The sequence below is a fragment of the Salmo salar genome, chromosome ssa25 (genome assembly GCF_905237065.1).
Source record: "Salmo salar chromosome ssa25, Ssal_v3.1, whole genome shotgun sequence".
Classification (NCBI taxonomy): domain Eukaryota; kingdom Metazoa; phylum Chordata; class Actinopteri; order Salmoniformes; family Salmonidae; genus Salmo; species Salmo salar.
The window spans coordinates 12,388,735-12,605,161 of NC_059466.1; the positions used below are offsets into that span (position 1 = coordinate 12,388,735).

General features: G+C 43.8%; 4 protein-coding genes across 17 annotated transcripts; all 4 read left to right on the forward strand.

Moving 5' to 3' along the window:
- The first annotated feature begins 9,541 nt into the window (after positions 1-9,541).
- Positions 9,542-18,960, forward strand: cg057 (CG057 protein). Of its 5 annotated transcripts, none has more exons than XM_014172928.2 (9): positions 9,542-9,698; positions 9,905-9,957; positions 10,221-10,400; positions 11,406-11,514; positions 12,083-12,179; positions 12,782-12,861; positions 15,171-15,209; positions 18,052-18,152; positions 18,520-18,958. In XM_014172928.2, exons 2-9 carry the CDS (start codon positions 9,921-9,923, stop codon positions 18,531-18,533), a joined length of 657 nt encoding a protein of 218 aa, XP_014028403.1. In that variant the 5' UTR covers positions 9,542-9,698; positions 9,905-9,920; the 3' UTR covers positions 18,534-18,958.
- A 703-nt stretch (positions 18,961-19,663) lies between these two features.
- On the forward strand, positions 19,664-22,655 carry upp2 (uridine phosphorylase 2). The gene is made up of 8 exons (XM_014173114.2): positions 19,664-19,937; positions 20,059-20,133; positions 20,250-20,385; positions 20,488-20,646; positions 21,109-21,223; positions 21,331-21,540; positions 21,727-21,873; positions 22,033-22,655. The coding sequence occupies exons 2-8, from the start codon at positions 20,075-20,077 to the stop codon at positions 22,173-22,175; spliced, it is 969 nt and encodes a 322-aa protein (XP_014028589.1). The 5' UTR covers positions 19,664-19,937; positions 20,059-20,074; the 3' UTR covers positions 22,176-22,655.
- A 56,542-nt stretch (positions 22,656-79,197) lies between these two features.
- Positions 79,198-211,848, forward strand: LOC106586174 (plakophilin-4). 10 transcript variants are annotated; one of them, XM_014173115.2, is made up of 23 exons: positions 79,198-79,396; positions 115,736-115,875; positions 139,630-139,742; positions 159,286-159,320; positions 166,819-166,950; positions 167,408-167,610; positions 168,025-168,586; positions 171,129-171,155; positions 181,126-181,320; positions 184,126-184,336; positions 185,931-186,063; positions 189,917-190,130; positions 197,513-197,696; positions 198,534-198,651; positions 201,257-201,448; positions 202,163-202,336; positions 202,737-202,887; positions 203,890-204,082; positions 204,458-204,542; positions 208,576-208,693; positions 208,922-209,053; positions 209,850-209,923; positions 210,770-211,848. In XM_014173115.2, the coding sequence occupies exons 2-23, from the start codon at positions 115,741-115,743 to the stop codon at positions 211,022-211,024; spliced, it is 3,636 nt and encodes a 1,211-aa protein (XP_014028590.1). In that variant the 5' UTR covers positions 79,198-79,396; positions 115,736-115,740; the 3' UTR covers positions 211,025-211,848. The 10 variants fall into 10 exon arrangements, with proteins under 10 accessions (XP_014028590.1, XP_014028591.1, XP_014028592.1 ...); XM_014173116.2 differs by having other exon boundaries at positions 210,773-211,848; XM_014173117.2 differs by having other exon boundaries at positions 166,819-166,944.
- Positions 211,849-212,611: 763 nt separating this feature from the next.
- dal1b (Death-associated protein-like 1-B) lies at positions 212,612-215,035 on the forward strand. The gene is given in 4 exon segments (NM_001141334.2): positions 212,612-212,821; positions 213,924-214,023; positions 214,228-214,291; positions 214,489-215,035. Coding segments are annotated over 4 exon segments (357 nt in total). The 5' UTR covers positions 212,612-212,754; the 3' UTR covers positions 214,615-215,035.
- The last annotated feature ends 1,392 nt before the right edge of the window (positions 215,036-216,427 follow it).

A 216,427-nucleotide genomic window follows, 5' to 3' on the forward strand; every position in this document is an offset into this window, starting at 1 on the left:
CTATTACAGGATAAATCAATATTAGAGTTTACATAGCTCGCCTGTAATGGATGTTGCATTTTACTTTATGGGTTGGTTATGTAGGCTTCTTATAACCCATTGCTTTATACTACAGATAATAATACGATTAGGCTATATCGTTACGTTAAAAACCAAGGTCTGTCAGATTTCTAGTCATTCCAATTAAAGCAATACCCTTTGATCTTCAAGAATATGACTTGGAAATATAGATTTGCCGAATTGTTTTACCTGAGCATAATAATTTTTTGGAACTCATGTAACCGATGTGAAATGGCTAGTTAGTTAGCGGTGGTGCGCGCTAATAGGGTTTCAATCGGTGATGTCACTCGCTCTGAGACTTGAAGTAGGGTTTCCCCTTGCGTTGCAAGGGCCGCAGCTTTTGTGGCGCGATGGGTAACGATGCTTCGTGGGTGTCAGTTGTTGATGTGTGCAAGGGTCCCTTGTTCGAGCCCAGGTTCGGGCGAAGAGAGGGACTGAACCTACACAGTTACATTGGTGCCGTGACCCGGATCATTGGTTGCTGTGGAAAAGGAGGAGGTCACTCGCTCTGAGACTTGAAGTAGGGTTTCCCCTTGCGTTGCAAGGGCCGCGGCTTTTGTGGCGCGATGGGTAACGATGCTTCGTGGGTGTCAGTTGTTGATGTGTCCAAGGGTCCCTGGTTCGAGCCTGGGTTGGGGCGAAGAGAGGGACGGAACCTACACTGTTACACTCAGTCAGGGTCTCAATTTACTGTTGTGAGTTAGAATAGTAAGATACTCAAGGTGCAATTTAGAAATGTTGTTGTGTGTCAACAGTTTTTCTCTTGTTATGTCAGTCACTGACAGTCACTCAATTAGCCATGTCAGCTAACAATTGTTATATTGTTAAGTTAGTCTAGCCAGCTATCTAAACTTGTATTAATAACGGCCGAATACCAACCCGGGCATGCAGGGCACGTGCCCAGGTGCCCTTACCTCCAGGGAGCCCCCATTGATGTTGTTAGTCACTCTCACTCAGAATCATTAACTTGTCATAAATCATGGAAAAATGTGTAGAAAGGCAGGTAATTCGCTTTCTCTCAGCTGTCAAGAGGGGGCCGACTAAAGTGTATTTTCCACGAGGCAGGGGGCACCCCATCAAAATCTAATTTAGGGACTGTCATGCCAAATAGTGTCCCCTTACCAAAAAGTGTCGTAGCAGTGCAAATGTACTTAGACTTGGGTATTTCAACAACTCGTCTATTCCAACTTGTTAGGCAATCACACCTACCTACAGGGGAAGGATGGCCAGCCACACAGGATGGTGATTTTGACTAAGGAGGAGAAAGAGGCCGTGCTGGCCGAGATGCATGCTGGCCATTTCGGAGTGAAGCCCATGATTGCCAAAATCAACCTACGCTTCTTCTCACGGGGAATTGTCAAGGAGTTGGTCAGCCGGGCAAGTGAAATAAGCTTTTGTTTATCAATCTCATTCTGTCACATCTGAAATTATTATGATTTCAATGAATGTCATTTCAGAGACCTGCTAGAAGTTTGAGAGGGTGAAGACTGTGGCCTCGGAGTTGAAGCCCATCAAAGTTGTTTCACCATGGCACATGATCGGTAAGTGTCCCAATTCAAATTTTGCCCTGATAAGTTGTTTTGTAATGGTTGCTTTATTTGACCACAGCCGAGTTCAATATTACAGAGTGTGTGTGTGTCAGTATCCTTACAAATATGAAAATCTGTATACTGGATGACACCGATACATGTAAGAATAAAGTAATTTTCTCTCTAAGACTTTAAATGTTAGGGGTGGACCTCATCCGACCCTTCACACAATCAAGGAATGTCAACAGCTGGTGTCTGACGGCGACCGATCACTTTACCAAGTGGGTGGTACCCATTCAGTAAAAGAAGAGAACGTGTTTAACCTTAAATTCCCTTCTGCGACCCTTCAAAAAGGGTGCTTGGAACCAAAAATGTATTTTTGATTTGTATGATACCCATCAAGGCCGAGACTGGCGAGGCCACCTCCAAGGCGATGATGGACATCTTCAACACCCACGGTTCTCTTGAGGTCATCTTGAGTGACCAAGGTCATGAGCGCTTGAACATGGTACAGATGTTATAGGTTGTATTCTATCATCAATGGTTTGTTTTATTTATTTTTTACATTTTTTAAATCTTTTTTCCATGGTACATAATCAGACATATTTCAATATCTTACAGTCTCAATAGATATCGCTTTCCTAGCCCCCTCCTCCAGGTTTGGTGAATGGACCAACCAGATCCTCAGGACTGCCATGGGCAAGTCCCTTGACGGGTACCAGGAACGGTGGGAGAACAACCTGAAGGTAATTCTCTTTGCACACAACAGCAGCCTCCAGGCCTCCACCGAGTACGGAAGGGAGCCGCAGCTGTTGACTAAGGTAAACAATGCAATTGTAGATATAATTATTACATATACTGTAGTCTTTCAAATTTGTGATTGACTTAGTGTTGTTGTTTGTCTATTGCTATTTTTGTATAACGTACTTTCAGATCACTGAAACCCCACCTGATGTGATGGAAGTTGTCGAACCAGGATGTGGAGGTTTTTGACAAGGTAAAAATGATTGTCCGCTGTTAATTCATTTTCTGGCCCTCCGAGAGATATGTAAGAAATGTATTTGTAAAATGAACCATAATTGCATTTATTCATGTTATCGATCAAGGTGAAACTGAATATCGACAGGGCACAGGAGAAACAGAAGGAGAGCTACCGGAGCAGAATCAAGAAGGGGACCAGGTGCTATGACATCCAGGCAAAAATGTAAGAAGGACAAAAGGAAGGCGAGACCTGGGAAACCTCGTTGCTCTTTTGCTCCTAGCTGGGGGTCACCATTTGTTAAAGTGAATATAAAACATCTCAGATAATAACTATTTGCATTTGCACACAAAATAACCTGAAGCTAGTTTTAGATTCCCCAACACTGATATTTTTTCTCTTCCTAGGGTTACCTCGGTGGAAGCCAACAATCTTCTACAGTTGGAGCAGTTGGACGGTTGACCACTGAAAGCCCTGACGCCCTACACTTCAGTGAAGCCCAATAGACAAAGTATGTTAAGCATTGGTTGACATTTGAGAAAGCAAGAAATGGCAGTTATGCTGAGCTTATAAAAATGTACCTCTTCAATTTACCTCCAAATGACTTTGGGGTCATCGACTGTCCCAGCCACACCAGATCCAGTGCGTACGGATCAGTCTGATTGTCTGTGCTCTGAGTCGGAGGGGGGACCAGCTTGAGGTAGGCTATACCTTCCAAAATTGTTTTAAAGTACATATCTCCCAGTTATAACACTGCACTAATCCATCACATTTTCTCACAGAAAAGTGTAACCTGTGTGTTTTGCTTGTTTACGTCTGTCTCCTACCCTGTTCCCTATAACTCTGCTCCTGTTCTCCAGGACCCAGGTGTTCTGCCCAACACCCAGATGTGGATCTACCTGATGTCCTCCATTACCAACCATCCTCCAACTTTCATTACATAAGTAACAGCTACTGTTGTTGTCATTATCTGATTAAAAGTTTTCTTGCTCTATCATACTGGGCACATAATATGTGAGATACACAGATTACCTAAAAACAGTAGCACTGCAAACACTCAGAACAAAGAGTGCAGCAGTGCCTGGACTTTGCGGTCTCACTTTTCAAGTCCCCCTTCCGAGATTGGCTGCCTGTTGAGAACAAGTGACAGACAGAACCGTCGACCCACACAGCAACCACCTCCTCTATATTCTACACAACAGAATTCAGTATTTTAGTCTATGATTGCCATGTGTGCAAAAAAATCTGTGAAAATGTATTAATGACACAACTGTACTGAAAAAATATCAACGTTTATGAATTAAAATCTTAAATATTGCCAGGTTGGTTTTCACAGCTGTTTCACAAGGTGTTGATTATTGTAAGTTGTAAGGTATCCTTTGATGGTATTTATTTGTTCCACATTATTCATTATTGTATCCTAGGACTTACATACATATATAGTGATACATATACAGTGCCTTCAGAAAGTATTCAGACCCCTTGACTTTTTCCACATTCTATTAGGTTTCAGCCTAATTCTAAAATGTATTAAACCGTTTTTTCCCCTCGTCAATCTACACACAATACGCCATAATAACAAAGAAAAACTGTTTTTCAGAAATGTCTGCTAATTTATAAAAAAAACCGGAAATATCACATTTACATAAGTTTTCAGACCCTTTACTCAGTACTTTGTTGAAGCACCTTTGGCAGTCATTACAGCCTCGAGTCTTCTTGGGTATGACGCTACAAGCTTGACACACCTGTATTTGGGAGTTTCTCCCATTCTTCTCTGAAGATCCTCTCAAGATCTGTCAGGTTGGATGGGGAGCGTTGCTGCACAGCTATTTTCAGGTATCTCCAGAGATATTTGATCGGGTTCAAGTCCGGGTTCTGGCTGGGCCACTCAAGGACTTTCAGAGACTTGTCCCGAAGCCACTCCTGCGTTGTCTTGGCTGTGTGCTTAGGTTCATTGTCCTGTTGGAAGGTGAACCTTCGCCCCGGTCTGAGGACCTGAGTGCTCTGGAGCAGGTTTTCATCAAGGATCTCTCTGTACATTGCTCCATTCATCATTTTTTGGTACCCTTCCCCAGATCTGCGCCTTGACACAATCCTGTCTCAGAGCTCTACGGACAATTCCTTCGACCTCATGGCTTGGTTTTTGCTCTGACATGCACTGTCATCTGTGGGACCTTATATAGACAGGTGTGTGCCTTTCCAAATCAGCTAGGGTGCTGATTTGAAAAAGAGATGGCGCCTGAAGAAATGACAGACGTTTTACGGGTGTCTAACCAATTGTGCTATTATGTGTTGTTTTTTTTTGTTATTTGTAACTTATTTTGTACATAATGTTTCTGCCACCGTATCTTACGGCAAAAAAGAGCTTCTGGATATCAGGACAGCGATTACTCAGCTCGGATTAGACAACATTTTTTTCTTCAACAAGCAGGACGCACAAGATGTACTTCAGACACCCAACAAGGCCGAAATCCACGTCATTGGCAAGAGAAAGAGACGCAGGTATAGAGGACACAGGGCGGGTGTGCCTCGTAAGAATCTTCCGACGGTGAGTGTGAAATCTGCCCTTACCATCAATATTGAGTTTGAGTTAAAAAATATATCTTTTTTTTTTACAGGAACAGTGCACATTAATCAACGTTTCAGTAAAAGTGCCGGTTTTATCCAACCAGCTAACTTTCAACTGCAGTCCCTGGGCAGGTTATTAAAAACAATTACAATACAGACAATCAATGAGCAGTGAGCACACACAGAGCAACATAGGACAAGCAAGACATAGCATGCAGACAGAGAAACATAGTACAAAAAGCAACAAGACAAAATCCATAAAAGCAACAAAGTGTTTCCACACCTCACAAGCTACAGACAACAGACAACATGGAAAGCGGCAATACACAGCTAGGGATTATGTTCACAAATCTGATTGACCTTTAGCCATGTCTTCATGTTTTTTGTGAAAGTGTGATAGGTGGTGCAGTTATGTGTGTCTGATGGCAGTGTATTCCAGACATGGGAAGCTCTCACAGAGAAAGCAGATTGACAAAAGGTGCTTTTCCTTAAGGGAACTATACAGTCACCTCCCATAGCAGACCTTGTGGATCTGCTGCCATATGTTTGGGTTTGCTGTTTAACAAAAGTATTGAGTGGAGGGGGAGCCAGGCCATTTAGGATCTTGAATACAAGATGGCCAGAAAGATTACCAGCACGTGTGCTCCGAGCATGTGCTGACCAACTGGCAGGTGTCTTCACTGACATTTTCAACATGTCCCTGATTGAGTCTTTATATCAACACGCGTCAAGCAGAACACCATAGTCCCTCTGCCCAAGAGCACTAAGGTAACCTGCCTAAATGACTAGAAACCCGTAGCATTCACGTCTGTAGCCATGAAGTGCTTTGAAAGGCTGGTAATGGCCCACATTAACATCATTATCCCAGAAACCCTAGACCCACTCCAATTTCCATACCGCCCAAACAGATCCACAGATGATGCAATCTCTATTGCACACCACACTGCCCTTTCCCACCTGAACAAAAGAAACACCTACGTGAGAATGCTATTCATTGACTACAGCTCAGCGTTCAACACCATAGTGCCCTCAAAGCTCATCACTAAGCTAAGGATCCTGGGACTAAACACCTCCCTCTGCAACTGGATCCTGGACTTCCTGACGGGCCGCCCCCAGGTGGGGAAGGTAGGTACCAGCACATCTGCCACACTGATCCTCAACACTGGAGCCCCTCAGGGGTGCATGCTCAGTCCCCTCCTGTACTCCCTGTTCACCCACGACTGCATGGCCAGGCACGACTCCAACACCATCATTAAGTTTGCAGACGACAGAACAGTGGTAGGCCTGATCACCGACAACGATGAGACAGCCTATAGGGAGGAGGTCAGAGACCTGGCCGGGTGGGGCCAGAATAACAACCTATCCCTCAACGTAATCAAGACAAAGGAGATGATTGTGGACTACAGGAAAAGGAGGACTGAGTGAGCCCCCATTCTCATCGACGGGGCTGTAGTGGAGCACGTTGAGAGCTTCAAGTTCCTTGGTGTCCACATTACCAACAAACTAGAATAGTCCAAACACACAAAGACAGTCGTGAAAAGGGCACGATAAAACCTTTTCCCCTTCAGGAGACTGAAAAGATTTGGCATGGGTCCTCAGATCCTCAAAAGGTTGTGTAGCTGTAACATCGAGAGAATCCTGACTGGTTGCATCACTGCTTGGTATGGCAACTGCTCGGCCTCCAACCGAAAGGCACTACAGAGGATAGTGTGTACGGCCCAGTACATCACTGGGGCTAAACTGCCTGCCATCCAGGACCTCTACACCAGGCGGTGTCAAAGGAAGGCCCTAAAAATTGTCAAAGACCCCAGCCACCCCAGTCATAGACTGTTCTCTCTGCCAAGCAGTACCAAGTCTAGGACCAAAAGGCTCCTCAACAGCTTTTACCCCCAAGCCATAGGATTCCTGAACAGGTAATCAAATGGCCATCTGGATTATTTGCATCGTGTGTGTGTGTGTGTGTCCCTCCGCCAACCACTCTTTTACACTGCTGCTACTCTCTGTTTATCATCTATCCATAGTCACTTTAACTATACCTACATGTACATATTACCTCAGTTAGCCAGACTAACCGGTGCCCCCACACATTGACTCTGTACCGCTACCACCTGTATATAGCCTCACTACTGTTATTTTCACTGTCATTTTACTTTTTATATTTTATTTCTTTACTTATCTATTGCTTACCTAATACCTATTTTTTACTTAAAAAATTGCACTGTTGGTTAGGGCTTGTAAGTAAGCACTGTAAGGTCTACACCTGTTGTATTCGGTGCACGTGACAAATAAACTTTGATTTGATTTGTAGTGGATGAAACTGTAGGGAAAATGGCGCAGCACTAGTCTGAGTACCAGTCTCTCTCTTTAGCTAACATTCCACTTGCCTCTCCTTGTCAATGCCAAAAAGACTGGCCTTTCAGCAATCGAAACATTCAATATGTGCTGGATTTGCGGCAGAGTTGATCACTGGTTGTTGGAAATAACTTTCCTTTTTTTCATGACAACATGTGGAGCATCAAAAAATAATGAAAATATATAACATAGTCAAAAACAAACATTTAGCTGTTAGCTTGGCAAGGTGTCACGGCTGTTCGAAGGAGCGGACCAAAATGGAGCGTGTTCGTAGTTCCACATATTTATTAGACGTGAAACTGAATGCAATACATAAATAACTTGAAATTACACCACCACCACCACCACCACCACCACCACCACCACCACCCTTGGCGCAGAGAGGACAACACACTACTCAAAAGACAATAACCCACAAACCACAATGAGAAAAAAAAAACTACTTAAATATGATCTCTAATCAGAGGCAATGAGGATCAGCTGCCTCCAATTAGAGATCAACACCAAACAATCCCAACATAGAAATAGACAAACTAGAACCTAAACATAGAAATAGAAAACATAGATTAGCCCAAAACACCCCCTGTCACACCCTGCCCTACTCTACTATAGAAAATGATACCTTACTTTGGTCAGGACGTGACACAAGGTGTATTTTGAGGCTTAAAATCAAGCAACTTTTGACAAACTGGTTTCATCTAGACAAACAAAAAACGGATGCTGCGCAATCGGATACCAACATGTTCTGTGGAGAAAAAAAGTGATAGAGTTCCAATATTTCCATAATCATTGTGATTGGAGGATAGCTGTGAGGGTAATTCAGTCATGTTTAAATTCTCTGATCTCTTCGAGCACATTAATGATATAATGTTCATATTTGAAGATGTCAGAAAGGCCAGTCTCTTTGGCACATGACATGGAGTACACGGAATGGATTAGGTAAAGAGACTGGCACCCAGACTAGCGCAGCACAGCTTCCAGAAAAACTTTCAAACTAGGGATTTTGTGGTTAATTGGGGTAAAACAGTAATTCTGCTCAGAGATTATGCATGTATGAACTACACATTGACACATCCAGCCCAAAGCGGGATGTTTAAAATACACTTAGTAGTCGCCAAAGTTACGGAGCATGTCTTTAATTAAATCTGATGTCAACCAGATGTCATCAAACAGACACCAACTCACATCAACAAATCGCTCCAATCCATTAATATGGAACAATATCACAACAAACCCTCTCTCTCTCTCTCTCTCTCTCTCACACACACATGCACACACACACGTGATTGACTATAGGATATACATAAGGTTATCCTTGAAAGCTGAGGACCCAATGCAAAGCGCACATTGGATTCATGTGATACAGATCGCCTAAATGTATCTCATTATAATGACTTAGTATCTCCTTATTATGACTTAGTATCTCATAATTATGACTCACATATCTCATAATAATGACTTACTATCTCATAGTTATGACTATCTAGCTCATAATAATGAATTACTATCTCATAATAACGACTTGCTATCTCATAATAATGACTTACTATCTCACAAATATGACTTGCATATCTCATAAAAATGACTCACATATCTCATAATTAGGACATACTATCTCATAATAATGACTTACTATCTTATAACTTGTAGTCAGATTTTCATTTTTTTTGGTGGCAGGAACGAGCTTCCATAGAGATCGGAGGAAAGATGTTTTCATTTTCTGCACTGCAAGCCCACTCATGGAAAATTAGCCTAATGTTTTAAGACTAGGCGTAATAGAGGTCTAATTACAAGGTATTCAAATAATAAAGCAGAATATAAAATATTGTTATTATTTTTAAATATATATTTTTTGAACATATTTTTTCAACTATATTGTGGGTTATGGATAGGCTACAATAAGTAGCAGATAAAGGGTTTGGTGGATTATTCATAATTTAAATATCTTTATTTAATTTAATTAACAGTCAAAAACAAAATATAGATATCACCTCTGATTCAAATGAATTTCACATAATTTCTGTTTTTAAACTCATTAACATTCCGAAAAAAAGAAACGCTCCAGCCCTGTTTCCATGGTAACAAAACTCTCCGCACAGTCAGACGTTTGTTTTGTCACTCCCTACAAGTTAGCTCGAAATCCATACTCGGGTTTTCTCCGCACTATTTTTGCCGGTGTCCAGATTTGCGAACGCAGTATACCTGGAAATGTAAGTAATGTTTTGCAATGATGCTTTAACATCACATTAACTTACAAGCTACCTACACTTACATCCATGCACTAAAACGAACACGTATAGCTAGCTGCTAACGCTAGTTGGCAACGCCTTATTGCTAAGCTAACGTCCTTACCGAGCTAGCAATTTGACCAGCAGTGTACGCAGGATGACAATGTACTGCGTTCTTTTTTCAACAGAAAGACAACAGTAGACATGAACACTGACACAGATCGCCGACAAAACGACCATGGCAAGTACAATTGGTCTTCAAATGTGCAAAACTGACTAACTAGCTAACGTAGCTAACTACCGTTAGCTGTGAAGGCCTAGCTAATATCTCTGATTCTGACTCTTGGCTAGCTAGCTAACGTTACACTTCTTATTCTAACAAGCCTCTAAGATGTAACGTTACCAGGTGAGGGTGCTAGTTAGTTGAAGTAGCTAACGTTAGCTAACGAACTAGCAACAACTTGAAGCAAGCCTTTATAATTGTGTGTGTGATTTTTTTTTTAGGCGTTGGCAATGGTGATGATGATTCAACAAAAGCTGCCCCGACCTCCCAGATTCCTGGACTGTCTGACGATGCTAACAATGGTCCTGAGGAGAGGACTAAAGGACGCCGTACGGGAGTTAATGAGTCCGATTCTGCGTATACTAAACTGGCTAAACAAGGAGGACAGAGGGGTAAAAACGGTATTCTGTTTGACCTAGAAATAGCAAAGATTATTATCTCCACTTTCATCTGTGGAAATGAAGTAAGTTATAGCTAGCTATCTGTCTAGCTCATAGACTGTAAAAAAGTGCAGCTAGGTAAAATGACACACCCATCCAGTTTGGAAGGATGGCCTAGCGAGACACTTTTTAAAAAATCGTTAACTAGCAAATAGCTAGTATTATAAACTGGGTGGTTCGGGCCCTGAATTCTGATTGGCTGACAGCCGTGGTCTATCAGACAAAACATTTATTTTTACTGCTCTAATTACGTTGGTAACCAATTTATAATAGCAATAAGGCAACTCAGGGGTTTGTGGTATATGGCCAATATACCACGGCTAAGGGCTGTATCCAGGCACTCCGCGTTGCATCGTGCTTAAGAACAGCCCTTAGCCATGGTATATTGGCCATATACCACACCCCCTTGTGCTTAACCAGGGGTTATTGCTTAGGTATACTAAAGGTTCCCAAACTTTTCCACTCAGGCCCCCCCTTTCAGCATAGGGGACCATCCCGCATTTCAGACAAGTTATAAATAGCTCCAAATCGAATCAAATTTCATTGGTAACATACACATGCTTACCAGATGTTATTGCGGGCATAGTGAAATGCTTATGCTTCTAGATCCAACAGTGCAGCAGTATCTAACAGGTAATATCTATCAATTCCACAACAAAACCTAATATCTAACGAATCCCACAAAACCTAATACACACAATCTAGTAAAGGAATGGGGTAAGAATATATAAGTATAAAATATATGGATGAGCAGTGATAGAGCGGCTAAGATGCAGTAGATAGTAAAGGTCCCTAAGGTTTGCAATGACTGACATGACAAGAGGAAAACTGATGATGCGCTACCCAATTACAAAGTTGCGGCTTGTGCCTTCTACTATTACAACTTTAAAGAGTAAGTTGAAAGCCGGACTGATTTCCTTTAAAATGTACAACATTGATAACCAAGTTCTTTTCATTCATTTACAGGTTTATTGTGGCACGAGGAGACCAATTTGGACACCAAACCTAATTCTGCATCATCTTACAAAGCTCCAAACTGGTTCTCTGGATCTCCAAAAGCTCCAGAGCAAGCAAGGTAAAGCCAAAAAGGCAAATTAAGATGAGAATAATGATGGTTACTCTGGAATTAAAAAGTAATCTATTTGTGAAGTTAGTTTATTAGTCATTTATGGTTACTTAGCCAGCCCAAGATGGATTGTGTGCATTGATCATCCAAATTTCAAATTTGTTTGAGGTTGTATCCTATTGTAAAACAGGGGTGTGTTCAGTTTGTTAAACGTTTTGCTACATTGCGTGGTGGTTTGGACTGAATGACACGTTTCCCCCAAACGGTGCGCACCGTTCTTCAACAGCCTTTGTATGTTTGCTCCCGTTTGGTGGGTGTGGTGGAGTGTGGGCTGATCAATATGGGCGTGGTTACCATTTGATATTGCAAAACTCATGCAGAGCACTGTATGCACACTCACCCTCGGGGCCACTGTTATCACAACATCCTTCAACTAGTCCTTCAGAACATCCGCCGTCTCTGACGTATCAAACATTGCACACTGTTGAGTCCTGCTGAATGCAGCCCAGTTATACAGGCTAAGGCTATTATTAGTATAATGGGTTATTTGACATTTGTAAATTTGTCTTTCTTCCAGCCCAACTGAGAGCTTTCAAAACTACATGTCAACTAATGCTCCCTTTGGGAGTGATAATAAGTCAACTTGGGAAAGGGACTTTGATGACAAAGAGAAGGTGAATGGAGAAATCCTTGCAATTTCACTTCTGATGATGCGCTACCCAGCAAATGTAACAATATTTCCCCGTTCATATATTGTGCTACTATAAATTGAGTTAATAGTTTATTCTGAGGTCTTCGAAGTCCAGTATGCAGACAGACCTGTTTAGATTATTTTGGACATTGACTTCCCTTTTGACAGCATTATATCACCTGCCTAGTATCATGAAAAGCTACATGTTTTTGGCTCAGTACAAATATTAGCTAACAATGGATAGAGTTCTCAGACTCAACACCTACCGTATCTAGTAAACTTATAACCAACCACTATACCACCATCTTTGGCTATGTCCCCATTTGTTGCTGAAATGTATTTGATTAGCATCAAATTGTCACTGGCGTTTACCAAATTTGAATTATTCTAGATTTATCAGATTCCTCTCTTGCAGTTGCAGTGATAGAGAAGAAAGTGACCTAGTATGTCCAATAGAAGCTGATGTTGCCAACTGAAATAGGGGGTTTCATCACGTGTTCAATCCATCTTTCACCTCGTGTTCAATCCTGACGTGATTCGAGATGACAAATGACTATTCAAGACACTTTTTGTTTTTGCTGTCAGATCTCTCCCAACAGCCAGATGGAGAACTTGTCCTTAGCATCAGGAAAGAATGAAGATGCAGCAGGCAATTTCAAGAAAACGTGAGTGACCCCATTGAAATATTTACACCATATATCCACAAGATGGCAATGTTATACTTTTTCATTCACAGCACAGCAGAGTGCAGCTCCAGACAGCTTGGGCAACTTTACAATATGTAACTCTTTGTTATAGGCTCAAAGATTCAGTCATACATACATACATACATACATACATACATACATATATACTATATATATATATACTGTACAAAAATATAAATGCTACAATTTAAACGATTTTAATGAGTTACAGTTCATTTAAGGAAATCAGTCAATTGAAATAAATTCATTAGGCCCTAATCTATGGATTTCACATGACTGGGCAGGGGTGCAACCATGGGTGGGCCTGGGAGGGCATAGGCCTACCCACTGTGGAGCCAGGCTCAGCCAATCAGAATGAGTTTTCCCCCACAAAAGGACTTTATTACAGACAGAAATGCTCCTCAGTTTCATCAGCTGTCTGGGTGGCTGGTCTCAGATGATCCCGCAGTTGAAGAAACCGGATGTGGGGGTCCTGGGCTGGCGTGGTTACACGTGGTCTGTAGTTGTGAGGCCGGTTGGACGTACTGCCAAATTCTCTAAAATGACTTTGGAGGTGGCTTATGGTAGAGAAATTAACATTAAATTCTCTGGCAACAGCTATGGTGGACATTCCTGCAGTCAGCATGCCAATTGCACACTCCTTCAAAACTTGAGATGTGTGGCATTGTGTTGTTATGACAAAACTGCACATTTTAGAGTAGCCTTTTATTGTTCCCAGTAAAAAGGTGCACCTGTGTAATGATTATACTGTTTAATCAGCTTCTTGATATGCCACCTGTCTGGTGGAAGGATTATTTTGGCAAAGGAGAAATGTTCACAAACAGGGATGGTCTGCAAATTTGTGCACAAAATTTGAGAGAGAAAAGCTTTTTGTGTGTATGGAAAATGTATGTGATCTTTTATTTCAGCTCATGAAACATGGGACCAACACTATACATGTTTGCGTTTATATTTTTGTTCAGTATATTTACATTCAAATAGTTCATGTCAAATAGAAATGGAGGTCAAACACACATGACTTCAGTATGTAATTCCTATTGATTGTTAATGATATGGGATTCTTTGTACTGTAAGAATACAAATAATTATAAACTACTGTTTTGTAATGTGAAGGAAAAAAAACTGGTAACAGCATTTCTGTATTCACACAGGATGAACATAGTTTGTTTCTAACTTTGAAAAATGTAAGTCTCGTCTAAGCTGCTTATCGCCCCAAAATAGCCCCAAAATAATGTACTCAATTACTGCACACATTATGATAGAACTATGCAAACAAATGTTGGATTAGTTTTTCTTACATAAAATGGCTATAAATATACAAATAGTAAATCCATTTGATAATTATTTTTTTTAGATATGGAAACACTGTGTGACATCGGTAACTACAAAAATCATAAATGTTGGTTTCAATTATAAATTAGGTATTTGAATTATAATTATTGTTTTTGTTCATTCACTCTCTGAAATTGTTTTCTTGAAAAAATAATTCACTCTGGCCATATTTTTATTAATGATATTGTACATTTATTAAAGCAGTATTGTACTGTATTATCCATGCATATATAAAAACATTGTTTGGCCATATTTTATCTTTACAAAAAAATACGTTAAAATCATATGAATCATGCCAATATTACTTATTAAAAATGACAGAAAATGTCATTTTCACTGTCTTTTGCCTATGACTTCCAGGGCCCTCCCACTTGTTTCCATTTGGCAACAAATGCATTTGATCCGTTTCCAAAGAACAAATACTTGGAAAATTAGATTTAATGTTTATCACCCGAGATTGAGTTTCCATTTTATGATTGAAGGAGGTGTACACACACAGTTTTATGAGAACAATTTGTGGGGCATTTCAGTAGCAGCTAACGATTTCTGCCTTCGCGGCTAGTTCAAACTCTGACATTTCCGACTTGCTACCTAGGTGTAGTTCTACAAGTGCTGCGTTCAACCAGTCAGAAATGTCAGAGTTTCCTTATTCCCACTAGCATGTGATCGGGAGAGGAGTTGCATGTCATGTGACTTCACCAAAGGACATCATTGGCTAGTGTAAGCCCCCCCCCTATTTGTCAAGTTCAATGGTGTTTGTATTTCTTCATTCATGGAAGCAAGTGGATGAAGAGAAATGGTATGTTGCCACATGGCAACATTTTATGCATTAAATGTGAAAAGTAGATTGCAATGTGAAAAGTAGGGTCATTTACCAAGCACAACAGTTTATGAGTGTTAATTAAAGCTACACTCTTGGTGTATTTGTGTTTCAGCCCAGCAGCCCCGCTACCAATTGATGGGGCTGAAGAAATGTAACTATTTTAACATTTACAGACCGCTTTGGATGCAATTCAATGGTATCATCGATATAGTTTTTAAAATGTTTGAAGCCATATATTGTTAACAAAGGCATTTGTTTAAAAATAATATTCCATTTTGAGTTAATAAGAAGGGACCGTTTTACTCACAAGCTCATGAGGCAAGTTATGTTTATACAATTTTCTTTTGACATTATTCAAGAATCAATAGGTATTGGCCTCATATCATTCATTTTGGTGACCAAAATCGGGTGCAAATATCCCAGATTGCGCCTTTGTCTCTCCCAGAAACTTGCAGATTCAATGTGCTGACAATATTTGTTGTGGTAGTCTTGAACCTGGCCTCCCTAGTTCTCATACAATATTGCACTGCCCAAAACTCCTGCCCCACACTTTTTTAGAACGCATAAGGCCGATGTGATGTGGCCAAGGAATAGAATTAGTTAAAGGCCCCGTCTTTCTATCTGTCCCATTATGGCGTCTGTAACAGCACGGGCAGCGCCATTGAGGCCATCTCCATTTTGAAGTAGTCAGTTCTTTTGTGTTTGAAAAAGCACAGAGCTAATAATGGTGATTTACCACCACCTGCAGTGCTGGCGACCTGAACCAAATCTTGTCATTGTGGCACCAGATGGCGATGACATTTACAAACCATAGTTAAACCAACTTGAAGAAGTAGACAATAGTGATGCATGGGTCAGCTGTTTGTTCACCCGGACCCACCTGCAATTGCTAATAACCCATCCGCAACCGTCCGACTATATGTGTTAAAGTGAAAATCTGGGACCCTAACCCGTAAATAGGCTGATTAGAAAATGTGATGTACAGTCAGTGACGACGGAACGAGTTTTGGACGGGGTGCCGGATTTCTTTTTTTCAGCCTAATTTAGATATGTTTCTGCTTTTCAACTTGTCTATAATTGGATACATGCAGCTTTTCTTCTGTCATTACTGCCCTAGAAGATGAAATAAACCCTGAAATAATATCAGCAATGTGATTTATGACATCAATGTAACAAATCAATGAATTCAATCTGGTTGATGTCAGTAAAGTTCCCCTTTCATCTCTGCTTCTCTCGTGCAGCAGACTTTTAGGAACTGGAAGAAAATGCATAATAAAACATTTAAAAAGGATAGACTTTCCGTGCCAAATTTCCAAATGACATAATTTTGAAATTAAAAGCAGTGAAAACAACCCAACATGTTTCTGATAAGATTTACGTTTGTCTCGGATGCATATTTTATGTGGTTGGAATATTATCAGCTTTTATGACGCTGATAAAGATGGCACCTTTACAGATGGTCCCTAACCTTGCATTCATTATTTCAAGATGCTGAAAGAAAGAAATCATATTTCTCTACTCCTGTTCCAGAGTCCAAATGTACATTTGGTGTATCACTTTACTGCAATAAGTGCTAAATTCTGCAGGAGTTAATATTGTATTAGGCTAAGTGAGAGCTTATAGACCTACAGTCAGTTTTCAGTTAGGTTACAATTCCATTTAACTCATCTGGCTGCATTTCCCTTGAGGTGCCATATATGAAGTCCCCCTCTTTTGACTCTCGAATTTGTCTAACGCATCACAGTCATCACACATAACGTAGTCGGCACTGCTATAATCCTCTTTTACCACGTCACCAAATCTTTCCCAATCATTGTTTTTCTGGCCCTCCCTTCTTTATTTTCAACTCTCCATTTCGCAGCTTTTTCTTATTGAATTGAATTAAACTCCAACATTGTCCTTTTTGCCTCAGTAATTTTCTCCCAAGTTCCCAAAAGCATTCGCCGATTGGCATGTATGTGGCGGGCGTACAGTTAGGCGCTAAAGCTTACCCACTAATGGCAGATAAAAATAATGAAACAAAAACCTCAATGTAGCCTATAGACATGAATTGCAGAATAAATATATTTAAGGATTTCTAATGCATTGTTTTCTCTTTATTCAACTGCCACCTACCCGCCCTTCAGGGGACTGCGATTATGAATCACCGCCCTACGGATAAAACAAAGGGGACTACGGGTTATGAGTCACTAGTAGACAATGCTCTAAACATTGTCTGATCGCTCCCAGCCCATAGGAATCCCCACCCAGTTAACTACTTCAACATGGTGGAAGATCGTAATGGAAATGTCCATGTAAAAATGGGTCCTCTAACACTATGGGCCAATACCAGACTTGCCTGTCTGCAAATAATACTGATGAAAGAGTACAGATGTCCTCACAAACCGTTCAGCTCAGTTAGCTATATGAACCAATACATCAACAAACAGATCGCTAGCTTCAAATAGTGTGATGACATGACCTCCCCTGACTTTGTTTTTGCTACCAATGTGGTCTTTACTCTACAATGCAAGTCATTGTGCAAATGTTTTTTTTTTTTAACATTTGCCACCTGTCAGTGACCTGTGACATTGACCTGTCAAACATAGGCCTACAGAGATGTCCCTTTTAAGCGTACAGCGTTATGTCAGAGATGGCTACGTCTACACAGTCAATAAATGATTAGAACCATAATGAATAAAAGGACATTTTAAAATGTGAAGATATTGTTGACCCATTTTGTAGGGTACAGAAACATGTATTAGTTCAACTGTATCTCAGTTAGAGGTATGTGTTTTCATGGTCCAAATTCAGTGTTTGCTGTTAGTGTACTCCCCCCTCACCATATCAATATTACCATCAACTGACAGATTCTCCCACTTTTTTTTATGGTTGTTATGAACCCTCCGCTAGCTCTAAATGTTGAAGAGCTCAATGTTTTGTTTCCCGCATTTTATTTAGGCCCCATTTTGTCCCGCCGCTGTGTTTTAAATGCTTGCCTTTTGGTCTTGCAGATCTCAGAAATCTCAGAATTCGACCCCTGTCAACATGTCTACGCTCTTGAGCTTTGGCTATTTAGAGGACCAGAAAGGGGCACCAAATACGCATTCATCAAGTAAGTAGCCGTTCGTGACAGTGGATCGATGTTGGAACTTCAAGGTCATTTGAATTCAATTGGCAATTTGGCTCATTGCTCAGAAGCACATGTCCCATAGACTAACTAATAAAATATTGAATGTATATGAAGTCATATAGATTTATTTGACAAAAAATCATGTATAGATCTACATAATTGGACACCGAAGTAGAGTTGCAAAATTTCAATGGATGTTCCGTTCAGACAAGATGATATGCCTGTCGATAAATCAGTCGGGGAAATCCTGACTTGCATTGTGATCCGTGATCATGGGGTGGGACTGCAAATCAAAATGTGTGGGGGGGGGGAAACACCCACACAAACTAACTTGTGTGTATTCCTGCAGGTTCCAAGGAGTAGAAAGGAGCAAAGGCAGTGACGCACGACTGACTCCATAAATGTTCTCCTCCACAACGTTCCTTCACCAGGAAGTCAGAGTTAAGGCCCTCTTGTCATGCTACATGTTTATGCTTGTCCCAAGAAGTATACACAACTGCAAAACTTGATTCTGTTAGATTGCCCTCACGGACCCGCTCTGTTCTGTGCCTGAAGTTGCTAATGAACTGCATTTTCACTGTAACACTAATAACAGCTAATGTACTAGCCTGAGCTATGCTCTTGTTTGTCTGTTGTAGTTTGGGGAATGATAGTTTACTTTTTAAAAGGTGTCTATGGCTTAGAAGGGCTCCTCTAAAAATGCCTGCTGTTTTTGTCTTTTTTTTGTGCCTCGTTATGGTTGCTATAAAGATTTGTTTTAAAGAAAATAAATGTGTTGTGCATGGAAACATTGGATGTGTTCTCATTCTCTTTATGTGCTTAATGAAGCTCAATGAAGCACTCATTACCATTTCAAATGGTATGTAGACACGTATTTGTTGAAATGTGACTCGTAGCTAGATTGTTCCAGAGACCTGTGATCTCTGAATTTACTTACATAATTGTTCCTTCCTCTTTTCCACTGTCGTCATAGTAGAAATTGTGTTCTACCGACGTAATTGACACAGGATACTAAGTGAATATTCAATATCATCGGACATGTTTCTCCCCGTAATGATTAAACAAGTTGCATAAGTTAAATAAAAGGTTATATTTCAATATTTTTTTGAAACAAATGACTAGGATATGCGGCGTATCTAAAACAACTGGTTAAGGTAATATATTTTGATGATACACACACAGTCAAATATTTGTGCACGCTCAATTGGTTTGGAGCCTGAACGTCATGAGATGCTCGGGATTCGGTGACAATTACATAAGTCTAGCTCGTGTTTGAAAACTTGCCAGGACAGCGATTTTGTTTATGTAACATCATTCATCATGTTTTGAGAATGGTTGAATGCACTTGGCAATCAGAACATTGACTTGGCTTTTTACCATTTCACTCAATTTCAATTGCATGGCCCTTGTACAGTATTTTTCACCACCGAAGTAATGAATAGGTTTTAAAATATATATATATATATATATATAAATACTGTTTCGAGTCATGACTTTGGATCTGGGCCAAGAATTTGGAAAGTTTGTCTGTCAAAGTTAGCGTTTGTTTGAGATCACTTAACGTTTCAGTGGGAGAGACCAGACCAATGACTGGACCAGACAGTCACTACCCTTCCTTCCCCAACCAATCACGCCTGAGAGAAGTCACAGGTCAAAGTTATATCAGCCCAAGAGGCAGAGACAGGCAAAGAGTATTTGGGAACTGCTACACAGAACAACAGAGAATATTACCCTTTGAATTCAGAAGAACCTTTCTAAGCCTGAAAGGTATGTTTTGCACTTGTGGCTGTAGGTAATATTGTGGCTATAAATATTGCGTTTATAATATATTGTGTTATAATTCAATAGTTGATAGTAATTCTAAATGTTTTCTTCATATTTCTTTTAGTATACAGTGAACAACTATGTCACCTATTTTACTGAACGGTATAGGGACTGTCAATGACCATTCTGAATATATCGAGTGAGTATATGTATTTTACTTTGAGGTTTTATTATACTACTGGTTATTGTCCTGCACTATAGAACCTTCTGTTATGCAATTGTCATGTGCTCTCTCTCATATCAATGTTATTACAGACCCGAGGTCCCTTTCAAGAACCCCCAGATCCATGTTAAGAACCCCCACTTGGACACAATGGAAGAGGACATTCTCTATCACTTCAACCTGGGGACCAAGACCCATAACCTACCTGAAATGTTTGGAGACATCAAGGTTTGTGAAAGTTACCCAGACAAAATAAGTGCAATACCTGATTTATGAAAGCTAGTCTCATAGACGGAGGAATACAACGGCCTTTCTATCTCCCCCATGAAGTTTGTGTGCGTCGGCGGCAGTGCCAATCGGATGAAGTCCTTTGCCCAGTTCATTCACCAGGAGCTGGCCTTGCCCGGAAACATGCATGACGTCACAGATATCTGTGAGGGAACCGACCGCTACTCCATGTACAAAGTGGGACCTGTACTTTCTATCAGTGTAAGTATTGCACGATGGATACATCTCCCTCACACGAGACGATGATCTGACTTGACTTTCGATAGCCTGTATAAGACTTTACAACTTGGTGAAGATTCTTTATGTAAGCCAGTGACTAAAGTGAAGATTCTTTATGCAAGCCAGTGACTGACACCTGAAATGGTGTTCTATTATTATCAGATGTTTATCCAGTTTGGTGTGTTGCTGTATCATCTAATAATAATGTATTGGATTTATATAACGCTTTTCCACCTCGATGCTCAAAGCGCTTTACAATAGTAAGGGGGGAAGCTCACCTCTACCACCACCGTTGTATGATACATATCTGGGTGATGCACAGCAGTCATTTTTTTGTGCCAGAATGGAATTGAAAGTCTATTCCACGTTGGTTCAAAGGAATTTCATTGAAATGACGTGGAAACAACGGTAAAGATTGTTAACCTCACCCCACTGTTTCTGCAGCATGGTATGGGCATCCCTTCCATCTCCATTATGCTCCATGAGCTCATTAAGCTGCTGCATCATGCCCGCTGCATCGACTTCATCCTCTTCCGCATTGGCACCTCCGGTGGAGTCGGTAAGAGCATACCGAGCATTCCGTTCTTCTTTCAAACGTTGATACACATTTAATACGTGTTTATCTAGTTGAGTGCCACAGCTCTCTAAATCATGTCACCATTACAGGTCTGGCACCAGGAACAGTAGTGGTCACAGACAAGGCGGTGGACTGCTTCTTCCGTGCCCAGTTTGAGCAGGTGGTTCTAGGTAAGGTGATCACCAGGAGCACTGAGCTCGACGTGGGCGTCTCCAAGGAGCTGCTGCAGTGCTCCTCCGAGTTAGACGACGTGCCCACCATCATCGGCAACACCATGTGCACCAGTGACTTCTATGAAGGTAAACACGTCACGTAACTCACCTCTGTACACTCTGCTACACAAAAGCCCTAAGTTAAAGCTACAGTCTGCAAGTTTTGTTGTATTTTGAATCGCAGACTGCCTCTTTAATTTAGGATGTACATTCCCAATGTTGCCTACTAGCCTTCTGGTCTAACCAAGTCTGTTTTCTGTTGTGGTCCACCAGGTCAGGGTCGGCTGGATGGAGCTCTCTGCTCCTTCTCCACTGAGGACAAGCTGGAGTACCTGAGGAAAGCCTATAACACGGGAGTCAGGAATATTGAGATGGAGTCCACCGTCTTTGCAGCCATGTGTCGTGCCTGTGGCATCAAAGGTATTATTCCAGATAAATTACAGTCCCACTGTCTCCAATGCCACTAACTTTGACAGAGAGAACCTGTAATCAAAAAGGTTTTTGTTTTTACACTTTTGAATATTTTAATTTACATTGTTTTGATATTTCTAACAGATTTCACTTTTTTTTGCTCCGCAGCTGCAGTCGTATGTGTGACTTTGTTGAACCGTTTTGATGGGGACCAGATCGCCACCCCTCATGATGTGCTGGTGGAGTACCAACAGAGACCTCAGGTTCTGGTGGCCCACTTCATCAAGAAGCGCCTGGGCCTCGTCGTCTAAGCTCCCTCCGATCACCTCTGCTGCCCGTGGAGTGTATATAGCTACAGTCCCAACTGATATGTGGATATATGTATATAGACAAGTTGATATGTGATCAGACATTATTTAAAAAGAGTTCTAAGAGTACATGAAGATGCATTTTGCAGATTTGTTTAAACAAAGCTCAAAGAGTGGATTCTTATGCAATTGTGTGGTATTTGTGTATATTTGTATGGTATTATGTATTGTGTGACTTTGAGTACTTTGACTGTGTAGATGAAATCGTTTTTCTGTGTTACTACTGGATGACATTAAGTCCTGTGACTTAAAAAAAAAATGAATCAAATATTTAAAGAAAGAAGCACTCTGACTGTAATTGAATCAAATGACTCATGCAGGAGTTAGCCACTGGTGTAGCTGGGATATATTTCGAAATGGAAATACATCTGACTTCATTGTACCTGACATTTTAAAATCCGGAATAAATTCATTTCAGGCCTGGCTGATATGGGTCCACATCCTCTTATTCCGCATGGATTAGTAAGAAATGACCTACTTCGAAATGGAGATGAGACACTACAGAATTGCAGCCTAAACCAGAAAATAGTTTGAACTTTGCCCTGACGCGTAGTACAATCAGCATATTGTCACAATATCCATGGATGTTACATAGTCAAATGAGCAAATATATACAGCTAAACACACATGAAAGGTTTGTCATGATGACAGGCAAGTTGAATCTAAAGTCACAGTGGCATGAGCACAGAAATTCTGTGTTCAATGAAGTATCAGATGTTGATGAATAGCAGAGGGAGGCATAGGAGGAGTACTGCAAGGAATATGTTCAAAGTTGAGGCAACATTGTCAATTCAGACTATCACAGAAATAGCCCAAAGAAGAAATACTGACAACTCTGTGGACAAATATCACTTATCTATATTACCTGTACCTGCAGCCAGGTTTCCAAGTTGTGTAAAAAGCTATTTAACTTCATATCAATGCAAATATGCTCTCTCACTGGCCTGGGAAAATGCTATTTATATTGTGACTTATTCTGGACAACTGGTTAGCGGTTTTGATTGAATAGGGCTAAACACTCTTTGTGGAAGACTTGAATCGTGTGGAGTCAGTGTCCCGTCGAGGTGGTCTGGGTGGCTGGACTACAGAGAGAACCTCCTTGGCATACAGTGTGTTGTGGAGTCCTTCTACCCGGAGGGCCTGTTCAACCCTTACTCTTCGATTAGACCCAATATGGAAAGCAACAAAGGGAATAGAGTAGTAATAGGGCTCTGGTCAAAAGAAGTGCAGTACATTGGAAATACGGTGCCATTTGGGACGCACATATTGTAAGGTCCAAAAGGCATACAAAAAATATGAGGACGATACTGTTGCACCCTTGTCCGTCATAAATTTTTTTTAAAAAAAGGTATTCTAGTCAAACATGTCTGTGTTTTCCTCACATTCCTCAAACCAAGGTCAGTTAGTTGTTGATCACAAGTTTCAATTGGAGGAGAGGATCTTGACAGTCACTGGTCTGATTACACAATAGACTGCAGGTAAACCAGTGTGCTCTCCTGCACAGTGGAGTCATGACACAATGTACCAGACAGACGGACTGTATGTTGATTCACCCACCGGCCTTGATAGGAAGCCGCTTGAACGTCTGACTGCACGAGGGTAAGGTTTGGTTTAGCCAGGTCAAACATTGTTGGGAATGATTTTCTGGATTTTATGTCAGTGAGTGAGACAGAAAAGCAGTAAACACAAAATAGTACATTGACACATGTTAACAAACTTTGGAACTAGTGGAGAAAACCAAACACTTAAAGCAATGACCCGCATCCGGCCCACGACGGGGTCTGATCCGGCCTGTGGCAGTTTTGAGCAAAAAAATGTAATAATACAAAATGTTTAAAGGCCTAGTGGAGTCAAAAATGTGATTTTCTGTGTTTTATATCAACTGAATGTACAAAAAATTAGGAACACCTTCCTAATATTGAGTTGCACCTCCTTTTGCCCCCAGAACAGCTTCAATTCATTGGGGCATGGACTCTACAGGGTGTCGAAAGCGTTCCACATTGATGCTGGCCCATGTTGACTCCAATGCTTCCCACAGTTGTGTCAAGTTGGCTGGATGTCCTTTGGGTGGTGGACCATTCTTGATACACACGGGAAACTGTTAAACATGAAAATGAAAAACCGAGCAGAGCTGCAGTTCTTGACACACTCAAACCTGTGTGCCTGGCATCTAATATCATACCCGGTTCAAAGGCACTTTTGCCTTGCCCATTCACCCTCTGAATGGCACGCATCCACAATCCATGTCTCAATTGTCTCAGGGCTCTTCTCCCCTTCATCTACACTGATTAAAGTGGATTTAACAAGTGTAGTCAATAAGGAATCATAGCTTTCACCTGGATTCACCTGGTCAGTAGGTGTTCCTAATGTTTTGTACACTAAGTGTATATTTCCACACTATGAGGTTGGAATAATACTGTGAAATTGTGAAAATTATGATAATGCCCTTTTAGTGTATGAGCAGTTTGAAAAGACCGCCTGAAATTTCAGCGTGTTTTAGTGCGAGAGAGTTTTGGTCTTCCATGGTGACAAAAAGAGAGTTAGCAAAATTCTAGATTGAGAAATTGCTCTTTGCTATGAATCCATTTTTGAAACATATTTTTGACAATTTTAATTGAAAACAATCACAGGAAGGGGGGACTCCATAATTTAGAATAACTACAACCAAATCGAAACTGTGTAGAATGTCACACGTCTAACTGCCAGAGAGGGGGAGCTGTTGCTGCTGATTACACACACCTGTCACCATCATTACGCTCCGCTGCGCAATATTGGACTCACCTGGACTCCATTACCTTGTTGATTACCCCTCTTTATCTGTCTGCTCCTCACGTTATTCCCTGTGTCAGCGTAGATGTCGTTATTTTTCCCCTGCCCAGACGCTGTTCCTGTCCTGTTTCATGTCCGTTGTTCATTAAATGCTATCCCTGTACCTGCTTCCTGTCTCCAGCGTCTACCCTCACATGGAAGGATAATGGACCTACATTCGTACAGTTTCTTCACTGTGTCCAGCTCGCTAATAAAAACCTAAAGATGGATTGAGAACTATGTATTAAAAAAAAAAGGCCTCTGTATCTCCCATCATCCTCTCTGGGTCTGGCTCTGCCTTTACTCCCACCTTGACTGTGTGGAGGGTGGGAAAAACACTTAAAAAAACCCATGTGATGTTTGCCTAGTAATTTCCTTGTATTTCTCCATCCCACCAGTAAGTGGCAGTGATGCCTCAAAACCAACATGAAACAGTGGGTCAAAACCCTCCACAAATCTTCCCCGGCATAGCATTTTACATGGCAGATCCAATCAGGGCAGCTAATGGGAATAAGTGCTGATAAGCGACGTACCTAATTTCTCAGGGCCTCCAGATGATCTCCCGCGCCTCTCTCTGCTCCTTGCGCTGCAGCAGCACCTCCTCGCACTAAACCCTTAGGGCAGAAGGGATAGAGAGCAGGAAGGGAGAGAAGTGGCCAAGGACATCAGCCTCAGCCCAGAAACCACCTATCTGTGGTGGCACAGCGGCCCTGCAGGCTGAGAGAGCTTTACAAGCTGCCAGAGAACTGCTCCTCACAGTCACAGCTATCTTATCTCCCCTCAGTCCCCATGTCCTCAGTCCTCCTCACCCTGTCCTGACTAACTCAACGTCTCTCTCTTTCTCCTAGCACGGTTTAAATGCCAGGGAATTGAAAGGAGGATAGAATTTTAGCAGGACCGTGGCTAAAGAGGAGACTGTACCGAACAGAAGAGAAAACACTATATCGAATCATACCAGTGGTTCGTGAAATGCATGGGATATTTCCGCAAATGGTCATGGACTTGTATATACATGTTCATAAATGAGTCATTGTTAAACATAAACAAAGAATAACATAGAACATCATCCAAAGCCATGGAGTGAACTGTCGAGATCTCTCCTTTAGCGTCCTTGAGGCTAAGCTGCTGCTGCTGCAGTCAGGGCCCTTGATGCACGCTTACCTTTCCTTATCGCCCTTAGCTTGCTCTGCCATGAGTCTCCTCAGCTCTGTTAGTCTCTGCTGACCTCTACTCTCCAACTACTCTCTCTTCCTCTGTTTCTTTGCGTAATACAGGTTCACCTAAGATACAGAGGAACAAACATTCCCAACACAAAGCAACTCAGAAGTTTACAATGCCCGCAGCGAGTCAACACGAGGGAAACACTATTGATTGTGACACTGCGAAATCAGATAAGAGTAAATCAAATGAATGAGATAATATTTCATTGTCTGCAAGATGATTGTGGAGAAGTATATGTAATCCATTTCAGCCTAAACGACATCATTAATCAGAGATTCTCCCAGCTGTTCCGTGCTATCGTAGCAAGCCCCACAGGAGGGGCGCAATCAAACAGGACCGGCTCCCCTACACACCCTGGGGGGATGCCAGGGGCTATGCGGGTCAGGGACCACACACACTCCAACACACACGCACACACAAACACACACAAAAACACACACGCTGACTCTCACACACACCATTTTACCTCCTTCAGCTGAATATACAATGAATCAAGCTAATGAAAATCCTCATGACCCACGCCTCGCCTAACAAACATAGATAGGTCGTTTCCTCCTGACAACATTATAATCCATGGAGTGAAAAACATTCATATGAACCTGGGCCACACTAACATTGAATGGATACTAAACTGTTATTATAGACCGTCAGAGAATCTGAGGAGCACAGAGCAAGTTCAAACATAGTACGTCTGGGGACAATGCAATATGCTGGAGAGGGTTGGTTGTAAAGGGTCTTGACTTTCTCTTTCTGCAGTGACCTCATGGCCAAGTCTCCTGCTCCCTTCTCAGTCTGTCCTCCTCTTCCTCCTGCTGCCTGGCAACAATGACTGCCTCCAATCTGGCAACCTCCTCCTGATAGACACGCCATTGCTGCAGCTGGACACACGCACGCATGGACACTCACGCAAAAGAACAAGCACGAGCACGAGCACGCGCCACACACACACACACACACACACACGCACGCACGCGCGCACGCACACGCACACGCACACACACACACTCAAAAGAATAAGCACACACACACACTAATAAACACAGAGGCCCGTAGGTTAGTGCCGATACGTGATTTGCCTCTCTTGACCAAATCACGTTTCCAGATGCCCAGCTGGGTAACAGCCCCAGAGTCTGGTGACGAATGAAAAAGAAAGAGAGGTGTTGAAACAGCACCCCACGGCACATCTGTGTTAGAATACTTCAGGACAGTACAGAGACCCAGAAAATCCTGCTCCCACACTGTCCCTTTTCCCTAATGCACAGGTAACTGCCAAAATAAAGGAAACACCAACATAAAGTGTCTTAATAAGGCATTGGGCCACCAGAACAGTTTCAATGCACCTTGGCATAGATTCTACAAGTGTCTGGAAATCTACTGGAGGGATGTGACATCATTCTTCCACAAGAAATTCCATCATTTGGTGTTTTGTTGATGGTGGTGGACGCTGTCTCAGGCGCCACTCCAGAATCTCCCATAAGTGTTCAATTGGGTTGAAATCTGGTGACAGATAGGGGCATTGTCATCCTAGAAGAGACCACTCCCATCAGGATAGAAGTGATTCACAATATGAAGGTGATCACTCAGAATGCCTGTGTATTTATTGGTGTTTACCTTGCCCTCGATGGGGCCATAACAGAGCTGCCAGAACCCTCATTTACTCAAGTGTTTCCTTTATTTTGGCAGTTACCTGTAGCTCTTTATGCCCTTCCCTGCACAACACTTATTTCATCAACGACATACTGCCAAGAACCGTGGTCTCACAGCGACACACACACAACACATACAGTACCACCCACCCAATCAGACCTGTGAAAAAACACACACTCTACATGTGCAATCAGTCTCTGTGAAAGTGTGAGTACACACGCATGGGCACGCATGCGCGCACACACACACAAGCACACATACACGCACACACAAACACAGTTGTTGAGGAGTGAGTGACAGGTTGGTTATGCATCAGGGTCCCTGTGGCAAGATGGGCAGTGAAGTGTTGCATTCCAAACAGGCAGACAGATTTACAGATTCATCAACACAGAGCTTAGGAATCCCCCAAAGAGAGCCAAGCATTAACACAGTCTATCACACATTAGCACCAGTAATATCATCAAATCAATCAGCCTGCCTGCCTGAGATGAACCAACAACTGGCTGCTGTCTGTCTGTTTGGGGAAAGCTTCAAGGAAAGGCCCTACCCTGACTTAATCAAATGACATTGAGGTCTCAAATGGCACCCTATTCCATATAGGGCACTACATTTGAGCACTGCACTATATGGAATAGTGCATTATGAGAATAGGGTGCCATTTGGGACGCTGACTTAGTGTTGGAAATATACGGAGTTTCGTGTTCACATTAAGGCTCCCCAGACTGGCCGTAGATCAGAGCTGTGGGAGGTTGTCTCAGGCTTCAATCTGTCAGTATAGTGTCTAGTCATCCTTGTTGTGGTGAGAGAGACAGAGAGAGAGAGAGAGGTATGTATCAGATGCTCAACATGCTCGGCTCTGACTACAGGGGAACAATAAAGAAATTCAGTGGAACTGGCTTCGAGGTCCAGAGTTGAGTTTGAGGGATGTACATGATCAAATACAAATCTTAAAATCAACTATTAACCACTGGATTCTCCAATTACAATGAATGAACTACAGGACAAAATACAAACCCTCCAACCCAAAAAGGCCTGTGGTGTTGATGTCCCAGACCTGCTACCTGTCCCAAATCTGCTGTTTTCAACTCTCTAGAGACAGCAGGAGCGGTAGAGATACTCTGAATGATTGGCCATGAAAAGCCAACTGACATTTACTCCTGAGGTGCTGACCTGTTGAACCCTCGACAACCACTGTGATTATTATTATTTGACCCTGCTGGTCATCTATGAACATTTGAACATCTTGGCCATGTTCTGTTATAATCTCCACCCGGCACAGCCAGAAGAGGACTGGCCACCCCTCATAGCCTGGGTCCTCTCTAGGTTACTTCCTAGGTTTTGGCCTATCTAGGGAGTTTTTCCTAGCCACCGTGCTTCTACACCTGCATTGCTTGCTGTTTGGGGTTTTAGGCTGGGTTTCTGTACAGCACTTTGAGATATCAGCTGATGTAAGAAGGGCTTTATAAATAAATTTGATTTGATTTGTTGATGGTATCCTAAATGAAATGATAAAATTTACAGACCACAAATTCCAATTGGCTACACTTAAACCTTTTAACATCATCCTCAGCTCTGGCATCTTCCCCAATATGTGGAACCAAGGACTAATCACCCCAATCCACAAAAGTGGAGACAAATTTGACCCTAATAACTCCGTGGGATATGCATCAACAGCAAACTTGGGAAAATACGCTGCATTACCATTAACAGCAGACTCATACATTTCCTCAGTGATGGCAATGTACTGAGCAAATGTCAAATTGGCTTTATACCAAAGTACCATACGACAGACCACGTTTTCACCCTGCACACATCAATTGACACACAAACAAAACAAAACAAAGGGAAAGTCTTCTCCATACTTTAATTGATTTCAAAAAAAGCTTTTGTCACAATTTGGCATGAGGGTCTGTTATACAAATTGATGGAAAGCAGTGTTGGGGGGAAATACATACGACATGATGAAATCCATGTACAAAAACAACAAGTGTGCGGTTCAAATTTCCACATGGCCGTGGGGTGAGACAGGGATGCAGCATGAGCCCCACCCTCTTCAACATATATATCAACGAATTGGTGAGGACACTAGAACAATCTGCAGCACCTGGCCTCACCCTACTAGAATCTTAAGTCAAATGTCTACTGTTTGCTGATGATCTGGTGCTTCTGTCCCCAACCAATGAGGGCCTACAGCAGCACCTAGATCTTCTGCACAAATTCAAATTCTCAGTGAGACAAAAATAATGGTGTTCCAAAAAAGATCCAGTTGCCAGTACCACAAATACAAATTCCATCTAGACACCATTGCCCTAGAGCACACAAAAAAACTATAGATACCTTGGCCTAAATATCAGCACCACAGGTAACTTCCACAAAGCTGTGAAAGATCTGAGAGACAAAGCAAGAAGGGGCTTCTATGCCATCAAAATGAACATAAAATTCTACATACCAATTAGGATCTGGCTAAAAATACTTCAATCAGTTATAGAACCCATTGCCCTTTATAGTTGTGAGGTCTTGGGTCCGCTCACCAACCAATAATTCACAAAATGGGAAAAACACCAAATTGAGACTCTGCATGCAGAATTCTGCAAAAATATCCTCTGCGTACAACATAAAACACCATGCATTCAGAGCAGAATTAGGCCGACACCCACAAACTATCCAAAATCCAGAAAAGAGCCGTTAAATTCTACAACCACCTAAAAAGAAGCGATTCCCAAACCGTTCAGACAAAGCCATCACCTACAGAGAGATTAACCTGGAGAAGAGTCCCCTAAGCAAGCTGGTCCTGGGGCTCTGTTCACAAACACAAACATAGCCTCAGGACAGCAACACAATTAGACCTAACCAAATCACGAGAAAAAAAAAAAGATAATTAGTTGACACATTGGAAAGAATTAACAAAAAAAACGAAGCAAACTAGAATGCTGTAACTAACACAAAATTAAGGAAAGCTTTGACTACAGTATGTACAGACTCAGTGAGCATAGCCTTGCTATTGAGAGAGGCCGCTGTAGGCAGACCTGGCTCTCAAGAGAAGACAGGCTATGTGCACACTGCCCACAAAATGAGGTGGAAACTGAGCTGCGCTTCCTAACCTCCTGCAAACTGTATGACCATTTAGAGACACATATCTATTGGGTGAAATATCACATTGTGCCATCACAGCAGCAAGATTTGTGACCTGTTGCCACAAGAAAAGGGTGACCAGTGAAGAACAAACACCATTAAACTATAACCCATATTTCTTTATTTTCCCTTTTGTGCTTGAACTATACAACACTGTATATAGCCATAATATGACATTTGAAATGTCTCTATTCCTTTGGAACTTTTGTGAGATTAATGTTTGCTGTGAATTTTTTATTGTTTATTTCACATTTATTTTTATTTAAAAAATTGTAGTTGAAATGTACCCCTTTTTCTCCCCAATTTCGTAGTATCCAATTGGTAGTTACAGTCTTGTCTCATCGCTGCAACTCCCGTACGGACTCAGGAGAGGCGAAGATCGAGAGCCATGCGTCCTCCAAAACACGACCCAACCAAGCCGCACTGCTTCTTGACACAACGCCCGCTTAACCCGGAAGCCAGCCGCACCAACGTGTGGAAGGAAACACCGTACTCCTGGCGACTGTGTCAGCGTGCACTACACCTGGCCCGCCACAGAAGTTGCTAGTGTGCGATGGGAGAAGGACATTCCTGCCGGACAAACCCTCCCCTGACCCGAACAACGCTGGGCCAATTCTCCCGGCCGCAAAACAGCCTGGACTCGAACCCAGAATCTCTAGTGACACAGCTAGTACTACGATGCAGTGCCTTAGACCACTGTGCCACTCGGGAGGCCCTGTTTATTTCACTTATGTTTATTATCTATTTCACTTGCTTTGGCAATGTAAGCATTTGCAATTCATCTAGCGAGAGCGAGAGAGAGTGCATCCTAACATTTGATGTTAATGAGCAGCCTGTGGATATTGCAGCAGCAGGTTCTGTGGGTGGCGTCCTCGTCCAGACTGAGCTCTAACGAGTTTAGAGGTATTTCTACATGACACCCTTACGTCTTAGATGACTTCCCATACCTGAGTACCGGACAAAGCTCTTACAGTGCATTCGGGAAAGCATTCAGACCCCTTGAATTTTTCCACATTTTGTTATGTTACAGCCTTATTATAAAATGGATTAAATCGTTTTTTCCCTCATCAATCTACACACAATACCCCATAATGACAAAGCAAAAACAGGTTAAGACATTTTTGCAAATGTATTTTAAAAAAACAACTGAAATATTACATTTAGATAAGTATTCAGACCCTTTACTCAGTACTTTGTTGAAGCACCTTTGTCAGCAAAACCAGCCTTGAGCCTTCTTGGGTATGACGCTACAAACTTGGCACACCTGTATTTGGGGGGTTTCTCCCATTCTTCTCTGCAGATCCTCTCAAGCTCTGTCAGGTTAGATGGGGAGCACCGCAGCACAGCTATTTTCAGGTCTCTCCAGAGATGTTAGATCGGGTTCAAGTCCGGGCTTTGGCTGGGCCACTCAAGGATATTCAGAGACTCCTGCATTGTCTTGGCTGTCTGCTTAGGGTCGTTGTCCTGTTGGAAGGTGAACCTTCGCCCCAATCTGAGGTGCTGAGCGTTCTGGAGCAGGTTTTCATAAAGGATCTCTTTGTACTTTCCTCTAATCTTTCCCTCGATCCTGACTGATCTCTCAGTCCCTGCTGCTGAAAAATATTCCCACAGCATGATGCTGCCACCACCATGCATCACCGTGACGCTTGGAATTCAGGCCAATCTTGGTTTCATCAGACCAGAGAATCTTGTTTCTCATGGTCTGAGTCGTTTGGGTGCCTTTTGGCAAACTCCAAGCGGGCTGTCGTGTGACTTTTACTGAGGAGTGGCTTCCATTTAGCCACTCTACCATAAAGGCCTGATTGGTGGAGTTCTGCAGAGATGGTTGTCCTTCTGGAAGGTTCTCCCATCTCCACAGAGGAACTCTGGAGCTCTCCCTCAATTGCTCAGTTTGGCCAGGCGGCCAGCTCTAGAAAGAGTCTTGGTGGTTCCAAGTTTCCTCCATTTAAGAAGGATGCAGGCCACTGTATTCTTGGGGACCTTCAATGCTGCAGACATTTTTTGGTACCCTTTTGGTACCCTTCCCCAGTCTCTGCACTCTACGGACAACTCCTTCGAGCTCATGGCTTGGTTTTTGCTCTGACATACACTGACAACTGTGGGAGCTTATTCAGGTGTGTGCCTTTCCAAATCATGTCCAATCAATGTAATTTACCACAGGTGGACTCCAAACAAGTTGGTAGAGCACGGGGGTCCCGTGTGGCTCAGTTGGTAGAGCATGGTGTTTGCAACGCCAGGGTTGTGGGTTCGATTCCCACGGGGGACCAGTACAGGGGAAAAAAAATAAAAAAATGTATGAAATGTATATATTCACTACTGTAAGTCGCTCTGGATAAGAGCGTCTGCTAAATGACTAAAATGTAAATGTAGAAACATCTCCAGGAAGATCAATGGAAACAGGATGCACCTGAGCTCAATTTCGAGTCTCATAGCAAAGGGCCTGAATACTTATGTAAATAAGGTATTTCTGTTTATTTTTATGTCAAAAAACCTGTTTTCCCTTTGTCATTATGGGGTATTGTGTGTGTATATTGATGAGGAAACAATTCAATGTAATCAGTAAAAAAATTTAAGGCTGTAACGTACCAGAATGTGGAAAAAGTCAAGGGGTCTGAATACTTTCCGAATGCACCGTATATGAACCTCTTAGAGTATTAAGTAAAGTAAGCTTTTTCTGAGCAAGAAAAGTCAGGTCAGGAGCCTATTTCCTGTTTCTCTAATGTGAAGCAGCTTGATGCACTGGTACACATACCTGGAAAGTCTGTCGCAGGGCTTGTTATTAATGACTGAGTTAGACAAAGACTTAGATATTCAAGGATTGCTGCACATTACTGTAAGGTACTGTAAAAGCCAGAGTGCATGGATGTCAGCTCTCTGTGTCAACGTACATTATATTACGTATTTTGAATGTGATATCTGAGTCGAAATAGCCATGCAAAGTCTACTGACGATACGAACATACTGTACAAAAACACGGAAAATCTAATATCTTCCGTACATCAGAACAATACCTACAAACACACAAACGCACAGACAATCAGCGTATTGTGATTAAAAAGTCCCTTTTTATCAATACCTATTTTGTGCGCACTATTTCTCAACCTGAGAGGCTACTCCCACAGATACATTCTCTGTATCCAATGGCACCCTACACAGTGCACTACTTTTGACCAGAGCCTACAGAGGTAATAGAGTGCCATTTAGGACATAGACTTTGTTATGTAACCAATGGAGGTGAAAAAAAACACCAGAGAAAATGTAGGTTTTTAAAACCCTTGATAACTAGCACACATATTGCACCATCAATCAAACTCTGCTCTGTCCTAGATAAGATAGCTGGGTGCTTGATGCTGGGAATCTGGAGAAATGTGAGGCAAAAAACCTGGTTGTGTGTGTGTGTGTGTGTGTGTGTGTGTGTGTGTGTGTGTGTGTGTGTGTGTGTGTGTGTGTGTGTGTGTGTGTGTGTGTGTGTGTGTGTGTGTGTGTGTGTGTGTGTGTGTGTGTGTGTGTGTGTGTTTTCTGCCATTGAAAGCGGGCCGCCTAAGCGTTTTTTCGGGGTGCATAAGTCCAAACAGTGTAAAAAAATATATATTTTTGAGAAGTAACAATTATCACACTTTTTTTGGATTGTCCGAATTGTCCATCCGTACATGCTCTACAGATGGTCATACTATTAAAAAACATCTGTTGATAAACAACTGCTTGCTAAGGTTACAGTTAGGGTTAGGTTTATAATAAGGGTTAGGGTAAGGGTTAAGGTTAGGGCTACAGTTAGGGTAAGGGTTAAGTTTAGGTTTAGGATATGGGTTAAGGTTAGGGCTATAGTTAGGTTTAGGACTATTGTAGATAGTTAGTTGAAATGTTACTGAAAGTCTGCAGAGCATCTACAGATGGGCTATCCAAATAAAGTCTTACAGATTTTGTTATTATGTTTGAGCAAAACAACACAACATTAGCCATGACAAAATCCATAGAATTGCAGGAAATTTGCTTTAAAACAGCAATATTTCTCGCAGCTCCATGGAGAAATGTGTAGAATTGTAGGAAATTGGCATAAAAAATATAAACATTTCTCTACACCACAAAGATGGGGTCTCTAAAATGTTAGCTAAAATCCAGCCGCGCCAACAAGCCGACTACACCCATTGCCACACCCCCTGTCACAGCCCCCTTCCGCCCACCTCCAAAGCCCCCTTTTGATTAAAAAATAAACCTGTGTGTGTGTGTGTGCCCCTGCACGTGTGTGTGTGTGCGTGCATGCATCGTGTGTGCATGCCTCTTTCTGTCAAGTTAGCCTTATAGCTAGTCTTAGTGTTTATCATGTCCTCTACTGAATATGACTGTGTACGTATGAAGAACCAAACAGCGCAGTGTAGTGCCCATCGTAGCCAACTGAGATCTTAAACTCATCTTAGTTCATCTTCCCCCAAGCCACAGAGAAAACGCTGAAAACATTTTAACTGATTGGATATGTCTTGCTTGTTCAGGGTTGGATGAAAATGAATCTTTGAGAACACAAGAGGACTAACATGCTCATTACTCACAATCATCACTAAAATCTTACTTTCTGTGCCTTGCTGCCAAGTACAAACATACTTTTTGAACATGGCAGCCTTAAAAAATGATGACTAAATCTAGAAATGTCAGAATGATAAAAGCACAGCTGCCTTTTACATCTGCAAGCTCTGCCTTCCCTAAACCAAATTCTAACATGGCTCTGCCTCTGAACATTGCTGGTGGGGGGTACTAGGCTCCCATTTCACTTTACTCAGTGACAGACTAACCAATGAGTGATCAGCCAAGATATTCACAGAATCAATTTGTACACTTCATTGTACAATAAGAAACAGTGATGGTGAAATGGATATGAAGATTGAGTGTGGCACTGTATGGCACCACTGTAGATCTCGCCATGCAATACTACACTTCTGGCCATGATTGTGATAATTTCTATGGAGAAATACAATGTGAGTCCCAAATGGCACCCTTTTCCATACATAGTGCACTACCTTTGACCAGAGCCCTGGTTAAAATAATTGCACTATATAGGGAATTGGGTGCCATTTGAGATACAACCTATCTGTCTTGTGTTAGTCTGGATGTGTCAGGGGAAAAGGATATTGTACACTCCACTCCAGTCATGTGACTTTAAAGGTACACCACACTAGGCCTTTGGTTTCAGGATGATATGTCCTGTGAGAGATCAATTTGACCCAGATGAGTATTTAATTATTGGGAAATGGCAGCTCAAGCACCTTATGTGGCCCACACACAGTCTTACCCAATACCCACTTAAGCCTCTCTAAACACCAGTCCATTAGGCTTTCACACAGAACACCTGCCTGAACACAAGTTAATTTATAACAGTGTTGCCGCTACTGCCAAGTACTACAGATAGCACTGACTAAAAAATGAGCTCTTCCACCCTCTTGCCAATAAAACCTCCCTCTTTCTCTCTTTTTCAGCATCTGGTGTACAGGATTGATTTCCAACGCATTGCATAATCTATTTGGTTCATTTGTTGATGTGCTTAGCATAATAGTTAATCAAATATCTAAACGGGAAACAGCAGTGGAGGAGTAAATGAAGAACGTAAACAAGGGTATTTGGGTTCAAGTAGCCTAACCATGGCAATGTCCTTACATGTGGTGGTGTTAAATAGGGGCCAGAACAATGTACTCTAATAAAAAATATATCATCAAGTCAGTGAACACAAAGTCTGCTAGTACATTGTGTGAAATATCTTATCTTAAATAACTATTGATTACGTTACATTATTTCAATTTCAGCTAGCAGAGGTGTTTCTTAACTAAACTCCACCTTTCTTGGAAATGACCTAGTCTAGTTCTCCATTCCATATTCATCTCATAGAAATGTGCCAACTCATTCTCCATGTACCAACACGGGTGAATTTCAAATCAAGATGACGTAGCATCAATAAACCGACAGCTGCACAATCTGTTATGTCATAGAAAAACATCTGTAGATAATAATTGATTTCATCTCTGTGCAGACGTACAGTAACAGACTTGATTTTCCCCACTCCCATGGGAGTTTCTTCAGCCTAGTTTCCCATGATCCATGCAGTCATTGGTGCTGCCTGATCCACAGGGTAGCTACCAGGGGCGTCATGCACCCCCAAAATCTGAGGGGGCACAAATTATGTGGGGGCGGGGGTCCAGAGGGGGTATCTGGTATTTTATTAGGATACCCATTAGCTGTTGCAATAGCAGCAGCTAGTCTTCCTGGGCTCCACACAAAACATGAAATAATACAGAACATTAATAGACAAGTACAGCTCAAGGACAGAACTATATACATTTAAAACATCACATATAGCCTACATATCAGTACATACACACAAAATATCTAGGTCAAATCAAGGAGAGGCGTTGTGCGGTGAGGTGTTGCTTTATCTGTTTATGAAACCAGGTTTACTGTTCATTTGAGCAATCTGTGATGGAAGGGAGTTCCATGCAATAATGGCTCTATATAATACTGTATGTTTTCTTGAGTTTGTTCTGGATTTGGGGACTGTGAAGAGACCCCTGGTGGCATGTCTGGTGTAGTAAGTGTGTGTGTCAGTGCTGTGTGTAAGTTGACTATGCAAACAATTTAGAATTTTCAACACATTGTTTCTTATAAAAAAAGAAGTGATGGAGTCAGTCTCTCTTGTTGCTGTCTCATGTTCTTATTTATTACTGCCTCCTTTGTCTATCCTCTTCTGTAATGGCCTGTTATTTTCTTCTAGTGTCTCTCCATCATATTTTATTATTCTGTTGCTGTCTCTGTGTCTTGTCTGGTGTCTCTCTCCATCATGTCCTATTATTCTGATGCTGTCTCTATGTCTTGTCTGGTGTGTCTCTCCATCATGTCCTATTATTCTGATGCTGTCTCTATGTCTTGTCTGGTGTCTCTCTCCATCATGTCCTATTATTCTGATGCTGTCTCTGTGTCTTGTCTGGTGTCTCTCTCCATCATGTCCTATTATTCTGATGCTGTCTCTGTGTCTTGTCTGGTGTCTCTCTCCATCATGTCCTATTATTCTGATGCTGTCTCTGTGTCTTGTCTGGTGTCTCTCTCCATCATGTCCTATTATTCTGATGCTGTCTCTGTGTCTTGTCTGGTGTCTCTCTCCATCATGTCCTATTATTCTGATGCTGTCTCTATGTCTTGTCTGGTGTGTCTCTCCATCATGTCCTATTATTCTGATGCTGTCTCTATGTCTTGTCTGGTGTCTCTCTCCATCATGTCCTATTATTCTGATGCTGTCTCTATGTCTTGTCTGGTGTCTCTCTCCATCATGTCCTATTATTCTGATGCTGTCTCTGTGGCTTGTCTGGTGTCTCCTCTCTCCATCATCTACTATTCGGTCTGTTGCTCTCTCTGTGTCTTGTCTGGTGTGTCTCTTTAGTTTTTCAATCCAAAACGGTCAAGGGGATACTGGGGTAGCTTAACTTGTTTTGGGCCTGTGTCTGGGCCACCTAAATCAGCCTCTTCCCTACCATTTGCCCCTGGCTGCTGCTGTTCTAAGTGCTCAACTGGCCTGCTGTTCTCATCTGTCCTCCTCCTTGGCTCATCTGAAAGGAATTTATCATTACTTAGTTTTAAAGGGGGACTGCACTTGCTGATTCGGCCTCATTTTAGATTTGGTTCATTCAATCAAGTAATTGAATTCACTAAATATACTGTTAAATATCTCTGACTGACACCCAGTAGCTTAAGGATGCTGAGCGCTAATGCTAGCTTATTAGCATTAGCAAACCCTTTTGCTGAGGGAGACTACTAGCTAGTTAGCTCCTACCAAACCCTGCACAAACCTGTGGCTAACTCTGCTGCTGTAGCACTTTGACTTTCTGGCTGTTCTGCCCTCTCCACCTCAACCTGCTCGCTTTTTCCGACACCGTTTCGGAATAAGTTCACAATATTCGTATTTGCTCTGTGCTATGCTGTAGATTCTGACTGAGTAACAGGTGTTTTTCTGAGTCATGACATTGACATCTAACCAGTGCAATGTAAATGTCTGTAGGGGTCAAGGGACATGAGCAGTCCACTACGTTGCTAAATTTCGACCAGTCACAGTAGGCACCGCGTCACTCGAGGGGCTTCTTGGAGTGCCTGCTACTGCCTAGCTCAGTCACATACTGCATAGTATGTGTGGTTATGGAAACTCATATCATACTGACATGTAAATATATATAAAAATATGTAAAACTGATTGGCTCAAGGAAAATTCCACAAATTAAGGCACACCTGTTTGAAATGAATTCCAGGTGACTACCTCGTGAAGCTGGTTGAGAGAATGCCACGAGTGTGCAAGCTGTCAAGGCAAAGGGTGGCTACTTTGAAGAATCTAAAATACATGATTCCATATGTGTTATTTCATAGTTTTGACGTCTTCACTATTATTCTACAATGTAGGAAATAGTACAAATAAAAGCCCTTTAATGATTAGGTGTCCAAACTTTTGACTGATACTGTATATATATATATATATATAAGGTTCGGGGTAGGATCAAAATCATCCGGGGCCGAAGCTTAGGCCTAATGACGACACTGGGACAGACATCTCCCCATCTTCACAACCATTGAATTAATATGGCTTACAGTTTTTTTTCATTGTTTTAGCACAATTTTGAAAACAGGGCCCGGGTTGTCAAAACACTACACACAATTAGCACAACCCTACACCAAAGTAGCACAACACTTCAGATCATTTGCAAAACGGAACACTTGTCAAAACTATACGACTTCAAAACAGTATTTTGTTACTATACGAAACACACATTTCATATGACTTCAATCTTTTTGAACCAGTTACACACTGCTGTTGCTAACATAAAACACTTTTAGCAAGTCTAATTGTCAGTGATTAGAGTACTGTAAATGAAGTGCACAGAGAAAGTGCAACTATACAAACACTACACAAGATCAATGCTGCAGACTGAGGAAAATATCATTTATTTCTCTCCATACACCCAAATCAGTCAACATGGAGAATCACAACAAAACATGTCCCAGTTTTCATGCTACTACAGTAGTGTGCATAACACTGTTAGCTCAGCAAACAGACAAACGTAAAATACTGTATCCAGTACAGGTTACAATTACAGTAAATAACAACCATAAAAAATTATTTGAAAAAAACGGACAATATTGGACAGAAAATACTACAGTAAACATACTATACATCATCTCTTCGCCTAGCTGGATCTGGCCAGAGAATTTCGTCAACATCACAAGCAATATCCTCATTAGCGAGACAACGCGGGAAGAACCGTCTTGAATGTCGAATCCATCCTTGCACAGCTGCGGCGTCAACTTGGTCACAGGCGTCCTCCATGGCCTGAATGAGGGGTACCTGAGCCTGGGGCTGGAGATCGTAAACCTTCCACCGCCATGCAGAGAAAAACTCTCCGATAGGGTTTAGAAACAGAGTATGGTGGAAGGTATAGTACTGTCAACTGTGGATGGTGTTGAAACCAGTTCTGGACCAAAGCAGAGCGGTGGAATAACACATTGTCCCAGGTGACAGTGTATTGCATCTGGTGCATTTCATTACCTGCTGTGACGATGTGGTGCAATCGGTCCAAAAATGCAAGAATGTGAGGTGTGTTGTAAGGGCCCACTTTGGCCTGACGGAGGAGAACCCCATGCTGTGAAATGGCAGCGCAAAGGGTGATGTTACCCCCACGTTGCCCTGGGACATTGATTATAGCCCTGTGGCCAATGATATTTCTGCCTCTCCTTCTTGCTTTTGTGAGGTTGAACCCTGCCTCATCAATATATATGAATTCATGCAGGATTTCCTCAGCATCCATCTGCAAAACTCCCTGAAATACAGTGAAAGACAAGATTGTGTCGTTCAGGATAGGTCTAGTATATAGTCAATGTAAAACAGTCATGTGTGCGGTATGCAACATCACATCGCTAAAGTGAACAACACAAACCTCCACATACTCATGCCGCAGCCGTTTGACCCTCTGAATTCCGCTCAAAAGGCACTCGATAAAGTTGTTTCATTTGAACCTGATGTCTTTTCAGGATGCGTGCCAGTGTTGACTGAGACCTGATGGACATTATTGAAAATGGCATGGTCACCGATAATGTTGGCTTGTAGTTCTGAGCCTGATAGCATTATTGGCCAAAACCATGTTTATTATCTCTCTCTTGTTCTTGCGTGAATATGGGCCCCCTTCCTCCATGTCGTTCCCGACCCCATGTTCTCTATGTAGAGAATAATACATGTAACTTACTGTACAACGTCACAGGAAGGGGTATCACAAGTGCTGATATGGTGCATACAATAAGCGGCTGATTACTGTAACTGTAGACAGATCTTCTTTTACCTGTTTTCCTGTCGAAAAGTCCTTATGACAGATGCCACTGTCTATCTGCTAAGATTTGTCTGAACTCTCAGTCCAGCCTCCCTCAGCGTCAATCCGTGGTCACAACAGTTCTCGGCCTCTGCGTTCTCGGCCTCTGCGTTCTCGGCCTCTGCGTTCTCGGCCTCTCACCCTCACTCTTCTTCTGACTCCTTCCATTTTGGTTGAAGGCACCTGCTGCATTTTTATAGTGCTTAAACCTGATTGGTGTGTCTACAATTTAGCAATCATGTGTTTGTGCACCTGATGGCTGTGTTTAACAGATTGGCTCATAGGTGTGGTAATTTGACAGTCAGTGCTTTGGAATTGCAAGGAAGTGACATCATGATATACTTCTGTGTCTGATGTATACAAGTGTGTTTAGTGTTTTGCAAATCACTGTGTGTAATGTTTTGTAAGTAGTGTGAAGCTGAAAATGTGCTTACAGTTGTGCAAATCTAGCCTTGTGTTTTGCTCCTTGAGTGTAAGGTTTTGCTAATTGTGGGAAAAGTTCAATTTTAGTGTGTAAACAATCATACAAAACTGTAATATGGCCATTTAAACAAATCTGAAATAGCTTTTTCCTTCAATCTAGAGCCATAATCATTACGCTTAATTCAATGTAAAAAGAAAAGTGTATTTTTCTGCATATCTAAGAATACCTCTTGAGCTGTCTGTATCCTCCTGACTAGTGGTTCTATTTTTAAAGAAACTAAATATTCTTCTTTGCTTTTCTGCAAAAATCTGGGTAAAAGATGGAAAGGAATGTGAGTCATTCAGAACATTTAGTCAGGGCTCTAAATGAAACATTTTCACTTGTAGCACTGTTGAAATTTAGGAGCACCAGAAAATAAGATTTATTTAATTGATTGAGATACAGGCTATGTTGGGCCTATAAGAATTCTAGCTACTTTGAACTACATGTTTTGCCTAGAAATGAATATGTAACACTGCAAATACATTTGTTTGTTATAAAAGCTAAAATGTTAGTATGAATACCTGTCATTAAAATTAAAAAGTCATTTGTGGAATATACATTTTTTATATTGTGTAAAAGCACTATTTTCCTTTTGAGATGCATTACATTTAAAATTGTACACTGTCTCTTTAAAAAGGTCAAGTTTTGGGATGACTCGACATGCAAGAAGCAATTCCTTTTCCGTTATTTCTGTGCCCCCACATTTGGTCATACTGGTCAAGTTACCAGGTTGTTTGTTAGCTAACAAATGGTTAACGATGTCAACACGCGAGTAGTTTTAGAATGGCCCACGACATGGTTTATGAGAAATGTCTCGGCGATCCACTATAGGAAGATAAAAATGTTGCGCCTTTAGTATGGGTCAGATGTTTTGACCTGGTTGAGCTGGAAGAAAGACGTTTTCGTTGTAGTAATGATGCAACAATGACACTAACGAATCTGCATTCACTTGTTTCTTTAGGGCACTCAAAGCCTTATTGTAACAACAATTATTATCTGGGATATTTATTTCATAGTCACACGGTGCTCCCAAAATAAAACTCCTGGATGCACAGCAAAATATTTTGTCTCATATGCGGCCAAATTGGTCGCACTTTAAAGCCTTGCATTTAGTTATTGCTTGCTTCTCTAAAGTCTATCAACCTTGTCAGCAGGTATGCCAGCTCAGATTGTTACACAAGCTAGCTACTCTAACCTGATTAATAGCCTGAAATGGCTTCTTGGTAGATAATTATGAGTTTGGGAGACTGGGCTAGCTAAAGCCAACTTCATAAAATTTCTAGGTGGGTAGTAATATTACAGAGAAGAAAATACTGCTATTTATTTTTTAAAACAGGACAAATCTGAGGGGGCATGGCGCCTCTGGTAGCTAGGCTAACACACCAGGGCCTGGTATTGCACAATACACTAGCCTGGCCAGGGGGAAGAGTTGTCCTTCAGAGCTGCAGAGGTCAATTTGGCCCAGAAACACTTATTCTGGAGCTCCTCCCACTGCAAACCATAATAACCCACAGGAGAGCTGCTCACTGGGTCATCAGTCTACAGCACACAGCATTACGCACACAGCCCAGCTCCCAATGATGCCAGCAGCAGGCCTTCTCCATCACCACCACCAGGCTTCCTCCAGCTCCATCACCACCACCAGGCTTCCTCCAGCCCCACCACCAGGCCTCTTCCAGCACCACAACCAGGCCTCTTCCAGCACCACCACCAGGCATCTTCCAGCACCACCATCAGGCCTCTTCCAGCACCACAACCAGGCCTCTTCCAGCACCACCAGTTCTCCAGCACCACCAGGCCTCCTGCAGCACCACCACAAGGCTTCCTCCAGCCCCACCACCAGGCCTCTTCCAGCCCCAGCACCAGGCCTCTTCCAGCCCCACCACCTGGCCTTTTCCAGCCCCACCAACTGGCCTCTTCCAGCCCCACCACCAGGCCTCTTCCAGCCCCACCACCAGACCTCTTCCAGCCCCACCACCTGGCCTCTTCCAGCACCACCACCTGGCCTCTTCCAGCCCCACCACCTGGCCTCTTCCAGCCCCACCACCTGGCCTCTTCCAGCCCCACCACCTGGCCTATTCCAGCCCCACCACCAGGCCTCTTCCAGCACCACCACCAGGCTGCTTCCAGCACCACCACCAGGTTGCTTCCAGCACCACCACCAGGTTGCTTCCAGCACCACCAGGCCTCACCTCAGGCTCCATGATTTCAGTAAATCACAGAGAGGATCATGGGGAGGCTTGAAGGGTGATAGGGGTAGGGAATCGTACTGAGACTTTTTCAACATGGCCCCTCAAATTATGATATAAATACAACAATGTTTGAATTGTGCATAAAATGTTTGATAAACCAATTAAAAATCATTCATTACCAATGCTTTACAATAGTAGGTAATGAAATATACTGAAAAATATATAAACGCAACATGCAACAATTTATACGATTTTACTGAGTTACAGTTCATATAAGGAAATCAGTCAACTGAAATAAATACATGAGGCCCTCATCTATGGATTTCACATGAGAGGGAATACAGATATGCATCTGTTGGTCACAGATACTTAAAAAAATGTAGCGGCATGGATCAGAAAACCAGTCAGTATCTGATGTGACCACCATTTGCCTCATGCAGCGTGACACATCTCCTTCGCATAGTATTGATCAGGCTGTTGATTGTGGCCTGTGGAATGTTGTCCCAGTCCTCTTCAATGGCTGTGCCAAGTTGTTGGATATTGGCGGGAACTGGAACACACACATGCTCAATGGGTGACATGTCTGGTGAGTATGAAGGCCAGGGAAGAACTGGGCCATTTTCAGCTTCCAGGAATTGTGTACAGACATGGGACCGTGCATTATCATGCTGAAACATAAGGTGATGGCGGCGGATGAATGGCACGACAACGGGCCTCAGGATCTCGTCATGGTTTCTCTGTGCATTCAAATTGCCATCGATAAAATGCAATTGTGTTTGTTGACCGTAGCTTATAGCTGCCCATACCTTAACCAACCACCACCATGGGGCACTCTGTTCTCAACGTTGACATCAGCAAACTGCTCACCCACACGACGCCATACACATGGTCTGCGTTTGGGAGACCAGTTGGACGTACTGCCAAATTCTCTAAAACAACGTTGGTTGCGACTTATGGTAGAGAAATTAACATTCAATTCCCTGGCAACAGCTCTGGTGGACATTCCTGCAGTCAGCATGCCAATTGCACACTCCCTCAAAACTTGAGACCTCTGTGGTATTGTGTTGTGTGACAAAACTGCACAGTTTAGAGTGGCCTTTTATTGTCCCCAGCATAAGGTGCACCTGTGTAATGATCATGCTGTTTAATCAGCTTCTTGATATGCCACATCTGTCAGGTGGATGGATTATATTGGCAAATGAGAAATGCTTAATAACAGGGATGTATACAAATTTGTATATGAACATTTCTGGGTTCTTTAATTTCAGCTCATGAAACATGAGACCAACACTTTACATTTTGCATTTATATGTTTGTTCAGTGTAAGATAATGAAATTGCAAAAGTGGATTTCATCCTGATGAATATGTAAATCATTGTTCATTTAGCAAGGCTCCTGGAAACAGAGACAAAGGCTGCAGAAACAAAGCATTTGTAAGGAGGCTGACAGAATGGCAAGGGGAATCCATCTTGTGCTCTGTTCGTGTCACTGTGTCAGGATGATAAAGGCTCTGAGAACCCAGGAGAGATTTGGCTGGAAGGAGACTTCCATCTCTGCTCCAACTCCACTCCAGCACAGAAATATACAGTATGACTATAATGGTATTCATATAAGGTAAGGTTGGTAAAGACTCTGATTAAGTTGGCAATGCGTTTGAATCATCGCACAAAATGCATGAATTCCCTCTATTACAGTCTGTGCATTGTGCACTGAGGGAGCCATCTATAGGTCATGGGCCTATGCTTTTTTCTCTCTCTATGTTGGCCACAGATATGATTTGATCACTTTTACCACAAGGTGTTGGTGAGGCGCTGATGTGTCCATCTAGTGTATGCATTTTGTTCTATCTACTGTATGGAACAGTATGTGGGCCGTAGATAGGACAGGCCAAGTGATGGTATCGACAACAGTGCGTGGGAAGCCACGCGTGTCCACATGTGTACTATGGCCAGTTACACCAGGTCATTAGGAGTTAGTACAAGTCCTAGAGCTTTGTTATCTAATCAGCTTCAATACGACTTAAACCTCCAAGCCCTCATAGCAAGCATGCCACAGACGGCTACAGAAACAAACAGAAGTTGTTCATCTTTGACAAGGAAACCTAATTGTGATGCCACTTCAGCAACAGCGGGGGAGCTTTTCCATCTACGCAACTTGCTTGTTGAGTGAACCAAACATACCCAAGACAGTTACATCATGTCAGCAAGACAAGGCTGTCCTTATTAGCTTGTTAGCATTCACAGCCCATCCCCAGTGGCAGCCCAAACCGAGCGTGAGAAGCTAGCTGGCAACAGGAGGTGAGTGTCAGTAAGCTGGCTCCTTAGTGGAGACCTCCTGCACAGTCAGACAGAGCGTGCGTTTGTATTTATTAAGGATCCCCATTAGCTGCTGCCAAGCCAGCATCTACTCTTCCTGGGGTCCAGCAACATTAAGGCAGATATACAAGAAAAAATATTACATCACATTACATTTCATGCCCTCAGGCCGCTACTCTGCTACCACATATCTGCAATACAAAATCCCATGTGTACGTGTGTGTGGAGTGCGTGTGTTATCATGTGTGTGTGTATATGCGTGTGTCTGTGCCTGTGTGTGTGTGTGTCTCTTCACAGTCCCTGCTGTTCCATAAGATGTATTTGTATCCGTTTTTAAAATCAGATTCTACTGCTGGCATCAGTTACCTGATGTGGAGTAGAGTTTCATGTAGCCATGGCTCTACAGTGCATTTGGAAAGTATTCCGACGTTTTCCACATTTTGTTATGTTACAGCCTTATTCTAAAATTGATCAAATAGTTTTTTTCCCCCTGTCAATCTACACACAATAGCCCATAATGACAAAGCAAAAACAGGTTTTTACATTTTTTGCTAAGTTATTAAAAATAAAAAGCTGAAATATCACATTTACATAAGTATTCAGACCCTTTACTCAGTACTTTGTTGAAGCACCTTTGGCAGCGATTACAGACTTGAGTCTTCTTGGGTATGATGATACAAGCTTGGCACACCTGTATTTGGGGAGTTTCTCCCACTCTTCTTTGGAGAGCCTCTCAAGCTCTGTCAGGTTGGATGGGGAGTGTCGCTGCACAGCTATTTTCAGGTCTTTCCAGAGATGTTTGATCGGGTTCAAGTCCGGAATCTGGCTGGGCCACTGAAGGACATTCAGAGACTTGTCCCGAAGCCACTCCTGCGTTGTCTTGGCTGTGTGCTTAGGGTTGTTGTCCTATTGGAAGGTGAACCTTCACCCCAGTCTGAGGTCTTGAGCGCTCTGGAGCAGGTTTTCATCAAGAATCTCTCTGTACTTTACTCCGTTTATCTTTCGCTCGAACCTGACTAGTCTCCCAGACCCTGCCACTGAAAAACATCCCCACAGCATGATGCTGCCACCACCATGCTTCACATAGGGATGGGGCCAGGTTTCTTCCCGATGTGACGCTTGGCATTCAGGCCAAAGAGTTCAATCTTGGTTTCATCAGACCAGAGAATCTTGTTTCTCATGGTCTGAGTCCTTTAGGTGCCTTTTGGCAAACTCCAAGCAGGCTGTCATGTGCCTTTTACTGAGGAGTGGCTTCTGTCTGGACACTCTACCATAAAGGCCTGATTGGTAGAGTGCTGCAGAGATGGCTGTCCTTCTGGAAGGTTCTCCCATCTCCACAGAGGAACTCTGGAGCTCTGTCAGAGTGACCATCGGGTTCTTGGTCACATCGCTGACCAAGGCCCTCCCCCAATTACTCAGTTTGGCCGGGCGGCCAGCTCTAGGAAGAGTCTTGGTGTTTCCAAACTTCTTCCGTTTAAGAATGATGGGGACCATAAATGCTGCAGAATTGTTTTGGGTGTCCTTCCCCAGATCTGTGCCTCGACACAATACTGAAATTGACAATTCCTTCCACCTCATGGTTTGGTTTTTGTTCTGACATCTACTGTCAACTGTGGGAACTTATATATACACAAGTGTGTGCCTTTCCAAATCATGTCCAATCAATTGAATTTACCACAGGTGGACTCCAATCAAGTTGTAGAAACATCTCAAGGATGATCAATAGAATCAGGATGTACCTGAGCTAAATTTCGAGTCTCATAGCAAAGGGTCTGAATACTTATGTAATTAAGGTATTTCTGTTTTTTATATTTATAATATTTAATATATTTGCTAAAATTTCTAAAAACCTGTTTTCGCTTCGTCATTATGGGGTATTGTGTGTAGAGTTTTGAAGAAAAAAATATTTAATCCATTTTAGAATATGGCTGTAACATAACACAATGTGGAAAAAGTCAAGAGGTCTGAACTTTCCGAAGGTACTGTATATCTGCTCTGGACTTTGGGATGGTGAAGAGACCTCTGGTGACATGTCTCGAGGGGTATGAATGGGTGCATTCAGCATGTCAGTACTTCTTTCAAAAACAAGTAGTGATGTAGTCAATCTCTCCTCTACTTTGAGTCATGAGAGATTGACATGCATATTATTAATGTTAGCTCTTGGTGTACATTTAAGGGCCAGACGTTCTGTTCTGAGCCAATTTGTGGCACCTGACTTCATGACTGGACAGTAGTCGAGGTACGAAGAAACTAGGGCCTGTAGGACCTGCCTTTTTGATAGGATAGATCCCAAATGGCACCCTATTCCCTACATAGTGCACTACTTTTGCCACGGCCTCTGGTCAAAATAGAGCACTATATAGAGAATAGAATGCCATTTCAGTGTGCTTCATGTACCTCTACCCTTTCTCTGAGTCGGGAGAAGATGTCCTGCTGGTGCTGGCGGTCTGTGTGGAGAGCCAGCTCCTCCTGGTGGGCCTGCCTGGCCACCTCCATCACCAGGGCTTTTCGGTCCTGCTGCCAGCTCTGGGCCACCGCACGCAGCTGGGTCGGGGTGAAGCGATGCCAGTCTGAGCTCGGCTCGTGTTCCGTCTGCAACAAGACAGCCATGGAGATGTAATTACAACTAGAACAGAACAGGAGTCTAGTTTTCTAAACCTTTATTTAACCAGGAAAAGGCTCTTGAGGTTAGAAACCACTTTTGCGACGGGGACATTTTGCTAGGTTTATGTAGCGATATAGCCTGTCACAACAGTGCTGTCACAAGTTGGTCGTAGTGACATATGTAACATATAATATCTAACAACATACTGAATATAGCATATATGCAGCATAGCAACATGTAAGCCTGTATTCATACATTCGATTCGACTAACGTGCTAAAGCAGATATACAGAGATTACGGAGTAACAACCAGGTCTTGATATTGGCTTTAGATACACTAAATATACAAAAGTATGTGGACACCCCTTCAAATTAGTGGATTCGGCTACTTCAGCCACACTATTTGCTGACAGGTGTATAAAATCGAGCACACAGCCATGCAATCTCCATAGACAAACATTGGCAGTTCAATGGCCTTACTGAAGAGCTCAGTGTCTTTCAATTTGGCACCATCATAGGATGCCACCTTTCCAACAAGTCAGTGTTTGTCTTCAGTTGCAATACTCACTATTGAGTTCCAAACTGCCTCTGAAAGCAACATCGGCACAACAACTGTTCGTCGGGAGCTTAATGAAATGGGTTTCCATGGCCAATCAGCCATCACACAAGCCTAAGATCTCCATACGCAATGCCAGGCGTCGGCTGGACTGGTGTAAAACTCGCCGCCATTGGACTCTGGAGCAGTGGAAACACGTTCTCTGAAGTGAGAAATCACACTTCACCATCTGGCAGTCCGACAGACAAATCTGGGTTTGGCGGATGCCAGGAGAAAGCTGCCTGCCCCAATGCATAGTGTCAACTGTAAAGTTTGGTGGAGAATGAATAATGGTCTGGGGATGTTTTTATGGTTCGGGCTAGGCCCCTTAGTTCCAGTGAAGGGAAATCTTAACGCTACAGCGTACAATGACATTCTAGACGATTCTGTGCTTCCAACTTTATGGCCACAGTTTAGGGAAGGCCTTTTCCTGTTTCAGCATGACAATGCCCCTGTGACAAAGCGAGGTCCATTCAGAAATGGTTTGTCGAGATCGGTGTGGAAGAACTTGAGTGGCCTTCACAGAGCCCTGACCTCAACCCCAACGAACACCTTTGGGATGAATTGGAACACTGACTGCGAGCTAGGCCTAATCACCCAACACCCTGCAGCAATGTTTCAACATCTAGTGGAAATCCTTCCCAGAAGAGTGGAGACTGTTATAACAGTAACAGGGGGACCAACTCTAGAAGGAAATGTTCGTCAAGCAGGTGTCCACATACTTTTGGTCATGTAGTGTACAGTTGAAGTCAGAAGTTTACATACACCTTAGCCAAATACATTTAAACTCAGTTTTCACAATTCCTGACATTTAATCCTAGTAAAAAGTCCCTGTCTTAGGTCACTTAGGATCACCACTTTATTTTAAGAATGTGAAATGTCAGAATAATAGTAGAGAGTGATTTATTTCAGCTTTTATTTCTTTCATCACATTCCCAGTGGGTCAGAAGTTTATATAGACTTAATTAGTATTTGGTAGCATTGCCTTTAAATTATTTAACTTGGGTCAAACGTTTCGGGTAGCCTTCCACAATAAGTTGGGTGAATTTTGGCCCATTCCTCCTGACAGAGCTGGTGTGACTGAGTCAGGTTTGTAGGCCTCCTTGCTCGCACACACTTTTTCAATTCTGCCCACAAATTTTCTATGGGATTGAGGTCAGGGCTTTTTGATGGCCACTCCAATACCTTGACTTTGTTGTCCTTAAGCCAGTTTTCCACAACTTTGGAAGTATGCTTGAGGTCATTGTCCATTTGGAAGACCCATTTGCGACAAAGCTTTAACTTCCTGACTGATGTCTTGAGATGCTGCTTCAATATATCCACATCATTTTCCGTCCTCATGATGCCATCTATTTTGTGAAGTGCACCAGTCCCTCCTGCAGCAAAGCACCCCCACAACATGATGCTGCCCCCCCGTGCTTCACGGTTGGGATGGTGTTCTTCGGCTTGCAAGCCTCCCCCTTTTTCCTCCAAACATAACGATGGTCATTATGGCCAAACAGCTCTTTTTTTGTTTCATCAGACCAGAGGACATTTCTCCAAAAAATACAATCTTTGTCCCCATGTGCAGTTGCAAACCATAGTCTGGCTTTTTATGGCAGTTTTGGAGCAGTGGCTTCTTCCTTGCTGAGCGGCCTTTCAGGTAATGCCGATATAGGACTCGTTTTACTGTGGATATAGATACTTTTGAACCTGTTTCCTCCAGCATCTTCACAAGGTCCTTTGCTGTTGTTCTGGGATTGATTTGCACATTTCGCACCAAAGTACGTTCACCTCTAGGAGACAGAATGCGTCTCCTTCCTGAGCGGTATGACGGCTGCGTGGTCCCATTGTGTTTATACTTGCATACTATTGTTTGTACAGATGAACGTTGTACCTTCAGGTGTTTGGAAATTTCTCCCAAGGATGAACCAGACTTGTGGAGGTCTACAATTTGTTTGTGCGGATTTCTTTTGATTTTCCCATGATGTCAAGCAAAGAGGCACTGAGTTTGAAGGTAGGCCTAGAAATACATCCACAGGTACACTTCCAATTGACTCAAAGCTTCTAAAGCCATGCCATCATTTTCTGGAATTTTCCAATCTGTTTAAAGGCACAGTCAACTTAGTGTGTGTAAACTTCTGACCCACTGGAATTGTGATACAGTGAATTAAAAGTGAAATAATCTGTCTGTAAACAATTGTTGGAAAAATGGATTGTGTCGTGCACAAAGAGATTGTCCTAAACGTCTTGCCAAAACTATAGTTTGTTAACAAGAAATTTGTGGAGTGGTTGAAAAACAAGTTTTAATGACTCCACCCTAAGTGTATGTAAACTTCCGACTTCAACTCTATGTGGTGTATAATTGACTTTTCCCTTTATGGTAAAATGTCCCGGAGGAAACCTCTAGGGTTTTCCATGAGGGGTGTCTGTAGCTATTTATTATTGTGTCAGCGATCACACAGAGGCAGCTTCACTTGGCTACCTTATTGGAACGGAGGGAATGATATTAATCTATGTTCTAATAGTGGCTAACTGCCGGTGTGAAGGCATTATGCGGCTGACTGGTTTTATTGAAAGTGAGTGAGCTGACAGATCTGCCAATGTAACATACGGCGCCGCGCCAGAGGCAGCCGAGCACATCTTGTTTATTAATGCACAACTTTACAACTTCAAGATGATCCATCATCCTTTTCCTTCCCTGTCCCTCTCTGTTTCTTTCTCCCTTGCTCTTTTGGAATTTGTGTGTGTGTGTTTCACAGTGTGTTCAGAAAGTATTCAGAATCCTTGACTTTTTCCACATTTTGTTACGTTACAGCCTTATTCTAAAATTGATTAAAGACATTTTTTCCCTCGTCAATCTACACACAATACCCCATAATGACAAAGTGAAAACAGGTTTTTAGAAATGTTTGCAAATGTATTACAAATAAAAAGACAGAAATACTATATTTACATAAGTATTCAGACCCTTTGCTATGAGACTCAAAATGAAGCTCAGGTGCATCCTGTTTCCATTGATAATCCTTGAGATGTTTCTACACCTTGATTGGAGTCCACCTGAGGTAAATTCAATTGATTGGACATGATTTGGAAAGGCACACACCTGTATATATCAGGTCCCACAGTGCATGTCAGAGCAAAAACATAGCCATGAGGTTGAAGGAATTGTCCGTTGAGCTCCGAGATGGGATTGTGTCGAGGTACAGATCTGGGAAAGTGTTGAAGCATTGAAGGTCCCCAAGAACACAGTGGCCTCCATCATTCTTAAATGGAGGAAGTTTGGAACCACCAAGACTCAACTTAGAGTTGCCCGCACGGCCAAACTGAGCAGTCAGGGGAGAAGGGCCTTGGTCAGGGAGGTGACCAAGAACCCGATGGTCACTCTGACAGAGATCCAGAGTTCCTCTGTGGAGATGGGAGAACCTTCCAGAAGGACAATCATCTCTGCAGCACTCCACCAATCAGACCTTTATGGTAGAGTGGCCAGACAGAAGCCACTCCTCAGTAAAAGGCACATGACAGCCCGCTTGGAGTTTGCCAAAAGGCACCTAAAGGACTCAGACCATGAGAAACAAGATTCTCTGGTCTGATGAAACCAAGATTGAACTCTTTTGCAAGAATTCCAAGCATCACGTCTGGAGGAAACCTGGCCCCATCCCTATGTGAAGCATGGTGGTGGCAGCATCATGCTGTGGGGATGTTTTTCAGCAGCAGGGACTGGGAGACTAGTCAGGATCCTTGATGAAAACCTGCTCCATAGCGCTCAGGACCTCAGACTGAGGTGAAGGTTCACCTTCCAACAGGACAACAACCCTAAGCACACAACCAAGACAACGCAGGAGTGGCTTCGGGACAAGTCTTTGAATGTCCTTGAGTGGCCCAGCCAGAGCCCTCACTTGAACCCGATCGAACATCTGGAGAGACCTGGAAATAGCTGTGCAGCGATGCTCCCCATTCAACCTGACAGAGCTTGAGAGGATCTGCAGAGAAGAATGGGAGAAACTCACCAAATACAGGTGTGCCAAGCTTGTAGCGTCATACCCAAGAAGAGTCAATGCTGTAATCGCTGCCAAAGGTGCTTCAACATAATACTGAGGAAATGGGCTGAATACTTACATACATGTGATATTTCAGTTTTTTATTTTTAATACATTTGCAAAAATTTTGAAAAACCTGTTTTTGCTTCGTCATTATGGGGTATTGTGTGTAGATTGATGCGGAAAAAAGGCTGTAACGTAACAAAATGTGGAAAAAGTCAAGGGGTCTGAATAATTTCCGAATGTACTGTATATGCGTTCCTATGTGTTCATGTGTGTGCATGTGCATGCGTGTGTGGGTGCATGTGTGTGTGTGCATGTGCTCATGTTCTGTAAGGATTCTTAAAGCTGTATAGCAGCATTAGTTCAGCTGCTGACTGACAAATCCGTGCAGAGCCCCAGCCGTTATTGCGAGGGCTGAGCAGCCGTACCACGTTGGAAAGAAAAATATGACGGAAAGGCAGATCCATTAAAGAACCTAAATTAATTCCGTAAATGCCAAGGAAAATCATGGGGAAGCTCCGTTGAATTTTAATAGCAGACAATTGGCTTCTCACTTTTCATTCGCAGTGACATATGACAAAGAAACCATGACCATTCGAAATGGCAACATTCACCAGCCAGTTCCACCAGGGGGCATAGTGCACTCTGTCAAATGGACGGCAAACCTCAGCATCCCTCTGATCCAGGGATGGGCAACTCCAGTCCTCAGGGGCTGGAGTGAAGTCACTTTTCCCCTGTCCCTAGCGAACACAGCTGATTAAAAGAATAGCATTTTAAACTGAAGATAATGATTATTTGATTATTGGAGTCAGGTGTGTTTGCTGGGGAAAAAGTGTGACACCAATCAGTTCCCAGAGGACTGGAGTTACTATACACATTAAAAAGTGAAATACTAGACTTGTTATCAAAATGCAAATCAAGGCTAGAAGCGTTAACAGGGCTTTGTTCAACCACTCTCCCATTCCGTTTGCATTAATTACTTTGGGGATTTTTTGGGGGGGATGATTGTAAGCTATTGTCCATCATCTGCAATTCATTCACAATTTGAGGAGAGGTAAGGGAGTATTGTTTGATCAAACCAGAGCAGTAGGAGATAAATGGAACGGTCAAAGCGGATGTTCTGCCCAGTCAAAGCTTTGATATTACCTGTTTTGTACCGTTTTGTTTCCTCTGTAGCACACTTTACCTGAGGTGTTGTTGCTCTATTAAATACGTTTGAACCTTGACCTGGTTCTGCACTTTCTTCTGAATTAATCAGCTATCTGGACACTTAGACAGTGCACTTATGTTCAATTCTAACAATCACTTCTACCTTGACCTCTATTCAAGTTGCACTTTCCGACCACTGTCCCTGTCCCCACCAATGGGCACGAGGGATTTTGATGTCAGAGGCGTCATGCACATAATGGATAATTCTGTTGTTGTTTCTCTGAGGTACTGCTAGCCACCTAGCAATTTTATGAAGTAGGCTTTAGCTAGCCCAGATAGGTTCCCAATCTCCCAACCTCATAACGAGATACAAAGAAGCCATTTCAGGATATCAATCTAGTTAGAGTAGCTAGCTTGTCTAACTATCTTAGCTGTCATGCCTGCTGGCAAGGTTGGTAGACTCTAGAAAAATCAAGAAATGTAACGGCTGTCTTCAGGAATGGACCAAAATGCAGCAGAGTTAGTATTCATCTTTCAATTTAATTAGAAAGAACACTATAACAAACAAAACAAGGAAACTGACAGCCAACAGTCCTGTCAGGTGCAAACACACTAAACAAGAAACAATTACCCACAAACCCCAGTGACAAACAACTCCTACATATGTGACTCCCAATCAGGAACAACGATTCCCAGCTGTTCCTGATCAGGAGTCACAAGACACACACCAGACTGCCACGTCCTGACCCCCAAACTACTACACCAGCTCCATCTGCTGGTCAGGACGTGACAAGAAAAAGCTAAATGTACTGAATAAGACTCACATTCCTTTCAATCCTTTACCCAGATTTTACTCAGTCCTCAGAATTCTGATTGACTAAAAAGTTATCCTGGAAAGATCCTATTCAATATGTCTGTAGCAAAGTGAGGAAATCTGTTGGTATCATCAGAAAGATGAGTGGTTTGGTTCATCAGGCTTGCTTCCTAACTCTATACTATGGCTTCATTTACCCATATCTCATTTACTGTAATATTGTCTGGGCCAGTTCATATGCCTCCTACCTACTCAAATTACTCATCATACAAAATACATTTACAAGACTAGCCACCTAATTACCTGGCTCCATCTGCACCTTCGTTTAAGAAACTCAATATCTGTCTATTTACGACGTTAATGTACACCAATTATGCACTTTCATCTACAAATAGTCATACCTTCCAGACAGTTTACCTAAACCCTACAATGGATCCTTCCAGGTTAATTCTGAAATCCATCTATAGAACACAAGACACTGTAATACTCTTCACCCTCCCCACTGCCACACCTCACATAGTCAGTTCTCTGTCAGATACAGAGGTACCATACTCTGGAATTCTTATCTTCACATTGCCAAAACATCATCATCCCTCAATAACTTCAAGCAAAGACTGGGGGTCAGCCTGATGGACCAAACTACCCAATAATCACCTCCATGTAGCCTAACTCTCACACACACACACACACACACACACACACACACACACACACACACACACACACACACACACACACACACACACACACACACACACACACACACACACACACACACACACACACACACACACACACACACTTCTTCTTATATACGGAGTATGTCTTGTACAATTCAATTATAATGAATATGTTTTGTTTAACTGATTGAACAAACTTTTTTTTTTACATACATTTGTGGTGTGGTTTTCATAAACTCTTTTGGGTTTCCAACCTCACCTGCACACCGTTTTTACCTGTTTTTTTTTAAAATCTGTTTTCTTTGGTGCGAATAAATAAAACCTAAAAACCTAAAAAAGGATACAGACAGCTCAAAATGTATGCTTAAATATGCAGAAAAATATATAGGGGTTCTGATGCTTTGGTACAATGACAATCATCTTCCTTACTAGCAAACTGTAGCCAAAAGCTAAATAGTAAGTCGTTTTGGTTATATGACTTCTCTAATCCTCATGTTCACAATTAGGCTTTACAATGACCACATATGTCTATGGATGAGCTCAGGGAATTATGTTTTCCAACAACAAACACACAGGGAAAATGTGGCAACAACACAGCTGCGATGCAGTAAAAAATGGACGTGATTCATTCTGTGTCTAATGGAGTATGAGGAACACACATTTCTATTATCACTGTGTGTTATGTGAATACAACTGTTTTGTACCATTCACTGTTTGTGTGTATTGTGAGAGTAAAAGCATGTTTCTACCATTCACGGTCTATGTATTTCGAGAATAAAACTATGTCGAAATAACTGAGATATACTGTCTGTTGATCTTGTTTTTCATTTTCAACTTTGAGGAATACGTTTCACCATGGGACATCAATTTGAGATCAAAGTGAGAGTTTGGCAATGTAAACATTGCTTGAGGAAAGAAGACTGCCTTTTTCGTACCAAACTTCACAACAATGAGGTTTGCAATTTTGCTCAAGGGACTGATTACCAATAAGAATTGAGCCAACCTAATTGTGACTAATAGCCGTACTCGGCGCAGTCTGCGCTCCATTGACTCTGGCTCTGTTTGTGTCGAGTTGGAAGATGAGAAAGGGAAAGCGCAGGAGGAAATGGCTAGATCTATCTCATCACAGCCACTTGAGGCTGAATGTGGCCCTAAGTGTAGCATCCAGCTGGAACAGATATGAGGACAGGTCTGGGAGAGGAGGAAGAGGAGAGGAGCTCCCTGGCGGTTGTCATGGAGACGGGGGAGCGGAGGCAATGGTGTGAGGGAGGGCTGAGATGTGTCCACATAGGGTGACACGGCGCATCCTGCAGCCTGCCAAGCACATAATTCACTGACCAGGGAGATGGAGACAGAGAGTCTTAGAGCTCTGGAAGAGGATGTGTGTAGATAGGCAGAGAGAGGCCGATATTCAGTCAATTGTAGATAGTGGATTTTGATTGCATTTGATTTGAGTGCAATTGATTGAATACCAGCCAGAGTTTCCTTATGGGTGGGTGAGGTTTTTTTCAATGAGCTGTGTGCACTGGGTGTGCCCTTGGTATGTGTGATGAAAAATCACTTTGCTGGACTGCGTCCTAAGTGGCACCCTATTCAAATCAAATCAAATTGTATTGGTCACATACACATGGTTAGCAGATGTTAATGTGAGTGTAGCGAAATGCTTGTGCTTCTAGTTCCGACCATGCAGTAATATCTAACAAGTAATCTGACAATTTCACAACAACTACCTTATGCGCAAAAGTGTAAAGGAATGAATAAGAATATGTACATATAAATATATGGATGAGTGATGGCCGTGCGGCATAGGCAAGATGCAGTAGATGGTATAGAGTACAGTATATACATATGAGATGAGTAATGTAGGGTATGTAAACATTATATAAAGTGGCATTGTTTAAAGTGACTAGTGATACATGTATTACATCCAATCTTGTATTATTAAAGTGGCTAGAGCTTTGAGTCAGTATGTTGGCAGCAGCCACTCAATGTTAGTGATGGCTGTTTAACAGTCTGATGCCCTTGGCACAGAAGCTGTTTTTCAGTCTCTCGGTCACAGCTTTGATGCACCTGTACTGACCTCGCCTTCTGGATGATAACGGGGTGAACAGGCAGTGGCTCAGGTGGTTGTTGTCCTTGATGATCTTTTTGGCCTTCCTGTGACATCGGGTGTTGTAGGTGTCCTGGAGGGCAGGTAGTTTGCCCCGGTGATGCGTTGTGCAGACCTCACTACCCTCTGGAGAGCCTTACAGTTGTGGGCGGAGCAGTTGCGGTACCAGGCGGTGATACAGCCCGACAGGATGCTCTCGATTGTGCATCTGTAAAAGTTTGTGAGTGTTTTAGGTGACAAGCCAAATTTCTTCAGCCTTCTGAGGTTGAAGAGGTGCTGTTGCGCCTTCTTCACCACGATGTCTGTGTAGGTGGACCATTTTAGTTTGTCCAGTTTGTCCGTTTGTCCATGTGTACGCTGAGGAACTTAAAACTTTCCACCTTCTCCACTACTGTCCCGTCGATATGGATAGGGGGGTGCTCCTTCTGCTGTTTCCTGAAGGCCACGATCATCTCCTTTGTTTTGTTGACATTGATTGTGAGGTTATTTTCCTGACACCACACTCCGAGGGCCATCACCTCCTCCCTGTAGGCCGTCGTTGTTGGTAATCAAGCCTACCACTGTAGTGTCGTCTGCAAACTTGATGATTGAGTTGGAGGCGTGCATGGCCACGCGGTCATGGGTGAACAGGGAGTACAGGAGAGGGCTGAGAACGCACCCTTGTGGGGCCCCAGTGTTGAGGATCAGCGGGGTGGAGATGTTGTTTCCTACCCTCACCACCTGGGGGCGGCCTGTCAGAAAGTCCAGGACCCAGTTACACAGGGCGGGGTCGAGACCCAGCTTAATGACGAGTTTGGAGGGTACTATGGTGTTGAATGCTGAGCTGTAATCGATGAACAGCATTCTTACATAGGTATTCCTCTTGTCCAGATAGGTTAGGGCAGTGTGCAGTGTGCAGTGGGATTGCGATTGCGTCGTCTGTGGACCTATTAGAGCGGTAAGCAAATTGGAGTGGTCTAGGGTGTCAGGTAGAGTGGAGGTGATATGACCCTTGACTAGTTTCTCAAAGCACTTCATGATGACTGAAGTGAGTGCTACGGGGCGATAGTCATTTAGCTCAGTTACCTTAGCTTTCTTGGGAACAGGAACAATGGTGGCCCTCTTGAAGCATGTGGGAACAGCAGACTGGGATAAGGATTGATTGAATATGTCCGTAAACACACCAGCCAGCTGGTCTGCGCATGCTCTGAGGACGCGGCTAGGGATGCCGTCAGGGCCGGCAGCCTTGCGAGAGTTAACACGTTTAAATGTTTTACTCATGTTGGTCGCAGGTGAAGGAGAGCCTGCAGGTTTTGGTTGCGGGCCGTGTCAGTGGCAATGTATTGTCCTCAAAGTGAGCAAAGAAGTTGTTTAGTATGTCTGGGAGCAAGACGTCGGTGTCCGCGACGAGGCTGGTTTTCTTTTTGTAATCCGTGATTGACTGTAGACCCTGCCACATACGTCTCGTGTCTGAGCAGTTGAATTGCGACTCTACTATGTCTCTATACTGACGCTTTGCTTGTTTGATTGCCTTGCGGAGGGAATAGCTACACTGTTAGTATTCGGTAATGTTTTCGGTCGCCTTGCCATGATTAAAGGCAGTGGTTCGCGCTTTCAGTTTTGCGCGAATGCTGCCATCAATTCATGGTTTCTGGTTGGGGAAGGTTTTAATAGTCACCATGGGTACAACATCACCGATGCACTTGCTAATAAACTTGCTCACAGCGTCAGCATATACATCAATGTTGTTGTCTGAGGCTATCCGGAACATATCCCAGTCCACGTGATCGAAGCAATCTTGAAGCATGGAATCCGATTGGTCGAACCAGCGTTGAACAGACCTGAGCACGGGCGTTTCCTGTTTTAGTTTCTGTCTATAGGCTGGGAGAAACAAAATGGAGTCGTGATCAGATTTGCCAACAGGAAGGCGAGGGAGGGTTTTGTATGCGTCGCGGAAGTTAGAGTAGCAATGATCCAGAATGCTGGTACCGCATTCGATATGCTGATAAAATTTAGGGAGCCTTGTTTTCAGATTAGCTTTGTTAAAATCCCCTGCTACAATAAATGCAGCCACAGGATATGTGGTTTCCGGTTTACATAGAGTCCAATGAAGTTCTTTCAGGGCCGTCAAGGTGTCTGCTTGGGTGGGGATAGAGACGGCTGTGATTATAATCGAAGAGAATTCACTTGGTAGATAATGCGGTCGGCATTTGATTGTCAGGAATTCTAGGTCAGGTGAACAAAAGGTCTTCCTGTATGTTGTTATGATCATACCACGACTCGTTATTCATAAGGCATACACCCCCGCCCTTCTTCTTATTCCTATTCCCTTTATAGTGCACTATAGTGTATATACTGAGTATACCTGTTGAGTAACCCCCCCCCTTTGCCCTCAGAACAGCCTCAATTTGTCAGGGAATGGACTCTACAAGGTGTTGAAAGCGTTCCACAGGGATGCTGGCCCATTTTGTCTCCAATGCTTCCCACAGTTGTGTCAAGTTGGCTGGATGTCCTTTGGGTGGTGGACCATTCCTGATACACACGGGAAACTGTTGAGCATGAAAAACCCAGTAGCATTGCAGTTTTTGACACAAATCGGTATGCCTGGCACCTACTACCATACCCTGTTCAAAGGCACTTAAATCTTTTGTCTTGCCCATTCACCCTCTGAATGGCACACATACACAATCCATGTCTCAATTGTCTCAAGGCTTAAAAATCCTTCATTAACCTGTCTCCTCCCCTTCATCTACACTGATTGACGTGGATTTAACATGTGACATCAATAAGGGATCATAGCTTTCACCTGGATTCACCTGGTCAGTCTATGTCATGGAAAGAGCAGGTTCTTAATGTTTTGTACACTCACTGTATATAGAGAATACTTTTGACCAGGGCCCAAAGGGTGGCATTTGGGACGCATAAATAGAAAATCAAGAGTGGTTACTGAATAATAATGACCAGCTGAATAATGACCAGCTGAAACCTGAATCTGTAGGAGAACAGTCATCAAATCAAATCAACAAAATGTTCTTTCTAAAGCCACTCTTACATCAGCTGATATTTCATAGTGCTATACAGAAACCCAGCCTAAAACCCCAAACAGCAAGCAAGGCAGGTGTAGAAGCACGGTGCCTAGGAAAAACTCCCTAGAAAGGCCAGAACCTAGGAAGAAACCTAGAGAGGAACCAGTCCTCTTCTGGCTGTGCTGGGTGGAGATTATAACAGAACATGGCAGCATGTCCATGTACAGAGCTCTGTGGTTGTGCAGGTCATCAGGGTACTGGCTCACAGTCATCTGGAAGCGCAGATGGTCATCTGCCAACCAGCCACAGAACCTGGAACAGTTTGGACTGAGAGCAAAGAGAAACATGTCCGGATCACCCACTGCAGACACAACAAAACACATGCTGAGAATTTCTGTACAATGACAACCACTCTTAATGTCTCATTCCTGGCAACATTACATTTTCACCAAAGAACATCTGTCTGTATGATGAAGATCTGAGGCTTTCTTTTGTGTGTGTGTGTGTGTGTGTGTGTGTGTGTGTGTGTGTGTGTGTGTGTGTGTGTGTGTGTGTGTGTGTGTGTGTGTGTGTGTGTGTGTGTGCGTGTGTAGCTGTGTTTAGCATCAATGGAAATTAATATCAAGGTATTAGTAGATTAGTAATCAACCCCTCGGTGTGTTAGACTCAACTTGTTCAACGGCCCGCCTCCCTGGAGATAGTAAAATCATGCATTTATATGCTCTACACACATTGTACGCTGTGGGGGGAGAGAAATCACCAGATATGCTATTCTCTAGAGTCTAGAATCTGCATATGCACCAAGCTGACTCTCTCATCTTTTGTCAACATCCACACTCTATTGTCTTGTCATACGGCAGGATCTTTCTGCATAAAAGCCAGAGCTTTGCTTTGATTCGTTTTGAGCAAGATATCAATTCAAAATGGTGGACTTTCAATCACCTCGTCGCACACTGTATCCTCTTAAGAGGAGCTACAGCCTTCAGGCAAAGACCACCGTAGTTGTGATCAGTCAGTGCTTTTACCTATCCTGTCCTTGTAGGCGGTTCTGTATCCTCTGCAGTCTGGACTGGTACTTCTCAGACAGGGATTAGAACTCTGGATTAAGGAGGCTGTCAGTTCAGGGTAGGTGCACTCTGAATACAAAACCTCCTCTGGAACCTGGTCTACCTCAGCCAGACAGTCGGCAGTTTTGGTGGGACAGTCCTGGAAGGATTATCTGGTTATGCCGTTTGAAAGACATAAAATACTTGGCAACACAATCAAACAGCATGGTGAGAGATAGAATTATGCAACCTTAATGGTGAGCGACCTACGTACCTCCACTCCCAGAAACAGGGTGTCTTCCTCTATGGCCAGATACACTTTTCTAAGTTTTTCAATGATGTCTTCCTGCTGGTCCTTCACAAAGTTGACCTGTGAGTGTGTCTTGAATATCTTCAGACTTACAGACTGTGACCTCACAGGCTCTAACAGAATGAATTGTTGAACACAAACTCAGTTCAAGGAATTATTCATTCAGTTCTCTTCCCTCCTCTACATCCGAGAATTAACAGTCTGACATCCTTCTCTGATATCCATCATGGTATAGAGAGCTCTGTATCTGATGAAATTTAGTGAGAGGAAATGGAAATATATATCTCTGTTAGAGTACAGAACCCACAGAAATGGAATATTTCCTTTTTCCCCTGTAGTTTTTCTTAATTTACTACTTGGTGGACAAATACAGTGAATCCTATAATCAGAGCAATTCACTGACGGCATATCGGTAGTCATACCCTCTTTCTGTTTCTAACAGGTTCCATTTTTGATGCCACTCAGAGGGAGGAAACTCAGGAAAGCAGTCTATTGTGAAACTGTACATACTAGATCACAAATATAACAATTAGATTGTCCTTCCTGCTGCACGTTCTCAGTAAAAACATACAGGAAAAGTGAGGAAATGAAGGCTTAACCATTCAACCTACAGTGCCTTGCAAAAGTATTCACTCCTCTTGGCGTTTTTCCTATTTTGTTGCATTACAACTGTCAGAAGGTGGGTGTAGCTGGTGCATGAAGTCAGGCACAGGAGAGCAGAATGATTGAGCAATGTACTTTACTCAAAATAAAGGCACAAGATAACAATACACTTGACCAACAATAAACGGTAATCAATTACGCACGGGTGAAAACAGCACCCGTCGAAAACCAGCCATAACGTACCGAATGAACATAGAAACAATCACACACAAAAACATGGGGGAAACAGAGGGTTAAATACATGAACATGTAATTGGGGAATGAAACCAGGTGTGTAGAAAACAACGACAAAACAAATGGAAAATGAAAGGTGGATCGGCGATGGCTAGAAGACCGGTGACATCGACCGCCGAACGCCGCCCGAACAAGGAGAGGGACCGACTTCGGCGGAAGTTGTGACAACAACCTGTAATTTAAATGGATTTTTATTTGTATTTCATGCAATGGACATACACAAAATAGTCCAAATTGGTGAAGTGAAATGAAAAAATAACTTGTTTAAAAAAATTCTAATAAATAAAAAAGGTAAAAGTGGTGTGTGCATATGTATTCACATCTTTTGCTATGAAGCCCCTAAATAAGATCTGGTGCAACCAATTACCTTCAGAAGTCACATAATTAGTTAAATAAAGTCCACTTGTGTGCAATCTTAGTGTCACATGATCTGTCACATGATCTCAGTATATATACACCTGTTCTGAAAGGCCCCAAATTCTGCAACACCACTAAGCAAGGGGCACCACCAAGCAAGCCACTCTATGAAGACCAAGGAGCTCTCAAAACAGGTCAGGGACAACGTTGTGGAGAAGTACAAATCAGGGTTGGATTATAAAAAAAAAAATTAAACATCCCACGGAGCACCATTAAATCCATTATTAAAAAATGGAAAGAATATGGCACCACAAGAAACCTGCCAAGAGAGGGCTGCCCACCAAAACTCACAGACCAGGCAAGGAAGGCATTAATCAGAGAGGCAACAAAGAGACCAAAGATAACCCCGAAGAAGCTGCAAAGCTCCACTGCGGAGATTGGAGTACCTGTCCATAGGACCACTTTAAGCCGGTCACTCCACAGAGCTGGGCTTTATGGAAGAGTGGCCAGAAACAAATAAGCAAACATGTTTGGTGTTAACCAAAAGGCATGTGGGAGACTCCCCAAACATATGAAAGAAGGTACTCTGGTCAAATGAGACTAAAAGTGAGCTTTTTGGCCATCAAGGAAAACGCTATGTCTGGCGCAAACCCAACATCTCTCATCATCCCAGGAACACCAAGCATGGTGGTGGCAGCATCATGCTGTGGGGATGTTTATCATCGGCAGGGACTGGGAAACTGGTCAGAATTGAAGGAATGATGGATGGCGCTAAATACAGGGAAATAATTGCTGGAAACCTGATTCAGTCTTCCAGAAATTTGAGACTGGGCCGAAGGTTCACCTTCCAGCAGGACAATGACCCTAAGCATACTGCTAAAGCAACACTCGAGTGGTTTAAAGGGAAACATTTAAATATTTTGGAATGGCCTAGTCAAAACCCAGACCTCAATCCAATTGAGAATCTGTGGTATGACTTAAAGATTGCTGTACACCAGCGGAACCCATTCAACTTGAAGGAGCTGGAGCAGTTTTGACTTGAAGAAAGGGCAAAAATCCCAGTGGCTAGATGTGCCAAGGGGTGAATAGTTATGCACGCTCAAGTTTTCCGTTTTTTTGGTCATATTTCTTGTTTGTTTCACAAAAAATATTTTGCATCTTCAAAGTGGTAGGCATGTTATGTAAATCAAATGATACAAACAGCATAAAAATGCATTTTAATTCCAGGTTTTAAGGCAACAAAATAGGAATAATGCCAAGGGGGTGAATACTTTCGCAAGCCACTGTATATGTATAGAAGAGAGTGGTGGTGAGGTCATTTTCGGTCACCTTCTGAAGCCATAATGCAGTGCAGTATGTCTCAGACAGGCCATTAGGGACTCACAGATTGCCTCCCAAATAGCACCCTATTCCCTATACAGTGCACTACTTTTGACCAGAGCCCTATGGGTCCTTGTCAAAAGTAGTGCACTATAGGGAATAGGGTGCCATTTGAGACATAACCACTGTTTTAAAGCCAGACAAAACTTCTCAAACCTTCCCTCCAAACAAATTCCTCTGACGCACAAACAAGTATGGAATCGTAATTAAGTGTTTTAAGGGAATGTTATTTAGCATGGTGGGTCACTTAGTACAAGAAGCATGCAGGCGGCTAGAGAGAGGAGAGTAGGCAGTAGCTCCATTTTGGTGAGGCTCTCAGGTGGGCAGGACTGAGTGGGGGGGACAGCAGGGGCTGGATGAAAGAGAAGACGAGTGGGGGATGGAGGTACGCCAGAGACTGACTCACTCACACAGGGGCAGGCAGGCAAGCAGACAAAATGGCTGGCAGTGGATTCCTTATCCCCCTATATGGCCCACTTTCAAAGACATCTCTTCTCCTGCCTGCTCTTAATCCCACCATTCGCTCCCTGAGAATGAAAAAGCCTCCAGGAGTCAAAAGGAGAATTAACTAAAGAGAGGTGACTTACGTAGAGAGGAGTTCTAACAAACACCAGATTCATGGGGAATGAATGCTGTATTGTTGGCAACAAGAGGACTTTTGGTAGGATCTAGGTAGGATCTGCAAAGTACGGTCTATTATTTTGGTACTTGTAGAGATTGAATGCCTTAAGATTCATCGCAGTATATTGTGTGGAATTAAAAAACAGAACCACAGTTTTCACAAACAGAGTCAAGGGCTCCACTTTCATATGGAGAAAAGTAAGTTCCTCTGCAGCTTTCTGAAACAGTGGGCACAGAGCCCCTCAGCTCATCTCTCAGGTCATGGGATGCGTCCCAAATGGCACCCTATCCCCAGAGCCCTGGTCAAATGTAGTGCTCTACATAGGGAATAGGGTCCCATTTGGGACGCGCCCGTGTTGTTACCTACCTGCTGGAGTACCTGCTCTCAGTCTGCCGGCTGAGGAGGCTGGTGGTGTTGCTGGTGTTGGACTTCACTCAGTCTGTACTGCAAGTCCTCTGTCAGCTGCCAGATGGGCTCCACAGTGGTACACCTGAACGCCTCCCGCTCACTCTCCAGAAACAGCTCTAATGAGACACCCACACACATAAACACACACACACACACACACACACACACACACACACACACACACACACACACACACACACACACACACACACACACACACACACACACACACACACACACACACACACACACACACACACACACACACAGTATGGTATTGTCTCACTCAATAGGGACTGGAACAGTATCTATACACTCAGGACTGAGAGGGGTACTGTGGTCCAGTAGCTCAGAGAGGATGCCCATGTCTGTTCTACTGGCCAGACCATTTGGTCCCAGAAATCCTTGCAGCTCAGCTTCAGCCTTTTCCCTGCTGCATGGAAAGAGAGGGGAATTCCATTAAGCATACAGCATACTGTACCAAACACAACTGAACACAGACTGCTTCTCAAATGGCAATCTATTCCCTATGTAGTGCACTACTCTTGACCAGGGCCCATAGGGAAAAGGTTGCCATTGGGACGCGGCAACACAGTGTGCCGAACACGCTCATCCATTAGTCCCAGCTAAAATATAATGGGATTGTAACTATAGAAACAAACTTTTTCTCCCTTCTCTTAAATTACCTTCACGCTAATGAATTCAGTGGTTATGTGCGGTTGCCGTGGTGCGGTCGGTCAATCTGTGTGTCTGTCTTCAGAGAAGGCTCATTACAGAAACCCACGCTTGTGTACACCATTAACCTTGGATCGCACCGACACAGTCATTACCCCGAGAACAGCCTACACCCCAGAGCTAGCGCTGCCCTTCTCACTTCACAACGCATGACACCAACGCATGACACCAGCGGGCCGCGGCAGCCCAATGCTTCCTCTGCTTCTGCCTCATCATCACACCAGGGAGAGTTCATTTTACAATGCCACAGAAGCTAGCTAGCACCCTCCACTGAGCTATCCATTCCCTCTTTCTTTCTTTCTTTCTTTCTTTCTTTCTTTCTTTCTTTCTTTCTTTCTTTCGCTGTCTTCTTTGGTCACGGAAAGCCATTTCAAATCCCCCATCTCTCATTTTACTGGGGCTTATTTTAGTTTTGAGCAGTGTTTGCCATAACTGAATATGGCTGAGTGGGGTGGGTAGTAGGCTACAGACTACAATACAGTATATGGTGTAGTGGTTCATGGTAATGTGTGCTGGGAGGGGTTTCTTATCCTGCATTGGCTAGTCTGCTGTTCTCTCTGCTCCACACCTGTCTGGGCTGCCTCAGTAGGGAGCTCTTTTTGGTCTCCTTGGTGGCACGGAGAGCCCTCTTCACCTGAAAGACACCTCTTAAATCAGCCAACAGCTACCTGTGGAACACTGTGGTCATGATAAATCCTCTCTCACAAGTTTATGCTAACATGATCCCATTATGGTAGCATTAGCATGTAATCGCTGATATCACTATGACCAATCATGACCAAAGCATAGACTGCAATCATGGAAGATTATGTCTGCATCCCAAAAGTCGCAGCCTTAAATTCACTTGATGTCCTTTTGATCAGGACCTATGGGTGAAAGTAGTGCACTATGTAGGGAATAGGGTGCCATTTGGGAATCGGGCTATGAGTAATAAATGGTATAAACATGACCAAAAAGGAGTACTCTCCTTAGTGCTCTATGTTCCTAGCTTACCGAGCAATACAGAACGAGAGATTGGTCAATTGTTTCCTTGTTATGCTTCATGGGGGAAATGGTCTTCATTCAGCAGTACATTCAGTGTGTGTGGGGTTTTGCCTTTGAAATATTGACTTTGAAAGGCTCATAATCTGCAGGAATTCATGTGAAACATTATTGCCGTTGAACACTTGAAAGGAGAACACACGTTGGTAAATTAAAATATTCAGGGGAACATGCATAAGGCGTGTTTCTGGTGGGAACAGGAGGGGGTGAGTATCTTCCTCTCCTGTCATTGATTTGCCTTTTCCATTATGAAAATGCTCTCTCGGTGCAGCCCTCTATACTGTCCTCTACCGCAGTGAATGTGCCCTTAGTTTTGTTCCATCTGTACAGTCTTAGGAAAAAAAGGTGAAAAAAGAAATCCAGAAATAAATCAATAAAAATATAGAACCTTAAAGGGTTCTTCGGCTGTCCCCATAGGAGAACCATTTGAATAACACTTTTTGGTTCCAGATAGAACCCTTTTGGGTTCCGTGTACAACCCTTTCTTCAGAGGGTTCTACCTGGAACCAAAAAGGGTTCTACCTGGAACCAAAAAGGGGCTACCTGGAACCAAAAAAGGTTCTCCTATGGGGACAGGCAAATAACCCTTTTTTCTAAGACTGTAAGGGGGAAAAGGATGTTTGATATTAACATGCCGTAAAACATGTGAAACTACAAATAAAACATATCGGTGACATGAGATGAAACCGCACACCTACAAGCACAGTCAAACCCCTGCTCTCGATTACCCTGCTCGAAACCCCAGCCATTAAAGTAGGCTGTGAATTCTCCCTTTACCATGTGTTGACCTAGGGATCTTATCAGGATCTCTCCTTCAAAGATGTAAGGCCTTAGTATCCAGGACACTCCCACTCTCTTACTGGAAAGTCAATCATCTGATCACATCCTGCGGCGACTCCCCTCTACCACCACTGGGAAATCCACAACAGAAAGCCTGCCTTTCAGCGTGGCGGGCGTATGCAAACACTGATTGCCTTATCTGGTCCATGCAGAGAGCTGAATTGGAGGGAGCCATGGGCAACCGTAATGAGACACAACAACAACAAAAAAGCTGCTGCCACAGTTTACCAATTAAAACACTGCAGGTCTACAAGCATAATCCTCATGCCCCCTAGGGTTAACTTCTCACAGTGCTAGGATGCAGAAAGATTGGGAACTTCAAACAGCTTTATGGTTGATCCTCCTGCAGACTCATGAATATTCAAATTTGATGTTGATATTCTTCTTAAATCTTATATTTTTTGGAGAGCCCATTTACAGTAGGTTACGTAATGGTCTGATGTTTTATAGTAAATCCGCTCCTCCGGATCATTGGAGATCGTGTGTGTGTGTGTGTGTGTGTGTGTGTGTGTGCGTGTGTGCGTGTGTGTGTGTGTGTGTGTGTGTGTGTGTGTGTGTGTGTGTGTGTGTGTGTGTGTGTGTGTGTGTGTGTGTGTGTGTGTGTGTGTGTGTGTGTGTGTGCGTGTGTGCGTGTGTGCGTGTGTGTGTGTGTGTGTGTGTGTGTGTGTTCGTTCATGCCCATGATCGTTAAACTCTGAATGAAGGTTTCTAGCACCGTAAAACTGAATTATGATTCAGAAAGAGCCCATGGTTGTTCATTTGAGAAAGAACACCAACTCCATATAAATATGTCCTCAGATGTAAATGATGTTGCGGATATCATGCAGAGGCGTACATGCACTGTTCAGTCTTTTACCTTCTCATTATGTCAACAGATCTGTCACCCATCAACTGTCTCCATACTGAAAGTTGGACACACAGAATCAGTATGTTGCCAAAAAGAAAAGCTGAATCATTGAATGAATGAGGTAGCTTGCACCTAAGGATGTTCAAGAGCATACTGGGCTATGGAACAACAAAATATATATCGTACCAAATTCAACTTTTTACTTTATACATTCTTCAGCCCTTTGCTTCTGTTATGGGCTTGTATTCACAAAGTGTCTCAGAGCAAATCAAATATCAACAATATCTACCTTTTGAGCGATATGTGCAGACTCCAGTTGTTTGGCATCAACTATGGCTTGTAGTTTCTCATATTCAGCCAGTTTATACTGAGCTTCCAAGGCCATCCTTCACCAGTAGAGTCAGTTTCTCTATATCAATGAAAGGAAGCATCAAACTACAAGATAGAGCGGTGTTCTAGTAAGCATTGAGCATGTGAAAAGTGCATTAACTATCAATCACTCAATCAACTGTGAATTCTTAGGCCAGGTGTTATTTATGCTGATGACAGAAGAGGAAGGAAGTGAGATAGAAACGGCACATCCTCTGTCTTCAACTGCTTCCCAAATGGCATCTTATTCCCCATGTAGTGCACTACTTTTGGCCACTACTTAGGGAATGGGGTGCCATTTGGGACGCACCCTTCGTGATGAGGTATATCCTATAGGGAGCAGGAAGGAGGGAGAGAGGAAACAAACTGGCCAGGTCAGACAGGCTGGTCCTGACCAGTTCAGCTGGGACTCCATGAGACAGGTGAATAAACACCAGCCATGCTGCTGCTACTGACAACGCAGACATAAAGGTCCTGGCAGACGGTTATGAGTTCAGTGAGTCTAGAGGAAAGAGCAGTCAGCATTGGTTCAGATTGGAGCTGAGCTAAGCTGACTTACCTAAATATTTTGATCGGTTCCTGGTTATAAAGCAATGTAGGTCTCTTCCACTCATAGCTTCTCATCTGTTTATCAATAGTACATGTGATTTAAACAAGGAATTTGAGGTAACACTTTACATTAATTTACCACACAGTTATTACTCTTGTGACAACACTGTAGTAATATGTTATGTATTATTACAACATTGTAATCACACATAATTTTGTCAAGTAAAATCAGCCAGGAGGAAAAAATGAATATGTAAATAGGAAGGTTCGTTAAAGTTTGACAGAAAGGTCACCACACCACCTCATCATCTTCCTGCTGTTGCTTTAATCAGTTTAGGCCTATTCTAAGGATTAACATTTACATTCAAGAACTTAATGGGAAAAACCACTATCACTCAATTTCTCCCAAAACAGCCTATTCAACATTCAGGGTCTAAGAGGTTATAGAAATATCCTCTGAATTCTCATCAGGGCCCAGTTTTTCAAAAGCAATCTGTCTGGATTTCGCCTATCGGATAGGATTAAATGCATAGAAATAGAACGAAGAGAACGGATCAATCATTGACTTGAATGGGGACTTTCGTTCTATTCGTTCTATTTCTATGCATTTAATCCTATCCAATAGGCGAAATTCAGATAACTTTAGAAAAACTGGGCCCAGGCCTTCAAAGTGTCTGTGCATGAAAGTTAACAACAGATGGTACACTGTAAACAGAGTGTGGAACTGTAAACAGACGTGCTAGAATATCACTTGGGTTAATCTAATGTGGAATATCCTCTAATACATTTAGAATTCATCATGTAAATTACTTGTAATATAATAATTCTGGTGTACTTTATTATGGTAAATTACACTCTGTAATTTCTACCCTATCATAACATAAGCAAACGGATAAGTGGAGACTGACATCAAATGTAATTTAAAGTAGAAATCTATTTAACATGGTAGGACTGTGGGAGGGCGTTGAGGAAAGAGCAAAAGGGGATAATAATTCATGCTGAAGTGTATTGAGGTTTCTCTACATTGTATTGGATTAATTCCATCCATACTTAAAGTGTGGAAGATATTTTTCACAATAAAGCATCAATGTCCATATCAGTGACCCATGCAGAGAGTGAGTTACGGTATAGGATTACATATAGCTGAAAGGAAGGAAGAGGTGAAGCGAGAGGGTTTACTCCGCCCAAAATCTGTCCACGAAAAGGAAATCCCGAAGTAAGGCATTTTTGTATGGAGGTCAATGAGAGAGTGCTGAATTTGGTCAACAGAAAATGTAATTGCTCATTTGCTACGTGAGGATTATTTGATCGAATAGAAGATTCGTAAGGGTTAGGTTGTTGTTGCGAATGCACTGATATAATTGGACTGATATAATTGGACGCAAGTGGCAACTTCAGAAAAAAAACGTTATATTAGAGTTGTGCATGTTGTTCACGTGTGTATCTGCCCTCGCACTGGCTAGAATGGTCCACCTGATCTCGCCTCCTCCCGCCTGCCTTCCATCTTTGAGGACATGTAGGCCTATTTCCATTGTTAGAACGGTCACGCGACTATTTTGTCAATATAATACAAAATCTTTTATTATACAGTGGCAAGAAAAAGTATGTGAACCCCTTGGAATTACCTCGATTTCTGCATAAATTGGTCATCGAACTTGATCTGATCTTCATCTAAGTCACAACAATAGACCAACATAGTGTGCTTAAACTAATAACACACAAATTATTGTATTTTTCTTGTCCATATTGAATTTAAACATAGGTTGGAAAAAGTATGTGAACCTCTAGGCTAATGACTTCTCCAAAAGCTAATTGGAGTCAGGAGTCAGCTAACCTGGAGTCCAATCAATGAGATTAGATTGGAGAGGTTGGTTAGAGCTGCCTTGCCAAACAAAAACACTCACAAAATTTGAATTTGCTATTCACAAGAAGCATTGCCTGATGTGAACCATGCCTCAAACAAAATGAATCTCAGAAGACCTAAGATTAAGAATTGTTGACTTGCATGAAGCTGGAAATGGTTACAAAATATCTCTAAAAGCCTTGATGTTCATCAGTCCATGGTAAGACAAATTGTCTGTAAATGGACAAAGTTCAGCACTGTTGCTACTCTCCCTAAGAGTGGCCGTCCTCCAAAGATGACTGCGTTAAGAAGAATCCTAGCGTGTCAGCTAAAGACTTACAGAAATCTCTGGAACATGCTAACATCTCTGTTGACGAGTCTACAATACGTAAAACACTAAACAAGAATGGTGTTCATGGGAGGACACCACGGATAGGCCACTGCTGTTCAAGAAAAACATTGCTGCACGTCTGAAGTTTACAAAAGTGCAACTGGATGTTCCATAGCGCTACTGGCAAAATATTCTGTGGACAGATGAAACTACAGTTGAGTTGTTTGGAAGGAACACACAACACTATGTGTGGAGAAAAAAATGCACAGCTCACCAACATCAAAACATCATCCCAACTGTAAAGTATGGTGGAGGGAGCATTATGGTTTGGAGCTGCTTTGCTGCCTCAGGGCCTAAACAGCTTGCTATCATCGACAGAAAAATGTATTCCCAAGTTTATCAAGACATTTTGCAGGAGAATGTTAGGCTATCTGTCCGTCAATTGAAGCTCAACAGAAGTTGGTTGATGCAACAGGACAACGTCCCAAAACACAGAAGTAAATCAACAACAGAAGAAAATACATCTTCTGGAGTGGCCCAGTCAGACTCCTGACCTCAACCTGATTGAGATGCTGTGGCATGATCTCAAGAGAGCAGTTCACACCAGACATCCTAAGTATATTGCTGAACTGAAACAGTTTAGTAAAGAGGAATGGTCCAAAATTCCTCCTGACTGTTGTGCAGGTCTGATCCGCAACTACAGAAAACGTTTGGTTGAGGTTATTGCTGCCAAAGGAGGGTCAACCAGTTATTAAATCCAAGGGTTCACATACTTTTCCCATCCTGCACTGTGAATGTTTACACGGTGTGTTCAATAAAGACATGAAAACGCATAATTGTTTGTGTTATTAGTTTAAGCAGACTGTGTTTGTCTATTGTTGTGACCTAGATGAAGATCAGATACAATTTTATGACCAATTTATGCTGAAATCCAGGTATTACCAAAGGGTTCACATATTTTTTCTTGCCACTGTAGGTCACCTATCAAGTGGTGTATAGGTACACAGGTGACCGGAATCGTTAGCACGCCAATTAGATTTAAAGATATTTTTGTAGCAGGTTAGGAGAGCATTTTTGCTAACCCTAACCCTTTTCCTAACCTTAACCTCAGTCTCTTAACCTGCTGTGTTAATTCACCTAAACTGCTGCGTAAGTTTCTGCTGCGTAAGTGGTGTGAAAAGAGTTTCCCGTTTTGACTAGGTGGAACTATACACAGAGACGAACGAGGAAGCGAGACACCCCACTCACTGTTTTTTTCAAAACATTTTCTGGTTCAGTGAAAGTCAATGAACTAACTAAGTAGACCAGATCCAGCAGCTATTGCATTGGTGTCTATAGGAGACACCCCCAGTTAAGTATTCTGGAAACTATTATTATTTTTTGCAACGCACTGTAAAACAGCCTAAGTGAACTATCTTCATTTATCCACCATCTTTGGTATACAGCTACAATCGGAAGTGACTCTTTCATAGTCAGTTTGGAGAACTTGCTCAGCAGGTTAGGATAATTAAAGTAGCAGGCTAGGATAATTAGGTTAAGGTTAGGAAAAGGGTTAGGGTCAGCTAAAATGCTCTCATAACCTGCTACGAAAAGTCACTTCATGTTGTAGCTGTACTTCATCAAATATTTTCTATTATATTGACAGGATAGTCGAATGACCGTTATAACAATGGAAATGCATGATCTCAAGGATGGAAGGCAGGCGGGAGAAGAGGAGGCAAGATCAGGTGTGACCATTCTAGCCAATGAGAGGGCAGATACGCTCGTGAACAACAGGCACAACTCGGATATAAAGTCTTGTTTTTTTGTGTGTTTGCTGCAGGAGAGACTGGTGCACTTCACAAAATAGATGACAACATGAGGATGTAAAATTATGTGGATATGTTGAAGCAACATCTCAAGACATCAGTCAGGAAGTTAAAGCTTTGTCGCAAATGGGTCTTCCAAATGGACAATGACCCCAAGCATACTTCCAAAGTTGTGGCAAAATGGCTTAAGGATAACAAAGTCAAGGTATTGGAGTGGCCATCACAAAGCCCTGACGACAATCCTATAGAAAATTTGTGGGCAGAACTGAAAAAGTGTGTGCGAGCAAGGAGGCCAACAAACCTGATTCAGTTACACCAGCTCTGTCAGGAGGAATGGGGCAAAATTCACCCAACTTATTGTGGGAAGCTTGTGGAAGGCTACCCCGAAACGTTTGACCCAAGTTAAACAATTTAAAGGCAATGCTACCAAATACTAATTGAGTGTATGTAAACTTCTGGGAATGTGATGAAAGAAATAAAAGTTGAAGTAAATCATTCTCTCTACTATTATTCTGACATTTCACATTCTTAAAAAAAAGTGGTGATCCTAAGTGACCTAAGACAGGGAATTTTTACTGGGATTAAATGTCAGGAATTGTGAAAAACTGAGTTTAAATGTATTTGGCTAAGGTGTATGTAAACTTCCGACTTCAAATGTATGAATGAAAGTTTACAAGGAAGGTGCACACAGGGTGAGATTTTTTTAGGTGACAGACAGTGACACATGGAAAGACAGGGACACATTCAATATCGCCTTACAAACTCTTGCCTGCATCTAGATGATCTACGGTGTAATCATTAGTCCAACAGTCGCAAAAGAGAGTTCCTTTGGAGAAATCCAGGTATGTTTATCCCCGTTTCATTCGTGTTGGCTTCTGTTTAAGAAACATTTTACAACATTCATACCCCTCGGGAGAGGCGAAGGTCGAGAGCCATGCGTCCTCCGAAACACGACCCAACCAAGCCGCACTGCTACTTGACACAATGCCCGCTTAACCCAGAAGCCAGCCACACCAATGTGTCGGAGGAAATATCGTACACCTGGAGACTGTGTCAGCGTATATGCACCCGGCCCGCCACAGGAGTCACTAGAGCGCAATGGGACAAGGACATCCCTGCCGGCCAAACCCTCCCCCTAACCCAGACGATGCTGGGCCAATTGTGCGCTGCCTCAACCAGGATCTCTAGTGGCACAGCTAGCACTGCGATGCAGTGCCTTAGACCACGGCGCCACTCGGGAGGCCTCCACGTTGTATTCCTTCTCGCGTTTATGCGCTTTTCTCCTCTCACCTTTTCCCTTCGCTTGTGGACTCCAATGCACAACACACCAGCTGAAAAAATCTTTCCAAGCCAAACCATATCATAACCACTACACACAGCCCACATCGTTGTCACCATATTTGCTAAAGTAACATCATAGTCAACATAGCTAATAGAACTATCATGTTAGTAAACCCTCTACAATCTCGCAGTAACGTTAGAGTGTACAGTCAGTAAAAGTTAAATAAGCAGTTTAGCAGTTACACTGGCGGCCCCGGTGGCAATGAATTTGTAAAACCTAAAGCTTACCTTGACTTGGAAGAGTTCCAGTGTTGTGTTGCATAGTCATAGCCAGCTAGCTGACAAAGCATCCCTTTGTTTGAGCTGGGTGTTTGAGTAGGGTAAATTAGCTAGCTAGCTGCATTTGCTAGCTAAGTAAGTGAAAGTGAAAAAAAAGTCAAAATATAGCTCTCTTGCTTCTCCTTCATTTTTTAAGCAATTAATTTATTCAACTATTCTTTCTCTCTCTTTGAGTCACTACATTTTATGCACTGCAGAGCTAGTTTGCTGTAGCTTATGCTTTCAGTTCTAGATTAATTCTCTGATCCTTTGATTGGGTGGACAAAATGTCAGTTCATGCTGCAAGAGCTCTGATAGGTTGGAGGACATCCTTCAGAAGTTGCCATAATTACTGGGTACGTCTATAAAAGGGGGTGAGAACCATGAGCCTCCTAGGTTTTGTATTGAAGCCATTGTACCCAGAGGTGGATGGAAGCTAGCTGTCCTCCGGCTATACCATGGTGGTCTCTACAGAGTGCTGTTAAGGCTACTGTAGACCTCATTGCAAAACAACGTGTTTTTAATCAATTATATGGTGATATAAATATATTTAGTAAAGATTTAAAAAGGATAACCTTTTAAATGTTTTACTATTTTTATTTGTATGAAATTCAGTGAGAAGTATGGTCCTCCGCTTCCTCTTCTGAGGCGCCTCCACTGGTACGGCTATTTTGTTCTGTTCGCATTAATTTATTTGCGATAACAGTGTCGGTATTCTAAGCCAAACTGCTATTCAGTATTTTTGTTTGCATGCATGAATAACTAGACTACTACTTTGAGCATTGAGTTTGCATTATTTTGGTAAGACAGCTGTGTGTAGGGCTGCATTCACATAGGCTGTTTGTATGTAATATGTTAATTACCCTATCTAACTTATAGCTTTTGTTCATTACGAAAATGGCCTCGCTTTAGTGTGTATAGGGCGTTGTCCTTTGTGCTGATACAGCGCAGCGGTGATTGGTGCGAAATCTGTAGCCTTCCCGCCAATTTAAACAGTCCCCTATATAATTTTATCCTGGCGCCGGTTCTGGGTGTTAATTAGTAGGCTGATACCACATTTTATGGACCCAAGATCCCTATGTAAGAATGTACATTACAATTTGAATGTTCAATATACATAGTATTATTGCAATTATGAAGTCTAATACATCCACAGTGCAATTTCAACTGATTTGTCCTATTTTGCCAAATTAACTAATTATTGTTTTTTTTATGTATATAACAATTTTGCGAACTTTTCAAGCATTATATAGTCCAAATATTGCATTTTTACACTACTTGTATCAGTTTGCATCAGTTTCAATACGGGACTTTTATTTTGAAGGCCACTATTGTGACTAATTGTTATTGTGGTTAGCTTCACATAGGTGGCTCTGGCAGTGCTTGGCTCTGCTGACGCTCTCTGCATTACTTCTTTTCTTTACCGAGATGTGGCCCTTGACTTAGCTATTATCAGGTTATGGTATCAAATACATCAAACACATAGTTTCCATGTGTTCTTTTGCCCATCTTAATATTTAATTTTTATTGGCCAGTCTGAGATATGGCTTTTTCTTTGCAACTCTGCCTAGAAGGCCAGCATCCCAGAGTCGCCACTTCACTGTTGACAATGAGACTGGTGTTTTGCGTGTACCATTTAATGAAGCTGCCAGTTGAGGACTTGTGAGGCGTCTGTTTCTCAAACTAGACACTTTAATGTACTTGTCCCCTTGCTCAGTTGTGCACCGGGGCCTCCCACTCCTCTTTCTATTCTGGTTAGAGCCAGTTTGTGCTGTTCTGTGAAGGGAGTAGTACACAGCGTTGTACCAGATCTTCAGTTTCTTGGCAATTTCTCTCATGGAATAGCCTTCATTTCTCAGAACAAGAATAGACTGATGAGTTTCAGAAGAATGTCCTTTGTTTCTGGCCATTTTGAGCCTGTAATCGAACCCCCAAAATGCTGATACTCAACTAGCCTAAAGAAGGCCAGTTTTATTGCTTCTTTAATCAGAACAACAGTTTTCAGCCGTGCTAACGTAATTGCAAAAGGATTTTCTAATGATCAATTAGCCTTTTAAAATGATCAACTTGGAATAGCTAACACACCGTGGCATTGGAACACAGGAATGATGGTTGCTGATAATGGGGCTCTGTACGCCTATGTAGATATTCCATTAAAAATCAGCTTTTTCCAGCTACAATAGTAATTTACAACATTAACAATGTCTACACTGTATTTCTGATCAATTTGATGTTATTTTAATGGACAAAAAATGTGCTTTTCTTTCAAAAATAAGGACAATTCTAAGTGACACCAAACTTTTTAACTGTAGTGTATGCGCGGTTCTACCCTGTGGATTAGGCAATATTTATTATTAGGCCAACTCCTGAACAAGATAAATTCACGTTTTACGCCGCTGTATAGGCTACTGTATGAATCAATTCATGCGTAACCTCGGGTGGATATGACACAAAACAGACTACCCTACGTAAAGGTCAGTGGAGGCTGGTGGGAGTAGCTATAGGAGGACAGGCTCATTGTAAGCAAGTGGTTTCCATATGAGTCAAGCATGTGGTTTCCATATGTTTGTTGTGTTTGATACAGTTCCTTGTATTCAATTCCAACCATTACAATGAGCCAGTCCTCCTATAGCTCCTCCCACCAGCCTCCACTGATAAAGGTGCAGAAAGGGACTGACAATGGCAAACAATTTACGAAATGATTATGGTATCCTGCTTAACAAAATGTGTAACCAAGGAAACTGTTTTCCCCTTACCATTGGTCTATTCAACAAAGCGAGTCTCCAGTGAAACGCCCTCTTCTACAAACTAGACCCAATGAATACTGAAACTGCAAACCTAGAGCGAGGTGACGTCATGCATACTCGTATTCCTTTGGCGTGGAAGCGGAGAGGGAAGAAGGGATCTTGTTCTTGACTATGGAGGCGAGTTACACTGCATGGGACTAAGAGCGGACTTGTAGAGGTGCTACTTCCATGCTGATTAAGTTACATGTTCCAATGTGGATCCACGCCAAAACACAGCGATCACAATAATACTCCTTAAGGTACAGGCTCGTTTTCATTCATTCTGAAAGCATGGAGAAAATCTGTAAAAATGAAAACATCTGCAGGCTAAAAGTCTGCGCTAGACAAGTTACTATTTAAGTCCTAAATTCATTTTTTTTGTTAACTATACAAACAGTGCAGCATGTGTTGTTTATTTCCTGCTTTTGCTATAGCCTATACATAGCAAGCAAGGACCTTAACGCAAACTAATCTTTCTCTTGTGACTGATACACTACCACGCACACCTCCTGAGGGTCATCCACTGGTTATTGAGTTTGCCCCTTGATACATTGTAGGCGAAACTTTTGATTTGTCCATTATTGTATCTTGTGGACGTTGCATGAAGTGTTACTTTTTGTAGGGCTGTGACTCTGAGGTGTAAATGCACCGGTAGAAAATGAATTAGGCAGGTTGAGTTTAGTGTGTGGGAATCTGAGGAATGCGAGGATTAGGGGCGGAGATTCATGCGCTACCCTTCTTCATTTTCTCACGTTTATTTCGGTTTCAACTCACGACTGTATTCAATGCCTTTACCTGGTCTAACAGTCACTATATTTGCCATTGGCATTGATGCTTTTTTTTTCTTTTTCCGTTCTCAAATTACGTAGCCAGATTAAAAATGTTGTATAGTTCTGCACCCATTTCGAACCAAAACGACCTTTTTTTTTGGTCACGGTCGAGAGTGACTCCCGTCGCTTAATTTAAGTTATAGGCCTAATAATTGTAGACCTATCTAACATTGATACAATTTATTTGGGATTGACAACGCTGGTGTTTTTCTTTTGTCGTCCGGTTAACATTTTCGTGTTTTAATCTCAGCTAGTATAAAGAAGAAAAATCAGCTATACTACTTCACGTGTCCCATAGCCGTTTTCTGGATTCATGCAAATCAAGGCAAAACACGTTTGCGCAGATTGACACAAGGCAACTCGACAGAAAAGTGAAGTCGTGTCAGTTTGAAGGCCGTGTGAACGGTTATTTAGCATCAGTAGCCTATTAAAGTGTAAGGAACAAGGCCAGGTTTTAGTGTGCCATTCTTTTCCCAAGCGCGCACTATTGCCTAGATGTCTCGGTGGAATCACCGTGTCCTAATCAGGATAGATGGCAGGAAAACGGTTCCCTACAATTGCGATGCCAAGCTAGCCTACTCGATCTCGTTTGAAGTCTCCACGTTTTCTTTTCATTCGTTTATTTAAAACGAACCAATAGCAGTGTTCACAAATATCTGAACTAAATGCTCCATAGGAATGAGAGAAGGCAGCCACAGCATTTAGAGGGAAAATGCTTTCATTATCAATATCACTGATGTTGATAATTCAAATAACTCAAACCATATAGGAGTAGTCTGCTGTGCCATCATCACACTTTGTCATTCGCAAGACCAGTATCCTTAGACCGCTGCCTTGCATTGGAAGACCTTTACAAGGACATATGCACTATGCAGAAATAGATTGGCATATGTGACTGTGACCAGTACCACTGCCTCTGGACACTTGTATATGATTATAACATATTCTTACATCTCACAACGTGTACATGAAGGCATCGAAAAGGAATTTCCTTGTTTGTCAGGGCAGCTGAAACACTGCATAGGTTTTGTGTTTGGGCGATTTTTGTTATGGAGATTTGATGGACAGCTGTATGAAATAGTTATTTGTTCAGTTCTACCATTTATCAAATCACTTTTGGTCCAGTTGGTGACCTCTGCACTCTTTGGTGTGCAGCACTGTGTTCAAAATAACCCTTTGGTTATTCTAAGGAATTGTTTCTCACTGTGGTTCTCTTCCAATCCTTCTCCATGTTTCCTCCTCTGTTGAAAAGTATTATGTTTGCCTGGTCATCTATTGGTGTCAATGATAATAGAATTGAACATGGCATTGATGTAGCATACTATAATATCATCAGCAACATAAATATCAGGAAGATCTCTAGTCTCCAAACCTGGGTCTAATTGCTTTTAGAGGCTAACTCTGGACATACCTAGCCCTCAACTGTACAGTAGCTCACTAGGTGGTGGAGGTGATATTTGTACAACTATACTCTGAGTCAGTGTGCCCCCCCCCGGTCAGATGCACTATGCAATGCTCCTCGTGATTCACATTACCCAAGCCACAGTCCCAACAGCTGACATCTATTGAAGGAATTCCACTTAATCTAAAAACATGAAGATTTCTCGTGAGGTATTGCAGCAAAGGCTCCAGATAAAAACATTTTGTGCAAGTGTTCTGGTATGGAGATGGTGGTTTTGCCCTTGCAGTGCATAAATGGTGAGGAGTTTTTTTTGTGTGTGGTTTTGCTCCATCGTGGCACAATGGGAGACAATCGCAAATGTCTTATTGGAGTCCATAGGAGTGCAAATCTTGTGGGTTCAACAACGACCACAACAACGTTTGTTTGAATAGTCTGACCCCATGAGAGTTTCTGACCCTCATCCTCCTCCTTATCTTGGTATAGATGCAATCAGGAATACAGTGCATTACTTATGTTGTTGGCAGAGCTTTTGGCTGTAGATGAAGGCTCCTTTGCTTGCGTGGTGTTGGGAACAAATGCTGCTGTTCTAGTCTGAGTCTGCACAAACACCACCAAGTTCTGTCTTAAACGGCACCCTATTTCCTTAGTACACAACATTTGACCAGAGCCTTATGGGTCCTGGTCAAAAGTGGTGCACTATATAGGGAATAGGGCGCCATCTGGAACTCAGCCTGAGAACGGCCATTTTTTTTTTCTCTCTGTTTTGGTGTGATTCTATTGAACCCACGTTCATGTCAGAATCTGTTTAACAGGAGCTGACATCAGTCAGATGAATAGTTCAGCTGTTCTTAGACGCCCCTTCTTGATAAGTCATTCTCTAATGCTGCTCAAACAGACAGTAGCACGGCAAAGCTCAGCTCACTCTGCTACATATCTAGGGCCCTATAAAATCAGTTTAAAAAAAATCCTGAATTCTGTTTTCTCAGTTTTTGTTTTTCCAGGTTTTCACTCTCAATTAACATTGTTGTGGACTTAGAACAACCAATTGTTTTTTTTTTTTTTCTTCTAAGTCCACAACAATGTTAAACCAAGAGACAATTTGAGGTCTGGGAAAAAATTGAAAAATTCTAGATTTTTGGGCGCAGTTACCCTTTTAATGCAAGTGTGCACCAGGAAGAGACCATTATTTGGGTAAGTGCTGTAGCACTCATGTGATTGCAGAGTTTGAAAAACAAATATCCACTGGATTAATGCAAATAACATAGTCCAAAGTCATGCAGTATATGTAGGTATTAGGGTGCCTTTTGGGATACTGTGGCTCAGTGGCTGGTCGCATCACTGAATCATAATATCCATTAAAAGAGTGGGTATCCATCAAGAGCTGCTATTACCCTTCTTCTTTAGGATCCCTCTTTTTTATTTGATAAAAAAAAAAAATGGAGGATCAAGTCTTCTTTCTTTCCATCCCACATTTGCATGGTGTGGTCTAAAGATTGTTAGCCTACTCCTTGAGGACGACCACAAGTTGTAGACTAGAGAAATTCCACGTTGAGCCTGTAATATCGATCCCTGTTCTATCACATGGGAGACAAGACTTTTCCCGGAATAGAAGAACTGTGAGTGGAACATATTTTAATCGGTGACCTTGTCAACAGAGCGAGAAGAGACAAACCAACACCCACACATGAAACTTTGAACCGCTGCCCTCACTAAACTGGATACTATTTTAATAAATACCAGGCATATTGCTGAATCTAGCCTAGTGTCCTATTAGATTTGAATGCTAACCTTCATGAGTTGTACTGTATATAAAATCAAGGTAATTCAAGGATTATGTTCCACGTGCAGTGTGCATTCAGTTCTTCTACTATGGGCTGTTCGGTTGTGGTACAGTGAGATGATTTGGTGAGGACTGTGCGGCGGCTGCCTGCTGATCTTACTGGATATATAGATGAACTCCAGATTTCATGCTTTGGTTGGATCCTGGGTGGCTGAAGATAATGAACACAAAGCATGTCAGCGCTTTGAGAGATTAGGCACACAGTAGATTTTTTTTTGTCCAGTGAAATAGCCCTCCGTAGTCCTGGCACACTGAGTATGAAAGACCAGCGGCTCTCCAGCCTTGTGCTATGTGGAGTGGATAGCAGTGAATGGGAAAGAGCCATTTTAATTTCAGTGTGAATTGCTCCAGATGTGGCTCACTCGCTAGAAGAGAGTATTTTCTTCTAGCTCCTAATCCTACCTGCAGTTTTACCTCGACGGGGAAGAGCAGGATGGCATATTGTTGAATATTTCAAAGACAAAGTGCTTGTTACTGTATCACTCCGGGGAGCCCGCTCTCTGGTTAAGAGAGGCAGAAGCCTGAAGGGGACAGGCCGTCTCTCCGCTGAGCACATTTGCCTAACAAACAAGGCCTCCAGAGAATTCCGCAGCAGTCAGTGAGCATTGGATGACTTAACCTGGCATGACTCCGTGTGATGAATGGACAATTGTTAATTCTAATGTCAAATCGCCGTAAGTAATACACATTCAGCTGTGTCCAAAATGACCAGTGATTTTGTTGTTTTGTCGGTATAGATGTTTTCCTTCATTGAGAACCCTATAGTTAGATGTATCACCTAGCCTCACTATTCAGTGGTGCGCTGACCCTCTTATAGGGTTCAGGGGAAATACTACACTTGTCGTCCCAGAGTGGTGTGCAGGCACCCTTGGGTGCCGGATTTGGTTTGAGGTAGCCTTGCATTGTCATACGCCAAAATCACATCGTTATCACGCCTCTCCCTTGGAGGTCTGGAGTTTGTTGTATTGCAAAAACGGTTTGAATGGGCAGCTGATCTTGATTTGGATGTTACATTTCAAGACACCTCCCCCTGCGCCCGTAGAAGGGGTGCTGTGTGTTATGTGCGTCACTGTTGTCCGTCCGGGTAGGACACATCAAGTGTGGCCGACATTTTGCGTTTTTAATATATATATATTTTTAAAATATTTATATTTATTGAAACTGAAAGTGGAAGTTACGCTGGTAAAGTCAAACGTCACAACACGTTCTAAACTGCTCTGGTGACAAACACACTTTTTGCCTCCATTCGTCAACATGGCTGCTGGCTGCGCTTTGCTACCACCGGAAATATCTTGATTATTTTGTTATTGTAAGGACCCCAAAAATGGAGGCAGTGGGAGAACCTATTCAAGTAAGTAAATACATTTTGAAAATGTTCGATGTATTACAGTACTAGTAGTAGGCCACTGTAGGCTAACTGAGCTGCTTGCTAGTTAACTTTACCCACAGTTTAGCTAAATTAATTAAATTTCATCAGCTAGCTAATGTTATATTAGCTAGCTAATGTTATAATCATTGTAAATTTAAAAAGTTTCCAAATTCATTTGCAGGTAACAACCATGGAAGAGGGTGAAATTACAGCTCCAGCTGTCAGTGAAGAGAGAGTGTAGGCTACTGAACACAGTATGCTTTGTGGGAGGACATTATGAAAAGATTCTCTAGTTCCAGTCAGTAGAGGGGAACAACTGAGGACAGAGATAATAGCAACATAATATCCAGTGCTGTCTAATTTAATTATAATGAAGCCTGTTTCTTTTTTATGTATTCTGTCCTCAGATATGGAAAGCTGTGAAAGCCTGTGTTTGTAGATGAAGATGGAGGTCCCAAGAGACTAATTGCGTATTTCCATACAGGTTTTAGCCCAGTATTTTACCCAAAAGGCTCAGACTTTTCTGTTTCCATCTACACAGGCCGTCACCTGTTTCTCACTGGGCCATGGTTCCGGCAGACCTGCTCTCACTTGGGATCAAAGCCAGGTCACTGGTACTTTTCAGCTAGCATTTACATAGCAATGGCTAACTGTGAACTTTAACACCTTCTCACAAAGCAACTGTGTATAAAATGGAGAACACCATCGTATTCGTGAGAGTCCATAGTGTGGTTATTAGTTTTGTAGGCCAAACCGTTCGGAGACTACAGGCGTTTTTTGAAAATATTTTTTTTTGTGATGTCTCATGGCATGACAAACACCGCTGCAACCCGGCCACCTTCCACTGCAGATGCGGAAGGCCGACATAGGCGGATGCGGTGGATTGAGATGTAGCCCATGCAAAAAAATGGATCTCTCTAACTTATGCTAACGGTTTTGATGGGGAATTTTTTTTATATATATTTTTTTATATTTCAATTGACACAGAGTGAAGGGTGCTGTTTTCTGTGTTCTCAAGTGGACATTTCATTTTTGTCTAGTTGTAAGATATTCAATCTGTTTTATTTGATTGTCACTCTTTCTCAGTATACAGTGAGGGGGGAAAAAGTATTTGATCCCCTGCTGATTTTGTACATTTGCCCACTGACAAAGAAATGATCAGTCTATAATTTTAATGGTAGGTTTATTTGAACAGTGAGAGACAGAATAACAACAACAACAACAAAAATCCAGAAAAACCCATGTCAAAAATGTTATAAATTGATTTGCATTTTAATGAGGGAAATAAGTATTTGACCCCCTCTCAATCAGAAAGATTTCTGGCTCCCAGGTGTCTTTTATGCAGGTAACGAGCTGAGATTAGGAGCACACTCTTAAAGGGAGTGCTCCTAATCTCAGTTTGTTACCTGTATAAAAGACACCTGTCCACAGAAGTAATCAATCAATCAGATTCCAAACTCTCCACCATGGCCAAGACCAAAGAGCTCTCCAAAGATGTCAGGGACAAGATTGTAGACCTACACAAGGCTGGAATGGGCTACAAGACTATCGCCAAGCAGCTTGGTGAGAAGGTGACAACATTTGGTGCGATTATTCGCAAATGGAAGATACACAAAAGAACTGTCAATATCACTCGGCCTGGGGCTCCATGCAAGATCTCACCTCGTGGTCTCACCACTTTCACCTTGCAATGATCATGAGAACGGTGAGGAATCAGCCCAGAACTACACGGGAGGATCTTGTCAATGATCTCAAGGCAGCTGGGACCATTGTCACCAAGAAAACAATTGGTAACACACTACGCCGTGAAGGACTGAAATCCTGCAGCGCCCGCAAGGTCCCCCTGCTCAAGAAAGCACATATACATGCCCGTCTGAAGTTTGCCAATGAACATCTGAATGATTCAGAGGACAACTGGGTGAAAGTGTTGTGGTCAGATGAGACCAAAATGGAGCTCTTTGGCATCAACTCAACTAGCCGTGTTTGGAGGAGGAATGCTGCCTATGACCCCCAAGAACACCATCTCCACCGTCAAACATGGAGATGGAAACATTATGCTTTGGGGGTGTTTTTCTGCTAAGGGGACAGGACAACTTCACCGCATCAAAGGGACGATGGACGGGGCCATGTGCTGTCAAATCTTGGGTGAGAACATCCTTCCCTCAGCCAAGGCATTGAAAATGGGTCGTGGCTGGGTATTCCAGCATAACAATGACCCAAAACACACGGCCAAGGCAACAAAGGAGTGGCTCAAGAAGAAGCACATTAAGGTCCTGGAGTGGCCTAGCCAGTCTCCAGACCTTAATCCCATAGAAAATCTGTGGAGGGAGCTGAAGGTTCGAGTTGCCAAACGTCAGCCTTGAAACCTTAATGACTTGGAGAAGATCTGCAAAGAGGAGTGGGACAAAATCCCTCCTGAGATGTGTGCAAACCTGGTGGCCAACTACAAGAAACGTCTGACCTCTGTGATTGCCAACAAGGGTTTTTCCACCAAGTACTAAGTCATGTTTTGCAGAGGGGTCAAATACTTATTTCCCTCATTAAAATGTAAATCAATTTATAACATTTTTGACATGTTTTTCTGGATTTTTGTTGTTATTCTGTCTCTCACTGTTCAAATAAACCTACCATTAAAATTATAGACAGATAATTTCTTTGTCAGTGGGTAAATGTACAAAATCAGCAGGGGATCAAATACTTTTTAACTTCACTGTATCAGCTATCTTAATCCATTTGGTAGCTTATCATATGGCATGCATTGCCAATGCAACCATAGGCCTACAGTATGATGGGATTACTGGCTTTATGGGCATCTGTCTTCTGAAGCAGAGAATAGCTAAAGTCACACATTGTTTACATGTTGAGCTATATGTTCTCAAGTTAAAATGATACCAGTAGACAATGTATGAGGCAAACCATATAACACATTTTGTACTTTCCTTTTATGTGCTGACATGGAGTACCAGTCAGAAGTTTGGACACACCTACTCATTCAAGGGTTTTTCATTATTTGAACAATTATTATTTTTTCTTCATTATAGAATAATAGTGAAGACACAAACTATGCAATAACACGTATGGAATCATGTAGTAACCAAAGAAGTGTTAAACAAATCAAAATATATTTTACATTCTTCAACGTAGCCTCTCTTTGCCTTGACAGCTTTGCACAAGCTTGACATTCTCTCAACCAGCTTCATGAAGTAGTCACCTGGAATGCATTTCAAGTTACAGATGTGCCTTAAGTTAATTTGTGGAATTTCTTTCCTTAATGTGTTTGAGCCAATCAGTTGTGACAGGGTAGTGGTGGTATACAGAAGATAGCCCTGTTTGGTAAAAGACCAAATCGATAATATTGCAAGAACAGCTCAAATAAGTAAAGAGAAACGACAGTCCATCATTACTTTAAGACATGAAGGTCAGTCAATGCAGAAAATGTCAATAACTTTGAACATTTCTTCAAGTGCAGTTGCAAAACTATCAAGCGCTATGATGAAACTAGCTCCCATGAGGACCGCCACAGAAAAGGAAGACCCAGAGTTACCTCTGCTGCAGAGGATAAGTTCATTAGAGTTGCCAGCCTCAGATTGCAACCCAAATAAATGCTTCAGAGTTCAAGTGACAGACACATCTCAACATCAACTGTTCAGAGGAGACTGGGTGAATCAGGCCTTCATGGTTGAATTGCTGCAAAGAAACCACTATTAAAGGACACCAATAAGAAAGAGACTCACTTTGGCCAAGAAACAAGAGCAATAGACATTAGACCAGTGGAATTCTGTTCTTTTTTTGGTCTGAGTCCAAATGTGAGATTTTTGGTTTCAACCGCCATGTCTTTGTGAGACACATAGTAGGTGAACGGATGATCTCCGCATGTGTGGTTCCCACCGTGAAGCATGGAGGAGGTGGTGTGATGGTGTGGGGATGCTTTGCTGGTAACGCTGTTGGTGATTTATTTTGAATTCAAGGCACACTTAACCAGCATGGCTACCACAGCATTATGCAGTGATATGCTATCCCATCTGGTTTGTGTTTAGTGGGACTTGAGTTTGATGGAGATAGTTGCTCTATGTACTGTCTATCACTGACCCTGGATGAGCTAGATGCATATTATTGACCTTTTAGATCAATAATATGTGACCCGATTCAGGAAACTAGGCGTATGTCGCAAGGCAATGGAGATGATTGTGGACTACAGGAAAAAGAGGACCGAGCATGCCCCCATTCTCATTGACGGGGCTGTAGTGGAGCAGGTTGAGAGCTTCAAGTTCCTTGGTGTCCACATCACTAACAAACTAACATGGTCAGTCACTAACAAGACAGTCGTGAAGAGGGCACAACAAATCCTATTCCTCCTCAGGAGACTGAAAAGATTTGGCATGGGTCCTCAGATCCTCAAAAGGTTCTACAGCTGCACCATCGAGAGCATCCTGGTTGCATCGGTGCCTGGTATGGCAACTGCTCGGCCTCCGATCGCAAGTCACTACAGAGGGTAGTGCGTACGGCCCAGTACATCACTGCGGCCAAGCTTCCTGCCATCCAGGACCTCTATACCAGGCGGTGTCAGAGGAAGGCCCTAAAATTGTCAGACTCCAGCCACCCTAGTCATAGACCGTTGTCTCTGCTACCAGCACGGCAAGCGGTGCTGGAGTGTCAAGTCTAGGTCCAAGAGGCTTCTAAATAGCTTATACCCGTAAGCCATAAGACTCCTGAACATCTAGTCAAATGGCTTCCCAAACTATTTGCATTGCCCCACTCTCCCCCTCTTTTACACATCTGCTATTCTCTGTTATCTATGCATAGTCACTTTAATAACTCTACCTACATGTAGATATTACCTCAACTAACTGGTGCCCCCGCACATTGACTCTGTACCGGTACTCCTGTGTATATTGTCTCGCTATTGTTATTTTACTGCTGCTCTTTAATTACTTGTTACTTTTATTTCTTATTCTTATCTGTATTTTTTAAATTTTTTATACTGCGTTGTTGGTTAGGGGCTCATAAGTAAGCATTTCACACCTGTTGTATTCGGCGCATGTGGTAAATAACATTTTATTTTGATTTGAAGTCACGACTTCACAGGAGAGCCGTTTTGAACATAAAAAATAAGTTCAAAGAAATGTCTCCTCGAACATGTTTACTTTCATGTGCCTTAATATCAAACTTGTATGCTGTCTGTAAATACGAATAAAATTGTTAAATTACGAGCCTAGTTGGTTAAGCCATGGAAAAAGTCAGCAGCCTTCCCGCTAGCCATGATTGGCTGAGATAATCAGTGGGCTGGACATGCCGAGAGATGGACTACTTTCTGGAGGACGATCGTGCCGTGCTGAATCTCTCTGACTCTGAAAATGAATCAGTCTGCCGTGAAGCTTTCATCCATGTATACGGGTAAGAATCTAAGATCAAGCCGGTTTGTCATAGCTAGCGAAAGTTAACCAATCGGTTTGTATTGCTAGTTAAAGCTTGCTGTTAGCTAGTCAGCTGGAGTTAGATGGCTGGCTTGCTAATGTTACTCTGTGGATTGGAATTTTATTTAATTGTGAAAATTTTGCTACATAAGACCGAATCCAGGTGGTGAGTCGCATGCTGTTTTTATAAAAATGTTGTTGGCTTTATAATCGTGAGAGAAATGTAACTATCTTGTAGCTAGTTATACCTAGGTTAGCTGACTTCTCAAAACAAACATCCATTGTGGCTAGCTACTTCTTGTCTTTCATGCTAGCCTGCACAGCCAAATATCACTCCAGAAAAATCAACATTTTAAAATATTGATATGGCCAGCATTGCTTGAGCTTCAGCTCATCTCTAAATAACAGAGAAATGTAGTGTAAACCAGCCTGCTGCAAACGTTCTAAAATGTTCTTTCACCAGTGCTTGTTTTGTTGAAATGTTTAGTCCTCACGCACTCTTACTCCTGTGGCACTAATCTGGTTAGCAAGGCATTTGATTGGTGGACTTGTTGCGAGGGCATCACTGATTTACACCAGTTTCCCACCCCTCTTTAACTGATTTCTGCCATGGAACTTCTCAAGGGAAGCCTGAATCTCGACGAGGCTAGGTTTGAGGTGATGGCATCTCCCCTATGTCAAGGAACCAATTTATTCTCCTCAAGCCATGTGGGCTGATGTCAGAGGCTTTTGCAGGCTGCGGAGGCTCCAAGTCTAAAACTGCAACAGTGTATAAGCCAACCTTCTACACAAGCCAACCTGCAGGATCCCTACCCCTCACCTGCTTCCTTCATGACCATTCCAAAAGCAGATAAGAAGATTCACTTGTTAAATGTCAAGCAATTTCAAAGTGCTGTATGTTTTGATAATTAACTTCAGTGAAAGGGGTTGAGCCATTGAAAAGGTTCAAGTACATGACATTTATATTGGCATTTCATCAGATGCTATTATGTACCTTTTTTTTTTTTTACAGCGGTTGGTTTTAAGATCTAGTGTTCATGTTGAGCTAGAATACTCCCATCAGAAGCTTTTAACTTGATAAAGACATGTGGCTCACGGTCTTGATATAGTGACAAGATCAAAGCTGATGAATTTTGAGCCTTGAGCTTCGACAAATCAGACATTTCCACTGCACATTCTTCTCTTCAGGTTTTCCCTTTCCAGGACAAAGTTCTGACATGATCCTGGAAGTGGAGAACAGTCCCGGAATAACCTGTAATTTACTCCCTCTGTGTAGTGTCAGACAAGGTTAACAACTTAGCATAGTGGCCAATGGCCATAGTTAACAGCTATATACTGTATAATGTCAGGCAGTCGACACATTAAAAGGGCAGATTTTCCACCAGTTTTACTATTGAATATATATCACTGGCGAGAAGGGCCTCATATCAGCCCATTTCACTCCAACTGCTTTGCCAAAACCTCTCTATTTGGATCATGTAGTTAAAGGGCCAGTGCAGTGTAAATGTGTTTTTTTTTTTTCTCTGGTATTTTATATCCTATTGTACAACAGCTGATAAACAGATTTTTTTTTTCTTTCTCAGTGTTATTTCCTGATAGTTGCTGGTTGAAATTACAATCTACACAGGATCTTCTAATCAGCAGGTTTTGCATGTGTGGAATTTCAGCTTGCCTGGTGACATCACCTGGTGGTAGATAAGTTAAAGGTCCAATGCAGCCATTTATATCTCAATATCAAATCATTTCTGGGTAACAATTAAGTACCTTACTGTGCTTGTTTTAAAATGGTAAAAACAAATTGCTTCTTAGTAAATGTTAATTTCTCAAGCAAGAATTTTGCTAGGGCTGTCTGAGTGAGGAGGGGAAAACTAGCTGTTATTAGCAGAGCGGTTTGGAGCTTTCTTTCTGTCATCAGGCGGTCCAAAACTCCATCCCATCAAACAGGCTGAAATTTCACTAAACACTACAAGGGCATATCATAATTTAAACAAGCTATGTTTGTTTCTTTTTAACAATATTTAATGGAAAGCTATTACTAAGGTACTAAATTGTTACCCAGAGATGATTTAATATTGATATGAAGACAGCTGCATTGGGCCTTTTTTAAACTCCCAGCTGCTCATACCTTCCTCACAGTTGTTGATATGACGAGCTAGTTTGACCTTAAGAAATGTCTTGAAATATTTGGTATTCATGAAATGCACTACATTGATAATACTTGAACAGTGATTTTTAGGAAAGAGGAGCATCACGAGCTGCAGCATGATGAACTAGATGACACTGCACTTAGGGCTATTGCTCCCTCCAGACATGCATCAACGCCTTTGATAAAAGCACACATTCTACCTCGGAGCAGTAAAGTCATGCTTGGCCTACATGAATCATAACTGAGATTACAACTAAGGGGGAATTTATTTTACTAACCTGTTGGCTGTGATTTATGTTTCAATTAAAAGCTCTTGTCATAGATCCCTCAACCCAGCTCTCTCCCACTCCCTCACAGTGCTCTATATCCCCATTCCTGTGGCTTTGCTTTATAAGCCATCTTGTGTTTCAAAGAGTTCATGTTTAAAAGTGCCATTAGTTAGGTCAAAAGGTTCATAGACACATTTTAACAAAGTAGAGTGTGGTATTTAGCTCACTGGCCCCACCAAAGCATTGTTTTTAAAAGGGCAGCTGAAGGTGATTGGACTTTTTTTTTTTGCCATTTCCCTCATGCTCATTTCCCTTTCTCTACATGGCTCAATGCATGTTAGCGCCCCAGGAACATACTGCGTTTTGTTTTTGCTAAGCCCCCAAGGAAGACTCTAAATGGAATACATTGAGTTGGAACACATCAGCTTAGCTAACCTCAGACACACCTTGTGCAGGTAAATGCATGCAAATACTGTGACAATCAATCTCTACATTGTATTGTATGCCCCATCCCTAGGTTGGAAAGTAAATGTGTACTTGACCTTTTCTATTGTAAAGGCCTTTTTCCTTTTCTTTTTTATCCTTAAACAGTTTTACCTGTCCTTGAAGACTTGACTCACCAAAATAGTTGAGCTGTTCCAGTTAAGGATTCTGCTAGAGTGAATGAGGATTTGAAAGAGAAGTTTACTTGTATAACAGACACTGATACATTGGCTTTTATTGTGCAGGATTCTCTGAGATGTTGGTGCTCAGCTTTGTAGCTTGCGGTTTAAGGTCAACGATACACCGCGGGGCAGTTACTTCACAGATTCAATGTGACAGGACGTTTGTTTGCGCCAAAGAAGGGAAGGCAAATGTGACAAATGAAACGAGACCTTAGAATAAAATGATAAACTGATTTAGTTTGATTTCACAGGCTAAAGGTGAACGGTGCTTCACTTTATTTTTCATACTATGACTTAATCTATTGCTCAGCACTCTGAAGTATTGCAGAAGCTTTCCAAGGAGCTGGAATATAACAATTTATGAAAGTTAAACATTGTAAAATAGGGTAATAGTGCTTTTACAGCCAGGCCTCTTTTCGTGGCTGTGTTGAAGTCCAGGACAGTAGAAGACGGGTGTTTTGTCTAGGCAGACAACAGAGTGCAACGTCCCGATTTGAAACAGCCTGTAGACTGAACACTGTGTGTGGAGGCCATGAGGCCATCTCACCTCCCACACTGCAGGTCAAGGACATCTACAGACAGGAGCGATAAGGTGGGGGGGCCTGTTTTTTGAAGTGTTAATGAGCTGTAAAGCTATCGGCCCTACGCTAGCTGCACGCTAACTGGCCCTTAATGATTGACTCGCCTCAGACGGAACATTTATTTTCTTCTCACGAGCAATGTACTTCATCCCCAATGCCAAGGCTGTTGTTAACATGCTTTTCATGCAGTTATCAGCAACAACCCCCTCATTTGAATGGACGGCAGCATGGTTCTCAGTGACCCCCTGCTCGCCACTCTCTAAAGCATACAAATCAGCCGGGCTAGACAATCTGGACCCTCTCTTTCTAAAATTACCTGCCAAAATTGTTGCAACCCCTATTACTAGCCTGTTCAACCTCTCTTTCGTTATCGTTTGAGATTCCCAAAGATTGGAAAGCTGCTGCGGTCATCCCCCTCTTCAAAGGGGGTGACACTCTAGACCCAAACTGCTACAGACCTATATCTATCCTACCCTGTCTTTCTAAGGTCTTCGAAAGCCAAGTTAACAAACAGATTACCAACCATTTTCGAATCCCACCGTACCTTCTCCGCTATGCAATCTGGTTTCAGAGCTGGTCATGGGTGCACCTCAGCCACGCTCAAGGTCCTAAATGACATCATATCCGCCATCGATGAGAGACATTACTGTGCTGCCGTATTCATCGACCTGGCCAAGGCTTTCGACTCTGTCAATCACCACATTCTTATCGGCAGACTCGACAGCCTTGGTTTCTCAAATGATTGCCTCGCCTGGTTTACCAACTACTTCTCTGATAGAGTTCAGTGTGTCAAGTCGGAGGACCTCTGGCAGTCTCTATGGGTGTGCCACAGGGTTCAATTCTCGGGCCGACTCTCTTCTCTGTATACATCAATGATGTTGCTCTTGCTGCTGGTGATTCTCTGATCCACCTCTACGCAGATGACACCATTCTGTATACTTCTGGCCCCTCTTTGGACACTGTGTTAACTAACCTCCAGACGAACTTCAATGCCATACAACTCTCCTTCCGTGGCCTCCAACTGCTCTTAAACGCAAGTAAAACTAAATGCATGCTATTCAATCGATCACTGCTCGCCCGTCCAGCATCACTACTCTGGATGGCTCTGACTTAGAATACGTGGACAACTACAAATACCTGGGTGTCTGGTTAGAATGTAAACTCTCCTTCCAGACTCACATTAAGCATCTCCAATCCAAAATTAAATCTAGAATCGGCTTCCTATATAGCATCCTTCACTCATGCTGCCAAACACACCCTCGTAAAACTGACCATCCTACCGATCCTCGACTTCGGTGATGTCATCTATAAAATAGCCTCCAACACTCTACTCAATAAACTGGATGCAGTCTATCACAGTGCCATCCGTTTTGTCACCAAAGCCCCATACACTACCCACCACTGCGACCTGTACGCTCTCGTTGGTTGGCCCTCGCTTCATACTCGTCGCCAAACCCACTGGCTACAGGTTATCTTCAAGTCTCTGCTAGGTAAATCCCCACCTTATCTCAACTCACTGGTCACCATAGCAGTACCCACTCGTAGCATGCGCTCCAGCAGGTATATCTCACTGGTCACCCTCAAAGCCAATTCCTCCTTTGGTCGTCTTTCCTTCCAGTTCTCTGCTGCCAATGACTGGAACGAACTGCAAAAATCTCTGAAGCTGGAGACTCATATCTCCCTCACTAGCTTTAAGCACCAGCTGTCAGAGCAGCTCACCGATCACTGCACCTGTACATAGCCCATCTGTAAACAGCCCATCTATCTACCTACCTCATCCCCATACTGTATTTATTTATTTATTTATCTTGCTCCTTTGCACCCCAGTATCTCTACTTGCACATTCATCTTCTGCACATCTACCATTCCAGTGTTTAATTGCTATATTGTAATTACTTCGCCACCATGGCCTATTTATTGCCTTAACCTACCTCATTTGCACTCACTGTATATAGACTTTTTTTTTGTTTTCTTTTGTTCTACTATATTATTGACTGTTTTGTTTATTCCATGTGTAACTCTGTTGTTGTATGTGTCGAATTGCTATGCTTTATCTTGGCCAGGTCGCAGTTGCAAATGAGAACTTGTTCTCAACTAGCCTACCTGGGTAAATAAAGGTGAAATAAAAAATAAATAAACAAAGCGCTGAATATTTTAATAGGCAGCGTCACAGGAGATGTCGACAGATCTAGATTTACTCCTTCTGCGTTAACCCTATCTTTTCGAGGATATACTGCTGGTAGTTTCTACTAACGAATAGGTTGATGCCCTGTTCCTTACCCAATAATCTCCTCCCATTGGTTATTGGGATGGGGTTTATATGCCTTTCCTCCATAGTGTCAACTTCTCTCCCATTTCTTATGGTGGTTTGACCCTTTCCATATCAATGACTAAGTGCTGTGTGTGCGCATTAATGATGGTAACACTTTTTACATTTAAGTAGTTTTCAAATCAACTTTTATTAGTCACAGTTTTACACTTTTAGATTAAGTTGCTTTGCACAAGTGGTAGGCAACTAGATTCAGCCGCGGGCCGGTTTTGTCCAAGCGAATGGCCGGGAAAATAATTATAATCATTTGTACACTGCAAATTGACCACAACTAAGCCCAAAAAATTGATGTTATTTTCCAAATACAAATCATTTCATACCTTGATAACATTGAGACACGATCACATATGTCAATTTTCTTAATTTGCGGGAATACTTGGCAACAGATTTCCTAAATTTAACATACTTTTTAGCTTACTTCCTGGTGATTTTTGGGCTACAACAAAAACAAAACGCCAGTTGCCGACCACCGCTTTACACCAGCTCCTTTAATCATTATACATGTGTAATACTGTAGTTACTACAGTTACAACGTTGTTTAATGTTAGTTGAGGAATTGCTTTTGTAGCGGCATAGTAATGGAGTTGAGCTGTTTTTCGCTGTTACACATTTGGAATAAGGAATCCCAGTTCCTCTGGATTGTATGTCACAGATGGGACTGCCTTTTTAATATTTCTAACATGGTGTTCAGCTGGTTACCTCTCACTCCCACTGCAGGTCATAGCTCCTCTTTTAGTTGATGCCAATGGGATTTATACATGTGCTATCACCAATGATAGATTTCTGTGTCAACGGGAAACCTAAGCGATCCCGTGCCTCTGTTTCCAAGCGGAAGCCTGAATCTGAGTCTCACATGGCACCATATTCCCTATATTGTACACTACTTATAGGACTCTGGTTGAAAAAACAAATATGCGTTTCTCTCAAATTTTGTAACGTCGCGCTGCATGAGGCAAGTAAATGGTCGTCACACCTGATACTGACTGGTTTTCTGATCCACGCCCCTACCCTTTATTTTTTTTGTGTCAGTGCATCTGTGACCAACAGATGCATATCTGTATTCCCAGGCATGTGAAATCCTTAGATTAGGGCCTAAAGAATTTATTTCAATTGACCGAATTTCCTTTTCTGAACTGTAACTCAGTGAAATTGTTGAATGTGGCGGGGGGGGGGGGGGTTTCGAAATATTTTTGTTCATAGGCAATGGAGTGCCATTTGGGACACAAACCTGTGACTGTGATGCATGACAAATTGTATGTGGATGTTGACTTGGAGGGAACATGACGGGCAAGACGGCTAGCTCATAGAACAGGAACTGGAGGACGGGAGTTGTGAGGGATGGCTGGCGGGCGGCACGGCTTTGCGTTTAATACCACATGTCATTTTCTCATGGTGTTGTAGAGGAAAGCTGACACAGCCCTACTGGGCACTCTGCCCACGGCGGGATGGCTGCTGGATGTTGGCCCTGTCAATACCAGTGATGGAGCATCGCCGATAAACAAGGTTGACGTGATGTTGATACTTCACTGTGATCATATTAATCCCCCAATATACACTCGCGCATTCCACAATTGCATGTGTTCTTGCGTGAGTACACACACAGTAAAGTGACATGAATATCCCACAGAGGGAAGTGTGTGTGACTAATTGTTGCTGCTGTCATCCCCCTTAACTTCCCGTCCGCTTTAATGAGCCTACAAGGATGCCCTATTGATGAATAGGCCGACCAGATAAGCTAATGCTGTTCTTCCCAGTGGTGTGATTTGATCATTTGTCAGAGGACAGTGAAGGCAGTTCATCAGCTGCTGTAATCGGTCTAAAACGGGGGAAGCAGCCGATGTGCACAGCTCGGTAATTCACTCCAGGCAGGATGCATTGTGGGAGCCAGATCACTGCCAACAGTAGGCCAATTGTTATGCACTTTTAACATCCTATTTGATTCCAGTCATTTCGATCATCTTGGAATTTCTCACTGGTCCTTTCCATAAAATCCTGCACACTTACAATGTTCACATTAAAATTTGATAACCACCTGAAATGGGAGAAATAAATCAACACCTATGTGTGTGAGGCAGAATGGAATGGAACATTGATTAAACTGAATTTATTTCCGCCTTTCCGGCTGAAAGAATGAATAACTTTCACCGCAGCCCCGATCACCATTTTAATTTCCCTTCTTTATGAACCACTGCGGCGGCTTGAGTGTTATTTCTGTTTTGGTTTTGTTTTGCTGCTGGATTTGCTTTAGCAAATGAGCCTGTCGTGTTCACTCTCATGGAGAAAATTGGAGCATTCATCTCGTATTCAGCTCTTCCAGGGAGAATCCTAAGTTGACTTCTGTGTTTTTGTCCGTGTGTGACCAACATTTCACTTCAGAGATTTAATCAACCCAGAGCCAATGTAAAAGCCTTGATTCTTGAGGGTGTGCAGCAGACTCCAATCCCCTTTTTTTAAGTCGTCAATTCTTTGGGCGTCATTTACATTCAGAGCGTAATTTATGCGCCCAGCCCCGCGCTATCACGACATGACGTGTGTTGAACAGCTGATTTTTAATCATTTGGATCAGTCTCTCAGTGAGGCTTGTGGCTGCGTCCCCAATGGCACCCGATGCACACAAAAAAACAGATTAGGGTGCCATTTGGGACGCCAGCAGGGTGAATGAACAGAACAGGAGGAACTTCCTCTAAGAATGACCGCTCAGAGTCTTCTGGTTGCACGATGTAGACCCCTTCAATTATTACACATGAAGTAATCTCCCTCTTGTTCACTTGCAATGGTGAGTCGCTTTGGTTTAATGCATTTCATTGGAAGAGGTCTATCTGGGTTATAAGTTGTGTGAACTGCCCTGGTTTGACTGTGTTTCTTGCCTTATTCCTGGTTTATCTTGAGCCATGCCCGTCCCTGTACACACACGCTCAGATTATCTTAGAGTGATTTTAGATGTTCCAACATTTTGTAGGATGTGATTCAAGGACATCCGAGGCGGGCAGAACATCTAACATTCCTCCCACATTTCAAATCCCTCTCCAGTCATCCTATTGAGTAGGAGAACACTTGACTCGAGGTCTCGGTCTATCCACACAGCTAACCTCTGCCTTTTTAAAAAAATAATTCACCCTCCTTTTAATCCCATATCACCACGTGAATAGGAAGGTTTTCTATCTACTTCTGGGTTATACTGTGTATACAGTAATACTGGATGGATCAGGGTGTGTGTGTGTTTAAAAATAAAAACACACACACTATCTCCAGCATGGACTGGGATACATTCCTCCAGCTTTTGGGGTGTGTCAGAGTAAAGCACTTTCAGCTTCTGAGCCCTTTCAGAAAGTAAAATGTTTAGGGATCTAATAGCCTTTTGTGTTCTGCTGTCAGAGAAGGCATCATGTATACAGTACCGGTCACACGTTTGGACACGCCTTCTCATTCAAGGGTTTTTCTTTCATTTAATATTTTCTACATTGTAGAATAATAGTGAAGAGATCAAAATTAAGAAATAACACATATGGAATCATGTAGTAACCAAAAAAGTGCTTTATATTTGAGATTCTTCAAAGTAGCCACCCTTTGTCTTGATGACAGCTTTGCACACTCTTGGCATTCTCTCAACCAGCTTCACCTAGAATGCTTTAACAGTCTTGAAGGAGTAATGCTGAGCACTTGTTGGCTGCTTTTCCTTCACTCTGCGGTCCAACTCATCCCAAACATCTCAATTGGGTTAAGGTCGGGTGATTGTGGAGGCCAGATCATCTGATGCAGCACTCCATCACTCTCCTTGGTCAAATGGCCCTTACACAGCCTGGAGGTGTGTTTTGGATCATTGTCCTGTTGACAAACAAATGATAATCCCACTAAGCACAAACCAGATGAGATGGCGTATCACTGGAGAATGCTGTGGTAGCCATGCTGGTTAAATGTGCCTAGAATTCTAAATAAATCCCAGACAATATCACCAGTAAAGCACCATCACACCACCACCTCCATGCTTCACAGTGGGAACCACACATGCAGAGATGATCCGTTCACCTACTATGCGTCTCACAAAGACGCAGCGGTTGGAAGGAAAAATCTCCAATTTGGACTCATCAGACCAAAGGACAGATTTCCACTGGTCGAATATCCATTGCTCGTGTTTCTTGGCCGAAGCAAGTCTCTTCTTGTTGGTGTCCTTTAGTAGTCGTTTCTTTGTAGCAATTCGACCATGAAGGCCTGATTTCACACAGCTGGTTGATAGAATGCCAAGAGTGTGCAAAGCTGTCATAAAGGCAAAGGGTGGCTACTTTGAAGAATATCAAATATATTTCAATTTTGTTGAACATTTGTCCCCCATTTAATATTTTTTTTTTTTTTTTACATGATTCCAAATGTGTTATTTCATAGTTTTGATGTCTTCACTATTGTTCTACAATGTAGAAAATGGTAAAAATAAAGAAAAACCCTGGAATGAGTAGGTGTCAACTTTTGACGTGTGTGTGTGTGTGTGTGTGTGTATATACACACAGTTGAAGTCGGAGGTTTACATACACCTTAGCCAAATACATTTAAACTCAGTTGTTCACAATTCCTGAGTTTTAATCCTAGTAAAAAATCCCTGTTTTAGGTCAGTTAGGATCATCCTTTATTTTAAGAATGTGAAAGGTCAGAATAATAGTGGAGAATTATTTATTTCAGCTTTTATTTATTTTATCACATTCCCAGTGGGTCAGAAGTTTACATACACTCAATTAGTATTTGGTAGGATTGCCTTAATGCTTAAACAATGTAAACTTGGGTCAAATGTTTCGGGTAGCCTTCCACAAGCTTCCCACAATAAGATGGGGGGGGCTCCTTGCTCGCACACGCTTTTTCAGTTCTGCCCACAAATTTTCTATGGGATTGAGGTCAGGGCTTTGTGATGGCCACTCCAATACCTTGACTTTGTTGTCCTTAAGCCATTTTGCCACAACTTTGGAAGTATGCTTGGGGTCATTGTCCATTTGGAAGACCCATTGGCGACCAAGCTTTAACTTCCTGACTGATGTCTTGAGATGCTGCTTCAATATATCCACATCATTTTCCGTCCTCATGATGCCATCTATTTTGTGAAGTGCACCAGTCCCTCCTGCAGCAAAGCACTCTCACAACATGATGCTGCCACCCCCGTGCTTCACGGTTGGGATGGTGTTCTTCGGCTTGCAAGCCTCCCCCTTTTTCCTCCAAACATAACGATGGTCGTTATGGCCAAACAGCTCTTTTTTTGTTTCATCAGACCAGAGGACATTTCTCCAAAAATTACGATCTTTGTCCCCAGTTGCAAACCGTAGTCTGGCTTTTTTAATGGTGGTTTTGGAGCAGTGGCTTCTTCCTTGCTGAGCGGCCTTTCAGGTTTTGGAGCAGTGGCTTCTTCCTTGCTGAGCGGCCTTTCAGGTTATGTTGATATGGGACTCGTTTTACTGTGGATATGGATACTTTTGTACCTGTTTACTCCAGCATCTTCACAGGGTCCTTTGCTGTTGTTCTGGGATTGATTTGCACTTTTCGCACCAAAGTATGTTCATCTCTAGGAGACAGAACGCGTCTCCTTCCTCAGTGGTATGACGGCTGCGTGGTCCCATGGTGGTTATACTTGGGTACTATTGTTTGTACAGATGAATGTGGTACCTTCAGGCATTTGGAAATTTCTCCCAAGGATGAACCAGACTTGTGGAGGTCTACAATATTTTTTCCCTGAGGTCTTGGCTGATTTCTTTTGATTTTCCATTCATGTCAAGCAGAGGCACTGAGTTTGAAGGTAGGCCTTGAAATACATCCACAGGTACACCTCCAATTGACTCAAATGATGTAAATTAGCCTATCAGAAGCTTCTAAAGCCATGATATCATTTTCTAGAATTTTCCAGTCAGTCAACCTAGTGTATGTAAACTTCTAACCCACTGGAATTGTGATACAGTGAAATAATCTGTCTGTAAACAATTGTTGGAAAAATTACTTGTGTCATGCACAAAGAAGATGTCCTAACCGACTTGCCAAAACTATAGTTTGTTAACAAGAAATGTGTGGAGTGGTTGAAAAATGAGTTTTAATGACTCCAACATAAGTGTATGTAAACTTCCGACATCAACTGTATATGTATATACACTGCTCAAAAAAATAAAGGGAACGCTTAAACAACACAATGTAACTCCAAGTCAATCACACTTATGTGAAATCAAACTGTCCACACAAGTGGCTCAGGTAGTGCAGCTCATCCAGGATGGCACATCAATGCGAGCTGTGGCAAGAAGGTTTGCTGTGTCTGTCAGCGTAGTGTCCAGAGCATGGAGGCGCTACCAGGAGACAGGCCAGTACATCAGGAGACGTGGAGGAGGCCGTAGGAGGGCAACAACCCAGCAGCAGGACCGCTACCTCCGCCTTTGTGCAAGGAGGAGCAGGAGGAGCACTGCCAGAGCCCTGCAAAATGACCTCCAGCAGGCCACAAATGTGCATGTGTCTGCTCAAACGGTCAGAAACAGACTCCATGAGGGTGGTATGAGGGCCCGACGTCCACAGGTGGGGGTTGTGCTTACAGCTCAACACCGTGCAGGACGTTTGGCATTTGCCAGAGAACACCAAGATTGGCAAATTCGCCACTGGCGCCCTGTGCTCTTCACAGATGAAAGCAGGTTCACACTGAGCATGTGACAGACGTGACAGAGTCTGGAGACGCCGTGGAGAACGTTCTGCTGCCTGCAACATCCTCCAGCATGACCGGTTTGGCGGTGGGTCAGTCATGGTGTGGGGTGGCATTTCTTTGGGGGGTCGCACAGCCCTCCATGTGCTCGCCAGAGGTAGCCTGACTGCCATTAGGTACCGAGATGAGATCCTCAGACCCCTTGTGAGACCATATGCTGGTGAGGTTGGCCCTGGGTTCCTCCTAATGCAAGACAATGCTAGACCTCATGTGGCTGGAGTGTGTCAGCAGTTCCTGCAAGAGGAAGGCATTGATGCTATGGACTGGCCCGCCCGTTCCCCAGACCCGAATCCAATTGAGCACATCTGGGACATCATGTCTCGCTCCATCCACCAACGCCACGTTGCACCACAGACTGTCCAGGAGTTGGCGGATGCTTTAGTCCAGGTCTGGGAGGAGATCCCTCAGGAGACCATCCGCCACCTCATCAGGAGCATGCCCAGGCGTTGTAGGGAGGTCATACAGGCACGTGGAGGCCACACACACTACTGAGCCTCATTTTGACTTGTTTTAAGGACATTACATCAAAGTTGGATCAGCCTGTAGTGTGGTTTTCCACTTTCATTTTGAGTGTGACTCCAAATCCAGACCTCCATGGGTTGATTAATTGGATTTCCATTGATTATTTTTGTGTGATTTTGTTGTCAGCACATTCAACTATGTAAAGAAAAAAGTAGTTAATAAGATTATTTCATTCATTCAGATCTAGGATGTGTTATTTTAGTGTTCCCTTTATTTTTTTTAGCAGTATATTTCAAGAGAAGGGGCAAAAAGAGGTGTGTGTGTGTGTGTGTGTGTGTGCATTGCCTATTTTTGCCCTCTTGTATCTTTGAAGTGAGGTAAATCTCAGTAGAATTCATGTCATTGTACTGGGAGATTTTCAAAGAAAATTGTGTGACATGAAATTGTCTCTGCAGGGGGTGGGTGTGTGTGGGTGCTCTAGGGCCTAGGCCATGTTGTAAAGTATTTGAGGCTCCCTTTAACTTGTTTGTGTATAACACATGCTTTAAAACCAAATTACATCAGCTACTGTAGTTATGCTTAGTTTTTGACTGCTGACTATAGTCTATCTGCTTTGTCTCTGTAATAGTTTGGGCTGGGGCTTTCAGAATATGTCACAGACAACTACTTGGTCAAAAATATATGTTGCAGTCTTGATAAATGTTTTATTTGGCCCGACGTAGAATTCTAATTCATGTCTGTTATTTTTTTGGGGGGTTGTTTATCAGCGGTGAAATATGGTATCGACAATGCTTAGTGAAGTCAGAAAAGGCAGCCAGAGACAATATATCACTTTTATTTAGCGAAGTCAATATGCTATTTGAAAGAGGCAATTAAGCATTGTAGGTGTTTGGGGACATTGCCATGGGTACTTTGTGCTGTGTAATGGAGGTCTGGTTCCCTACAAGCTCTTTATTGCACATGGCCAAGGCATCAATCAGTAGTGTTCTAGTGGAGTTAATTATGCCCTTTGTTTTCTGCCCTCATGCCGGCTTAAGAAGTCCAGAGGAACCAATGATTGGGGGGCCAAGAGTTTTAATGTAATGTTATACTTGGACCAGTATAACCCATTTATTAGGCCTTCTGCATATTGTACTATCAGCTTTAGTTTTTGCCATGTGGCTGAAGTAGACTTGTACGAGGGTTGCTGGTCCAATTATCAAATACAGCATATACACGATTATTAATGAAATATATCTAAAATGTGGTAAAAGTAAAAATCCCTTACCTAATTTCGTAGTCAAAGTAAGGGGAGCACCACATTGTGGTAGGCTTTCGTTCCAAATTCTGTGAGTAGCTAGCTCGAGTCCGCTCACAACTCTCTATTTGAGCAGTTTGATTTCCCAGGCTTTATGTTTGAATACCGAGCAATCAGCATCTGAACTGCTGCTCTGCTGAGACTGCCTGCCTCTGAAGTTCAGGCTAATGTATAATTATATCTGAGCTCTGGTTTTCCCTTCCACGTTTTTTTGTTTTTTGTTCAACACTTGTGACTTGGTTAATTTGGGTGTCAATCAGTCTTATGAAGCCTTCTTCTCCACAGTTCTTCTCTTCCCTCGTGTTGACTGATGCTATAATGGGTATTATTACCCTAATCCACGTTGCATTCAGTCTCGTGACCAGAAGGGTTGTCTACTGTTTGTAGATGGGGAAATGGGAGATGAAGGAATGTGTCTGTCTGACAATCTGTTCCATTTTCTTTTCTCTGCTCCCTGGGGAAGATGCCATGCGTGGCAGGGGCCACAGGTCAGTTGTCATGAGAAACTGAAAAGTGATGAAGTAATTTGTCTCTACAGTGGATTTCTTTTGAAGGTGCAGTCAAACGTGATTTTCCTGTGTTTTATGTATTGTACAACAGCTGATAAAACTAACACTTTAAAACCATTTTTTTTTTCTCAGACAGTCCTAGCAAAAGTCTTGCTTGAGAAATAGTTTATTGCTAAATAGCAGTTTGTAAACTTTTTTTTTATGGATATCTATTACATTAAGGTACTTAATTGTTACCCAGAAATGATTTGATATTGATCTAAAAACGTCTTCATTGTGCCTTTTTTAAAGACATGTTCCGGAACTTTGGCCACTACTAAGAATTGTTGAAACCTCCAGCTTTGGGCCAGATGTGTCCGTATAGTTCATACCTGCATAATCTATAAGCAGATTTACAGTTTTTCTGGAAACTGCTGCGATATTTTCCCCCACGTGGGCCCAGGGCCCTAACAATTTGAGTTGTACCCAATGAGCTTCATCCCTTCACCAGTTGAGTGACAGCAAGATGCGCACACACAGCAGAGAGCGAGAGATGTGGTACACATATGCACAAACAGTCCTATGAAAAAGTTTGGGCACCCCTGACAATTTCCATGCATCAAAACAAAATTAGACAGGTGCATAAATTTTGGCACCCCAATAGAAAAATCACATCAATATTTAGTAGAGCCTCCATTTGCTAAAATAACAGCCTCTAGACGCTTCCTATAGCCTCTAATGAGTGTGTGGATTCTGGATGAAGGTATTTTGGACCATTCCTCCTTACAAAACATCTCCAGATCAGTTAGGTTTGATGGTTGCCGAGCATGGACAGCCCGCTTCAAATCATCCCACAGATTCTCAATGATATTCAGGTCTGGGGACTGGGATGGCCATTCCAGAACATTGTACTTGTTCCTCTGCATCAATGCCCGCGTAGATTTCGAGCAGTGTTTTGGGTCGTTGTCTTGTTGAAATATCCAGCCCCGGCGTAACTTCAACTTTGTGACTGATTCTTCAACATTATTCCCAAGAATCTGCTGATATTGAGTGGAATCTATGCGACCCTCAACTTTAACAAGATTCCCAGTACCGGCACTGGCCACACAGCCCCACAGCATGATGGATCCCCCACCAAATTTTACTGTGGGTAGCAAGTGTTTTTCTTGGAACGCTGTGTTCTTTTGCCACCATGCATAACGTCCCTTGTTATGACCAAATTACTCAATCTTTGTTTCATCAGTCCACAGCACCTTATTCCGAAATGAAGCTGGCTTGTCCAAATGTGCGTTTGCATACCTCAAGCGACTCTGTTTGTGGCGTGTGTGCAGAAAAGGCTTCTTCCGCATCACTCTCCCATACAGCATCTCCTTGTGCAAAGTGCGCTGAATTGTTGAACGATGCACAGTGACACCATCTGCAGCAAGATGATTTGGAGGTGGTCTGTGGGCTGTTTTTGACCGTTCTCACCATCCTTCGCCTCTCCGATTGTATTTTTCTTGGATAGCCACTTCTGGCCTTAACAAGAACTGTGCCTGTGGTCTTCCATTTCCTCACTATGTTCCTCACAGTGGACACTGACAGCTTACATCTCTGCGATAGCTTTTTGTAGCCTTCCTCTAAACCATAATTTTGAACAATCTTTGTTTTCAGGTCATTTGAGAGTTGTTTTGAGGCCCCCATGTTGCCACTCTTCAGAGGAGAGTCAAAGAGAACAACAACTTGCAATTGGCCACCTTAAATACCTTTTCTCATGATTTGGATGCACTTGTCTATGAAGTTCAAGGCTTAATGAGCTCACCAAACCAATTGTGTGTTCCAATTAATCAGTGCTAAGTAGTTACAGGTATTCAAATCAACAGAATGACAAGGGTGCCCAAATTTTTGCATAGCCTATTTTTCACATCTGATTTAATTTCATTCAACTTAATATTGCTACACTAAAAATCTTTGTCTGGACAATACCCCAGTACTCAGCTTTTATTAGAAAATGAATGGCATGCCTCTGTGATCATTTTCTGTGACGACAGAGTAAATTTATTATGCAGCCTCACAGGGGTGCCCAAACTTTTTAATACGACTGTATGTGACGTAGTACGCAATTTTAGGGGATCACTTTTGGCTTGTGTGCTACTTTCAGAACTACTGGCAAAAAAGTATACAGAAGTACCGGAGAATCTCTTTTAAAGAGGCTTCTGCAGCCAGATAAAGTATCATGCAGAGGATTTGAAAGTCACCGATTGATGTCTAGACCGGGGTTGAATGGCGGGAACCCGGTTACTGACATTTACCGCCCAAAACCACTCCCTTTTCCCAGGATAAATAACTGTAAAAGCGGTAAATTATAATAAATTATTTATATGAATAGCATGACGGGAAATGGAACTGTTTTTAAATTAAATGCGATATGTAAATCTGGATTCTCTACAGCTTTCACTCTGGTCACTGCATGATGAATCATCAACGCTCAAGGTGGGGACCGACAGCCCATCTCAGTATGTAGGCCTTTCATCCCATGGTAACGTTTTATTTGATTCTATTGTGACAGGTAGACCTTTTAATTTGCTGCAGCATAGCCTATGCTAATGTGATATAAAGAACGGATGCACGTTTAATTTACACATTTCCATCTGGCTTTCGGGGGTCACCTTATTTTTTTATTGTAAAGATGTTATTTATTGCAGCTGCAGAGATTTAAAACACTCCTATATCATTGCTTTAAATACGTACGCGAGCGAACAGTTTCGCAGTCCTTCTCTCCATCAATTCCATTCAAATTGCATCCAAAATAGATCTTCTTCAAGATTGATATATATATGTGTATATGTGTGTGTGTGTGTGTGTGTGTGTGTGTGTATATGTATGTATGTCCTAGCCTAACTCTTTCAGGTAATACATTCAATGCAGTATTAGCCTTTATATTTAGCTAATTAATGATGGGTTATGCCTAATAAGCTTCTAATTTATAGCTTCTCTCTCTTGCGCAATACGCACACACCTGTGTACCGCTGGCCTCTCCTTAAAAATGCTACTTAGCTCTTCTACTCCAATGCAGGAAAATCTAGACTAGAATAGCTTGCTGGACATAACTGTTTAAATATTTCTTATACCAATAGACTATTTGAAGAGGGACCCAAGCTCTTGTTTGCTGAATGTTAAATACGGCAGCCAAATGAACTCGTGGGTACTTTGAAAGAAGGCTATAGCAGTTATTTATTCCGACCCATAACCATTCAATCCTCATGAAAAGAAGTGAAAGCTTTGTCCATCTCATTATAGTCCTATATTATCCAAGCATGTCATTAAAATGATGAAGACGAGTACAATGAAATTTTACTTCATTTAACTGTTGAAAGCGAGGAAGGACTGAAGCAACACTAGAGAAAGAGGAGGTAAGCTAATAACATTAGGGGGAATATTATGATATATGTAAACCAAATTCGCTAGCCTATACTTGTAACTTTAGGCCGCATGTGCTGCACCAGAATTGCATGTTCTCTCCTTGCTTTATCATGGTATGAATGAGGTTTGTAATTCCAGTCTGTGTAATCCAATGAAGTACAGTAATACAGTTCACACTCAAAGATTAGCTTACTAGAGCTTTTTTCATAACTTTACCCAAGAGAGCATAGCTACATCTCTGTACTTATGTTTTTCTGTTGTGTGTAATGTGCAGTAGCCTATATATCATATAGCCTATGTATTGGATAGGGCTCATTTAAATGTATTTAATCAGGCTCCGGTTGTATCAGGCTTGAGTTTTCTAATCAAATCCACACAGGCCTACAGTGGCTTGCGAGAGTATTCGCCCCCTTGGTAATTTTCCTATTTTGTTGCCTTACAACCTGGAATTAAACATTTTTTTGGGGTGGGGGGGGCATTTGTATCATTTGATTTACACAACATGCCTACCACTTTGAAGATGCAAAAAATTTTTAGGGGTGAAAAAACAAATGAGACAAAAAAACAGAACCTGAGCGTGCATAACTATTCACCCCCCCCCCGTCCCCCCAAAGTCAATACTTTGTAGAGCCACCTTTTGCAGCAATTACAGCTGCAAGTATCTTGGGGTACGTCTCTATAAGCTTGCTTGGCACATCTAGCCACTGGGATTTTTGCCCTTTCTTCAAGGCAAAACTGCTCCAGATCCTTCAAGTTGGATGGGTTCCATACGTGTACAGCAATCTTTAAGTCATACCGCAGATTCTCAATTGGATTGAGGTCTGGGCTTTGACTAGGCCATTCCAAGATATTTAAATGTTATGCTTAGGGTCATTGTCCTGCTGGAAGGTGAACCTCCGTCCCAGTCTGTTGCCACCACTATGCTTCATTGTGGGGATGTTGTTCTTGGGGTGATGTTGGGTTTGCACCAAACATAGTGTTTTCCTTGATGGCCAAAAAGCTCAATTTTAGTCTAATCTGACCAGAGTACCTTCTTCCATATGTTTGGGGAGTCTCCCACATGCCTTTTGGCAAACACCAAATGTGTTTGCTTATTTTTTTTTTTTAAGCAATGGCTTTTTTCTGGACACACTTCCATAAAGCCCAGCTCTGTGAAGTGTATGTCTTAAAGTGGTCCTATGGACAGATACTCCAATCTCCGCTGTGGCACTTTGCAGCTCCTTCAGGGTTATATTTGGTCTCTTTGTTGCCTCTCTGATTAATGCCCTCCTTGCCTGGTCTGTGAGTTTTGGTGGGCGTCCCTCTCTTGCCAGGTTTGTTGTGGTGCCATATCCTTTCAATTTTTTAATAATGGATTTAATGTTTCTCTGTGGGATGTTCAATGTTTCAGATAAAACATTTTATAATCCAACCCTGATCTGTACTTCTCCACAACTTTGTCCCTGACCTGTTTTGAGAGCTCCTTGGTCTTCATGATGCCGCTTGCTTGCGCCTTGCTTAGTGGTGTTGCAGACTCTGGGGCCTTTCAGAACAGGCGTGTGTTATCTATCTAGAGATCATGAGACACTTAGATTACACACAGATGGACTTTATTTAACTAATTATGTGACTTCTGAAGGTAATTGGTTGCACCAGATATTCTTTAGTGGCTTCATAGCAAAGTGGGTAAAGACATATGCACGCACCACTTTGCCGTTTTGAATTTCTTTATATTTTTTGAAACAAGTTTTTTTTTTTTCATTTCACTTCACCAATTTGGACAATTTTGTGTATGTCCATTACATGAAATATGAATAAATATCCATTTAAATTACAGATTGTAGTGCAACAAAATAGGAAAAATGCCAAGGGTGGTGAATACTTTTGCAAGGCACTGTATTTACAGTACATCTGGAAAGTATTCAGACCCCTTGGTTATACCACATTTTGTTACATTACAGCCTTATTCTAAAATGTATTAAATCATTTCCCCCCCTCAGTCTACACACAATACCCCATAATGACATAGCAAAAACAGGTTTTTGCAAATGTATTAAAAATGTAAAACTGAAATATCACATTTACATAAGTTTTCAGTCCCTTTACTCAGTACTTTGTTGAAGCACCTTTGGCAGCGATTTCAGCCTTGCGTCTTCTTTAGTATGACGCTACAAGCTTGGTACACCTGTATTTGTGGAGTTTCTCCCATTCCTCTCTGCAGATCCTCTCAAGCTCTGTCAGGTTGGATGGGGAGTGTCACTGCACAGCTATTTTCAGGTTTATCCAGAAATGTTCAATCGGGTTCGGGCTCTGGATAGGCCACTGTAGAACATTGAGACTTGTCCCGAAGCCACTCCTGCATTGTCTTGGCTGTGTGCTTAGGGTTGTTGTCCTGTTGGAAGGTGAACCCTCGCCCCAGTCTGAGAACCTGCTCCAGAGCGCTCAGGACTTCATCAAGGATCTCTCTGTACTTTGCTCTGTTCATCTTTCCCTCAATCCTGACTAGTCTCCCAGTAGCTGCCGCTGGAAAACATCCCCACAGCATGATGCTGCCACCACCGTGCTTCACCGTAGGGATGGTGCCAGGTTTCCTACAGATGTGTCAATTGGAATTCAGGGCAAAGAGTTCAATCTTAGTTACATCGGACCAGAGAATCTTGTTTCTCATGGTCTGAAAGTCCTTCAGGTGCCTTTTGGCAAACTCCAAGCGAGCTGTCATGCCATTTTTATTGAGGATTGGCTTCCCGTCTGGCCACTCTACAATAAAGGCCTGATTGGTGGAGTGCTGCAGAGATGGCTGTCCTTCTGGAAGGTTCTCCCATCTCCACAGAGGAGCTCTGTCAGAGGGACCGTCGGGTTCTTGGTCACCTCCCTAACCAAGGCCATTTTCCTCTGATTTCTAGAGGAAGAGTCTTGGTGGTTCCAAACTTCTTCCATTGAAGAATGTTGGAGGCCACTGTGTTCTTGGGGACCTTCAATGCCGCAGGCAGTTTTTGGTACCATTTCCCAGATCTGTGCCTTGACATAATCCTGTCTAGGAGCTCTATGGACAATTCCTTAGACCTCATGGCTTGGGTTTTGCTCTGACATGCACTGTCAACTGTGGGACCTTTTTATATAGACAGGTGTGTCTTTCCAAATCATGTCCAGTCAACATAATTAACCTCAGGTGGACACCAATAAAGTTGTAGAAACATCTCAAGGATGATCAAGGGAAACACGATACGCCTGAGCTGAATTCGAGTCTCATAGCCAAGGGTCTGAATACTTATGTAAATAACGTATTTCTGTTTTTTAGTTTTAATACATTTTGCCAAAAAATTATAAAAACCAGTTTTTCGTTATTGGGTATTGTGTGTAGATTGATTAAATCGTTTTTGTTCCCCCTCAATTTTAGAATAAAGCTGTATCGTAACTGTGGAAAAATTCAAGGGGTCCCAACTTTCCAATTGCACTGTATATGCTTTTGAATGATACTTCCGGTTTTGGCGGGAAATACCGGGTTACCTGGGAGAAAAATGATTTTATTCATGGTATGGAACATTTTGGTAAAATCCTGGGAAAATATTAACCCCTAGTCCTGACCATTACATCTTCTCCACTGATCTGCTAGACTACTTTTCAACCTTTTTTTTTTCATTTGAACCCCTTCCCACCACATTGACCGTTCCCTGCTGCGGTACAGACACAATTCTGCTGCTCGATTGCTTGGAAGAGTGACTGGAATATGAGGTCACTGACTGGACTACTAGACCATGTGACCTGGTTGGTGTTGGCGGGAGTCCGGGTGGGGTCATGCGAAGCGGTTTCTTGCAGAGCTGGAGATGCTGTGGATTTTAATGATTCGGAAATAGGATTTGGATTTGTCTTGTCAAGGCTGCTTAGCCGAGCAACCAGTTGATAGCTGGTTAATAACGTTTTACAGATGCTCGTTGTTTTGCTGATTCCTTGACCTTGCTTGCACTTCCAGCTCTAGTTTATATCCTGTGCCCAGTAGGTGGTGGGGAGGGGTCAGATTAGCCCAGTGTTTTGGCCAGAAGAAATGGATAACCTGACTATGGGTCAGTTGTCTCTCTGTGTGTGTGTGTGCCTGTGTTTTCTGCCTGTGCAATGGGGGGATGTCATCTAGTGTAAGGGCTGTTTGAAGAGAGAGCGGACCAAAATGCAGCGGAGTCAGTGTTCATCATATTTAATTATAAAATGGAACACTATACAAATACAAAATAAGAAACTGACAGCCAACAGTCCTGTCAGGTGAAACACTGAACAGAAACAATTACCCACAAAACCCCAATGGAAAAATATGCACTTATGTGTGACTCCCAATCAACCACAACGAATTTCAGCTGTGCCTGATTGGGAGCCACACACGGCCCAAAACAAAGAAATACAAAAACATAGAAAAAGAACATAGAACGCCCACCCAATGTAACACCCTGGCCTAACCAAAATAAAGAACAAAAAATCGCTCTCTATGGCCAGGGCGTTACATCTAGGGAAAGCTCCATACTCCAGACAGATTTTAATGTTGTGATGGTGTGTTTTGACTCTCACACAGGCGCAATAATCCTCCCTAAATATTGACACTGAAGTCCCACTGGAAGTTCTAGTAGTGTGTCTGTCTGTCTTATTGACCGTGTTTGTCTTGGGCATAGCCAGAGGAAATGACCAGGTTCATAATGACATGGGCCCATCTTTTTGTTCTGAGTGCCTTAACCTGGATCCTGTGAAGTCCTGGTAGTGTCCTGAAGGCATTATCCTAATTACGGTCTTTAAAGCAGCGCTGATTGCGTTCGACTCCCTTTGCTTCTTGGTTACTTGGCAGGCAGCCTCCTAGCTTTACTTTGAAACTACCAGATGCCAAACAACCCTACAGAGACCTGATGCATGGGAGCTTTTCACAAGCCTCCAGTTCATAAAGCTTTTTTCTTTTCTTTTCTTTTCTCGCATCTCGTTTTGAAGGAGAACAACGGAGGTAATCCTGAAGAACTTACCGGGGCAGCAGCGCTGCTCTAACTTCGTAGCAGTAGTAGTAGTAGTAGTAGTAGTAGTAGTAGTATCATCAGGGAATTTCAGTAAGCTAATATACAAATCACAATTTTCTTTTTTTTTCTTTAGGCGGCCGTAGATTTGGTTTGTGGAAGCATATTGGTTTTCTGTGTGTGTGTTTTCCAACTTAGATTTTCTGCAGAAGGAAATGTGTCATGACGTATCTTATTGCATCATTTCTGTCTTACTGTTTATCAGTCTGAGAATCTGTGTTTTAGAAGAATTATGTTGCATGTTGTCTGTAAAAAAATGTAATACTATGTCATACTATCCAGTGAGCTCCATGAAGAGACCATTCCATACTTTGTGACAAAAGCACACTTGTTTTTCTCAATGACTGGGATATGCCTGCTGAATAGCGTTCTTTTTTTAATCGTTTCAGAGTACTGTGTATATAAAGAATATCAACAGAACTTAGTGAGCCTTGACTACTATTTTTTTTGCTCTTGTTTTTGTAACCATCTTGACTTGGCAAGGAAGAGCACACTCAATCTGGAACTGTGATGCTCTAGATTCCTGTCTCTGCTCCATGTTATGGGAACTAAAGGCAAGAGACTCCTTGAGACAAAATAGTAACTCTATAACATCTAGGAAAACATTTTTTTTGTTCCTCCCTGCTACATTACAAAGTGTGTATATATTGTGAGGCGCAAAGGCTATGACCCTGCTACCAGCATGCTTGTAATACTAATATCCCCTGTCTGCCACCCAATAACCCACATGTGATCCGATCTGCTTCGACCTTGAAATACCCAGAACACCACGGGTTCAGATATTGTCCAGACTATCTCGGGGACCTCCCAGACTGTCTAGTTGTCCCCGGATAGGAGCTTCCCATCAGAGCCTATGTCTACTGTAAACAGCCCAATGGAGCGCCTCTGGCTGGCTGGCAGCCTGCGTTAAATGATTCCTGTACTGGGGTTGTGGTGTGTATGCACATCCAGTGCAGTACTGTACTCCGTAGACTCAATAATGCATGGCATTGTTGCCATAATACGCCAGCAGGACGAATCCACCAATCACCAGCTGACTGCCATAATGAATAAGGCATATAAAAAGAGACAGTTCCACAGAGGTCTTATTGAGTTATGCTGGTAGGGTTGGACTTCTGGCTGTTTTTAAATAAGGACATGGTTTAATGACGCTCCCCCGTAGCCAATATCCAGACTGCGATTTGGCGTAGAGGAGATTTGAGACGGACTCAAAATCAAATCAAAGTTTATTGGTTGCGTACACGGATTTACAGATCTTATCGCAGGTGCAGTGAAAGCCTTGTGTGTCTAGCTCCAACACTGTAGTAATACCGAGCAATAAAAATAAAAAAAACAATTCCGCACACAATCCGAAGAAATAATAAAGAAATTTAAGAAATAGACTTACCATTACCTCAGACGCTATCAGCATCCCAAATGGCACCCTATTCCCTATTTAGTATACTACTTTTGATCAGAGCCCGTGGAGCACTTTAGTGTACTATATAGGGCACTTGACTATCTATTGCACTATATAGGGTGTAATTTGGGTTCCATACCTCCAACATGCTCCCGTTCTGTCTAGGCCACACTGGGACTGGATCAACTCTAGCTTTCAGACCAGATGACAGCAGCAGTGGAGGATTGAAGAAGCAGTAAAAGTCCTTGTGACATCCCCGTTTCCCCAATGGCACCCTCTCATTATACCTCAGCCTGTTGTCTTATCTCAGCCTGACACCAATGCGGCAGCCCTGTGAGCCCTCAGCCCGGCTACGGCTCAGGTGCTTAAACAGGCTCCTTCACATAAACATTGATCAGAAACTGCCTCCCCATGCAGTCCTCTGGTGCTTGGCCTGTCACGAGGCCATAACTACTTTTACATTTCACTCCTGATGCCCAGGAGCGAGGGAAGAAGAAGAAGAACAAAGTATCTCCTCCGCACGCCTGCTGACGTGCGTTTTCCTCTGTCGTGCCGCTCTACGCTCTAGGAATTGTGGGATTTCTTGGAATTGCGGGAAAGTCCCGTTTCCTTTTTGGACTTGAAGATCTAGTGTGTTTTGGAGTTTTTTTTTTTTTATGAGTCTGTATACAGTCATCACTGAAGTTGTTTGTTGCCTCGGGGCCATATGGAATTGACTCAGTGTCGCTGACTGTCTTTGGATTGCTCCAGCTGGCATGGGTAGGTGTGTTTAGGTATGTGTATTAGTCTGCTGTTTTAGGAGGGAGCGGGAGAGAGAGAATATGTATCGTGGGTTCTGTACAAGCTTGTGTGTATTATTGCCTCTGTCTACTGTGGGGATGCCATTGGTTGGGTCATGTGTACGCAACTTAACACGCGTCCACGTGTATGTATCAGAGGAGTGTATTGAGTGACCAAAGCGTGTGTCTGTCTGCAGGAGGAATGCCAGCTCCTGAGCAGAGCCCAGCGACGGAGGAGGGGCTTCTGCTGACCGTCGGAGAGGGAGCCCAACTCCCCAACCGGAACATGGAGGCCGACAGCACCGCCAACAACATCCTGGCCTCCGTCAAAGAGCAGGTACAGGAAGCTCCATAGCACCTATCTTACTGTTTCACTGCCCAAATACCTTTTTTTATTTTTATTTTTTTATTATTTTTTTTGTCACACCTGTATCGTTCCCTGCCAAGCAGGTACACTAACCTCTGTTACAGCGCTCATTGTATCGCCGCTCGATAAGATAGACATGCTGTACTTTATCTCTGCGCTCTTACACAACCACACTGTATGAACACTGTCACTATCTGGTTAAGCTACTGAAGGGCCGGCCCCGATTTCACTGTAGAAAATGCCTTCTCAAGAGGTTGTGGTTTTTACATTGACATTTTCACCTGACTTTCTTTGCGATGAGAGGCTGTATTTACTTTTTGGGGACGCAGAGAGAAATGCTCTGACCTTTGACAGGTGGTCCTGGCTGACGGTAGGTTGGAAATGGTGACTAAGTTGTGCCCGGCCGTGCAGTGCGTTCACAATCGAGAGATCTATGTAGTAGGAACAGAGCGACGAGCCATCTGTATGACACGCTCTGACTCACACCCCTCGCTCCATCCATGGCAGCGCTCCACACTCCCGTTGTTTACCCAAGTCAACAGGAAGGCAGGTTCTATTGGAGAGCACCTGCCGATGTCATTTCCTTCCCCCCCTTAGTGCTCCTCTGTTCTGCCGCTCCTCCTTGGCGTCAGTCAGGACAGGCAGGCAGTAAGTCAGTCGGGAGAGAGAGTGAGAAAGCGAGGGGTGAGACATGCCTTTAAAGGAATTCTTGTTTGGGATTGGGGAGAGTAAGTTAAGCCGTCCTCACAGAGTTTTTAAAGGTAGTTGGAGAGACTGGAGTTGACGAGCGACGAAAGGAAGGCGGGTGCCTCAAGGATGTCAGTCGTTGCTGGGGTAGTAGTTATTTGCCTGGCTGTGCACGAGTCTTTCCTGTGATTGTGGGGAAGCAGACTTGGAGGGATCCTGCCTGCTGTAAACATGCTAGCCTGCACCTGTGGACAATCTTATGATGACACCTTGCCTGGTGAGTCCATACGCAAGAAACTCCCCCCCTCTTTTTTTCTCTTAAAACTTCTCCCTGTACTTCTTCACCCCACTCTGCCCAATGCCCAAACAAGGACAGGCTGGTCATGATTTCTTTGATTGCGTTTGCTGTTAATTTGCAGTGGTGCCTCCTGCTCCTGACTGGTAATGAACCAGAGAGGGTTTGGTGTTAATATGAGGGTTTTTGGGCCGTCAGGCTGGAGGTGCTGGTTATTACTGGAGTTGCATCTCAAATGGCACCCTATTGCTTAAGTATTGCACTACTTTTGACTGAATTTGGGACACTGCCCGGCTTTGCTGCTCCCTCTTTAGTGCTCTGACTCGCCATCGGTGTGACACCTTCATAATCGCTCATCCCAGCCACCATTTCAGCTCATCCCAGCCACCATTTCAGCTCATCCCAGCCACCATTTCAGCTTATCCCAGCCTACTCTTTCACACTCGTCTCCCTCAGACTTTAAGAGGTTTCATCTCTCCTTACAACCTCAAGTTTTTCAAATGAACTTTACACGCTCTCTTTCTCTCTCATATTTATCATTGTGCAAAAAAATGTATTTAGCTGAAGGGGTTCCATCTAGAGTGGAATGGAACTGGAGACTGGAGGGAAGCCAAAGAATGTTACTCAGCCAGTCAACTTCCCCTTTTCTGTGAATTCAGCAATAATGAGAGAGCCCGAGTCTTTGAATGCCTTCTCTGCCACATTATTGCTGATGTTATCCCTGTGAATATGTAGTAAGCACTGGAGCGTGGTATTGTGGGCTTAAGACAATAACACAGTCATTATATGAAGTGAAACTTAGAAACCGTCTCTCTGCATACATCTGCGATCACTCTGTTTTTAGTTAGACACAGTGACTCCGGACAGGGAAACGTGAGCCTTTCTCTCGCAGCGAAAGCTCAGGCTACCATTTCTAAGTTAGTAAATGGAAAATGTGTGAGAGCGTGTGCGACGAGAAGGGTACTCCTCCTCCCGACGTGATGTGTATGGGGAAAGTTGGCTGACTGCGTTTAGCCCTCTGCTAGGGGATGTTGTACATGGCTGAAGGGTAGAATAATCCCCTGCAATAATGAAAAGCAGGAAAAGAGGAGGAAGTTGCTGTATGCTTTCATCCAGACTCCTCCTCCGGAGCAGCCTAGTTTATGATTTAATCACCGCATCCTGGCCTGGCCTTGGAGACACAGGGTGTAACCAAGTCAACAACCAGAGAGGAATTCTTCAAGCTGTAATGTAGCCTAGCCGTTTACAACTGGGCCTATTCGAAGCTGCTGGGGAAACCACTGTCTGATAAGGAAGGAGGATGGGGGGGGGACACAAAGGGAAGTCCCCTCTTCTAACTAGGTCCTGTTGGGGCCCGGCCTAGCCGCTAGTCTTCCATTAGTCCTGGTCTATGGGTCCTGGTCAAAGGTAGTGCATTACATGGGGAATGAGGTGCTATTTGGGATGCAGACCGTGCCTCAGTAGAGTGTCCCTCACTGAATACTGAGTGGTGTGGTGCCATTCACAAGAGACAAGGAGACAGTTGAGCTGAGGATGCATTCTAATGCCCCCTCCCTCCCGTCCCGTGATAATGAATATGAGGGGAAGGCAGGTCCACTAACGAGCTCTCCATTGATCACGCTGTGCCCCTGCATGCTTCCTGTGGGGTCTCCCAGGGGAGGGGTGAACACTAGCCAAGGAGGCCGCCAAAATGTGTCTGCTCGCGTTTCATCGTCTGGATCCTAATGTACACACACATCTTAGTCATGCTCGCTCCTCGGCTCCGTGCAAGATAGCGGCTGCCTGTCGACGGGGGGCAGAGAGCGGAAGGCACGTTCGGCGGTGCGCCTGACTACGTCGCTAGTGCCTCTCTGACAGCTCACCGGAAACCAGAATGTGAGCCGTATGGCTGGCTGCTTCTCACAGCCCGACGCGTCGGATTATTGACTTAACCCTTGAAATGTCACGAAGTCTCCCGTTTTTTTCGAAACAAACAAAGTCTGCTGGAAAACACTCCACTCTATGTGGAGGTTGTGTGTGGTGAGGTTAGAGGTCAGACCTGAATGGTCTTACCTCTTTGTAGTGGATCCAGGAGCGGTACGGTCATGTCTTGAATTAAAACCCAGCTAGCACATCAGCAGTGCACTAGCTACAGTGCATTCAGAAAGAATTTCAGACCAACATTTTTTACATATCAATCTACACACAATACCCAGTAATGACAAAGCGAAAACAGTTTTTTGGGAATGTATTAAAAAAAAGTAAACGGATACCTTATTTATGGAAGTATTCAGACCCTTGGTTATGAGATTTTGAATTTGAGCTCAGGTGCATCCTGTTTCCATTGATTATCCTTGACATGTTTCTACAACTTGATTGGAGTCCACCTGTTGTACATTCAATTGATTGGACTTGATTTGGAAAGGTGCACACCTGTCTATATAAGGTCCCACAGTTGACAGTGCATGTCAGAGCAAAAACCAAGCCATGAGGTCAAAGGAATTGTCCGTAGAGCTCCGAGACAGGATTGTGTCGTGGCACAAATCTGGGGAAGGGTACCAAAATATGTCTCCAGAATTAAAGGTCCCCAAGAACACAGTGGCCTCCATCATTCTTAAATGGAAGAAGTTTGGAACCACCAAGACTCTTCCTAGAGCTGGCCGCCCAGCCAAACTGAGCAATCGGGGGAGAAGGGCCTTGGTCAGGGAGGTGACCAAGAACCCGATGCTCACTCTGACTGAGCTTCAGAGTTCCTCTGTGGAAATGGGAGAACCTTCCAGAAGGACAACCATCTCTGCAGCACTCCACCAATCAGGCCTTTATGGTAAAGTTGCCAGACGGAAGCCACTCCTCAGTAAAAGGCACATGACAGCCCGCTTGGAGTTTGCCAAAAATTACCTAAAGTACTTAGACCATGGGAAACTAGATTCTCTGGACTGATGAACCCAAGATTGAACTATTTTGCCAGAATTTTTTTATTTAACCTTTTTTATTTATCTAGGCAAGTCAGGAACAAATTCTTATTTACAATGACGGCCTACCGAAAGACAGAACGCCTCCTGCGGGGACGGGGCACACATCACGACAAGAGACACAACACTACATAAAGAGAGACCTAAGACGGCAACACCACATGACAACATGGTAGCAGCACAAAACATGGTACAAACATTATTGGGCACAGACGACGGCAAGAAGGTAGAGACAACAATACATCACGCGAAGCAGCCACAACTGTCAGTAAGAGTGTCCATGATTGAGTCTTTTGAATGAAGAGATTTTGAGTTTTTTTGCAGCTCATTCCAGTCGCTAGCTGCAGTGAACTGAAAAGAGGAGCGACCCAGTGATGTGTGTGCTTTGGGGAACTTTAACAGAATGTGACTGGCAGAACGGGTGTTGTATGTGGAGGATGAGAGCTGCAGTAGAGATATCAGATAGGGAGGAGTGAGGCCTAAGAGGGTTTTATAAATAAGCATCAACCAGTGGGTCTTGCGATGAGTATACAGAGATGACCAGTTTACAGAGGAGTATAGAGTGCAGTCATGTGTCCTATAAGGAGCATTGGTGGAAATCTGATGGCCGAATGGTAAAGAACATCCTGCCGCTCGAGAGCACCCTTACCTGCCGATCTATAAATGATGTCTCCGTAATCTATCATGGGTAGGATGGTCATCTGAATCTAGGTTAGTTTGGCAGCTGGGGTGAAAGAGGAGCCATTACATTAGAGGAAACCAATTCTAGATTTAACTTTAGCCTTTAGCTTTGATATGTGCTGAGAGAAAGACAGTGTACCTGTCTAGCCATACTCCCAAGTACTTGTATGCGGTGACTACCTCAAGCTCAAAACCCTCAGAGGTAGTAATAACACCTGTGGGGAGAGGGGAATTCTTCCTACCAACCCACATGATCTTTGTTTTTGGAGGCGTTCAGAACTAGATTAAGGGCAGAGAAAGCTTGTTTGACACTAACAAAGCTTTGTTGTAGAGCGTTTAACTTAAAATCTGGGGAGGGGCCAGTTGAGTATAAGACTGTTTCATCTGCATCTAAATGGATGAGAGAGCTTCCTGTTGATGTAAATTAAGAAGAGTGTGTGGGGCCTAGGCTCATGAATGCCAAGTGTCACATCTGAAGGAAACCTGGCTCCATTCCTACGGTGAAGCATGGTGTTGGCAGCATCATACTGTGGGGATGTTTTCCAGCGGCAGCTACTGGGATCAAGGGAAAGATGAACAGAGCAATGTACAGAGAGATCCTTGATGAAAACCTGCTCCAGAGTGCTCGGGACCTCAGGCTGGGGTAAAGGTTCACCTTCCAACAGGACAACGACCGTGAGCACACAGCCAAGACAATGCAGGAGCGGCTTTGGGACAAGTCTCTGAATGTCCTAGAGTGGCCCAGCCAGATCCCGTACTTGAACCCGATCAACCATCTCTGGCGAGACCTGCAAATAGCTGTGCAGCGACGCTCCCCATCCAACCTGACAGAGCTTGAGAGGATCTGCAGAGAGGAATGGGAGAGACTCCCCAAATACAGGTGTGCCAAGCTTGTAGTGTCATACCCAAGGAGACTTGAGGCTGTAATCACTGCCAAAAGTGCTTCAACAAAGTATTGAGTAAAGGGTCTGAATACTTATGTAAATGTGATATTTCAGTTTTACATTTGCTAACATTTCTAAAAACGTGTTTTTGCTTTGTCGTGTGCGTGTGTGTGTGTGTGTGTGTGTGTGTGTGTGTGTGTGTGTGTGTGTGTGTGTGTGTGTGTGTGTGTGTGTGTGTGTGTGTGTGTGTGTGTGTGTGTGTGTGTGTGTGTGTGTGTGTGTGTGTGTGTGTGTGTGTGTGTGTGTGTGTGTGTGTGATTGATAAAAAAATATTTGATCCATTTTGGAATAAGGTTGTAATGTAACAATGTGGAAAAAGTCAAGGGGTCTGAATATTTTCTGAATGCGCTGTATATTGGGAATAGGGTGCCATTTGGGACTTAGACTACCCACTATGGTTCGCTGACAACACCACTTCACACACAGGAAATATTAGCCGGTGTTAATACGCCATCAGTCCAACTACAAATCCCATCTCTGATGCACACCCCTCGATCGCTATCGGCTCACACGCAACCTTCTGATAGGGCTGTAACTCTGAACTGTGCGTGTGGCTGCTAGCCTGCTAACTGTGGTCAACAGTGGTTACATAACAGCTGGCAGGAGAGCTCTTGTCCATTTCACACAGAGCTTCTTCCCTCAGGTCAACTCGACTGAAACCGCTAATCACACTCTGTGTTTGCATCCCAAATGGCACCTTATTCCCTTTTATAGTACCCTACTTTTGACCAGAGAGTCGTGCACTATAAAGGGAAAAGGGTGCCATTCGGGACACAGCCTGTGACTCGGGGGTTTAGACAATCGGGAGCTGGGCTTAAGCTCTTTGTTTATTAAATAAGGAAACCAAGAACCCCCCCCCCTTCCCCTTCCGTCCATCCCACTATCCTTCCCTATGTCCAGGTCCAGTTCCATTACTCTTCGGGGACGTTGCATGTGTTTACTGTGATAAGAGGATAAGTGCTTTCTCCCTTCGGTGATCGTGAGTGGAAGATTTCACTTCAGTCCACCATGGTTGTTTCACTCATGTGGTGGAAATGACAGAACTGGTCTGGGTTATTCATTAGCGCACACCATTTTAAAATGAAAAAGGAACAGTTGTTTCTTATTGGACAAGTTCATATACATCTTTTCCATGTTTCAGTCCATTTTCTTCCATTTGTTGCCTAGTGAATACAACCCTGGTCTCATGTGTTGATGTTTCGATGCTGCTCTCTCGGCCTTGCCAGTCCTTGGGCAGAGTGCCCCTGGTGAACAGTTGTAATGTGCCCAGGCATGCCTAACGGCACCACTGAGACTGGCAGAATGGGCCTCTCAGCCATGGCACCACATGATTTCCCAACTCATCGCTTCTTAGAAAACACAGCCGTGGAATGTTCCTACTTTGCTTTGTTAGAGTCCATTACACATGAAGAATCTGTCTGCTCAATTGCTTTCTCTGGCTGACCAGGGCACACTTGTTATGACCCTGCTTATGTCTGGCTCAGCCTCACACACGAACACAGACAGACAGACAGACAGACAGACAGACAGACAGACAGACAGACAGACAGACAGACAGACAGACACGGCCTTTCCTCAGCAACTGGTATGTGTTGTAGTAAAACACTTCTCAGGGGGGTGACCTTGCTGTGTGTGTGCTCAATTTCATTGCTTCTTAAGCATTGAAAAGCAGGCTGACAAATTGCCCTCTTGAGATAACAAAGCAATGCTTCCTCCATTCTTTATTCTGGTAAAATGCTCCAAGTGATCTCTGTAAGGACTTTTCTTACTAGAAGCCGGAGAAGTTAAAGAAACATCATAAGTTGGCAATTGACGAAAAGGCAGGATTTGTCTTTCTACATCTGCTGCTGGTGAAAAACTGGCGAAAGGTTAAAATTGCACTGCTGGCAGACGAGGTTCCGCCTCTGGAGGTGAACAAAGGCCTCTAATTAGAATCGATTGGTGTTTTTTCTCCACTAGCTAGCCAGCTCCGGGTCTTATCTCCTCTTTCCTCCCTGATACTGTTGCTGCTGTGACACAGGAGAAATCTGGAAGCATAAGCGTTCCCGCCTCAATTATAATCACAAAGCCCATCTCTTTGCAATTTTCCTATGAGACTGGAGAGAATTAAATGAAATCAAATTGTATTTGTCACTGTTAGTCGACAACAGGTGTAGACTAACAGTGAAATGCTTACTTACGGGCCCTTCTCAACAATGCATATTTAAAAATAAGATAATAGAGAAGAAGGGGATGGAGAGTGCTGAATGCTGTTCATTGACTACAGCTCAGCATTCAACACCATAGTACCCTCCAAGCTCATCATCAAGCTTGAGGCCCTGGGTCTCAACCCATCCCTGTGCAACTGGGTCCTGGACTTTCTGATGGGCTGCCCCCAGGTGTTGAAGGTAGGGAGCAACATCTCCACAAGGGTGTGCGCGCTCAGCCCTCTGTTGTACTCCCTGTTCACCCACGACTGCGTGGCCATGCACGCCTCCAACTCAATCATCAAGTTTGCAGACGACACAACAGTAGTAGCCTTGATCACCAACAACGACGAGACAGCCTACAGGGAGGAGCACTCAGAATGTGGTCTCAGGAAAACAACCTCACTCGATGTCAACAAAACAAAGGAGATGATCGTGGACTTCAGGAAACAGCAGAGGGAGCACCCCCCTATCCATATCGAAGGATCTGCAGTGGAGAAGGTGGAAAGTTTTAAGTTCCTCGGTGTACACATCACAGACAAACTGAAATGGTCCACCCACATAGACAGTGTGGTGAAGAAGGCGCAACCTGTTGGGCTGTATCACAGCCTGGTACGGCAACTGCACCGCCCTCAACCGCAAGGCTCTCCAGAGGATGGTACGGTCTGCACAACGCATCACCTAGGGCAAACTACCTGCCCTCCATGACACCTACAGCACCCGATGTCACAGGAAGGCCAAAAAGATAATCAAGGACAACAACCACCCGAGCCACTGCCTGTTCAGAACGCTATCATCCAGAAGGCGAGGTCAGTACAGGTGCTGAGACCAAGAGATTGAAAAACAGCTTCTATCTCAAGGCCATCAGACTGCTAATCAGCCATCACTAACTCAGAGAGGCTGCTGCCCACACTGAGACCCGATCACCGGACAACGTAGAGCTAGCGGGATTTTCCATGCACCTCTGGTAAGACGAGGGGTGGGGTGTCTTTTTGTCAATAACAGCTGGTGCGCGATGTCTACTATTAAAGAAGTCTCGAGGTATTGCTCACCTGAGGTAGACTACCTTATGATAAGCTGCAGACCGCATTATCTACCAAGAGTTCTCAGCTGTATTATTCGTAGCCGTCTATTTACCACCACAAAACGATGCTGGCACTAAGACCGCTCTCAACGAGCTGTATAAGGCCATAAGCAAAGAAGAAAATGCTCACCCAGAAGCGGTGCTCCTAGTGACCGTGGACTTTAATGCGGTTAAACTTAAATCAGTTTTACCAAATTTTTACCAGCATGTCACATGTGCAACCAGGGAAAAAAATCCTAGACCACCTTTACTCCACACACAGAGATGCATACAAAGCTCTCCCCCGCCCTCCATTTGTCAAATCTGTCCATAATTCTATCCTCCTGATTCCTGCTTACAAGCAAAAACTAAAGCAGGAAGTACCAGTGACTCGCTCAATACGGAAATGGTCAGATGACGCGGATGCTACACTACAGGACTGTTTTGCTAGCACAGACTGGAATATGTTCCAGGATTCATCCAATGGCATTGAGGAATACACCACCTCAGTCATCGGCTTCATCAATAAGTGCATCGATGACGTCATCCCCACAGTGACTGTAAGTACATATCCCAACCAGAAGCCATGGATTACAGGAAACATCCGCATCGAGCTAAAGGCTAGAGCTGCCGCTTTCAAGGAGCGGGAGACTAACGCGGATCTTATAAGAAATCCCGCTATGCCTTCAGACGAACCATGAAACAAGCAAAGCGTCAATACAGGATTAAGATTGAATCCTACTACACCAGCTCTGACGCTCGTCGGATGTGGCAGGGCTTGCTTTTTTATGCTCGCTTCGTGGCAAGCAACACTGAAGCATGCATGGATAACCAGAACGTGTACCCAGAACGTGTAAGCATGCGCGGACCAACTGTCAAGTGTCTTCACTGACATTTTCAACCTCTCCCTGACCGAGTCTGTAATACCTACATGTTTCAAGCAGACCACTATAGTCCCTGTGCCCAAGGAAGCGAAGGTAACCTGCATAAATGATTACCCCCCGTGGCATTCACGTCGGTATCCATGAAGTGCTTTGAAAGGCTGGTCATGGCTCACATCAACAGCATTCTCCCGGACACCCAAGACCCACTACAATTCGCATAATGCCCCAACAGATCCACAGATGTCTCAATCGCACTCCACACTGCCCTTTCTCACCTGGACAAAAGGAATACCTATGTGAGAATGCTGTTCATTGACTATAACTCAGCGTTCAACACCATAGTGCCCACGAAGCTCATCACTAAGCTAAGGACTTTGGGACTAAACACCTCCCTCTGCAACTGGATCCTGGACTTTCTGACGGGCTGCCCCAAGGTGGTAAGAGCAGGCTACAACACGTCTGCCATGCTGATCCTTAACACTGGGGCCACTCAGGGGTGTGTACTTAGTCCCCTCCTGTATTCCCTGTTCACCCACGACTGCGTGACCAAACACGACTCCAACACCATCATTAAGTTTGCTGACGACACAACAGTGGTAAGCCTGATCAACGATGAGACGGCCCATAGGGAGGAGGTCAGAGAACTGGCAGTGTGGTGCCAGGACAACAACCTCTCCCTCAATGTGAGCAAGACAAAGGAGATGACCGTGGACTACAGGAAAAGGCAGGCCGAACAGGCCCCATTAACATCGACGAGGCTGTAGTGGAGCAGGTTGAGAGCTTCAAATTCCTTGGTGTCCACATCACCGACAAACTAACATGGTCCAAACACACCAAGACAGTCATGAAGAGGGCACAACAAAACCTTTTCCCCCTCAGGAGACTGAAACGATTTCGCATGTGTCTCCAGATCATCAAAAGGTTCTACAGCTGCACCATCGAGAGCATCCTGACTGGTTGCATCACTGCCTGGTATGGCAACTGCTCGGCATCTGACCGTAAGGCACTACAGAGGGTAGTGCGTATGGCCCAATACATCACTGGGGCCAAGCTTCCTGCCATCCAGGACCTATATAATCGGCACTGTCAGAGGAAGGCCCATAAAATTGTCATACTCCCGTCACCCAAGTTATAGACTGTTCTCTCTGCTACTGCACGGCAAGCGGTACCGGATCGCCAAGACTAGGAGCAAGAGGCTCCTCAACAGCTTCTACCCCCAAGCCATTAGACTGCTGAACAATTCATAAAAATAGTCACCGGACAATTTACATTTAATAAATGGATCACTAGTCACTTTAAACAATGCCACTTTAAATAATGTCACTTTTTAATAATGTTTACATATCTTACATTACTCATATCACATGTATATACTGTATTTCATACCATCTACTGCACCTTGCCTATGCTGCTCGGCGGTCACTTATCCATATATTTATATGTACATATTCTCATTCACCCCTTTTTAGATTTGCGTGTTTTAGGTAGTTGTTGGGGAATTGTTAGATTAGGTAGTTGGTGGAAATTGTTAGATATTACTGCACTGTTGGAACTAGAAGCACAAGCATTTCGCCACACTCACATTAACATCTGCTAACAATGTGTATGTGACCAATAAGATTTGATTTGAGAGAGCAGAGCAGTTTGCTGCAGACTGTGTGCCGTTTTAGCAGCAACATGCCGTCACTGCGGAGACTGACTTGCGTAAGGGAGGGCAAATAATCTGCTGCCAAAGTGACATGATGGAGACCCCAGAGGAGCGATGTGCACTGGTCCCAGTGGTCCGGCCCTATTTTAAACCCAGCCCAGCTCAGGGACAACATTCTTCCTTCCTGATGTCCATTGCTGTCATCCGTGTCTTCAGTAGTAGGCAGGAAGGCATCGGTAGCAGCAGCATGATAGAGACCAATGACCAGGGACCAGGGACCAATGAGAGGCTTCTCGCAGCATGGGGTGAGGAAGGTATTACAGGACCAGGTCTCAGCCGTCCTCACAATTCAGTTTGTCCTCGGAATCCCAAAGGAGGAGCAGAAAGCGGAGTAGCGGCAATAGGCGCTACACAGCGCCGGGGTGGATTACCCATGAGCTCTATCAGCTCTCTGAGGTACCCATCTCTCAGCAGCACAAGGCTCTGACTCTCCCACCAACTAGCACTGAGGTAGGCTGAACTAACGCTGCAGGTCGGCAGATTCCATCTCTTTGTCCACCTCCAGTAGCAGACAGGATCTAACGTTTCTAGATCACTCTCCTCATAGAGATTGTGCCTGCAATCATGATATGGAGAAGACCTAGCTATCGATCTCCCAGAGGAAATTTATGTTCGTGAGGCCCAGATGATTGGCAGTGGGGGGTATGATTGCCCTTCTTCGGCTGTGTTTTGTATCTTTGTTTGGTTCTAAAAGACACACACACAGCCTTTTGTGTTGCTTTCATTCAGCTGCAGAAGGCATCATCCGCAGCAGCAAATCAGAAGAGCAGCAGCTTTTGTGTGGTAGCCAGTTGCAACCAGCCAGGCAGAAGTACACAACTACCATCAGGCTCAGGGAGAGGGAGTGAGCTTTGAGAATATTGGTTGAGTCACAAACGGCACCCTATGCGCCCTGGTCAAAAGTAGTGCACTATATAGGGAATATGGTGCCATTTGGGATGTAAAAGTTGTCTTCTGGAATGTAGCTTCCAAAACATTATTTACAGTATATAGAGAATATTCCCCCCTCTCCTTCCAGCCATTGTTAAGACGCAAAGTAAGATTAGAGGCATTCTCTTTTAGATGTAGCAGACTGGGTTTACTCTGCCTCTCTATAGTGCACTATGTAGGGAAGACCCTGGCTGTGACCTGTGAGTTGGGATATGCAAAAAACACATTTCCAATTCAATTGAAATAGGACAAATATAAGCACCCACGTAATAATAATGAAATATTATTATGTAGGGAATAGAGTGCCAATTGGGACACACACTTCTCGTCACTTCTCTCTCAGCAGGCCTTTGTTCCAGGCGCTGGCTGTCACGTCAGCACTGTAATGATCCAGCCCAAGATGCAACTCTACTTTCATGTTTCCAACGCAGAAAGAGAAATGTCCTTCCTCTTCGTCCATCTTCTTATCCGTCACACAGACAGCCACGTTTCATCTCCAATCTCGCGGCGCCACATAGTTTGTCAAACTACACACGTGACAGGTTTACAATATGGGGAAATGAATTAGGAGTTTCTAAGCTAATGCCTGGCTGTGTGGATATTAATACCCGGCTAATGAACGTCATTAAAGCAGACGTGCGCACACTAGACTCGTAGTGAAACCACAGGGGTGTTTTGTCGAGCTCATCTCTTGTCTGGCTGCCATCAGCAAGCTTTTTATTTGTTGTAGTTTCACAGCCCTTTCGCCTTCTTAAATCCTCTGTGGCTCTGGAACGGTCAGAAAGCAGTAATCCCCACTAACTGTCCTTTATGGACCTGGTCAAAGTTGGTGCACTATATAGGGAATATGGTGGCGTTTTAGGACACAGGCTGGGTTTCAGTCTGGTCCAAGTGTTGGCGGAATCCACCGAGCCAGCTTGCTGTTCATTGGTAATCTATGTGAGATGCTCGAGCATCGAGGATCGTATGTACAGTTTTAGTGGAGACCTTGAATGCCATCCCACTGGGAAAGCACTGGTTGAACCAACGTTATTTTCACCTCATTTCAATGAACCAACGTGGACTAGATGTTGAATTTATGTCTGCCTAGTGGGATGCTTTACATAGACTGGCATCAGAGAGCTTTGTTGGCACAATGTCAGGAGAAGGATTTGTTCTCTACACATGAAAATACTACGTATGGAACATAAAGCGATGAATAACATTTCATTAAATTCTTCATTGTTGAGATTTATAGATTGAGGTATGGCGTTTTTTAAGGTATGTTTTTAAAGGGGGCTTTAAATCGGTTCTCTTGTTCGGTGCTTTGCTTTTCTCATTCTCTTTTTGTGTTTATGCTTATTTCTTGCAAATGTCTGTGACAGCAAACCTGTACCTTGTTCCTCCCACTTCTCAGTGTTTTTCCCAAGGTGACTTTGTGTAGTAGTGATTTCCAGTGAGTAATTACGCTGCGTGGTTTCTCCAGGTCTGTCTGTCTCTCTTCAGGACCAGTCTCCCTAGCCTGCTGCTTTTCCTCCTCTCCTCCAGCACTTCTTTCACCTCTACTGTTTCTCTCTTTCTCATCTGTTTCTCATCTGTTTCTCTCTCTATCTCATCTGTTTCTCTCTCTCATCTGTTTCTCTCTCTCATCTGTTTCTCTCTCTCATCTGTTTCTCTCTCTCATCTGTTTCTCTCTCTCATCTGTTTCTCTCTCTCATCTGTTTCTCTCTCTCATCTGTTTCTCTCTCTCATCTGTTTCTCTCTCTCTCTCTTTCTCATCTGTTTCTCATCTGTTTCTCTCTCTTTCTCATCTGTTTCTCATCTGTTTCTCTCTCTATCTCATCTGTTTCTCTCTCTCATCTGTTTCTCTCTCTCATCTGTTTCTCTCTCTCATCTGTTTCTCTCTCTCATCTGTTTCTCTCTCTCATCTGTTTCTCTCTCTCATCTGTTTCTCTCTCTCATCTGTTTCTCTCTCTCATCTGTTTCTCTCTCTCTCTCTTTCTCATCTGTTTCTCATCTCTTTCTCTCTCTTTCTCATCTGTTTCTCATCTGTTTCTCTCTCTATCTCATCTTTCTCTCTCTCCTCTGTTTCTCTCTCTCATCTGTTTCTCTCTCTCATCTCTCTCTCTCTCTCATCTGTTTCTCTCTCTCATCTGTTTCTCTCTCTCATCTGTTTCTCTCTCTCATCTGTTTCTCTCTCTCATCTGTTTCTCTCTCCTCTCTCTCATCTGTTTCTCATCTCTCTCTCCTCTCTCTCATCTGTTTCTCATCTCTCTCTCCTCTCTTTCTCATCTCTCTCTCTCCTCTCTTTCTCATCTCTCTCTCTCCTCTCTTTCTCTCTCCTCTCTTTCATCTCTCTCTCTCTCTCTCTCTCTCTCTCTCTCTCTCTCTCTCTCTCTTTTCTCACATTCAGCTATGTCGTAGGCCTCATCAGAATACGTTAGCAGCCACACTGCTGCTGCTGCTAGAGAGCAGGGCTGTCAAGCCCCATTGCCACTTAATGAACAAATATGTTTCCAGAGGATTTCTCAACCCCCCGGTAAAGGAAAAATCCATCTGCCTTAGTAACTTAAAATTAACCTGCAGCCCATTTGGATGACGAACGTCTGTGCCCTCTTTTTGCAGTGCCTGGATCAGATCAGAGCCCAGTTTGCACACCGAATGGCACCCTATTCCCTGTATAGTGCACTACTTTTGACCAGAGCCCTATGGGCGCTGGTCAAAAGTAGTGCACACTATAAAGGGAATAGGGTGCCATTTGGGACACACTCCTCTTTCTGAGTGCTGCCGGGCCTGTGCACCATCACATAGAGACTTGGCTGCACAGAGAAGTGAGAAATGAAAAGTCAGATAAGTTCTGTAGTTTTAATTAATAGAGGGATTTGGACGTCCTCTGCTGCCGGGGCTGAAGCACAGATTGCTGTGATATAACTCACTGTTGTGTGGGGTGGGGGTAGTGGAGTGCAGTACTGTACCGCACTGCTCTCTCCTTCACTAAAGTCAGGTAGGAGGTATGTTGAAAAAAGGGACTGCCCTTGTTCTTACACGGAAAGGTCTACCATTTAGTTTGCTATTAATTTACTAAGTCTACTAGTTGTCTTCTAAAGTAAACTATAGCTTCACTTCCAGGTGTACCTAATGCCTGCAGTATTGCTACAATATGCCAATGGTCGTCCTTTTGAATTGCATCCTGATTGTTGTAGAAGATGCCTATAAACAACACCCCGCTGTGCTGTAGCAGATTTGGTGTTTACTTCTGTCAACATGTTGACGATGCGTATTGTTGCTGCTGTTCTCGGAGCAGTTACTCTCCGCATGATCGCCAGTTTGGCTTTAAACTCCAGCAAAGCCCATTATGAAGATGAGCGATTGCCCCGATTTAGAAGAATAGAACTACAATTTGGGTTGAAAAGTGTGAAGTACAGTAGGATTAGAACTGCTGCTGCTACGAGGCATGTCGGACCTGGCGAAAGAACTCGCGGAAAATCAGTAACACTCTATGCTTTCCGTCACACTACCTAGAATGCTACATAGGCATTAAAATGCTGTGTAAAATATGTTGAAATCCTTTGCTGCTCGGGGACGGTAAAATTGCAGTCACGTGAAGAGAAGATGGGTGAATATGCTGACATGCCATATCATTTCCTGTCCATGTTCTACAGTAGAGCAGACAATGAGGACAAGTCTAGGAGAGGAACATGCCACCTCCTGGCTCTGCCTCTCATTGGACCTCCACAATGCGATCCAATTCCAACTTTATTGTTCCCAGTTGGGTAATTCATTCTGAAGTGTGAATACACACGCGTCTTCTGTATCCCCGGCTGCACAAAGACCCACAAAGCTGTGCAGAGCCAGTCGCCTAGCTCCCAGCACTAACCACATGTTTCTCTCCACCAGACACCGTTGTGAAACCCTTCGTCCTCCCTTCTCACCGTCTCTCCTACTGTCTCAATTAAGTGTAAAAAAAAATAAATAGAAAATGTAAGGAGAGTGGAATTAACAGGTTAACAAAGCCTCACAACAGAGTGGGGAGGCGTGAGGAAGTTGCTCGGCGCTGTTGGATCAGATGCAGTGTGGATCTGGCCTGTAGAACACTGGAGCCAGACTATCCCCTTATGGGTTCATATTTGCATGCGTTCACTGAGATATTTATATCTCGGCATAAGTGAGCGATTAGTATGTCAGAGCTGATGTTTGAGGGCCGACAGAGAGCGCTCCAATGCCCGCCCACTCTGACTTCTGCTGGCCCAAGGCGGGCCAAGCCAGCGTCACCCAAACCAGCCCTCTAGGCCTGACTGAGCCATTACGTTCAATCGAGCCCGTTGGAGTGGAAATGATCCGCAGCTTCTAATCAGAGCCCTAGAAATCTATATACAGGAGGACTCTGCTACTAAAAATACACCGACACAGTTAAGCCGGCGTTGCATTGTTGTGACCACAGTCTTCGGCCCTATAGGCCAGGCACATTCTTCCTTTCTGGTATGAAGTTACAAGGCTACAGTCTTTGTAATGCTTTATGTGGTTTTGAAAGTGACTGATACCACTTGACTCTTTTACTTCCTACTTGTTCTATTTCATTTTCAGCAGAGAAAAGGACATTTTAGTGTTAAGCAGTGTACTATAAAGTAAAAAGGGACCTCTCAATGGGACTTCCTGGATAAATAAAGGCTAAATTAATACAAAAATGGTCTGCATCCTGAAATAGCACCCTATCATGTCAAGTGTAGACCTGTAGGTGGTGGCGAGTGAGGGGCTGAGGCTGCATGACAGACTGCACAGAGAGGGCAGGCTTGGTGCTTTGAGCTCCCGATTTGTCACTGTCCATTAAGCTTCTGTGAGGGGCATGCGACCTGGGGTGTGGCGGAGTGTCGTCTGTTTGCACTGGGCCGTCAGGTTCGTGGACTGACACTCATTGTTTTGCCAAACAATGAATGGAGCTGAGCGGAGCCTGAGCAAAGCGGCATGTTGTTACGGGACGGCCGGCCTCCATTGTCTCCAACCCTCTCTCCACTAAGCCTGGCACAGACCGACGGGGGGGCAAGAGGGCCTCTCGCCGCAGGGGATAAATAAGCACAGGCCTTGTTTAATGGTCATTACCGCAGCCGTTGTCCTGACGCGTCCCATCATTAAGCTGAATAGATGTGTCCCATTCTGCTGCTGACTGAGCAATGCTCGGTGAACACAATGAATTTATACATGGAGACCATAGCTAGAGCCATTCTATTTAAGGCCTGTAGTATAAGCTTCTTTTAGGCCGTGTAGTCTTTGCCCTTGTTTCAATAGATGGGTGCCCATCGCTAAGTATGAATGCATTTGATCCATATTTGTCACGGGCTTTGTACTGTTCATATCAACCGATCTTGTGGAAATTAGTGTTGGAATGTGCAATGGAGAGCCTAAAAACATCAAATATTAAAAGATGAGGAGAGTGATGTTGAGTAGGACGTTGCAGTAATAGTTATGGCCGCCGAGTAGATGCAGTGAGGGGCTGATGGGCTGGCGACCCTTAAGTGTTTGGCTGCAGGGTGGGAGAGGGCCAGTTACTTAGTGCCTTCAGAACGGATTCACATCCTATGACTTTTTCCACGTTTTGTTGTCTTACAAAGTGCAATTAAAATGGATTTCATTATTATTTTTTTTTAACGATCTATGCAAAATATTCTAATGTCAATAGTGGAAGACACATTTGAACATTTGTAAGAAATTAAAATTAAAAATTATTTTTCTATCTTGATTGGATACAGTTGAAGTCGGAAGTTTACATACACTTAGGTTGGAGTCATTAACTCGTTTTTCAACCACAATTTCTTGTTGACAAACTATAGTTTTGGCAAGTCGGTTAGGACATCTTCTTTGTGCATGGCACAAGTAATTTTCCCAACAATTGTTTAAAGACAGATTATTTCACTTATAATTCACTGTATCACAATTCCAGTGGGTCAGAAGTTTGCATACATTAAGTTGACTGTGCCTTTAAAACAGCTTGGAACATTCCAGAAAATGATGTCATGGCTTTCGAAGCTTCTGATAGGCTAATTGACATCATTTGAGTCAATTGGTGGTGTACCTGTGGATGTATTTCAAGGCATACCTTCAAACTCAGTGCCTCATTGCTTGACATCATGAGAAAATCAAAAGAAATCAGCCAAGACCTCAGAAAAAAAATAGAAGACCTCAACATCTCTGGTTCATCCTTGGGAGCAATTTCCAAACGCCTGAAGGTACCACATTCATCTGTACGAACAATAGTACGCAAGTATAAACACCATGGGACCAAGCAGCCATCATACTGCTCTGGAAGGAGACACGTTCTCTCCTAGAGGTGAACGTGCTTTGGTGCGAAAAGTGCAAATCAATCCCAGCACAACAGCAAAGGACCTTGTGAAGATGCTGGAGGAAACGGGTACAAAAGTATCTATGTCCACAGTAAAACGAGTCCTATAACAACATAACCTGAATGGCCACTCAGCAAGGAAGAAGCCACTGCTCCAAAACCCCCATTAAAAAAAAAGCCAGACTACGGTTTGCAACTGCACATGGGGACAAAGATCGTACTTTTTGGAGAAATGTCCTCTGGTCTGATGAAACAAAAATAGAACTGTTTGGTCATAATGACCATCGTTATGTTTGGAGGAAAAAGGGGGAGGTTTGCAAGCCGAGCAACAACATCCCAACCGTGAAGCACGGGGGTGGCAGCATCACGTTGTGGGGGTGCTTTGCTGCAGGAGAGACTGGTGCACTTCACAAAATAGATGGCATCATGAGTAAGGTTAATTATGTGGATATATTGAAGCAACATCTCAAGACATCAGTCAGGAAGTTGAAGCTTGGTCGCAAATGGGTCTTCCAAATGGACAATGACCCCAAGCATACTTCCAAAGTTGTGGCAAACTGGCTTAAGGACAACAAAGTCAAGGTATTGGAGTGGCCATCACAAAGCCCTGACCTCAATCCTACAGATAATTTGTGGGCAGAACTGAAAAAGTGTGTGCGAGCAAGGATGCGAGCAAGCACCAGCTCTGTCAGGAGGAATGGGCCAAAATTCACCCAACTGCTTGTGGAAGGCTACCTGAAACGTTTGACCCAAGTTACACAATTTAAAGGCGATGCTACCAAATACTAATTGAGTGTGTAAACTTCTGACCCACTGGGAATGTGATGAAAGAAATAAAAGCTGAAATAAATCATTCTCTCTACTATTATTCTGACATTTTCACATTATTAAAATAAACTGACCTAAGACAGGGAATTTTTACAAGGATTAAATGTCAGGAATTGTGAAAAACTGAGTTTAAATGTATTTGGCTAAGGTGTATGTAATCTTCCGACTTCAGCTGTAAGTATTCAACCTCCTGAATCAATACATGTTAGAATCTCCTTTGGCAGCGATGACAGCTGAGAGTCTTTCTGGGCAAGTCTCTCTAAGAGCTTTGCACAGCTGGATTTTACAATATTTGCACATTATATTTATTTAAACAAATTTACCATCTACCAATAGGTGCCCTTCTTTGTGAAGCATTGGATAACCTCCCTGGTCTTTGTGGTTGAATCTGTGTTTGAAATTCACTGCTCTGCCTCAGTTGAACACTATTATTGGACGCAGAGAGTGAGTCCATGCAACTTATTATGTGACTTGTTAAGCCCATTTTTACTCTTGAACTTATTTAAGCTTGCCATAACAAAGGGGTTGAATACTTACTGACTCAAGACATTTCAGCTTTTAATTTTTTATTAATTTGGAAACATTTCTAAACATAATTCAACTTTGACTGTGTGTGCCAGTGGCACTATCAATTTAGTTGATTTTTAAATTCGGGCTGTAACACAACAAAAAGTCAAGGGGTGTGAATACTTTCCGAAGGCACTGTAGTACTCGGCTCAGGCAGGAAAGACCTGGAGAGGCAGAGGGTCGTTTGCTCTGCCTCCATACAGGAAGCACTGGATCTCTTCCATACATGCAGGCAGCCGCAGTGGAGGCAGGGATGAGGCACAGAGCGTGGGTAGGACAGGCTTGGAGCTGGTCCGATAGTCGTGGTTATCAAGCTCTTAGCGCCTTATGGCAGCAGCAGATGCCCCTTTCGGCCATGTTTCATCATAATAACAATCTGGATTCTATTCAGACCTGCTGCATTGGAGTTGCTCAGTAGAAAACGCAACACGAATTTACCTTGGATGTGCTGTATCTAATTTTTACATCTTTTTACATTTTAGTCATTTAGTGTAGTGGTTCCAAAACTGTTAGAACTCAGTCTGGCTTTCACTGTTGGAAGTTGTAAGAGTAGAATGCACAAAGTGCAACTTCAAAATTGGGTAGTGCATCACCAGTTCCTCTTGTCATGTCAGTCAGGTTTTTTAGCCCATAGAGTTTGTAATGTTCGAGTCATTCAAATATCACGTGAATATAATTAAACATGGCGAAATGTATAGAATTGCAGGATATAAGCTTCAAACCTACAAAATGTTCTCTCCACCAACAAAGACGAGGGTGAACAGTTTGTGTCATGATAGATGCTTCTGCCCAAAGAAATAGATGGGGGGGGGGGATGTTCCCCAATACTGGAAGATGGGCCTGAGCGAAAAAGTTTGGGAACCCCTGATTTAGCAGACGCTCTTATCCAGAGCGACTTACAGGAGCATTTAGGGTTAAGTGCCTTGCTCAAGGGACATTTTGAAGTCTGCTCTGGGATTCAAACCAGCGACCTTTCGGTTACTGACCCAACGCTTTTAACCGCTAGGGCACCCTATATCTAGCCCTGAGACTAGCACGTTTCTTCCCCTAGGACATGCAAGGCAACCACGGTCAAACAAGACAATTTGGAGTAGGAGCTTAGAAGGAAGGCCTACAAAATGAACTGAAAACACGGTCAGCTATGTTCACGACAAACTATGTTTCTGTGTGTTTACACAAACATTTATACATCTTCAAGAGAATTTTACATTTTTAAAATGTTTAATAGTCCACGATACAGTCGTGTCATTTTGTTTTCCGTGGTGAGCTAAGGAGAGAGGGAGGGAGAAGTAGCGCTAAAGCAAGTCTGTTCTCTTCCTGGAAGGGTCGTCCACCCTGTATGCATCCCACATGGCATCCTATTCCCTATACAGTGCACTGCCCTGGTCGTAAGAGGTGCACTACATAGGGAATAGGATGACATTTGGGACGCGTTGTGTTTGTCAGACTCTGGCCCAGTGGTTCCACATCATCCTGCCTACAGGCAATGAAATGGTTTCTTTGAATCTTTTCTCTGTTTGCCTACAAGAAGCACCCCTGCGAGTTTCATCAAATGTTCTTTCTTATACACAACACGCAGTATTAACTCCGCAGTGTGAACTCCACAGTATGAACTCCGCAGTGTGAACTCCACAGTATGAACTCCGCAGTGTGAACTCCACAGTATGAACTTCGCAGTATTAACTCTTGGCTCCTGGTGGCCTATTTTTCTCTCATGTCAACAGATTACCAGAACTCGCCTAGCCTACAGTGAGCTGGAAAGTTTATTTGTTTGTTTTTTTGGGGGGCATAAAGTCCCACTCTCTCTACTTCTCGAGTCTAAACAGTTGCTCCCGCACCAGTGATCGGACAGCGTAGCCAGTCAAACTGCACACATGCTTTTAAGAGACCATTATGAAAGTGGGATGTGCGGAGACATGCATATACCAGTGATCTATGAGCTCAGATTTAATATCATGTGTAATGTGGTGCAGTGCTGAGAGAGCATGAGGATAAGCACAAGGTGTTGGCGTCACACACACACACACACACACACACACACACACACACACACACACACAGTACACTAGCGCTGTTAGATTACCCTGTGCAGTGCAGTGCAGTGTTGAGCTTTGTTTAGAAAGATGAGCAGTTACATCGCCCCAGGACATATTTTGCTAGATGTCACTAAAAAGATATCATTGTCTGAAAGACCTTGAGATTTTATGATCTTCCTCAGAGACGGTCTATCATAATTAGACTCGGAGTAAGCTTGACTTGATGACTAGATTTAGTCTGTTTTTATTTGTCGTCATAGACCTGATTCTTGACCAGAAAATATGTGTTCCTCTCGCATATTCTGTACATCTCTAAAGCGGCTGCCGTGAAGGACTGATCATTTCCTTTCAAAGTATATCAGTGTGTTTTCCTGTCAGGAAATATACACATGGCGCTCTCTGTTTCTGTCCCTGTTTAAGATTGTGTGTGTGTGTGTGTGAGTGCTAGAGCTAGAGCCACACTGGATGTTCCTACTTCCTGAGGAAACTGCAGTGTTGTTCATCTCTCCCTCTCTGTGTGGTGGAGCAGGGTTGAGCAGTGTTCCCATCTCTGTAACCCTCTCTGCAGCAGGCACAGGCTGCACATGACCATTACAGAGCCAGAGGAGAGCAGCGAGGAGAGGAGGGGACAAGTCAAGGCAGTGGAGGGAGGGAGGCAGGGAGGCAGGGAGGGAGGGAGGCAGGGAGGGAGGGAGGCAGGGAGGGAGGGGGAGCATTGGCTAGCACTCTTCTGAGCCGAATGAGTCTCCAGTAAGGAGACGTTCTCGGAGCACCTAGAGAAGTGGTGGAGAGGAGGCGTGAAAAGTGGGCACCCCGTACCCACAGAGACCTTGTCCAATTTCCTCTTGAGGAGTGCTGTGGCTGTGACTACCTCTTGAGGAGTGGAGTGCTGTGACTGTGTGGCTGGGTGATGCTTTATGGAATGGACTACAGCTGGGCTGAAGAAAAGAGTGAGCTAAGCTAGCTAGATTACACGCAATTAAGGTGAGTGGGAAATGGCTGTGTGGGATGTATGTAGGTCTAGTTTGTGTGTGTGTGTACCTGTAGGTCTAAAAGTGTAATGTGTGTTTATACATGTGTTTATACATGAATGCGTTTTTTGAGTCTCTCTTCATATGACATGCTGCAGTGGTTGAAGCCCGGCTGAGAGACGGAGAGAGAGCCCAGGCAGAGTCCTAGACGCGCAGCCTCGCTGGGGTTAGATAATTACAGGAGTCAGATGCTGAGTCCTGCATTGCTCCCTGAGGAGCAGCTAGTAGAAGCAAGGCGGAATAACACTCTCTTTGCCCAGGCTAAAGTGGTGCTTCTATCTCTGTGTGTGGGCTGTACATTATCATGCGTATGTGTGGTTTAAATGGTTTGTTTGTTTTTCCAAGGCATATCATTTCCTCAAGTTATTGGCGTGTGCTTGTTTTTGTACATCTATTATGTAGTGCCTGGACACGCGAAGAACCAGGCTGTCTCTGTTCTTCATTCCTTATCATCATCAGTGGAGAAGAACCCATGTCTTTTTTTACATTTAAAACATATATTTTTTTTTACCAGGAAATACCATTCGGGCTGTAAAACCAGTTTTACAAGGGAGACCTTGTATAAGGCATGGCATTTCTGACCTTGTGTTAATGTGTCTTGTCCTTGTGTCTTTCTGCAGGAGCTCCAGTTTGAAAGGCTGACCAGGGAGCTGGAGGTAGAGAGACAGATTGTGGCCAATCAGCTGGAAAGATGCAGACTCGGGGCCGAGTCGCCAGGCGCTGCTAGCGACAGGTGATGACCACACACACACACACACACACACACACACACACACGCAGTGTAGTGTAATATGCTCGTCATAGCTTGGCACATGGCTTCTTCCTCAGTCACAGCAGTTGGCGCACTCCATAGTATAGCCTCTTGGCAAGGGAATACAGTGGCAGTGTAATGAAATCTGATTGGACGGTGTGTATGGAACAGAGACGGAGGCGTTATCTTCGAGGCTCTCATCAATTCACCTATCAGTTTGACTCGCCATTACATTGCTGAGATAAGTCAAAACAGTAGGTTGTCTATGGTAGCAGATACTGGAGAAGATGGCAGGAAGTTTGCTGGTCTAGGCTTAAGCCTACTTTATACCCTACGCAATTATGCAATGCAAGAACACGATTAGCTACGCAAAAATGCCGTCCTGCGTACTTGTCGAGTTACAAATTGCGCCACTGCACACGTTTGTGTACTTTTGCTAGGCAAGTACGCCAAGCATTTTGCGTACCTTATTGCGTTGCATACTTGCATAGGGCAGGGATTTTCAAACTTTTCTTGCCCAGGAACCCCCGCCCAGGCAAACCCACGACCCAGGCACTCCCATCATACTACACTGCTCAAAAAAATAAAGGGAACACTAAAATAACACATCCTAGATCTGAATGAATGAAATAATCTTATTAAATACTTTTTTCTTTACATAGTTGAATGTGCTGACAACAAAATCACACAAAATTAATCAATGGAAATCCAATTTATCAACCCATGGAGGTCTGGATTTGGAGTCACACTCAAAATTAAAGTGGAAAACCACACTACAGGCTGATCCAACTTTGATGTAATGTCCTTAAAACACGTCAAAATGAGGCTCAGTAGTGTGTGTGGCCTCCACGTGCCTGTATGACCTCCCTACAACGCCTGGGCATGCTCCTGATGAGGTGGCGGATGGTCTCCTGAGGGATCTCCTCCCAGACCTGGACTAAAGCATCCGCCAACTCCTGGACAGTCTGTGGTGCAACGTGGTGTTGGTGGATGGAGCGAGACATGATGTCCCAGATGTGCTCAATTGGATTCAGGTCTGGGGAACGGGCGGGCCAGTCCATAGCATCAATGCCTTCCTCTTGCAGGAACTGCTGACACACTCCAGCCACATGAGGTCTAGCATTGTCTTGCATTAGGAGGAACCCAGGGCCAACTGCACCAGCATATGGTCTCACAAGGGGTCTGAGGATCTCATCTCGGTACCTAATGGCAGTCAGGCTACCTCTGGCGAGCACATGGAGGGCTGTGCGGCCCCCCAAAGAAATGCCACCCCACACCATGACTGACCCACCGCCAAACCGGTCATGCTGGAGGATGTTGCAGGCAGCAGAACGTTCTCCACGGCGTCTCCAGACTCTGTCACGTCTGTCACATGTGCTCAGTGTGAACCTGCTTTCATCTGTGAAGAGCACAGGGCGCCAGTGGCGAACTTGCCAATCTTGGTGTTCTCTGGCAAATGCCAAACGTCCTGCACGATGTTGGGCTGTAAGCACAACCCCCACCTGTGGACATCGGGCCCTCATACCACCCTCATGGAGTCTGTTTCTGACCGTTTGAGCGGACACATGCACATTTGTGGCCTGCTGGAGGTCATTTTGCAGGGCTCTGGCAGTGCTTCTCCTGCTCCTCCTTGCACAAAGGCGGAGGTAGCGGTCATGCTGCTGGGTTGTTGCCCTCCTACGGCCTCCTCCACGTCTCCTGATGTACTGGCCTGTCTCCTGGTAGCGCCTCCATGCTCTGGACACTACGCTGACAGACACAGCAAACCTTCTTGCCACAGCTTGCATGGATGAGCTGCACTACCTGAGCCACTGTGTGGGTTGTAGACTCCGTCTCACGCTACCACTAGAGTGAAAGCACCGCCAGCATTCAAAAGTGACTAAAACATCAGCCAGGAAGCATAGGAACTGAGAAGTGGTCTGTGGTCACCACCTGCAGAACCACTCCTTTATTGGGGGTGTCTTGCTAATTGGCTATAATTTCCACCTGTTGTCTATTCCATTTGCACAACAGCATGTGAAATTTATTGTCAATCAGTGTTGCTTCCTAAGTGAACAGTTTGATTTCACAGAAGTGTGATTGACTTGGAGTTACATTGTGTTGTTTAAGTGTTCCCTTTATTTTTTTGAGCAGTGTATATGTTAGCAAAAAATAAATAGATTTGGTAGACAGTTTCATTCTTTTGACCACTCCACAGTTCATTGGAAGAGGAAGTGTGAACTCTTACCTTTCTAGCTAATGTACTATTTATCTTGGCGGCGTAGAGAAAATGTTGCAGTTTTGAAGCAAATGTTGTGCAATTCTACATAGTTTGGCATGCAGTTTAGAGACAATTTGACAGTTTTAAAGCTAATTTCCTGCAATTCCATGCATTTTTCCATTTCTAGTGCTGGGTTCCTTGCTAAAACAGAACAAAATCAATGGGGATGTTTTTTTTTAAATAAAAAATGTACATTTACATTTAAGTCATTTAGCAGACGCTCTTATCCAGAGCGACTTACAAATTGGTGCATTCACCTTATAATATCCAGTGGAACAACCACTTTACAAAAGTGCATCTAAATCTTTTAAGGGGGGGGTTAGAAGGATTACTTTATCCTATCCCAGGTATTCCTTGAAGAGGTGGGGTTTCAGGTGTCTCCGGAAGGTGGTGATTGACTCCGCTGTCCTGGCGTCGTGAGGGAGCTTGTTCCACCATTGGGGTGCCAGAGCAGCGAACCGTTTTGACTGGGCTGAGCGGGAACTGTGCTTCCTCAGAGGTAGGGAGGCGAGCAGGCCAGAGGTGGATGAACGGAGTGCCCTTGTTTGGGTGTAGGGCCTGATCAGAGCCTGAAGGTACGGGGGTGCCGTTCCCCTCACAGCTCCGTAGGCAAGCACCATGGTCTTGTAGCGGATGCGAGCTTCGACTGGAAGCCAGTGGAGAGAGCGGAGGAGCGGGGTGACGTGAGAGAACTTGGGAAGGTTGAACACCAGACGGGCTGCGGCGTTCTGGATGAGTTGTAGGGGTTTAATGGCACAGGCAGGGAGCCCAGCCAACAGCGAGTTGCAATAATCCAGACGGGAGATGACAAGTGCCTGGATTAGGACCTGCGCCACTTCCTGTGTGAGGCAGGGTCGTACTCTGCGAATGTTGTAGAGCATGAACCTACAGGATCGGGTCACCGCCTTGATGTTGGTGGAGAACGACAGGGTGTTGTCCAGGGTCGCGCCAAGGCTCTTAGCACTCTGGGAGGAGGACACAAGGGAGTTGTCAACCGTGATGGCGAGATCATGGAACGGGCAGTCCTTCCCCGGGAGGAAGAGCAGCTCCGTCTTGCCGAGGTTCAGCTTGAGGTGGTGATCCATCATCCACACTGATATGTCTGCCAGACATGCAGAGATGCGATTCGCCACCTGGTTGTCAGAAGGGGGAAAGGAGAAGATTAATTGTGTGTCATCTGCATAGCAATGATATGAGAGACCATGTGAGGATATGACAGAGCCAAGTGACTTGGTGTATAGCGAGAATAGGAGTGGGCCAAGAACAGAGCCCTGGGGGACACCAGTGGTAAGAGCACGTGGTGCGGAGACAGATTCTCGCCACGCCACCTGGTAGGAGCGACCTGTCAGGTAGGACGCAATCCAAGCGTGGGCGGCGCCGGAGATGCCCAGCTCGGAGAGGGTGGAGAGGAGGATCTGATGGTTCACGGTATCAAAGGCAGCAGATAGGTCTAGAAGGATGAGAGCAGAGGAGAGAGAGTTAGCTTTAGCAGTGCGGAGAGCCTCCGTGACACAGAGAAGAGCAGTCTCAGTTGAATGCCCAGTCTTGAAACCTGACTGATTAGGATCAAGAAGGTCATTCTGGGAGAGATAGCAAGAGAGCTGGCCAAGGACGGCACGTTCAAGAGTTTTGGAGAGAAAGGAAAGAAGGGATACTGGTCTGTAGTTGTTGACATCGGAGGGATCGAGTGTAGGTTTTTTTCAGAAGGGGTGCAACTCTCGCTCTCTTGAAGACGGAAGGGACGTAGCCAGCGGTCAAGGATGAGTTGATGAGCGAGGTGAGGTAGGGGAGAAGGTCTCCGGAAATGGTCTGGAGAAGAGAGGAGGGGATAGGGTCAAGTGGGCAGGTTGTTGGGCGGCCGGCCGTCACAAGATGCGAGATTTCATCTGGAGAGAGAGGGGAGAAAGAGGTCAAAGCACAGGGTAGGGCAGTGTGAGCAGGACCAGCAGTGTCGTTTGACTTAGCAAACGAGGATCGGATGTCGTCAACCTTCTTTTCAAAATGGTTGACGAAGTCATCCGCAGAGAGGGAGGGGGGGAGGAGGATTCAGGAGGGAGGAGAAGGTAGCAAAGAGCTTCCTAGGGTTAGAGGCAGATGCTTGGAGTTTAGAGTGGTAGAAAGTGGCTTTAGCAGCAGAGACAGAAGAGGAAAATGTAGAGAGGAGGGAGTGAAAGGATGCCAGGTCCGCAGGGAGGCGAGTTTCCCTCCATTTCCGCTCGGCTGCCCGGAGCCCTGTTCTGTGAGCTCACAGTGAGTCGTCGAGCCACGGAGCAGGAGGGGAGGACCGAGCCGGCCTGGAGGATAGGGGACAGAGGAAATCAAAGGATGCAGAGAGGGAGGAGAGGAGGGTTGAGGAGGCAGAATCAGGAGATAGGTTGGAGAAGGTTTGAGCAGAGGGAAGAGATGATAGGATGGAAGAGGAGAGAGTAGCTGGAGAGAGAGAGCGAAGGTTGGGACGGCGTAATACCATCCGAGTAGGGGCAGAGTGAGAAGTGTTGGATGAGAGCGAGAGGGAAAAGGATACAAGGTAGTGGTCGGAGACTTGGAGGGGAGTTGCAATGAGATTAGTGGAAGAACAGCATCTAGTAAAGATGAGGTCAAGCGTATTGCCTGCCTTGTGAGTAGGGGGGGAAGGTGAGAGGGTGAGGTCGAAAGAGGAGAGGAGTGGAAAGAAGGAGGCAGAGAGGAATGAGTCGAAGGTAGACGTGGGGAGGTTAAAGTCACCCAGAACTGTGAGAGGTGAGCCATCCTCAGGAAAGGAACTTATCAAGGCGTCAAGCTCATTGATGAACTCTCCAAGGGAACCTGGAGGGCGATAAATGATAAGGATGTTAAGCTTGAAAGGGCTGGTAACTGTGACAGCATGGAATTCAAATGAGGAGATAGACAGATGGGTCAGGGGAGAAAGAGAGAATGTCCACTTGGGAGAGATGAGGATTCCAGTGCCACCACCCCGCTGGCTCGATGCTCTAGGGGTATGCGACAACACGTAGTCAGACGAGGAGAGAGCAGTAGGAGTCGCAGTGTTATCTGTGGTAATCCATGTTTCCGTCAGCGCCAGGAAGTCTAGGGACTGGAGGGTAGCATAGGCTGAGATGAACTCAGCCTTGTTGGCCGCAGACCGGCAGTTCCAGAGGCTGCCGGAGACCTGGAACTCCACGTGGGTCGTGCGCGCTGGGACCACCAGGTTAGAGTGGCAGCGGCCACGCGGTGTGGAGCGTTTGTATGGCCTGTGCAGAGGAGAGAGAGCAGGGATAGACAGACACATAGTAGACAAGCTACAGAAGAGGCTACGCTAATGCAAAGGAGATTGGAATGACAAGTGGACTACACGTCTCGAATGTTCAGGAAGTTAAGCTTACGTTGCAAAAATCTTATTGACTAAAATGATACAGTACTGCTGGCTGGTGGAGTAGGCTAGCTAGCAGTGGCTGCGTTGTTGACTTTGAATGTGTAGCTGGCTAGGTAACCTCGATAGTTTCAGTACTACACCTTGTCATGATACAAAGCAACTTTGTAGCTAACATAACACTAATCAAGACGTTCCTTGTAATGTATTTAGTTTCTACAATGCTGCTCGTCGGTAATAGTTGGCTGGGTTAGGAAAAATGGCGTCGCGGGGGACGGAAATAGCTGGCTAGCTAACCTCGATGGCTGGCTAGCTAACAATTATCAAGCTATGACAAAGACAACTGTATATTCAAATGTATATTCTCCTTGACTTTCTGGCTTTGATTTGAATGTTAGTTCTCACAGATGGTATTATTTAAAGATATATATATATATATATATATATTCCCCTTTTCCACATTTTGTTACGTTACAGCCTTCTTCTAAATTTGATTAAATTGTTTTTTTCCTCATCAATCTACACACAATACCCCATAATGACAAAGTGAAAACAGGTTTCTAGAATTTTTTGCAAATGTATAGAAATAAAAAACATAAACCTTTATTTACATAAGTATTCAGACCCTTTGCTGTGAGACTTGAAATTGAGCTCAGGTGCATCCTGTTTCAATTGATTATCCTTGAGATGTTTCTACAACTTCATTGGAGTCCACCTGTGGTTAATTATGTTGATTGGACATGATTTGGAAAGGCACAAACCTGTCTATATAAGGTCCCACAGTTGACAGTGCATGTCAGAGCAAAAACCAAGCCATGAGGTCAAAGGAATTGTCCTTAGAGATCCGAGACAGAATTGTGTCGGAACAGATCTGGGGAAAGGTACCAAAACAATTCTTCTGCATTGCAGGTCCTCAAGAACACAGACTAGAAGATAATTTGGTTTACCGTTTTATTTGTGGATTAATTGTCTGAGTAGAGGACCTTGTGCAATTCAGGTAAAATAACAACCCAATGTTTATATCCCAGGACAAATTAGTTAACAACAGCAAGCTAGCTATCTAAATTTCCATAAATGTTTGTTTTTCGACCTGTCCCCAAGTTAATATAATTGGTTCAGAGTTTATTTTTGATATTTCAAATTGCGTTTGGTGTGGGTGGACAAAATCTTGCGGTCTGGTCAGCATGTTAGTTAGATGTAAAATTGCACTACAAAGACCTCCTCTGCAAAAACATCAATTATTAATAGATTTCTTGAGTTACTTTAGATTAATTCTGACTATTTTGAGGAAGTGCACACTGGCTACAGCGTCTCAAAATGAACAAAAAGTACTATTCCTGCTTTTTCTCTAGTTTCTCAAGCGAAGGTCTTTTATGGGAGTATGCGAGCGCACTCGTTCGTTTCGGCTAGCTGAATTCCGCTAGGCTCCAGCTGAACTGAAGTGTGCTGATGCCTTAACATACTGACCAGACCGCTCGCGCCATCACGCACGTTGATTTTTGTCCACCCACACCAGACGCGATCATGACACACAGGTTGAAATATCAAAACTCACCAACTATATTAATTTGGGGACAGGTCAAAAAGCATGAAACATTTATGCCAATTTAGCTAGCTACTTTTCTGTTGCTAGCTAATTTGTCCTGGGATATAATCATTGGGTTGTTATTTGACTTGAAATGCACAAGGTCCTCTACTCAGACAATTAATCCACAGATAAAAGGGTAAACCAAAATTCTCCTCCTTCAGGCTGCTTCTTCTTTGGACTTTATATGGTGGTTGGCAACCAACTTTAAGGTGCATTACCACCACCAACTGAACTGGAGTGTGTGTACCTCAGTTCATCTTTCCATCACCCACGTATATTGGGTATATGCTCCTAAAAGCCAATGAGATGGGAGAGGCAGGACTTGCAGCGCACGTCAAGCGTCACAAATAGAACCAAGTTCTATTTTAGTGTCTGGCTACGCTGACGCTCGTGAGCAGTGTGGGTGCAATGATTTGAATAACATGTATGTGTAAATGTATTTTGCAATGCAAGCGGTGTGGTCAGCATGTAAGGGAATAGGGTGCCATTTGGTCCTTGTATTCCCCACACGTCAGTTAAGATTATGCTCTGTGCTGTTCCTCCTCATGCCTCACTGGCCACCAGACACATCTGTCCACAGGAGGCTTCATTTATTTACAATAGTCAACATTACATTCAAATCGCTGCGCTTTTCCTATGTCTGGCTGAATCTCCTGCATGCTTACTTTGCAATGCTGTATGGATGTCATGTTACGTACGTATATCTGTTAGTGGGTTTATTTGAAGAACTGTTCAGATTTAGTCTAAGTCCCAAATGTCACCCTATTCACTGCTTTTGCCAAGCTCTGGTGAAAAGTAGTGCACTATATTGGAAATTGGGTGCCATTTGGGACTTATCCTGTATTTAGCCTACATTTACAATTTAGTAATTTAGCAGCCGCTTTTATCTAAAGAGATTTACAGTAAGTGCATTAAATTAAAGATAGCTAGTTAAGACAACCACATATCACAGTCGTAGTAATTACATTTTTCCTCAAACAAAGTCAGTGCTAGTAGGGAAAGACAATTGCATATTTGGGGGGGTGTGTGTCTTTTTTAAGATGCTATTTGAAGAGGTAAGGTATTATTTGGTTTCAAGTGCTCCAGCTATGCGGCATTGGATGACACTGATTAATTTTGGGGGGATCATCACACCTGATGTGGTGTTGTGTAGGAATTCTTAATGGTGAGATGCAGCAAGGGAAATACGAGAGGTTAATGGACTGTGGCATGTTAGGGAAATTGCTTAATGAACACATGTTAGTGGCACTTATTAATACTGGTGGTTTCTGTTGGTTTTTAAGATGTCTGCTTTAAGTCAGTTATCCATTATGCTGATGTGACCAGTTTTGGTCTGGTTTTAGAGTAATGGCCAACAACATGTTGAATTGTGTGAGATATTTTGGCTGCATCTGAAAATGATGTCCCATATTACTCATGTGATCCTCAAATTTTGACCAGGTCCCATAGAGCTCTGGTCAAAAGTAGTGCACTTTATAGGGTGTATGGTGCCATTTTGGACACACCCAGTGTATACAACGTATTGTGTAGAGCAGGTATTCCCAAACTGGGGTACATGTACCGCTAGGGGTACACACAATGCCGTCGGGGGCATGCCAAATAAAAATGTGATTCACATAAAACAAAAAAATATCATTTTTTCCCCCTTCACATTTTCGAACAGTCCATTTATATTTTCCAACAGGGCTATACATTTGGGTGAGGTTTTTTTTTCTTGCCGGAGTAGCCTCGTTTCACTGCCAAAAATAAAATGAAACCATCTAGAGTTCAGCGAAATAACAACACAATGTCAGATACAGGAAGCCTAGTCAAATAAATAACATCCAATCACATTAACCGTTACTCTCTCGCAGGAATTCCACTAACGGTCCGTATGTAGCCAAACGTAGCTGCTGCTCATGTTGGTATCTGTACTGATGGCGCAAAAGCCATGACAGGGAGACATAGTGGAGCGGTAATGCGCGTGCAAGCAGTTGCTCCCGGCGACACTTGGGTACAGTGCAGCATCCACTGAGAGGCTCTTGCTGCTAAAGGAATGCCTGACCGCTTGAAAGACGTTTTGGACACTACAGTGAAAATGGTTAACTTTGTTAAAGCGAGGCCCCTGAACTCTCGTGTATTTTCTGCACAATGCAATGATATGGGCAGCGACCATGTAACGCTTTTACAACATACAGAAGTGCACTGGTTATCAAGGGGCAAAGTATTGACACTTTTTTTTTAATTGAGAGACGAGCTTAAAGCTTTCTTTACTGACCATAATTTTCACTTGTCTGACCGCTTGCATGATGACGAGTTTCTCACATGACTGGCCTATCTGGGTGATGTGCGGGACAAAATTGAGGCTATGATTAAGAAGTTGAAGCTCTTCTGTGTCTGCATTAACAAGGACAACACACAGGTCTTTCCATCATTGTATGATTTTTTTGTGTGCAAATGAACTCAAGCTTACGGACAATGTCAAATGTGATATAGCGAAGCACCTGAGTGAGTTTTGTGCGCAATAATGCAGGTACTTTCCCGAAACGGATGATACAAACAACTGGATTCGTGTCCACTTACCGATAACTGAACAAGAGAGCCTCATCGAAATTGCATCAAGCGGTTCTGTGAAAGTTGTATTTAATCAGAAGCCCCTACCAGATTTCTGGATTGGGCTGCGCTCAGAGTATCCTGCCCTGCAACCTATGTGAGAGGGGATTCTCAGCCATCACTAGCATGAAAACAACTAAATACAGGCACAGACTGTGTATGGAAAATTATTTAAGACTGAGACTCTCCAATACAACTCAACATTGCAGAGTTATGTGCATCCTTTCAAGCACACACTTCTCATTAACCTTTGGTAAGTTATTCACAATTTTTGATGATCAAATAAGGTTTTATATGTAAGATGGTTAAATAAAGAGTAAAATTATTGATTATTATTATTTTGTGCCGTGGTCCTGTAAGAGCTCTTTGTCACTTCCCACGAGCCGGGGATTCTTATGTTTAATTATTGTTGTGTGTGTGTGTGTGTGTGTGTGTGTGTGTGTGTGGCAGGCTTACAATGATGGCAGAAAACAACATTTGAGAGTGCCCTGACCCTGGTGCTAGAGGGTACACAGCTGGAGGTCGAATGTTTGAAGGGGTACGGGACTATAAAAAGTTTGGGATTCACTGTTGTAGAGGACATGAGGGCTCTACTTCTAGTGCTATGTCTCTTTGTGGCTTGCCCATTAGAACTCATTTGCCTTAGCCAGTATAGTTCCATGTGGGTATAGTGCTCCAGCCTCCAGCTCTTGAAAGTAGAGTGTACCCTAAATCATGAAAGCTCTTTCTGGGATTTAATAAACCTGGGGCCCTCATAGGAAGCATCTCCTCGCCGCAGACCTCAGCTACGTCCAAATGGCACCCTATGTCGTGCACTACTTTCTGGAGCTGGTCTTAAAGTAGCGCACTACATGGGGAATAGGGTGCCATTTGGGACATGGCCCCAGACTACCTGCATGGCTCCAGCAGGCCAACAGCAGCTCTCCATGTGTGAGTGTCCATTACGGAGCTCAGGGCTCCCAGAGCTACTGCAAAGAGGAGCCGAAGATCAGTCTGGACAGAGAGGGAGGCTCTTCAAAGTCTCTCCATACAAAGGCTGTCTACAGGGGAAATGGTGTCAACCAGGCTTTTTACTGCTATTTCCTCCACAAGCTAGATCCACTCTCATCCTCTAGGCATGATATTTATCATATTTTTAGATAGTAAATACCAAGGTACCAGCACCATTTTCTCCCTACAGGATAGGGGTAATTTCCTCTGGTCATAATCTCAGCACTCACAAGTGATATAGGCTTAGCCTTTCATCATAACATTGAGTGGTTTTACAGGGTTGTTCTGAGCCTTTGTATACCTTGTATGCAATGAAATTCAATCATGTGATGGCCATGGCCAGTTGGGAGAGGTTGTGGCCTTTTTGGTGACCCTAGCCAGAGTAATCAGCTTTGGCAGGTCATTGTGGCCAGTGAGCTGCACACAGCTGGGCTGGCTGGCTGGGCTGTATGGCGCTGCCTGTACTGTGTTGACTGGAGAGCTGGGAAATACACCCTTTACTAACTGAGCAGGGCTGTTGAACGCTCCCCCGTCTGTACTGACTGTACAATCTGGGTAAAGCTTCCTGTATTACTGACTGAGGGCTTTGAAACACTCCCTGAGTGAGGATGGATGGTGAACGCTCCCTGTACTGTGATGTAATACTCCCTACTTACTCCCTGGTCTGTAGTGAAGCAGCGTCCAGAATAGAGCCATCACAATCAGTCTGGGGGAGAGGGAGTCATTGGCGTCCAACTGCGGAATCAATACAGACGCAGCACCTCCTCCACAGGCCTGTAAAGAAAACATGCAAAGTATTTTCACACCTTTTTAACAGCCTGTGAAGAAGGAACGAGATGGCAATCCCGGGGCGATTTGTGTCTGAATGGAACAGACTACCCTAGACCTAAAGTCAGCACTTAGCTCAGTAGCCCGTCTGGCCCAACAATAGAGGTGACACCATGCTAAAGTGTTCTGTTGGGGCTCATTACATTCCATTACACCTCCAGTACTGGAGTACTTCTTCATACAGTGCATTTGGAAAGTTTTGAGACACCTTGACTTAAAAAAAAAAATATATATTACATTACAGCCTCATTCTAAAATGGATTAAATTGTTTTTGTCCCTTATCAATCCACACACAATACCATAATGACACAGCAAAAACAGGTTTTTAGAATTCTGTGCGAATTTTTTATATATATAATATATATATATATATATATATATATATAAAAGCATATCCAATTTACATACAGTACCAGTCAAAAGTTTGAACACCTACTCATTCCAGGGTTTTTCTTTATTTTTACAATTTTCTACAGTGTAGAATAATAGTGAACACATCAAAATTATGAAATAACACATATGGAATCATGTAGTAACCAAAAAAGTGTTAAACAAATCAAAATATATTTGAGTTTCTTCAAAGTAGCCACCCTTTGCCTTGATGACAGCTTTGCACACTCTTGGCATTCTCTCAACCAGCTTCATGAGGTTGTCACCTGGAATGCATTTCAATTAACAGGATAATTTGTGGAATTTCTTTCCTTAATGCATTTGAGAGCTCTGGAGCAGGTATTCATCGCGGATCTCTCTGTACTTTGCTCTGTTCATCTTACCCTCGATACTGACTAGTCTCCCAGTCCCTGCATCTGAAAAACATCCCCACGGCATGATGCTGCCAACACCACGCTTCACCCTAGGGATAGTGCCAGGTTTCTTCCCGATGTGACGCTTGGCATTCAGGCCAAAGAGTTCAATCTTGGTTTCATCAGACCAGAGAATCTTGCTTTTCATGGTCTGAGAGTCCTTTAGGTGCCTTTTGGCAAACTCCAAGCGGGCTATCATGTACCTTTTTTACTGAGGAGTGGCTTCCGTCTGGCTACTCTACCATAAAGGCCTGATTGGTGGAGTGCTGCAGAGCTGGTTGTCCTTGTGGAAGGCTCTCGCATCTCCACAGAGGAACTCTGGAGCTCTGTCAGTCACCATCGGTTAAAAACCTTTTTTCGCTTTGTCATTATGGGGTATTGTGTGTAGATTGATGAGGAAAAAATACAGGCAAATACGACTTGACCATCGGCCAAACTTTCTGGGTGGGTTGAGACCTCCCACTGGGGGAATGGAAGCTCCGGAGTGAAATTTCCCAGATGTACAGATCTAGGATCAGTTTCCCTTTTACATTTTAGTCATTTAGCAGACGCTCTTATCCAGAGCGACTTACAGTAGTGAATGCATACATTTCATACATTTTTTTCCTCCGTACTGGTCCCCCGTGGGAATCGAACCCACAACCCTGGCGTTGCAAACACCATGCTCTACCAACTGAGCCACACGGGACCCTTCCCCCAATACTAAAGTTAAAGGGATACTTCTGGATATCTACTTCCCCAGTCAGATTAACTTGTAGAAGTCTATGGTATCTCTTATAGACTTCCAGTCAAATGATAGGTAGCAATTGCAATAGCGCTAGTTAGCAACTTCCTTCAAACTGCACGCGGAGACATTAAAATGGTATCCACTAGTTCATCTGACTCTGGGGAAGTAGTCAAAATCCCAACGTCTCCATTTAAAGGACAAATCCACTCAACTATGTTTTGGAATGTTTTTCATTAGTCCAAATCAAATTTATTTATAAAGCCCTTCTTACATCAGCTGATATCTCAAAGTGCTGTACAGAAACCCAGCCTCAAACCCCAAACAGCAAGCAATGCAGGTGTAGAAGCACGGTGGCTAGGAAAAACTCCCTAGAAAGGCCAAAACCTAGGAAGAAACCTAGCGAGGAACCAGGCTATGAGGGGTGGCCAGTCCTCTTCTGGCTGTGCCGGGTGGAGATTATAACAGAACATGGCCAAGATGTTCATAGATGACCAGCAGGGTCAAATAATAATAATCACAGTGATTGTGTAGAGGGTGCAACAGGTCAGCACCTCGGGAATAAATGTCAGTTGGCTTTTCATAGCCGACTGTTGATATGGTCTCAATGTTTTAAATGTCAGCAGTCAGGTTTTCAAGATATTGGACTTTCAAGAAGCAACGTGTCACCGGCCACATCATGATGATGATGCAAAATAATTTAGCAAATGCATGTTGCGTTATGATGTGGCCAGTGACACTTTGGTTCTTGGTGGACTAATGGATAAAAATGCAGAGATTTTTTTGAGTGTTTTCCTTGACCATTTGTGGGGGAAATGCAAAACTGACCCAAGATCAGCGTCTAAGGTCAACTTCACACTCCTCTGGAATAGAAGGCGTAAACACGTCCCCTTTGTAGCTTACCAACGGACTGATGTGGTTGTGAGAAAGTTTTGCTGTCACGTATGTTTTTGTTGTTGTAATGTTTGCGAGTATCAGCAGTTTACTGCCTGTCTCCCTCCACACACCCAGGCTGCTGTGACTGTGAGACTGGGTATGATGAAATCAGGAGTTTGTGGCCACGTCCCAAAGGGCACCCTATTCCTTATATAGGGCACTACTTTTGACCAGAGCCTTATGGTCCACCCCTATGGGCCCTGGTCAAAAGTAGGGCACTATAATGGAAATAGGGTGGCATTTGGGACGTACTGTTATGCCACTTCATCTGCCATGGCTCAGTGGAGCACACCTCTCCTAGCTTCCTCTTTTAATTGCCTGCGCCTCGTTGGCATGTAGATCGTCCTCCCCTAATTCCAGTGGCGTAAGGTACCTACAGTGGCAAGAAAAAGTATGTGAACCCTTTGGATTTACCTGGATTTCTGCATAAATTGGTCATTAAATGTGATCTGATCTTCATCTAAGTCACAACAATAGACAGACTGTGTGCTTAAACTAATAACACACACAAATTATTGTATTTTTCTTGTCTATATTGAATACATAATTTAAACATTCACAGAGTAGGTTGGAAAAAGTATGTGAACCCCTAGACTAATGACTTCTCCAAAAGCTAATTGGAGTCAGCTAACCTGGAGTCCAATCAATGAAATGAGATTGGAGATGTTGGTTAGAGCTGCCCTGACCTATAAAAAACACTCCCAAATATGAGTTTGCGATTCACAAAAAGCATTGCCTGATGTGAACCATACCTGAAAACAAAATAAATCTCTAAAAGCCTTGATGTTTATCAGTACATAGTAAGACAAATTGTCTATAAATGGAGAAAGTTCAGCACTGTCGCTACTCTCCCTAGGAGTGGCCGTCCTGTAAAGATGACTGCAAGAGCCCAGTGCAGAATGCTTAATGAGATTAAGAAGAATCCTAGAGTGTCAGCTAAAGACTTACAAAAATCTCTGGAATATGATAACATCTCTGTTGACGAGTCTACGATACGTAAAACACTAAACAAGAAAAAAACATTGCTGCACGTTTGAAGTTTGCAAAAGTGCACCTGGATGTTCCACATCGCTACTGGCAAAATATTCTGTGGACAGCTCACGAACATCTAAACCTCATCCCAACTGTAAAGTATGGTGGAGGGGGTGTCATGGTTTGGGGCTGCCTCAGGGCCTGGACAGCTTGCTATCATCGACGGAATAATGAATTCCCAAGTTTATCAAGACATTTTGCAGGAGAATGTTAGGCTATCTGTCCGCCAATCAGAAGTTGGGTGATGCAACAGGACAATGACCCAAAACACAGAAGTAAATCACAAAATGGCTTCAACAGAGGAAAATACGCCTTCTGGAGTGGCCCAGTCAGACTCCTGACCTCAACCTGATTTAAGATGCTGTGGCATGATCTCAAGAGAGCAGTTCACACCAGACATCCCAAGAATATTGCCGAGCTGAAACAGTTTTGTAGAGGAATGGTCCAAAATTCCTCCTGACCGTTGTGCAGGTCTGATCCGCAACTACAGAAAACGTTTGGTTGAGGTTATTGCTGCCAAAGGAGGGTCAACCAGTTGTTAAATCCAAGGGTTCACATACTTTTCCCACCCTGCACTCTGAATGTTTACACGGTGTGTTCAATAAATGATATGAAAAGGTATAATTGTTTGTTATTAGGTTAAGCAGACTGTGTTTGTCTATTGTTGTGACCTAGATGAAGATCAGATCAAATTTTATGACCAATTTTTATATAGAAATTAAGGTATTTCCAAAGGATTCACATACTTTTTCTTGCCACTGTAAGTAAAAATACTTTAAAGTACTACTTAAGTAGTTTTTTGGGGATATCTGTACTTCACTTTACCATTCATATTTTTGACTACTTTTACTTTTTTCCCACTACATTCCAAAAGAGAATGTTATTTTTACACCATACATTTTCCCTGCCACCCAAAAGTACTCAAATAGTCCAATTCACACACTGATCAGGAGAACATCCCTAGTCATCTCTGCTGCCTCTGATCTGGCAGACTCACTAAACAGAGAACATCCCTGGTCATCTCTGCTGCCTCTGATCTGGCAGACTCACTAAACAGAGAACATCCCTGGTCATCTCTGCTGCCTCTGATCTGGCAGACTCACTAAACAGAGAACATCCCTGGTCATCCCTACTGCCTCTGATCTGGCAGACTCACTAAACAGAGAACATCCCTGGTCATCTCTGCTGCCTCTGATCTGGCAGACTCACTAAACACATGCTTTGTTTGTAAATGAGTGTTGGAATGTGCCCCTGGCTATCTGTAAATTAAAAATAATAACTGTGCCTACTGGTTTGCTTAATACAAGGAATTTGATACTTAAGTATATTTTAGCAATTACATTTTTTTTTATACTTAAGTATATTTAAAACCAAATACTGTTATTTAAGTAGTATTTTACTGGGAGGCTTTCACTTTTACTTGAGTCATTTTCTATTAGGAAATCTTTACTTTTACTCAAGTATGACAATTGGGTACTTTTTCCACCACTGCCTAATTCTATAAGATCCAGTCAGCAAAATGGCAACAGCAGCTGGGTCGTCCCATGCTTTCTGTCGCAGTTTTAGTAATTTATTTTTAAATCATCACTGTCTAATAAATCAGTGTGTTTATTTAATGAAAATAACTCATATTTTAATAATTTATTTCCTGAGCCTTCTTTGGCCATTGCTCAGCCCTGATTGGTTGATTAGGATGGTCTAGAGCTCACGCCCTTACCCAGAGGAACAGTCATTGGTTTATTATAATAGGATCACATTGTTCCATCCCACCTGAACAGGCTGAAATTCCAGATGTCTTTTTTTTTTTTTTTCTAAACAGCTCTTACACAAAAGGGCATTATCACTTTCACAATTTCAGAATGTCATTTCGACTTCCTAGTGTGGAAATATTATTTACAAAAACAGGAAAATCATGTTTTTATCTGCTTACTGCCCCTTTATGTTATAATCAATGAAGTGCCCTTTTAATATAGACCTCATGGAGAATTCAGTAAATCACATTTTTAATATGAATAAAAGACTTCATAAATTTTTTTATAAAAGGAAGATTTTAACCCACTTAACCTCCAGTTTTCACCGTCATTGTGAAGCCCTTATTTATTTCTGTTGCTTTGACAAAGTCATTTCTTAATATTGATATTTATTTCCTGTGATTAGTGAACACATTTTAAGGTAAAAAAACCTGTCTGTCATTTGAAGGTCAACCCTGTTATGTGATCTGAACTCTCATTTTAATAAGGTGAAACTATTCGTTTAAAAAAATGTATCTAAAGAAACATTGAACATCTAATAGTCAAATCATAGTGTAAAAGCAGGTGAGCTGGTTCTACTCTTTTTGGACATTTTCTGGTGTTTTGTGGTGGAAAACGGAGCGGATCAAGCATAACACGTTAACCCTGTTACCAATAGATAGGCTAGAAATGTTTTGGCATTCAATTACCCCTTCCTGTTGCACACAACAAGCTTCCATTTCCCCTGTCACAATGGGATTTATGGCTGATTTAAGATGAAATCATCAACCCTGTTACTCTATTTGGCACTATTTAGAATCTTACAATAGTACTTTTTCTATTCAACCTCTTTGATGAGAACATGTTTTTTTTTATTAAGTTGAACATGTGCTGTTTATGACAATGTTAAAATTAGCTGAAATCAAATGTTTTTTTTTCTCACCAAGTTGCACATCTCAAAAGGCACCGAATTGGTCGAATGACCCAGGTGCATGGCAATAATGACCCGCTAGATAATTTCTTGGAAAGCATATGGGTAGGAACCCTGCTTTTAGGTCCAGCGCTCACAGAAGTCTTCTAGATGGCTTGATTTATTAGAAATGACCTGTAAATTGCTCTGTTTTAAATGTCATTTTCTAAGTGAAGCTGGCCGGTCCAGGTGGCTATTAGTTAAAGCTTTTACAGGTTTCGACTTGGTGCGCTTTAGTTTAGTGCTGCTCCCCCCTATAATCATGTTGAAGTGGCTGAGGTATACTATAGCGGAGAAACTTGGGGCCTAGTCTTATGGCCTCTTACAGACGGAGGGTGCGTCCCAAATGGCACCCTACTCCCTTCATAGTGCGGAACGTTTGTCCAGAGCCAAATAGGATCTACTGTATGTACTTTGCGCCCTGGTCAAATGTAGTGCACTACATAGAGGGTAAGGTGCCCACTTGGCTCACTACACCAGAGTGGCTCTCTGGTTGGCTTCAGTAGAAGTGGCCTCATCCGTTAAGCCCTGACCCTCTCCTGCCTCAGCACTTTCCCAGGCCCATCATTGGGATGGCTGCCTCTAGTCTCTGGCATCAGTTTGAGCTATCTGCCTGCCCACTTCTCCACTGATCCAGGACCAGGTACCACTGACCCCACCATCCATCACACTCCCCACCTATGGGTCCACTTGGCTCTGCATGCCCAGCTGGCGTCCAAAATGGCACCCTACTCCCTACGTAGTGCACTGCTTTTGACCAGGGAATAGTAGTGCACTGTATAGGGAATAGGGTGCCATTTGGGGCGTAGCCTCGGTGTTTGTCTGAGGGCCGTAGTGTGTTTTAACATGGACTCTCTGTCAGGCCACCAAGCTTTATACCTCCTTATTCTTGGGAGACAACTGCCCCTTTATTGCTGAGGAAGTATACACCGGCATCCATGTCATTGTTGCGTATGCTCAGCACGCAGTAGTAACTCAGAACAGGCAGATCCGTGTATGTGTGTGTACACGTGTCCTGCTTGTTTCAGTCTGTTTTATTATCGGTGGGGCATTGGCATTTTTGCTCCGAGATCAATAGTTTTTTTCCCCCCTATTTACTTTAGTAGCAGAGCTAGCAGCTTGTCTTCAGCCTCAGAGCCTCAGACCCCATCAGGATGGATGGCCAAGCCTGACCTTTTTCCGTTTATTCGCAAAGTGTGTTTCTCAAGGACTGGCGAGGATGAAAAATAACTGACCCAACCTCGGGGGAAAAGGATGATCCTCCTCGTTGTCCGTCATGGCAGTAAAGATCACCTGTCACGAAGGCCTCTTTTGCAACTAGAGAGGAGAAAGAGCCATTTTCAATCGTATTTAAATGTTTGGTTGTTGCCATGTTATTTGTATGTTGGCATATGCTGCACCGGCCACAACAATTACCTCTGTTTCTTTTCTATTTGGTCCGATCGATGAATTCTCTGGTTGCATCTGAACTGACCATGTTCTTTCAATTTCATGTTTATTGTGATTAATGGCACCTTATATAGTGCACTACTTTGGGCCAGAGGCCTATTTCAGACACCATTATCTCAAACACAAGTAAAATAGGCCCATTTGTAAGCATTCGGAGGATCTCTGTTGGATATCTTCAATAAGAATTTAAACAAGTGTCCTGTTGAGAACATTCACTTTCTGTCTCATATTTGTCCGGGTATCTAAGACCTTCTCTCTCTCTTTGTCTTTCAGCTCGTCTGAGAAGTCCCTCCCCTGGAGATCTGCAGGTATGGTCTGATCATCCTTCCCTACACCATGTGTGACACATTCCCTATTCCCTTTATAGTGCACACATGTTGACCAGGATCTAAAGGGCTCTGGTCAAAAGTAGTGCACTATATAGTGAAACGGGTGCCATTTGTGACACAGGGTCCATGTTACCATACACGGACTGATATTCTTGTGAATCATTGAAAACCATACCATGATACCATGCCATGGATGCAGTGCCTTCAGAAAGGATTCAGACCCCGTCACTTTTTCCAAATGTTATGTTACAGCCTTATTCTAAGATTGATCAAATTGATGAGAAAAACAATCTACACACAATACCCCATAATGACAAACAAAAACATTTTTTTTTTTTTACATTTTAGCCAAATTATAATTAAAGGAAAACTGAAATATCACATTTACGTAAGTATTCAGACCCTTTACTAAGTACTTTGTTGAAGTACCTTTGGCAGTGATTACAACCTCGAGTCTTCTTGGGTATGACGCTACAAGCATGGCACACCTGTATTTGGGAAGTTTCTCCCATTCTCCTCTGCAGATCCTCTCAAGCTCTGTCAGGTTAGATGGGGAGCGTCGCTGCACAGCTATTTTCAGGTCTCTCCAGAGATGTGGTTCGGCCACTCAAGGACATTCAGAGATTGTCCCATCGGGTTTTTGGTCACCTCCCAGACCAAGGCCCTTCTCCCCCGATTGCTCAGTTTGGCTGGGCGGCCAGCTCTAGGAAGAGTCTAGTGGTTCCGAACTTCTTCCATTTAAGAATGATGGAGGCCACTGTGTTCTTGGGGACATTTAATGCTGCAGACATTTTTTGGTACCCTTCCCCAAATCTGTGCCTTGACACAATCCTGTCTCGGAGCTCTACAGACAATTCCTTCAACCTCATGGCTTGGTTTTTGCGCTGACATGCACTGTCAACTGTGGGACCTTATATAGACAGGTGTGTGCCTTTCCAAATCATGTCTAATCAATTGAATTTACCACAGGTGGAGTCCAATCAAGTTGTAGAAACATCTCAAGGATGATCAATGGAAACAGGATGCACCTGAGCTCAATTTCGAGTCTCTTAGCAAAGGGTCTGAATACTTATGTAAATAATATATTTCAGTTTTTTGTATTTAATAAATTAGCAACAATTAGCAGATAACCTTTTTCACGTTCTCATTATGGAGTATTGTGTGTAGATTGATACTTTTCTGTTATTTAATCCATTGTAGAATAAGGCTGTAATGTAACACAATGTGGAACATGTCAAGGGGTCTGAATACTTTCTGAATGCACTGTATACACTCACTGGTCCAGTTTATTAGGTACACCGCCACTTCCACGAAAATTGATCGTTCCTACAGACAATGAGTCAGGTGGCCTTGGCTTTATGTAAAAGTGGAGCATCGAGGCATTCAGTTACTGTTCGATTGAACGTTAGGATGGGCAAAACGAGTGACCTAAGCGGCTTTGAGCGTGGTATGTTTGTCGGTGTCAGGCGCGCCGGTTCCAGTATCTCAGAAACGGCGCCCTCCTGGGCTTGGGCTTTTCACGTGCGACAGTGTAGGGTTTGCCGATTTATAATGCGACAAACAATAAACATCCAGTCAGCGGCAGTCCTGTGAATGAAAACAGCTCGTTGATGAGAGATCAAAGGTGAATGGCAAGAATCGTGCAAGCTAACAGGCGGGACACTAACAGACAAATAACGGCGCAGTACAACAGTGGTGTGCAGAACTGCATCTTGGAACGCACAACTCGAAGATCCTTGTCACGAATGGGCTATTGCAGTCATCCGCTTCCATTCGTACAAGCTGAAAACAAGAAAAAGCGGCTCCAGTGGGCACGCGATCACCAGCACTGTACAATTGAGGAGTGGAAAAACATTGCATGGAACATGACACCAAGACAGTTTATTTGAGTGGCTTGCGAAGTCCTCAGACCTCAACCCAATATAGCACCTTTGAGGTGAGATGGAACAGTCTGTTGAATGTACCGCCGTCCAATCTGTAGCAACTGCGTGATGCCATCGCGTCAGCATGGACCAACATCCCTGTGGAACGTTTCCTACACCTTGTAGAATGCGCCAAAGAATTCAGGCCGTTCTGGAGACAAAGGGGGATCCGGTACTAGATGGGCTCCTTCAATGAATGACAGAATGTCTCCTATTTGGTTAAATCGAGTTGATGATTATACAGATGGCAGATCAGCTCATGAATAACGGAGAGATGAAGAGAGGTAATAGGCATGTTAAATAAATATTAGAGGTCGACCAATTAATCGGAATGGCCGATTTTAATTAGGGCCGATTTCACGTTTTAATAACAATCGGTATTTTTGGCCGCCGATTTATTTATTATTTTTTTGTATTTTTTATTTTTTACACCTTTATTTAACTAGGCAAGTCAGATTAAGAACACATTCTTATTTTCAATGACGGCCTAGGAACGGGGGTTAACTGCCTTGTTCAGGGGGGATTAGTTTTTGCAACCTTCCGGTTACTAGTCCAATGCTCTAACCACCTGCCTTACATTGCACTCCACGAGGAGCCTGCATGGCAGGCTGACTACCTGTTACGCGAGGGCAGCAAGAAGCCAAAGTAAGTTGCTAGCTAGCATTAAACTTATCTTACAAAAAACGATCAATCTTAACATAATCACTAGTTAACGACACATGGTTGATGATATTACTAGTTTATCTAACGTGCCCTGCGTTGCATATAATCGTTGCAGTGCCTGTTAATTTCTCATCGAATCACAGCCTACTTCGACAAACGGGTGATGATTTAACAAGCGCATTTGCGAAAAAAGTACTGTCATTGCACCAATGTACCTAACCATAAACATCAATGCCTTTCTTTAAAATCAATACACAAGTATATATTTTTAAACCTGCATATTTAGTTAATATTGCCTGCTAACATGAAATTGTGTCACTTCTCTTGCGTTCCGTGCAAGCAATCAGGGTATATACAGCAGTTTGGGCCGCCTGGCTCATTGCGAACTGTGTGAAGTCCATTTATTCCTAACAAAGGCCGTAATTAATTTGCCAGAATTGTACATAATTATGACATAACATTGAAGGTTGTGCAATGTAACAGGAATTTTTTGACTTAGGGATGCCACCCGTTAGATAAAATACGGAACGGTTCCGTTTTCGAAATGATAGTTTCCGGATTCGACCATATTAATGACCTAAGGCTCGTATTTCTGTGTGTTTATTATATTATAATTAAGTCTATGATTTGATAGAGCAGTCAGACTGAGCGATGGTAGGCACCAGCATGCTCGTAAGCATTCATTCAAACAGCACTTTCGTGCGTTTTGCAAGCAGCTCTTCGCTGTGCTTCAAGCATTGCGCTGTTTATGACTTCAAGCCTATCAACTCCCAAGATTAGGCTGGTGTAACCGATGTGAAATGGCTAGCTAGTTAGCGGGTGCGCGCTAATAGCGTTTCAAACGTCACTCGCTCTGAGACTTGGAGTAGTTGTTCCCCTTGCTCTGCATGGGTAACGCTGCTTCGAGGGTGGCTGTTGTCAATGTGTTCCTGGTTCGAGCCCGGGTAGGAGCAGGAGAGGGACGGAAGCTATACTGTTACACTGGCAATACTAAAGTGCCTATAAGAACATCCAATAGTCAAAGGTATATGAAATACAAATGGTATAGAGAGAAATAGTCCTATAATAATAACTACAACCTAAAACTTCTTACCTGGGAATATTGAAGACTCATGTTAAAAGGAACCACCTGCTTTCATATGTTCTCATGTTCTGAGCAAGGAACTTAAATGTTAGCTTTCTTACATGGCACATATTGCACTTTTACTTTCTTCAACACTTTGTTTTAGCATTATTTAAACCAAATTGAACATGTTTCATTCATTTGAGGCTAAATAGATTTTATTGATGTATTATGTTAAGTTAAAATAAGTGTTCATTCAGTATTGTTGTAATTGTCATTATTACAAAGAAATAAAAAAATCGGCCGATTAATCGGTACCGGGGTTTTGGTCCTCCTATCGATATCAGCGGTGAAAAATCATAATCGGTCAACCTCTAATAAATATCCATGTCTACTCATACCGTTTGTTGATCATGCATTCTCTCTCTCACTATATTGACAGCAATACGAGACAGCGCGGGGAAATGTTATAGCTGTATTTTGACATGCATAGGCGAGTGGAGTCCTTTGATAATGCATCGTATGGATTACAGAATAAAATGTGGAATTTTTATGCGAGACCGTCAGGATTTTGGGTTCCAGTGGGATTCGGACTGGTTAGGGAAATGGCCTAAGCTTTAAGACAGGAGAAGATATATTTTCTCTCATGCCTCTCTGAATTATCAGACTTCATGTCTGTGACAGATGCCTATCAAATTTGTCACTGTCTGAAGATTCACAATAACGATTTAAAGAGGCCTATGTTATTTTATAGGCTATACGGTGGGGGTTTCCTGTTGGGTTTATTAACTGCATTCGGGTCACGTGTAAATGTTGTAATTTACGGGGTTCTTGTCATTTCATTATTTCGGGAAACGTAAAAAGTGTTCCCGGGACAGTCCCAGGATCCCAGTTACCCATGTTAATCCCTACTACTGACTGACTTGATAAGTTTCTTCTGGCACATTTCAGATTCAATATTTGTCTTTTAGCTACTTCCACTCTCTCAGACCGTAACACTTTCCCTCCACTCCAACTCTGTTTATTTAGCACGGATCCTTGTAGGACCACAGTTACTTAGCTGCTGCTCAAATTGATAATGAAGTCCATTTTACTAATGTAGTTCAAAGCTTATTAATTGTATAATGGAACTAAGTGAATCGCTGCAGTCGTCATTAATATTGTATTGTGGTTCTTGTCAGACTGACCCAATGGGGTTATGATTGTACATGTGCACTGTTACATTGCTTGTCTCGGTATTGTTTGGAATTTTCCACTTGCTCCAGTTGGTTCATTGCTGATAAGCCCGACTTGCAGACGGACACAGTAAGAACAAGGATATGAGTTCCAAATGGCACCCTATTCCATAAAGTGCACTACGTTTGACCAGGGCAAATAGGCGGCCGTAGAGCCTATTTTGTATAAATATTGATTTCCTCATTGTAGATGAGAAATCATCGTTAGCCACAGTAATGTCTTTTTCTAATCCAAATATGAAACAGAAATGATAGCTGTTGTAGATATGAAGTGAGAGGCTGCCTGTCTGTGGAAGAGGAGAGGGTATTGATGTTCCTCACCATTTATAATCAGCTGTCTAGCCATAATGGTTGGAGTTCATACACAAGTCATTATTTTGTCACCCTTGGCACTCCTCGACCACTTATTACGTTAACAGAGACTGCGTCCCAATTGGCACCCTATTCCCTATTATAGTGCGCTACTGTTGGCCAGAGCCCTATGGGGGGGCTCTATGGGGCCTGGTCAAAAAGTTGTGCATTATAGGAAATAGGTTGCCTGTGACTGTGCTGTCCACATTCACGAGGTTAAAGAAAGCCTCTCTCTCCACAGTACCACTTCCTCTCGAAATCCACAGGCTGGCAACGGGCGGACCTGCCGGGGGCCCGGGAGGTCAATAAGCAGCCCAGCCAGACATAGTCATTACCCTTTACAGCAGCACACTGCAGCTAATTTCACTCCAATCACACTCTCTCACCAACAACACTCTATGGCTGCATTCCCAAATGGCACCTTATTCCTGTATAGTGCACTACTTTTAACCAGAGCCCTGGTTAAAAGTAGTGTACTAAATAGGGAATAGGGTGGCCTTTGTGACGCACTTACACTTTAATCCCACTGCTCTGGAGGAGGGATGCAACACTCTCTTTCATTGTGTACCGTCTCATTTCTCAAACGGGGTCAAGGCTCTGTAGCGATGCCCTGAGGGCAGAAATGTCACAAAGCTCCAGTCACTGTCTACCTGAAAAGTTACTCCTAATATGCTATGAGGAGCAGGAGGGATGAGTGAAGCTTTGTTTTAGTTGTTTATGGGGACTAAAGTTGTTGTTTGGTCAGAAGCGACACCCCATTCAGATAATTTGCCATTGTTCTGTAAATACTGCTTTTAACAATTTAGTTTATCCTGTGCATGAATTTTTCATGATTTTTTTTTCCCCCCCGTCACGATGGAAATCAGTCAAACGGCAAACGTGGCCTTTTGAAAGATTTAAGCGTCTGCCGCGCCGCTCACAGTGGGCTAGCGAAAATCAAGTCAACCATAATAATTGCAGCAGCAGAATTTATTGAGGTGCCGTAGCTGCAGTCAACTCATGCAACTGGATGCGGCGTGGAGCTGCGGAGACGGCGGACTCCTGGCAAAGAAATGGGCTACTGAGACACTTACGAGCCAGAAAGGAACAGCGGAGTGTCTCCTCCATGGAATTCAGCCTCCCTCCCCCCTCGTCCATATGCCAGCCAACACTGCCCCTCCCTCCGGTTCTGACTGGCTAGCTATTGGGTTCTGACATCCCATTGTTGCAGCTATTGCAGTGGAGCTCATTCACGCAGGTCACACTTAACTCGATTTTGATTGTGGAGCGACATTGTGCAACAGCTTATGCGAGACATTACTGTGGTAATTCCTCCTCGTTGCCTCACTGGCTGTTCTCATGGGCTGTGACCTAAATGGCACCCTCTTCACTATACAGTGCACTACTTTTGGCCCGAGCCATGGCTCTATATAGCGACTAGTGTGCCATTTAGGTCACAGCCGGGAAATGTTAGTTTGGAAACGGTTTTGACAAGGGGACTGGCACAGCACAATAGGAGCGTCACAAATGTCTCTCCTATGAGTCAGTATGATAATAAACTTAATTTACACGAGTGTGGAATTTATTGCATCGACGTCTCCTATCTCTTCCATATACACCGAGTGTACAAAATATTAAGAACACCTTCCCATTAAGAACACCTTCCTAATATTGAGTTGTACAAAAGTGTTCCACAGGGGGTGAAGTTGGCTGGATGTCCTTTGGGTGGTGGACCATTCTTGATACACACAGGAAACTGTTGAGCGTGAGAAACCCAGCAGCGTTGCAGTTCTTGACACAAACTGGTGCGCCTGGCACCTACTACCATACCCTGTTCAAAGGCATGTCTTGCTGATTCACCCTCTGACTGGCACACAATCCATGTCTCAATTGTCTCGAAGCTTAAAAATCCTTCTTAAACCTGTCTCCTCCTAATTCATCTACACTGATTTGGAAGTGGATTTAACAGGTGACATCAATAAGGGATCATAGCTTTCACCTGGATTCACCTGGTCAGTCTATGTCATGGAAAGAGCAGGTTTTCATAATGTTTTGTGTACTCAGTGTATTTTTCCCATTTATACATTTGCCATTTATCAGACACGTTTATTGAAAGTGTCTAACAGTAGTGTGTACATACTGCATACAATTTGTATGGGTGATCCCAGCGGGAATTGAACCCACGATCCTGACGTTGCAAACGCCATGATATACCAAATAAGCGACACATGTAACACTGACTTTGTCCTCCCTTTCTTTCCCAGATGCCTCGACCTCGCGGGACACCAAGTCTCGAGTGACAGACGCCTCTCAGTCGCCCACCCACCGCCTCCGAACAGGGCAGGTGCAGGTGGCCCTGTACTCCCCAGAGCAGACCTCGCTCCATGAAAGTGAGGGTCTGTTACTAATGCAGCCCCTCTGTTCTACTGTCTCTCTTCTCTCTCTCTCTCTCTCTCTCTCTCTCTCTCTCTCTCTCTCTCTCTCTCTCTCTCTCTCTCTCTCTCTCTCTCTCTTCCTCTCTCTCTCTCTCCCTCCCCCCTCAAGGCTGTGCCACTCCCCCTATCTCAGCCCCACCACAGTCAGAGCCTTTTTAATAATGCTTTGAAGTGTTCTGCTCGGCCTCAGAAGCACATGTGACGTGTATAGTTTTAATGACCCAGTGTATGGCTCCGGCAGGGAGGTAGAAACGGCCACTCTGTGAGGTCATTAGTACTGTGTGGACTAGCTAAATGTCATGTAGTGCTTCAAGGACGCTCACGCGGTGTCTCTCTCTCTCTCTCTCTCCTGCTCGCTCTATTTCTCTCTCTCCTTCTGCTCTCTCTCCCTCCGCTCCTCTCTCCTTCTGTCTCTCAGGGTCTACTGGGAACTCCCGCAGCTCCACCCAGATGAACTCGTACTCAGACAGTGGCTACCAGGATGCCAGCAGCTACTATGGCGGCCAGAACCAGAATAATCTGGCCAAGACTGACCTGAGGATGCCACACTCTTACCCGGGCACAGGCGGCACCTCTACCCTCCTGAGGAATGCCAGGGCCGAGGGCCAGGCCCAGGTCCAGGTAAGCTCACGGAGCTAGAGGGCACACTGTCTGGGGCAGTCACGGCCATTGAGTAGGATAGAGGTTTGCACTTGGTCACACTCGGACCGAAGCCAGTTTTAGCCCTCAATGGCATTATCTATGCGGTCACAGAAGTGGCCATGTCAAAGATAGGAGATGAGCTCTCGAATACATCTCTATGGTCATGATTAATATACTGACTGCCACAGAGCACACAGATGCTACTGCTGGCTGGGAGATGGGAAGGAGGTTAGAGAAAAGAGACAAATATATTCTCTAATAGTCCCATAAGAAACTAGACACTTTCTGTGAGGATGTAAAATATCACAGCAAAAATAATTTAGGCCTCTATTAAATGTCATGCTGAAATGTGTGGTGGTTGCTCAGTAGTTTGGCCCTCGTCTGTCCTGACAGGCCCCTGTGTTAACCGCCGCAGCGCCGGGTCGAGCCATGAGGAGGGTGAGCTCGGTGCCCTCCCGGACCCAGTCCCCGGCCTACGGCAGCAGTGTGTCCCCCTCCCGAGGCTCCCTGAGGGCCACCATGGGGAGTAACTACTGCTCGCCCATTGTCACAGAGCCCAAGCCCCTCTCCAGTATCTTCTCCACCACCCTGCCCTCAGCCCAGCGCGCCGGCTCCCCTTACAACACCCAGAAGAGTTCCCCCGCCGCCCTGCGCCGCATGGGCAGCGCCAACTCCCGCTCGGGCAGTGCCAGCCGCACCACTTCGCCATACCAGGCCCTGGGGTCAGCCTCGGGGTGCATGGGCTCCCCCCTAACGATGGTGGACGGCCCCTTACCCCTCACCCAGCAGCCAGGGGGGTCGGCGGCGTCTCCGGGGCGCTCTAGCATGACGGCCCAGCCTCAGCACTATGGCTCCACCCTGCCTCGCTCGTTGATCCACCACGATGCAGACCCCTATGGAGCTCAGAGCTATGACGTCTACGAGAGGATGATCCCACGGCCTGACAGCCTCACAGGTCAGATCTTCTGTCTTCTCCTCCCTGCTACACACACACACACACACACACACACACACACACACAGAAAGCTATCTAGAGTGGGTGTGCTCACTCTATCCAAGTGTCCTCTCTCTCCAGAGATAACACATGCATACCTCCACAGGGCAGGAGATAATGTCTGCTTCTCAAACGGCGTCCTATTCCCTACAAGGTGCAACATTTCTGACCAGAGCTCTGCGAGACTACTGCCGCCTCGGCCTCCTTCACTCAGTGGTTAGTTGTTGAGCATATGCTACACATGGCGATAGCTAGTCTGTCACAGGAGCACAGGTCAACAATTTCTGCCTGATAATAAGTAGATTAAGGTGGTTTCCCCGTAATCAGAGACAGACTCCAGTCTGTGGATCTGCTGTCAAGCTTTCCCGTTGGCGTGCTGCAGCACAAAGTGAGTCACTGCGCCCAACCTCGAGAGCCCTAATTTTGACCAGATCACTATTGACCCTGGTCAGGCGCTGGTCAAAAGTAGTGCACTATATAGGGAATAAGGTGCCATTTGGGACAAAAAGCCCATGTCTGTCTGTGGCATGGACCAGGGCCAGCCCCTGCCTCATGTAGACTCGAGTCCTTAACCACAGGTCACTGTTTGAAGGGAAACGCCGGAGGGTTTGGCAGGAGATCGATCCTTATGATCGTAGATGGTATGTATATTTTCCAGCCACTCACACAGTTGGATGTATTGCCAGTGCTCTTGAATAGATGCAAATAGGCCTGTATCCACTGAGAGAATCTCTGTGCTAGAGGTGCTAGATTAAGACTGGAGTTTCTTAAGCAAATCTTGGAGCAGAAGAATCATTTACAAAGACTTTGCTGTTTGTGTAGGTTATCAGATTTTTATCCCAAGTACATAGATGATTTCTAGTTTTTTTTTATAAGTATTTCCACGCTGAGGTTGGAATAATACTCTGAAATTGTGTAAATGATGATAATGCCTTTTAGTGTTAGAGCTGTTTGAAAAGACTGCCTGACATTTCAGCGTGTTTTGGTGGGAAAGTTCTTGCCTGCTTGGTGACATCACCCGGCGGTAAATTGGTTAATAGTTGCAAACCTTTATGCCAATAACAGCTAGTTTTCAGTTTTCCCCTCCCCCACTCAGACCTATTCCATTCAGTCCCAGAAAAACTCTTGCTTGAGCAGTTGCTCTTTGCTAAGAAGCTATTTTTGTTTCTTTAGGACCATTTTAATTGAAGACAATTACAGTAATGCACTTAATTGTTACCAGAAATGATTTGATATTGAGATTTGGATTTTGTTTCCCCTGTCAACTTCATTAAATTTGCAATGAGTCATTAAGCAGCGGGTGCAAGCATGCCTGCCTGCCTTCCCCCTGAGATACAGAGAACATCACTGTGTTCTGGTTGACAGTTCCTCTAAGTAATTCATATGTTGTGTGTTGATTGATAGATCTGTTGTCGTTTCTCTTTGCGGGTGTCAGCCATAGGAGTCTGTCTGACTTGACATTTCAATGCCGGTGAATATGAGCTGCTTGACAGGGAGTCTGAAGAAAGAATGGTAGAATAATGGTAGGCTTTTCTTCTTCCACTGCGTCAGAAGTGAGCATTTGTCACTCGTTTGTCGTTCCCGTCTGAGACGCGAGTGTTGGGTGGGGCGGGTTATCTCACAGTTTCGGTCGTGTTTTTGTTCCTCTTTCGGAGGAAAGAACACTGTGGTGCGAACAGTTTGAATGAAATGACGTTCTATAATTCCTCACGACAGGGATTCTGTTCTTGGTACAAAGCAGTGTGGGAAAACAAGGCCCGGCTGATTCGGAAAGTGTAAGAGGCGTGCTGTGTCCCAAACGGCACCCTACCCCCCCTACATAGTGCACTACCTTTGACCAGAGCCCTGGTCCTAGGGAGTAGACTATATATGGAGTAGGGCGCCATTTGTTCTCCACGCCAGAATAATTTTCTGATATTTTGAGGATTTCTTTTATGGATCATTGAGGTTTAATTGATTTTAGTCTTCCACTGAAGCTAGAAACCAAACATTCATTCCCAATGTTTTCTGAAGAGAGTGGGAAATGATTCTCTGCTATTGTGGGCCAGCCACTTATCACTACAGCAAGAGTAATGGCTCAGCCTCTGTTCATTTGTCCTCTTCCTTTCAGTCCAAGAACTCCTCCATTAGCTGTTTTTAGATATCTGCTCTAGATAAGAATGTAGATAGATTATGAAAAATGGCTGCTATTCCACGGCACACAGATTATAAAAGGAGGGGCTAATTACAGATGGTTGCTGTTTTCGTAATGGGCTGCTTTGCGGATTGGTGTTGAAATGTAGACAGGCAATTTACGGTACTAGGCCTTCTGTTATTTACTGTGTATACGGTCTATGGTTCCCGCCTTCAAACTAATATTCATATGACTTTGTGTTGTTTCTCTTTGTATTATTTCAGCTGTCCCAGTTAGTCCAATGTTTATCCAGGTTTTTATTGTGAAAAGGTTGATTTAATGTGTGTGTGTTTTTGACCAACTTTTCCTGCTGCCATTGGATATCTACAGACCCCCTGGTCGGTGATGACCTTCAAGGTGAATTCTAACTTCATCATGATTCACCTCCCCTCATAATGTGTTTGACTCTGAGGTGATGTTTCTCCTAGGCACAGATCTTGGATCAGCTTACCTCCCCCCAATCCTAACCTTAACCGTTAGTGGGGAAAATGCTAAACTGACCCAAGATCAGAGTATAGGGGCAACTTCACTCTACTCCGTGGCTGTATTCTCATCAGTGTCTTAGCATGGCATGTGTGGGTGCTACGTGTTACCTTTTTGTTCGTAGTATGATCATAATTTCCAACCTATTACCTTTTTACAAGCATTAAAACTCCATTTACATATGGGAGACGTTTAAAAGGCTATGGAGACACGCCTTCAAGTGTAGAGTTATCATTCCCAGACCAAGTAAGGCTGTGGTTTCCCCATTTCTTTCCCATTACATTCTTGAACGGTTATAAATCAGGGCCAAATAATGATAATCTCTGCGAGGCCATTATATCACTGCAGTGCCCAGAGTCTCTCTCTCTTTGTGCTGATGGCCATAATCCACATCCTCTATGATGACTGATCTCATGGCTTTTTAAACCTCTTCTCTGAGGTGCAAAGTCTGTAGACGCATTGGCCACTGTGGGCCGTCAAGCCCAATAGCTCTCTTCTGAATTCTGCTGTCTGCCTCTGTCCCAAACCCTCATGCCTCCTCTCACCTAGCTGTCCCCATAGAAACTAGCTGGCACAAAGTCACATACTGTATGTCCTTTGATGGCATCATTGCACAGCTCCTCTCCTCATCTGGGTCAGGATGACTGCCTGAATGACCCGTGGATTATGTCAGATGCTTGAGCAGCTGTAGCAGCAGTAGCAGTGACTGGGATGTTGACGTTCACATGCCCGCACTCATCGGCGTTCAGTTGGCAAATGCCAGCTGAAACCTGAGCCTGCAGATTGGCTGCAGCTCCCTCTCTCACTCTGGCCGGATCCAGGCCACCATCCTCCCTCTCCCCCCCCCAGCTTCAGGCCACCATCCTCCCTCTCCCCTCCCTGCTCTCCCCCCCCCCCAGCTCCAGCATTGGCAGGAAGTCATCTCTCCTATCTGCCGCAAAAAAATGTTGAAGATGAAATCAAAACGTCCCTGTAATTATGTCCGATGTCCATTTCAGAGCACTGGAGGAGAGCAAAGGGAAATGTGGATCAACAGCATTTTAGGCACGTGTGGTGCTCAGCCCACGCCTAGTAAGCCTTATGCTTTGGTTTACGGAAAGAGTGGTATATATTTATAGCCTGCTGATTTCCATGCTTACGTTAGTAATCTTCTGCATGATCGAGAGCAGATCAGATTGTCTTCATTTCTTACTCCTATGTCGTGAAAAGTTTTTGCCAATTATTTTGGTTCAGGAATGTAAGTCCGCTGCATCCATTTTTTTTTTTTTTAAATGTTTGTTTCTGCAGAGTCAGTGTGCCAAATTGCCACCTCCCTACAGCACGTCTAGCCAAGTGCAATCTGTTCGGGCCATGGGAGGAAGTGAAGGCAGCGTTAAATGAGTATAACACACCATGAATGTTCACCATTCATATATTATTTTCAGAGACAATTCGCTGCTGCTTTAGAACCTGGCTGCTGTGTTTTACCAGGGAGAAGACTAAAGGCACCGGGATTAGTGTGTGCTAAGGTTTATAATGGTACTGTTAGCGAGAGAATGGGGGGAGAGTGGGGGGAGAGAGCCTGCGGAGCGGGATGGATATGCATGGAAGCTCCTGTCTCTGGGAGATTCCTTCCTCTCCTCCCTCTTTTTTTTTTCTTTTTTCCTCCCTCTCTTTTCCTCTCCTCCTCTTCTCCCCTCAAGCTACGGTTCTACTGAAAGCCCTCATCATGTCCAACGGATTAAGCCGATTACTTGGCTGTGGCGGGCTGTGATGTGGTGTCCAACACCGGCTCGTTGATATTCCCCTTCTCTAATCAGAAACCTTTCAACAAGAGAAACCCAAGCGAATTACTGCCAAACGAAACGCCATTGTCTGAAGCGTTGCAGATTGACTCTATGAGCCTGCGCCACTGCCTGGATGTGTCACCACAGCGGCCCACATCAACCTCCCCAATGTCAACCCACTGGGCACACCACATCATTTCATCGTGGAAATGTGGGTAATATTTGGTTGAGACGTTGATCAATGAGATTTCAACCTTTTTTATTCACCCACTCGAAAAGACAGCCAGAAGTTTGTTGAATACGCAAGGTGTTATCACTATGCTTTCAACCATCTAAAAGCACAACCAAATTCCAATGGAAAAACAATGTCTGATTTTTGGTTTAGTTGTCATCCAAATGTTTTATTACTGCACTTTCAACCAATTTTAAAGCACAACGAATACAATGTGGTTTTTTAAAAATGTTTTATACAACAATTTAATGTTATCACCGATTTTATTGCAATTGTGGAGATCTCCACAGACCTGCGACCCTTGCATGTTATCTTGAATATGCACGCTTTCCATGATTTAGATAAGACATTTATAGTTACAGTATTCTAACCTCAAAATGTGGCAGTGATGTCTTACTCATTTTAAGGTCGAATAAATACTGTTACATTAGTTTGTAAGATCGCCTTAACTTTGGGCTATTTACTGTTTTACAAAAGTATTATTGAATTGACAATGCAACCAAATATCAACATTTTAAAGGATATCATATGCTTGGATATTTTAATCTGAGCTACTGGCTTAATCCTATTATTTTTGTTTTAGTTGTAGACGAATTGCAAAAGTGATATTGTACTTGGTTGTCAACGCAACCAAAAATCACCATTTTGAAGGAGATGTATCTTTTGTGCCACTGAATTAGTCTGAATTTAATTCCAGTTTGTCTACAAATGAATAATTGATTTGTTGGATTCACGTCTTTGTCTCAACCAAGAATCAAACGTTGTGTAAAGTTTATTAACATTTTTATTTGTTTTAGTCTTATTCTTTAACTTAGATTTTTGGTTGGGACGGGAATCCAACATATACATTATGAATTTGTAGATAAACTGGAATTAAGTCAGTGGCACAGTGTTGGATTCACGTCTCACAAAGAAAGACCTAGCAAAGCTGCAACTGGCTCAAAACACACCTTTCCCTTAACTGCACATACAGCACTAACATCAACAACATGCATGCCAGCCTTTTCTGGTTGTGTGTTGATGAGCGATTATCTTCTGGTTTTTATGAGAAGTATTACTGTAATGAAACTTCCAGATTGTCTGCATAATCAAATAACATCCGGCTCAGACACCCAGACATACCACACAAGACATGCCACCAGGGGTCTCTTCACAGTCCTCCGGTCCGAAACGAATTCACTGCAACGCACAATATTCTACAGAGCCATCTCCAATTACTCAAGCAAACAGCAAAATTACCTTTAAAAAAACAATTAAAAACATCTCATTGAACAACGGGAACTGTGAAGGGACACGCACCCACAAACACACTATAACTATTTGTATTTTTTTGTTGTATTTTAAATTCGTTTGACTGACCTTGTCTTATCAGTGTTTTGTTACTTGTCATGTTTTGTATTTTGCCACCACCAGGAAGAGTAGCAGATTCTTCTGGGAATCCAAATAAACAAATAAATCTCAACCAAAAATCAAAGTTAAAGAATGGGACTAAATCAAATCAAACTTTAAATGCACTTTAAAAAAAGTTTGCGTTTGATTTTGATTTAGTTCTATTTTTTTTACTTCGATTTTTGGTTGAAATGGAGATGTGAATCAGACATTAATGATTAACTTGATTCAATTTGAAATCAACCAAAGCTGTCCTTTTTTTTGTTGAACCCTCCCACTTGGCAAAAAACAGGTTGCGTCAACGTTGTTTCCACATCATTTCCACACACAAAACATGTGATGTTATATCAATGTAGAAAACTGATTTGGATTTGAAAAAAGTCATCAACTTAAGGGAATTTTGTATTTTTTTCACCCAACTTTTAAAAATGTTGGGGGGGGATTTCACATTGACTTCACGTCAGTTGAGAACTCAACAAAATGTAAATCAAAACTAGACGTCCAATGGCTGAGTTTCATCAAAAAACGTACGAGTTTCATGCTGGTGATGGATTGCAGACAAATCCTCCACCAAAGACAAAAGAAATTACAGCGTACAAGTGGGATCACAGGCCGGTCTGTTCCCACAGGTCTGTTCCCAGTGGGCTTGTTTAAATTTATGACTTTGCAAATGCTATATAAAGGCCTAAATAGTATCATTGACGATATTTGACTTACAAAGTATGGTTACAGCTCTCTAGGCCCTCTACTCTTTTCTATTTTTACCAATGACCGGCCACTGACATTAGACAAAGCATGTGTGTCCATGTATGCTGCTGATTCAACCATATACGCATCAGCAACCACAGCTAATGCAGTCACTGAAATCCTTAACAAAGAGTTGCAGTCTGTTTTGGAATGGGTGGCCAGTAATAAACTGGCCCTGAACATCTCTAAAACTAAGAGCATTGTATTTGGTACAAATCATTCCTTAAGTGCTAGACTTCAGCTGAATCTGGTAACAAATGGTGTGGCTGTTGAACAAGTTGAGGAGACTAAATTACTTGGCGTTACCGTAGATTGTAAACTGTCATGGTCAAAACATATAGATTCAATGGTTGCAAACCTGGGGAGAGGTCTAGCTGTAATAAAGAGATGCTCTGCTTTTTTGACACCACACTCCAAAAAGCAAGTTCTGCAGGCTGTAGTTTTGTCTAATCTTGATTATTGTCCAGTCGTGTGGTCCAGTGCGGCAAGGAAAGATCTAGTTAAGCTGCAGCTGGCCCAGAACAGAGCGGCATGTTTTGCTCTTAATTGTAATCAGAGGGCTGATATAAATACTACGCATGCCAGTCTCTCTTGGCTAAGAGTTGAGGAGAGACTGACTGCATCACTTCTTCTTTCTGTAAGAAACAATGTGTTGTAAATCACAAATTGTTTGCATAGTCAACTTACACGCATCTCTGACACACACACTTAACCCACCAGACATGCCACCAGGGGTCTTTTCATAGTCCCCAAATCCAGAACAAATTCAATAAAACGTACAGTATTTTATCGAGCCGTTATTGCATGTAACTTCCTTCCATCTCATATTGCTCAAATGAACAGCAAACCTGGTTTCAAAAAACAGATAAAGCAACACCTCGCAGCACAACGCCTCTCCCCTATTAGACCTAGATAGTGTGTGTGTATGCATTGACATGTAGGCTACGTGTGCCTTTTAAACATGCATGTCGTTCTGTCCTTGAGCTGTTCTTGTCTAATGATGTTCTGTAATATGTCATTCTGTATTAGGTTTCATGTTTTGTGTGGACCCCAGGAAGAGTAGCTGCTGCTTTTGCAACAGCTAATGGGGATCCTAATAAAATACCAATTACATTTAATTTGCTCTGCTAAACCTACCCTTTTGGAATGACTTCGATAGCAACAGTGAATATATTTAGTTATTAAGAGATCTCTCTAATCGTTCTCACGATAGCATATTGGTAATAGTCAGTGACAAATGTCAAAGCTAAGCAGGGCTGAGTTTGGTTCAAACCCTGGACCTGAGACCAAATGAAAAGCTGTAGATAGATCAACTCTCCAGTAGGAGGTACTGCCCAGCCTATTGTGTTTTTCTCATAGTGGATATAACGTTGGGGATCTGACATTGTTTCAAAGGTACAAATTCAACATATTTTATATCTGTTGAAAATTGGTTACAATGATGCCATACTCCTCTGGCTGATATTTCGCCCTCAAATCCAATGTATTTTCCATGTAGATTCCAAGTCATAATACGCTGACAAATTTACGTTGAAACAACGCTGATTCATCCAGTCTCTGCACAGTGGGCAGTCCCTCCATAGGGTTGCAAAATTCCCTGGATTTTTCTGAAATCCTGGTTGGAAGATTCCCAGAATCAGGAGGAAATAAGCAGGAAATCTGGAAGCTTTCTACCAGGAATTCTGGGAATTGGGGGGAAAGTTACCATTTTGCCACTAGTTGCTTATTTTCCCATCCTCTCTGAACTAATGTAGTGATGTCCTTTCTACTAACCCATAGAGAACTACAGTTTTAGCGGATTACATTATCTATGCTTATCATGTCCCCCCCAGTAAGTTGTTTGAATAGGGTTTATTCTCCACTGGCTCGCCATTTAGCTGTTCATTAGTGTGTGAAGCTGGTGGGTATTCGGGGTCTCGCGGAAGCATCCCCCCCAGAGACGAAGCACCCCCCCTGGGTCTCTCCACAGCTGACGGCACGCTGCGGATGCTCCAGAGGTCATGTTTATTTGGCACTGTTTCTGAGGGAGAGTAGGAAACTGTGCTGCTGCTGAGTGGTTATATATGTGTCCCAAATGGCACCCTATTCCCTTTTTAGTGCGCTAGTTTTGACCAGGACCCATATGGGGTGTCATTTGGGACACAGCCTACAGCTGCCTTACTGGGCTTCAGCTCTCCCCGGAAAGACAAACACTTCTATTTATTCATTTTCTCTGTTCTGAACTCTGATAAGAATCCTCTCATTTATCTCATTAACGCATGACAGTGTTGAGCAGCTTGAGAGCCTCAGCTCGCCTAGCGGTGTTGGACCTGAGCCCAAAATAATCGTGTTTGGGCTCTATTGAAGTGAGCGAAGTATGCAGTGAGTGCTCAGTGACTCGGCCACTGCAGTCTCTCTCTTGCACTGGGGAGTTGAGTCCCCTTGATGCGAGGTTAGGTCACACATATCCACATGAACCATGTGTATGGGATCTGTTACCCTGAAGCAGAGGGGACCAGAGGGTATCGCACTGTTAGCAGCTAAGGCTTGTGCGCTTTGGGCCGGCCGCGGTGGTAATAACTGCCGGCTGGATTTATACGCCTGGATGCGTAGTGGCAGATGCTGCTTTCCTGCCGTAGGCTCAGGTTGCGTCCCAAATGGCACCCAATTGCCCTTGTAGTGCACTACTTTTGACCAGAACCTGGTCAAATGTAGTGCACTATAAAGGGAATAAGATGCCATTTGGGACGCAGACAGACATTGTTCCACATCCGGACCGACCAGACCGCCGTCAGTCAGCCGTGCTGGGCTGCGACTCCCCCAAATACTGTTGTCATGGTGGTTCATCTGGTGTGAATTTCTAATTTGATTGACCTCATCGGGGCTTCCCCCTGGTAAATGAGCTTATGGTTAGGAGAACCCCCCCCCTTCCTCCATTTACAGAAACACACACCTCCTGACATATGTTGGCTCAGCCGTGTGTTCTACCAGCCCATATATCCATTCACTCTCACTACAAAGTCTGATGGGGAAGGCAACGTCTAGCCTATCAAGACGAGTTCCAAATGGCACCCTATTCCCTTTTATAGTGCGCTACATCGGGAATAGGGTGCCATTTGGGATTCACCCCCAGGTGTGGCCTCTCAGGTGTAGCCCTCAATTTATTATTATTATTTTGTTTGTTTCCCCCAATTTCGTGGTCCCATCGCTGCAACTCCCGTACGGACTCGGGAGAGGCGAAGGTCGAGAGCCGTGCGTCCTCCCAAACCCAACCAAGCCGCAGTGCTTCTTGACACAATGCCCACTTAGCCCGGAAGCCAGCCGCACCAATGTGTCGGAGGAAGCACTGTACACCTGGCGACCGTGTTAGTGTGCACTGCGCACTGGTCCGCCACAGGAGTCGTTGGTGCGCGATGGGACAAGGACATCCCTGCCGGCCAAACCCTCCCCTAACCCAGACGATGCTAGGTCGCCCGGTCGCGGCCGGCTGCGACAGAGCCTGGACTCGAACCAGGATCTCTAGTGGCACAGCTAGCACTACGATGCAGTGCCTTAGACCACTGCGCCACTCGGGAGGCCCGGCACTCAATGATACTGAATTTATTTTTTTCAGCTGAGAGCTGCAAAGAGAGCTTATTAACCTGTAAGAGTGTAAGCCCTTTCTAAGCCAGAGGGGGGTTCTATTAAGCTATATGAAACAGTTTTTTTTTTGCGTTACTGCTATTAGCCCATACAAACGCATTGAATAACAGATTCACTACATGGAACAACAGATGTACTACATGACCAAAAGTATGTGGACACCTGCTTGTTTGAACATCTCATTCCAAAATCATGGGCATTTAATATGGAGTTGTTCCCCCTTTGCTGTGATAACAGCCTCCACTCTTCTGGGAAGGATTTCCACTAGGTTTTGGAACATTGCTGCGGGGACTTGCTTCCATTCACCCATTAGCATTATTGAGGTCTGGCGCTGAAGTTGGGTGATTAGGCTCGGAGTCGGCGTTCCAATTCATCCCAAAGGTGTTCAATGGGGTTGAGGTCAGTGCTCTGTGCAGGCCAGTCAAGTTCTTCCACACCGATCTTGACAAACCATTTCTGAAATGGACCTTGCTTTGTGCACAGGGTCATTGTCATTCTGAAAGAGGAAAGGGCGTTTCCCAAACTGTTGCCACAAATTTGGAAGTACAGAATTGTCTAGAATGTCATTGTATGCTGTAGCGTTAAGATTTCCCTTCACTGGAACTAAGCGGCCTTGCCCGACCGTGAAAAACAGCCCCAGACCATTATTCCTCCTCCACCAAACGTTACAGTTGGCACTATGCATTGGGGCAGGTAGCGTTCTCTGATGATGATGAAGCATGATTCATCACTCCAGAGAACATGTTGCCACTGCTCCAGAGTCCAATGGCGGCGAGCTTTACACCACTCCAGTCCACGTTTGACATTGTGCATGGTGACCTTAGGCTTGTGTGCGGCTGCTCGGCCATGGAAACCCATTTCATGAATCTCCCAATGAACATCTTGCCAACGTTGTTTCCAGAGGCAGTTTGGAACTCGGTAGTGAGTGTTGCAACCGAGGACAGATGATTTTTACGCGCTATGCGCTTCAGCACTCAGCGGTCCCCTTCTGTGCGCTTGTGTGGCCTACCACTTCGCAGCTGAGCCGTTGTTGCTCCTAGACATTTCCACTTCACAATAACAGCACTTACGGTTGACCGGGGCAGTTCTAGCAGGGCAGAAATTTTATGAACTCACTTGTTGGAAAGGTGGCATCCTATGACGGTGCCACGTTAAAAGTCACTGAGCTCTTCAGTAAGGCCATTCTACTGCCAATGTTTGTCTATGGAGATTGCATGGCTGTGTGCTCTATTTTATACACCTGTCAGCAACAGGTGTGGCTGAAATAACCAAATCCACTAATTTGAAGGTGTGTCCACATACTTTTGTGTATATATAGCGTAGTTTGTTGGCCAAACCGTTCGGATGCTGGGCGGTTTTGTGAGAAGACTGATTTTTGGGACGTCTCGTGCTCTTACAAACACCACTCTAGCTCTGTCACCTTTCACCGCAGATGCGAAAGTGCGACACCGGAGGATGCGGGTGAATTGAGAGACATCCGATGCAATATCTCTAGCTAAAACTGACAGATTTTGTATGGAGACTTTTTGTTGTTGTTGTGCCAATTCGATTTCCGCTGGGCATGGACATCGACTCTAGGGGGGTTAAAAAGCTGGATCATTAAAAGAGGGAGAGCGGAGCTGGGGGCGGTGTGGCTTGACAAACTGCATAAAGATACTGCCTTAGCGTTGCACAGAATTGGAAATGAGCCCTGAATTCATTTCAATTAAGTCAGTCTTTAGCAGCTTACCCGTCAAACTTCAGCACCGACAACATGGCGTTTTTTTTCTCCGAGCTCTCGCTAGCAATTTCAGCGTGTCTGAATTATTGCAGTTGATCCCTAACTAGCTAGCTGTGGTGTGTGCTGCTGTCACTGTGTGATGCTAATGGGGATTAGGGGTGACACACAGGAAGACACACGAGGCTGGTGGCAGTCTCTAGCCCTGAGTCTGTACTACTGTCTGATCCTGCGTCCCAAATGACACCCTGTTCCTTATTAAATGCATTCATTCTGAACAAGGCCCAATGGGCCCTGGTCAAAAACGAATGCACTTAAATTTGGGAATACCTTTCCATTCGGGACGCAGACTTACGCTCTCCGTCCCTTTAGGCATGCGGAGCTCGTACGCCAGTCAGCACAGCCAGCTGGGCCAGGACCTGAGGTCGGCCATGTCCCCTGACCGCCACATCACGCCCATCTACGAGGACAGGACCTTCCAGGGGCCCCTGTACCGTAGCCCCAACCACCACGACCCAGTGGACCTCAACAACTCCTCGCAGAGCGCCATCTACAGGAGTCCGTCAGGTAGAACCCTAGACTGCTATGCTGTACACCACGTGTTAATCTCGTTCCACGGTGGGCCGAGTGTCTGCAGGTTTTCGCTCCTCCTCACTGATTAGTAAGGAGCTCACCTCACCTGGTTGTCTAGGTCTTCATTGAAAGGGAAAAACCTGAAATCCAGCAGAAACTAGGCTCTCCATGGAATGACTTTGACAGCCCTGCTGTACACAATTGGTTTTCAAACCTCTCCTTGGGGACTCCCAGACGTTTCACAATTCTGTTGTAGCTCGGGACTAGCTCACCTGATTCACCTATTCAACGGCTTAGTGATTAGTTGACAAGTTGAATAGTGAACCTAAAATACATGGAACGACTTGTGGGCCCAAGGAGAGGTTTGAAAAACACTGCTCTACACTTCATCTTAAGGATGCAAAATTCAGGTCATTTTCTGAAAATGTCCAGGTTTTCCACAAATCCTGTTTGGAGGATTTCCTGCTTATTCCTTTCTTACTTATTCCAACCGGGATTTCTATAAAACTTTCCCAAAATGCCTAGGTTAACTTCATCTCAATGTCTAATGATGAGAACATTAATGCAAGCAGGATGGAACCAAAGCATCAATAAGCTGATTTGATCAGCAGCGTTAGTGAGAAACAGATGGGGATGTTGAAGAGAGGGAGAGAGAGCAGTCTTTTTAAATCATTTAAAATGACTCCGTCATAGTTTAAACATAGCTGTTACATGGCTACTCCCCCTGCCTTTCCCACTGTAGCCCAGGTTCTCTCTTGCTCTCGTTCACTCTCGCTCTCTCTGTCTCGCTTCGCTCTCTCTCCCCTCCCCCTTCTTTTTTTCTCTCTTATGTGATCTCTCCTGGGAACACTTTGTCCAAGCCAGACAGCCATCCAGCCCAGCCAGCCAGACTGCCTGCCAGTCTGCCTATCTTGCCCTCCTTTCCTCCCTCCTTCATCAGAGATGGGTCTGAGACAGGAGAGAAGGGGAGAGGAAGGAGACAGGCATGGGCTGATACGCCAGCCACAAAGGAGTCAATTACCTGTGTGTCACACTCATAATGAGAAGAGGGATGAGGGGCCAGGGAACAGCAGCGTGTCCACACAGAGTCAGCCTCCCAAATGGCACCCTACTCCCTATTTTAGTGCTCGACTTTTGATTGACCGGGGCCCAAAAGTAGGGCATGCTATCCCTTGTCAAAAGTAGTGTACTTTATAGGTAATAGGGTTCTATTTGGGAGGTAGCCACAGCCACGGCCAGCTGTGTTTGGATGTTAGAGTTCTCTCCTCATCCGCTCCTCCATCGCTCCTCCAGCACACAGCCATTTAGCATCCTCTTTACAGCAGACCTGAGATCCTCCTGGACTGAAGTTCAGTAATAAATGGTATTGATGCTCAGAAGACTCCTCTTAGATAGCGATTAGCACCCATGTTATGCTCGCGGCCCGGCTATATTGAGAGGCAGGCAAAAAAGGTCGTTTGGAGTCTTTACCAAAAATCATTCGAAATAAAAAATTTAATTTGATCCCCAAGCACTCTTTGTTATAGTGTGAAATTAAATTTTAATGGACTTTTCCCCCAGCTCTTTCCATAAATTCTTTATCTACAGTATTTCTGGTGGTCTGTATTTTTTTGGGGGGTGAGAACCAAGGTTTTTATGCTAAATGGAAATATCGATCCCTGTTGCGAAAAAGCAAGTCTCAGAGCTCGGGTATGACATTTTAAAGATGGATTTAGCTTTTTTTTAAAGAGGATTTTATTAGCGAGTCATCATGATATCACAGAACTGGCCTATGAACTGCCAAATAGAGAGCGTTTTTTTTATTTTTTGGAGGGCAGTTGACGTCTTGTTTCTTGTAGGAGGGACTATGTGTGTGTCCGCCGTGTGCAGGCCCAGTCCCTGCAGGATGGAGATCTAACCGGAGGGAAGGAGAGCAGCAGTCACATGGTCTCTGCTCTGTTTGTTCGGAGCAGTAAGGCAGGCCAGGGCCAGTGTGTGTGTGTGAGTGAGTGAGTATGTAGGGCATATTGTGCTAGAAACTAGGTCACAATATCACAACGCAAGTAGGGGAGAGGGGCAGAAAAATAGACATTGTTTTAGGACGATGACACAGTTAAAATTCTGGTAGACTAAATATTTACCCTGGCCTGGATGGAAGGATATCCTGTTGGTGTGTTAGCTTAGCACTGACGCTGTTTCACCTAAAGAGGAAGGACTGTGTGTCTATTCCTGTGTCGGACACAGCCAGGGCTCACTGGCCTCAGGCCACACTGAAGCAGACAGGAGGGAGGAGAGGAGAGGGATGAGAGGAGGAGTGTTGCTGGATCACCTACTACAAGGCAGGCTAGCCCTGTGAAAAAACAGGATCTGGCTTGCTCAACCCTACCTCGTTAATGAGCGAAACGACAACAACAAAACGGTCCCTTTTTGAAGGAGGAGTAGTGTGGAATCATGGGAGCACCATTTTACCCTCTTTCATTAAGTGGATCCAGATTGGAAGAAATGGTGTGTGTGCGAGTCAAAAAAGCCTAGTGTTTTCAGCTCCGGTCAGCACGCCTCTGGTGTGTGTCCCAAATGGCACCCTATTCCTTATAGAGTGCACTACTTTTGACCAGATCCCTATGTGCCATGGTCAAAAGTGGTGCGCCATAAAGAGAAAAGGGGTGCTGTTTCGGTCACATTTTCTGAGGTGAAAAAGGTTTGAAAAAACACTGCTAATCTTCACGAGCCCAGGGAGTTGTAGATGAGTCTAGGTATGGTAGCTGCTGTATACTTGTCTCGTTCAATATCAATCTGAATTGTTTTTCGTTGGTCTCTCAGGCGTGGGGACCCTCCAGAGGACCTCCAGCCAGCGTAGTGCCATGACGTACCAAAGAAGCAACTACGCTCTGAACACGGCGGCCACGTACTCAGAGCCCTACCGCTTGGCTCAGTACCGGCCCTCCGAGGGCAACTACGTCAGGCAGCCGGTCGTCATGGATGACGGGGCCACCCGCTCGCCCTCCGTAGACAGTATCCAGAAGGACCCGAGGTAAAGCTCTAAGCCACTAAGCTACAAGCGCTGGGTCGTTGTCATTAGTCCGCACCTTAGCAACACTTTGCAACGTAAAACGGAAACATCCGTTTCTTATTGGACGAATTCAGACAGATCCCTCTCTGTTTTGAACTGTTTGGTTCCGACTAATTCATCCCTCCCTTGTCATCCACTGGGTCTTAACAGTGCTTCTAACCTTGCTTACGGGGCTACTACTGTATATACTGCTGGGTCAACAGTAGTGTTACTATTCACACACACAGCCCCCTGGGCAGCCATCCAGAGCCTTAGCCATTAAGATACAGATGTAGGATCTTAATTTGAGCCAAGTTTGCTACAGCAGGAAAATAATCCTGCAGCAACAGGAAATGTGAATTATTATGTGGATTATAATCAATGGATGTTTTTTTTGTAGGAGTTGATACATTTTTTGTTTTGGCAAATCAAGTAACATTTTGAAGTGGAAAACCTTGAATACACTACAAGTTTTCATTTCCTGCACAAATCTCAGCAACGAGTGGTCAAATGAAGATCTTACATCTGTACATGGCTACACGGACCACTCTACAAAGGATCCCCTGATTCAGTGAACTGCTGTGTCTGCACTATGTAAGCATGGCCGGGTTTTTGGACCCGGAGCGCTAAATCCCTGACCTTGGGAGTGCAGTTCACACCCGGAGTCCTGATCTAGCTGAGAGCAGTTAGAGGGTGACAGCAGGCCTCCCTCCCTGCCTGCTCTACACAGCAGACCATGCTCAGACCCAGGGTGCCTCCTGACTCTCCCCTAAATAGTAGCTATGGGCCCTGGCCAAAGTAGTGCACTATAAAGGGAGTAGGGTGCCATTTGGGTCGCAATCCAGAGGCAGGCCTAAAAGCACCTGCACCAAGAAAAGGCATGTTTCATCAACTGGGTCTCTACTGCCAAACAGATGACATGTAGCAGTGGTGATGGTATCAACTGTTTGTGTCCCCGGGGTAATTTAGAATAAAATTGTATTTTGATTTGATTGGACTGGCGTCTTGCTTCATGTAACACGCTGAGACAAGGGCAGGCGCGTTCCAGCCGACACCTCACACACCAACACAGCCAATTCTGTCACAATGTGGACGTGCACCCCACCTTGCTACTTTCTCATTTCCTCCTCTTTTCTTTACTCCGCTAGTCAGAAGAGTTTTTGGCGGCCAGAGATAAATTCAAGTTCTGAAACAGACGCAGACTTGGTAATATCTACGCTTTTCTCTTGTCACAAAGGTTATTCATTCCGGTCGACGTCTTTTTAGACAGATTCTTTGAAGCTTCATGAATCAGGAGAAGCTCATCGCAGTGACTCTCCAAAAGGCAAGACATGCCTTCTAGTCTTACAAATGAAACCGAAGTGAAATCTCATCCTTTTGTATTGGGAGAAAAGCAATAATCCTGCAATATAATAGTTGTCAATTGTCATTTCCTGGGCTTGAAACGTATAGCCGTGTGCCCCAGCCCTGTGGACAGTGGGTGGATAGTTGTTGTGTGCTGATGTTGTACTGCTTTGTTTGTGTCTCTGCGCGCGCGCGTGTGTGTGTGTCTGATATCTCTCTGTCTGTGTTCCAGGGAGTTTGCCTGGCGTGACCCCGAGCTGCCTGAGGTCATTCATATGCTGCAGCACCAGTTCCCCTCGGTGCAGGCCAACGCCGCCGCATACCTGCAGCACCTGTGCTTCGGAGATAATCGAGTCAAGGCGGAGGTACATTACGTACGCGCTGCTCCCCTTCGCCCCCGCTCCCCAGATCCTCTGTCAGTCCCCAGCATGCAAATCACTGTGATGTGCCTCCCATCCCAAGATATTCTGTCAGCCAGTGATTGTCATGTTAATAACTGCCGGTCTCATGGTAAATGACCGTTTAATGAACATCAACATGTTTAGCATCTCCTGGCTTCCACACACATAGACCTTTGGAACATCTACATTTTAAAAAGTCTAATAAATCCATGTAATATAGCCTACACCATCACATTAAATCCATTTTTTTTGACAAGTCTAAAAGATACCTGATGTGAAGAAAATGTAGTCTATTTCAGAAGAACAGAATAGCATACTCTGAGTTGTCTTTGTGTTAGGTCCTGATCTGGCTATGCCATATGGCTGTGGGCTACACTAGTTCATTTAGCAGACAAGATTTGCTTAGGATTCCGTGACTATTATTTTATAGCATGAAGAATACGATTGAACATAGCTGAATAAAATAGAAAGGCTATTTTCTCCAAACGATTTCCGACGTGGTACGCACATGCGGCTGTTCTGTGTTGAGCAGTTAAAAACGAAACAGGTCCTCCTATATGCTTAGTTTAGGGTTATTTATGCAACTTTCGTTGTGATACAAATGTTGGGCTAGATGTTTTCATTTTGAATGCATTCTAAGGCTGCATGATGCGAAGTTCCATGAAAGGCATGAGATCTGCTTTGTTTCTTGCGCAAGCTGCACACACTTCATCAGTCTTTCATTCACAATTCGACAAGCACTTGATAATATTCTCACCAGGCCTCGAATTTCCCGGCGGCATCCCCCTTGTGTGGACGTAATGCCCCATAAATCAATCCATGCCTTGTGACCAAAGTGGCCCAATGTGCCTTTGGGCTGAATATAATAATTATAATTCTCGTCTCCCGGCTGCCAATTGCCGTGCTCCGAAGCACCTCTCACTCACATGGCTCTTTCAGATATCTCAATTCTTATTAGCCAATGCCCCTCACGCGATGAGGTCCTTCTCACAGGAAATTTAGCTCCGAAGTAGGCTACAAGTGAAGACCGACACATCGGGGACGCAACTGTGCGCGTCCTTATCGAATTCCGAGGCGCACATTGAAGATGCTAGAAGAACTGTCCCAATTTACTCAGCCAACAAGATGAGTAGGCCTAACAAACAGCAAAAGCACTAGCTTACAGTATGTCAATCTCCTATCCCCATAGTACAAAAGTTGGTCAACTTGTCCTACTGTGCGAGAATAAATATTCCAAACAAACTCTAGGACAGTTGTGGGATGCGGTAGATCCCAATTTAATACAACCACTCGCATCAATTTTTTTTTTTTTTTTGCGCTCTAGTGACTCCTTGTGGCGGACCTGGCGTCTGCAGGCTGACTTTGGTTGTCAATTTTTTTTTTAAAGCAATGATGCTGACGCAACAGATCAGAACATTTCCTGTCACTTTCTTCACGTTATAAGCTCAGCGATGCACACACGGCAGTAGGCTATAAGCGCGAATGTTCCAACATGCAATCAATTAGCGGGAAAACACTGTTCTCAAAAGGTGACCGCAAATGCGATTTATGCATGTAATGCTTTATTATATAGCTGCATTTTAATGGTGAGAATTATCTTCCCACAAACTTGAAACTCACTCGCTGCCTATATATGCCAGTTAGGCTTAATTTTAGTTGTGATACAAACCTTATCAAAACATATAGGCCTATGGGCTAGGCTACATGAGGTGTGCGACTATGATTTGGAAAAAGTCGTTTCTTGCCTTACTGTGCACGCTGGGCATCATTCACAAGTGATAATATTGTCGCCCATCAGACTTCTTAATTTAATCTTGTTTTTACATATACTAAATAATATACTGTATGTGTGAAATTAGTTTAGATTTAGAATGGATGATTATCCTGAACCTGTCTCAGGACTCCCAAGTAGCGTAGCGTCGCAGTGGGTTTGATCCCAGCCTGTGTCACAACCGGATGTGACCGAGAGTCCCATAGGGCGGCGCACAATTGGCTCAGCGTCGTCCGGTTTATGGGAGGGTTTGACCGGGGGGCTTTATTTGGCTCATTGCACTCTAGTGACTCCTTGTGGCGGACCTGGCATCTGCAGGCTGACTTTGGTCGTCAGTTGGGCGGTGTTTCCTCCGACACATTGGTGCAGCTGGCTTCTGGGTTAAGTGGGTGGGTGTTAAGAAGCGCGGTTTGGCAGGTCATGTTTGAAGACGCATGACTCGACCTCCGCCTCTCCCAAACCCATTGGGAAGTTGCAGCGATGAGACAAAATCGCAATTGGATATCACGAAATTGGGTAGAAAAAGGGGGTAAAATAAACCACAAAAAAACTCACCAAAAAAGACATCGTCTATGCACTTAAACAGCAAATGAAGGACACGTTTTCCATGGTCCATTTTCATGTAAGTAAAGCAATGTGCTTATTATTAGGAAAGTTTAGAAATAAATACAGTGCATTTGGAAGTATTCAGACCCCTTCCCATCGACATTTTTGTTACGTTACAGCCTTATTCTAAAATGAATAACATTAATTTTTTATGCACAATACCCCATAATGACAAAGTGAAAACCGTTTTTTCATTTTTTATTTTTAAATGAAAGGACTCATGACCGCAACAACCCTAGGGGTGAATCTCAATTGTATTTATTTGATTCCTCACGTCCTCCCTTCTCATCTCCTTCTCATAACGCATTGGAGGAGAAGATCACATGAGAGGCCCCTCAGATTATTTTCCTACAATGCATTTTGAGGAGGAGGCAATGAGAGAGGACTTGAGGAATCAAGTAAATGCAATTGAGATTCACCCAGGCTTTGAGAGGACAATGCTGCTGCAGAGGCTCTCTCCTTCTCTCTCTTTCCCTCCCTGGCTGGGCTGGGGTGGCCACTCCATTCCACTCCAGCTCCCTCTGGAATTTCACAGCTCCACAGGGTGCTGCTACGGAGTCGTCGGCTGGAAAAGCTGCTCTCTTAAGATCAGTAGGTGCTTCACTGCACATACAAAACATTATCAACACCTGCTCTTTCCATAACATAGACTGACCAGGTGAAAGCTACGATTCCTTATTGATGTCACTTGTTAAATCCACTTCCAGTCAGTGTCGCTGAAGGGGAGGAGACCAGTTAAAGGACTTTTAAGCCTTGACAAGTGAGACATGGATTGTGTACGTGTGCCATTCAGAGGCTGAATGTGCAAGTCAAAGATTGAAGTGCCTTTGAACAGGGTATGGTAGTAGGTGCCAGGCCCACCGGTTTGTCAAGAACTGCAACGCTGCTGGGTTTTTCACGCGCAACAGTTTCCCGTGTGTATCAAGAATGGTCCACCACCTAAAGGACATCCAGCCGACTTGACACAACTGTGGGAAGCATTGGAGTCAACATGGGCCAGCATCCCTATGGAACGCTTTTGACACCTTGTGGGGGTGGGGGGGGCGGGAACTCAATATTAAGAAGGTGTTCCTAAAGTTAGGTATACTCAATGTATAGTTTAGGCATTTTATGCGATCGCTGAAGATATGCACACATTTTCTATGTGACTTTCATCTGTTATAAAGAAAGCCATTGGTATCTATTCTCCGCATCCCTTACATGAATAAATACAAAGCCCAGATTTATGTTGCCAGAGATTTATGTTGTCAGAGCATAACTCAGAACATAGTCACTACACGTCCCTGCTCAATCCATGTTAAGTTCCTTATAAAATATTTGTGATATTGATCCTGCATGACTGAACCTCTGTCCTCACCGTTTTTCATTCTCGTGGTATTTTACTGCACAAACCAATGAGTTCTGCCCAAGGCCTTCTTGATGACTCTCCGCACCCTCTAGGTGTGCCGTCTAGGGGGCATCAAACACCTGGTGGATCTGTTAGACCACAAAACCCTGGAGGTCCAGAGGAATGCCTGTGGAGCTCTGAGGAACCTGGTCTACGGGAAAGCTACGGACAACAACAAGGTCGCCGTGAGAAACGCAGGTGGCGTCCCCGCTCTGCTCAGACTGCTGAGGAAGACTGTAGACGCTGAAGTGAGAGAGCTGGTCACGGGTAAGAGAGCGAGAGAGGGAGTGTGTCCGTGTGGTGAATTCACTCTGTCTTGTTTTTTCTCCTGATTTTTCTGGGTAAGAAAGCAGCGTTTATTTAAAATGGCCTTTTTAACCCTGGAAGTCCACGGACCGTGCCTTTCCACACCACAGCTCTGTGTGCTATTCTCTCTTTCTCTGCCCTCTGGCGTATTCACAATGGTCACAGTTCCACATTATTTCACTCATCCATTATTCAGTGACGTTTGCCCAAATCACATCCACTGGAGTTCCACTACAGGGTTTTTGTGGGACAGGAACATTCCTATACAACCTAAAGTAGAGCTGTTCAATTATTAATCTTCTCGCCAGCCTGCCAGTCCGCTTCGTCAGTCATTTGGCATTAGTCACTGGATGTGAGGAACTCCAATCCCCTGAGTTGAATGACCCATACTAGGGGACAACTGGTCAGGACCAGACCAGAATACACATGATTTACTTCCCAAATGGCACCCTATTCCCTATATGCCGCACTACTTTTGACCAGGACCCATGGGGAATAGGGTGCCATTTGCCAAGGTGGCTGAATCATCTGTTTGTGTACAGCTCGGCTACATCCTCTACTCTGACTAGCTCTGACTCTACCTCAGGTTACAGTGTAATGGTTCCACCAGGCTGTCAATACACAGAGAGAACAAGCACAGTGCACCGTCCAATTTCTCCTTTCTCTAGTAATACGTTGTGGAAGTGAAGTGGAGACGTGGCTCGAGTCTCGTGTCAATCAAGTCGGTGTTTGTTTTTGGTTTTTCTCCAAGCATGGTGAACTCCAAAGGAGAAGGAAGAGCCAGTTGTTCTTAGGGTCTCCTCGGCACTGAAAACATGTTTCACGAATGTATAAATCTGAAGCATCCGGTTGGCATTTCCACTCACCACCAAATGGTGACGAGAGGAAGTGCAGTGGGAGAAGGAGGTAGGGAGATGGATTTTGGCCGCCGTTCTGCAAATGTTCTCATCGATGAAACGTCTGATCTCAATACAGTTTTCAGAGTGGACTAAGTTTTTTTTGTAGACTTTTCCCATGCCAAAGTTTCTAAATATTTGGTTGTTTAGGAGTTGAAGGGCAAATTGAGTTATTGCGCACAGAGTAGGCGGTCCCTAATGGAAATACGCAAATACATGCTAGAACGCGCCAATAGGATCTCGCTAGCTCGTGCTCGGCTCTGCCCACCTCCTTGCTTGTTCTGCCCGCTATGATTAATGTGCTCCCATTGGAAATGACAGGCTGTGGTCTATCTTGGGTTAGTTATGAAAAATCTTTGCTGATGGGGTGAATTAAGGAACTAACGAATCAGAGCCACATGCAGTCTATAACAGAAGGGAGTATGGGGGATGGAATCACTGGCATTGCGGTCACTTCTAGCCAGTCTAAACCATTGTCATTCAAACGGGAAGCCAGTTCAATGCAGATGTGTGTCGTACAAATCTTGTACTAAATTGCTTTGATGTGTTGTGAGTACGTCTTACGACTGTGTGTATATAAAAAATACAAAAAAAACGGCTAATTGGCAGTTGAGGACCCAGAATACTATGCAATTAAAGAAGGTCGGTAATCACACCGTCCCCTCTGGATAATCAGAACAATCTACACAAGTAGCTTTCTGCCACACTTCCTGCTGGCTAAAGCCAGTGGGCTAATTGGGACGGACAAGACTTAGGATGCGTCCCAAATGGTCCCCTATTTAGTGCACTACTTTGGACCAGAACCATATGGGTGCCATTTGGGATGCATTTTCTCACCAACACCCCTCTGACATATTTCTACCCTTGAAAAGAGCCATGTACTGTATGGTAAAGTGTACCAGAGTGCACTCAGCCTGCCCACCTCTGAGCTTTACTGGCAGGACATGTTTATTCTACTCCCCGGTATGTCAGTGGTCCTTTATTCCAGTGGGATCATCAGCTGTGCTCCATGTGAGCCACTACTGTTGCAGGAGGAGCCCCCTCTCGTTTTTCTTCCCAGGTCAGGGGGTCATTTTGTGGGGACATGTGAAGCAATCTAGCCCTGGTCCCTGATTCCCATAGCAGCTGTTGTGGTTATTGGCTTGACCTCAAAAGGCCTCTGAGATCAAAGGGACAGGCCTCCCCTGGTTCTCGTCACCCCAGTGGCAGTACAGGTGTCACCTGGCCCCTACGGATGGACCAGCATGGCCCTGAACTGTCATCACAGCCTCTCTCTCTCTCTATCTATCTACTGCTCAAAAAAATAAAGGGAACACTTAAACAACACATCCTAGATCTGAATGAAATAAATAATCTTATTAAATACTTTTTTCTTTACATAGTTGAATGTGCTGACAACAAAATCACAGAAAAATAATCAATGGAAATCCAATTTAACAACCCATGGAGGTCTGGATTTGGAGTCACACTCAAAATTAAAGTGGAAAACCACACTACAGGCTGATCCAACTTTGATGTAATGTCCTTAAAACAAGTCAAAATGAGGCTCAGTAGTGTGTGTGGCCTCCACGTGCCTGTATGACCTCCCTACAACGCCTGGGCATGCTCCTGATGAGGTGGTGGATGGTCTCCTGAGGGATCTCCTCCCAGACCTGGACTAAAGCATCCGCCAACTCCTGGACAGTCTGTGGTGCAACGTGGCGTTGGTGGATGGAGCGAGACATGATGTCCCAGATGTGCTCAATTGGATTCAGGTCTGGGGAACGGGCGGGCCAGTCCATAGCATCAATGCCTTCCTCTTGCAGGAACTGCTGACACACTCCAGCCACATGAGGTCTAGCATTGTCTTGCATTAGGAGGAACCCAGGGCCAACCGCACCAGCATATGATCTCACAAGGGGTCTGAGGATCTCATCTCGGTACCTAATGGCAGTCAGGCTACCTCTGGCGAGCACATGGAGGGCTGTGCGGCCCCCCAAAGAAATGCCACCCCACACCATGACTGACCCACCGCCAAACCGGTCATGCTGAAGGATGTTGCAGGCAGCAGAACGTTCTCCACGGCGTCTCCAGACTCTGTCACGTCTGTCACGTGCTCAGTGTGAACCTGCTTTCATCTGTGAAGAGCACAGGACGCCAGTGGCGAATTTGCCAATCTTGGTGTTCTCTGGCAAATGCCAAACGTCCTGCACGGTGTTGGGCTGTAAGCACAACCCCCACCTGTGGATGTTGGGCCCTCATACCACCCTCATGGAGTCTGTTTCTGGCTGTTTGAGCAGACACATGCACATTTGTGGCCTGCTGGAGGTCATTTTGCAGGGCTCTGGCAGTGCTTCTCCTGCTCCTCCTTGCACAAAGGCGGAGGTAGCGGTCATGCTGCTGGGTTGTTGCCCTCCTACGGCCTTCTCCACGTCTCCTGATGTACTGGCCTGTCTCCTGGTAGCGCCTCCATGCTCTGGACACTACGCTGACAGACACAGCAAACCGTTCTTGCCACAGCTCGCATTGATGTGCCATCCTGGATGAGCTGCACTACCTGAGCCACTTGTGTGGGTTGTAGACTCCGTCTCATGCTACCACTAGAGTGAAAGCACCGCCAGCATTCAAAAGTGACCAAACATCAGCCAGGAAGCATAGGAACTGAGAAGTGGTCTGTGGTCACCACCTGCAGAACCACTCCTTTATTGGGGGTGTCTTGCTAATTGCCTATAATTTCCACCTGTTGTCTATTCCATTTGCACAACAGCATGTGAAATTTATTGTCAATCGGTGTTGCTTCCTAAGTGGACAGTTTGAGTTCACATAACTGTGATTGACTTGGAGTTACATTGTGTTGTTTAAGTGTTCCCTTTATTTTTTTGAGCAGTGTACATCTCAACACAACGGCCCTGTCCTAGAACACACTGTTCGTATGTGACCCCACTGTTATCATTGCTGTCGCAAATATTTATTTAACTAGGTAAGTCAGTTAAGAACAAATTCTTATTTTACAATGACTGCCTACCCCGGGAACAGCGGTGCACACACACACACACACACACACACACACACACACACACACACACACACACACACCTGGGACGGAACAAAATCACAGTACATTATATTACGTTAGTGTGCATGTGTGGAATCTGTGCTCCTGCGTTTCTATGTTGGCGTGGCTCCCCTCGAATAGAAGTACCTATGTGTAGGAGTTCAGGAGACAGTCAGCTACAAGCCTAACCTTGTGTTGTGTGCGTTTCCAGCGTGCTGTTGTGGGAAAACTGCCCCACTGTGCTCATCGCTGGTCAGCGTTCCTTTTTTAAAAAATTGAACAGAGCTCATCAAGGAAGGCACACTGGAGCTGCGGCAAAGCATCTATTTCCTCAGATGTAGGGCAGAGTACAGATTGCCACCTAGCTCACCCTGCAGCCGCATTAGAAATACACTGAGGCTTCAGGCACACAGTTATACTGTAGTGGTCAGCCACACCCTACGGACTGGGGGACAACTAAACTGGTAGTACTAACCACCCCTCTCCTCTGCCCCCCACTGGCCTAGGAGAAGAACCCTATCAGAACTAGTCTTTGATTTTTGATTGTGCATGTTAGAGCAAGCCTTGGGCTTTGACCAGAGACAGGACTGTCCCAAATGGCACCCTATTCACTGTGGGCCGTGTTCAAAAGTAGTACGCTCTGTAGGGAGAATAGGGTGGCATTTTGGATGCAGGGCCAGGTCAACATATGGCCCCCAGCCTCTTAGCAACCGCTATCCAGCCCCTCCCCCACTTCATCTGATTATTGATACTGCTGGGTCTGGTATTGCGATGGATCTGCACGCTCATACCAGCTCCACAGCACGCCAGCACATGCCCCTCTAAATCTCTCGCTCTCAGAGCCAACGAATGCCTGATCTACGCACATTAATCCACCCAATTCGGAGCCTGTTAATACCCGACCACACCCACCGCACCGTTACTCTGGCCAATCAGTAGCGGCTAAACGTCTAAGCCACGCCAGCTCAAGCCCAGGGTACTATAATGGCTGTCCTGGCTTCAGCACCTCATTCCTGCAGACAGTAACTGAATAACAAGCTCAGTGGAGATTTCATTATGGGGCGGAATGGAGCCCTTTAGTCGGATCACTGCTTCCCAAGCTATGAGAGACACACACACTACCCCCCCCCATCGCTCTCTCTTACACACAAACAAGTGCAAATACACTCTCTTTCTTTCTTACACACACACACACACACACATACACACACACACACACCCTAACTTTATAAATCTAGGCCACAGTCAAATGATATGTCTTTCGAGGATAGATCCGAAGGCAGATGATTGGCTCCTGTGTCACAGCGTATTGCCTCTCCAGCTCGGGCGTTAGTTTACGTTGGGCTAGTGTTCCCGTGCCTGGCTAACATATCCATCACAGGAGGTTGGCGCCTCCTTAATTGGGCTCGTGGTAATGGCTGGAGTGGAACGGTATCAAACGTTGCCATTCCATTTGCTCGGTTCCTGCTATTTATTAGGAGCTGTCCTCACCTCAGCAGCCTCCACTGGTATACATACAGTATATAGAACTGAGCCCAGATCAAGCTGAGAGATCAAGCCTCCATCAATTCACACAGGCGGTTCCATCAGACTCTCAAATGTGACGCATGGGAATCCCTGGGCTTTATAGAGACAACTGTCAGTCACACCTCACTGGACTCTGCTGCAGAGATTTATCCCAAGTTTAAAAAGACTGCAGAACAGGGCCAGTTTAAAGGCTGGCTGTTAGCTGTTTCTTCAAGTAGAGCTTTAGGGGCTGGGGGGGAGACCGACCTGGATCATTTCAGTTTTCCTGGGTGCTTTATTCCAGGCGCATGTACGTGCATTATCACTACATTACGAGGCTCTCCTCCCGAGGGAGTTCTCGAAGGGAGTTCGACCATCGGAGAAAGCCAAGGCAAACACGAAGCTAAAGGCTAAGCTAGTAGAGAACGGCGCTAAATCACCGCAGAGGGGTTGGATTGAAATTAATCCCCGGGCCTGAGAATACACGTTATAGCCGAGGTGATGTTACAGCTTCGGTATGTAGCCTCACACGGCACTGGCAGGAGCAGATAAGAGGCTTCATCGGCTGAATGTTAACCGCGGAGAGACGCTTTCATGGGTCGCTCGGGCCAAGCTGCGAATTTGTCCTTTCTATTCTTGTTGAAATGAAGACGTGAAATCGGACGGTTTTGGACCCCCGTGATAGTAACTGCCATAAGGTTATTATTGCCGTTATTTCATAAAAGTGTGAACGGACCTCGTATTGAACCGGGTAACTCCACAGATGGGGATACCTGGCTGTCTGTTATGCCTTGCTGGCGTCCTCTTTAGGAATTGCCCTTGGGCTATAGTAATGGGTGTGATGACCTCCATTGGTTTAATTGGAGAGAAAACAAACAGTGGCTAGGATACATAAACACTGGGGTAGATAGAGATAGATAAACACTGGGGTAGATAGAGGAGAGCTCAAGGAAACTACACACACACACACACACACACACACACACACACACACACACACACACACACACACACACACACACACATACACCAGGCATCACTCCCATCCCATGCTTTCCTATCCTCACACATCCAAAGAGATCAGCCTGTCAGTGGGGTGTAGATAGATCTGCTGTGCCTGCAGTCTTAGAGGTAGTAACTATGGCCGCTTCCCAAGTGACACCCTATTCCCTGTACAGTGCACTGCTTTTGACCAGGGCCCATAGGGTTCCCATAGGGATCTGGTCAGAAGTAGTGCATTACATAGGGAATAGTAGCGCGTTTAAACAGGGAAAAGGGTCCTATTTGGGACACATTCTATGAGTCTGTCTCTCTCTCTGTAGAAATCAGCCTGTGTTTTCTGCTTCCAGGAACAGCCATCTGATTAAAGAACGGGATCCACGCGGGTTAATCTGGAGCAGATGCGGAATCAAAGGGCTCCTCCATCGCAAATTATACTAGGAATATTACTGGTTACCATAAGTACATTTGAAACTAATACAATTATTACAGGATATCGGGAGACCTGTTGCATTATCCAGATGATGCGTTGAGCCAGTATCTTGTGGTGTTTTGTTCATCTCAAGAGAATAGTCTTCCTCACTTGCCTTGAGGATACCTAAAGCTTTTTAAGATCCTATTTGGTGCGGATGCCCGGCGTCTCTGTTCTGCCGGTGGATGGCTTTCGTTTGTTATGAGGGCTATTATTTTTCCTCTGATCCTCTCTTCTCTCTGTGTGGTACTGAGCTATAGAAAGCCCTGGATCTTGGCAGCTCTGGAGGGCTAGCCTAACTGCACGCGACAGCTGACACAACCAGGGGTTTGTGGGCCCGTCTCTCTCTCTCTCTCTCTCTCTCTCTCTCTCTCTCTCTCTCTCTCTAACGTGCCCCCCCCACCCCCCCCTTCCTGTACCTCCTGCTTCTCTGCAGGGGTGCTGTGGAACCTGTCCTCCTGTGATTCCGTCAAGATGACAATCATTCGGGATGCCTTAACTACTCTGACCAACACTGTGATCATACCTCATTCTGGATGGAGCAGCTCGACGTTTGACAATGACCACAAGCTCAAATTCCACTCGTCTCTGGTCCTGAGGAACACAAGTGGCTGTCTGAGGTAATGGACATTTTGAGCTTGATGCTACCACCCCCTTCTGGATGTTTAAAGCTACTGCAAATAGAGCATTGTCTGGTAATCTATGACTGTAGTTAGTGTGGTAAAGAAAATGTACAAACAGAATACACAGAATTAGAAGACTGTGTACTTACAGATTCAATACGGTGGCCGTTGATCCACCCACCCATAATGCAAGGAGAAGATGGGTATTATGTTATGGTTGCCCAGTCAGTGTAATCACTGTGCACCCCAGCCGTTTTGAAGGTTATTCTCTCTCTCCAGCCACCCTGCCAGGGCCCTCGTATTAAAGGCAAGGGATGCTTCCCAAATGGCTCCCTTATGGGCCCTGGTCAAAAGTAGGGAGTAGGTTCCTATTTGGGAAGCTGCTAGAAGTTTGGTGTCTAATTGGTGACGGTGTCTCTGAGGGCACTGGGCTCTCATTTCCCCCTCTCAAAAACACTCGTAATGGCTTCGCTCAGGCCAACCAGAGAGCCTAATCCATTATGGATGACGGAGCAAGTAAACCCCACAACACACGCCAGCGTCGCGCTGCGGGAACAAACACAAAACACCGTTTCATCTGCTTCCCAAATGGTACCCTGTTCCCTTTTTATAGTGCGCTACTTTTGACCAAAGGCCTTTGGGGCCTTGTTGAAAGCAGTGTACAAAATGGGTAATAGGGTGCCGTTTGGGACGCAGACGTTCCTATTTTTACGTGGCTGTTTGTGTACATTGCAGGGCCTGTCTGTCTTTTGTGTGTGATTTATTTGGGCGTTTGTATGTGCTGTAGGGGCATATGTCTGTGTCCAGAAGTCCTGAAAAGTGTGTGTTTCAAAGGAACCTGAGCTCGGCGGGGGAGGAGGCTAGAAAACAGATGCGTTCCTGCGAGGGACTGGTAGACTCTTTACTCTACGTCATCAAGGCCTGTGTCAACACCTCGGACTTCGACAGCAAGGTCTGTGCACACACACACACACACACACACACACACACACACACACACACACACACACACACGGTCACACAATGGCAGGCAGCTGTAGGGGTTAAGGACAACACCTACCCTACCGGTTTCGAATGATTTGATCGTTTCTCACTCATCTCCTTGCACAGCTCACTAACTTGATTGGGAAGGCCTTTTATCAACCCATATGTGTACAATGTTAATAGCATGCAATTACAGTTCATAGACTGCCAGCTGTTCCGGTTAATTATTTCCCCCACAAATTTTCCCTCTTTGATTTTTGTGTCCCAAATGACACCCTGTTCCCTATGCGTCCTGGTCAAAAGTAGTGCACTATAGTAAAGGGAATAGGGTGCCATTTGGGATGCACACTGTGCATTTATTACCACAGTGATCTACTGAACAAATACCACTATATGCGCATCAAACAGTAAAGAATTAAACCCATTTGTCAGAGCTTTCTAAGTGGAGACACTTTAATCTGTTATCACAGTGTGGGTCTCATACCTAATTCATTTACACTGCTACAGATAACACCAGGCCTGCACATGTCCTCTCTCTTACACTCTCTCACGCACGCACACGCACACCCACACACGAGAGGCTGGCCTAGCTTATTGATCACTATTTCACTGGAACAAACCTCTTATGATGTATAGTGTGCTGATTGAGATCTCTCCCCTTTCTCTCTCTCTGTTGCTCTCTTTCTCGCTGTCGCTATTGTCTCACTCTCACGCTATCTTTGTTCTCTCACCCTCTCTCTCTCTCTTCTCTCTCGCTCTCTGTCTTTATCGCTATTCTTTCTCGCTCACTCACTCGCTCTCACTCTCTCTTCTCTTCTCTCTCTGTCTCTATCGCTCTTCTCTCTCTCTATTCTCACTCTCTCTCGCTCCCTGTCTATCTCTATTCCCTCGCTCTCTCTCACTCTCTCTATCACTCTCACCCTGTCTCTATCTCTATTCTCTCTCTATCTCTCTCTCTCTCTCTCTCTCTCTCTCTATTCTTTCTCTATCACTCTCACCCTGTCTCTATCTCTATTCTCTCTCTCTCTCTCTCTATTCTTTCTCTATCACTCTCACCCTGTCTCTATCTCTATTCTCTCTCTCTCTCTCTCTCTCTCTATTCTCTCTCTATCACTCTCACCCTGTCTCTCTCTCTATTCTCTCTCTATCACTCTCACCCTGTCTCTCTCTCTTCTCTCTCTATCACTCTCACCCTGTCTCTCTCTCTATTCTCTCTCTATCACTCTCACCCTGTCTCTCTCTATTCTCTCTCTATCACTCTCACCCTGTCTCTCTCTCTATTCTCTCTCTCTATTCTCTCTATCACTCTCACCCTGTCTCTATCTCTATTCTCTCTCTCTATTCTCTCTCTATCACTCTCACCCTGTCTCTCTCTCTATTCTCTATCACTCTCACCCTGTCTCTCTCTCTATTCTCTCTATCACTCTCACCCTGTCTCTCTCTCTATTCTCTCTCTATCACTCTCACCCTGTCTCTATCTCTATTCTCTCTCACTGTCTGTTCTCTCTCTGTCTCTATCTCTATTCCCTCCCTGTCTCTCTCTCTATTCTCTCTCTCTATCACGCTCACCCTGTCTCTATCTCTATTCTCTCTCACCCTCTCTGTTCCGTCTCTGTTCTCTCTCTCTCTCACCCTCTCTGTCTCTATCTCTATTCTCTCTCACCCTCTCTGTTCCGTCTCTGTTCTCTCTCTGTCTCTCACCCTCTCACCCTCTCTATTCTCTCTGTCTCTATCTCTATTCTCTCTCACCCTCTCTATTCTCTCTGTCTCTATCTCTATTCTCTCTGTCTCTATCTCTATTCTCTCTGTCTCTATCTCTATTCTCTCTCACCCTCTCTGTTCCGTCTCTGTTCTCTCTCTGTCTCTCACCCTCTCACCCTCTCTATTCTCTCTGTCTCTATCTCTATTCTCTCTCACCCTCTCTGTTCCGTCTCTGTTCTCTCTGTCTCTCACCCTCTCACCCTCTCTATTCTCTCTGTCTCTATCTCTATTCTCTCTCACCCTCTCTGTTCTCTCTCTCTATCTCTATTCTCTGTCTCTCTCTGTCTCTCACTCGGTCTCTATCTATAGTCTCTCTCTCTCTTACTCGGTCTATTGTCTCTCTATCTCCATTCTTTCTCTCTCTCTCTCGCTCTCTAGCTCTATTCTCACTCGGTCTCTATTCTCTCTCTCCTCTCACTCTCTATCTTTATTCTCTCACTCTCTCTTCTCTCTCTCACTCTGTCTATTCTCTCACTCTATTCTCACTCTCTCTATTCTCTCTTTCACTCTCTGGTCTCTCTCACTTGGTCTCTATTCTCTCGCTCTCTATTCTCTCGCTCTCTATTCTCTCGCTCTCTATTCTCTCGCTCTCTATTCTCTCTCTCACTATCTCTTTTCTCTCTCTCTTTTCTCTCACTCTCACGCTGTCTTTCTCTATTCTCTCTCAAATTCGAAAAGGCTTTATTGGCATGGAAAGTGTTACTGCACATATTGCCTAAGCAATCGTATAGAAACATATTAAATCAATGAAATAAATCAGATAACATTCAATGATTAACAGGACTCCCCGCCTCTCCTCTCTCTCTCTCTAGATTGTGGAGAACTGTATTTGCACTCTGAGGAACCTGTCGTATCGCCTGGAGCTGGAGATGCCCCCGTCAAGGTTTCAGGGAGCCCAGGAGCTGGACGGTCTACTGGGCAGTGAGTCTCCCAGTAAGGACGAGGAATCCAGCTGCTGGGGCCGGAAGAAGAAGAAGAAGAAGAAGGGCTCCCAGGAAGACCAGGTCAGCTTGGGCAATAAGAACGCCGGTTAAGTCTCAAACGACACCCTATGTAGTGCACCTTCTTTTGACCGGCGCCCATAGGGCTCTGGTCAAAAGTAGTGCACTATATAGGGAATAGGGTGCCATTTCCATCTGTGTGGTGGAAATATCACTTCCTAGGCCTCCGAAGTGAATGTTCACTCCAGGCGAGCTCAAGAATGACAACTCATCACTGAGTGGTGGAAATGTCACGTGACTTTCCAGGATTTAATGTGAATGTTCACTCCAAATGTTTGTCCAACGTGTAAATATATATTCTTTTAAATCAAAGCTAGTCTAGTAGCGAGATGAGTCTACGTTCCACGCCATCTGTTGTGTCTAACATGACGGAATCAGACGGAGTCCGCCTGTCTTTCAGAAACATTTGGGATTAAGTGCTTGTATCGCTGGATCTACACAACAGATGGCGTGGGACGTGGACTCATTAGACCACTCCTGAGAAACTGAAACATCTGACCGACGTTGATTTTGGAGTGAACTATCCCTTTAACTCTTCTCGGAGCCCATAGTCACAAAACGTCTCAGAGCAGGAGTGCTGATCTAGGATCAGGTATAATATTTTTTATTCTGATCTTAAAAAAAGGCTCAACTGATCCGAGATCAGCACTCCAACAGCACTCCGACATTGCATTAGAACCTCTAGGCGTGATCATGCGTTTTGTAATGTGTTCTCAGTGGGACGGAGTGGGCCCCATCCCCGGCTTCTCCAAGTCCCCCAAGGGGGCGGAGATGTTGTGGCACCCAGCTGTGGTGAAGCCCTACCTGACCATGCTGGCCGAGAGCTCCAACCCTGCCACCCTGGAGGGCTCAGCGGGCTCCTTACAGAACCTGTCTGCTGGGAACTGGAAGGTATATAGTACACACATTGCGTCCCGAATGGCACCCTATTCCCTGTATAGTGCACTATATGGGGACTAGGGGGCCGTTTTGGGACACAGGCAACACAGCACCCAGGAGAGGATATGACAGGAACACTGCTCTATTGAAGGTTCTTTTCCCCCTGTTTAACAGGAAGGGTTTCTTAGATGTGTGAAGGCAACCATTTTTAAATGGGAACTCTGCTCCATAAGCAAGCCAGTAAAACTAATGTCAATTGTCGTTTATCGGTGAAGTCCAATGTATGTTTTTAAGTCTTCTATGTACTGTGTGCTAATTGCCGCAGAACACATTGAAGTGTACACTTTTTGGGTCGAGTTGCATTGGCGAGTTTTTAAACGTCCTCTCTCTCTGTCTTCTCTGTTTGTACTAGTTTGCGGCGTACATCCGTGCGGCGGTGCGTAAGGAGAAGGGTCTGCCCATCCTGGTGGAGCTGCTGAGGATGGACAACGACAGGGTGGTCTGCTCTGTGGCCACCGCCCTGAGGAACATGGCCCTGGACGTCAGGAACAAGGAGCTCATAGGTGAGGAGCGAACACAGGCTCTGTGAAGGGATGACCCGGGCCACGTTCCAGGCTGACTGCATTGCAGACGGCTGCCAGGTCTCACAACACATGGATAGGTGTTGATCGTATCGGCTCACCACACGTCTTATAATATAACAATTTGATCCCGACTGTGCAGTCGATGACGTGGCGCACAACCATTGGTTGATCCAATGCATCTGCAATGTAGTAGGGGGGATCGAAATGCACATGTGCTATACAAGCACAGAGCAAATAAATGAAGACCAACACTATATACTGGTTTACCTACATGTGCTATGAAGCATTAGAGTATGAAAAAGGCAAGGGATGATGGGAAATTAGAGGTTCAAAATGAAGTAGAACCAGAAGAGTTGCGAGCGCTTGCTTACTAATCTAGCTGCCCAGATCGCCGCACTTAAATTGCATCCCCAAATTCCTTCTTGTTTTTTGTGAAATCACCCCTTTTCAGGGAAACAGGTTGTTATGGGCTAGCTGCTATGGAAATAATGAGTTGAGAGAACAAGGGTTTGTAGGATCTGTAGGTGTAGACCCTTGGGGGGCTACTAGCACTATGGAAAGGCACATGGTAGGCTGTGGAAGTACAACTCAAGCCGAACTCATGTAGCATCCGCAATGTAAAAAGTACACTGTGTACTCAAGGCCCGCCGGCCCTAGAGAAAGGAATCTGCCATACAAATACATTACGTAGGACACACATCCAATGAATGTCTCTTGGTTTCCGTTGGTCTGTTTCTCTCTCTGTGGCGTTTTAGTTGAAGGTGTCGCTAGATCATTTATTTGCAGCAAAAAAATATCAAATAGAACATAATGTATGTGAAGGTGAGGGTGACAACTAGAATTAGCTTATAAAGAAACCTTGCCATAATCTAGATGGTCAATTTATAAGTACAGTACATAAGCAGTACTTTATCCCTCTCTCCTTCCTGCCTTCTCTACCTCCTTCCCTCTCTCTTTCCTCCCTCCTTTCCTCCCTCCCAGGGAAGTACGCGATGAGGGACCTGGTGAACCGTCTCCCTGGGGGCGACACCACCCTGCTCTCTGACGAGACGGTGGCGGCCATCTGCTGCACCCTGCACGAGGTCACCAGCAAGAACATGGAGAACGCCAAGGCACTGGCCGACACGGGCGGCATCGAGAAGCTGTTCAACATCACCAAGGGCAGGGGAGAGAGGTGAGAGAGAGGGGGTGGGAGGCTGCATTACACCCTAAATGGCACCGGATTGTCTTTATATTGCATTACTTTCGATCAGAGCATTATTGGAAGGGGGAAAAAACATACAAGGAACAGAGGGTCTGGTCAAACGTAGTGCATGATACTCTATACGGAGTAGGGTGTCATTTGGGATGCACATGGAGAGTCTAAGAAGAGACATGCACACCTCAGAATGATCTAAGGCGAGATTCTCGAGGACAGTTGAGAGTAGACACATGTTTCTACCACAGAAACATGCAATATGTCATGTATTTGCCACCGATTCCTAAGAGGCCGTGGTCCTAAATTCTCAGTGGTAATGTGTAGTGACGAGTGTCTCTCTGTCCCTAAAAGGTACTCCATGAAGGTGGTGAAAGCTGCCGCTCAGGTCCTCAACACACTCTGGCAGTACAGAGACCTGAGAACTATCTATAAGAAGGTAAGAGAAGGACCAGGGTTGGGATGAGGAGGCCACCAACAGTAGGGCTCCTTCCTGCCAAAGTGTGGGGCGAGGTCGTGGGGGGGAGAGGGGCTGTGTGGAGAGGTACTCTAGAGGGATTTGTCTTCGGGGGGGGGGGCAGAGAACAAGGGTTTGTAGGATCTGTAGGTGTAGACCCTTGGGGGTCTACTAGCACTATGGAAAGGCACATGGTAGGCTGTGGAAGTACAACTCAAGCTGAACTCATGTAGCATCCGCAATGTAAAAATAGCCATCACCAACCGGCCTCCACCCAGTACCCAGCCCTGAACTTAGTCACTGTCACTATCCAGCTACCACCTGGTTACTGAACCCTGCACCTTAGAGGATGCTGCCCTATGTACAGTTGAAGTCGGAAGTTTACATACACCTTAGCCAAATACATTTAAACTCAGTTTTTCACAATTCCTGACATTTAATCCTAGTATAAATTCCCTGTCTTAGTTCACTTAGGATCACCACTTTATTTTAAGAATGTGAAGTGTCAGAATAATAGTAGAGAGAATTATTTATTTCAGCTTTTATTTCTTTCATCACATTCTCAGTGGGTCAGAAGTTTACATACTCAATTAGTATTTGGTAGCATTGCCTTTAAATTGTTTAACTTGGGTCAAACATTTCGGGTAGCCTTCCACAAGCTTCCCACAGTAAGTTGGGTGACGCTTTTTCAGTTCTGCCCTCAAATTTTCTATAGGATTGAGGTCAGGGCTATGTGATGAACACTCCAATACCTTGACTAACATCTTTGGAAGAATGTTGGAGTCATTGTCCATTTGGAAGACCAATTTGCGACCAACCTTTAACTTCCTGACTGATGTCTTGAGATGTTGCTTCAATATATCCACATAATTTTCCTGCCTCATGATGCCATCTATTTTGTGAAGTGCACCAGTCCCTCCTGCAGCAAAGCACCCCCACAACATGATGCTGCCAGCCCCGTGTTTCAAGGTTGGGATGGTGTTATTCGGCTTGCAAGCCCCCCCCTTTTCCTCCAAACATAACGATGGTCATTATGGCCTAACAGTTCTAGTTTTGTTTCATCAGACCAGAGGACGTTTCTCCAAAAAGTACAATCTTTGTCCCCATGTGCAGTTGCAAACCGTAATCTGTCTTTTTTATGGCGGTTTTGGAGCAGTGGCTTCTTCCTTGCTGAGTGGCCTTTTCTGGTTATGTCGATATAGGACTTGTTTTACTGTGGATATTGATACTTTTGTACCTGTTTCCTCCAGCATCTTCACATGGTCCTTTGCTGTTGTTTTGGGATTGATTTGCATTTTCGCACCAAAGCACGTCCATCTCTAGGAGACAGAACGTGTCTCCTTCCTGAGCGGTATGACGGCTGCTTGGTCCCATGGTGTTTATACTTGCGTACTATTGTTTGTACAGGTGAACGTGGTACCTTCAGGCGTTTGGAAATTGCTCCCAAGGATGAACCAGACTCGTGGGGGTCTCAAACATTTTTTTCTGAGGTCTTGGCTGATTTCTTTTGATTTTCCCATGATGTCAAGCAAAGAGGCACTGAGTTTGAAAGTAGGCCTTGAAATACACCCACATCCAATTGATTCAAATGATGTCAATTAGCCTATCAGAAACTTCTAAAGCCATGACATCATTTTCTGGAATTTTCCAAGCTGTTTAAAGGCACAGTCAACTTGGTGTATGTAAACTTCTTACCCACTGGAATTGTGATACAGTGAATTATAAGTGAAATAATCTGGCTGTAAACAATTGTTGGAACAATTACTTGTGTCATGCACACAGATGTCCTAACCGACTTGCCAAAACTACAGTTTGTTAACAAGAAATTTGTGGAGTGGTTGAAAAATGAGTTTTAATGACTCCAACCTAAGTGTATGTAAACTTCCGACTTCAACTGTACATAGACATGGATCACTGGTCACTTTAATAATGTTTACATTACATTTCATATGTATAATACTGTATTCTAGTCAATGCCATCCTATTCAACTATTGCTGTACATATACTATTCTATCCTACGTATTCTACAGAAATACTACATATTCTATTCACATACTGTACAGTATACAGTGCATTCGGGAAGTTTTCAGACCCGTACACTTTTTCCACATTTTGTTACGTTACCGCCTTATTCTAAAATTGATTACATTAACATTTTTTCTCATTAATCTACGCACAATATCCCATAATGTTTTTTGTTGTTGAAAAATTTACATTTTAAATTAATATTCAGACCCTTTACTCAGTACTTTGTTGAAGCACCTTTGGCAGCGATTACAGCCTCGAATATTCTTGGCTATGACGCTACAAGCTTGGCACACCTGTATTTGGAGAGTTTCTCCCATTCTTCTCTGCAGATCCTCTCAAGCTCTGTCAGGTTGGATGGGGAGTGTCGCTGCACAGCTATTTTCAGGTCTTTCCAGAGATGTTCAATTGGGTTTAAGTCCGGGCTCTGGCTGGGCCACTCAAGGACATTCAGAGACTCCTGCGTTGTCTTGGCTGTGTGCTTAGGGTCGTTGTCCTGTTGGAAGCTGAACCTTCACCCCAGTCTGAGGTCCTGAGCACTATGGAGCAGGTTTTCATCAAGGGATCTCGCTGTACTGCTCTGTTCATCTTTCACTCGATCCTGACTAGTCTCCCTGTCCGTACCTCTGGAAAACATCCCCACAGAATGTTGCTGCCACCACAATGCTTCAAGTAGGGATGGTGCCAGGTTTCCTCCAGTTGGCATTCAGGCAAAAGAGCTCAATCTTGGTTTCATCAGACCAGAGAATCTTGTTTCTCATGGTCTGAGAGTCCTTTAGGTGCTTTTTGGCAAACTCCAAGTGGGCTGTCAGGTGCCTTTTACTGAGAAGTGGCTTCCGTCTGGCTACTCTACCATATAGGCCTGATTGGTGGAGTGCTGCAGAGATGTTTGTCCTTCTGGAAGGTTCTCCCATCTCCACAGAGGAACTCTGGAGCTCTCTCAGAGTGACTATCGGGTTCTTGGTCACCTCCCTGAACCCGATAGCTAAGTTTGGCCAGCTCTAGGAAGAGTCTTGGTGGTTCCAAACTTTTTCCATTTAAGAATGATGGAGGCCAATATGTTCTTGGGCGCATTCAATGCTGCAGAAAAGTTTTGGTACCCTTCCCCAGATCTGTGCCTCGTCATAATCCTGTTTCTGAGCTCTACGGACAATTCCTTCAACCTCATGGCTTGGTTTTTGCTTTGACATGCATTGTCAACTTTGGGACTTTATGTAGACAGGTGTGTGCCTTTCCAAATAATGTCCAATTAATTGAGTTTACCAAAGGTGGACTCCAATCGCTCAAGTTGTAGAAACATCTCAAGGATGATCAATGGAAACAGGATGCTCTTGAGCTTAATTTCAAGTCTCATAGCAAAGAGTCTGAATACTTATGTAATTAAGGTATTTCTGTTTTTGCTTTGTCATTATGGGGTATTGTGTGTAGATTGCGGGGGAAAAATATAATTTAATCCATTTTAGAATAATGCTGTAATATAACAAAATCTGGAATAAGTGAAGGGGTCTGAATACTTTTCGAATACACTGTGTGTGTGTGTGTGTGTGTGTGTGTGTGTGTGTGTGTGTGTGTGTGTGTGTGTGTGTGTTTATATATACAGACCCCTTGACTTTTATATAAATAAATAAATAAATACATAAATACATAAATAAACAATCCGGACTCTGACATTGCTCGTCTTAATATTTCTTGATTCCATTCTTTTACTTTTAGATGTGTGAATTGTTAGATATTATTGCACTGTTGGAGCTAGGAACACAAGCATTTCGCTACACCCACAATAACATCTGCTAAATATGTGTATGCAACCATTACATTTCTATTACTGGTGAAAGAAATATGGTGGAAACTTCAATTATCCCAATGCTTTTAAGTTTGTGGGATGTAGTGAAGGATTGTACACTTCAGGAGAAAGGAAATATGATTGTGACGCACCCCAGGTCTCTGAGGCTCATACTAACACCGTTTCTTTTCTCTGCTGGTCTTCAGGACGGATGGAACCAACACCACTTCATCACGCCCGTGTCTACTCTAGAGCGCGACAGATTCAAGTCTCAGCCCACCCTCCCTACCAGCACCATACAGATGTCACCGGTCAACCAGTCAGGTCAGCCTAGCTACATAGACGATCATTCACCTAGGCTACGTCCCAAATGGCAATCTATTCCCTAGGGGGCCTAGTGCACTACTTTTGACCAGGGCCCACAGGGCTCTTTTCAAAAGTATTGCACTAGATAGGGAATGAGGAGCCGTTGGGGACGTAGCCCTAGATAAGGACACATGCGTTTCAATTCAACGTTTTGTTGTTTTGACCTCCATGTTGTGTTCTCCACAGCTGGCAGTGCAACCTCCTCTCCTGCAATGCTGGGAATCAAAGAACACCGTTCTGATTATCACAGGGCACAGTCAACTATGCAATTTTATAAAAACCAAGGGGACAACAATGTACATAAATACCAATATACAGGTAAACAATGAGCATAGAGAATTATCATACAAAAATCGTCCATAAAAACACAGCATATCGGTTGAGACTTTGAAATTTGATTGAAAACTTATCAGCCATGTGCACCAGACCGTGATCCAAGTATCCCCTAGGGCCTTTCTGCCTCTATGTAGGGCGTAATCCATCTCACCACTCCCAGGAATCCCATTCCATGCCCCCTCTCCCCTAGCACTTCCCTAGATCTCCCCTAGCTCCCCGCTAGCTATCCCCTACATCCACCCCTACCTCCCTGTTTCTTATCATCCTTATTGGGAGCTGGAGGCTCTTAGACGATCGGTAGTTCAAAAGAGCACTTGAGCCTCTTTGTTGCGTTTAAGTGGGTCTGCTGAGCAATATAGTGGCTGGTCCGCCCGCATTGTGAGCAACTCGGCTCAGCAGCCACTACAAAGCGGCCATTGTTAGTTGCCCTGAGGAAGAGTGGAGCTACTTCCCAAATGGCACCCTATTCCCTATATAGTGCACTTCTTTTGACCAGAGCCCTGGTCTAAAGTAGTGCACTATATAGGGAATAGGGTGCCATTTGGGAAGATACCCTACTCTTCCGCAGGGCAACTAACAATGGCCGCTGCCAGGTGGAGAGCCCTCAATGGGGTGCTGAGACGGCAGAGTAAACGGAGCTGGGGAAGCTGCAGCCTCCCTGCCTAACCTTCTGCCTGGCTACCCAGCAACACTCCCTGGAGTAATATTGTACGGTAACACCGTTTTATGTTCATGGCAATTTTAAGTTATACCGTTATCTTGTTAATTTCTCTTCCAGGGTCTGGAAAACCGTCACCATATTATATCGGGTCCTACTCCTCGCCGACAAGAGAGGACCCCAGAAGAGCACAGGTAAAATCAATACAGACTCTAAATCAATCCCTTCTGGTCGAACATCTCCATCTTTCCCTGCGCTATCAACTTGGCCGGTGCAGGCGGCTGGTTCGCTCCGCTACGCTAATGGAAGGAGACTGACACGTATTACAGTGTGGGTGAATGAGAGAGTTGGGAGACGTCCAACACATCAGTCATTGTGTGAGCGAGAGTGAATGTGACTGCTGTAATAGGGATGGGCTGGACGGCAGTGGGTGCGTCTCAGGCACCTGTCACAGTGTGGACACGTCCCTGTGTGCCCACCTCTCCTCCCTCCTCTGACTAGACAGGAAATAGACAGTCAGGATATTACACCCAAAGGGGGCTAGTGAAGGAAGGACGTCTCATAACATTTTACATTTACATTTTAGTCATTTAGCAGACGCTCTTATCCAGAGCGACTTACAATAGTGAATGCATACATTTCATACAGGTCCCCCGTGGGAATCGAACCCACAACCCTGGCGTTGCAAACACCATGCTCTACCAACTGAGCCACACTGGACCATAACAATGGCTGTGATGGCGTTAATGGTTTCAAACGCACGGAAACCGTTTCTTTGATGTTTGATAACATTCCATTTCATTATTTTCAAGCCATTACTTGGAGCCTCTGATTTTAAAGAGCCACCAGCCACAACTCATTACAACCAGCTTTGGTCAGCCATACAGCCACAGAATGTACATTTTGATACACAAAATTGTAATAAGTTTGAATCAACAAAATATTTCTCATCCTTTTCTCCCATCAGACAGTTGAAAGTAGATATTTTCCTGTATTTGACATAGAGCGATCTGATTGTGTTGCTTCTCTTGTCTCCACAGCAGCAGATGTACTACACTGAGGAGCCGAGCAGGCGGAACTACGACACCTACAGAATGTACCTGCAGTCTCCACACGGCTACGATGACCCCTACGTGGAGGAAGTGGTCAGCTTCCCCCCCACGGCAGACTACAGCTCTAAGTCGCACGGTCACGGACTCAAATCCCCCACGAACTACGTGGACTTTTACTCTACCACCCGGAGGCCTTCCTACAGGGCGGATCAGTACCCGGGTTCGCCAGATTCCTGGGTATAGGGACTCCCATCTTGGAAACCCCGACAGATGAACTCTTCCATGAACTTTTACTTGTGTGTTTGTTTTTGAAAATGTGGATCTGAATGTGGAGATCGACGCGATGGCAGATGGAGAAATGGAATGTTAACCAAAGAAAGAAGGAAACCAAGAAATGTGTTTTTTTTGTTCGTTTCTTTAAGAAGAGCAGTGGGTGTGTTCAGGGCGGGCGGCACTGGACATTATCGTGAGTGGTGTCCTGCTCTGTCTAGACGTTAGTTTTTCTTTTGGAAACCTGTAGCTGTGGCAGCATGGTGAAGGTGTGGGTTATGTGACGAAAGGTTTGCGGTAAAGAGTCAAAAGGGGGGAATGTGTATGTTCGTAGGCAAAAATGGATCATGAACTCATATCTGTAAAAAAAATATATTATAGTAACCTAAAGATGTTAGTTTGTACAGAGGGATCAAATTGTATTTGTTCTTAATGTTGAGATTGTGTATGCCATGGAGTCTTGTACATTTCCTTCATTTTATTGTAAATACAGAAAAAATGCCACCTGGTTTACATTCATCAGCACTGGTAAAGAGGTGTGCCATGTCAAATCTATATTATAGATCTATAAATATATGAAGAAGTAAAGAGAGGGAAAAGATGGCATCATAACACAAACATGCAACGATAATAAAAGTTCACTTTTGTTTTTTAAATGAATTGTGTAATTGCAGACATTTTTGAAAGATATTCTCTTTATTTTTCCATTCTCTGTCCTGGATCTTTCATCGATAATTCGCTGACATTTTCTGTGCACAACAACCAACAGAAATAAATGTGAACATTTGGTCCATGAAGAGCTCTACAACTCCTCCCTATTCTTCCTCATCCTCTCCTCTTTGCATACATCCAATTATTTCAGTAGAAAAAGACAATAATAAAATGGCCCCCTATTCTTTACATAGTGCACTACATTTGACCAGAGACCTATGGGCCTTTGTCAAAAGTAGTCCACCATATAAAGTATAGTGTGTAATTTGGGACATTGTCAACATGATAGAATGACCAGACACTCACGCATTTGTGTGCATGGTGCTCATTTGAGGATGTTCATGATCTAATCCTATTGCTTCTCTACCAATTCTGTCATTTATTCAACACCATTGCCTAGTTCAAAAACAACCTCCAGCCATGCCCCTTTTGTTTTCAGATCTGAATATAAGCAGAATAGATGTAAGCAATATGGTGATGGTAGTGTGAATTTGCACATTACTATCTGACTTTTTAAAGATCTGTACAGTATGAAGGACCAAGAGTACAGGGAGGGGCTGTAGATATTTTCATAAACTAACTCATCTCTCATTTATCTTAGTGATAAATGCGTGATATTTACGTAATAAAATGTTTAAAACATTTTTGATAATAAAACTAACTTGATGTCCTGAAAAAAAAAAACGATGCCGCAACTATCGGTCTTTTTGTCACTTCTAACAACTTTCAAAGTGTTTCTGGAAAGGTCTTTAGTCTGTTTATGAAATAAGACGAAGAAATGCGCCGATCTATAGACTGAATGGATAAAACATGCAAGCTGTTGAAACTGTTCACTCCATATTTCTGGTTCACTCATGTGGAATAAATTAGTCTGCTGCAGCCTCATGCTGCTGCTGCTCGCTTCCTGCGTAAACTAAGTCATTTTCCTTTCAGCAGTATAAAGTGGGCGTTGTGGTACTTTGTGTTCCGTTATTGTTGTTCAGAAGTCGAGAATGGTGCAACTATCTAAATCTGGAGTGAGAGAGAGTCCTCAATTGAAGGCTGGCCATCCTCCGGCAGGTATGGTGGTGATTTATTCATATTAATTCGTCATTTGCATCAAGTTGTGCATATTTTCTTTTGTCCAAAAATGTGTTCGATGTAATGTCTTGTTTACTTTTTCGAGGCGGTAAGTGTGGTTACATTCAGTGCAATTTACAATATAGGCCTGATCTTGTTGTCGCATGCGAACATTGTTGCAATCTTGTAAAAACATTGGTAGGCGACAATGTTGGAACGCACGCTCGAACCTCAAGTGCGTAGGTTGCAAACGAATTAAAACTAAAGTAGTTCTAAATGCCCCTATCACTGCTACTATGATCTTTTTTTCGTTACGATGCGTGATGAAAATTGAATCGGTGCATAGCTTATTGTGCAGACATGGTACATTCTGTGCTCTAAACTGCACCCAAGGGACAGGCCAACACTGTTCATATAGTTAAGTGAATATCCCCTGCAGATTTTTGCTTATGTATGGGGATTTAGAGTCCAAATAGTCCCACTCAAACTATTATTAAAATGCTAATTAACGGGATGTTTGCATTTCCATATCTTTGGTTTTGGACCTGGCCTACGATAAGCCTTATTGCATACTGTTCTGGTGTGACATGCAGATGTCCCAGAAAATAAATTCTGGGGCCATAGGTGTCTCTGAGTAGGAGGGATTTTTGGATCAGTTTTGCCCTGCTTGATACCGGCCCCTCAAAGAGATTCTTTGCACAGTACAAATGTAATTATTTTTGAGCTGCACGTTGTTTGGGGGTATTCTAGAACATCAAAGCGCTTTTTGCTTTGGCAGGATGTGGGTAAAGTAGACTCTTTTGATTAAACCTGCCTATAGCAAGTCAGAGGAAAAGAAACAACAATGCTGAACTCTCTTCTAACTGCCAACTTTCTTCCAACACTGACACTCCCAAATTCTCATTGTATAATGGCAACATTCCAAGACATTATAACCTGAAGATGTTTGGGTTTTTTTCTTTCAGTAACTCTGAATAGTTTTAACTCCTTCATGACCAAGTTCAGGAAGTTGTGTAACTTTCCAAATGGCATTAAATTCTGGATTTACAAAGAATGAGTATGTAATGAATTTATTTTAAACGGTTCCACTCTGGCACCACAGTGAAGGCTGGGGGGAAACGAGTGGCCAAGAAAAGCTGTGAGGAGAGTCACGCAACCCACCATGTGAACCCAGAGAGAGAACACAAAGTTCCCAAACCCAGGTACAGTTCAGGTAGCCCCTCCCTGTTTTAGTCTTTTATTCTATTTGGTGCCAAATGACGACAACCCAATACTCCCAAATACAGGGTCTCGTCATTTACAGAGCTCGGATTGTGTTCAAATGTTGATGTTTTTACATTGAGAATGCGTCAGGAAAACCCTTAACTGCAATGTTGTTTGTCGTTAAACATGTAATACTGTTCTAGATCTGCAGCCACCTCCAGCAGAATGCAGCAAATCAGTGTCTTGATGTCAGGAACGCTTGACAAGGTAAGGATATCTGACTTAAAATGATGGCTGCATCAGTCCCACAAGGGTTGGCCAAAAAGCAGGTTTGGGGGGGTCGTCATCATTCGTAATGATCATGCAAGTCTCAACACTTTACTTCTTCAGATTGGCATAGTAAAATGGTCTCCTCCGAATTGCTTGGTAAGCCATGATTTTACAAGATGTCCTCATTGTTTCAGTTGGGACATGACTTCCCAGAGACCCCAGTAAGTGTGAAACACAGCAGACTCAGACCTGCTATGGAGAAGGCACACTCGCCAGCTTTCAAGTCCAGCTTCTGCATCCAGCAACCGAAAAAGTTCTGAAGCAACGTGTTGAAGTTGCCTGAGAGGAAACGTGCAGTCGCCTGTGAAAGACCAACAGGAAGTGTTAGTTATATGCATGAGGGGACCGACATGAGACATCAGAAAATACTTTAATGTTTAACTTTCTTGATTTAATGTAGAATCAATTCAGCTTTGAATTAGTTGCAATTTGTGACTTTGCTACTTTTAGGTGAGAAAGTGGAGCTTTGCAGGGATATGGTGGGTTTTCAGCTTACTCCAAATCAGCACTTACTGTGCCTTTTTTATAAATGTATGAATGAGACGTCCTGTGAACTAAAGGCACACATGGTGGGAATTTTTAAAATAGTATGTTGCATAAGTGGGTATAAGCTGGATGACTGACTTTTGTCATGGAATGTTTTCATAGTGAAAAGCTTGAATTAAAAAAAAACTGCATGGCATTAAATTTTGTCCTTTTTTTTTTTATGGTTACTTCTAGATTCACGTGACTAAATAAAAAAACAATTAATGAATTGTTCAGTTGAAAGCGTTGCTTTTTCATACTGCAAATTTTGTAATGACCAGAAGGTGGCGACAACTAACTCCTGTTAGCTTGAAGGAGATGGTATTTTTCGTTTTCTTTTTTTTTTTTAAGCTTTACCATGGATGTTTAACACCTAGGAAAGCCAGGGTCTTTGAGTCCATTTCCCCTGTCATTATGAGGTATTTTCTGGCTTGCTTGTCTATCATATTGATGGGAACTGCTCTTCCACATGCATATTGTACATCACTATCTACACCATTTCATAATTAAAATACTTAAGTAATATTACGTACTATGCAGTATTTCTGAGAGTGACATGTACCGTGGCATGTCTCAGTGACGCTCTGCCAGCAGTATGCCAGTGTCCTGGTGTTTCCACAGAAACTAACCCACAGCAGAGTGTCTTTGAACTCTGCCTCTTTTGGGGGAAGTTCTCTGCATGTGTAGACCGCTCTTATAGAGCCCTCACAAAAGATCCCCTGTTGTGAGGATGAACCCAGCCAAGCGCTGAATTAAGTCACTACTTCTTCCAGAGCCAACAGTATCTGGGGGCACTTTGTCTGACAAACCTGAGTAGTGCCCCACTCATCACAAACGTTCATTTGGGGATCACTTTCCAGGCTCCTAGCTTATTTCATCTTTTGTTGCCTGTCTTTGTGGCAAAGAAGTCAGTGCCAGTAAAAGCCTTTTGTGGCACACTGGGAAATACTAGGCCATACTAACCTGCCATTTTGCAAGATGGCAGTAGCCAGTAGTAGCATAACGCTGGAAACAAATGTTTTTACAACAATTGGCAGTCTTAGCCGGATTCTATTCCAGCAGCTGGTGAGGTTGGACAGAATATGAGAAGCCACTCGCTTTGTTCTCTCCTTCAGCCTAGGAGGCTTTTTAATCCGTTGGGATTCGGGCTAGTTACCTGTGCATTCATAAGGAGACTGGAGGATAGATATTATATTAATAACATTGAGATACCATGCAGACCTAAAGCTCTGTGGTGCTCAATGTGCACTCAAGCCTTTGGTACCATCTGTGTATGTAATTCTGAGGCCTCAGTCTCTAGCTGAGGGATGGAGTGGTTGGGGGTCTGCTGAGCTGCAGACAGACGGTGCATTTCCCTGCCAATGACTTCCCAGCCATCTGACAGGGTTGATTGCTTCTATGACATCTGCTGTACTGCTGAGAAAACACGAGTCCAACAATAACCCTGCCTCGCACAGGGTAGGAGGAGTTGAGGAGAGAGGTAACCAAAATATGTGCTGTTTCTTATTCATATTGTTATATTTTAATAAAACATTTCTTCTCAAGAAA

Bases quoted from the DNA above. Each gene is read 5' to 3' on its own strand.
- upp2 (XM_014173114.2), top strand. From the start codon at position 20,075: ATGTCACCTATTTTACTGAACGGTATAGGGACTGTCAATGACCATTCT. The intron at 20,386-20,487 runs GTTTGTGAAAGT...TCCCCCATGAAG, and splicing joins AAATGTTTGGAGACATCAAG to TTTGTGTGCGTCGGCGGCAG. The intron at 20,647-21,108 runs GTAAGTATTGCA...CTGTTTCTGCAG, and splicing joins GACCTGTACTTTCTATCAGT to CATGGTATGGGCATCCCTTC.
- cg057 (XM_014172928.2), top strand. From the start codon at position 9,921: ATGAACACTGACACAGATCGCCGACAAAACGACCATG. The intron at 10,401-11,405 runs GTATTCTGTTTG...ATTCATTTACAG, and splicing joins AGGACAGAGGGGTAAAAACG to GTTTATTGTGGCACGAGGAG. The intron at 12,862-15,170 runs GTGAGTGACCCC...TTTGTGTTTCAG, and splicing joins GCAGGCAATTTCAAGAAAAC to CCCAGCAGCCCCGCTACCAA.
- LOC106586174 (XM_014173115.2), top strand. From the start codon at position 115,741: ATGCCAGCTCCTGAGCAGAGCCCAGCGACGGAGGAGGGGCTTCTGCTG. The intron at 184,337-185,930 runs GTAAAGCTCTAA...TCTGTGTTCCAG, and splicing joins AGTATCCAGAAGGACCCGAG to GGAGTTTGCCTGGCGTGACC. The intron at 202,888-203,889 runs GTGAGGAGCGAA...CCTCCCTCCCAG, and splicing joins CAGGAACAAGGAGCTCATAG to GGAAGTACGCGATGAGGGAC.